This window comes from Lepidochelys kempii, chromosome 8, assembly GCF_965140285.1.
Source record: "Lepidochelys kempii isolate rLepKem1 chromosome 8, rLepKem1.hap1, whole genome shotgun sequence".
Classification (NCBI taxonomy): domain Eukaryota; kingdom Metazoa; phylum Chordata; order Testudines; family Cheloniidae; genus Lepidochelys; species Lepidochelys kempii.
In genome coordinates this window covers 43,371,575-43,659,932 of record NC_136387.1, presented here as the reverse complement: position 1 = coordinate 43,659,932, position 288,358 = coordinate 43,371,575, and the positions used below count along the sequence as shown (strand labels likewise).

The 288,358-nt window shown below is 45.1% G+C and overlaps 1 protein-coding gene across 2 annotated transcripts; it reads left to right on the top strand.

Annotated features, from left to right (window-relative positions):
- The first annotated feature begins 48,296 nt into the window (after window positions 1-48,296).
- Window positions 48,297-209,663, top strand: TEDC1 (tubulin epsilon and delta complex 1). 2 transcript variants are annotated; one of them, XM_073356245.2, is made up of 8 exons: window positions 48,297-48,484; window positions 50,530-50,608; window positions 57,526-57,728; window positions 93,066-93,236; window positions 99,913-100,011; window positions 152,781-152,867; window positions 167,009-167,221; window positions 208,545-209,663. In XM_073356245.2, exons 1-8 carry the CDS (start codon window positions 48,362-48,364, stop codon window positions 208,917-208,919), a joined length of 1,350 nt encoding a protein of 449 aa, XP_073212346.1. In that variant the 5' UTR covers window positions 48,297-48,361; the 3' UTR covers window positions 208,920-209,663. The 2 variants fall into 2 exon arrangements, with proteins under 2 accessions (XP_073212346.1, XP_073212347.1); XM_073356246.2 differs by lacking the exon at window positions 93,066-93,236.
- The last annotated feature ends 78,695 nt before the right edge of the window (window positions 209,664-288,358 follow it).

The following is a 288,358-nucleotide window of genomic DNA, read 5'->3' as shown; positions in this document are numbered from 1 at the left end:
GAAAAGACTGCTGCTTTGGCAGTTGACAGTGGGCTAGGTCTGAAAGTCATTGGATGGAAAAAGCAGAACAGTTTCTGCAAAGGACAGAGAACAGGAAGCAGAAAGGTTTTAGAAACCAAGGAGAAAAGCCAATGACATTCTGTGGTTTTCTGCAAGACAAATGGAGAGAGAGGGAGGGAGTGGCTCTTTCAAATCAGCTCATTTTCTCCCCCTCTACCTGAAGTTGTTTGATTTATGAGACTATAAGGGGGAGCACTTTCCTGATTCCAAAAAAAGACTAGAGTTCTGGCTTAACATAGAATTCAGGATAGCAAGGCTGGCAAAGACCACTTGGGTCGTCCAATCTGGCCACTGCATTTTCCCGGCCTTCTCCTTGCCTACTTCAGAGTAACCTCTCTTCCAAACTGTTCTGCAAGACAAGAGAGAAACTTTCATGCAGGAGGCCTTGAAAACAATGTTCTGTTCCCCATGTGAACCTCTATACTGTGAAGTCAGACGCATGAGTGTATTAGTACCCTCAGTGGAGTGAGGAGCAGCCTGTTACAGTAGGATGAGCCTTATGAAGAGACTGGCTTGTAGGGAAAAGTAGGTTGGGTACTCTGAGCATGTTGCCCAGTGGAGGGCCAGGTGGGCAAGGAGGCAGGTGGAATGTGGGAACCTAAGGATCTGTGGCCACGGGGAAAGGCAGCTGCTGTGTGAAAGGGGAGAAGTGTATGAAACAACCCTGCTCCCTTCATCTTTGTGGCGTCGATGGATGCAGAGTGATACGTGCGGCCTAGGGAAGGAGGCAAAGCTGAAAACTTCAGGGGTTGTGAATGCAGAACCCAGGGGCTGCTGTGTCTTCAGAAGGAAGGTGTTTCTGTGGAAGGCCGATAGCGTCTGGGGTGTCATGAGTGGGGCTTGGGTAGTCAGGCCAATGCCTGTATCCAGTGCCTAGGTCAGGGGTCAGAACTGGGGCTGGAGCCTAAGTGCAGTCACCTGAGTTTGGGACTGGGGTCAGGGTCCTAGTACCGATGCCAAGGGGTGGGGAACAGAGCCGAGGTCAAGGGGCAAAGCCAGGGTTTGTAGCCAGAGTTAGAGTTCAAGTGCTAAAGCTTGGGGCCAAAACACGGTGTCAGAGCCCGAGTACCAAAGCCAAGGCTTGGGTCTGGAGTCGGAGCCCAAGGGCCAAAGCCAAGGCTTGGGTCCGGAGTTAGAGTCCAAGGGTGAAAGCCAATGGTTCAAGCCAGGGTTGGGAATCCAAGAACAAGCTGAGCTGCCGGTCTGTCACCTGGACCAATAAGGATCACAAGGGAAGCTGTCAGTCTGGTCTTGTGAGGTGGTACTTCCTGTGGCATTTACCACATAGACCCTGTTGAGAGCATGCATGCAGCCCCACCATGGGTGGCAGACAGTGGCATGGAGATATCAGCCACCGTGCAGACCCAGGTTCTAGTCTTATCCCCAGAGAATCTCACATCTGATGGCTCAGAGAAGACAATTACATAGTTTCTGCATCCCTAGAAAAGGCAAGTTGGTGGCCATGAGGAACAACCATTGGAAAGCTAGAGGTGAGGAGTCCTGCAAAGCATCATTGGTCCAGGAGCAGAAAGGCACGTGGCAACACCTAAGAGAAGGTGGCTGTGAGCAGTGCTACCAAATGCTTGGCTTCCTTGGGGCAAAGCTGCTGGGTGACACTTTAGTTTTAAAGTTGTTGAGCTGTATTTGTCAGAGGTTTATTTATGTCCCTTTCTATGGATCTTTGACACAGCTCCCCTTTGAAATACCAACCAGTCACTTAATGGTCTGCTCAGCCACAGCAAAAACATGTAAAATCAGCTTGCTCAGCCCTATGTTGCCTAATGTGGCATTAGTCTGATGCACCATCACGACTATGTTGGCCCATTTCTTCTGTATCTTTTTGTTGCAGTCTACATGGCCACAGCTCAGGAACACGTGAGCTCAATCTAGGTTCATAAACACTTCTGTCTGGCTTCATGGCTCAGCCCATCCACCAAGTCAGGCCTCAGAGCATCATCTTAATTGCTCCACATCCAGAGTGCTAGCTGAACTCCATGCCTGGGAGGCTCAAGTCTCCGAAATGAGGAGCAAGCACAGCTTTCACCTTGGGAGCATGCCTATGTATTGGAGTCAAATCACAGGTGCTCTCCAGAAGCTCTGTTTCGCAAGGGGACATGCTCTTGGAGGGCTCCATGGTGCACTAGCTGGAAGGATGGTTGCTTTACTCCATGAAGGGCGAGTGTGTTTCTTGCATGGCCGTGTCTACCAGCTCCTAGGCTGGGCAGTAACATGATGGATCAGTTACTGATTTGAGAATACTGACCGTAGCATCATCCCATTTAAACTAGATCTTTGTGCTGCTGCGAGGATCCTGTTGTGTGAGGCACCTCAGTTCTCCCCAGAGCTGTGCTCAGCCTGAGAACCCAGAGAAGAAGAGGAAAGCTGTCCCTAGCCCTTGCTGGGTCACCTTACTGCACTCACCAAGGGCCTGGTGTAGTGCCATGCATCTGTTCTGGATGTGCTGATTTGGTGGATGTTTGTGATTGATGCTTGTTTATTCTTGTGACGTTGGGTTTCTGGAAATCAAGCGGTGTCCTCCTTTTCCCTGCAGAGAATCATGGAGTGGCACTGATTTCGGTGGGCTGGGAATGCGGGATGCTTATGCCAGTGCTAATTGGGTCATGCTTTGCTGCTTCTGCTTCCCATTCCTCTTGCTGGGGGGATGGCGAGTGAGTCAGACCATGGATATGGTGAGGCTACGCCAGGTACCCCTAACGCCCAGGACAGAGGAGGAAGCTTTAACATGTTGTCTTCATGTGATCTATATGGATGGCAATAGGGGGCTCACTGACACTAGGGCATGGAGCAGGAGGGCAGCAGTAGACCAACTGAGCCGGTGCTCTGTGCTTCCCTGGATGGGGACATCCAAGGAGCCCAGAACAGAGAATCTCCCTGCCCTCCTGGTGATCACAGCTCCTGGCCTGTCAGAAGCTGACACAACAAATCCTGCATCTTGGCAGGGGTGAGAGCAGATGACCCTGGCAGTTCCTTCTAACCCGATGGCTCTATAAGGAGGAAGTGCTTTGCACACACTTGGTCTCTGAGTACGCCATTTGTAGCTAGTATTTGTCCCCTTACAGTGCTTGTTTCTGAAGCAAAATTGTTGCTCATCTTGATAACACCAGCAAGCTCGTGAGGGGACTGGGGTCAGGAAACTTTTTACTCATCTCTTAACACCATCAGCTCGCACAGCTCCTGGCACAGCCCTGGTGCTCAGTGTTATCTGGGGGAACATAAAACAGACACAGAGCAAAGCAGCCCTTGCCGGAAATTGCTCTGAGCTCATTCTGATAAGCAGGACTTCCTTACCAAATTCTGCACAAGCAAGAAAACAGGGGAACCACCTGTTACACTTGTAGAACAAACCCTGTGAAAGCAGCATCTTAACTAGCTGCAAGTTTTCAGTCAAGGATCTTTCTTTATTGTAGAGGAACACAACAACTCTCCCCCCCCCCCCCCCGCAAGCTGTCTGCAGCTCCCTGTTTCCCTCTGCCCCTGCAAAGGACTGGGTTCTCTAGTCTGTCGCTGTACCATGAGGGGTAGGATGGAGATGTTGGTAGATGGGGCATGGTCTGTGTAGGGGAGAACCTCCAGGACTTGGCAGCAATTCTAGTTCATGGTCCTGACCAGCCTCATTTAGACAGAGTGACTCGGTTGCATGGCTCTGGGGGTGTTTCCCAGTGCTGCTCCAGGAATTAAGGCTAAAATGGACACTCTTTTGTTCTGAATCTCTATTTCTGTCACCTCAGTCTGTCACTAAATGAGATTAGGGGCTGCATGTTCTCCAGCTGGGGCTCAGCCGAGAAGTAAACTGTTCTGATGATTGCTTCATAAAACCCAGTTCTCTTACTTCTAGCTGAGCCTGGGAAACAAATGCATTTTTCAGGGGCTAGGAAAGTTTTCAGATCCTTTTTTCACTCTTGTAAGATCTACAGCAGGGGTCGGCAACCTTTCAGAAGTGGTGTGCCAAGTCTTTATTTATTCACTGTAATTTAAGATTTCATGTGCCAGTAATACATTTTAACGTTTTTAGAAGGTCTCTCTCGCTAAGTCTATATTATATAACTAAACTATTGTTGTATGTAAAGTAAATAAGGTTTTAAAAATGTTTAAGAAGTTTCATTTAAAATTAAATTAAAATGCAGATCTTATCAGTTTAGTGTGATCCTTGCCCTTGCTTTTCCTTGCTGAGTTTTCCCATGTCCCCAGACTGGCAGCGGGCTGAGCAGGGCCAGCGGCTGGGACCCCGGCTGGCAAGGGGCTGGCGGACGGAACCCCAGACGGGCAGCAGGCTGAGTGGGGCCGGTGGATGGAACCCCAGACCAGCAGCGGGCTTAGCAGCTCAGCCTGCTGCCTGTCTGGGGTTCCATCTGCCGACCCCTGCCAGCCAGGGTTCCGGCCGCCAGCCCTGCTTAGCCCGCTGCTGGCCTGGGGTTCCGTCCATCCAGGCTGGCAGTGGGCTGAACGGGGCTGGCGGCCAGGACCCCGGCTGGCTGGGGGTTGGCAGACAGAACCCCAGGCCAGCAGCAGAGTGCCACTGAAAATCAGCTCGTGTGCCCCCTTTGGCACACGTGCCATAGGTTGCTGACCCCGATCTACAGAGTGATCTGGGTCACTTGGTGAAATGTGTGTTAATCCAACTAAATGCAAGGCCACACCTCTGGGAAACAATGTAGGTCACAGTTACAGGCCCCCATCCTATATCCTGGAAAACGGTGACTCTGTAAAGGACTTAGGGGTCATGGAGGAAACCACTGAACATGAGATCCCTCTGCGATCCTGTGGCTCAGAGAGCACATGTGATTCTTAAATGCATAATCAGGGATATATGGAGCAGAAGTAGGGAGGTGGTGTTACCTCTGCATATGGTATTGTTGAAGCCGTTACTGGAATACTGTGTCCAGTTCTGGTATCAACATTTTAAATTGGAGGTTGGCAAACTGGAAAGGGTTTGGAAAAGAGCCCTGAGAATGAACTGAAGCCTAGAAAACCTGCTTTCCAAGTGAGACTAAAGGTTGTTCTGTTTAGCTTAGAAAAGAGAAGGCTAGGAGGCGACGTGATCATGATCTATAAGTACCCCCATGGAGAGAAGATTTCTGTTAGTAGAGGGCTCTTTAAGCTAGCAGATGAAAGCATAACAAGTTCCAATTTTTGGAGACTGAATTTAGCCAAACTTAGACTAGAAACAAGGTGCACGTTTGTAACAGTGACTATAGGAACGCCTTACCTAGGGATGTGTTGGATTCTCCACCACTTGAAGTATGACAGGGAAGCTGGGTGTCTTTTAGGGGGAAAAACAGCTCAAATTCACCCAGAAGTTATGGACTCGATGCAGGAATCAGTGCATGCAAATAGATAAAAACTCCATTGAAAGAGAGGGGCAGTTTGCACTACGGGGGGCAGGTCCTCAGTGTAAATTGTCATAGCTCCAGTTGCATCTCTCCCCGACCAGGGTGCACAGTGCCCTGCCTACACTGTGTTAATCCCAGAAAACCAGGCTGTCTAAACAGGCCCATGCCTGCTTTGCTTTCCCTTCAGAGGTTATGAACAGTCTAATGACCCACGGTTATAAATTACCACACAGCTCTTTAAGCAAGAACATTTACTCTTAAGGTGAACGCATGATCGAGAGAACTCCCTGCTAAAAAGCTTACCAGAGGTCACTCCAACTTTGGGCTCTGGGAGGTGTCAGTCCTTCAAAACCCACAGCTGGGCTTTCCCCATGGTGACAAGTTCATAACTGTCTCAGATTCAGTCTTTTCTTCATGCAGTTTGGGCCTTTGATCTTGGCCTCATGTAACTGATCAGCAGACAAAGGATTTCCTTGCTCCAGTCATGCTACGTACCTCAGGCTTTGCTGAGATTGCTTCACTCCAGCAATTCTCAATCAATTTCTAAAGGCCTTTCACATCTGCTCATGGTGTGCATACCTGTGTGCTGGGCCTGCTCAGCTTGTGTGTGGTGAAAGTGGCTTTCCCCACCTCTGCTCACGGAGGACCGTATAGAAGTACCTGTTTTGGATGGTCACTCTGGTTCTTGTTTCTATATCTGACTTCAAGGCAAATTCCTTGAGGGGAAAGAGGTGGGGTGAAATGGGCATAGCTGCATGTTTATCAGTGCACCCACTTTTCTACAAACCATGGCGGCCTGCATACCAAGGGCAGTTCACAACTCCCTGAGATAAACTGCCTGTTTCTTTTCTCATGTATACTGGTGTAATTCCAGAGTGCCCCATTCACTTCAAAGAAGCATCTCTGGATTGCTACTGCGGTAGTCCCAAACTCCACATGCTTCTTCTTCTCTGGGGAAACTGAATGCACAATCAACTGTATGATCAGATATCTTGGAGCTGAAGGAAAGATCTGTATCAGCATAAATAGTGATTGCAAAATCATTGGTCAATTGCAAAATATCCCTTTTATATTCAGGGTAAAAATATTCCTGATGTTATTCAGGGGGCAGTAATGTATGAGAGATCCCCTTACTGTGAGCTTATCTGCTCCCTCCTGCAAACCTGTAAATAATTAGTGCCTGTCTTAAGCACCAAGGATTATGCCCAGGAAACAGTCTGATCATAAATAACGCTGCATATGACCTGTCCAACATTATTGTATTAAAGACAAAATTGTAGCTTTCAAAGTACAGGACAAATATCAGCTAATTAAGAGCATGAAATGGAACCACTGTGGGTTATAAATGTGAGGATGAATCTGAAAAACAGTAACTTGTTTCATGTGTTGCTTCTTGAGGATAGTATAGAAAGAAGCCGTCTTCAAAGATCCTGTAAAACACAATGGGTAAATTCCTGGCTGTGTTGAAGTTAATAGCAAAACTCACATGGTTCCTTGAATTTCTTTTTTTTTTTTTTAAAGGCCAAATGGGACCATTGTGTCATTTAGGTTGACTTGCAATATAACACAGGCCAGAGAATTTCATCCAGTTACTCCTGTATTGAGCCCAATAACTTGTGTCTAACTAAAGCTTATCGTCCATGGACTCATCCTGTCTGGATTTATTCTTTATAGTATTACCAAAGCACCTTGAAGCCCAAGGCATAGATCAGGACCCCACTGTGCTAGGTGCTGTACAGACACAGGGGAAAAAAGATGGCCTTAGCCCCAAAAATCTTATGATCCAAGTACAGGCTAACAGATGGATATAGACAGGCAGATGGTGGAGTACAAGGAACCAAAGTTGAAGATTCAAGAGATGGCGACTCCACCACTCTTCTTGATAGTTTGTTCCAGTGGTTCATTGCCCTTAAACAAAAAATTGTGCCTAATTTTCTAATTGGAATTTGTCTGGAGTTAACTTCCAGCCATTGGTTCTTGTTGTGATGAAAGGCATAACTAGATTAAAGAACTCACTAGTACTGGTACCTTCTCCCCATGAAGGTACTTGTACACTACAATCAAGTCACCTCTTGATCTTCTTTTTAATAAGCTAACCAGACTGGGCTCTTTCAGATTCTCTCTGTAAGGTATCTTTTTTTTCTTTCTAACCCTCAAAGGCATTTCCCGCCCAGCCATTGACTTCAATGTGGCCAGGATTTCTTCTAATGTCATACATAGGGCCCTACCAAATTCGCAGCCATGAAAAACCCGTCACGTACCATGAAATCTGGTCTTTTGTGTGCTTTTACCCTATACTACACAGATTTCATGGGGAGACCAGCGTTTCTCAAATTGGGGGTCCTGACCCAAAAGGGAGTTGCAGGGGGGTCACAAGGTTATTTGGGGGAGGGGTGTCACAGTATCGTACCCTTACTTCTGTGCTGCCTTCAGAGCTTGGCAGCTGGAGAGAGGTGGCTGTTGGCCGGGTGCCCAGCTCTGAAGCAGTGCCCCGCCAGCAGCAGTACAGAAGTAAGGGTGGCAATACCATACCATCCCAGCCTTACTGCTGCCCGGCTGCTTCAGAACTGGGCTCACAGCCAGCACTCCCCAGTTACCTAGCTCTGAAGGCAGGGCCACCGCCAGCAGAGGTGCAGAAGTAAGGGTAGCAGTACAGCACCCCCCCCGCCCTACAATAACCTTGTGACCCCCCCAAAAACTCCCTTTTGGGTCAGGACCCCTACAATTGCAACACCATGAAATTTCAGATTTAAATAGCTGAAATCATGAAATTTACTATTTAAAAAATCTTATGACTGTGCAAGTGACCAAAATGGACCGTGAAGTTGGTAGGGCCCTAGTCATACAGAACAGTCACCAGACCCACGGCCTACTCCCTGTGGCTGCTCCTCTGTTAGCCCAACCTTCTGAAAAAGAATTATTGACACTAAGCCAAACTCTTTTTCATGCCATGAACAACTCCAAACAAAATTCTAACGGCCACAGGGTAAGTCAGAAATGTTCATGACGCCCTCTGGATTTCCAGGGTTGATGGATTTTCCAGAGCCGTCTCATGGAGTGCAGGCTTTCAGAATCTCTACTCCCTGAAGCCAGGAGATGAACATTTGTTTCACAGCCACTTTCACTGCCACCCCATAGCCGGTGGAGGAGAGAGACCATGACAAGGAAGGGTAAGGGGCTGAATGACGGAGAATCGTTAGATGCTCATCTAATAGCTGTGGTGCTTCTCAAAACCTCCTTAGTCTGTGAATGTGCTTGATTTGTGAATTCAGAAAACCCGAATCTGCCACAGAAGCTATTCTCATCAATCTGAGGTATTTCCACTTGTGGCTGAAAAAACAGGAAGTGAGGGAGGGTGTGTAAAAGAAAACAAAACTGAAGTGATTGTCCTACAGTCTCAGGCAAGGTTTGGGTCTGGAGTGAACCTGTGCTGGTTCTGATTTTTATACAAGCCCATGTGCCTTTTGCTAAGAACGACTCTGAACTGTGTTTCTTTCTGTGTCACTGATGCAGCTGCTTACAGAAGTGGGAGGAGGAGGGAAAATCCACAGAATCTCGTCTGGTTTTGAACATTTTAAAACATTTCCTACCAGCTCTAGGGTTTTGTGTGTGTGTGTTTCATAGATTCCAAAGCCCAAAGGGACCAGTCTGATCATTGAGTCTGATGTCCTGTGTAACACAGGCCAGAGAACTTCCCTAATGAATTCCTGTTTGAATGAGAGCATATTTTTTTTAAAAGAATAAAATAAAACCCCATTTTGATTGAAAAATTGTCAGTGATGGAGAATGCACCATGACCCTTGGTAAGTTGTTGTAACTTTTAATTACTCTCACCGATTAAAATGTATGCCATATTTCCGGTCTGAATTTGTCTGGCTTCAACTTCCAACCACTGGATCTTGGTAGACGTTTGCCTGCTAGAGCGAGCCCTCTATCAACTTTCTGTTACCCATGCAGGTATTTGTAGTCTGTGATTGAGTCCTTCCTTTTAACCTCATTTGTTAGGTTCAAAAGAGCTCAATCTATTTAGCTTATTGCTACAAAGCAGGTTTTCTAATCCTTCAGTCAGTCTCATGGCTCTTCTCTGAACCTTCTCCAATTTATCAACATCCTTCCTGAACTGTGGACACCAGAACTGGGCACACTATTCCAGCAGCAGTCACATCAGTGCCAAATACGGAGGTAAAACCACTCCAGAATAGAACCCAGGTCTCCTGCCTCTGTCTAGTGCCCTGTCCCCTGATGGTGTGCTAGCATCTGATGTATCTGTTGTGGAAGAGCAGTAGAGAAATCTGGTTCAAACACTCCCTCTGTTGAGGGGCTAATGAAAGAAGAGTGGAATTATAGCTACGAGACAGAAGGAAAAACCAACTGAAAATACATGTATCCAAAACAGGACTGTCCTTTACTCTCTGAGGGTTCCCGTAGGGTTCCCTGGGTTAACTATTCTTCTGCTCCCAGGCATGGGGTTTTGCAGGATTCAATTTTGATCCTCCCCCAGGTTCACAGTCCCATGTGGCTAGGGAGATAGAAAGGCAGCAGGTGCCGCAGTTGATGCTGATGACATTCAACTTCATATTTCTTTCATTGTGCATTTTTTGCTTTCCCCTCTGTGCAGGGGGCTGGGTGAGGATTAGCTCAGTGGAATGTGTCCTGAGAAGGCAGAGATGGTGCTTCACGGGGGAGGGGGAAAATCCAGAGCAAATAGTGAGGGATAAAATGTCCGTCTGCCTTTTTGTTACTCAAGTGAAGGATCAAGATGCCTTATTGGACCCTTGGCTGATCAAGCGGCACCTGTGTCTGGCTGGGTGGCTGGGACCTCAGGCAGTTCTAGCTTTGCCATAACACTCCTCCACCACCACCTAGCAAGCCAGGTGCTTCTCTCAAGCACCACTGCTGGTCTTGTCCAGGCCCCTGGTGACACTGAGTCAGTTAACCCAGATACAGCACACCTCCCTGTGTGGCAAATGCTGTGAGGCTGTCGCACAGATACTCTGGTGATGGGCTTTATGGAAAGATCTAGGTATTTCCAGGTTCTGCAGCTCCTAGCTGGAGCCTTCTGACACGTTATGCCTCCAGTAAAGCAACAATGCCCCAAGCACAAGCTGCACTGCCTCTGGAAGGAGGAAAGGAATCCTGCCTGGTGGTTGCAGGGTGGCTAATGAAGCATTTCCTCTCAAGGGGATTCATAAAGAAAGGAAACAAATTAACAGCCCCAGTCTGCGAAGAGCAAGGCAAGAAGATTTCACAGGGTTCCTGGAGGTGGAGGCAGAAAAACGAAAAACTGGGGCCTGGCCCCATGATTCCTTGCTGAAGTTGGAGGGAAGGGCCAGCAGACTTATGGAGATACATTGGTAGAACTGAGCTGGAACTAAGTAGATCCTTGTTTAAGGGATTGTTTTTGGCCTGTGCCTGGGAAGGAGCAACCTGGGATGGTCAATGACACAGCATGGAAATGCTGGGAAAGAGCCAATAAGGAGCAGGCTGAATGAGCTTGACAAAGGGGAGTGAGTTGTGTTGCATTTGGGGCTATTCACTAAACCTATTTTCTTTTTCACATCCTTCCTCACTTCCTGTTTTGAGCCAGGAGCAGAAATGCCCCTAGAGCGCCTAGATGGAGCCAGGCAGCAGGGGAAGGCCCAGAAGCTAACTCAAAATGGCAGCCGGCCTCAAAAAAAGTCCCAGCTTGCTGAGCTGGCCAGCTGGAGCCCTCTATAGATTAGCCAGGAGCAAAGGCCTGATCAGCCCTTCTGCTGAGGCTGAAACAGTTGTTGAGCAAGCTAGAGGTCAGCATTGGGGCACGTGTGTGCATGTGAATTCCTCCTCTAACCTCCTGAGTGGGAGCAGGTACAATCAAGGCCTTTGGGCCCAGTGGGGGGGCGATGCTGCATGAATGAAGGAATGGAGTGACCAAGTGTTTGAGAGACCTAGGACAGGAACCGGAAAAGCCTGCAGTCTGAGGGCTCAGTGTACATGTAACTCCAGCATTGGCCCAGTAGAGAATCAGATCACCTCAAGGAGTGGCATCCTACTGCCACCTATGTTCATGGCTTACCAAACAGGAAGCCACAGCCACATCCTGGGGTGCATTTTGCCTGTGTTGGCACAGTGGGACTGGCAGGCGAGAGGCTGGCTCTTGGGGAAGGTGCTAGTTCATCCTTGACTTGCAAAGATGGAAACTTGGAGTGTGCAATAGCTGGGCTGGGGAAGGCAGAGAGGGCAAATTAGGAAACCTCCTGGCTGGGAAGCTAGGTTGGCCCAGCAGAGGGGCCTTTGATAGGGTAATAAATCCGGGATGCTCTCCATGGGGCCGGACGAGTTGCATCCGAGAGTACTGAAGGAATTGGCGGCTGTGATTGCAGAGCCATTGGCCATTATCTTTGAAAACTCGTGGCAAACCGGGGAAGTCCCGGATGACTGGAAAAAGGCTAATGTAGTGCCAATCTTTAAAAAAGGGAAGAAGGAGGATCCTGGGAACTACAGGCCAGTCAGCCTCACCTCAGTCCCTGGAAAAATCATGGAGCAAGTCCTCAAAGAATCAATCCTGAAGCACTTGCATGAGAGGAAAGTGATCAGGAACAGCCAGCATGGATTCACCAAGGGAAGGTCATGCCTGACTAATCTAATCGCCTTTTATGATGAGATTACTGGTTCTGTGGATGAAGGGAAAGCAGTGGATGTATTGTTTCTTGACTTTAGCAAAGCTTTTGACACGGTCTCCCACAGTATTCTTGTCAGCAAGTTAAGGAAGTATGGGCTGGATGAATGCACTATAAGGTGGGTAGAAAGCTGGCTAGATTGTCGGGCTCAACGGGTAGTGATCAATGGCTCCATGTCTAGTTGGCAGCCGGTATCAAGTGGAGTGCCCCAAGGGTCGGTCCTGGGGCCGGTTTTGTTCAATATCTTCATAAATGATCTGGAGGATGGTGTGGATTGCACTCTCAGCAAATTTGCGGATGATACTAAACTGGGAGGAGTGGTAGATACGCTGGAGGGGAGGGATAGGATACAGAAGGACCTAGACAAATTGGAGGATTGGGCCAAAAGAAATCTGATGAGGTTCAATAAGGATAAGTGCAGGGTCCTGCACTTAGGACGAAAGAACCCAATGCACAGCTACAGACTAGGGACCGAATGGCTAGGCAGCAGTTCTGCGGAAAAGGACCTAGGGGTGACAGTGGACGAGAAGCTGGATATGAGTCAGCAGTGTGCCCTTGTTGCCAAGAAGGCCAATGGCATTTTGGGATGTATAAGTAGGGGCATAGCGAGCAGATCGAGGGACGTGATCGTTCCCCTCTATTCAACATTGGTGAGGCCTCATCTGGAGTACTGTGTCCAGTTTTGGCCCCCACACTTCAAGAAGGATGTGGATAAATTGGAGAGAGTCCAGCGAAGGGCAACAAAAATGATTAGGGGTCTGGAACACATGAGTTATGAGGAGAGGCTGAGGGAGCTGGGATTGTTTAGCCTGCAGAAGAGAAGAATGAGGGGGGATTTGATAGCTGCTTTCAACTACCTGAAAGGGGGTTCCAAAGAGGATGGCTCTAGACTGTTCTCAATGGTAGCAGATGACAGAACGAGGAGTAATGGTCTCAAGTTGCAGTGGGGGAGGTTTAGATTGGATATTAGGAAAAACTTTTTCACTAAGAGGGTGGTGAAACACTGGAATGCGTTACCTAGGGAGGTGGTAGAATCTCCTTCCTTAGAGGTCTTTAAGGTCAGGCTTGACAAAGCCCTGGCTGGGATGATTTAACTGGGAATTGGTCCTGCTTTGAGCAGGGGGTTGGACTAGATGACCTTCTGGGGGTCCCTTCCAACCCTGATATTCTATGATTCTATGATTCCCCGAATGAAAGGCTAATGCTGTCTCGCGGGTGTGGGCTCAGTCCTGGGTCAGGATGATGAGACACCAGGGAGCTCCATTGCTGCTGCTGGTGTGTTCACAGGACAATCAGCAAGAGACCATGAGCTACATCCGTCATCCCTGGAAACAGACAGCAAACAGTGCGGCAAGGGGTGCCATGAATGTGGTTGGTTACCACGGCACCGGCATAAACAAAGCACAGCTTGTCACCGGTTGAGTCAGACTTTGAGGAAATGGTTGTTGGTTTAAAATTAAGAGGAGAACCACACCCCAACAACCATATTCTTTAAAATCCAGCCTGCTGTTACCTGGGTGGGTGACTCACCTCTTGCCTCCAGAGAGATGGGTTCAGTTCTTCCCACTGTCCCAAGTGGAAATGAATTAAACACACCTCAACACTGCCCCTCTCTCTGCGATGACTAGTCTTTCAGGGTATGTCCACACAGCAATTAGCCCCCGCACCAGCTGACTCAGGCTCAGGCTGTGGGGCTGTTTCATTGCTGTACAGACTTTTGGGCTTGGGCTGGTGTCTTGGCTCTAGGACCCTGTGAAGTAGGAGGGTCCCAGAGCCGTGGCCTGAGCTTGCAAGTCTACACAGCAACGAAACAGCCCTGCAGCTTGAGTCAGCTGGCACAGGCCATTTGCGGGGGCTAGTTGCCGTGTAGACAGAGCCTGTGTCTGAATGGGCCTGTGCTCAGCAGGGGCTGGAATAGCAGTAGATGCTGCAAGTAGGGTGGCCACTGCACCCCCGAATATTGGCCATCCAGGTACTTCTGGAACAACACGGGCCTGACACCACCCTGGCTGCCATGACCTGTGTGCAAGGTCATGCTGGCGGGGGCAGGGTGCCATGCTCTGATACCAGACAGAGTCTTGGCTGGAGCAGGACAGGGGCAAACGATACCAAAGCCAGAAGTGCAGAATTGCCTGTGTAGCTGCAGGGACAAAGGCCCTGGGTCCCAGACTGGTAGCATGTTAGTACCAGAGAAGAAAGAAAAAAGTGTGTTTTGAACTTCAGCAAAGTGACAGTGATGGGTCTAGGACCCTAGGGGGAGAGCCTAGTACCAGGAATCTATCATGAAGGAATACGGCACTAGGGCCAAAGCTGTGAGAAAGCTCAGGCAGCAGAGAGATGGGGCTCAGACCCGTGGGAGGCAGAGAGAGTGAATGGTCCCAGTGGCAAGGGAGAGAGTCACAGTGAGTTCAACACAGTGTGGGTCCTACACGCAATGAAAGAGTCGGGCGAGGGACTCAGCCCCAGGGAGGAGTAAGGGTTTTCATGGATTCATAGATTCCAAGGCCAGAAGGGACCATTGTGATCATCTAGGCTGACCTCCCGCATAGCACAGGCCAGAGACCCTCACCCTTTGATTCCTGCATCAGTTGCAATAACTTCTGGTTGAGCTAACGCAGATCTCTGGAAGGAGACTTGCAATCTAGATTTAAAGACTCCGAGTTATGGCAAATCCACCACGTCCCCATGTTTCAATGGTTAATTATCCTCCCTGTTAACAATGTGCACTTTATTTCTAGTCTGAGTTTGTCTGGCTTTGGTTTCTGCCCATTGGATCCTCTCATGCCTTTGTCTGCTTCATCAGACAGCCCTCCGCTATCAGAAATCTCTTCCCTTTGTTGGTACCCATGAACTCTGATCAAGTCACCTCTCCATCATCTCTTTTACTAAATTGATACTAAATTGAGCTTCATCAGTCTTCTTGACTGAACCCATTCCAGGTTTTCAACATTCCTTTTCCAGTGTGGACACCAGACTTGGACGCAGTATCTACTAATCTTCCTAGTCTTCCTAGTAATCCACTAGTCTTACTAATGCTACGTCCAGAAGCTTAAGGTATAAGAGCTGAGGTGAAGAGGTAGAGCCTGCTTTGGGGAATCGTAAACCAGACATTTCCCTCCTAGTTAAATCACCCGAAACCTGTCCCTGGGGTTCTGTCTTCCATTGGAAAACCAAATTTTCAATCAGGAAAATGATATATCACCTGCAGTATCATTGGTGAACTCCAGAAGTGCCCCCTCTATGGCAAGGGCCATCACTGTATGATTATCGAAGGTGCTTATCTGGCCTCCATCACTGTAGTGTCTGAACACCTCAAACTCTTTGTATTTTATCCTCATAACCCCGCACTGGGGCGGGGCAGTGCAATTAGCTCTGTCGGCCCTGTGGCCTGAAGCCTATGGGAGAAGATAACTAAGTGAGCTCTCTGATGGCATCTACTGGAGAGCAAGGGAGTCGACGGAGCAAGGCAGGGCCTCGTTTACATAGTAATTGCAGGTAGTTTGGGGACACAGGGGTATAATTTGACTAAGTTTTATACTTGGGAGCATATTATTGAGTTTACCCTGTTGGGAACCCACCTGGGCAAAGTCTGGACAATGACCGAGTATGATGTCACCCTAATGGAAACTGATGTTTGCCGAGGTGCGGTAAGAGACCCTGGCTAGAGCCAGATAACAAAGAGTGAGAGAGAGATTGCATGTTTCTGGTTTGCTACTGTGAATACTTTTCTGTGTGCTAAGGACTCTGAGGTGCTCTTAAAGCTACTGATTCTCACTTATCTACAAAAGCTGAGTTAAGAGCTGGAATTGTTTTACTGTGAGCAGAACTCACCAGAGGCTTCTGTTGGTTAGCTAGAGGCAAGCAGAGGTGAGAACCCAGCAGTCGGCAGTTCAGAGCAGCAGCTGGATTCACCCAGAGACCACAGCTCCCAGCAGGAGAGCAGCTGAGTGAGAGCAGTTTCATGCACTACAGCAGGAGCAGAAGGATTCACAGCACCCATCTGCATCAGCCTGGTGGTTCTGGGGAGGCCTCCTTGTCCTAGTTGCTGAAATCAGTATGGCAGGACAGGTGGGAGAGCCCGAGAGCTGCCTACCAACCAGGGACCCTGGTTTTCCTGGACTCTTGGAACCACAAGCTGTGAGTGAGGAAGCTGGGAACCTACAAACTGAGAGTGAGAGGCAGAGGGCAGAACAAACTGCGTCAGCCATTCAGGGTCCAATTGTTTGGGACTCTGACATGTGCTCCGTGCTCTCTGAGGTACCTGGGGGTGGAAGATGTTAAATTGTAAATATTTGTCCCACTCAAGCTGGCCTTTCCCTTTTCTCTCCCTCCCACCATAAAGTTAGTTGGTTTAAACCTCTGTGCTTATGAGCGGGCACAGATTTGCCTAGCGAAGGTGCCCAGAGTGGTTATAGGTTCCCAGATTATTGAATGGGAGCTAAAGCCAAAAATTAACAAATTGTAGAGAATCCCCTAAAATAAGGATCTGGCCCTTGTTGCTGCCAATGCTGTTGGCAGTAGGGTTACAGCCCCACTGTACAGAGAGTAACTGAGGCACAGAGATGAAATGACTTGCCCAGGGTCACACAGGAACTCTGTGGCAGAGCAAGGAACTCAACTGGATCTCCCAGGCTAGGGCTCTAACCACTGGGCCAGCATTTCCTGTCCCCATCCTGTTCTGTTCAGCAGCCCTCTCACTGCTGTGTAGCCCTGGCACTCCTACAAAAGCACTGCAGTTCCTAGAGAAGTCCTAAGGACTGGAGATCCTGAGGTCAGGCAGGTCTAGGTAGGGCCCAGGGAGGCTGGGCCAGAGAGAGAGATGGGGTAGGTCTGAGCTGGCAGGTGAGATCACTGCTGATTATAATAAGGGCCCTGATGTCCCATCTCTGCAATGTTGTGTTTGGCAGCTTAAGTGGCAAGACTGGGCTGCACTAGGCCTCTCAAAGTCTTAGCTCCAATTTGCACAATATTTGTATTGTATTATTATCTGTCCACATTATCGTGGCGCCTCAGTGCCCTGGCCATAGATGAGGACTTACTGACTTGCAAAATCTGACCTACTCCCAGGGTGCTGGCAAGGGAGGCATCTCTTAATGTCCAGGCAGATGGTACCTTGCCCTCCTGTGTGGCAGCACTAGGGGCCACGCCCCTTTATTTCTCTGCGGAGGGGATGAGCCATCCCTTCTCTCGTTTTCAGCACTTCCCATTAGCCTTGCCTCTCTGCGGGGAATCCTCTGCATATTTTCTCTGATCCTCCACCCCAGAGCTCTTCTCTCCTGCCCAGTCTCGACCCCCCCTATGAGATCATGGAACTCCTCAGGGCTCTCTCTCCCGTGCCTGACCAGCCCCTAGGTCACTCATTCTCTGCAGAGGGGCTTGTCCATGGAAGGGAGTGAATGACTCTTACACCTGCCTCCAGCATTTGGGGTAGAGAGTGTGTCTCATGGTAGCTGGGAGGAAAACCTGTCCCCTGCTTCCCAAATATCTGATGGCCAACAAAAAAGCCAGAGGCTGCAGTGGGCAGGCTGGGGAGCAGCGCAGAAAGCCTCTGGTTCCAGCTAAGCTTGTTTCCTAGTGCTCCACATGTGTGGGTTGGGTGATAGCCAGACTCCTTCAGGATGTGTTAACCTGACTCTGACAGGTGGGTTTATATGGCTGTGTAGTCAGCCTGTAAAGCCGTGAGGACAATGCTGCCACCTTCAGCCTATATCTGTTGCAAAACACACTTCTGTTACTGTAGCACGAAGGTCACAAGGTTAAGCGTTTTTATTTTTTGCATCCGATGAAGTGAGCTGTAGCTCACGAAAGCTCATGCTCAAATAAATTGGTTAGTCTCTAAGGTGCCACAAGTACTCCTTTTCTTTTATTTTTTGTGTACGTCTAGTGTGGGTTTTGTGACAATTGGAAAACTGAGCACTGGAAAACTGGATTTCCACACTGCCCAGGTAGAGCTGCCTGGAGGGGAGCATTGTGACCTCAGAGGTAAATCAGCCTGTCATCACTCCCTCCCTCTAGTTCATTTGGATACTTCAATCTCATTGGCTTAATAAATTCAGCCGATGAAACTGCAGGTCAGGAGCTTTGCCAGGAGTGTGTGTGTTCGGGTTTGGGGGGGTCAGTACTGGAATAGTGGGGGCTGCTGCTGGTCAGGAGCTGTACTGACTGAGTAGGAGAAGAGACTGAGGCCTGATCTACACTAGAAAATTAAGTTGGCTTAGCTATGTCACTCCGGGCTGTGAAAAATTCACCCCCCAAGTGGCGTAGTTAAGCTGACCTAATGTCCAATGGAAGAATATTTTAATCAACCTAGCTACTACCTCTCATGGAGGTGGATTACCGATGTCGATGGGAGAACCCCTCCCGTAGATAGTGCCTTCACTGAAGCTCTACAGTGGCACAGTTGCACCTGTAGTATTTCAAGTGTAGACTTGCCCTGAGAGAAAGCTGCCCCGGAAGACCCCTGTGGTGGGGGGGCCTCTCTTAGGAGGTGGGAGACCCAAATACAATCATGTTTCTACATCAGGCAGAGGGGTGAATTGAACGTCAGTCTGCCATATACTGGAGGAGAGGCCTAACCACGGGGTTAATAGCAGACGGCACCTTCTCTGACCACTAGTCCTGTAAAGATGCCCAGAAATAAGATGTTTCAGGTTGAACAAACTTTTTCATTTGACCCAAAATGGACATTGTTTACACAGTGAAAATTTCAGAATTTTTCACTTCGTTTTGACCTGAACAGTCTGTTTTTCCAGAACTGCCAGCACACCAAAAATCAGTTATTCCCGATCTCTAACACAGCCACACTCCCATGTAATGAATCGCTCCTTCTGTTGTTTCCAGCGAGCTGAGAATGAAGGCGAATGTACGATAAAGAGTTCAGACAAAACCCTTTTGATTGCAATGTAATCCAAGTAAGCGAGCGCATTGCTCTGAGAACAGCTCCCCTGACCGTGCTGTGCCCAGACGTGTGCAGCCTAGCACTGCAGACTGCCAGTTGACACTGGGCCCTGGGGCGGAGCAGACATATCACATGTATTGACTCTTATGCAGCTCCCTTTGCCTCCATCCCAACGTTTTGGGAGGCAAGTGCCTCCTTTTTGCTGCATTTGTGGAGGAGTGTCTGTTGCTCTGGCGCCATGCAGAGCTGTTTGTCCCAGCTGGCCCTCAGCCCCTGGCAGCTTCCCAGAGGGGTCAGCATGGGAAGGAGTGTGGAAGGTGCGACTGTAGGAGAGAACATGCCCAGGGATCACACAGCAGTACTAGTAACCTGTGTTGGGGAGGGTGTGCCCTGTAACCTGTGCCCTGTAACCTGTGTTGGGGAGGGTGTGACTAGTGCCAACTTGGCCCTATGGACTGAAGTCTTCCCTCTATCCCAAGAGCTGGCACAGCACAGGGAGTGGCAGTACAAGCTACCCCTCCCACTCTGTGAGTGTCAGAGCACAGGGTGCAAAGGGCTCAGAACACTGCACAGGGGCACGTGCTCAGCACCAAGTGGGGGAGTGATACCGCAGTGAATCCTCGGTTTCCACAAGCGCTTTTCTTTCCCAAGTACAGTGGGGGAATTATGGGGAGTAGGGGGAAGGATTTCTTTCTGAGCATTCGGGCTGGGATTTGCTGTACAGTGTTAATTTCAGGTGCATTGGTGCAGGTGCTAATATCCCCAGGCAGGCCGTCCTTCTGCTCTGGATCACCAACTTCTGTGGCCACCATACAGTGAGCAGACTTCTCTGGGGAGAATTGGCCATTGGTGGGTAACATGGGTAGGAACAGAGGAAGGGCAGGACTCCCAGGAGAAGCCACTCAAATCACTGGGTGGGATTGCTGTAGCATGGCCAGACCCAAGCACTGAAAAGCATGAGATTGATTGTCTTAAAAATCATGAGTGATTTTTTTTTTAAGTGTGGTGTTGTTCTCTGGCTTCTGGCAAAGTCTTTCGTGTGCACTAGGTCACATGTTCAGTCTTTTCCCCACAGTCGGGCCTGGTTTAAATTGTGTTGTGTTTCTACACAAAAGCCGGACTTTAAGAAAATCACTAAATAGGGTGAGAGCCAGCAACACTGCAGTTGCACAAGGCAGTGGGGGGAGGGAGAGGGATTAGAAACAGGCAGAGAGTTACTACAAATACCTGGAACCGTCCAGGGCAATTATTAAAATATATTTTAAAAAATGAGAAAGGTGTTGAAAGTAACATTAAGGGATAGGAGACCATTGCCAGGAGAGAGCTCCAGTTTCTCTTTCTTTTTTTCTCTTTCGTTTATTTGCTAACACACCAGGCTTATGTCAGTGCCCTGCTCATTCTGTTTTGATGGTGAAAAGAGCCATTTCTCCCCAGCCTTTGTTCTTGTCTATTTAGCCAGTAAGCTCTTGAAGACAAGGACCCTTTCTTATAAGGGCCTATTCTACATTAGAAAAAGTTTGCCAGTGTAGCTATGCCAGCAAACCCTCCTAGTGTCGCTGCAGTTTACACCAGCAAAAAAGTGCTATTGATGGTCCAGCTGATGTTGGTTTGGTGAGCGATAGAAGCTAGATCAGTAAAAGGACTTTTATGCCAGCAGAACTGTGGGTGGGTGCCAGGATAGAAATGTCACGAAAAAAAGAAGTACACCCCTGACCTGACACTGCTATAGTGGCCCATTGTAGACCTGTCTTAGGTGTATGTACAGCATCTAGTATTCTGGGACCCTGATCCTGGCTTGGACCCAGGGTCCTTTGAAAATACTACTTGTAATTCACAGTAATTGATGGAGGGTCTTCAGCTATCAGATGACATAACACAGCCTGTCTTTTAGCGCCTGATCGTGCAACAAACTCCATAGGAGCAGCCTCTTGGCTCACAGGAAGAGCCTGCCTGAATTCAGGGTGGTCCCCTGTGGGCATAGAGTCCCACCCATGTAGACTCTTTTAGAATCGTGGCTGTATTTTGGTATAATTCCTAGATGTAAATGCAAGGTTTTCTTTTAAAAAGACCAGTCATAATTTCGCTCCTCTTTCATGTGCTGGTATGCGTGAATTGATATTAGTTATGTTCATTAGCTGTTTGATAAATGAGTAGGAGTGGATCCCATTCAGAACTAAAGTAGGGCCTGATCCTGGATACTATGCCCCCCACCCCCGGAGACAGTCAGTTTGAACCCAGAATTTTTAAATACATACACACACAAAATCTTCTGCCCCTTGAGCTAAAGGAGTAAATGGCAGCAGAGATGGACAGTTAGTCTCTGTGTGGACAAACCACTGGAGGAGGACACCACACACTGCACAGCTGTTTGCTAGACAGCAGTAGAACACTGACTATCAGGATTCCTCATCTTCTGTGTGTGGCTCTGGATAGATACTAGTCTCCTGGGTGGAGAGGTAGTTAGGGACATAATTTGGCAGATTCTTTCTGAAAGGCTTGGATCTCAGGGTATGAGCACCTTCTCTCTTGGAGTTCCTACAACACTGTTTTTCTTTGCGGTATCAGCTTGCCCTATCTTTTCAAAGCCCAGCTGAAAGAATCTTTTTCTGCTGCTTCAGCCTCTAAATCTCACTCTCCTACTGCTGATGTGTATTATTCATAGCTGCAATTCCCTTATTTAAGAATATAAAATGTCTTGGGACATGAAAAGTGCTATATCAGAGAAACATATTGTGTCACTTTAGGTACACACGTATTTGGAAAGACAAGGATATGAAATTGTCCCATTAAACTCTCCAGAAATAATTGCCCAGGGTGCCCAGCCATGTCCCCCCAGTCTGACATTTTCCCCATCTCCCGTCAGCATCAGGATGAAATTCCCTTTCCTGATTGCAGAATGAAGTCACTAAAGAAACAGACCCCCTGGCTTACAACAATTATTTCAGGTGACTTTCCATAGGGTAGCTGTCTTTTTTGGAGCTACTGCAGTTTTTAATGTTGTCAGTCCTGCAGATGGCAGCTCTCTAACGATCCACAGAGCCGGTCCAACACAGGCAGCAGAAGCGTAAGCTTCACTCATACTGGCCCCTGAAACTGTGGCTCAGCTCTGCCCAGGAGCATCCCTGGCAGGGGAGACAGAAGAGCTCTTTCTCTGTGGTCTATTTGACTCTTGTCTCCTCTATTGACACTGCCAACAATGGGCCAATAATCGCCAGTTGTCATGATGGCACTTCTCCACTTAGCTGGAAAGAGCTTCATTGGTTTGGACTTTGGAAGCAGTGAGCTGAAAGTGAATGGCTTCATGCCCCAATGCCAATACCCCAAGCCACTCTCTTGTTTTAACGGGCTGAGTTATGAGAGTGAAAAGTAAAAATATTACTCCTCCCCCATCCCCAGCCCCAGCAAGCTATTAAAAGCTAGAGGAAAAAGGTGACTGTCAGGGTTGGGAGTACTGGAGTCAGTCCAGATTCCACTGATAGTTGGGATTTCCTACTTGAAAAGCAGGGAACATTAACAACTTACATTTTTGTCCTGACACTCGGGGGCCTGGGAAATGCACTGAATCATTATTAACATGACATAAAGCTTTGGAGAATGCTGAGGTTTGGGGTCAGAGGCATTCGGGGCTGGACTAAATTAGAAACTGAGTTCCCAAGAAGATTACAGACAGTTTTACTATTCTGGAATAAAAAAATATGGACTCAATCCAGGCCAGGCACAAAATATACCCCAAGAGCTGAGGAGTGAGAGAAATTCTAGCGTCCTCTTGGGTGCTGGGGCTCACTAATTCTTATTGCAATCCACAACAAACACAGCCTAGTGGCCATCTGGAAGTGTTCCATGGCTCCACACAGTTCTAAATCTGATTGGCTGGAGGTGGAGCCTTTGTCCCTCATTGAACAAAACTATGGAGGAGTAGTGGGAGATAATGTGAAAAACTGGGTGGGACCAGGTTGGGAGGGGCAGGAAGAGACAGGATAGTGATGGGGTGGGGGATGGAAAGAACACAACAGCAGTTCCTCCACTCCAAGGACTAGGAGAGGACATGTGGAATTGCCCCTCTGAGCAACCAAAGGGGGGATTACATGTTTGTGCATCAAAGCTAGTAGTTTGAACAGACAGTGATCCCGTGTATGCCCTGCTTTGTTGCAGCTTGCATGGCTCCTCAGACCCGTGCAGGTTGCAGTGGCCCAGTTCTTTAGCATGAACCAGCTCAGTGCCTCGGCAGGCAGGAGGATGTGGTGTGAGCAGGAAAGGAATGTAATTTCATTCTTTTCTCAGTCATTTCTTCTGCACTGTTTTTTTGCATTAAATTTCATATCTTTTGCTGCTTTTCTTGCCGTTTGTGCTTAAATAGATGGCTTCTTTCCCCTCTGAGTGTCCATCTAGGAGTTCAGGACAGAAGTAGTCTGGGCCAGAGTTCAGGCAAAGGACATCCCTTCAGGCTGTTCAGTGCAGAACTAGCAAGTTCCCTCTGCCCCCCACCTACTGCAATGGACTCAGAAGGAGCTGATTTGCTCCACAGATGGATGGCAGTGGGAACCAGTGAGGACCACGAAGAATGTGGTAAGGGCTGTACTTGGGGTGTGGGGTTGGGAGCCCTTTTCTGTGTTGACTCCCTGTTCTATTTGCAGATCTCAGGAGGGACCCATGAATCCTAAAACAATTTCTTCAAATGCAGCCAGTGTGCAAGATTCCAGTGAGTTTCAGCTAACTGGGAAGTTTGAAGAGTCTGTGGTGTCCCCTTACTGAGATCATTTGGGACCAACGGCCGACAGCTATTGTCCCCAAAGGACCCATTAAAAATGAATTTTAAACTAAATTACTAACCTGAAACTAATCATAAACCAATTAACAAATTGACACAGAAATTCCCAGGAAATTCATTCTGTGTTCAGAGAGCAGGAGCTGTGAGGTGGGGGCAGACATAGAATCATAGAATATCAGGGTTGGAAGGGACCTCAGGAGGTCATCTAGTCCAACCCCCTGCTCAAAGCAGGACCAATTCCCAGTTAAATCATCCCAGCCAGGGCTTTGTCAAGCCTGACCTTAAAAACCTCTAAGGAAGGAGATTCTACCACCTCCCTAGGTAACGCATTCCAGTGTTTCACCACCCTCCTAGTGAAAAAGTTTTTCCTAATATCCAATCTAAACCTCCCCCACTGCAACTTGAGACCATTACTCCTCGTTCTGGACACAGCACAATCTTCAAATAGAACACAGAGGATGAATCCCTGCTTCAAAACTCAGCCTTAACTTTACAGCTGTGACTGGCACCTCCATAATAGCGTTATCTGGCAGCTTGGACAGACAGCTGCAGAGACTTGGCTTGCCTCCTATCTGCAGTAACAGGAGGGGCTGCAGATTAGGATTGAGGGGCACGAGTAGATTTGACTTGGGAAACTAGAAGCAGGAGCAGAGAATGAGACTCAGGTTGGAAAGATGCAGCTAATTGCATAGGAGCCAAGAACATTTAAGGAAACAGCTGTTTTGGGAGAAAATTAAAAAATTGGTAGGAAAAGGGTCATGGTGAAATTAGTGCTGGAGTCATAGCAGGCAGTGCACCTGAGAGGCATTTGCTGCAAGGAAGGGCTAGTGGTAATAATCCCTTTCAGTATAGTTGTGGTCAGATCACACCTGGAATTTCAGGTCTGCTCCTGCAGTCTGGCAAAGCTCCCATTGACTTCAGAAGTGCAGGTTCTAGCTGTCAGTTCTGGGCATCACCTCACCATACCTTAACTTATACCCTTTACTAACAGGGCAAGTAACGCAAGGAAATTAAGAAAGGGATGAGCAGAAGGAATGTTCCAGCAGGGAGATGACCAAGGATGCAGAATAGTCTGCAAATTAAGTGACAAAAGTTCCTTACTTGGAACCTTTTCAACCTGATTGCGCAAAGCACCAAAATAATATTTCAGTAGTGCAAAAGGTACATTTTTACTGTCTGGTAAGACCGAGTTAGAGTTTAAACAGACATTAAACAAATGTGCAGAAGGGGGATGCCACACCAGCCTATTTGCTATGTCATCCTTTTCCTGTTGTCAGCCCTCCCCTCCCTTTGCTTTTCCTGGTCGGACCCAATCTAAATATCGCATTTCCCGGTTCCTTCTATTAACCTAATGACCAACTCCCCCATCCCTTCCTCATGGCTTGCCTTCACCTTTGTGACCCACCTGCTGCCACACAGGATGAGATTAGCTAATTACAGAGTCCATGGAAAAGCTGACAGTAAGGCGGAAGCAGCTGTGGGGCACAGGAAGGATGGCCTTGGGCACTGGACTAGGCTACAGGAGACCAATTCCCAGCTCAACCAGCCATCATTAGGCAAGTCACTTAATCCGTCTGTGCTTCAGTTTCCCCATTTGAAAACTGTTATATTTGAAAGGGCTATTTCCCACCCCTTGAGCAGTGTGTGGGTTACTGATGGTGACCTGTTCAGCTAGTACAGCAATGAGGGGTGGGGGAGATGGCCTCTGTAAGTGTTGCTGTGGGGTCTGTGACGTTGCACTCCATATGATTTTATGAAAGTATGCTAATGAGTGTGAATGTATTGTAACTGGAATATGCTTCATGCAAAAGGTCTCTTGTAAGGTATCATTACAAATCATAGAATCATAGAATATCAGGGTTGGAAGGGACCTCAGGAGGTCATCTAGTCCAACCCCCTGCTCAAAGCAGGACCAATCCCCAATTAAATCATCCCAGCCAGGGCTTTGTCAAGCCTGACCTTAAAAACTTCTAAGGAAGGAGATTCTACCACCTCCCTAGGTAACGCATTCCAGTGTTTCACCACCCTCCTAGTGAAGAAGTTTTTCCTAATATCCAACCTAAACCTCCCCTTATAATCTTATAATCTACTGAATGTGTTCATTCTATTTCTATGAATGTATCATTCTTGTATCTGAAACTAGACATATGAAATATAACTCTGAGGTCCTATTGTAATTATGCGAAGTGTGGGCCATTAATGGTGGTTTGGAATCTTGATGGCTCCCATTAACCAGGACAACTGACTAGATGGCTCTATTTACTTGTAAGCCTTCCTGTGAGTCAGGCTGGGAAGAATGAAGGTTTGGGGTCTCACAGGACATGTGACCATGTCACCTGGTACTGGAATCCATCTTAATCCTGGTGCTTTTCCATTTAGAAGGAGGGGTGGGGACCCAGAGAGACAAAAGATTCCTGCCTTGTGCCAAAGCTATAAAAGGGGGTGGAACAGAACAAAGGGGGCTGCAGTCATGAGAAATCCCCTAGCTACCATCTGAGCTGGAACAAGGACTGTACTAGGGGAAAGGATTGGGCCCAGACCAGAAAGGAGTCTAGTCTGTGAAAGAAGCTTATTGGAACATCTCTGAGGGTGAGATTTCATCTGTATTCAGTTTCCTACTATATTAGGCTTAAACTTGTGTGTTTTATTTTATTTAGCTTGGTAACTTACTTTGTTCTGTCTGTTATTACTTAGAACCACTTAAATCCTACTTTTTATATTTAATAAAATCACTTTTTGCTTATAAATTAACCCAGAGTAAGTAATTAATTCCTGGGGGAGCAAACAGCTGTGCATATCTCTCTATCAGTGTTATAGAGGGCGGACAATTAATGAGTTTACCCTGGATAAGCTTTATACAGAGTAAAACAAATTTATTCGGGGTTTGGGTCCCATTGGGAGCTGGGTATCTGGGTGCTAGAGACAGGAGCACTTTCTAAGCCATTTTCAGTTATGTCTGCAGTTTTTGGGGGAAGTGGTTCAGACCCTGGGTCTGTGCTGGAGCAGACTGGCATGTCTGGCTCAACAAGGCAGGGTTCTGAAGTAGTCTCAACACATCAGGTGGCAGTCCCAAGGGGGTTTCTGTGACCCAACCCATCACATTGTCCTTTCCAGCTCTACCTATTCTGAGGCAGGGAGAGGGAAGCTTGCACAGTGCTTGCCTGCTGTGTACCATAGCTGCCTCTCACCTCCTGGGTTACTAGACCTTACCAAAGCCAGTGCCACTTAAACAGATTCTAAGCACTCACTACAGTTGGTACCACACTGGGAGGAAAAGGGAGCTGAGAACAGAAGCGGTCCTGAACCCCAGTTGCCTAGCAACTTCAGCACTTCCAATTAAGCACCTAGGGTGTTTCTACAGCATGCACATGGCTTCAACATTCTCAGACACATCCTTCCTCCTCCAGGGGCTAGACCTGAATTATTGATTAGCCCACTGGTGTCTGCAATCGGCATTTATAAAGCAGCTCTGCCTTGAGTTACACACAGCTATAATCTCTCCCTGAGGCTGCCTTGCCCTACAGCAGTGCTGCAGGAATGACTGCCAGAGCTGTGTGCTTCCTTCCTTTGTCTTCTTACAGAGCAAATCCAGCCATTACTAGGAATTGTCAAGGCTGATTCCCCACTCTGGCACTTTGAGTGCAGAAGGTGGGGCCCCGCAAGGATTCTAAAAATTAATACTGGCCACTCCAGGCTTGTATTAAACTCCCAAGTTCACAGCTTTCCTCTGATCTTGGATGGGTAGATGCTGCCAAAACCCAAGTGCAAAACCCCTTTGAGAACCCAGGAAGGCGCACTTGGGAATTACTTCCTGTGGGTTACCTCAAGCCCTTTCACCCACCCTCTGGGGAAGAGCTCAGAAAGAAAAACAAAGGAAATCAGCTGTTACCACCAGCTAATTAAACAACATGTGCACAGACCTCTTAGGACACAAAAATCCAATCCTGTTCTTAAAAAATGTAAATTTTATTAAAAACAAAAAGAAAGAAAATACATCTGGAAACTCAGGCTATTGCTAGATTTTAAACCCCCCCTCCCCAAGGATTAAGCATCAAGAATAACATTCTTGAGGTCCAGCTTCAAGGTTACAAGCAAAACTAAAGCATTTGGGGTTAGCACAGAGGAGTCCACAAACCATATAGAAATAAATGGAGATAAACCTGATCACATCTTCTTCGACATTTTCTGATCTACTTATATATCTGGGGTTTCAAATGAGTAGTTTCTAGGTATGATACCAATGATTTTTCATACCTGGCTCCAAGCTTCTTACAGCATAATTACAGCCCTATCTGCCTCTCTTCGAGAACAACAACGGAGAGACAAATGGGGAGTCTTGTTTCAATTTTAAAAAGTTCTAGCCTTCCCATTGGCTCTTTTGGCCAGGTGCCCATTCAATTCCTTTTACCTATGCATTGCAGTGACTTTTAACCCTTTACAGGTAAAGCAAGTAGAGAACAGCTACTAAGAGGCATTTTATAGCTAACTGGCTGGCTGGGTCCATAAAAGGGATCCACCGCCCCCCCTTCATTTATCACAGGAGTAAACAGTAAGATGGAGAGTCCTTCTCTAGTATCCACAGAGCAGTGGCAATGTCTGAATCACCAAAACCCTTTCTCCGAGGTGGCTCAAGGGCATGACAACAGAACCGTTATGGTGAGGGGTGTTCTCCTGCTGTGCCCTGTTCTCCTGCTGTAATAATATCCCTACTGTTTACATGATATTCCTAACCCAGACAGATTCAGCAAGTGCATCCTGTTTCTGCCAAGGGGAACCCTTTCCATGTGCTGTCCAAACACCTGCAGGGGGCGGATCCTCACATCAGTGATTTTGATACTGATGGTGATGCGGCGCTTGGCTTTTCACAAATCCCCTGGTGGTGTGCTGGCACAGCTCTGGGAGCAATGTGCTCAAGTGTCAGTTCTCAACTGGCCACAATCTCCAGATCTGTGACTGTGGGCAGCACCCAGAGTGAGATCAGAGAGCCACATTCTGTTTAACAATCACAGCAGAGCCCCTGGTAACTGGAAAACTGGAGCAGGAGAACATGATGCATGTTGATTTCATTGTGGCTGTAAGAAGCATTTATCGCTGTAATAGTCCGCTGCGCTTTAGGTGCCAAACAGCTTCTTCAGAACTGGAGCATGTGCCATGGCCTCCTGCAGCAGCCGATGTGGCTTTCCAGAGAGCAGCCTCAAGACCAAATGTACTTAGAGGAAAGCCTGAATGAGAAAACATATCTTGCATCTTATTCCAACCATGACCAGGCTCTCATATTTCTGCTGGGATTGCCCCCTGCTTCTCTGATGGTCTCATCACACAGGTATCAACACTTGGGTCTCAGGTCTCCAGTGGCAGACAGTTCCAAAGCTCCCTATTAGAATTTCTACCCTTGTGAAGCGCTGGCGGTCGGCCAGGAGCTGAGCCCTTGCCCTGTGTTCTGGTCCAACGGCCCCTGCCCCTGCTCCCTCAGTCACTTCTTTCTGTGTTCAGCTAAGGAGCATCCCACCCCCCAATCAGCGCTGCAACCTCTCAGGCTGGCTCCAGCTCCCTGCTGTCCCTGCAAACTTGGGTTTTAATTTAGAGGGTGATTCTGTGTCTCTTGCTTGGCTTGCACTTCAGTTCCCTGGTGTGCCTCCTCTCAGCGCCAGTTTCCTTTTATCTACGGCTCTGAGATGTCAGTGCCTTCGAGGAGAGGAGGGTTTTCGGCCACTGCAGTTCACATGCATCTGTGATTTTGCTGAGCTGCAGATTGTTTAACTGGTCTTTGCCCTCGAAGGTCGATATTCCTTTGGCGCTTGGTGCACTGATTGTCTCAATGCTTTGCTGACAGTTTTCCCTTTCCGCTGTCCAAGTTCTCAGTGTTTACCGGAAGTGTCGAGTTCCCTGTCCTTTTGGCGCCTTCTTGCTTTGTGGAGACCATAGTCTTTTGTGACTGGACCTGTCTAGAAGAAGAGAAATGAGACACAGTGATGTTCAGAGGTTAAGAGTGGTAGGGTAGTACAGTGATCATTCCTGCCCTGGAGACTTTTCCCCAAGCTCTCTGGAGAAAGAGCTCCTTGGGATTTCTGGAGGCCTCCAGCTGAGACCAGTCTGTGTGATGATGCTAGCCTGCAGTGCTTTGAAGGCTCTTTCTCAATGTGGTGTCTGACCCAGTGTGTGTTTCCTGCCCTAGTAAGCAGAGGCTTCAACAAGGAAAGGTGCCGAGGTTCAGGATATTGGCCCAGGACCATCCTTCAAATCTTGAATCTCTGTGTACATATTGTGACAGGGTCGGGCCGGATGGCTACAGGAGAGTAATAGAAGGCAGATATATTAGCCCCAGGTTAAGTAGGTCCCTTTTCCCTGGGTAAGGTAACAGGGAAGGTTCCAGAACAATCAGGAACCTTCTGGAGACAATTAAGACAGGCTGATTAGAACATCTGCAGCCAATCAAGAAGCTGCTAGAATCAATTAAGGCAGGCTAATCAGGGCACCTGGGTTTAAAAAGGAGCTCACTTCAGTTTGTGGTGCATGTGTGAGGAGCTGGGAGCAAGAGGTGCTAGGAGCTGAGAGTGAGAACGCATACTGTTGGAGGACTGAGGAGTACAAGGATTATCAGACACCAGGAGGAAGGTCCTATGGTGAGGATAAAGAAGGTATTGGGAGGAGGCCATGGGGAAGTAGCCCAGGGAGTTGTAGCTGTCGCACAGCTGTTCCAGGAGGCACTCTAGACAGCTGCATTCCACAGGGCCCTGGGCTGGAACCCGGAGTAGAGGGCAGGTCCAGGTTCCCCCCAAACCTCCCAACTCCTGGTCAGACACAAGAGGAGTTGACCTGGACTGTGGGTTCATGAAAACAGCCAAACTGAGGGCTGCCGTGAAGCTCTAAGGCGAGCAAATCCGCCAATAAGTGCAAGACCCATCAAGGTAGAGGAGGAACTTTGTCACAGTAGGTCTATAGCTCTCTTTGTTGTAGTATCTGAGAACCTCACAGTCATTCATTGATTGTATCTTCACAGCACACCTGTGAAAGAGGGGAATGTTAGGCCCATTTTACAGCTGGAGAAGTGAGACAGGGTGACTATAGGACTTGCCCAAGGTTACACAAGAAATCTGTGGCTTAGCCAGGTCTTCTGAGTCCCAATCCAGTGACTTATGCTCCAGACCACCCTTCCCACTCATGTGGCACTTGGATTAAGGACACATTGAGGATAGGGGAGTGGTATGGCCTCCTGATGAGACTTGTGTGACCTGAGAAGAAAAGTATCGGAGGGGTAGCCGTGTTAGTCTGGATCTGTAAAACCGGCAAAGAGTCCTGTGGCACCTTATAGACTAACAGACGTATTGGAGCATAAGCTTTCATGGGTGAATACCCACTTTGTTGGATGCATGTAGTGGAAATTTCCAGAGGCAGGTTGATTCTTGCTTGCATATTTATACCTGCCTCTGGAAATTTCCACTACATGCATCCGACTAAGTGGGTATTCACCCATAAAAGCTTATGCTCCAATATGTCTGTTAGTCTATAAGGTGCCATAGGACTCTTTGCCACTGAGAAGAAAAAATGATGAAATAACTAATTTATATTTTAAAATCAGTTTCCTTGAGTCTGTGACCAGAAATGTTAAAATGGAACCACTATAAACCTCCAGCTATCACAGGGATTTTAGCCATCCTTACAGCCTTATACAATCCACTGAATAATACAGATACTTTTCACATCTTGATTGGACAAACAGGTGATAATGAAGGCACCATTCACCAATCTTCATAAAGATTCTGTGACCCGCCACTTATAGAAGTATTAGTAGATGCAGATTCATTATGTTTTTGGATTTGGCCACGCCCCTCCCATTGAAATGAATGCCCAACTTCAGTCCCTTAACACAGTCTTGAAAATTTCAGCCTCTCTCTATAAACAACCCTCCGAGGTCCAGAACATCATTGTTAAGCTCAGACCTGAAGAAAAGCTCCGTGAAGCTCAAAAGCCTGTCTCTCTCGCCAACAGACGTTGTTCCAATGAAAGATGTTACCTCCCCGACCTTGTCTCTCATTGTATAGTGCCGACTTGAGGAATAACAATTAGTGTTGTGACAAGGCATCATGCATACAACTGATATATTTTTTTTAATTAAAGCTAATGTTGAAATTATATAATACATAGGTTTGAGAAAAGAGTGTCTCTACATCTAGGTATAGTGCTAGATTATCCACAAAGTTTGTTTTTAAAAGTCATATGATTCCAATATGATACAAATAGTACATAATCAGCAATAACCCAGATTTAGGTGAATAAATTTAAGAATACAGTTTAGATATTAGCATCCAAGTATTCGGGTACATCACTCATGAAAAGTTGTACAGAGATTTTTTTGTGGAAAGCAAAATATATCAATGAGTGAAGATTGTCCCTCAGTATTTGAGAATTAGGTAGTTTTGTCCATTTAGAAAATACAATCTATCAGGGAAGTATTTCAGTTACTTTCCCCACTGCGCTTCTCATCGGCACTCCAGCTCATCCCTCCTGGTATTGCTGATGTCCAGTGATGTGTTCTATGTAGATGTCTCTTGACCATCTGATGGCATCCGACACCATGAGTTGCTGCATCAGCCGAGTGTAGGGTTGACCGATTTCTACATGCAAGTCTGTACAAATTCTTCAGCTGTAGAATGCAAACTTCTACAGGACCTTACAAAACGCAGATGACAAAGGGAAGATGAGGATGGGAGTGATATGGACAATCGACTTTGATATACTGGCTTTTCAAACCTTAGAACAGCCTGGACCTGACAACTTCCACTAGCCCTAAGAAAACATTCTTGATCTTAAATAAAAAGAAAAGGAGTACTTGTGGCGCCTCAGAGACTAACCAATTTATTTGAGCATAAGCTTCCGTGAGCTACAGCTCACTTCATCGGATGCATACTGTGGAAAATACAGAAGACGTTTTTATACACACAAACCATGAAAAAATGGGTGATTATCATTACAAAAGGTTTTCTCTCCCCCCACCCCACTCTCCTGTTGGTAATAGCTTATCTAAAGTGATCACTCTCCTTACAATATGTATGATAATCAAGGTGGGCCATTTCCAGCACAACTCCAGGGTTTAACAAGAACGTCTGAGGAAGGGGGGGGTTTAGGAAAAAACAAGGGGAAATAGGTTACCTTGCATAATTACTTAGCCACTCCCAGTCTCTATTCAAGCCTAAGTTAATTGTATCCAATTTGCAAATGAATTCCAATTCAGCAGTCTCTTGCTGGGGTCTGGATTTGAAGCTTTTCTGTTGTAATATTGCAACTTTCATGTCTGTAATTGCATGACCAGAGAGATTGAAGTGTTCTCCGACTGGTTTATGAATGTTATAATTCTTGACATCTGAGGGGAAGGGATAGCTCAGTGGTTTGCAAAAAGAAAAGGAGTACTTGTGGCACCTTAGAGACTAACCAATTTATTAGAGCATAAGCTTTCGGAGGGGTTGTGAGTTCAATCCTTGAGGGGGCCATTTAGGGATCTGGGGCAAAAATTGGGGATTGGTCCTGCTTTGAGCAGGGGGTTGGACTAGATGACCTCCTGAGGTCCCTTCCAACCCTGATATTCTATGATCTATGATTTGTGTCCATTTATTCTTTTACGTAGAGACTGTCCAGTTTGACCAATGTACATGGCAGAGGGGCATTGCTGGCACATGATGGCATACATCACATTGGTGGATGTGCAGGTGAACAAGCCTCTGATAGTGTGGCTGATGTTATTAGGCCCTGTGATGGTGTCCCCTGAATAGATATGTGGGCACAGTTGGCTTTGTTGCAAGGATAGGTTCCTGTGTTAGTGGTTCTGTTGTGTGGTATGTGGTTGCTGGTGAGTATTTGCTTCAGGTTGGGGGGCTGTCTGTAGGCAAGGACTGGCCTGTCTCCCAAGATTTGTGAGAGTGTTGGGTCATCCTTCAGGATAGGTTGTAGATTCTTGATAATGCGTTGGAGGGGTTTTAGTTGGGGGCTGAACGTGACGGCTAGTGGCGTTCTGTTATTTTCTTTGTTAGGCCTGTCCTGTAGTAGGTGACTTCTGGGAACTCTTCTGGCTCTATCAATCTGTTTCTTCACTTCTGCAGGTGGGTATTGTAGTTGTAAGAATACTTGATAGAGATCTTGTAGGTATTTGTTTCTGTCTGAGGGGTTGGAGCAAATGCGGTTGTATCGCAGAGCTTGGCTGTAGACAATGGATCGTGTGGTGTGGTCAGGGTGAAAGCTGGAGGCATGTAGGTAGGAATAGCGGTCAGTAGGTTTCCGGTATAGGGTGGTGTTTATGTGACCATCGTTTATTAGCACTGTAGTGTCCAGGAAGTGGATCTCTTGTGTGGACTGGACCAGGCTGAGGTTGATGGTGGGATGGAAATTGTTGAAATCATGGTGGAATTCCTCAAGGGCTTCTTTTCCATGGGTCCAGATGATAAAGATGTCATCAATATAGCGCAAGTAGAGTAGGGGTGTTAGGGGACAAGAGCTGAGGAAGCGTTGTTCTAAGTCAGCCATAAAAATGTTGGAGAGTGATCACTTTAGATAAGCTATTACCAACAGGAGAGCGGGTTTTTTGTTTTTTTTTTTTTTGGGGGGGGGGGAGGGGAGAAAACCTGGATTTGTGCTGGAAATGGCCCACCTTGATTATCATACACATTGTAAGGAGAGTGATCACTGTACATAAGCTATTACCAGCAGGAGTGTGGGGTGGGGGAGAGAAAACCTTTTGTAGTGATAATCACCCATTTTTTCATGGTTTGTGTGTATAAAAACGTTTTCTGTATTTTCCACAGTATGCATCCGATGAAGTGAGCTATAGTTCACGAAAGCTTATGCTCAAATAAATTGGTTAGTCTCTAAGGTGCCACAAGTACTCCTTTTCTTTCTGCAAATAGAGACTAACACGGCTGTTACTCTGAAATTGATCTTAAATATCAGAGGGATCTTCTGCAACCAGCTGCATGACTAAAGGGCTGAAGGATATGCAAAAGGAAAGAAGACTGGAAACTGGCGTCACTGAAGCGCAGAGTTAAAAGTTCTTTCTGCTGACAGAACTCCACATAGCTCTCCAGCCACAATGCAGGCTAACTCCTGTGTTAACTCCATGGAAGGCCGGTGCGACTCAGTTGTGCACCCAGATGGGAACTGCTCTAATTTCAGAAGGGAGTTCATAGAATCAAAGAATCATAGACAATTAGGGTTGGAAGAAACCTCAAGAGGTCATCTAGTCCAACCCCCTGCTCAAAGCAGGACTAAATCGTCCCAGCCAGGGCTTTGTCAAGCTGAGCCTTATAAACCTCTAAGGATCGAGATTCCACCACCTCCCTAGGTAACCCATTCCAGTTATTGTGTCTGAACCAGTCCACTGCCATGCAGCTCACACAGAGCGCAACATCAACCTCTGGCTCTCACAGTGTTGGAACCTCTGACCCATGCTCACCCTGCCAAGGCTTTGTCAGACCGCCTGTCTGACACCCACACTGTCTGTCTTTGGGTATGTCTACACTACAGAATAAGGTCGAATTTATAGAAGTCGTTTTTTTAGAAATTGGTTTTATATATTCGAGTGTGTGTGTCCCCACAGAAAATGCTCTAAGTGCATTAACTCGGCGGAGTGCTTCCACAGTACCGAGGCCAGAGTCGACTTCCGGAGCATTGCACTGTGGATAGCTATCCCACAGTTCCCGCAGTCTCCGCTGCCCATTGGAATTCTGGGTTGAGATCCCAATGCCTGATGGGGCTAAAACATTGTCACGGGTGGTTCTGGGTACATATCGTCAGGCCCCCGTTCCCTCCCTCCCTCTGTGAAAGCAAGGGCAGACAATCGTTTCGCGCCTTTTTTCCTGAGTTACCTGTGCAGACGCCATACCACGGCAAGCATGGAACCCGCTCAGGTAACCGTCACCCTATGTCTCCTGGGTGCTGGCAGACGCGGTACGGCATTGCTACACAGTAGCAGCAACCCCTTGCCTTGTGGCAGCAGACGGTACAGTACGACTGGTAGCCGTCATCGTCATGTCCGAGGTGCTCCTGGCCATGTCGGCTGGGAGCACCTGGGCAGACATGGGCGCAGGGACTAAATTTGGAGTGACTTGACCAGGTCATTCTCTTTAGTCCTGCAGTCAGTCCTATTGAACCGTCTTATGGTGAGCAGGCAGGCGATACGGATTGCTAGCAGTCGTACTGTACCATCTTCTGCCGGGCAGGCAAGAGATGAGAATGGCTAGCAGTCGTATTGTACCATCTTCTGCTGGGCAGGCAAGAGATGAGGATGGCTAGCAGTCGTACTGTACCATCTTCTGCCGAGCAGCCATGAGATGTGGATGGCATGCAGTTCTTCTGCACCGTCTGCTGCCAGCCAAAGATGTAAAAGATAGATGGAGTGGATCAAAACAAGAAATAGACCAGATTTGTTTTGTACTCATTTGCCTCCTCCCCTGTCTAGGGGACTCATTCCTCTAGGTCACACTGCAATCACTCACAGAGAAGGTGCAGCGAGGTAAATCTAGCCATGTATCAATCAGAGGCCAGGCTAACCTCCTTGTTCCAATAAGAACAATAACTTAGGTGCACCATTTCTTATTGGAACCCTCCGTGAAGTCCTGCCTGAAATACTCCTTGATGTAAAGACACCCCCTTTGTTGATTTTAGCTCCCTGAAGCCAACCCTGTAAGCCGTGTCGTCAGTCGCCCCTCCCTCCGTCAGAGCAACGGCAGACAATCATTCCGCGCCTTTTTTCTGTGCGGACGCCATACCAAGGCAAGCATGGAGGCCGCTTAGCTCACTTTGGCAATTAGGAGCACATTAAACACCACACGCATTATCCAGCAGTATATGCAGCACCAGAACCTGCTATGAAAGCGATACCGGGCGAGGAGGCGACGTCAGCGCGGTCACGTGAGTGATCAGAACATGGACACAGATTTCTCTGAGAGCCTGGGCCCTGCCAATGCATGCATCATGGTGCTAATGGGGCAGGTTCATGCTGTGGAATGCTGATTCTGGGCTCGGGAAACAAGCACAGACTGGTGGGACCGGATAGTGTTGTAGGTCTGGGACGATTCCCAGTGGCTGCGAAACTTTCGCATGCGTAAGGGCACTTTTATGGAACTTTGTGACTTGCTTTCCCCTGCCCTGAGGCGCATGAATACCAAGATGAGAGCAGCCCTCACAGTTGAGAAGTGAGTGGCGATAGCTCTGTGGAAGCTTGCAACGCCAGACAGCTACCGGTCAGTTGGGAATCAATTTGGAGTGGGCAAATCTACTGTTGGGGCTGCTGTGATGCAAGTAGCCCACGCAATCAAAGATCTGCTGATATCAAGGGTAGTGACCCTGGGAAATGTGCAGGTCATAGTGGATGGCTTTGCTGCAATGGGATTCCCTAACTGTGGTGGGGCCATAGACGGAACCCATATCCCTATTTTGGCACCAGAGCACCAAGCCGCCGAGTACATAAACCGCAAGGGGTACTTTTCAATAGTGCTGCAAGCTCTGGTGGATCACAAGAGACGTTTCACCAACATCAATGTGGGATGGCCGGGAAAGGTACATGACGCTCGCATCTTCAGGAACTCTGGTCTGTTTCAAAAGCTGCAGGAAGGGACTTTCTTCCCAGACCAGAAAATAACTGTTGGGGATGTTGAAATGCCTATATGTATCCTTGGGGACCCAGCCTACCCCTTAATGCCATGGCTCATGAAGCCGTACACAGGCAGCCTGGACAGTAGTCAGGAGCTGTTCAACTACAGGCTGAGCAAGTGCAGAATGGTGGTAGAATGTGCATTTGGACGTTTAAAGGAGCGCTGGCGCAGTTTACTGACTCGCTTAGACCTCAGCGAAACCAATATTCCCACTGTTATTACTGCTTGCTGTGTGCTCCACAATATCTGTGAGAGTAAGGGGGAGACGTTTATGGCGGGGTGGGAGGTTGAAGCAAATCACCTGGCTGCTGGTTATGCGCTGCCAGACACCAGGGCGGTTAGAAGAGCACAGGAGGGCGCGGTACGCATCAGAGAAGCTTTGAAAACCAGTTTCATGACTGGCCAGGCTACGGTGTGAAAGTTCTGTTTGTTTCTCCTTGATGAAACCCCCCGCCCCTTGGTTCACTCTACTTCCCTGTAAGCTAACCACCCTCCCCTCCTCCTTTCAATCACCGCTTGCAGAGGCAATAAAGTCATTGTTGCTTCACATTCATGCATTCTTTATTCATTCATCACACAAATAGGGGGATGACTACCAAGGTATCCCAGGAGGGGTGGTGGAGGAGGGAAGGAAAATGCCACACACTTTAAAAGTTTACAACTTTAAAATTTATTGAATGACAGCCTTCTTTTTTTTGGGCAATCCTCTGTGGTGGAGTGGCGGGTTGGCCGGAGGCCCCCGCACCGAGTTCTTGGGCGTCTGGGTGTGGAGGCTATGGAACTTGGGGAGGAGGGTGGTTGGTTACACAGGGGCTGTAGTGGCAGTCTGTGCTCCAGCTGCCTTTGCTGCAGCTCAGCCATACACTGGAGCATACTGGTTTGGTCCTCCAGCAGCCTCAGCATTGAATCCTGCCTCCTCTCATCACGCTGCCGCCACATTTGAGCTTCAGCCCTGTCTTCAGCCCGCCACTTACTCTCTTCAGCCCGCCACCTCTCCTCCCGGTCATTTTGTGCTTTCCTGCACTCTGACATTATTTGCCTCCACACATTCGTCTGTTCTCTGTCAGTGTGGGAGGACAGCATGAGCTCGGAGAACATTTCATCGCAAGTGCGTTTTTTTTTCTTTCTAAGCTTCACTAGCCTCTGGGAAGGAGAAGATCCTGTGATCATTGAAACACATGCAGCTGGTGGAGAAAAAAAAAGGGACAGCAGTATTTAAAAAGACACATTTTTATAAAACAGTGGCTACACTCTTTCAGGGTAAACCTTGCTGTTAACATTACATACATAGCACATGTGCTTTCGTTACAAGGTCGCATTTTGCCTCCCCCCACCGCGTGGCTACCCCCTCAACCTTCCCCCCTCCCTGTGGCTAACAGCGGGGAACATTTCTGTTTAGCCACAGGCAAACAGCCCAGCAGGAATGGGCTCCTCTGAGGGTCCCCTGAAGAAAAGCACTCTATTTCAACCAGGTGACCATGATTTATATCTCACTCTCCTGAGGATAACACAGAGAGATAAAGAACGGATGTTGTTTGAACGCCAGCAAACATACACTGCAATGCTTTGTTGTACAATGATTCCCGAGTACGTGTTACTGGCCTGGAGTGGTAAAGTGTCCTACCATGAAGGACGCAATAAGGCTGCCCTCCCCAGAAACCTTTTGCAAAGGCTTTGGGAGTACATCCAGGAGAACCGCGAATGCCAGGGCAAAGTAATCCTTTCACATGCTTGCTTTTAAACCATGTATAGTATTTTAAAAGGTACACTCACCGGAGGTCCCTTCTCCGCCTGCTGGGTCCAGGAGGCAGCCTTGGGTGGGTTTGGGGGGTACTGGCTCCAGGTCCAGGGTGAGAAACAGTTCCTGGCTGTCGGGAAAACCGGTTTCTCTGCTTGCTTGCTGTGAGCTATCTACAACCTCCTCCTCATCATCATCTTCTTCGTCCCCAAAACCTGCTTCAGTATTGCCTCCATCTCCATTGAAGGAGTCAAACAACACGGCTGGGGTAGTGGTGGCTGAACCCCCTAAAATGGCATGCAGCTCATCATAGAAGCGGCATGTTTGGGGCTCTGACCCGGAGCGGCCGTTCGCCTCTCTGGTTTTCTGGTAGGCTTGCCTCAGCTCCTTCAGTTTCACGCGGCACTGCTTCGGGTCCCTGTTATGGCCTCTGTCCTTCATGCCCTGGGAGATTTTCACAAAGGTTTTGGCATTTCAAAAACTGGAACGGAGTTCTGATAGCACGGATTCCTCTCCCCAAACAGCGATCAGATCCCGTACCTCCCGTTCGGTCCATGCTGGAGCTCTTTTGCGATTCTGGGACTCCATCATGGTCACCTGTGCTGATGAGCTCTGCATGGTCACCTGCAGCTTGCCACGCTGGCCAAACAGGAAATGAGATTCAAAAGTTCGCGGTTCTTTTCCTGTCTACCTGGCCAGTGCATCTGAGTTGAGAGTGCTGTCCAGAGCGGTCACAATGGAGCACTCTGGGATAGCTCCCGGAGGCCAATACCGTCGAATTGTGTCCACAGTACCCCAAATTTGAGCCGGCAAGGCCGATTTAAGCGCTAATCCACTTGTCAGGGGTGGAGTAAGGAAATCGATTTTAAGAGCCCTTTAAGTCAAAATAAAGGGCTTCATCGTGTGGACGGGTGCAGGTTTACATCGATTTAATGCTGCTAAATTCGACCTAAAGTCCTCGTGTAGACCAGGGCTTTGTGCCATGCTGATTCCAGCACAGCATCAGGGCACTGCACTATTTAGGGATCTCTGACTCCATTCAATGCAGAAGTGGTGTTTGGCTGGGCTGGGTCCTGCTGCTCTGGAGCTTGTTTTGCCTGGAACAATCATGACACCCAGTGGACTGACAGCTCCATTGCAGGCAGAAGTATTCCTGCAAGACACTGATCTCCAGAATAACAGAGCCAACAGCCTCAAACAGATTGAACGATATTCAGAACAGAGAAAGGCACCCTTGTTAAAGTGTGTCAAGTGCTCAGCCTTTTGGAAAAGAGTCCTTTGGCTTTCTCAGGCTCAGTGCCTGCCCTTTGGGACTAGCTTCAGCTTATTTTAAAATCTGTCATTAGATAAGCAAACATTTGCACTGGGCACATTACAGGAGGAAGCACAATGATTACACAGCTCTGTGCTAATCTGAGTGGCTTTCAGCTGCACAATAGCCACACACTATACTCATGACACAAGTGATAACTGTCAGGGCCAAGCAAGTTAAGATGAGCTCTCTTTTTCTCTGCAGGGTGATTCAAACCAGCGCAAACTTGTCTGCACAGTCCCCTCTGGTTTGTTTTTAAGTTGCATTCCCACCACGCTTCAGTTTTGGGTGATGTCTGCTAGATAAAGAGATAATCATCATGGGACTGACCTGCAGGACCTACTCCCTACTTTCTCTCTCAACAGGGATCAATTGCCCTCTACATTCAACTCACTGACGTAGATGGGGGAGGAAACTCAAAAGTGGGAGCAAGTTGCAGTGTAATTCTAGGCTTGGAAGTGTGTTCTTCCAAAAGAGTTAGCTCCCTGAAATGTTGCTGCAGTAAAGTATTTAAGTTTTTACTCTTGCTAAGTCCATGCCATCACAGTTTTTGCTTTGTCCAAAGTATTTTCCCCACCCCTTCTCACCGTCCCATTGTGTCTTACTGACCTGGTAAACCCCTTTGACGTAAAATGCCCCCTCTGCCTCGTCTTCCCATTCTATCTCCCCTTCAGGGATTGTGCCGGCCATATGGGCAAGCATTCCCCCCACTCAGTTTTCAGTTGTGCCTCCACTAGGTCAGATTCTGCTAATTTCCGAGTGGCCCATCTAGTTCTTCCTGCTTATTGCAAGAGCTCATGGAACTGGGCATCTGTAGAGCAGCCCTGGGTCTCCTGTGAGCAAAGTGTGCCAGTCCCTTCTCCCCTGGGCTTTTGCAGGAAGGGGGATCGGACTCTGAGTCGGTCCCAGGAACTGCTACTTTTAGAGACGCACCCCCATAACATTTTCTGGAGGAGCTTCCTGTCTCATCTCAGCATCAAGAAGTCATCTTGCCTGCACAGAGCCCAGCACTGTGATGTTAGGGTGAGGTCAGCACAGTGCCGGAGTGAGAGCAGGGCAGCTGGATGCTCCGTGTCTTGGCCATGGCGACACAACATGGAAAGGGAGGGAGCGACAAAATGCAAATATAAAGAAGTGGCAAGAGCTGAGAGAGAGGAGCTCAGACAAATCCCTGCCAGGAGGTAAGGGGCATTCTCCTGTGACGGGTGACTAGAATGCTCAGTGAGGTGTATGTGTGAGTGGGTGGGGGAACAAGCTCATAAATCCCCAGATCACTGTGGCTGGTTCAAAGGGAAACGTTTCCAGAGTTCTACTGTTTTTGACAGAAGGGGAGTTGGACAGTTACACTCATTATCTTGCAGATATCAGCATTGTACCTTTATTTGCAAGGTCCAAGCCCCTATTTTATGTGGCCAAACATAAACTATGTTTTAGCCAGGGTATCCAGCAGGGTTAGAATGTGGGGGCTAACATAGAGCATGCTTTTTAGACCCAATCTTGCAAACGTCTGCAGAGGTGTACAGCTGAAATTTTTTGACCAAAAAGCTTTTTAATTGGAAATTTTTATTTTTCCTTTTTAAAAATTAAAATTTATGTGACGTACTGTTTCCAGTTTTTTTCCAGTAATATTTTTGGCCACATTTTGAAGGGAATTTTTGATCCTAAACATTATCAATAGAGTAACTGACATTTTTTACTCAAAAAGAAGCAGGATTTTGACAAACAAAAAATTTCCATAATGGTCCAAAAATATTTTTGATAAAAGTATTTAATAAAATTTTGAAAAAATGAGATGTGGGTCCCTTTGCAGCCCAGCAAAATGGAAACATTTTTTTAAAAAAATTTCTGACTTTCTTTTTAAATTTTCCAGCAGCTCTATATGTAAGTAACTTACTTGGTCAAGTAGTTTCACTGAAGTCAATGGAACTACCTTGCCTAAGTAAAGCTATTCACATGCCATTTCAGCCAACTCTACTCCCTTGCATAAATATTTGCAGGATCAGGCACAATAAAAGTAATCCTATAATAACACAACTTTTGTTTGTCGCTCAAATGTTATTTATAGTGCATCTTTTCCTTGTCTATGTGGGCCTAGCTAAGTAGCCATGTTCGAATCCTGATAGATTCCTATTAGTATTCTAAACCATGTTTTATGTCTGTGTGGCCATTGGATAAATAAGAAAGAGCACTGGAAAGGAAGAATTGTCCGGGGAGTTAGGATGCTAGCCTGGGACTGCGTTATCAGCTATAAGAAAAGGAGTACTTGTGGCACCGTAGAGACTAACAAATTTATTTGAACATAAGCTTTTGTGAGCTACAGCTCAAATAAATTTGTTAGTCTCTAAGGTGCCACAAGTCCTCCTTTTCTTTTTGCGGATACAGACTAACACGGCTGCTACTCTGAAACCTGTTATCCGCTATGTGAATGTTTAAATGACTGATTCTGGTTACTTACTAGTCCCCTCAGAGCTGATTGAAAATCAGAATTCCTGTCCAACATCCAATTCTGGTATTTCAATATTTGACTATGTCTCAAACTGAGATGAAATGTCAAAATAGCTACGTTTTTCACAGGACAGATGAAAGAAACACGTCATCATCTTTGGTCATGTCTACACTACACACCTTACAGTGGCACAGCTGTACCGATGCAACTGCGCTGCTGTACAGTCTCCTGGGTAGCCCCTCTATGCTGATGGGAGAGAGCTCTCCTGTCAGCAGAATTAAACCACACCCAACGAGAAGCAGAAGCTATGTCAGAGGGAGACATAGTAGTACTGTTGCTACTAGTGCTTCTGTTGGTGAAACATGTCACTCAGGGTTTTTTTTCACACACCTATAAGTTATACCGACATAAGTGCTAGTGTAGGCCCTGGTCTACACTAGGACTTTAGGTCAAATTTAGCAGCGTTAAATCGATTTAAACCTGCACCCGTCCACACAGTGAAGCCCTTTAATTCGACTTAAAGGGCTCTTAAAATCGATTTCCTTACTCCACCCCTGACAAGTGGATTAGCGCTTAAATCGACGTTCCCAGCTCGAATTTGGGGTACTGTGGACACAATTCGATGTTATTGGCCTCCGGGAGCTATCCCAGAGTGCTCCATTGTGACCGCTCTGGACAGCACTCTCAACTCAGATGCACTGGCCAGGTAGACAGGAAAAGAACCGCGAACTTTTGAATCTCATTTCCTGTTTGGCCAGCGTGGCAAGCTGCAGGTGACCATGCAGAGCTCATCAGCAGAGGTGACCATGATGGAGTCCCAGAATCGCAAAAGAGCTCCAGCATGGACCGAACGGGAGGTACGGGATCTGATCGCTGTTTGGGGAGAGGAATCCGTGCTATCAGAACTCCGTTCCAGTTTTCGAAATGCCAAAACCTTTGTGAAAATCTCCCAGGGCATGAAGGACAGAGGCCATAACAGGGACCCGAAGCAGTGCCGCGTGAAACTGAAGGAGCTGAGGCAAGCCTACCAGAAAACCAGAGAGGCGAACAGCCGCTCCGGGTCAGAGCCCCAAACATGCCGCTTCTATGATGAGCTGCATGCCATTTTAGGGGGTTCAGCCACCACTACCCCAGCGGTGTTGTTTGACTCCTTCAATGGAGATGGAGGCAATACTGAAGCAGGTTTTGGGGACGAAGAAGATGAGGAGGAGGAGGAGGAGGTTGTAGATGGCTCACAGCAAGCAAGCGGAGAAACCGGTTTTCCCGACAGCCAGGAACTGTTTCTCACCCTAGACCTGGAGCCAGTACCCCCCGAACCCACCCAAGGCTGCCTCCTGGACCCAGCAGGCGGAGAAGGGACCTCTGGTGAGTGTACCTTTTAAAATGCTATACATGGTTTAAAAGCAAGCATGTGAAAGGATTACTTTGCCCTGGCATTTGCGGTTCTCCTAGATGTAGTCCTAAAGCCTTTGCAAAAGGTTTCTGGGGAGGGCAGCCTTATTTCTTCCTTCATGGTAGGACACTTTTATCACTCCAGGCCAGTAACACATACTCGGGAATCACTGTAGAACAAAGCATTGCAGTGTATGTTTGCTGGCATTCAACCAAAATCCGTTCTTTCTCTCTCTGTGTTATCCTCAGGAGAGTGAGATATAATTCATGGTCACCTGGTTGAAATAGGGTGCTTTTCTTCAGGGACACATTCCTGCTGGGCTGTTTGCCTGTGGCTGAACAGAAATGTTCCCCGCTGTTAGCCACAGGGAGGGGGGAGGGTTGAGGGGGTAGTCACGCGGTGGGAGGAGGCAAAATGCGACCTTGTAACGAAAGCACATGTGCTATGTATGTAATGTTAACAGCAAGGTTTACCCTGAAAGAGTGTAGCGACTGTTTTATAAAATGTGTGTTTTTAAATACCGCTGTCCCTTTTTTTTTCTCCACCAGCTGGATGTGTTTCAATGATCACAGGATCTTCTCCTTCCCAGAGGCTAGTGAAGCTTAGAAAGAAAAAAAAACGCACTCGAGATGAAATGTTCTCCGAGCTAATGCTGTCCTCCCACACTGACAGAGCACAGACGAATGCGTGGAGGCAAATAATGTCAGAGTGCAGGAAAGCACAAAATGACCGGGAGGAGAGGTGGAGAGCTGAAGAGAGTAAGTGGCGGGCTGAAGAGAGTAAGTGGCGGGCAGAAGACAGGGCTGAAGCTCAAATGTGGCGGCAGCGTGATGAGAGAAGGCAGGATTCAATGCTGAGGCTGCTGCAGGACCAAACCAGAATGCTCCAGTGTATGGTTGAGCTGCAGCAAAGGCAGCTGGAGCACAGACTGCCACTGCTGCCCCTCTGTAACCAACCGCCCTCCTCCCCAAGTTCCATAGCCTCCACACCCAGATGCCCAAGAACGCGGTGGGGGGGCCTCCGGCCAACCAGCGACTCCACAACAGAGGATTGCCCAAAAAAAAGAAGGCTGTCATTCAATAAATTTTAAAGTTGTAAACTTTTAAAGTGCTGTGCTTAATGTGCTGTGTGGCATTTTCCTTCCCTCCTCCACCACCCCTCCTGGGATACCTTGGTAGTCATCCCCCTATTTGTGTGATGAATGAATAACGAATGCATGAATGTGAAGCAGCAATGACTTTATTGCCTCTGCAAGCGGTGATTAAAGGGAGGAGGGGAGGGTGGTTAGCTTACAGGGAAGTAGAGTGAACCAAGGGGCGGGGGGTTTCATCAGGGAGAAACAAACAGAACTTTCACACTGTAGCCTGGCCAGTCATGAAACTGGTTTTCAAAGCTTCTCTGATGCGGGCCGCGCCCTTCTGAGCTCTTCTAACCACCCTGGTGTCTGGCTGCGCGGAACCAGCAGCCAGGCAATTTGCCTCAATCTCCCACCCCGCCATAAACGTCTCCCCCTTACTCTCACAGATATTGTGGAGCACACAGCAAGCAGTAATAACAGTGGGAATATTGGTTTCGCTGAGGTCTAAGCGAGTCAGTAAACTGCGCCAGCGCGCCTTTAAACGTCCAAATGCACATTCTACCACCATTCTGCACTTGCTCAGCCTGTAGTTGAACAGCTCCTGACCACTGTCCAGGCTGCCTGTGTACGGCTTCATGAGCCATGGCATTAAGGGGTAGGCTGGGTCCCCAAGGATACATATAGGCATTTCAACATCCCCAACAGTTATTTTCTGGTCTGGGAAGAAAGTCCCTTCCTGCAGCTTTTGAAACAGACCAGAGTTCCTGAAGATGTGAGCGTCATGCACCTTTCCCGGCCATCCCACGTTGATGTTGGTGAAACGTCCCTTGTGATCCACCAGAGCTTGCAGCACTATCGAAAAGTACCCCTTGCGGTTTATGTACTCGCCGGCTTGGTGCTCTGGTGCCAAGATAGGGATATGGGTTCCGTCTATAGCCCCACCACAGTTAGGGAATCCCATTGCAGCAAAGCCATCCACTATGACCTGCACATTTCCCAGGGTCACTACCCTTGATATCAGCAGATCTTTGATTGCATGAGCTACTTGCATCACAGCAGCCCCCACAGTAGATTTGCCCACTCCAAATTGATTCCCAACTGACCGGTAGCTGTCTGGCGTTGCAAGCTTCCACAGGGCTATCGCCACTCGCTTCTCAACTGTGAGGGCTGCTCTCATCCTGGTATTCATGCGCTTCAGGGCAGGGGAAAGCAAGTCACAAAGTTCCATGAAAGTGCCCTTACGCATGCGAAAGTTTCGCAGCCACTGGGAATCGTCCCAGACCTGCAACACTATGCGGTCCCACCAGTCTGTGCTTGTTTCCCGAGCCCAGAATCGGCGTTCCACAGCATGAACCTGCCCCATTAGCACCATGATGCATGCATTGGCAGGGCCCATGCTTTCAGAGAAATCTGTGTCCATGTTCTGATCACTCACGTGACCGCGCTGACGTCGCCTCCTCGCCCGGTATCGCGTTGCCATGTTCTGGTGCTGCATATACTGCTGGATAATGCGTGTGGTGGTTGATGTGCTCCTAATTGCCAAAATGAGCTCAGCGGCCTCCATGCTTGCCTTGGTATGGCGTCCGCACAGAAAGAAGGCGCGGAACGATTGTCTGCCGTTGCTCTGACGGAGGGAGGGGCGACTGACAACACGGCTTACAGGGTTGGCTTCAGGGAGCTAAAATCAACAAAGGGTGTGCCTGTACATCAAGGAGTATTTCAGGCAGGACTGCACGGAGGGTTCCAATAAGAAATGGTGCACCAAAGTTATCGTTCTTATTGGAACAAGGAGGTTAGCCTGGCCTCTGATTGATACATGGCTAGATTAACCTCGCTGCGCCTTCTCTGTGACTGACTGCAGTGTGATCTAGACAGGGGAGGAGGAAAATGAGTCCAAAACAAATCTGGTCTATGTCTTGTTCTGACCCACTCCATCGATCCTTTACATCTTTGGCTGGCAGCAGACAAAAAAGGCGCGAAATGATTGTCTGCCCTTGCTTTCACGGGGGGAGGGATGGTGGGAACGGGGTCCTGACGACATGTACCCAGAACCACCTGCGACAATGTTTTTTGCCGCATCAGGCATTGGGATATCAACCCAGAATTCCAATGGGCAGCGGAGACTGCGGGAACTGTGGGATAGCTACCCACAGTGCAACGCTCCAGAAGTCGACGCTTGCCTCGGTACTGTGGAAGCTCTCCGCCGAGTTAATGCACTTAATGCACTTAGAGCATTTTCTGTGGGGACACACACACTCGAATATATAAAACCGATTTAAAAAAAAACGACTTCTATAAATTCGACCTAATTTCGTAGTGTAGACATACCCTAGGAAAAAGAAATCCCGGACAGACCACATGCCCTATCTAGTATGCAAGAGTCCCCAGCTCTCTTGAGTCCCAGCAACAAGGTGCTGCACAGCTGTGTCCGCTCCTGGAGGGAACCTGCCGGGTCACACAGAAATAAATGTTTAGAGCATGATGGGGCCCAGAGAACTTGCCCACTCTGGTGATTTTACTGCCAATCTTCCGCTATTTTATGCCCCACATAAAGCCCCAGCTGTTGAGGTAACATGAACTCAGACTCTGGGCTTTCCTGCAAACCCTTCTGCACACGTCTAGCCCCCAGGGCAGCAGCAGAGGCCAGCCTGGCACCGAGCTCTGGGCTCGACCCGCTAGAGCCCTGCTGCGGGATTTCCGGGCTGCTGGGCTCTGCCCTACTGCGCAGAGCGCTGCACGCGCAGGGAAGAGTCACTCCCCAGCCGGGAGGCACCGGGCCGCAGCAGCCTGACCCAGCGCTCGGAGCCCAGCACGTGGCCACGTGCTCCCAGGAAGGGCAGTACTGGGGGTGCAAGGCGAGGGTGACGGCTTCTGCGTGGCTTCACTCGTCACTTGCGCACGCGCACCGTGCACATGCGCCCCGGGAGGCGGGGCCGTGTGCACCTGCGCAGTAGCGCGGAGGCGCCGTTTAAGCGGAGGGAGCGGCGCTAGCTGGCGGGTGTCGGAGTCTGCCGCGGGATGTGGCGGGGCCGGGCTGGGGCGCTGCCGGCGGCTATTGGGGCGCTGTGCCGGGCGCTGCCACCGGGGAGCCGGCCCGCCCCGGAGACCTTCCGCCTCGCCAAGTTCGACCGGCCCGAGGCGGTGAGAGGGGGGGAAGCCGGGACCGCCCCCGCCCCCACTGCCCCGTAGCAATGCCCCGCTGCCCCAAGGCAACATCACTGGCCCCTCCGGGCCCCATAGCAGCACCGCTGCCCCCTAACAATGCCCCTTCACTGCACTCCAGCAGCACCCCTGCCCCTCTCGGTGCCCCCTGACCCATAGCAATATCCCTCCGCCTCCTAGGTTTGCCCCCGTTACCCCACATCATCCCCCCTGCTCCATAACATTGTCTGCTTCTCCCTTTGCCCTTATAATGTCATCTCTTCTCCCATACCATCACCCCCTGTGGTGGGACCCTAGGCAACTTCCTTGTGCTCTCAGGCCTTCTTCATACTGGGTATTCCTGCCTTTGGCATAGCTGCCCAGTTGCAAGCCCCTGGTGAGACGGGTGCAGCTGATATAAGCACAGTTTGCCACTCAGCCCTGTGTGCAACCAGGTCACACTGCAACGGTGCAAACTGTGGCTTGTAACAGCTTTGCTTGTAGGAAAGTCTGCACTGGGCAGCTACACCAGTGAGTGGGGTTGGAACAAATCCCCAGTGGCAACAAGGTCTGTGCATCGGTTTTGCCTGCTGTAAAGGAGCAATAGTAACAGTGAGCAGTATAAAACACTCTAAGGTGTGTGGATGGGATGGTGCTGTATGAATATTCAGTGTTACTTGCTAGTTCTAATTCAAATAATTCCTCCATACTGTTTGGATAGCTAATCTGTACAACTCTGTGTATCTGTGCCCTTCAGCTCTCCATGGTGGTCTTCGCTAGCTTGTTACCACCTGGTTGCATTGGCATCCCTTTGCTGTGATCCCTGTAATGTCACCACCTAAGGGTTTGTCCACACATGGAGATATTCTGCAATAACTGCTGAATAACTCGATGTGTGGCTGCCCTTATTCTGTACTAAGAATCTCCACATACAGAGTTATTCAGGAATAGTTCTGGAGCTCTAAATTCACACCCTACCTTAATTTGAATTACCTTCCCCCCTCCCGTGCCTGACGGTTACATTCCCCCTGAAGCCTTGACTCTGTAATGTCACCTCCTCACCTCCCACCATGAAGGTACCCTCATAACCCACCTGAGGCCCTTTAGTCATGATATGTCCGCCATCCCTGTAATGACACCAGCTTCCTCCTCCTCCCGTGGTGGGAAATAAAAAGCCTAAACAGCCAGATATGCATGATCCCTTCTCATTTATGTTAGAGGGAAATAATCTTCTAAGTCCAAGAGCAAAATTTTCTCCATACCACCCTTCCTTTCTTTTCAGTCGGATGATCTCTTTCCATGTCTTCTCTTACTTAGAATTTTGTCCAAGGCAAGGAACTTTTCAGGGCTTCTGGAGAATTTCCTGGAAACTTCTATTTTCAAAATTGAAGCTTGACACTTCTCTCTGGTGTGCAGCACATTCTACTTGTCACTCCGAGTATACTTCCCTCCCTTCATCCTGAACGATCTTAGGCCCCCTCTGTACTAGGGCTTTGGAAACTCCATTGGCAGGAAGGCCTTGACCTACCTCTGCATATAGGCTGTTTTGTATTTGTGTAGGCATTTTACAAATGTTGGCTGCAATTCCTTGGCTTGCCTCAAAGTTTAAGGCTTAAACTGTCATAGTCTGTAACTGTGCTATCCTAGCTTCTAACTACATTCGTTGAGCTAGTTCTTGTAATAATAGCCCACAATGCAATGCCTCGTGTTTACAAATTACCCTAAAGCCCCTGCTTCTGCAACATTATAGAACATTTCTTTCAGGCATCCCAGAACGAACTGGTACAAGTGTAAGTATAAAGTGTGCAGTATGTGGCTGTGCCTTTTTAGAAGCAGTACTGTTGTGTGTGAGAGGTGCCCAATTGATCCAGGCAGTCAACAATCCTGTAACACTTTTTCCTTTGCTGAATGCACAATCTTCACGTTATTGCCATTAATCTGAGGAAGCACAGGGCAATACAAGACAATGGCCAGTGCTGAGTAATTAAAGACAAATACATGGCAACTGTTCTGAATGCTGATGTTTCCTTTTTGTTCTTTCATAGAGCTTGCAGATTTGGAGGCTGCTGTATTCTCTTCTAAAGCAAATCCATGATGGAGGATGGACTGAGCTTGATACCATAGGTAATAAAGTATTTTCCCACCCAGTGCTTGTAAGGTTTGTCTCTGTTTCTGGGAGTGACCTGAGCTGGACTTAGAGCTCCCCTTCCTCAGCAGCCCATTCCCTGCAATGGGGGCTTCAGACTCCATTCAACATCTCAGTTTATCCCATTGACCCTAATTCTTGCATCAAAGGTGTGAAGATGGCTGTTGATTCATACTCAGCTTGTTTTATCCATGTTAATGAGGTGTCAGTCAGGCAAGCTGGATGTTCTCTCATCAGCTGTAGGCTCTTGCTTGTTTGGTGCATTTTACCTAACAGGTCACTGCAGTTGCATTTACACTGTGCATTGGCCTTACAAGTCCCCAGAGTGCTCAGAGATAATTACAGAAAACAGCTTTACTTCCTCTCTAATCTCTTATTTTCTCCTTCCAAACATGACACTTGACTCCACAGTAAAGTGCCATTAAATCCTACCTTAGGGCTGCGGATTATAATGGATGAACTGTGCCTCAGAGCTATACAGCCTGTGTTGTAGAGCCAAGTCTCGGAGTGAAGAAGGAATCCACTATGTGTATGTACTTTAGAGAGGATGTAAAATACAGCTATAATCAGGAACCATGTTGCAGAGAAAGCTTGCGTACAGGTTGGCTCTTTTACCATCTTGTCAAATGAAAGAGCTTAATCACTGTTGGTATTTAAATATACATTACAACAGACACAGTGCTAGTTCCCAGGGCTATGCCTTCCCCAGATATCCCCCAGTGATCCCCTACAGTGTGCCCCTTCACTAAAGCAGGGATGACGTGACTGTGGAATCCTCCCACAGCCTTAGAAGGTTTCTCAGCCCCAAACCAGCCAAAATTGGCTCCTGAAATCTCCATGAGTCAAACTATGCTTGTCAGGCTTCTGAAGAGCCAAAGTAGCCTACAGTTGTGGAAAATGAAGCGGAGATTAAATGACTTGGCCAGGATCTCTCAGGAAATCCATGGCTGAGCCAAGAATTGAACACTGGTTCCCCCTGGTTCAGTTCCCAGTCCACTGCCTTAATCACAGGATCATCATTTTTTTCCCTGCTGCTTCAATTGCTACGCACAGACATTAACACTGAAGTTCCATCATGTGCACCTATGTGCTAAGGCAATTCAGCTGTGTCTCTTGCACCTTGATAGGGATAGACATGCAGAAAGCATAGCTGAACACATAATTTGGCCTCTAATCTGTTAATTTACAGGTTGATTGGACTTTTAAAATATTAAATTGGGAAAATAGAAATGCCATCATATGGAACTCTGATTGCTCCCACATTGGTTGTTGGCAGAGTCTGAACTTGAGATCTTCATGTGCACATGATGAACCTGTAATCAGAAAGTTGACACACACTTTGCTAGTGAGTTGCACAGTTTTTGCTGGACTTTGGGAATTAGGATTCCTGGAGTCTCTTTCTGGTTTGATTTCAAGCAGTCTGGTTTAGTGGTTAAAGCAGTGGTACAGGCAGGATAGCCAAGCATACAGATTTAGCCCATGTATCACATGGCTAAGTGAACGAAAGTTGGGTCTGCCATATTCAAGACCAGTGTTCTATTATGTATCCCCCATTTTTGCAGTATCTCAGTGCCTCCTAATCTTTAATGTAGAATCATAGAATATCAGGGTTGGAAGGGACCTCAGGAGGTCATCCAGTCCAACCCCCTGCTCAAAGCGGGACCAATCCCCGACTAAATGATCCCAGCCAGGGCTTTGTCAAGCCTGACCTTAAAAACTTCTAAGGAAGGATATTCCACCACCTCTGTAGGTAACACATTCCAGTGTTTCACCACCCTGCTAGTGAAAAAGTTTTTCCTAATATCCAACCTAAACTTTCCCCACTGCAACTTGAGACCATTACTCCTCGTTCTATCGATGTACTTTATTCTCACAACATCCCATGTTACAGATGACAATCTGGGAAACAGAAAGACTAAGTGACTCGCCCATTGTCACACAGGAAGTTCGTAGCAGATTTGAACTTGGGTCTCCGAGACCTAGACTAGTACCTTAACAGCTGGGCCATCCTTCCCTTCTTTGTGTAACTTCTCAGTTACCTTTTCTGTAAAATTGAGGGAAAGTAATAATTTCCTGGCCCTAGAACAGGAGTATCACGCCTTGGTCAGTATAAGTTATGAAGTGCACACAAATATTAAAAGCAGTCAGTGGAGGAGGACACTTGATTTCACAGTCTCCTGGCTCCCAGGCCAGTGCACCTTGTAGACTAAAAGTATTTTCTCTGAGATTGCTCTTTGAGTTTTGACCTGGAGTCTGTGCGCATTGCCAGAGGTCTGAGCAATCCTTGCCACTTGTAGGACCAAAACAACCTCTAGTTATTTTCTATTGTTAGGTTTTGGAACTGGTTATTGTTCCAGACACTAGCTCTTGCAGGGTATCCCAAGGATACAAGTATCCTGTGGTTTCTGCCCATGTGTTTTTATTCAGCATGTGTTCCAAAAAAGTGATAGACTTTCCAAATTTTAAAAACTGGTCATTTTGGAGAGAGATTGGCTTGGGAATCCTTTTGCATTGGCCTCGTTAGCACTACAAAAGTAATTTTCCCTCTCTTGATATTCAACCCGTTCTTCTCAACTGTTGAGAATAGGCCACTTCCACCTTAATTGAATTGGCCTAGTTAACAGTGACCCCACCACTTGGGAAGGCAACTCCCATCTTTTCATGTGCTGTAATATTTATACAGCTTACTGTATTTTTCACTCCATGCGTCTGATGAAGTGGGTTATAGCCCATGAAAGCTTATGCGCAAATAAATTTGTTAATTTCTAAGGTGCCACAATGACTCCTCATTGTTTTTGCTGATACAGCCTAACATGGCTACCACTCTGAAACCTTTTGATTAAATGACCCTCAGATTTATACTACAGGCTGTACCCCAATTTGTGAACTAGCATATGGGTTTTCAAGTCACTTTTACTATGTATGTGAATTTTAGGGAGGATTCAAACTTCTGTTTTAAACAATCGTAATTATGGAGTGACCAATGGTCACTTTATACTTCATATAGAAAAAGATTGTCATATTTTTTATGAGTGATAGTACATAACTTCAAATTTGGGAAATCATTTAGAAAGTATTATGTACTACAGACAGTGTGTTTAAAATGAATGAGCTGTTGCACTTGTGCAGAAAACCCAAAACTAGAACCAAACCACACCACACCAGCAAATCTCCCCAGTGTTCAGTGGCTGGAAAATCTTGGAAGTCATCCTGTTTTGGAAGAGAATATTTTCCCTCTTTCTCTATATAATTATTTCTTATCCTAAACTTCTGGGGGGAAAAAAGTTCACACATACCCCCAAAATTCAGAACAATAGTTCCTTCATCAAGTAAGTTAGAGAGTGAGTCAAAGTCAGCCTTGTATTGGAACTCTGGCATTAACTTTAATGAAGTCACGGCTAGTACCTTCATACTGCTCTTTCCATTAGCTTACAATCTGCATGAACTCTTAAAATGCCAGTGGGATCTGCCTTTTGACGTGTCAGTTATCTTTTGGTGTAGCAATTTTGATACTGCCAAAAAGAGCTCTTTAGCTATTGTATCTCTTTCATTCTCACCTGTCAAACCAGAACTGTTTTTCTGCAGCAATAATTTTCCTTAATAACTCTGATTTGTGACATCTCTACAGGTGGTTTTTGCCTGAGCACACGAAGTAATGCATCCATTTTCATTCCTTGCCTTGACTCACATTTCTTTCTTCCTAGCATGCATAAACTCAGAATAATGTGTAGTTCTCTGTTGAATACAAAGCTGTAATTCATTGGAAGGGTTCTGCAGGCGTCGTAAAAAGGAAGGGCACAACATGAGTGCTGTATCACGGCTTGGCCCGTGTTCACTAAACTGTCTTTTTCAAGTGAAATGTGCATGCTGAGAGGGGTTTATTATAAAGATCAACAGAACCATTCTGTGCAAATTCCCTTACCTTAATGAAGTGCCTCAGTAAAGTATTGGCCAAAAAACAGGTATTGTACCGCAGTTATTAGCATTATCTGCTATATAAGGAGCATTCTTCTCTCTATTCTACACTATCACACTCTTCTTTTGGCAGAGTGCATCTATCTATATTAGATTAGATTACTTATATGGCCATCACTGCTATAGCATATGAACATCTCACACTCTTTTAAACAGGGTGGATTTGATTTAAATCACTAGTCAGGAAGAGTCGATTTAATCATCGATTTCTACATAAAAGTGCATTCTTGTTGGTTTATAAACTTAATACATATTCTTCACAACTCAGACAGATGTAGGTTTCATTTTTAGAAGGTACACACTATACATTTTGAAAGTGATTTATTTTGAAAACTTTTTAGATTAGTTTTACAGCTATATCAGAAAACGAATGATTGTTTGGTTATTTCATTTACCAAAGGTAACTGAAGCAGATATTTATGAAGTCATTGGGAGGTGAACTATCTCCAATTCAACAGGTTAATCATTAGTATTTGGAGGATTTTCTTCCCATGCTGTATTAGGAGGAGAACATCACCAGACAGATATTTAAATTGTTTTATTTAACTAAAACAACAATGTTATGGATTCTGGATTTTTTTCTTCAACAGCAAACATCCTATTTTAACAAAACAAGCATATGAATTTTTGAATTTAGTTAAACATGTATGTTGTTTAAAATCAGGTTTGTTTTTGTTAAAATTGTTTTTAACTAAAATAATTAAATGAAATTTAAAAAAAAACAAAAACAAAAATTAAATAGACTATGTGAGGCAAGTCAACATGAGAAATGTAAAATATTGGCTTCTGCAGCTAACTCAGTGGTCTTCACCTTCATTTTCCTGTTTGTTCATAATCTGGAAAAGAAAAACAAGCTTTCCTGCTTTTTCAGGTCCCAAACGATTTCTCAATTGGGAATGGATTAGTCCAAAGGAAGAAAATATTCTTTCTACACCGGCAGAAGAAGCTACTGCAGTTAAAAATGAGATTATCACTTCAACAGTCTCTAAATCCAAGTGCTTAAGTGACTTCTACCAAGTCACTGATGTGACTTTCTTTAAAACATCATCAGCAAACATATATTTCTTGAATGGTTCAGCCTTAGCTCTGAAGTTTATTATGGTTAGCATTATGGAGGGATGATTGCTGGATGTCCATGCGATAGCCAACTTCTCTTCTTCAGGAGTTCAGGTTTGACCCAAGTATTGAAAATATTTGCAAGAAAATGAGCTGGAGATAGTGTTTGTCCCATTCTTTTTTTTTTTTTTAATGCTTGTAATTTAACTCTGTCATTGCATATTTCTCTTTTTAAGATCTCACTCAGTTCCTTCCAAATTTCAACACCATCAGCAATAAAACAGTTATTTCTCTGCATTTTGTTCAAGGCTATAGAAATAGGCTTCAGGGGTAGTCAGCATGTGTTCAACATTTCTCTTAAGCCCAGTGTTGAGAACTTTGGCTGTGACAGAGCCATCTATTTTCTCATGATTTTGTTCACAAACTGTCATCAGGTTAGGCCAGTTCTTGATATAGTGCTCAAAACAGTCCACTGCTGAGAGTTAGCTTGGTTCCTCCCACTTTTTAAAGACTCTCCTTTCCAAATTGAGAAATGAAGTGGGCTTACTGCCTGTGTAGATTTACTAGCTCTTGCCAGTGCAGGCAGCTACTTAGTGACTACTGTTAAGGATGTGCTGCTGTTTAAGTGTAATGAGTGCTATTCGAATGTAACGAGTACGTTCAAGTTTCGGGCTTCTAGTGGCTGTGTTTTAGCTTGGTATGATTGCCCCTAGCATGCAAAACTCCCTTAACATTTCACAGCTCAAGTGATGTGGTTAGACACTTTTCCCCAAGGAATTCTTTTTTAAGATTAACAAATAACTTTTCTAGAGTCACAGGTGTTTCTTTCCATTCATGCTTTTTCTTTGGCAGTCAGGCATTATGTTATTTTGAGCTTCATTAGTCAACAGCATTCAGGGGAAAAAGCTCACAATGCATGTGACCAGACGAGAAGTTTATCATGCTAGTGACAGGGAGTAGGCAAATGAGGAACATGCAGATGTGATAGAGGACATGGAAGTTAAGCATTGACTACGTGGGGCCCTGAGTTTGGGTTTACTGATGCTTTGTGGTGAAACAACATGGAGATATTGAAACACTTCACTTGGGAAGGGAAGAAACTTTATTTGTTGGTTTAACCTTTTCTCTTTCTCCCCTAGTGAAGTGACTCTTGCTTTACAATCCATAGTATTTGCATTGTAATTGAGAGAAACAAGGTGAGTGAGGTAATATCTTTCATTGAACCAGCTTCTATTGGTGAAAGAGGCAAGCAGACCTCTCTTCAGGTCACATTGCAATTGTCAGGTAAAATCCATGATGAAGGAAAATAGAAGAGAATATAGCTGAGCACAAAATGCAGTCTCTGCAGCCTGCTGTGCCTGTTGTATGTATGCTACTGTAACTTTATTTGCTCACTAGTGCTCAGAGATTTGTAGTAGGCTGTGGAACCTTTCATCTCTAGGTTTTGATCCACCTCAGGTCAACAGTGACCTAGAAGAGTTGCCATCTTGTAGCGTGTTTGGTGGCCCATATGAAAGGAGGGTCGGTTTGAGTTCAGTGGCTAGTAGGAAAGGCACCCACCAGCTGCAAGCCAGTTGCAAATTGGCCTTGTTAGTCTCTGAGAGGCAAAGGGCTGAATGGGTCTGGAGACTGAATTTCTATTCCCCTCTATAGAGGTGGTTCCAGTGTGTCAGGGTGGGGCAGCACAGGGGAAGCTTGAATTCTTGCTGCCTGTACTGTATCTGTTCATGCCTAACCAGAGAACATCAGTCTCCTTACCCTCAGTATGATATGAAATGTGGTTAATTTTCTCCAGGAAGCAGCTGTTCCTGGAAAAGGGTGGGTAGTGCAATGTGACACATTTTCCTGCTTTTCTACTTTTCAGGCACGCAAATTCGGTTTGTAAAGTCAGTGTTATGGTACCATGGCTATGGCAGGCCAGAATTCTATCAGCTCCCTTCTGACAGCTCACAGGGTAGCAGGGAGTTACTGCTGGCATTTTCCTGGCTCCTGAACAGAATCAGCCTGCTGGAGCAGCTACTGACTGTGAATAGAGTGAAAATCAGGGATGAAGCCTCTGTCTGCACGGTGAGCAGGTTTTTTTTGTTTGTCCTCCCCACCCCATCAATTGTTAATGTACTATAATAGTAGGATTTAAAATCGCAACTGTGGGTTTCTGGATTTTCCCTTTCTAGACAATACCTGTGGGTTCTCCTACAATTTAGGCAAAGGGGTGGGCTGTATGAGTTCTCTCTCAGTGCGTGGAATATGCCAGGAAGTGGCAAATAGCATTTTAAGAAATATTTGAGTGCCTAATAGCTGCTATCACTATTCATTGAGTAACTAATGAACTTTCAGCCTTCCTGAGGGAGTAGTGAGATTTACTGTTATGCTTCCACCAATAAAAAGATGTCATTGTGCAGAAAGCCTGCTCTGGAGCGAGCTAAGGCTGGGTGGGAATCTGCTGGATCTGGTGAAACTGGGAAATCCGAAACAGTGGCCAAACAAATTGCGCAGACAAATAACGTTTGATAACTTTCCATTTAAAATTCTCTACTTCACATACAAGGTCTAGCATATGATACTGTCTAAACTCTGCCCGAGTGTTATAAAATATGTTGGGGAATGAAGAAATGAAGATAAGGGAAGACTGAAAAAATTGGGTTTGTTTAGTCTGGAAAAGAGAAGACTGAGGGGGGACATAACAGTTTTCAAGTGTGTAAAAAGTTGTTACAAGGAGGAGGGATAAAAATTGTTTTTCTTGTTTTTCTCTCTGAGGATAGAACAAGAAGCAATGGGCTTAAATTGCAGCAAGGGAATCATAGAATCATAGAATATCAGGGTTGGAAGGGACCTCAGGAGGTCATCTAGTCCAACCCCCTGCTCAAAAGCAGGACCAATCCCCAATTAAATCATCCCAGCCAGGGCTTTGTCAAGCCTGACCTTAAAAACTTCTAAGGAAGGAGATTCTACCACCTCCCTCGGTAACGCATTCCAGTGTTTCACCACCCTCCTAGTGAAAAAGTTTTTCCTAATATCCAACCTAAACCTCCCCCACTGCAACTTGAGACCATTACTCCTTGTCCTGTCCTCTTCTACCACTGAGAATAGGCTAGAACCATCCTCTCTGGAACCACCTCTCAGGTAGTTGAAAGCAGCTATCAAATCCCCCCTCATTCTTCTCTTCTGCAGACTAAACAATCCCAGTTCCCTCAGCCTCTCCTCATAAGTCATGTGTTCCAGACCCCTAATCATTTTTGTTGCCCTTCGCTGGACTCTTTCCAATTTATCCACATCCTTCTTGTAGTGTGGGGCCCAAAACTGGACACAGTACTCCAGATGAGGCCTCACCAATGAGGGAGGTTTAGGTTGGACATTAGGAAAAACTTCCTAACTGTCAGGGTGATTAAGCACTAGAATAAATTGCCTAGGGAGGTTGTGGAATCTCCATCATTGGAGATTTTTAAGAGCAGGTTAGACAAACACCTGTCAGGGATGGTCTAGAGATAATACTTAGTCCTGCCATGAGTGCAGGGGGCTGGACTAGATGACCTATCAAGGTCCCTTCTAGTCCTGTGATTCTATAAAAGGTGATTTCTCCCTCCACACTTACATACCTACTCCAAATAAACTCCCTGCTCTTAGCACCAAAGGACACACAAGCTAAATTTTTAAAATGGCCAGTGCTAAGTGTTACAACCGGCCCAGTTGTATTCTGCATGTTCACCAGTGAGATGCGAGTGGACCCAGTCTCTGGGTCCCATGCACTTCCAAGCCAACTAGGTCAGGGTAGAGTCTTGTCACTGTTTTTAGCCATAGAGCACACTCCTGGGCTCAGACTTCTTGCCCAACGTCTTTCCCTGGGACGTGGGGCACTGCTGCCCGATAACCTCCTGAACGTCCCCTCCCAATTGCTTGCACGCTCTCCATCTAGGCTGTGGGCACTTTGGACTTCTAATTTCGTCCCTTTGGGGACTGTGTGGTAGGAAAGGATGGAACACAGGCTTGGTAAGGGAATTTGTTGGCTGCAGAGACTTTACTCTGAGAGTTACAGATTTTTGAAGACAACAAAAGTCCTGCGACACCCCTCCCTTTGTCTGATCTTCTCCTTCCTGGGTGTCCGAGGTTCATCAGCATTTCTAGATGGGCAAAGTTCTTCCTACAAGTCCTGCTCACTTGAGCAACTGTGTGGAGTGAATCCATGTGGGCTTGCTCTTCTGATTTTATTTGTAGTTTTAAGAATTAAAATTCCATGTATTAGGCCTGTAGAGAATGGTCTGACATTAAACAAAATAACATCAAGAGCAATAAAAAAAAGGAACACATGACTTCAAGGAGTACTGTGAACAAGAACTGTCTTGATACATCCGTGTGTATAACTATTCCAGCTCTAAAAATGTAGTGCTAATATTCAACGAGAGAGAGAGAGAAATGTCAAAATTATTCTCTTCAGGAGGATGTTATGGTTTGGGGTGAACTTCATCTGTAATCTCTTTTTGGGTACTTTTTTCAAGTGGCAGACCTATATGTGCATTTCTCTGAGTGGAACTCTGATTCACCGCACTTTTAGACTGGATCACCAGTCTACAGTACTCCATGTTGACCAACCATATCTGTTTTTGACACCTGCTATGGAATCTTCTCCAGAAATGACAGAAAACAGCTTGTTCAAAACAGTGTCTGCTTTATTTATTATAGGAGCAGCACAAACAGAGAAAAGGTTAAAAATAACAAAAGCTTTAAGGCTTAAAGCATATTGCCTTACGTAAACTTAGCCTCCTTTGAGAACTGGTTGCTCTGTGCATTCCACTATGGGTACATGTGTGCTCCATGCACCTGAGACTTGAGAACTTTTGAAAGCAGTGTCTGTTGATCCGTGTCTGCGCCCCTGCTCTGCTTGTGTTCTGCATCTAGGATCCATGGAGTAGCACTGGGTGAACCGACCACCTCTTCAGTTCCTTCTTACTGCTGTATGGCTTGAATTGGAAACTTTAGTGTCCAGAACTTCTCCTTTGTCTTCAAACCTGTAAATATTTCAAAGTTTATTAGTGTTATCTTTAGTGTAATTAGTGTTAATGGTTCTATCAGTACAGTGGTCCCCCTTTCTGTGGGAATAGCATATTGCTATTCCCAGAAGACTGTGGCGGGTACCAGACACCCCGCCGCCGAAATGCATCTGGAGAACTGGCCACCGAAATGCTGCCGAGAAGTGGCAGTGGCAAGAAGCATCGCCGCTGAAATGCTGCCGAGAAGCGGCAACGCTTCTCGGCGGCATTCTGGCGGGTGGTTCTCTGGTGGCTGCACTTGGCTGCAGCATTTTGGCAGCGGGGTGTCCTGTGGGTGAACAAAAATGCCCTGGCGGGCACCACCTTGGAGACCACTCTATTAGTATAGCTAGTGGGTAGTTAGAATCCCCACCCTGGGGATCCCTCTGGCTTCCCAGAATGGGAATTAGATTATGCACAGTATAGCAAGCTTGAAAAGCTGCATCTCCTGTCTCTGTATCTTCCTGATCAGTGATGACCACCTGTACTGCCTGGGAGAAGTGCATATCTCTGGCAGGTGCAGCACCTGTCACTCCTTTCTTAGCTGGAACTGATAGGTGCAAGCATTTTGGCTTAAAAAGCACCTAATGGAGAAGGCTAAGAGGTCTCAATCAGACCCAGGCTGGATGAACCCTGCAGTACATTGGCCAGAGTGATCAAAGAGCACGCTTCCTACCATGAAGTCTAATGCAGGAGACTACACCTGTGGAACCTCTCAGGATTTCTGCAGGAGAGCAGGGCACAGTCTCATAAGCACAAGAGGAGATCCGCTTCGAAGTCCACTCCAAAGAGGACAGATCCCACGCTCACCCCGTCCAGGTCGGGCAGGTCTTCATGCCCAGCTTCCAAAGGCTTAGGATGTTGATGATAGAAAGGTGCATAGGAGCAAGGCTCCGCTGCTACCGGACTCTGCACTGGCAGTGCCATTGCTAGCAGTACTGTCCAGATCAAGAGACCTTGGACTGCTAGTACCAACAAAGAGCATCCGTCAGGAGCCTTAGCCACTGGGGGTACCATCCCAGTTCCTTGTGGATCTGCCAAATCAGAACCTTCCTACTTCAGCTCTGTCTGTATGGGCTGACAAACCCGTGGGTGACCCAAGGAGAATGGAAAGATACACCACTTCAGTGAATGTCTTTGTTCTCCTGGATCTGCACTGGTTGTCAGGACTGAACCTCACCAGGGAGATTTTGACTCCACCAAGAGACACTGGCTCTGGGAGAAGTCTACCCCCTTCCTGTCTACTAGCCATGACTTAACTTTGACAGAACCATTGGCACTGCTGATTGAGCGAGATTTGAGCTTCTTATAATCGGAAAATCAGATATTCTGGAGGAACCATCCTTGCTTCCACCAACAAGATCTGTACAGACAGGAAGTCAAGAGTTTCCTGGAACCAGCATCCCCTACCCAAACCAGGACACTCTCCTTGGGACTGGAGGTGCCCCATCCTTTGGGGACCTCCACAACCCAACTTTGACCTTCCTATTGGTGCCCATGAAATGCCTGTGCATGATACCCAGGGACTGTGTGACCTAATAGGGTGTCACATCACCTCTCTTGTCCAAGAGAGCAACTGGAACTTCCTCCTGACCCTATAGACGAGGAAGATTACAAGCTGGATCCACCAGTTCCACTGGTACTGATAGTTATCTTTCTCATCAAGTATTGGAGATTGGGCTTAATTCACCCTCATTATCTGCCTTCCTGTGGTCTTACAGAGCCTCATAGGACTGAGTTAACCCTTAGGCTTCTCTATAGAAGTCACACACTCATAATCAAATAGAGGTTTCCACAATATTCATAAAAATACAGACTGTGTCTACGTTACAGGCTTCTACTAGCATAGCTGTATTGGTCAGGAGTATTAAGAGCTGTGATCCCTGATTGACGTAGCTGTGCTGATAGAAATCCCTAGTGTGGACCTAATTATAAAAGCAAAACTTCATTTTAATTGGGATAGCTAGATTTGTTTGAGGGTGGTGGGGTAAGGTATTCCTGTAAAAGGGCAGCTTTGTTTATATAAGCTGTGTCCACACTAGGAGTGCTTTGCCGGCATAATATAGTATATGGGTATAGCTATACTGGTAAAGTGCTTCTAATGTTGACATGTCCACAGATAGTTCCCGTGCTCTTCACAGGGGAGTTTTCAGTTGCATCAAAAGCATTGAAATCCTTGATAATTCTGATCCTCTAGTTCCCAGAGTCTTCCCATTTGTGAGGTAGAGCAGCTGGGCAAAGGGGACACAACTTGCTCTTTATTGTGTATAAAGAAGGCCTGAAAAGTTCTTTTTGCTTGTCTTTATCATAGAAATATCCCAGATATCAAGTCTTGTCTTTCCAGTTTCTGCTTGATAACCCCTCGGAGGTCTAGAGAATTGGGGAGGTAAGCTTTCTGAGCCCTGAGATGTAGAGAGTTTGGGTAAATTGTAAGCCCATGGGGGCAGGCACCATCTTTTTGTTCTGTGTGTATACAGTGTCTATCTTAAATGGGATCGTGATCCAGGATTGGGCCTCCTAGGCTGAGGTAATATAAATAAATAATAATAATGATGAAGGCTGAATCTTTCACAGGGTGAATGGATTTAACAAAAACAAGTAATGGATTTTAAACAGTCTACTGGAAAATCCCCTCCCTTCTCAGTTTGGGGTTTCAGTCTCATGTTGTGATTTCATAGTCTCTGGTTCTGCAAGAGTTCTCTAGCAAATGCTTCTAGGTTTAAAAACAAAAACAAAAACCCCAAAGCCCTAGAAAAGCTGTGGCTTTCAGGGCAGAGAACAATGGAATTATTAAATGAAAGTGTGCTAAGGCTGTTTCCCTCTAGGGATTTGGAGGGGAACCTGGGGTTCTGGTACTACATCCCCATGGCAACCACTGGATAGCAAATCAGCGAATCGCACACGCTATGATTCATTTTGGTTCCATGTTCGCTGGTGCTATGGAAAATCCCATGGCTACAAAGATGGTGAATTAAAAAGTGATAACAGAAACCAAAAATCCAGAACATCAAATAATAAACAGAAATGAACTGGCTCTTTTTTTCCTCTGTCACTTACTGGTTTTATTTTGTAGCAGTTAAACAGCTTGTTCCTGTTGTTGGTTGCTAGCCATCCTGATCATTACTGGCCACTGTCTTAAATTTTAATAAAAAGAACGAGGAGTACCTGTGGCACCTTGGAGACTAACATTTCTTTGAGCATAAGCTTTCATGGGCTAAAACCCTCTTCGTCGGATGCATGCAGTGGAAAATACAGTAGGAAGACCTATACACAGAGAACATGAAAAAATGGGTGTGATATATGCCATCGTGTGCCAGCAATGCCCCTCTGCCATGTACATTGGCCAGACTGGACGGTCTCTATGTAAAAGAATAAATGGACACAAATCAGATGTCAAGAACTATAACATTCAAAAACCAGTTGGAGAACACTTCAATCTCCTTCGTCACTCGATTACGACCTAAAAGAACAATCTACAACCAAAAAAACCTTCAAAAACGACTCCAACGAGAAACTGCTGAATTGGAATTAATTTGCAAACTGGACACCATTAAATTAGGCTTGAATAAAGACACGGAGTGGATGGGTCATTATACAAAGTAAAACTATTTCCCCATGCTTATTTTTCCCCCTACTGTTTCTCATACCTTCTTGTCAACTGTTGGAAATGGGCCATTCTGATTATCACTACAAAGGTTTTTTTCTCCTGCTGATAATAGCTCACCTTAACTGATTACTCTCATTATAGTTGGTATGGCAACACCTATTTTTTCCATGGTGTGTGTGTGTGTGTGTGTAATCTTCCTACTGTATTTTCCACTGCATGCATCTGATGAAGTGGGTTTTAGCCCACGAAAGCTTTATGCTCAAATAAATGTGTTAGTCTCTAAGGTGCCACAAGTACTCCTCGTTCTTTTTGCTGATACAGACTAACACAGCTACCACTCAAATTTTAATGTAATTTATAAAAGATTGTGTATATGACAGCATACACAATAAGAAGACCTCACAATATCTTACTGGCTATAACCCTCCCTGAGCCCCTTTCCACTGCTTAGCTTATTGTGTTAGAAATCGTTTAGGTTCTGATTCTGAAAAAACGTAAATATGTTCAAAGTTAAGCATGTGCATAAGTCTTTGCTGGATTGGGGCCTTAGCTTGTAAACTCCTTGTGGAGGTTTTGTTGTTTGTCTGGAAAATGTTATGCACACCAGTGTCTCAGTTTAAATAAATAATTGGTCTGATGTTCTTTGGAGTCTGTGGAAATATTTACCCATTTTTATCCACTGCAAATGAGAGCAAAATTGTGTTGCTAAGAAACAGCAAAGAAGGAAGAGTCATACAGCAATAGCTTGAGACCAAATGAATGGAATTAATATAATTGGCTCTTGATATGTATGGTGTTTGGCATATCATGAGCTATTTAGTGGGCTTCAGATCTCATTTGTGATTCAGACATAGCTTGTTCTGGGTAGAGTAGTCAGAATTTAATTCTAAAATCTAAAAGACTTGTCATTGTAGAGTAATTAGGGATTAACTGCATTTTTCCCTTGACAGGGTGGGCCCTTCATGTCTGCCTCACTAGGTGGGCTTGTCACTAAGTGCAAAATGTTTAAACTTACATTCATTTCTGTTTGAACAAGCATAGTAGCTGTTCTTGACTTTCTGTTATGTCTTTAAGATAAACACAAAGTGGCTGGATTCTTCTCTTGGTTACTGTGGTGTAACTGCATTGATTTTACTGGGACTACACACGTACTTCTAGCTAAGCACATGTTAAAGTGTGTAGCTGGTTTTGGCCGGAGTTCTCAGCAGCTTGCAGACTTAAATGCACAGTGCCGTTCTTGCTGAGGAAGCACTTCCATTTCAAGATCCTATTTTCAGGTGTTTTTAAATGTCTGAAAAAATTCCATTTGGTCTGAGACTACTTTACCATCCCAGAAGTGAATTTTTGGGGAATTCTGTTCAGGTGTTTAATAGACCAGAGAATGAAAATGTTTTCCTCTTACAGAACTTGTCAGGTACTTTGTCTGCACTTTTACTCGTGTGATTTCATTTATTTATTTATTTATTTATTTTTGAGACTTCAAGGTTTTCTTTGAGAAATCATATTTGCTATAGACTTAGGCTTTTGACATATTTCAAACATTTTTAGAAATTGGTACAAACTTTCAGAAATCTTTGTGCTTGTTTGCACGAAGGTAACTTTTACTAGTGCACATATTAATGCATATGCAGAGCATCACATGCTGTGAGTTCTAGCTTTTTAGTGGTTTAAAACATATTGCTAGCCTTAATAGTTCATGAGAGAGATCAGACATAAAATCACAACATTCTGATTACCATTTTTTCCTTTTCTCCCACAGCTGGATTTCCACATGATTTTAGAGGCTAGTGCCTGACCTGGGAATAGCTATACACCATCTAAAGTCATACCATGCAATAACTATATAATGATACTATCTCACTCTAATATAGAGGTTAAAGCAATTTAGTGTGTGATTTACATGAAACTGAGTTTTAAAGGCATATGAGGCTCTCTCCTCCCTGTCCCCCTCCCCCGCATGGTGTCAATACTGGGGCTGAGTTAGTGTTATTTTGATGCCTGAACTGAGCATTTGCAGACCTTAACTTGTTTGGATTTCTTTTAAGTTTAACCTGATCTCTGAATTTTCTGGCTTTGTAATCCTTGTTTCTGGTAATTTTTTTTGCACCGAAATATTCTCAGCTTTAACTCCATCCTAATGTAATTTTTATCTGAGAATTATCTTTTGTATTAAATTATTAAACATTTCCTCCATGAACACCAAAAAAGAAGCATTACCATTTATACTAAACATTTGTTTTCAAAACCTACCAGCTTTTAACAAGGTCTATAAATGCTTTGGTGGGACCATTACCAAATTTTGAGGGATTTGTAAACCTTTCCAAGCATAATTCTGCATAGTGATATGAGAGAAAATGCGTGTCCCTGGAGTAGTATAAAATACATATTGCATATGAGCAATGTAGCTGAGTTGCAGTGAGGAACATAACAATGAATTGCTTGATGTGTGTGGGTGAGATGATGTATTATCCTTCATCTAATATTTTAAACTGCAAAACAGAAACCTAATCATTCAGAGAAAACCATTGACTTAGGCTTGGTCTACACTACAGAGATAGGTTGCCAAAGGCAGCTTATGTCGACCTAACTATGTCAGTGTCTACACTACAGCCTTACTCCCGCCGATGTAAGTTCCCTACTACACCGACATAATTCCAACTCCACAAGAGGCATAGGGCTTATGTTGGTGTAGTTCGGGCAACGTAGTGTCCCTATGGACATTGGGTTCCTCACATTGGCTGTTGGCTGTCAATTTCATGGCTCTGCTGTAGCTGTGAAATTGTCAAGAAAGCTGGCTCCAGGCTCCCCAGTCCAGCTGCTGACAGGTCTCTGCTCCAAGTTGGGCTGCCACCCAGGCTTCTGGCTTGGGCTGCTGCTTGGGCTCCCCGCTCCCCACAGGGAGCCCTGCTGCCTCCTGGGGTCCCTGCTCCCTGCCAGGAGTACAGCAGCCAACTGGACTCCAGGTGTGGATCTATCAGCTGGTACTGGTGAGGCGAGAAGGTGGGGAGCTGTGCGGAGCTGAGAACTGTGCCTATCAGCGCCCCCCCCCCCCACTGCTCCTCTTCAGTCATTGGAAGTGCTCCTGGTAACTGAGTGTAGGAGCATAGTGTGGACATCAGCCATCACAGTAATTACCTAATAGAAGTCAACTTAAGATTGTAGTGTAGACATGCCTTTAGCCATGTCTGGTTCCCTTCATTCATGTTGCTGATACGCTTTACGTCATTACTGTACTGTAGTAAGTGCTTACTAATGGAACACTATTAAATACTTCACCACTACATGAAAACAACGAAAGGTGGGTGGGGTTTATTGTAAAAGTTCTCCAAAGGCAGGTGTGTGCTTCAGACCTTTGGGGCATCCATCTGGCCATGACAGTCACCTTGAAAGATCAAGAATTTTCTGGGAACCTTGTGCTGCCACTTCTGTGCAGCAGCCAACATTCTAATTTATTATTTTTTTTTAAAATTGTATTGTTTACAATCTCTCTAAAGAAAAATATTTGCCTTTTAAAATGTGGTGCCCATTTTTTGGACTTTTTCCTTTTGTTTCTAAATATGTAAAATTCAACATGGCTTTTTTGGTTTCATTATTTGTGAATTTGCACCATAGTTTCTCACGGCAGTCTTTGGAATGGATATCTTAGCATCACTGCTCTTGCAGGATCAGCTGGGGTGTACAACACTGGGAAAGGCTATTTGCTGCCTAGTCAGGGACTGTGTGCAAGAATGTTTTTTTCTGTCCAGTGTAAAGAATGGGGCTTAATTTATGGAAGTGCTGAGTAGCTATAGTTCCCCATAACTTCATTTGAAGTCATGTGTACTTAGCCTTGTGCAAATCAGACTGGGATGGTTTAAGGTTCTTTGGTGTAGTGAGTTAAATAAAAACCAGCAAAACTATTTAGAATTCCAATTACAGTCTCTGCCAGATCATAACAGTTTTCAAGTATACTGCAGGATAAATGGAAATAGGTTGATAGCTCTTTCAGTTTTATGTAATCATTGGTCATAAATCTATCACTTTCACAGGAACCTAATTACTAGTGCTGTGTTTTAGGAAGTGAGAAACACAACTTTCTCCCATTCTGTAAATAAATGATGACTTGTGCAAAGAATAGCTGTACTCTGTGTGATAACGTATTCGCTATGCTTACAATGAGGAATACTGCTGACACCAGTATTAGCTCTAAAATGGAAACTAATTTAAGTGTGTGTAGCTGCTCCTGGTTTTTAGGGGGTGATAGTGGTGTTTATTCTCTTGTTTATTACTAGGGAAATTGGCGTGGACATTGGATCCTGGTTTTGTCAATTAAATCAGCTCCTGGTTCTTTCTGTACATCTGAAAACTGATCCTTCTTTGTGATCTCATAATAAGAAATTACTGATGATACCACAGAATTTATGCCTCCTGCAGATATACCTTTTTTTCCCCAGCAAGACCAAATAAACTCAGGCCTGGTCTACACTACAAAGTTAGGTTGAAGTAAGCTGCATTGTATCGACCCAGCTGTGCATGTGTCTACTCTTAAATTTGTTTCCCACCAATGCAGTAACATCACCGCCCAGAGCAGCACTGAGCCATGGTCGATGCACTTAAGTCAACTAAGTCTGAGTGTAGATACTATGTTACTTATATCGACCCTAACAGTCTTGCAGCTGCTGTCCCACAATGCCTGGCACTGACTGCTCTGGTCAAAATTTTGAATTCCACTGCCTAGGGTCATGGAGACCAGAAGGCTCTCCTCTACCCTTTAAAAATGCCTTTTCCTGATTGTCTGGCTTGGCTTGGTGAGCATACCTAGCATCTCTCCATTGTTGTGTGCAACTGGCCAGCTGACCATGCTGGCTTCAGGCTCCAGACATGCCCCTTCTTGGAGTAGGCAGGAGATATTGGCTCTCCCGGGCCTGTGGGGAGAAGAGGCTGTGCTTGCACAGCCACGGACCAGCCCCAGAAACGTGGACATCTACGAGCAGATTGAATGGGAGGATGCAGGAGAAGAGGTACGACAGGTGTCAGCACCATTGTTATGTGAAAGCGAAGGAAGTGCTGCAGCATATCAAGGCCAAGGAGGCCTATGATCAGTCCCGTGCTGAGTCGTAGACACGCTGCTTTTACAAAGAGTTGCACTCCATACTTGGCACAGACACCGCCACCAGCCCACAGAACACTGTGGATACCTCTGAGGAACCCGAGTCACAGGCCCCTGGTGTGATCAGAGAGGATGGGAGGGTGAAGGAGGAAGAGGATGGGGGACCTGCTAGCAGGGGTTTAAGCTATGCTGTGAGCCAGGACCTGTTTGAGACTCTGTGAGTCCAGTCAGTGCCAGCAGATCAGCATGGAAGAGCCCAAAGCAGGGGAAGGAAGCTTGGGTAAGTGTGGAATTGTATTTCCCATTACAATGATGTATTGATGGTGCCTCCAATTTAACAGACACAGCTATTGAATTTTCATTAATTTACTAGTACTAGAAGAGGTGGCGGTATAGCAAAGATAAGTAACATTGTTATCTGCTTTACATTCCTCTAGGATTAGGCGGGGGGACCATGCGGAGCAGCTTGTTTATACAGGATTGTCCCTTGTATCCTCCAGAGAGATTTCAATGAACCTTTCACGGAGGTTACACTGCAGTACTCTCCCGAAGGTTTCTAGGGATTGCAACCTTATTTCTTCCTCTGTGGTAGGACACTTTCCCACACTAGTCAGTGATAACATTGGCAGACACCATTGTAATACATAGGCATAACAACATACGGGCCCTAGCAGCTTTGGGATGCCAGAAGCAGCTGCGCTATCTGTGCCTTGGTTATTCTCGGGAGTGAGAGATCCACTAAAATCACTACAGCCATTGCCCTATACTCATAGTTTCGTGCAACTGAGCAACTCCTTCCTCATTTCCCTCCCCCCAGCAGGCCGTGCTCACCATGGCTGGAGCTGAGTGGTGCCATTCATAAGCTCTCTGAAGCAGAAGTGTCTAAGGAGGACTCAGGATGACATGTTCAGTGAGATCCTGCAAGCCAGGGCTGTATCAGACAGTGAGCAACGGGCCTGGAGGGTGAATGTTGCAAACCGAGTGGGAAGGAAAGAGCAGACAGGAGAACGGCCCAAGACATGCCGCAGGAAAAGGAGGGGGAGATGCACCAGGACATAATGGGGCTTCTCCAACTGCAAACAGATGCTGCAGACTCTTGTGGACCTACAGGTTCAACAATCCACAGAAAACTCCAATGCAGCACCTCCTCCCGCACTCCCTCCAGCATTCCACATGGCATCAGGGGCCACATCCCTACCTTTATCACTCCATCCTGGAGGACATTAAGGACAACCACAGCTTCACATACACTTGTGACAGCCCCAGTTGCTGTACGTGCAGGTAAAATAGACATGAATGTTCTTTCTCCTTCTAAAGTTCTGTTCCATTAATTTATTCAGTTTTTAATGTATTTGTTTTAAATTGCTCAGATTTTTTTTGCATTGATTTTGTTACTGAATAAAATTCTATTTGAAAAATAATTCATCTCAACTCATCTAGCTATTTGCCTAGTTTTACAACAGGCTACATAAAAAGCCCTAGCGAAGTCAGTACAAACTAAAATTTCATACAAACAATGACTTGTTTATACTGCTCTATATACTATACACTGAAATGTAAAGTACAATATTTATAGTCCAATTGATTTATTTTAGAATATCATAAAAATGAGAAAGTAAGCAAATTTTCAGTAATCGTGTTCTGTGACGGTTTTATATTTTTATGTCTGATTTGTAAGCAAGTAGTCTTTAAGTGAGGTGAAACTTGGGGGTGCACAAGACAAGTTGGACTTCTGAAAGGGGTACAGTAGTCTGGAAAGGTTGAGAACCACTGCTCCAGAGCTTGGGCTGCAGCCAGAGCCTGAACATTTACAATGTAATTAAACAGATCCTTAGCCTGAGCCCAGTGAGTTTGAGTGAGCTGGCACGGCCCAGCTGAGGTTGTCTGATTGCACTGTAGACCTACCTTCAGGTTCTTGCTACAAGGCTAAAAATAGTAGTATAGACATTCCCACTCTGGCTGGAGCCTGGGCTCTGAAACCTACCAAAGTGGATGGGTCTCAGAGCCCAGGCTCCAGCCCAAGTGTGAACATCTGCAGCACTAAATTTAGTCCCATAGTGCATGTCCGAGTCAATTGACCCAAGCTCTGACAGTTGTTGCCGTGAAGTTTTTAGTTATTTTAGTATTGATGTACCCTCAGTTGAGATCAGGCTCTATTGTGCTAGGTGTACGTTTATAGAGAGACACCTCACAGATCTGAGGAAGAGCTCTTGTCTCCGTCACCAACAGAAGTTCGTCTGAAAAGATATTCCCTCACTCACCTTGTCTGTCTGTCTGTCTGTCTGTCTCTCTCTCACTTACACACACCGTTATTACAAATTCAGATTTTTTCATTCAGAATTTCAGACTCTTTATCCAGTGAATACAAGAGCCTTTGGCATTTTGAAAGGAATGTGGTTAATAAATAGCATTACTTTTGTCTGATGTACTGAATACACTCTTACAATTTTTAACAAATGCTTCAAGGCATAGTTTTCTTGATGTGTCTGTTGAAATGATCAGAAGGGCTTATATTTTAGGTATTACACATTCACCATTCATTTGAATTTTCAAGTTTATTTGATAGCCCAGGAATTTCAAATATGCACAGTATTGCTTGAATCTGAAGTTACACATGATGTGTTCTGCATGGGGTTGCACCATCATACTACCTAGGAATTGCAAAGAGGGCTGTGTGAGGAAGCCTGCTTATTAAGCAGTGTTTTTTGCAGAGAGCCCGTTTCACTGACGCCTTGTGTACTGCACTGTCCAGCAGATGATTGTCTATAAAGCCCTAAATAGGCCATGTCATTTAAAGAGAGTGCCTCTCTTCCTTTGTGATACCATGGAAGATGCATTTGTCAGAGGCTGTCAAAGTAGCTCCCTACTTTAACTGTGAGGGTGTTGGTGATAGCACATTCTCAATGAGATGTCATTGATTCAGTGGTTCTGAAAGTTGCTCGCTATCTTTGTTTGTCCAAACCCAGATCTGATGACCTTCAGCACATGCTGCAGGATTTGCACTCTCTCCTCGGCTTTTCTTGCCAGGAGAGGAGCATATGGGGAAGGTGGAGGGTGGGAGGCAGTGCTGATGTGGGGACTTTAAAGGTAGCACTTTTATCTTCGTGAAATCTGAGAGTATAATCCTAAACTGTGCTGAGCTCATGCTCAGCATGTATAACGGTGAGGCAAACATAGTCCTAAACCAGCTTTACTATTCCTCCAGCCCTTTGGTTGCTGGAGACTGAACCAGCTCCCAGTGCAAGTGAGAGCAACCATAGGGCACCACTGGCCTTCTTTCTTGTTAGCTTCTAGGGGCCCTGATTATATAAGGGCTTGGCTACACTTAAAATGTTATAGCAGCACAGCTGTGCCGCAGTAGGGTGTCAGTGTAGACACTGATGCGAAAGGGTTCTCCGATTGGTGTAGGTAATCCATCTCCCCAAGAGGCGGTAGCTAGGTTGAAGATGAATTCTTCCGTTGACCTAGTGCTGTCTACACTGGCACACAGGTGGGCATAACAACCGCACTCAGGGATGTGTGGGTTTTTTACACCCCTGACCAACATAGTTAAACCAACTGAATATTTTAGAATAGACTAGACTAGGCCTAACTCCCTGTTTGAATTTCCAGTAGTATGAAATAAGAGTGTTCACACATGGAGATAATCAGAAAGAGTTAATCTGCTTTAAATTCACACTTTACCTCATTCCAGATTGACTTTCACATGTAAATAAGCCCTAATATACGCTGTATGGTCCATTGATTTTGGTAGGTACAGTATCTTGTTTTTTGGTCTCCTCCTTTATTATCTCTTTCATAGTAGATAGATGAATCATGCTTTTTTTTCCCATTTGAATATATTAAATGACTAAAATGTAAGTGGCATTTTTAGTCTCCTGCCCTTGAATATTATATACAGCCTTGCTGTGCACTGTTAAACACTTGATGCATTTTACTCAAGAAGATATATTTTAGTGGTCTAAGTGATTCCTAGATATCCATTATGTACAATACCTTGTGTTTTCAGTGTTGTAGCTGTAGTGGTCCCAGGATAGGAGGAAGACGAGGTGAGTGAGGTAATATCTTTTATTGGACTAACTTCTGTTGGTGGAGGAGACAAGGTTTCTAGCTACACAGAGCTCAGGAAAGTGCTCTGAAGGAACAGTAATCCACACCGTGTAGAGCAGAGATGGGCAAACTACAGACCCTTCTGCCTGGCCCCTGAGCTCCTGGCCCGGGAGGCTTGCCCCTGGCCTCTCCCCTGCTGTTCTACCTCCCCCGCAGCCTCCGCGTGCCGTACCACGCTCTGCAGCCGCGCGGCCTGGCCTCCCAGAGCCGCGCGGTAAGGGGGGCGGGGGGATTGGACAGAGGGCAGGGGAGTTTGAGGGTGTGGTCAGGGGGTTGGGGGCGTGGATAGGAGTCGGGGGGGGTCAGAGGGTGGGGAACAGGGGGGTTGGATGGGGCAGGGGTCCTGGGGGGGCAGTCAGGAATGAGGGGGAGATTGGATGGGGCGGCAGGGGGGCCGTCACGGATGGGTGGTCAGGGGACCGGGAGCAGGGGGTGGTGGATGGAGCAGGAATCCCCGGGGGGGGAGGGGTCCGTCAGGGGACAGGGAACGGGGGGGGGAGGTTGAATGGGGCAGGAGACCCGGGGGGGGTCGTCAGGGGGCGAGAAGCAGGGGAGGGTCAGATAGGAGGCGGGGCTGGGCCACAGCTGGCTATCTGGGGAGACACAGCCTCCCCTAACCGGCCCGCCATACAATTTTGGAAACCCGATGTGGCCCTCAGGCCAAAAAGTTTGCCTGTCCCTGGTGTAGAGTCAAGCACAGGAGTTTATTATGCACAGCACTGGTGGAGTGTCACTTTGCTTATTCGGCTCAGAGGCACTGCAGAACAATTAATGACAATAGATTATATAGGGCGCTCATTGGGCAAAGAGAAGCGATGGGGACAGGTTTTCCCAAGCCACTGGATAGGTTCTAGCAGCAAGACATGATAAGCACAATAAGCCAGTGGTCTAAAAGATTACATAATGGCTCCGCCCAAGGCTCAAATTAACATATTGCTGACACACAGGTAATTACCCCCAAACTATGTCTATTAAAGTGTATAGGTTAAATCCTAATTTTGGGGTGCAGGGGAATGAGGTAGCAGCTTTCCCGGTTGACCAACAGGTACATTCTTGGAGATTTTAAAGCAAAAAAGCAGTAATTAGTATTTAACAATAACAATTGTTTATAAATTTACCCTTGCATTTCTGTGGGCTAGGATTGGCATACATCTGTGAGGGGAGGGTGTCATAACGCATGTCAATCATATTAGGCCTCTCCCCGAACTCTGTCTGGGATCTGAGGGGTATTGTACCACTATCTCTTCCCTGCGTTACGGAATAACTGTGAGGCCTTTCTCAGCGCTTCATGTGTCTATAGCTTGCGATAAGGATGCCCAATTGCATTCGGAGTTATGCTGACTCTGCTCACTGACTTGTCATCTGAGATGGCATTGCCCGTAATTATTGATTTAACCTCCACTGCCTGATTCCGCGCCTGAGAGTACTTAACATTGGCCTGGTCCACGGTCTCCCCTATCCGAGTGTACCTCAGACGGCCTTCCCCAATGTGTCTTTGGGCCTTGGCTACCAACTCCTCGATCTTCGCCTGCAGGGCCAGAAGACCTTCCTCTAGATACTTACCGCCGTAGAGCCATTCTGGATCCCATGTAAGGTTACCCGTCATTGGCGGAGTATGGTAGAGCTGTGTCCCGTCAACAGCCAGGGTTGCCTTTCAGGGGACTGTCATGCACATGGATGGATGTGTCGAGGGGTAGGGCTTTCCATTTAACTCGATGGAGTGGCTCTGGGCAATCACACACCAGTAGGTACCGTTCATCTGGACCAGCTCTGTGTGCACCAGTTTCTCAGTGACGGCCACCTTGAACCTAGACAGATTTGTTTGAACGTTATAAGGGCACATACATAGAATTTTCTTCTTAGAGTGGGTGCAACATTTACTAGAGTACAACGCTTTCCTGGCGACCTAGCGGACTATTTCCTGGCGGAATATGCAATGCCTTCTATTTTAGTAACATGACCTCTCCTCCATACTGGCAGGGAGGTCACCATTCTAGCTCGTTGTGAGTGAGGGATTCCCAGAGGCACTAGGAGACTGAAGATTATGCTATGACCTGTCCAAGCCAGTCTTTGGACTCTCATTCATTCTCTGTTTCCCCATACCCATGGAGGGGTACTGGGGAGATGGGGTCCCACCACTTCCATAAGGGCTGGGAGAACCCGGCCATCCAGGAGATTGGTTACAATTCTCTGTGTGGTGATGGCCAATGCTTGCCTTGCTCTCCAACAACTTTCCTTCAATTCCTTTATTTTGGTACCATTTATTAACAGGCTGGTGAATTCTTGACCCAGGTATTTTGTTATATCCAATGAGGTGGATATAGAGTTTGACAGATCCTTTAAGCTGTCTAGGATTAGTCAACTGGCCCTATTGGTATCCAGTCCTCCCTTTCACACACTACTTGTGTCCTTCATCATGCACCACAGGATCAGCAGGAGCCACAGCAGGAATCTCCTCATGGTCACCCTTCAGTCCTTCTTCTTGTTCACCTGTGGAGACTATGTTAGTATTGGCAAGCATGGTTTAAACTGTTTTACCTGATTTTGGTGCCTTCAAAATGTTTCCTTCTCCCTCCCTCCCCCCACCTTAAAATGCAGATTTGTTTAGACTGCTGTTGTTGTTTAGCTGGGTTTGATTATTTTTTTACTTGGTTGTATAGATTTATTTTAATTCATTGTTCAATACCTTAATGTAGTTCTGCAACCTGTTTGCAAGGGGCCCAGTAAAATCAATTTGCAGATTCTGACATGGTCCCTTTGGCCGTGGTTGATGGTTCAGGGGTACTTTCTTCCTCCTACCCACATTTACTTGTGCACATCTTTTAAGAAATTGTAAGGCATCTTTTTTCATGGCTGGCCACCACCAGTGCTTCAGGGCAGCTCTCATTTGCCTCCATCCCAGGTGAGCTGGGGAGTGGATGGCATGGAGCAGCGGAGCTCGTATGCACTCAGGGGTTACCAGCTCCTCCCACCGGCCCATACCGAAGGTGATTTGTCCTTCTTACTTTTTTTTTTTGGTGTTTGTTTTGTTCCTTGCTTGAGATTTTATGATGTGATTTTATTTTATGTGGAGAAATTGGAAAGAGTCAGCGGAGGGCAACAAAAATGATTAGGGGACTGGAACACATGAGTTATGAGGAGAGGCTGAGGGAACTGGGATTGTTTAGTCTGCAGAAGAGAAGAATGAGGGGGGATTCGATAGCTGCTTTTAACTACCTGAAAGGGGGTTCCAAAGAGGATGGATCTAGACTGTTCTCAGTGGTAGCAGATGACAGAACAAGGAGTAATGGTCTCAAGTTGCAGTGGGGGAGGTTCAGGTTGGATATTAGGAAAAACTTTTTCACTAGGAGGGTGGTGAAACACTGGAAAGCGTTACCTACGGAGGTGGTTGAATCTCCTTCCTTAGACGTTTTTAAGGTCAGGCTTGACAAAGCCCTGGCTGGGATGATTTAGTTGGGGATTGGTCCTGCGTTGAGCAGGGGGTTGGACTAGATGACCTCCTGAGGTTCCTTCCAGACAGAACCCTGATATTCTATGATTCTATTTTGACTAGTGCCAGTTCTGATGGTAGTTTGACAGCTTTTGTTAGTTTAATTGCATTTATATTATTAATGGGTTTGCCGGTTTTTGTTATAAAACCCCTGCATGACCACCCGTCCATGTAGTTGTGGACCACTCTGAATGAATATCTGCTGTCTGTGTACACTGTGAGCCTTTTGTCCTCCCCCCCCCCCCCCCCCCGTTCTTTGAGCTTCAGTGAGGGCTGTCAGCTCTGCTTTTTGAGCTGGTTTTGAACCACTCAGCTGACCTGATACTATTACTGTTCCATTACTAACTACCACTGCTCATTCTGTATTTGGCACTTTATTTTCTTAATTTCTTGACACATCTACCTACAAAATTATGTCTGGATTCTTTTAATGGCTCTTTCTTAACTTCTTTTAACACTTCCTCTTCCCTATCTGAGACATTTGTGTACCTTTTCATTTATGTTCAGGTATTCAGCTGCATTTATTCCTTTGTTCCTTACTATGGAGAAATTGGGGTTTTGCACGCACAGTGTCAACTCCCATTGATTCCTCAGGGTTTCAGCACCAGTTAGCACAGCAGCATATTGAGTCTTACTGTGAGTGAAGTAAAGGTGGAACGGCTTTCCCATTATCGGGTAAACCCAAGTTGGGGGCGGAGGCTAGAGCTTGCTTTACCTTTATGAATGCCTCCTCTTGTTCTGTGCCCCATATTACTGAGTCATTTCCCCCTCTGGTAAATTTTTGGATTAGTTGCACCATCTCTGAGTACTCCGGTATATACATTCTACAGTAATTAAGGAGTCCCAGCACTTTCCGGACTTTCTTAACTGTCCGTGGTCTTTTTAACTCTCGAATTGCCTGCTTGTGGATGAGACTATTTTGATTCTTGCCTTAAAACTAATTTCTTTTAATATGGTTTTGCTACCTGAGTATTTTCTTTTTAAATCACTTGCTTATCTCCCAAAACTACACCTTTTGTTAACTCAGATTTCACCATTCCAAGCATTGGTCCAGGGATCTGAATTCCCCATTCCTGTACTTTGGGAATTTTTTTTTCTAATGCAGTAGTTTTTAATACACAGTAATGTTAGCAACAGGACAAACAACACAAGATAAAACATAAACACAATTTTTGTTTTGACAGTAGATCCATGGTATTTTGGGTTGTTCTTCATCTGGTACCAGTTTTTCTTTGTTTCCTTGGTGTGTGTGTTTTTTTTTTTTTACTCCTGCCACTGTGCCCTCAGGGCTTCCAGCCTGCTTTTTAATTTTTTATTTGTTGCCTGTCTGCTTGTTTGGGCCCGATCCTGCTTTTCTCGCTGAATCATCCCTTTTCATAGATACAGGCTTTTATTTCTTAGATCTCCAGATGGTGAGCTGTAACTGGGTGTGAGCTCCCACTCTTCTGATTTGGATGCATGTCCCAGGCCTAGGGATTGTGATTCTCCTGCTGGGATCTTTTCCAGTTTCTTGACAGTTATACATTTTAAAGGGAGTGTTATCATTCTGGCATGGGCTTTTATCTTTTAGTGCCTTATTCTCGGCTTTTAAAGTTGTATTTTCTTTTTCTTTTATGTTGAGTATATCCAATAAAACTATTTCTGCTTTATCACCTTTTTGGTCATTTCGCTATTTAACCAATTCTTTCTCTGGTCCAGCTGCAGCATAGTTTGTTTTATTTTAACTGCTGCCTGCCGAGTTTTTATGTGTTTATACTCTACGTATTCCCGAAGGCTGACTTTCATCTCCCCCTTTGATGCCATAGCTGTTAATTGCTCTGGCTGCTGACCTTGTTGGCAATTTACATCTCCTTCCCCTTAACACCATGGTCTCAATCTCCACGGCTGTTAGCCTTGATGGGGATGTGCGACTCCCCCGCAGGGCTTGCAATGTTACGTGCAATGAGGAAATGGGACCAGTTTGCACGCCTACCACTCGCGTACCCAGCCAGTTCTGGGCTTAACTCATGGCCAGTCGCTTGCTGGTGGTTTGTCCAAGTCCTCCGTAACACACCCCTTAGTTTAAACAGTACATAACCCTCTTGAACACGTCTCCCCTCCCAGTTGGTACCCCGGTTAACCCCTCTGCTTGGTTTACATGTGTCTAGGTTCCTTTGCATTTACATTTTTAAAAAGTGGGAACAAGATGTGTCTGAAAGGGGATGAGTGACTTCTATCCCTAGTCTAATGAGGTGGTAAATTAAACATACTCACCTCTTTTGGATCTCAGTCTCAGTTCCTCAATCAGTTCACAAGCTTCTATCCCAGACGAGCCCCCATCTGAAGGATGGTAATATCTTTTATTGGACTAACTTCTGTTGGTGGAAGAGACAAGGTTTCAAGCTACACAGAGCTCAGAAAAGTGCTCAGTCACAGCTGATTACAAGGTAGGACAAATGGTTAAGCATAAGGGGTTAATAGGTATTGCAGGAGACCTGTTAAAATGAAGTGGGAAATTAGCACCTCTGCATTCATAGAACAAAGGAGAGTTAGTAGGTTATAAATTGTTGTAATGAGCCATAAAAACAATGTCTTGGTTGAGCCCATGATTTTTGGTGTCTAGTGGAGTTATGAATTTAAGTTCCCAGGCTCGTCTTTTGAAGGTATTGTGTAGGCTTCCTTTGAAGACGAGGACTAAGAGATCCGATATGGAGTGATCGCTTTGTGAAAAGTGTTCACTCACCGGTGATAGGATGTTTTTTGTCTTTTATTTTTCGATGTGAGAGCATAATTCATTTGAGAGCTGTTGTAAATATAAAGGGAAGGGTAAACCCCTTTAAAATCCCTCCTGGCCAGAGGAAAAATCCTCTCACCTGTAAAGGGTTAAGAAGCTAAAAGTAATCTCCCTGGCACCTGACCAAAATGACCAATGAGGAGACAAGATACTTTCAAAAGCTGGGAGGAGGGAGAAAAACAAAGGGTCTGTGTCTGTCTGTATGCTGCTTTTGCCGGGGATAGAACAGGAATGGAGTCTTAGAACTTTTAGTAAGTAATCTAGCTAGGTATGTGTTAGATTATGATTTCTTTAAATGGCTGAGAAAAGAGTTGTGCTGAGTAGAATGACTATTCCTGTCTGTGTGTCTTTTTTGTAACTTAAGGTTTTGCCTAGAGAGATTCTCTATGTTTTGAATCTAATTACCCTGTAAGGGTAATCCTGATTTTACAGAGGTGATTCCTTTACTTCTATTAAAAGTCTTCTTGTAAGAAAACTGAATGTTTTTTCATTGTTCTCAGATCCAAGGGTTTGGGTCTGTGGTCACCAATGCAAATTGGTGAGGATTTTTACCAAACCTTCCCCAGGAAGTGGGGTGCAAGGGTTGGGAGGATTTTGGGGAGAAAGACATGTCCAAACTACGTTTCCCAGTAAACCCAGTTAAAGTTTGGTGGTGGCAGTGGAAATTCCAAGGGCAAAGGGTAAAATTAATTTGTATCTTGGGGAAGTTTTAACCTAAGCTGGTCAAAGTAAGCTTAGGAGGTTTTCATGCAGGTCCCCACATCTGTACCCTGGAGTTCAGAATGGGGAAGGAACCTTGACAAGAGCAAAATGATTAGTTTCACCCATATAGTTGTCGTTGGGATGTTTGATGCGCTGGATGAGGTGTATCCTGTAATAGGCATGTGTAGGACCCGTGGATCTTGAAAGGTATGTTGTGGGGGGTATTGATTATCATAGCAGTGGACATATGTCTGCAGGTTTTGCAACTGTTATGGCAGGTTGCTTTGAGTATACCGTGGTTTGGAGCGGCTTTGAATATACCATGGTCTGTGGGGAGCTTGCTTCTGATGATGAGCTAGGTGAGGTTGGGGGGTTGCTTGAAAGCCAGAAGAGGGATTGGGAAAGATTTCTTTCAGGATGTGGTCCCCATCGAGCTTGAGTTGTAATTGTTTGATGATATCCTATATGGGTTCCAGTGTGGGATGGTAGGTGACAACTAGGAGTGTGCGGTTACAGTCCCCTGTCCCCCCCCCCCCCCCCATGTTGAAGCAGGTTCTCTTGGAGTATTTGGGTTGGCTGTTCCATGAAGGGATCTACTTCTCTGGTGGAGTGTCCTTGTTTGACAAAGGCAGTTTTAAGTGTGTTAAGGTGTGTATCCCTGACTTTTTCCTTGGAGCGTATTCTGTGGTATTTGAGCAGCTGGCTGTAAATAATGGATGTCTTGTTGTGCTTGGTGTTCTACTGGATCTGTGCAGGTAAGTGTGGTGATCTCGTATACAGCTGTCTGTAGCTGATTGTTGAAACTGATCATGGAGTCCAAGAAGTTGATGCTGTTGTGGGAGTATTCTAAGGGTTTGGCTACACTTGCAAGTTAGAGCGCATTAAAGCAGCCCCGGGCGCCCTAGCTCACTACCCGTCCACACTGGCAAGGCACGTAGAGCGCTCCTGGTACTGTACCTCAGCAAGTGGAATAACATTTGCTGCTCCTTGGCTACAATTCCCGGGCATCAGTGTGAACGAGGTGTTGCATTACTGTGCTCTGATTGGCCTCCGGAAACGTCCCATAATCCCCTTAAGTCAAGTGGCCACTCTTGTCATTGTTTTTGAATCACTGTAGGAATGTGGATATGCCCTTTGAAAGCTCAATTTCTGACATCCGGCATGCTTATCTGCTCTGAGACAAAGCAACCATTACTGTGGAATGCTGTGTGTGTGTGTGTGTGAGGGAGCTGAGGGGAAGAAGAGGGGGTCTGAGGCTGTCTGAACTTATAAGACAGCATGCTGACATGCTCTCAGCCCCCCACAAATCCACTCTCTTCCCCCACATACACACAACACACTCCACCCCCCCCCATTTGAAAAGCATGTTGCAGTCACTTGCATGCTGGCATAGCTGATCATAATGCACTGCTCCCAATGCTGCTGCAAATCTGGCCACGCCAGTGCTCTTGAAGCTGTCAGTGTGGACAGATTGCAGCACTTTCCCTACTGCACTCTCCAAAGGCTAGCTTAACTCAAAGTGGTCTACATCTGCAAGTGTAGCCATGCCCTAAGAGAGAGTTTGGTGGTTACATGGTGATTGGTGGAAACCTGTGGTGGAGTTTGTTGTGTTCAGAAGATCAAAATATCATCATGTATCTCAAAATATCATTGGTTTCCTGGTGCATTTTTCCAGAAATTCATCCTTGAGGCAGCCCATGAAGAGGTTGGTATACTGGGGAATCCGCCTAGTACCCATGGTTGTTCCCATGGTTTGTACAAAGCGTTAGCTGTTAAATGTAGTTGTTATGCAGAGAATGAAATGGATGAATTTGGTGATGTGGTTGGGGTGGCTATCTGAGTGTTGCCTATTGTCGTGTAGATATTTGGGGCAGGCAGTGATGCCATCATGGTAAGGGATGTTTTGTGACAGATATAGCAGTTTCCTGTAATATCCTGGACAAACCTTGTTGAATAAAGTTTAAATGTTAGGAGTTCATTGTATTAAAAATGAAAATATTTATGTATTGGGGGATTGTGTGTAACATCTCTAAGGGGGAGACATGACTAACAAAAACCCTGGGAAGTGTATTGAGCTTCAGATGACTATGTGAAACAGTGTGTCAGACAAGAATGAAATTTAAAAATTAAATGAGTTTCCCACTATAGGGCGAGGTGTACGCAAATATATCCTCTCCGGTTATGTAAGAGCTCAGCCTTTGAAGCTTCGCTCTGAGGAGGGGACCTTTGTCTGCTGATGTCCTGTTACATTAGGGCAAGATCAGAGGCCCACATGAGTGCTCTGTGTAGACAAGCCTTGGTGTTTTTTGTTCTGTTCTATGTAAGAAAATTCCAATATGTAAAATATTGGCTTCTGCAGCTAACTCAGTCGTCTTCACCCTCATTTTCCTGTTTGTTCATAATCTGGAAAAGAAAATCAAGCTTTCCTGCTTTTTCAGGTCCCAAACGATTTCTCAGTTGGGAATGAATTAGTCCAAAGGAAGAAAATATTCTTTCTACACCGGCAGAAGAACATCATCAGCAAACCTATATTTTACACCGGTAGAAGAACATCATCAGCAAACTTATATTTCTTGAATGGTTCAGCCTTAGCTCTGAAGTTTATTATGATTGGCTTCAGGGGTAGTCAGCATGTGTTCAACTTTTCTCTTAAGCCCAACTTTGAGAACTTTGGCTGTGACAGTGCCATCTATTTTTTCATGATTTTGTTCACAAACTGTCATCAGGTTAGGCCAGTTCTTGATGTAGTGCTCAAAACAGTCCACTGCTGAGTTCCATCGCACGTCTTGTGGGAGAGTTAGCTTGGTTCCTCCCACTTTTTACAGAGCAGCTGCTGCAAAGTGGTTGTTACAGAAGTACTTTGCAATTTCAACATCATTAGTCTTTATTTCTGGAACACTGAAGTCTTTGGCTAGGAGGTGCATCAAATGAACGCTGCAACCGTATGTTGTTAGTTTGGGACTCTCTTCTAAATTTCTTCTCATCTTGGATACATTTGCAGCATTGTCTGTGACCAAGCTGCCTACTAGACCTTTGAATTTGTTTTCACAGTTTGTTATAGCTTTTACTGCTACTTCTTATAAGTATTCTGCTGTGTGTGCATTTCCTGATACAGCAATTGTTTCTGTAAGGAAGACATTCCCTTCTTCTGTTGTCACACAAGCACATATAACAGGATTATTGTGGAGATTGCTTCACCCATCAAGACTCAGGTTAACAATTTCACCCTCTAGTCCTTTTGCACAATGCTCAATTTCTCTTTCATACACTTTATCCAGCAATTTGCCTGCAACATCCGCTCTGTTGGGCGGACTGTATCCTGGTCTTAATGACTGAACCATGTTAATGAAGTGTGGGTTCTCAATCGTACGGAAAAGAGAGTTTGTTGCATAAACAAACGGGGAAATTTTTTCATCAATTACCTCTTTTTGTAATCTGCTGGTTCTTATCACAAACTTAACTATGGTTGTTTCTGGATGATGGAGATTTTTTTTCTTTTTGCTACAGGTCATATACTGTGGTTATGTGACATAAATGATGTGACTGAAACACTATCATTAGCAGAGAACTCTGAAACTGTAGAAAATGACCGTGATCTTGAAGGTGGATTGTCTTCAGAATCCTGTATGTTAAGGATGGATTCTCCTGAACAAAATAAGTCGATGCAGTTAGTCAATTATTATTAACTTACTGCTCATTTAGTTTTACCAATTGCATTCACTGACACTCAGTAATACTTCAAAGGTGAAATTGTAAAAGGAAGATCTGCCTATTTCAGCTCTTTATTTTTTATTACAACTGCATCTAAAATGATAGTATCATAGAGTAACAACTATATTTTTTGCTGAAATATGAGAATTCAAGAATAGTCCAGAAGGAAGACAGACAGTTCTTTAAGAAAGAAATATGAAATAAAAAAGTTTACCAACCTGAAGATCCTACATGTTCCTTTCATCATCTTCAAAGCAGCTTCCTACTGCGAAGGAACACTTCTCATGATGTTGTTTCATTCAGAGAAACCAGGCCTTGCATTTCTTTGTTGCACTGTTTCCTCTACCCACAGGTAGAGGAACTTCATTAAAATGTTCCCCAACTGGGTCTCTTTTATGGCCTGCTGCCATTATAGGATTTCCCTTCTAGTGAAAGAATGGTATGGTAGATCTCAAATCAATGAAGACTACACTCAGAAAGGCCTCAAGACTTCTGGAATATGCTGCTCAAACAGTTTCACTTTTGTTTCTACTGCCTGTCTCTCCCTTCTCGCATTTATCTCTAGACTTCTTCTCCTTGTCCAGATCTATTCCACCCCCAACATCTTCTATTCATTGAACTTTTTGAAACTTTGAACTTTTAGAGAGAGGTAAGGGATTGACTGTGTACACAAATTTGCAGAGGGACAATAGGGTTAAGGTCTGTTATTTCTCACCTCTATATATTTATTGATTTATTTAGAAACATTTTTGCTGTTAACAAGCATGTTATCTCTGGAGACATCAATCCAGTTTGAGAATTGCAAAACTAAGCACCTCTGATGGTATCTTCTAGACTGAGCACTGAGTCTCATTGGATAGATAGAAAGATCAACCTAAATAATTTATGCAGAAGCCCCTGGAATCCCATAAGTTTGAGTCCCTAATCCATGAACGGTTAGAACTCATTTACAAAACTTTTCTTAAACATTACATTAATATATTGTCTCATACTATAGAATTAGAATTTATAATCCCTATTCCATGATGAGATGTCTTTGAGCTATTTTAATTAAAACTATGTTTAGATAGGTCTTTTCATCAAAAAGCATTTTATCAAAAAAATCAGATTTTTTTAATTCACCCTGGTGGTATCTGAAGAAGGTAGCTAGTTGTTTGTGTATGTATATGGGAGCAGAAAGTTCACCTTTGGATGAATTCTGCACCTTTACTGTGTAAAGCCAGTAGCAAACAACGAGGCATCTATCCTTGGATTCCTTAACTCACCAACAGATGGCAGCTCACAGTCACAAAAGAGCATCTCAGCCTTGTTTTTACAGCAATGCGGAGAGCAGAGGTCTTTGAATTTCCCATTGCTTATAAAGGATGAGGTTGAAGAATATGCCATTTTACCAACACAGTAGGTTTATTGATGGAAAAGCTGTGGAAACGTGAAGATGTGGTATCTGTGAATTAGAAAGGTAAGGAAAAATACAGGAAAATGTGATGCTGCCATACAATGCAGAGGTTTCTGTGCAGTGCTGCAGACAACAGTGTATTGTAAGGCAGATTACCTCGAGTCCCTTGGGATCTCCCTGAATCTGTTGTATCTTGCAACAATTTCCAGTGTGAAAAATAAAGGTAATGCAGAGTTGGATGTTGGGCAGCATTTGATTAGGGGGCCCACTGGGACAAGGTGCAGATAACGGGCATGACAATTCCAGAGTCCTACACCTCAGGGCCAGGGCACCAATTTCTTAGCACCCCACCTTGAATAATTAGCACTAAGAAACACTTCCCATATTGCGTATTACTTCCTATCTGCAAATATATTTGTCCATGTTGAAATGTACATTGTTCTGTGATGAACAATTTATATAATTGAAGGCCTTGTTGTTTTATTTCCCTTTTAGCCTGCTCTAGTAACACCACTGTTCTTTGATTTTCCATAGAACAAAGGGGACTGCTTTGTCTCTTCCCAATGGTGTGGTGAGGGTTTTTTTGGTGGGGAAGGGAGGTGTAACAGCAAAATTCATTTTTGAGCAGAGGGACAGTGGAGGGAAAAATGTTTCCCGTTTAAAATAATTGTCACACACGTTCCTGTGAAACTTGAATGGCTGAACTTCAAAACGTTGGCATGTAAATCATTCTGATTGAGAAAAATTTCCATGGCAACATGTGAAAACAGTTCAGTTGGATATCTGCTAGGCCAATTAATAATTGGTTACTGTGCATGGGCACAGCAAAGTCATTAACTGTGAGTGTTCATTAGTACTAAGTACCTGCATGAGCAATAATCTAAATATGCATCTATTCAGTGGTCACCTTTCAACTCCTCAGTAGTCACCAGTCATTTTTAATGACTAAAGATGGCTGAAGTTGTTTCATAAGTGACACTGTACTTTGTTGCCAGTTTAAGTGCTTATGCTGCTGTAAACATTTAAGGTGGTTTAAAGCATTAGGGCATCTCCAGCTTTTGAGGTGGCTTATGTTTTTATCATTGTAAAGATTTTTTTTTTTTTTTTTTTTAGCTACAAAGAAAATGGAGGTCCTGATTCAAAGACTCTCTAGACTTGTGCCTGGGGTGACATGCTGTTATCTGCCTGTGGTTACTGACGGGTTTAATGCTGTGTTGTGCAGGCACAAAATATATTTAGATCCAGCCAAGTCACTATAAATCTTCCTTGGCATCCAGAGAGCTCTAAAAGGGGCATGGTTCCTTTCATATGGGAAGTGTCTCTGGTGCAGAAAGTAATCCTGAGAGGGCCTGCGTTATATCTCTGTGAGTGTGAATAGAATAGCCCTTCCAGTAACAGGAGGTGAGCTGCTTACAGCAGGACACAGATGGGGATCTTTTGTTTAATGAACAAGTGCCGGTTGTCATTTTTACAGGGTTGTGTATGTTTGTGAACCCACCAATAAATAGACTGCGAGGGCCTGTAACAACACCTTCCAGTTTTGAGGCAGAAGATGTTCCAGAAGTGTAATATTAAATGAGGGTGAGACTAAGGACCTCATTTGAGATTCTGTTGGACAGTTGCCCTCATCACAGGCATCCCAGTTATTTCTAGATAGTCTAGTATACAAGGATTAGACAAATGCTGTATTGATCAATTAGAGAAGACTTAAAAGCTCTGGTGAGCGGATTGACGTGCTTTGATGCAACTTCGTTGCTGTACACAGGCGGCACCATTCCATAGTTTGGGTGAATGAGTCTTTTTTTCCCCTGAGCATCCATCAGAGTAAGTAAAGAGAAATGTTCATTCTATCAAACACTTCATTTTATTGGGAAAGAGCTTTTCTGATATGTGATTGAAGGGAAGTTTCCCTGTAGCTATTTTAGTGCAGTTCCGCTTGGGGAAGGATAGTTTGAGTGCTCAGTGGCTGCCGTTGCTATGTTTTCTGTGTTGCTGACAGAATGCTCTGCCCATTCAGCATACAGTACTGAATTTGCATGAATGCCTATTGCTAGATAGAATTAGATAAATGCAAAGTGATATTAGAAGCAAAGGCTTTAGCTGGGGTCAGCATTTTAGTGATTTCTGTCTGTGAGAGAGCAGTAAATAACCCTAGATATTAGAGATGGGACTGAAATTGAGATCACAGTCTAATATCCAAGGGCTCTCTTCCTTTTCTTGTTTACTTATGTCAGGCTACATATTCCATAGCAGGCCTAGACGTTTCAAAAAGTAGGTGTGGAATAGAAAGCTTCTGTTGAAAAATGCAATGGCTTTCTTATTTTAATATTAATAAAACAAGTTGCTACAATAACATTTAGCTCCAGGTGGTGTTTCTGTCACTGGACTTGCAAGGCAATTAAATCTAATACTGTTCTTTTCTGAGGTAAACCTCTTGGGAGCATCATGAATGGTGTTCTGAAATCTCTAATACAAGTCCTTTGTAAAGACTTGAACAGTAAATAACAGGGAAGGCAGAATCTAGTATAAGTGTTTTGTAACCCACTGAGTTTGAGGATATAGCTCCTTGGCAGCATATACATTTGATGCTTTAATATGTTATCTACAGCTATGGGTTTTCCCCAAGCTAATTGTTTGCGTTGTCAAGTTTATGAACTGCACTGCTGTTTTTACACAATTTCATAGTTCAGTAGCCTCTGCTAATGTTGCAAAACCATGTGAGTCATAGGCAGCTGTTCTGTTTACTAAATAACTCTTGGTAAACTTATCTAAAGAGGCAACAGCCTTGAACTTCTGGACAAGTGGGATCCAGGGAAGGTGACTGCATTTCCTTATTGGCAAAATGAGGATGTCTGTCTGTTTCCATAGTAAGCACTTATAGTTGAACCAGAGAACAGGGGAAAGACTCACAGTAGGTCTAGTAGGTTGCCCTGCAGTCAGACCACCTTTTTTCATTTTCATTAATAAATATACACCTGTACAGTATTACGGGGGCATCTTAGTAGCTGAAGTTAAGTTAAACGTGCATTGTGGTTAATTCACCTCTCAAGGTTGTGTTGAAATTTATATTTAAGACAGGACTAAAATCTCTTTATTTTACAATTTACAGTTTTAATTTAGGCCTGAAATTGAAAATACATTCACCCTTCATGGACCAGTTGAATTTTTTTATAAGATGTTACTTGTTAACAGTGAAGGCTCTGATTCAGGAAAGCACATGTGCTTAAATTCCATTGGAGTTAGTGGGATATAAGCACCTGCTTAAGTGCTTTCTCAAAATGGGGTCTTCAGCAGAGAAAACCCTTTAAAATGGCCCCCTAAAAAGAAACTTACCTTGGGGTGACATTATTTGCGGGGATGGGGGTTGAGGCTCTCGTCAGGTGCAGAACCACAGTTTCTGAAGGCCCAAATATTCTCACATGCACACATCTTCATTACTCCTTTGAAGAATTTTTTGTAATTAAGCTTAATTATTAATGATTATTGTATCTAATTATACTATTAGTCCAAGCCATGTCAAAAGCTCAGGTCTTAATCTTAAGCATTGTAATTGTGACATCATAGAATCATAGAATATCAGGGTTGGAAGGGACCTCAGGAGGTCATCTAGTCCAACCCCCTTGCTCAAAGCAGGACCAATCCCCAATTTTTGCCCCATATCCCTAAATGGCCTCCTCAAGGATTGAACTTACAACCCTGGGTTTAGCAGGCCAAAGCTCAAACCACTGAGCTATCCCTCCCCCCCATCAGAGATAATCAATCATCGTTCCTCCCTAGTTAATTTGCATGCTACAGTTGTGTTGGTTGAAATGAGTCAGAAAGATCTCATGGACATGTGGCACAGTCCTCATCTGCACGAGGGAGGCAGGGGGCAGCAGAATCTTCCCACACAGTAGCAGAGTAATCACAGGGAGCCCTGCAGCAAGGGGTAGGTGGCAGAATTATCATACCCACATGGAGCACATGTGGCAACATTGTCTCCTGTGGTGGTAGAACTTTTGATGGAAGTGGGTTTGAAGGGAAAATAATGGGGCTAAAGAAACCGCTGCAGCTTCTCCTCTTCCCACCCTGCCCCCAAACACACACACATCAGGGAGGCTATGCAAAGGGGGAGCATGGAGAGACAGCCAATTCAACTGCTTCTGGAAAATGGCTAGTGGCGCTCTAATTTCTCACATTTCTGTCAGTTGTAGTCAAGGTCATCTTGTTTTCTCCTCTTGCACCTGTCCAGGCCGAGGCTGGAGTGGAGAGGAAATCAGAGTGGTGCCTCACCATTTCCCCCTCTTCTTTTCCAGCCTTTTCCAGGTTGTGGACTCTGTTCCTTTAAGAGGGGTTACCTGGGGAGGAAAGGGCTGGGCAAACACATCCATCAGATTGTTTCTGCTTGTAGCTTTGTTTTTTAAATAAACCTTGATGGGTCTGTTAGTGGTTGTCATAAATATAAAGGGAAGGGTAAACACCTTTAAATCCCTCCTGGCCAGAGGAAAAACCCTTTCACCTGTAAAGGGTTAAGAAGCTAGGATAACCTCACTGGCACCTGACCAAAATGACCAATGAGGAGACAAGCTACTTTCAAAAGCTGGAGGGAGGGAGAAACAAAGAGTCTGTCTGTGTGATGCTTTTGCCGGTGACAGAACAGGAATGGAGTCTTAGAATTTAGTAAGTAATCTAGCTAGATATGCGTTAGATTATGATTTCTTTAAATGGCTGAGAAAATAAGCTGTGCAGAATAGAATGGATATTCCTGTCTTTGTGTCTTTTTTGTAACTTAAGGTTTTGCCTAGAGGGATTCTCTATGTTTTGAATCTAATTACCCTGTAAGGGTAATCCTGATTTTACAGAGGTGATTCTTTTTACTGTTTCTTCTATTAAAATTCTTCTTGTAAGAACTGAATGCTTTTTTCATTGTTCTTAAGATCCAAGGATTTGGGTCTATGGTCACCTATGCACATTGGTGAGGATTTTTACCAAACCTTCCCCAGGAAGTGGGGTGCAAGGGTTGGGAGAATTCTGGGCTCTTTCCTAATAAAATAAACCCAGTCAGACGTTTGGTGGTGGCAATGGAAGTCCAAGGGCAAAGGGTAAAATAGTTTGTACCTTGGGGAAGTTTTAACCTAAGCTGGTCAAAGTAAGCTTAGGAGGTTTTCATGCAGGTCCCCACATCTGTACCCTAGAGTTCAGAGTGGGGAAGGAACCTTGACAGTGGTGTTAGGGTATAGATATGCAGGCCTGCCTGTAAAGGCCTATACTTTAAGAATTTGGGTATATGTTTATCATTTAGCTAATTATAGAAGTATAAAAGAAAGGAATCAAAATCACTGTCTGCCTGTGTAAGGGTCTTCTCTGAATGTGACAGTCTGAGGCCCCGTTCTTAAGCTAAGGCCTTTGGCTAAATAGAAGAGGCAGCCATAAGCTGGGAAGCGTATGGTCACATCCTTACATTCCAAGCTAGTCACATTAAAATATGATGCTGTTGGGCTGTTAGGCATTATCAAGACAGGATTGTATTCCTATCCCCTCCAGAGAAAGGGAAGAGCCTAGAAGATTTAAAGAAAACTTAGTTTGATAGCATCCTGTATAGCAAGAGCTCACTTATCAATAGCTGGGATGTGAAATCCTCATTTCTTTGTTCTACCACTGTAGTCCCCATTTCCCTATTGTTTGTCTGTATAATCTCTGTCTGGTTCTGTGATTGTTTCTGTCTGCTGCATAATTCATTTTGCTTGGTGTAAACCAATTAAGGTGGTGGGATATAATTGGTTAAATAATCATGTTACAATATGTTAGGATTGGTTAGTTAAATTTCAGTAAAATAATTGGTTACGGTATAGCTAAGCAGAACTGAAGTTTTACTATATAGTCTGCAGTCAATCAGGAAGTAAGGAGGGGGAATGGGAACAGGAAATGGGGGTGGGGGAATTGGAATCATGTTTTGCTAAGGGGGGGAATGGGAACAGGGACACAGGCCAGGCTCTGTGGTGTCAGAGCTGGGAAGGGGGACACTAAGGAAGGAAACTGGAATCATGCTTGCTGGAAGTTCACCCCAATAAACATTGAATTGTTTGCACCTTTGGACTTCGGGTATTGTTGCTCTCTGTTCATGTGAGAAGGACCAGGGAAGTGAGCAGGTGAAGGAATAAGCCCCCTAACAAGTGGTTCTGATCCTTGCTAATTTACAAAGCAAGGGTGAGGGAAATATTGAGTGCAGCCAACTTCCCTTGCAGAAAGAAACTGTAGGAAGTGAACAGTCAGATTCAAAATTTGACCCACTTCTCCAGGTGAAGGGAGCATTCAGGATCCCAGGGTCACCAGCTAATACTCCTCCTGGTAAAGCTGAGACTTGAACTTTTCTTTCAACGTATGGTAGAGGTGGAACAATGGGGAGCGTACAGGATCCAGAACACAGAGGTTGATGGATTGAAATAATCTTCTGTTAAATGCTGCCTCCTTTTCTTTTGGTAGAAGGCAAAACAGAGCTGGGAGAAGATGCTGAACTTGCCTGCAAGGGCTGAGAAGGGCAAGACACAAGTCCCTTTGTGAGGTCACTGACTCAGCTCCTCTAGCTGACTGGGCTGACATCAGGGTGCAATACTTAATCAGGTGGTTGCCACACTGACCATAAGACAGAAGATAATTGAATTCTTTCTGGTTTTCCTGTTGCTCAAGATACTCAACAACTACACTGCATACACATTTTGGATGGAGAAAGCTTTTTCTTCCAAAGAATTTTTCTTATAGGAATGCGCTGTGCTATTCTGGAGAATTGGGTTGTTTCCTTGCATGCAGTTAAATGTGATTTCTTTGGTTTTCATGTGAAAACTTCTGCCTTGGAGACAGGGAGGAAGGGACAATCAGCCTGTCAAGTAGGAACCATGCAAGTACTTCGTTTTTGCCTGATAGTATTTTTAGCAGAGTGAAGTGAGGCTTTACACAGAACTTGATAGCGTTTCTCTTTTGGTCTTTATGTAATATGATCAATTTCAGGACATGTTCTACCTTTCAGTTGGCAGAAGCCTGTTGGTTTTTGGTGCAAGTTGGAAAATGATAAAAATCTCGTTTCCACTAAAATCACCCCTTGGTCATTCAGGATACAGGCACGAGGCAGTCTATGTTAGGGCAGTAGAGTCACTCTGGATAAAAGGATGAGGCAGTGATTTAAGGGTTAAGGTTTGTGGGCCTCTAATTCTACTTCAGCCAAGCTCACCTTAGCTGGGCCTCTAAGGCTGTAACCTAGTAGAATCACTGTGTGTTCTGTGGGTAGCCTGTCTTTAGTTACCTTCAAAATTCTTTTTACTTTCCTCCAAAATACTATTAGTTTAGGGCATACCCACCATAGGTTCAGAAAGGTCCTGTTAATTTTCAGGGGATTATTTTCTTTTCTGGTGCTGATTATTTATTTTGGCTGGTGTTTGTCCTATTCATCCTGCCTGCTATTTACTGCTTAATGACTTGGAAATGTAGACAGTGATTTAAACCATTTTGTTGCTATCTTCTGCTTTTAGTGTGAAGATAATCTCTCTAACAGCTGGAAGGATAGGACCGAAATAGCACTTGAACCTTGTTTGAAAAGAGAAGTGGATGTCAGATATCTGCAGTGGTTAAATGGCAGGCTGCGGTTCCAGTGGCGGAGTTTGCACGTTGAGAGTCAGGAGCAATGTAAACTCTTGCATAAGGTAAAAGTTCTTCTGATGCACAGTGGAATTATTTATTATTAATGCCCTACCAGTAAATCCCAGGTCTGTAATTAACACTGGTTCAGTAGCTTTGTGCAATGTTTTATCTAGATAAATGTAGACCCCTGTAAATACAAATATATCCCTCTGCAGCCCTCTATGCAAAATCCTGAGAAAACCAATAGATTATGTACCATGACCACAAGGTTATAATCTTTGACTGGCTCTCCCTTGCAGCTTGGCACATTCACCCTTCTCCCCACCAAGATAGGTTCACTGTGTATTTATCAGAACATGTCTGAGCTTGTTCTTCATGTCCTCCTAATTGGGCGCTGCTTGGCAAGAACAGAAGTGCAGGTTACTCATACAGACACACAGAAATGTAATGCAAGATGTCCACCTCTCAGTGTTTTTATTCAAAGTGTTGGACACAACTTCAGCTTCAAAAGTAGCAACAATTAGAAAATTAAATACAATCCTCCCCCTTCTTAAAATACTAGCGAAAGCCTGAATTAAACCAGCAAAGCTAAAGCAATTCCAAATCACAAAGAGGCAGTAGCCGCTGCAAAGTCAAGGTTGCAGGTTATTTTCCATTTTAAGCTTGATTTTTGCATGCTCACTTGAAATTTGCCAACAGCTTTGAGCATCATTGCCTGTAGAAGGGAAGTCTCAGAGCCGCAACTCCCAGTGCGGAGCACTGATGGCCGTGGAAGGAAAAAGAATTACTCAAAATACTTTCACTAATGAAAGACCTTTTTCATATGCTTGGATAACTGAAATAGAGCCACTGGGAACCTCCATAAAGTCTCTGAGCCTATAAATGAGCCCAAGAAATTGCAGCCCAAAGGAAAGTCTTATCAGAAAGTACTTAAGAGTCAGAACAAGAGGATTTGAATGAAGATGCCTTCTCCGCTTTAATGACTATATATGGCACTACAACCATAAGACTTTAATGAGTTTTTGTTTTGTTTTTTAAATGAATATATCACTAGAGGAAGATGCCTTACTGAAAACCTGGAGACTGAAGTCCTTCATGTAGCATTGATTAGGTTCTGCATGTGCAGTAGTGAAGAACTCTTTTACTACACACTACCCATTTTAAATGTGTCTCAATCCTGACCTGGAACAAAAGAGGGCAGTTTGTGATTCATGGCCGATTCAAGTCCTTGGCCTCTACTAAGGTCCACAACAATGGTGCCACTTACAAAGGTATCTTCATGATGTGGGACTGTTATCTCTCCTCCCCCCTCTCCGGAACTGCAGGGTCAAATTGGGATGTGCAAATCAAGCTGGTTTTTTCGTTTTGTTTTATTTTTTGTACTGTACAGCACCACCCCCAACAGAGATTATGCTTGGGTCTCAAGAGAATAATTGTTTTGATGATATGCAAGTCAGAAGAGAATCCAACTAATTCTTTCACCATCATAAAGGGTTCTGCACAGCTGGTGACTGTAAAACAACTGATGCTACAATAGCATATGGGTGATCTGCGACTCGTAGCAGCAAATATCTCCAATGGCCAGTAATGGGACACTAGATAGGGAGGGCTCTGAGTTACTACAGAGAAATCTTTCCCAGTTGTCTATTTCACCCACATGATCAGGGTCTAACTGATCACCATCTTTGGGGCTGGGAAGGAATTTTCCCCTGGGTCAGATTGGTGGAGACAATGGAGGCTTTTCACCTTCCTCTGCAGCATGGAGCACGGGTTGCTTGTAGTTTTAAACTAGTGTAAATGGTGGATTCTCTGTAACTTGAAGTGTTTCAATCATGATTTGAGGACTTCAGTAACTCAGCCAGAGGTTCTGTGCCTATTATAGGAATGGGTGGGTAAGGTTCTGTGCCCTGCAATGTGCACGAGGTCAGACCAGATCATCATGATGGTCCCTTCTGACCTTAAAGTCTATGGGTCTATGATTTCACAAGTAAATGGGCCAGATATAAATCTAAGGTCCCTGAGGATAGAAGTACATATTTTTTTAAGATGTTAAGCCAAATTCTGCTCTCTGATGTTTTTACAGAGCTGCAATTAAAGCTGCATGCATCTAAGGATGGATTTGAGCCCTAGTATTCAGTGCATAACCATTAATGATGATATGTGTGCTCTGATACCTAGTCACTACAGTGTGAATTAAGTGCAGAGTAGCAATAACAGTGCTCTGTGTTCTGGATAATTGAAAGATAAAGTTCTAAATGCCTTGTAACAGTGCTCCATTACACATATGTTAATGCTTAGTAGTTAACACATGGTCACAGAAAACACTATATATGCACAAAGGAGGCAAGTTACAGCTGCTGTGTACACCATTATTATATATTTCCTGGCCCCTCTGGATGCAGAAATATACCATACCATTGCACTAATATAGTTTTTATCATTTAAAATAAGCTGCCATCTATCAAAAGATTGACGTTTTTGAGGTATTTCATTTGGAAATTCAGCTGACCTAATATGATTTGTATATGAGATCTTGCTGTTCTGGTATGAAACCATAAACACCACATGCAAAGGGGTGTAATGTTTTTTTGTTGTACTGACAGATTTTCAGAATGATGGCTCTACAAAATTATAATTATTGCATTTACTCATTGTGTTTAGTAGCTTATCAGGATATGTATCTTGAATATGGAACAGAATTTATTACTGCTGATCATAATTTATAGTTTTAGTAAACTGGTGGCAACTTTCTACAGATTTCAGTATGTTAACTCAAACCGGTTCTGGAAGGCTAGTCTCTGTGTTTGGAGTGTTATTAAACAGACACTGGGTATGCACTTTAAGTTCGTTCTGGTTTTAGAGATACTAGTAGTTCTGGCAGTATTCTGCATGTTGGGTATAGGAAATATTGCTGGAAACCAGAATATGGCTAAAGCAGGAAAGGACTTTTTAAGTGTGTCCATTGTAAATTTATACGGCATTGTTTTTAAAACTGAATTTTTTTGTTTTTGTGCCAGAACAAGTATGTGAAAAGAAATATCAGAATTTTCCTGAATTTCAGGAAAACATGAAAATTCTCCATTTGGTATTGTTAGGTATCTCTGTATCTGGTAAAAGGCTAGGACAGAAATTGCTACTGAACTGGAAGGGGGCAAGTTATGATCACAGAGGTAAATTCTGTTAATTCAATGAGGTGTCTGATCATCGATTTATAAAATTGGGCACCTGCTCATAATATAACCATGTCTATTTATACACCAGTGTGAGAAAGTTAAGATATAAACTTGGTAAATTAGAATGCCTGGCACTCAACCCTATGCTGCTGCAGCTTCCTTGCTGTTTTTATCCATGCTAGATACATTAAAGCTAACATGCATTTGTCTACCTGAGCTGCAGTCACACACTTTGGAGTGCAGTATAGACAGACCTTTAGAGAGGAAATGTGGGATCTCATAATTAGGGTCCTACCAAATTCAGGGTCCATTTTGGTCAATTTCACAACCAAATGTTTTAAAAATTAGTCAGTTTCATGTTTTCAGATGTTTATAATCTAAAATTTCATGGTGGTGTAACTGTGGGGGTCCTGACCCAAAAGGGCAAGGTGGGAAGGTCACAAGGCTACTGTAGGGGGGTTGTGGGATTGCCACCCTTACTTCTGCTCTGCTGCTGGCAGTGGCCCTGCCTTCAGAGCTGGGCAGCTAGACAGGGACGCTGGTGGCTGGGGACCCAGCTGTAAAGCCAGTGCCACTGCCAACAGAAGTGGAGAAGTGAGGGTCACAGGGTATGAGGGGTGGGTTACCATAGGTACCATTTTCCTAGCAGTCTTCTGCCCCACTGGGGGGATGACAGCTGGAGCCCCCAGCCTTCCCGTGTGCTGGGGGAGGTGACAGCTGGAGCCCCCAGCCTTCCCATGTGCTGGGGGAGACCCCAGAGGTGAGTGTGACCTGCCCCAGGAGCAGCGCCTGCAGGGAAGGAGGAAGTCACCTTTCTCCTCATCCTTGGAGGACTAGCAGCTGGAGCCCAGTGCGGGGTTGTAGATTAGATTTCACGGTCCTTGACACGTTTTTCATGGCCGCAAATTTGTTAGGGCTCTACTCATAATAGAAAGACAAAGAGAAATGAGCAAAACTGAAAGGAGCAATGTTAACCCTTCTGCCCTTAATAATGTGTATGATAATCTAGTCTGACCTCCTGTATAATACAGGCTATGAAATTACATCAGACCATTCCTGCTTCAATCCCAATAACTTCTGGATGAGCTAGAGCATCTTTTATAGGGATCCATCCAATCTAGATTTAAAGACTTCAAATGATGTAGAATCTACTGTATCCATAGGTAAATATTCCAATGGTTCATTACCCTCACTGTTTTTTAAAAAAAATGCCTTATTTTTAGTTTGAATTTTTCTGGGTTCAGCTTCCGGCCACTGGATCTTGTTCTGCCTTTGTCTCTTTGATTAAAGAACCCTCTATTGTCAGATATTTTCTCTCCATGTAGGTTCTTCTTGATAATGATTAAGTCCCCTCTTGCCCTTCTCTTGGATAAACAAAATAGACTGAGCTTCTTTGGTCTATCACTGTAAGGCAGATTTTTCTAGACTTTCAGTCGTTCTTAAAACTGATGAAAGGAAATACTTTTTCACATATGCTGCACACTTAGCCTGTGGAAATTCTTACCACAAATTATTGAGATCAAAAGCTTAGCAGGATTCAAGAAAGGTTGGGACATTTATACAGACCAGACCACAAGACTATTTAGTTATAGTAGTAAATATTTAAAAGAAGCGTACGGAAAGGGTTATAAACCTTCATGCTTCAGAGCATGAACCAGCTTCAACCAAAGAAACTTTCCCTTGTGGACAAGTTGTTACATAACTGCGTTTGCAGAATTTCTTGTGTCTTCTGCTGAAATGTGGTGCTAGCTACTGTCCTAGGTGGCTGGGCTGGGTGGACCTGGCCTCATTTGGCCTGGCAGTTCCTGTGGCAGCTCAGGCTTCCCACGTGTTTTCAGCAGAGAGCTTGGAACCTCCTGAAGCGCAGCGCTCCTTGGCGCACGGTTATATGAAGAGCTACTTTCTTGCCACTCCAGCCCATTTTTTTTCACTAGCAGCTTAAAAACAACTGAGTCCCCCAACATTAATTAATTCATTTTTCTTGCAATTGTTTCCTTCTTTCAGCCTGATTTTGGGCTTTAGTAGTATGGAGTTATAGTCTGTTAAAGGAGGCTTATGGTAGTGTATTTTAAATGTAATGCCTGCCATGGTGCCATCTTATGGGATTCAACCTGTTCTGTGGCTGTGTGTGTTGTTGGTCCGTTACGTTCCCAAGAAGGTGTTAGCCTAGAAGGCAGAGTTGAAATACCAGGTCTGCTATGGCAGCAAAATGTCTATTTTGGGAAAATGTGTGCCCTGTTAGTGATGCCTCTTGGAGAGGCTCTTCTAAGTCCTGTTTAATCTGTGTACCCTTCTGCCCAAGAGCCCAGGAAAACTGTCTTTAGGCTTTCACGATGAAGGAAATGCTTTGACCCTTTACAATGGCACCAATGTTATGTCCATTCCAATCAAGTACTCTGGCTTGGTTGAAGGCCCTGATGTCCTTGACGTCACTATGTCCTAAGATCTCTTTGACATGACTTATGACTGACGAGAGCTCAGATCTGAATCCTAGTTCCAGAAAGCCTAAGGATTCAGAGCCATAATACATCAGGATGGCGGAGAGTCTAGAACTGAATAAAGGGAAGGAAGCAGCAGTGACATGATTTAGAGTGAGAGAACTGCATTTGGAGCTGTTTCTTTTTTAAAAACTTCTGCACAGACCTGTGTGTTGTGCCAGATTGCCAACAGAAGTGAGTTTTGAAAAAGAAATACCAGAATTATGTTAAGTTTTAAGGAGACAGGATAATTAATCATCAATTTAAAATATTTGTCAATTCCTAAATGCATGATAATAGTAATATTAGAACAAGGGAAGAAAACTAACATTTTCATGTCATGTGGACAGAAATATTAATGAAATGTGAAAGATTGTATGACAAATGTGCACTAGTATCTTGTCTGACAGCTGCACTTATTACAGTAACAAAGGGATCAGCATTGAATAGGGGGAATTGCTTTTTATTGTTCCCCTGACTAACTTGGGAAGATTCTTCCCCATGTAATTGATGATGATATCATCAAAACAGCTGGGGCAAGTTTCTGGCAGCATCAGTTAAGAGCTAGTTATGATTTTCAGCAAAGATTTAATACACCTAAATGGCGTTTTCTGTATTAAGGGAACAGATTAGAAGCTATACATTGTGTATATCTCTAACAGGTATGCATGTAAATGTGTTAACTTTTTTTATGCTTTATAAATATTTTAGGTGAATTCTGTTGTGGGGTAAAAGTATTAGACCCTGAGACATCTTGGGAAGCGAAACCCTCTGACTTTAGACCAGGCAGCAACAGTGGAAACTTCCACATGCCACCTGGCTAACACTGCTGACCTAGTGAGACCATTTTATGAGTAAGAAGGTTGTTCACTCCGCAGGGTCATTCAGCCTTGGTTTCTATGAGACTGTCACAAACAGGGCCGATTCAGCAAGAGGCAGTTGTGTGTGCACCTGTCTTTTGGGAATTGGGTCATGACTACCAATTCACTTCATGCAAGCAGCCTTCAGATAATACCAATTTTCAGTCATTAATGACCTGGTCTGTTTATATTTATTTGTATCTGTTTATCTAATTTTGTCTGTTTCAGATTCATTCTTACACTAGTGGCTGTCATATGGACCAGACCATCGGTCATTTCTCTGTCACAGAAACCGATCTCATTAGACAACCAGATAGCTACAAACAGGTAATGCTGTGGTACTAGATCATGTTTTGTATTCTGATGCTCAGAAGTCCTTATACACATACTGGTCTACATTCCACAGAAAATGAGGCTGTTTCTAACATATTTTCATCTTTAACTGGCATGCTGGATTGCCTATTTTTAGATGCTGAGCTTCCAGCATCAAACAGCTCTGGGAATTCCTCTTGTTCTAAGTTATAGGCATTCTGAGATAGTGGAAATAGATCATGGAAGTCTTTTCCCACACAACTGATTGGCTGCCTGTACCTGAACAAATGAGGACAAGACAAGACAAAAATTATAATGAAAATCTGCAGATCATTTTATTAATGAATATGGGACTAGGTAACTACAGGTGGTTTTCTGTCTGTGACTTCCATGTTTCAATGACATTTGTGGTCCCAGGGGAGTCCCGGCTATAATAAATGGGGGCTTTGGTTTTGTTACTCATTGCTGTAACTGGTTCAGAATGACAATTATGTTCTAAGGATAATCTGATATGAAGCTTTTAACACCTTGAATGTCCCTTTCATTCTCCTATCACAAACTTGCATTTGTAGGAAGTCCTGGTGAAGGCTGATGCTCTGTACTGTCAAGGGACCTAAAATTTGTCCTGTCTCTGTTTTCAAAGTCTGTATAATTCTTTGTCTCTCTCTTTCCTCCTCAAAACAAAGGTTTCAGTGTAACTTCAAAAAGCCAGCTGTCTAGTACTTTTGAGCAGCTCTGCAATAACAAACTAGTGCACAGTTGCCAGGGCAGAACCATTTCAAATATCAAGTTTTCAAGTGGCTGTTATAAGCAGTGAGCAAAATAATGCTCTATGAAAATTAACAAAAATACCTTTTGTAACACTGTCGGGAGTCGCTCACGACCGTGAGTGCCTACCTCAGGACAGACTGTCCAAAGAAGTGCAGACATCCCAAATTGGTGGCATGTTCTATAATTAGATTTCACTGAGCCAGTAACAAATGTGAACTCCTGGGTCACTGTAACAGTCTTACCATGGAATCATAGACCGTCTGCTTTCACACTCCTGTTTATCTTGCCACCCAGGCAAGCTGGACTATGTGCTAAATGGTCACTTACACTAACAAACACAAATATTCCAGACTACACCCAGTCCCAAGAGACTAGTCACTCACCCAGGTGGATTTACATCCTAGATTTCACACCAAAGACGATGCTTATAGCCAATTCTGTAGTAAACTAACTAATGCTTATTATCTAGGAAAAAGAAATGATAGTTTTTAGAGGTTAAAGCAGGTAAAATATATGTACATGTGAGTAAAGGTCTGTAATTGCAAATGGTGGCAGAGATGTAGTAATCTGCTAGTTTCCCAAAAGTATCTCAGGGCTACCCAGAATAAGTCTCTTGATCTCCATCTTCTTGTTCAGTTATTCTCCCCTGTTAGAATCCAAACAGTCCAGAGATGATAAACTTTTCTTTGTGTCAACAAATTGACAGTTCGGCTACACATATGGGCTCTTTGATAACAGAGAGAGCAGAATGCATTTTGAGTCTTTGATCTCTGATCATCACATATAATGACCACCTGCTTTGAAATGCGCAAGATTTGGTATTTTCGTGTTAAAGTTTTTCATTTACATTACACAAGGCTCCTTTCTCTTAGGAAGGGTTATTTAGTTACAGGGGTATATACAATGTTGATATTTTCTATTGCATTCTAACAGGATACAGATAAATGAAAACAATGCATGCAACATCCTATTAGTTTTTATGAAGTTTAAACATCAAATACATTCTCATACATTTAACAATCACTTTGATCAATACTAATACGCAAGTGAGTTGGCATGGGCATGAGCTGGCACCTGGGTGGCCAGCATCAAGCCTTTGATTTGCAATATTGTTGGGGTTTTTTAAAGATTATTACTTGAGTTCTGTGTCCTTTAAGCATCTGAGTTTCAAATGCTAATGTAGACAGCAAGCAGCACAAATTAGCCTGTGCATTGCCAAATAGTTTTGGTATGAATATTGTGAAATTTGTTTTTCTCTCAAAGTAATGTGACATTTCTATTATTGTCACCTTAAAAAATAATAGCTTTATGGATCACCAAAAAGAGGCAGCATATCAGTTTGTCGTATTGTAATGTACCCTGTTGGTAGATGGTATTATAAATAAATTCCTGTTTTGGGTATAATTCAATGGACAGAAATGTAGAGTGGATCAAAGTGTCAATAATTAGCTACTATAGAAGGAACATTGGGCTTAGTTTTACTGATGTCAATAATTCATTTTCATCAGAGATTTCCTCTGACCTATAATAAAACAAGAGATTTCATCCCGAGAGACAAAATGTGATAGAATACAGATAGCTATGATGTTAAAAAGTGTAAAAGTCGTGTAACGTTCACTTGTTTAAAATGACCATTTCTTGTTTTTTTGTCATAGTTTTATATATGGACTTTAGCAACCGTTATTCTTATGTCTTCTTGAATTTCTGTGCAGGCTTCATAGGAGGATAATTTTCCATTTGTAATAGAATCTTTGCCACTTTCTCACTAGTCAGGGATTAAGTCATATTCCAGTTTAGTTAATTGTGTTCTGTTTACACAAATGTCTCCTGCAATTTAAACTGTATGTGATATTGTTTTATCACTTCCCATGTCAGTGGTTGGATAGAGTTTGTGTGATCTGTTCGATTCTGTGTTCAGTCCTGAGATGGCAGTACTTCAGTGGTCGGTGAAGTTATTCCTGTGTCTTTGGGATTAAAAAGTATTTTATAAACGTCAAATGCTTGGATTTTAGGGGATGACAGTGTGTCCTCACCAGTTACCAGGGGATTTACACACACAATTCCTGTTGGCAGCTGGAAGAGAGTGTAAATACCCTCTGCATCAAGAGACTGCTTTGACTTTCTCTGGCATGTAAATTATTGGGTTAGTTGATTGTGGATATGCCTTGGCAGCCATTGCTGAGAGCAGCAGATGGGGTTAAGAGTATGTCTGTATCCCCCCTCTCACTGTATGGTGCATAGGCAGAGATTTCAGCACTCAACCCTGCTCCTCTCCTTCCTCATGAAGGGCAAGGGCACTGGGGCCTGATTGCTGTTGCCAGCCCATGGTGATAGGTGCCAAGCCTTTCACCAAAGAAATGCCAGAACTTTGCCTAGTGATGAAGACAGCCTACGTCTTCCCTTGCCTGTGTGTCATCTGTTGAACTCAGAAGCTGATTGGATCAGGGAGTTTATCTTGTTGTCTGTAAAGCTCCTGGCATGCTTCTGGCACAATCTAAGGCTCTAAGCAATAAATAGCAATAAAAGTCTTGGGTGTCTTTTTAGGTTTTTGGTTGCTGTTCACTGTCTTGTGACGTCCCAGGTTTGATTCAGGGTTCTGGCCTCTAGCACTGTGGGCCATGATGGTCTTAGAGTGCTGTGGGTCTTCCAAGTACCATGTGCCCAAGTACCACAGCCTATGTAGCATAAGGCAGAGGGGCGAGAAGGGTGCCTCTCATTTTCCACTAGCAGCATTGTCTCTGAAGGAGTGGTTGTGTTAATTTCCTGCCTATAAGGACACTGGCCATGATGTGGGATAAACATGATATTCCTTCATACCTGGAAAGACAATGTAAGCCCATTCTTATAACATGTCTAAAAGTAATATGTCTTAGTTCTACATTATTGTCCCCATCTCTGGTGATTTACTTTGTGCTATTAAAATATATGTTGTCCTTCAGACCTGTTCAATTAACATTCTCATCACAAGTGTGACCACACAGAGATCAATGAACTTTAAGGAAAAGCAGCCCATTTACTGCCACCCATACACACACACACACTCTCTCTCTCTCTCTCTCTGTTTTATGTGTAGAACTCAATCTTGTTTTGTTCTGCTTTGAAAGATTAAAAGCTGCAAGCAGAACTGAGGTCACTGGTAAAATGCTGGTGGCACTAGAGAGATCAGTGTAATTGTTAAAGTAATAAGTAAAGCAGTCACCTTTAAATGCCAGTAAATCAATCTACTGTGTGCAAGATCAAACACAGCAAATAAGTAATGGCAAGGAACTGCCAAATGAACCTTAACAGAAACTCATTAACACTTAGATGTGAATAGCTTATCATTTGGTTTAAGAATTTTTTGAAAATATTTATACTCGTCACATGTTGACCAAAACATTTCTCTATTTTAAATGGATTTTCCCTAAAGCATGTCTGCATGTGAAGTTAGTACAGAATAAGCTAGGGTGTGGATTTAAAGAGCAGTAGTTATTTAACATTGACTCCTTTGGTGGATTCTCATTCTGCGCTGAGGGCTTGTCTACACTGGCATGCTAATTCGGTGTCACTGGAGTCAATAGCAGCATGCTCTCCTGTCAACTTCAGTACTCCACCTCCCCGAAAGGTGGAAGCTAAGTTGGTGGGAGAGCATCTCCCACTGACATAGTGCAGTGTAGACCTAAGTTAGGTTGATGTAAGCTATGTTGCTTGAGGGGCGGGAGGGATTTTTTCACACCCCTCAATGACAAAACTTACATTCATACAATCATAGAATATCAGGGTTGGAAGGGACCTCAGGAGGTCATCTAGTCCAACCCTCTGCTCAAAGCAGGACCAATCCCCAACTAAATCATCCCAGCCAGGGCTTTTGGGCCTTAAAAACCTCCAAGGATGGAGATTCCACCACCTCCCTAGGTAACCTATTTCAGGGCTTCACCACCCTCCAAGTGAAATAGCTTTTTCTAGTATCCAACCTAGACCTCCCCCACTGCAACTTGAGACCATTGCTTCTTGTTCTGTCATCTGCCACCACTGAGAACAGCCTAGCTCCATCCTCTTTGGAACCCCCCTTCAGGTAGTTGAAGGCTGCTATCAAATCCCCCCTCACTCTTCTCTTCTTTTGCAGACTAAATAAGCCCAGTTCCCACAGCCTCTCCTCATGAGTCATGTGCCCCAGCCCCCTAATAATTTTCGTTACCCTCTGCTGGACTCTCTCCAATTTATCCACATCCTTTCTGTAGTGGGGGCCCCAAAACTGGATGCAGTACTCCAGATGTGGCCTCATCTGTGCGAATAGAGGGGAATAATCACTTCCCTTGATCTGCTAGCAGTGCTCCTATTAATGCAGCCCAATGTGCTGTTAGCCTTCTTGGCAACAAGGGCACACTGTTGACTCATATCCAGCTTCTCGTCCACTGTAATCCCCAGGTCCTTTTCTGTAGAACTGCCACTTAGCTAGTCGGTCCCTAGCCTGTAGCAGTGCATGGGATTCTTCTGTCCTAAGTGCAGGAGTCTGCACTTGTCCTTGTTGAACCTCATCAGATTTCTTTTGGCCCAATCCTCTAATTTGTCTAGGTCACTCTGGACCCTATCCCTTCCCTCCAGCATATCTACCTCTCCCCGCAGCTTAGTGTCATCCGCGAACTTGCTGAGGATGCAATCTATCCCATCATCCAGATCATTAATAAAGGTGTTGAACAAAACCGGCCCCCGGACCAAGCCCTGGGGCACTCTGCTTGATACCGACTGCCAGCTAGACATTGAGCCCTTGATCACTGCCCTTTGAGCCCAACGATCTAGCCAGCTTTCTATCCATCTAATAGTCCATTCATCCAATCCATGCTTTTTTTAATTTGCTGGCAAGAACATTGTGGGAGACTGTATCAAAAGTTTTGCTATAGTAAAGATATATCGCGTCCACTGCTTTCCTCCTATCCACAGAGCCAGTTATCTCATCATCGAAAGCAATCAGGTTGATCAGGCATGACTTGCCCTTGGTGAATCCATGTTGACTGTTCCTGATCACCTTCCTCTCCTCCAAGTGTTTTTAAAATGGTTTTTTTGAGGATCTGCTCCATGATTTTTCCCAGGGACTGAGGTGAGGTTGACCATTCTGTAGTTCCCCAAATTCTCCTTCTTCCCTTTTTTAAAGATAAGGCCACAAGCTGACTACTAGGCCAGCAGCCTTTCCTGCTACAAGTAGCTATTTCACTTCAGATCTGGACCTGAACTTATTCTGTATTACTTTCCTATGTAAAGAAGCCCTTAATTTAAGGAACCTCTGATGTAAAGTGTTTAACTTCCAGATCTTGGTGGCAAATAAATGAACCTATCTGATTTCATGTTGGTTGTACACATAAACAAATCTGTGCCCATGAACAATCCATTGTCATGGCATGAATGCACGTTTTTCTTTGTAGGAAGAACTCTAAGAAGTTGAGTTTTTTTTTTTTAAATAGTGCAGTGGAGTACATACAAAAATCGACTCTCATAGAGTGTGATTTTAGGGAGGGCTCAGCTCTCCCAATTCTTGTTAAGTCAATCCTTACAGATCACTCACATGTTATATTAAGCAGCACATGTGCATTGTGCATAGAGTCTATGTCAGTCAGGTGGGATTTCGTAATTTCTCATCAAAACTGGCAAGTTAAAAGGGATTGTATAATAAACAAGTTTTAGGATAGGTCTATTCTGGTTCCTAGATCTCCTGACAACTTCCGTTGAAAAAAGCAGATTGGTTGTTTACAGCAGTTTTTTTTCCCTGTGAATGATTTATCTGTGGATTGATTTCTTGCAATGGGGTAAAGAGCTTCTGTTTCAGTTGGACAAGCTACTGGACCATCTCAGCAGGTCTTTTCACAACCATGAGTGGTCCATTCATCTGGACATAATAAACAACATTTTCCAACAGTGCGGATATCCCCAAGTTGACTTGTTCACCACAGGGAGCAACTGGAAGTGCCTGCAATTCTGCTCCTTCCTGAGCCACAACCCGGGCGCTCTCTCAGATGCGTCCCTCCTTCCATGGAGGGATCATCTCCTCTATGCTTTCCCTTCTATCCTACTCATCCACAGGGTCCTCCTCAAGATCCAGAGTGACAGGGCCTCAGTCATCCTGGTGGTGCCAGCATTGGTAAATCATGTTGCTGGAACTGTCGGTGGAGATGCCGTTAATTCCAGATCTCATCACTCAATATTGTGGACGGCTCCAGCAGCCCAATCTCGAATCTCTTCGCCTCGTGGCTTGGAAGCTGCGTGGCTGAATCTGACTGAATTGCATATTCAGACCGTGTTAGAGAAGTTCTTCTTGGTAGTAGAAAACCTTCAACCAGGGCTACCTACTCAGCCAAGTGGAAGCAATTCTCGATATGGTGTTTGCAGAGCTGTATCCCTCTGACTAAGTCTTAAATTCCATTTATCTTGAACTACCTGCTTAAGCTGAAACAGCAGGGTCTGTCACAATCATCGATAAAGGTTCACTTGGCTGCCATCTTAGCGTTTCACCCAGGAGAGGCTGACCTCTCCATCTTTGCTAACCTGATGGTGTCAGAGTTCCCTCCCCACTCTGAACTCTGGGGTACAGATGTGGGGACCTGCATGAAAGACCCCCTAAGCTTATTTTTACCAGCTTAGGTTAAAAACTTCCCAAAGGCCCAAATCCTTTCCTTGTCCTTGGACGGTATTGCTACCACCACCAAGTGATTTAGACAAAAATTCAGGAAAAGGGTCACTTGGAGTCCCTTGTTCCCCAAAATATTCCCCCAAGCTCTTTCACCCCCTTTCCTGGGGAGGCTTGAGAATAATGTATCGACCAGACCCTTTGTCCCTAGGACACTGAAAATCAAACAGGTACTTAAAGGAAGAACTTTATTTAAAGAAAAAAGTAAAAGAATCACACCTGCAAAATCAGGATGGAAGGTGACTTTACAGGGTAATAAAAAGATTTAAACACAGAGGATTCCCCTCTAGGCTCTGCTTCAAAGTTACAAAAAAACAGGAATAAAACTCCCTCTTAGCATAGGGAAAATTCACACGCTAAAACAAAAGATAACCTAATGCATTTCCTCGCCTTTACTTACAATTTCTATAATTTTAGATATGTTTTCAGGAGATGTTTTAGCTGCTTGGTCTCTCTTTCCGTCCAGAGAGGGAACAACCAAAGAGAGCACAAACAAAACCTCTTCCGCCCCCCTGCCTCCCCCCCCCCCCCCGATTTGAAACTATCTTCTTTCCTTATGGATCCTTTTGGTCAGGTGCCAACCAGGTTATTTGAGCTTCTTAACCCCTTACAGGTAAAGTGATTCTGTACCTCTGGCCAGGAGGGATTTTATGTTACCGCATACATGAAGGTTGTTACCCTTCCCTTTATATTTATGACAGATGGTGCAGCATTTGCTTAAAGGACTAGACAGATTATACCCTCAGATCCGGCTGCCAACCCCGGCCTGGGACCTTAATCTGGTGCTCTCAAGGCTGATGGAGCCTCCATTCGAGGCCTTAGTGACGTGCTCACTGCTCTGTCTATCATATAAAGTGGATTTCCCGGTCATAACTTCAACCAGAAGGGTGTTTGAGCTAAAGGCCCTCACATCTGACCTTCCTTATATCATCTTTTACAAGGACAAGTGCAGCTCCAATCACACCCAGTGTTCCTCCCAAAGGTGGTCTCCAACTTCAACGCCAACCAAGACACATTTCTCCCAGTCTTTTTCCCAAAGCTTCATGCCAACAGCCAGGAGCTTGTCCTTCTCCTTGTCTGCTCCCTGGATGTTCAGCGGGCTTTGGCTTTTTAAATTGAACGAACAAACAAACCTGTTCTGCAAGTCGAACTAGCTGTTTGTTGCGGTGCCAGACAGGATGAAGGGTCTCCTGGTGTCCTCCCAGAGAATATCCTCTTGGATCACATCCTGTATCCGGGTATGCTGCGACCTAGCCAAGGTTCCTGCCCCTGCTCTGACAGTGCATTCCACCAGAGCTCAGGTGTCTTCAGCAGCCTTGCTGGCCCAGGTCCTGAACCAGGAAATCTATAGAGTGGCAACATGGTCCTCAGTGCACACATTCACTTCCCATTATGCTATCACCCAGCATACCAGGGATGAAGCAGCATTCGGCGGAGCTGTGCTTCAATCAGCGATTCCATGAACTCCAACCCTACCTCCTAGGTAAGGCTTGGGAGTCACCTAATTGGAATAGATATGAGCAAGCACTCGAAGAAGAAACTGTTACCTACCTTCTCGTAACTGTTGTTCTTTGAGATGTGTTGCTCATATCTATTCCAAACCCACCTGCCTTGCCCTCTGTCGGAGTAAACAAGAAGGAACTGGAGAGATGGCGGGTTGGCAGGGCCCTATCTGCAGTGCCATGAAGGTGTGACTTCAGGGGGCTCCACTGCCTACCTGACTGGTTCTGCTAGGGAAAAACCTTCTGGTGATTTGTGCACGCACACACCTAATTGGAATGGACATGAGCCACACATCTCGAAGAACAACAGTTACAAGAAGGTAGGTAACCGTTTCTTCACTCCTCCATTGCCACTATTGATTTCACAGTTTTATCACTTCATGTATTAGAGTTATCATACTCGATCCATAGTTCATGTTGTAACTTGCCTTCTACTTTAAGGCTCCTTTGACAACTTCCCCCGTTCCCACCTCAAATTCCTTAAACATTAGCACAAATTCTCCTGTTGGTGGCCTTCTGCCAAAGGAAAATTGTGGGGAAATTTTTAGATTAATTGGGTAAGGTGTTTCAGAGATGTGAAAGTTTAAAAAAACACGATTTTCCCCCGTTTTTGTTAAAATGTTTTTTGGAACATCATATTTTCAGAAGTGGCTTGGCTTGTGACTCCACTTTGTTTCATTCCTTTGCTCTCAATAAGATCAGCTGTCTTGGAATGTTTTTTAGAAATTTTGTTGATTTTTTTTTGTTTGTTTGTTTGCTACAGTTTTTTTTCTGTGAGGATGGAGGCGCTAGTCTGGTTTCTGCTGAAATCAGTGGGAGCTTTACCATTTGACTTTATTAGGCAGTAGATCAGATGCTGTGTAAGCTCTTCATGGACTTGGTAAGGTTAGCACTTTGACTGAGGGACTCGTACAAATCAGCACCCTCTGAATGTGATGTTAGTTTGCAGCCAAAGCAGCTAAGCTTCAGAGCTGATAGACTCCTTTCTGCAGCGTTATTCTCCTACTTTTTACCAAACTCTTTCTAGTCGCAGCTTTTCTGACCTAATGTTTCTAAGAGAGTATAACTGTTTTGCTTAACTTTATTTTCCCTGTTAAATAAGTTCTTTAAAGACTTAATCAGAAAAATCGTATAGTTATTGACCTTTAATGAATTTCAGGGCTCACTAGTAAAGTATATATTGCACCCATGGACACATGGTTTCAAAAGGTCAGCGTGACAGCTCTTTAGAATTTGCATAATTATGTTCACCACAGCTTTCTGAACAAAAATAGCAAATGCTTGCCCTTTTGAAATATTCTGCTTCTGCTCTCTACCTAGCTTCTATTAAATAGTTGCTCCATTAAGGTAGCTCTTCAGTGATTATTCCCCTCTATTCGGCACTGGTGAGGCCACATCTGGAGTACTGCATCCAGTTTTCAGCCCCCACCCCCCCCCACTACAGAAAGGATGTGGACAAATTGGAGAGAGTCCAGCAGAGGGCAACGAAAATGATCAGGTGGTTGGGGCACATGACTTACAAGTAGAGGCTGAGGGAACTGGTCTTGTTTAGTCTGCAGAAGAGAAGAGTGAGGCGGGATTTGATAGCAGCCTTCAACTACCTGAAAGGGGGTTCCAAAGAGGATGGATCTCGGCTGTTCTCAGTGATAGTAGATGACAGAACAAGAAGCAATGGTCTCAAGTTGCATTGGAGGAGGTCTAGGATGGATATTAGGAAACACTATTTCAGTAGGGGGGTGGTGAAGCCCTGGAATGGGTTACCTAGGTAGGTGGTGGAATCTTAGAGGTTTTTAAGGCTCGGTTTGACAAAGTCTTGGCTGGGATGATTTAGTTGGTGCTATTCCTGCTTTGAGCAGGGGGTTGGACTAGATGACCTCCTGAGGTCTCTTCCAACCCTAATCTTTTATGATTTTAAGTACATAGGAAACTGATACTGGCTGAGTAAGACGATTGGGGACTAGCATCTGCAGTGGTGGGAAACTGGGACTGGAAGTGGGTTAGGGCAGTAGGAATGGGGAAACTGAGAGCCAGGAGGAGGTCATGGCGGGGGGCAGGAGGGGAAGAGACAGATCTGACAAAAATTTGGGGTTTGAGAGAAGAACTTGGACTAGCTGGGTAAAGAGGCAGGGGCCAGGAGCCAGGATGAGGTTGGGGGGACTGAAATTGGATGAAGAGCCAGCAGGGGGGAGCTGGGTCTGTCTGGGCAAAGAGACTCTGTGTGTGTGCAGTTAGAGATTGGGAGTATGGCAGGAGATTAGGAGTTAGTGAGTCTGGGGGGGGGAGAGGGAGGGAGGGACAGGGACTGGGATGAGAAGTCTGAGAGGTAGAGACTGGGACTGGGTAATCTAAGATAATGGTGCTGGGATAAGGAGCCAGGAATGGGGAAGCGATAGAACTGGGTCAAGGATAGGTTGGAGTAGACCACGAGGCAAAAGGAGTCAAGTTTAGCAGGAAATGGGCAGAAGACTACAGCCTGGAATGTAACCGAGGATTCCTTAGTCTCACCATTCCTCTGGTGTCAGCAAATACCCATGAAACCTACTAGCAAAATCTCTCATCTGCCTTTAGGGCTGGTCTGCATAGAGGATAACTGTGGGGTATGTAAGAGTTAAGTAAAGACCTGGGGAACTGCTAGCATGGTAATAGGGAGTGAGGCACAGACATGCACTGTTTCTTCACTTGATAAAGTGCCATCCCTCTCCCTTCCCTTCTGCTTGTTAAGGATAGATAAGCGGTGCAGCTGCATGAGAAATATGGTTGTTTAAAGAATACCCTTTGTGTAAAGAAGTGTTATCTCCCCCCACTTCCTTTTCCAGCTGCATAAACGAGCTCGGGGTCATGGCCCCTTCCTCCCTTCCCTGCAAACTGCTGATTAAGGGAACTTGTGGCTGCAGTTACTGCCAAGAAATGTATCTTCAAAGTTTGGAAATGGGGGGTCCCTATGCGCTGCCACCCTCCCCCCACCTCCAGGATTGTCAGGATTGGCCAGCCATCCAGGGGTGGGTGGAAGCTTCCCTGGCATCCAAATACTCCCAGGATAAGAAAAACTCTGTTTTGTTGCAGGCTCTGTGTGAGGGTGTGTCAGGTTTATGGGAGGAGGTTACCAGTCTTAAAAGCAAAATGGAAACCTTGCAGCAAATTGCTGAGGAATAGCTCATGATAAGTCATCAGTGTGCTGGCAGTCAAAATGGCTGAAATTGTGTGGATGATTTTAATCGTCTTAAGTTAGAGAACCTGACTGTGAAGGGTCAAATAGATGCCTTAAAGCAAAATTCTTGTTCCCCATTTATCCACCCCCCTAGCCCCTCCTGCTTATAAAGACCCGAATTTACCCCCGTCTCTCACACTTTTGGTTTTCTGAAGTTTTAATGGATGGTACTTTGCACACTTAGTGAAAAGTTTGTTTGGACAAAGCATGACAGAAGTCCGCTGCATTCCATTGAAATTTTTAAAGTAAAAGGTCCATAGGTGACCATGGAAACAAATATTTTTCTGCCTTTTAAAATAACTCCAAGGTAAAGGAAGCACAGGGTGAGGCAGCTGTGTGTTGCAGGGTGGCTATGTCGTTAGAGGCAAAATGTACCACCTTAAAAAAATTACTTTAAATTGCTTACTTTTGCATTTAAGTGAAGAGTTACAAGTAGCTTTTGTAAAAATTAATACTACAAAATTTGGAGAGAAGTAAATGGTTGGGAGTTATGGAAATGTTAAATGTTAACAGTTCTAAAAATGTTAGAGTAACAGTTTAATGTCATTAAAAAAAAGTTTGTGGTTTAAGAATAAAACAGTTATGTAAATGTAAATATATGTGCAACTTGGTACTGTCACATTGGGTGAAATCCTGGTAGTTAAACAAATTATACATGGGGGTCAGGTGGCTACTACCACCACTATGACAGGTTTCAGAGTAGCAGCCGTGTTAGTCTGTATCCGCAAAAAGAAAAGGAGTATACATTCGATACATGCATCCGATGAAGTGAGCTGTAGCTCACAAAAGCTTATCCTCAGATAAATTTGTTAGTCTCTAAGGTGCCACAAGTCCTCCTTTTCTTTTTACCACTGCTATGTTTTTGTCCCCAGGAGCCTTTACAGCTATTCTGAAGGAAAGTGGGCCCTTTTCCCACAGAAATGGTTGCTAAAGAAATATAAGGTGTTTCCACTGAAACTTGACTGCCTCCAATTGTACAAGATGGGTCAGCCTGCTCATTCTCTAACAATAACAATTTACTACTGCTATCAGTTACTCCATTAGCTCAAGTGGCAGAGGTCTGTGCATTGGATCTAAAGATTCTAATCCTGCTGCTGGCCCATGTGTGTCAACACGATGCCCCATGATGAAATTGCCTGTGCAACCTTAATTCAGTTGCCTTATGCATATGTATTATGCTAGTCTTTAACTACAAGATTACCTGCTATTTTTTCCCCAAAGGACCCCTGTCTCTCTATGAAAGGGAAGCCAATTCTATGAATTTGCTGAGGTGCTGGTTAGATTTTAAAACTGAACTCTGACAAACTAGATTTCCCAGTTTGAAATGTGCTGTAACCAAAACAGGGATAGAATTTAATTAGGATAACCCCTTTTTATTGATTGCAGTGAGCATTAGTTTACTAATTATAATGTGAGGTTCTTTTCAGGTCAGCTTGTATCTTGGACAGTGTTTCTCAAATAAGTTTGATCAGTTCACCAAGAACCACATAAATATACAATATACAGTTCATCAATCAAATGTAACTACTGTACAACATATATTCTAGGCCAGGGGTTCTCAAACTTCTTTACTGGTGACCCCTTTCACAAAGCAAGCCTCTGAGTGCGACCCCGCCTTATAAATTAAAAACACTTTTTTATATGTTTAACACCATTATAAATGGTGGAGGCAAAGTGGAGCTGGGGTGGAGGTTGACAGCCCGCGATCCCCCCCAATGTAATAACCTTGCGACCCCCTGAGGGGTCCCGACCCCCAGTTTGAGAACCCCTGTTTATACTGAATAAACAAATCCAAACTTGTAGGCAGTTGTCATAAACAATAGTGCGGTCAATCAGTTATACCAGAGAACAATATACATCCTCAAGAGTTTTTTGCATTAATTGAAAATAATCTGTTATCAGTTCTTTAGTATCAAATACGTTTGTCAGCCTTCCAGTCATTCTCCAAGGAGTAAGGATGCACTTTGTCTTAAGGCACTTTTGTGAATATGATCCTAGTTATTTCTAGTGTTTGGTTTGAAAGAGACCAGTTTAAAATATAAAAAGCAATTGCCTAAAGTTATATTTTGAGGTATTTGTTAAGCTGTAACAGGGTGGTGGGCAAAGGGTTGCAGATTCCCTCGTTAGTGGAACCAATTAGAATGGGCTGGACATAACCTGGCCCTAACTGGGGAGACACACACAGCTGCTACCTAATGAGCCTGGGGCTGCATAAAAGCCTCAGGGGAAGAAAGCCAGGGAAGAGCAGGAGAAAAGGAAAAAGGCAGGGAATGGAAGCAGGGAGGTAGCTCTCCCCTCCCTCCTGCCTGCAGATGGTGAAGAGCTACTTGTACATGTTGAAATGGTGGTGGGAACAAGCCTGAGAATAAAGTGCACCAGTGGTTACTAAACCCAGGATCTCAGAGTTACTTTGTGAACCTAGCAGAGGCAAAAGCCGAGGGGGCCCTGCCACACTCTGCTACATAGGCCGATGTACTTGGACTTATAAACATGCATATAGTATTAGTAAAAATCCAAAATACCATTCCTTCAGGTCTTGCCAGAAAGAGCATAGACTCACCAAGGAACTTTCAGTTATTTTAAAGAACAAAAAGAGAAATTCATTTTCTGAAATGAAACCTCACTACTTCTTCTCAGGCCAGAGATAGGGGAGAGTCTATCCATAGCACTTCTGGTTTTGCAGCTTCTTTGATGGGTTCAGCAACTCCACTTAGTCCTGTAACCCTGGAGGAGGAAAGAAGCCTCCCAGGGGTCAACAAAGTCTGGGGTCCCACACAGTGACCTCAGGTTTTATGCTATTTTTCAGGGTTAGTTGGAGGATGGCAATCCTTTTATTTCCTATTGGACACTGGTTAACAGCTCTTAGATTTCAGCTTTCTGTTTCTCTGCTGCCTCTGTTGATATAAGTAGATGGTGTCAGCATTTAAAAAATTTCTTTGATGTTTCTACCAATTGGAAGGTTTTTATGTTTCATTCATTTCATGGATTGTAATTCTGTATTTTCTTGTATTGCCTAGGCTGTTAATTGGAGTCCCTCATCTTTAAGCAATTTCTTTTAACAATTCAAAATTGTACCCTGGTTAACGGCTTATATCTTTCAATATCCCCCTTTCCTTGTGCTGTGCTGTTCAAGAAAGCCAAGAAAGCCAAGGAATGTGTGGGCCCCTTACTGAATGAGGGAGGCAACCTAGTGACAGAGGATGTGGAAAAAGCTAATGTACTCAATGCTTTTTTTGCCTCTGTTTTCACTAACAAGGTCAGCTCCCAGACTGCTGCGCTGGGCATCACAAAATGCGGAAGAGATGGCCAGCCCTCTGTGGAGATAGAGGCGGTTAGGGACTATTTAGAAAAGCTGGACGTGCACAAGTCCATGGGGCCGGACGAGTTGCATCCGAGAGTGCTGAAGGAATTGGCGGCTGTGATTGCAGAGCCACTGGCCATTATCTTTGAAAACTCGTGGCGAACCGGGGAAGTCCCGGATGACTGGAAAAAGGCTAATGTAGTGCCAATCTTTAAAAAAGGGAAGAAGGAAGATCCTGGGAACTACAGGCCAGTCAGCCTCACCTCAGTCCCTGGAAAAATCATGGAGCAGGTCCTCAAAGAATCAATCCTGAAGCACTTGCATGAGAGGAAAGTGATCAGGAACAGCCAGCATGGATTCACCAAGGGAAGGTCATGCCTGACTAATCTAATCGCCTTTTATGATGAGATTACTGGTTCTGTGGATGAAGGGAAAGCAGTGGATGTATTGTTTCTTGACTTTAGCAAAGCTTTTGACACGGTCTCCCATAGTATTCTTGTCAGCAAGTTAAGGAAGTATGGGCTGGATGAATGCACTATAAGGTGGGTAGAAAGCTGGCTAAATTGTTGGGCTCAACGGGTAGTGATCAATGGCTCCATGTCTAGTTGGCAGCCGGTATCAAGTGGAGTGCCCCAAGGGTCGGTCCTGGGGCCGGTTTTATTCAATATCTTCATAAATGATCTGGAGGATGGTGTGGATTGCACTCTCAGCAAATTTGCGGATGATACTAAACTGGGAGGAGTGGTAGATACGCTGGAGGGGAGGGATAGGATACAGAAGGACCTAGACCAATTGGAAGATTGGGCCAAAAGGAATCTGATGAGGTTCAATAAGGATAAGTGCAGGGTCCTGCACTTAGGACGGAAGAACCCAATGCACAGCTACAGACTAGGGACCGAATGGCTAGGCAGCAGTTCTGCAGAAAAGGACCTAGGGGTGACAGTGGACGAGAAGCTGGATATGAGTCAGCAGTGTGCCCTTGTTGCCAAGAAGGCCAATGGCATTTTGGGATGTATAAGTAGGGGCATAGCGAGCAGATCGAGGGACGTGATCGTTCCCCTCTATTCGACATTGGTGAGGCCTCATCTGGAGTACTGTGTCCAGTTTTGGGCCCCACACTTCAAGAAGGATGTGGATAAATTGGAGAGAGTCCAGCGAAGGGCAACAAAAATGATTAGGGGACTGGAACACATGAGTTATGAGGAGAGGCTGAGGGAGCTGGGATTGTTTAGCCTGCAGAAGAGAAGAATGAGGGGGGATTTGATAGCTGCTTTCAACTACCTGAAAGGGGGTTCCAAAGAGGATGGCTCTAGACTGTTCTCAATGGTAGCAGATGACAGAACGAGGAGTAATGGTCTCAAGTTGCAGTGGGGGAGGTTTAGATTGGATATTAGGAAAAACTTTTTCACTAGGAGGGTGGTGAAACACTGGAATGCGTTACCTAGGGAGGTGGTAGAATCTCCTTCCTTAGAGGTTTTTAAGGTCAGGCTTGACAAAGCCCTGGCTGGGATGATTTAACTGGGAATTGGTCCTGCTTTGAGCAGGGGGTTGGACTAGATGACCTTCTGGGGTCCCTTCCAACCCTGATATTCTATGATTCTATGATTCATGTCACTTCAGTAGTGCAACAATAATTTAGAAAGTAAAATAAAAATCTTTTATAAGTAATTCCTCTAAATTTAGTAGTCCTAGTCCATACATTCTTTGACTTCACATCCTTAGGGTTTACAATGGAACAAGAGAGATCCACACATAGAGAGATGGTTTATCTGATTCAAAAGGCAGATAAATGTACAGCTTCTAATTCTGGGTGAAAGACATTGAAGGAACAATATGGTATTTGATTAATAAGACAGACAAATGCACACTTTATAAGTTGGGGTGAAAAGGTGTCTTGGATTTATTTGGGGAATCAAAGAAATTGGTCCCTTGACACAGCAAGCTGTTCATAACCGCTTTAAACTCTTGGTTTACTCACAGTATGGAATGGTCCACTTTGCATAGGTCAGCAGCATGTTTCTCTGCTTGGCAACATTTGAGATTCTTTTTAGCTAGACAGGGAGGGAGAGAAAACTTTCATCTTTATATAAATTATGAGAGATTCTTGCCTGGGCACTTAACAGTAGTCTTATTTTTAGACATCTCAATTTCTATTCTTGGAGGAGTAGAACCTCAAACTTTAGCTTATTTGTGGTCTCTTAGACAACTTGTCTCACATTACATTTTTTTTATTGACTTTATTTCTAGGTGGAGATCAGAGCTAGAAGGACCCTATTCTGGGATAAACAAAGGTGTTGTGTAGCTTTTGCGATTTTTGAGGGCTGGGAGGAATTGATAGTTATTATCCATATATTCCAGGATATTTGTCTTCTATACCTCCCACATCATTTAGTGCACAGAGATGGACATGCCCTGGGAATGAATCAGGGTTGTGTAGTAAATCAGACTGTTGTCTGTAGGACTTCTGCCTCATTTGTTGTGGAATTTGGAAGGTGTGGGGGTTAACTGGGTTGAGGGGAGCTAACAGAAGTGTAATAACCATGCGTGTAGTCTTTGTGGTGTTGTCAGTTACACTTTGCTCTAAATGCTTTGCACCTTTCAGGAATAAATAAATGATGCTTTATACTGAAGAAGCTGTTTTGGTATCACTGCAAACATCTACAGTCACTGAGAAAAAAGGCTTACAGGAGCTAATGTCACTGGACCTGCTGGAGGAGTCATGGTTGATCTCTGCAGGGGTGCAAGGACTGAGACCTGGCTCCTGTGGGGGTGTACGCGCTGAGACCCTGAGAAGGGACAGGAATGCAGTTAGCCTGGTAACCAAGACGATCACTAATTGTGTGTTCCTCGTTTTCTGGGTGCCCAATTTGAGGAGGTCATAGAATCATAGAAGATTAGGGTTGGAAGAGACCTCAGGAGGTCATCCAGTCCAACCCCCTGCTCAAAGCAGGACCAACACCAACTAAATCATCCCAGCCAAGGCTTTGTCAAGCTGGGCCTTAAAAACCTCTAAGGATGGAGATTCCACCACCTCCCTGGGTAACACATTCCAGTGCTTCACCACCCCCCTACTGAAATAGTGTTGCCTAATATCCATCCTAGACCTCCTCCAATGCAACTTGAGACCATTGCTTCTTGTTCTGTCATCTGCCACCACTGAGAACAGCCTAGCTCCATCCTCTTTGGAACCCCCCTTCAGGTAGTTGAAGGCTGCTATCAAATCCCGCCTCACTCTTCTCTTCTGCAGACTAAACAAGACCAGTTCCCTCAGCCTCTACTTGTAAGTCATGTGCCCCAACCACCTGATCATTTTCGTTGCCCTCTGCTGGACTCTCTCCAATTTGTCCACATCCTTTCTGTAGTGGGCGGGGGGGGGGGGGGGGGGGGGGCTGAAAACTGGATGCAGTACTCCAGATGTGGCCTCACCAGTGCCAAATAGAGGGGGAATAATCACTTCCCTTGATCTGCTGGCAACGCTCCTACTAATGCAGCCCAATATGCCGTTAGCCTTCTTGGCAACAAGGGCACACTGTTGACTCATATCCAACTTCTCATCCACAGTAATCCCCAGGTCCTTTTCTGCAGAACTGCTGCTTTGGCTGTTGGTCCTCAGCCTGTAGCGGTGCATGGGATTCTTCCGTCCTAAGTGCAGGACTCTGCACTTGTCCTTGTTGAACCTCATCAGATTTCTTTTGGCCCAAACCTCTAATTTGTCTAGGTCACTCTGGACCCTATCCCTTCCCTCCAGCATATCTACCTCTCCCCGCAGCTTAGTGTCATCCGCGAACGTGCTGAGGGTGCAATCTATCCCATCATCCAGATCATTAATAAAGATGTTGAACAAAACCGGCCCCAGGACCAACCCCTTGGGCACTCCGCTTGATAGCAGCTGCCAACTAGACATTGAGCCCTTAATCGCTACCCGTTGAGCCTGACGATCTAGCCAGCTTTCTATCCACTTTGTAGTCCATTCATCCAATCCATACTTTTTTAACTTGCTGGCAAGAATACTGTGGGAGACCTTATCAAAAGCTTTGCTAAAGTCAAGATATATCACGTCCACTGCTTTTCCTGTATTCACAGAGCCAGTTTTCTCATCATAGAAGGTAGTCGGCTTGGTCAGGCATCACTTGCCCGTGGAGAATCCATGTTGGCTGTTACTGATCTTCTTCCTCTCCTCCAAGTGCTTTTAAAATGGTTTTTTTGAGGATCTGCTTCATGATTTTTCCAGGGACTGAGGTGAGGCTGACTGGTCTGTAGTTCCCCAGGTTCTCTTTCTTTCCTTTTTAAAATATGGGCACTATATTTGCCTTTTTCCAATTGTCCAGGACCTCCCCTGATCGCCACAAGTTTTCAAAGATAATGGCCACTGGCTCTGCAATCACATCAGCCAATTTCCTCAGCACCCTCAGATGCATTAGATCTGGACCATGGACTTGTGCATGTCCAGCTTTTCTAAATAGCCCTTAACCTGTTCTTTTACCACTGAGGGCTGCTCGCCTCCTCCCCATACTGTGTTGCCCAGGACAGCAGTGTGGGAGCTGACATTGTCTGTGAAGACCGAGGCAAAAAAGGCATTGAGTACTTCAGTTTTTTCCACATCATCCGTTATTAGGTTGCTCCTCCATTCATTAAGGGTCCCACGGTTTCCCTGACCTTTTTCTTGTTGCTAACATACCTGTATAAACCCTTCTTGTTACCCTTCACATCCCTTGTTAGCTGCAACTCCAATTGGGTTTTGGCCTTCCTGATTACACCCCTGCATGCTTGAGCAATATCTTTATACTCTTCCCTAGTCATGTGACCAAGTTTCCACTTCTTGTAAGCTTCCTTTGTGTTTAAACTCATCAAAGATTTCACTGTTAAGCCAAGCTGGTCGCTTGCCATATTTGCTATTCTTTCTGCACATTGGGATGGTTTGTTCCTGTGCCGTCAATAAGGCTTATTTAAAATACAACCAGCTTTCCTGTGCTCCTTTTCCCCCTCATATTAGCCTCGCAGAGGATCCTGCCTATCAGTTCCCTGAGGGAGTCAAAGTCTGTTTTTCTTAAGTCCAGGGTCCGTATTTTGCTGCTCTCCTTTCTTCCTTTTGTGAGGATCCTGAACTCAATCATGTCATGGTCACTGCTGCCCAGGTTGCCACCCAGTTCGTCTTCCCCTACCAATTCTTCCCTGTTTGTAAGTAGCAGGTTAAGAGGAGAATTGCTGCTGGTTGGTTCTTCCAGTAGTTGCACCAGGAAGTTGTCCCCAACACTCTACCTCGTCTACCTCATCCTCCTGGGCTGGTGGTCTATAACACACGCCCACCACAACATCACCCTTGTTGATCTTGCTTCTATACTTTAACCTAAAGACTCCCAACAGGCTTTTCTCCAGTTTCATACTGGAGCTTTGAGCAGTCATACAGCTCTCTTACATACAGTGCAACTCCTCCACCTTTCCTCCTATACCTGTTCTTCCTGAACAGTTTATACCCATCCATGACGGTGCTCCAGTCATGTAAACTACCCCATCAAGTCTTTGTTATTCCAATCAAATCCAGTCAAATTCCAATCAAATCATAGGTCTGATTTGGAGAATTGCTGAGCGCTCACAGCTGCAACTGAAGTTGATGGGAAGCAATGTTAAGTATTCTTAAAAATCAGTTCCTAGGTGTCCCAAGTTTAGTGGCATTTTTTATCTTAATTTCTCAGTGACTCAAATCCCCATCTGTAAAATAAGGATCATACCTCACCTCACAAGGGTGTTGTGAAGGTGAACTAACTTGTTTGTGAAGCACTCAGATGCTATGTTGAGACCCATAGAAAAGCTTGAGGAAATTAATGATCCTGTCTTCTGATCAGGGGTTGAATAGTGTGCAGTAAATAAGGCCTGAGGGCGCACACTGAACAATGAGGAGAAAACATAATTTTGAATACCTGCTCATTAAGTGAGCCCCATGCAGCCTGTGCAGTTAATGAAGCAGGGATCCTATGTAAAAAGCAGTATGTGATCATATAATTAAATACACTATTATGCTGCAAATGCATGAGCAACCTTAACTGTGGCATTTCCTAACTTTTGAGTGCTTGTTATGGCCACCTTCTTTTACCATATTTGTTTGTGTAATAAAAAATTCACTACCATCACTGCTGGAAAATGTCAGTCGATGCCAGTTTTCTCTCATTTAAATTGCTTTTAACTTGTGCTATCGGTAGGTACTGTAAGCATTTACATTGGATGGAGCCATGCAGTTATGGAGGGTGGGAACAGAGCATGCAGTAGGTCTAAATAAGGTAATATATCACTGTTGCAAATGAGAGTAGATTTTATAACTAGTCACAAACTTAGGCACCAATAGTTGTCTCTCTTGAGGAGATAGTGTTATGAGAAGGGTAAAATACCATGTATATACATGTCACAAATTATTTTAGTAGGTGTGAGAATAACACAGCCACAGTTTCAGGGTTAACTGCAACTCTGAACCCCCACTCCCCCATCTTTCTAGAGAGCACCCACTTAAGATTTCAGGCTCCCAAACCATTGTCCCGCCACACTAGACGTTTAGGCTTGCAGTCCTGCTGCCCCTCACTGCGATTTCCCAGCAGGTCTGACCGAGGACCAGCAGTTGTGGGTAACCTTTCTCTATAACAGCATACACAAGTTTTGCCAACCAGCCTTCACAAAGTAACCTGCATTTATTTGTAGGACAAAAGCATGATAGAGAAAATATATAAAGAACAATAAACAAACCTACACACATACTAAAAGCCTACCAGAGGTCAGCTCCACCCTAGGGCTCTAGTAGGTGTCAGTCTTTCAAACCCCTGAACTGGGTTTGCTTTCTTGGTTATGAGTTCATGTTGGGGTTCAGATCAAGAACCAGAAACACCTTGGGACAGTCCAGCCATTTCTTTATACATTTGGATGTTTGATCTTTGGCCTCTTGTAATGCGTAATCACCGGTCAATGGCTATCTTCTCAGGGCAAAGCTTTAAAAGGCTAGGTTTTTGCATAACCAGTGTTGTGGAACTTGAATTAACCACCCAGGAAACCCACCTAATCCTTATTGTCACAAAAGTCCATGCCTGTCTGGGATGTTTCAGTATAGACGTTTGAACACCTTACACATCCCAGGTCTCTCATCTGTCAGAAACACCAGCAATAAGCTATGAACTATAAAGATTCATTTCAAAATTTTCAGTACAGAGTATCAGAACTTTGACTTCCTGTGTGTTTTTATGTGCCATGCAAATCAATGGCCTTTTCTATGCAGGAGGTTGGACAAGATGACAATAATAATCCTTTATGGCCTTAAAATCTATGAAGGATTCAATTAAAATGTAGGATGGCCAATAAGGAAGATAGGAAAAAATCTAAGAGACATGCAGAGGATCACATGACATCAATGTAATATGTATACCATAAGCAAGGGAAAAAACTCTGCCTGAATGTGATAAATTAAACATTGTGGTTATAAAGAAAAGGTGAAATATAAACACAGTGTATTAAGTTACCCATTGGGCCTTAAAACCTAAACATTGTTTGTGGCCTGGAGGCTGAAATAGGAAAAACTCAAGGAAACTGAATGACGCATACCACTAGGGTTTGATGGTGGCTGCTTTAATAAGAAAAACTGGAAGCTTTAGGTCAGATTGAATTTGAAGGTGTTATATAATGTTCTGAATGTCTCAAATCACCTGGGTCAGAAAGACATTCTTAGTTCATCAAGCAGACACAGCTATCTTATGTTCATTGCTTCTCTAGGTCCTGAAGTCCAGCCTTGCCACAGAGTGCTGCCCTCTAGTGGTTTCAGTGCCCTTTGCTGCTGATGGTGCCCTGCTGCAGCCAACCTGTAGGACAGTGGTCCCCAACCTTTTTACCTCGTGCCCCACTTTACCCCTGTCTGCCCCCCCTGGAGCCAGGGCCGGGAGCTGGGCTGTGGCTTCAGGAGAGGGGGACGCAGATGGGGTAAGGGGGCTGGGGACGCAGCTGGGGGTGGGTGAGGGCCCCAAATATGGAGCCGGCAATGCGGGGCCAGGAGTGGAGCAGATAGAATGCTGGGGCATTGCACTCCATGAGAGCTAGTGACCTGTGAGGGGTCAGGGTTGTAGGACTTGCAGAACTGATGAGCTACATTGGGAAGGCTACTCTTCCCATGATTATTTGGGACATTCAGCTTATCATACTAAAACGTTTTGCTCTTACTGGTTTGTCCACCTGGGTCACCTTTAAAAAGTAACTCTAAAAACAAGAACATTTTCTCTCATTTTATTTCAGATAGGCTTTCTGAGATAAAGCACCAGCTGCCTCATGTGTGGTGAGTTGAAGATTATGGAGCTAGGAGAAAACTGTTCCCTGTTTTTGTTCTGTCAGCTTACATGGCAAAATCTTCCTTACGGATGTTACTGAAGCAATGATAGATACGTATGGCATGGGATAACTGAGTTGACACATTTTATCTCCCAAAGAGAAGGAGAGTGATTCTTCATTGAGGAAACAATTAAAAATAAAAACAAATAACCTTTCGTAGTTCATGGTGTTTCTCCTCCTCACACTTCAGCACAAGAAGGAGAAACACTTCCTCTGCAGTAGATGTCAGAAAGCAATGAATGTGTCTGATATTGACTGCTCCCGCCCCACTCTTAGAGTGTGGTGAGAACAATGGATTTTGTCTCTGGGTATTGGTAGTTAAACAATTCCCTATTCAGAAGGTGGCAGGCAGATTGCTATACTATTTTCTTTCAAATTCCATACGCTATTATTTTCAGCATTTCCAGAGATTTATTACATAATGCATGGATTGCCATGGTAATTACTGAAACCTGTGGGAAACAGTGTCAAACATTCATTAAAGAAGAGGAGGCCCAAGGAGGTATGATTGATGTGTGTAAAATTATGAAGGGTTGCAGTGAGTAACTGGCATCAGAACCAGAGTATGCAAACTCCTAGTGTCTCTAGCAGTGGCCAGTCTCTGATGCTTCTGAGGGAGGTGATACTCCTGTCCAGCTGGGCAGTACTGATCCCATGGTGATTGTGCCTTGAAATATGAGTCAGTTCTTCAAGTAGTGCCCCTATTGGTGCTCCGCATCAGGATATGCGTGTGGCTGTGCATGCTTGATGGGAGATTTTTTGTCAGCAGGGTCTGCGCCTGTGTCCGAGACACTCTCGTGCCCTGATACAAGGGTATATGGGGGGGGTGGTGGACCCGCTGTCACTCCAGTTCCTTCTCAATTGCCTGCAGTTTGAGATGGAACATCGCATTGTCTGTTAGCAGAGACATGTGGCTCTCTACACCTTGATTTCTTATACTTTTTTTTTCATTTTAGATTTTCTTAATGTATTTTTTTGCTATTATTAGCACAAGTTCACGCTTTCAGGGAGTTCTCCTGCCCTCTTTCCTTGTCTTCCCATTTTGGGCTCTCAGGGTTTTTTTCCTGGCCCTTGTCATGGAAGTAGTTCTGATTACCATGGCAAGGATATCCTTGGAGTCCTGCACCAATCCCTTGTGCTCCACCACAAGAGCCTACTGGAACCTGTGGGTTCCGTATGGCGACTCTTGCTACAAGGTGTCATCTCAAAAGAGGTCACATCAGGAACATCAGCTGATGCCCCAAGTTTTGCCACACAGACACCTTACAGATCCTGTTAGAAGAAATTCAGGAAACCGGGTACTCCCTTGTTGAATATCCTTCATTCAACTCCTCAGGGCAAGATCCCTTTGCCCATCAATGAAGCTTTGCTCACTCCAGCACGTATGGTGTAGTAGATTCCAGTCACTGTCCCACCTACATGTAAATTATCCAACAAAAAGTATTATATCCTCACGCATCCCCCCCAGCTCAGAATATTCTTTCTTCCACTTGACTCCTAATTCTCCAGGTGGTGGAAGCTCCTAACGAATGGAACATGCAACATGGGTGCTGTTCAACACCATCTGATAAAGAGCTGAAATGATTGGAACGGGGCCACAAGAGCTATTCCTCTGCCTCCTTGCAGTTCAGAGTGGCCAGTCAAGTCTTGATGGCTAAATATAACTTCACAGAATATTCAGAAAATTTCATCTTTTATTGGATACTTGCCTCAGGAGCACAGAGAACTATTTTAGGCCCTGATTACAGATGGTTAGATAGTTGCCGAGGCACCTCTGCAGGCTTGCTAGATGCTGCTGATACAGCTGTACATTCCATGGCTATGGCAGTAGTCATGTGCCGAGTTTCCTGCCTGCAGTTTTCCAGTCTCCCTGGGGAAGTATAAAATACTGGAGAAGACCTTCCTTTTGAAGGCCCCAAGTTGTTGAGAGACACCACGGATGGGTCTCCCACCATTCTCTTAAGGACTCCAGAGCAACACTATAGTCTCTGAGCATCTATACAGTTATGACAAAAAGAAAATATAACCGGTCGCAGATGGCTCAGTGATCTCACCCAGTCAATCATCAGTCCACGAGAGCAGCTGAACTCTCGGGAAGAAGCCTAGATTTCCTAAGAAGGGGGCCACCTCTTCAGCAACGTTCCAGGCAGCGACATATTCAAAACAACTGTTTTGACCCATTGCTTGAGGTTCATGATCTACCTCTCACTCGGGATCCTGTGTTGCACCTAATCCCTTCCCACCCGTTTGGGGAGTCTTTCTCCCATTTCCAGCCTTGTTGGGAGCACATCACCTTGGACAGATGGATCCTAGAATAATTTCCACAGGTTATTCCATCCAGTTTAATTCCTTACCATCCCCCCTTCCCCGTTCCTCTTCAGGGTCCCTCTCATGAAGACTTCTTAAGACAGGAGGTACAACTCTCTAGGCTATGGGGTGGTCAAACCTGTTCCAGTGAAATTCATTGGGAAAGGGTTCTATTCCTGGTACTTCCTTGTACAGATGAAGTGGGGGTGGGGGAGGTGGAGACCAATCATGAACCTCAGGACTTTAAGCCCCTTTGTCCACTCCCAGTGGTTCAGAATGGTGACCCTAGCAACAATAATTCCCTCTCTCAATGTGGGAGATTGGTTTGGTTTCTTCCACCTTCAGGATGCATAGTTTCATGTTGCCATTCATTCCTCACACAAGTGCTTCCTACATTTCATAGTAGGCAAGGACCACTACCAATATGACACCCTACTCTTTGGCCTCTCCACCCTCCAAGGGTCTTTATCAAAATTCTTTTGGCCTCAGCAATCTATTTTTGCCAGATAGGGAAAGACGATGGATGATGCCTATCTGGACAACTGGCTCCTGAAAGGCTGCTCACTTCTTGAAGCACAGTCAGCTAGGTCCTTGTCTCTGTTTCATTTTCTGGGTCTCTGCCTCAATGTGGAGAAGTTTCCCGAACACCAACGCAATGTATAGACTTCATAGGGGCCAGTCTGGACTGCTCTTCTGCCAAAGCATACTTATCCAGGGTCAGATTCAGCCGAATGTCCAACCTCATTTCTACAATCCAACAGAGTCCACAAATGCTAGGCATCAAATCCATAGAACTATGAAACTGGTGCCTATCACCCCACATACAGATCTCAGCTGTTTATCTATTGAGACTACAGAACGCAATGGTGGATTTCCTCAGCAGACATTTAAGCATCAACCACAAGTGAGAACTGGACAACAAAGTGTCCCGAGAAGCATATCTACCTGGGGCCATTCATAGATTCATAGATTCATAGATATTTAGGTCAGAAGGGACCATTATGATCATCTAGTCTGACCTCCTGCACAATGCAGGCCACAGAATTTCACCCACCACTCCTAAAAAAGACCTCACACCTATATCTGTGCTATTGAAGTCCTCAAATTGTAGTTTGAAGACCTCAAGGAGCAGAGAATCCTCCAGCAGTGACCCGTGCCCCATGCTACAGAGGAAGGCGAAAAACCTCCAGGGCCTTCCAATCTGCCCTGGAGGAAAATTCCTTCCCGACCCCAATATGGCGATCAGCTAAACCCTGAGCATATGGGCAAGATTCATCAGCCAGATACTACAGAAAATTCTTTCCCGGGTAACTTGGATCTTACCCCATCTAAAAACCCATCACAGGCCATTAGGCCTATTTACCATGAATATTTAATTACCAAAACCATGTTATCCCATCATACCATCTCCTCCATAAACTTATCGAGTTTAATCTTAAAGCAAGATAGATCTTTTGCCCCCACTACTTCCCTCGGAAGGCTATTCCAAAACTTCACTCCTCTGATGGTTAGAAACCTTCGTCTAATTTCTAATCTAAATTTCCTAGTGGCCAGTTTATATCCATTTGTTCTTGTGTCCACATTGGTACTGAGTTTAAATAATTCCTCTCCCTCTCTGGTATTTATCCCTCTGATATATTTATAGAGAGCAATCATATCTCCCCTCAACCTTCTTTTAGTTAGGCTAAACAAGCCAAGCTCCCTGAGTCTCCTTTCATAAGACAAGTTTTCCATTCCTCGGATCATCCTAGTAGCCCTTCTCTGTACCTGTTCCAGTTTGAATTCATCCTTCTTAAACATGGGAGACCAGAACTGCACACAGTATTCCAGGGGGCTTATTCCTTCACCCACTTACTTCCATGGTCCTTCTCGCACGAACAGAGAGCAACAATACCCGAAGTCCAAAGGTGCAAACAATTCGATGTTTACTGGGGTGAACTTCCAGCAAGCATGATTCCAGTTTGCTTCCTTAGTGTCCCCCTTCCCAGCTCTGGCAACACAGAGCCTTACCTGTGTCCCTGTTCCCATTCCCTCCTTTAGCAAAACATGATTCCAATTTCCCCACCCCTATTGCCCATTCCCATTTCTCCACTTCCTGATTGACTGCAGACTATACAGTAAAACTTCAGTTCTGCTTAGCTATACCTTAACCTATCATTTTACTGAAATTTAACTAACCAATCCTAACATATTGTAACATGATTTAACCAATTATATCCCACCACCTTAATTAGTTTACACCCAGCAAAATTAATTATACAGTAGACAGAAACAATTACAGAACCAGACAGAGACCATGCAAATAAACAATAGTAAAGTGGGAACTATAATGATAAAAGAATACAGAAGTGAGGATTTCACAATTACATCTATAAAGACATAAGGGTTTCCCAGCTGTGTCTATTGATAAATGAGTTCTTACTGAACAGAAAACTCTCAAACTAAACTTTCTTTTACATCCTCTAGGCTCTTCCCTTTCTCTGGAGGTGATAGATTAGATCACCTTTCTAACAGCCCCAGATTGCCTTTTTTCAGTGTGACTAGTTCGGAATGTGAGGATGTGACCATATGCTTCCCAATTTATGGGTGCCTCTGCTGCTTAGCCAGAGATCTTAGCCTAAGAACAGGGCCTCAGACTGTCACAGTAAGAGAAGGCCCTTACACCAGAAGACAGTGATTTTGATTCTTTTATAATTCTATAACTAGCTAAGTGATAAGAATACACCTAAATTCTTAGAGTATAGGCCTTTACAGACAGGCCTGAATATCTATATCCTAACACTCCACTCCCCCCCCCCCTTTTTTTTCCTTTTGGGATCCTCCTGCCCAGGAATCCCTGGAAAAGCATAGGACGTATGGCGACACATTTCCTGATAGGGCCAGGCATCAAGGTGGAATGCCTCATTGCTCCATGTGTCTCACTGCCCCTTATGTAGTATAGTGCCCTGCACCTTCTCTCATACGGGCATGCAACACCTATTCCCATTAGTGTTCCACTCTTCCCATTAAAGTGGGCCAGAAGAGGTTGGGTCTGGGTTGTCTGGTACACTGTAGGGTGGGGAGGGCTTACTACATTACTTATAGGTTATCTCCATATGCAACATAACACAAGTACTGTTAACAATACAAAATCCACAGCAACACCGAGTCCTGACCACTGCAGTATGGTCCAACATTCGAGCCACCACCAAAACACTGCCTCTCCTCCTTCGTCAGGGTCACAATCTTGTGTCCAGTTGCTGGCAGTTGCAACAAGCTGCCCCTGCAAGTTTTGCGTGCTTTTGTCCATATAAGTCCATTGAATGTTCACAGAGAAATGGGATATTGTTCAAACTTAACCACTTGGTATGGAATCAGGTAACATACCCTGGTTTGATTATTTACAGCAATAAGATTCACAGATCCATTTGTGCACCAAAGTTCAGATAGCAGCATGTAGATGTGTGTAGTTTGGTTTGTGGGTACCATCTTAGTTGCTGTTCCATTTCCAGGTACCCTGGTAGCTATTACACAGGTGCTGGCCTCCTAGTTGAGCATTTTGCACTCCCATACACATCTCACCCCTCCGGCCCAAGGTCAGCCTTTTGAAGCCACCCCCCCCCCCCAGGTCATGAGGTTTTTTGTTAATTAAAACACAACAGTGCTAGCAACAAGACAAACACCACAGACAAACACAAAACATAGATCCATGGTATTCTGGGTTATTCTTTCGCTGGCACCAGCTTGCTTGTAGAGTGGCTCCCTTTCTTGGAGGGCCATAATCTGAGTCTTCTAGTAGCTGGTTTGCTGACCAGATGTATTCATTATTTGCAGCTCCTTTGTGCCCATCAGTTAAGTAATTTGCATTCACACAGAGGCTTTCTAGCTTGCTTTTGGATCCAAAGCTATTAGCAGCTCAGAGACTGTCTTAAAAGTGAAACATTCCACTTCCAGTAGAGTTCTGATTACTTTCCACTTTCATCTCCTACTCCAAATTACACAAAGATCTGAAAAAGAAAGCACAACCTACTTTTGGAGCCATAATAGGATTTTAATTAAGTACCATGTTTTGTTTGCATTTTTTTTACCCCTTCTCTAATATACATTGCACTCATCCTGGGAAAATGCACATTCCTTCCATAGTTTAACCTCCATAGCATTATATTAGCCATATTAATTTTACACAAGGTGTAACTGCCTCCCCCATGCCCACAGAGTTTTTATGCACACCCACCAAAGCAACAGTCCCATCCCCCAGAGCCACCCCAAGGCTTAGTGTTCCCATCATTCCTCCCCTTTTCCTTTTTTACCTGTGCACACAGAAAATACTCTTTTGCCTAACACCCGTTGCACTGTGATTACTCTTTTTTATACAACTGTACCCCGATTACACTCCCATCTTGTACAACTAGACACAACCAGGGGCAGCCAAGTTAAGTTCCAATAGAAACTCCTTACATTCCTTTAGTGATTTTGTTTACATTACCCAATAGTCAAATAATTTTGATCAGATTATCTCTCTGCCTGCTGCCTGCAGCAGTCCCTTATAGACCATTTTTGTGGGGAAAGGGCCCATTTTCCCTCAGAATAGCTGTAAAGGCTTCTGGGGACAGAAGCATAGTAGTTGTAGCCACTATACCTGACCCCATTGGATAATTTAATTACCAAGCTTCCATCCAATGCGACTGCACAGAGTTGTACATACAGTTACATTTATATATATATGGGTTTTGTCATTAAACAAAAAAAGTCTTTCTTGTAACACCATAACTGTTACTCTTTTAACATCTTCACAACAGTTACTTTTTACCATTTCCACAGCTCCCAAATGTTTACTTTCCTCCAAACCCTGTATTATCAATTTTTGCAAAAGCTATTTGTAACTTTTCACTCACTTCTTTAAATCACTTACTCCTACATTTAGTTCTTTAAGGTAGTGCAATTTGTCTGTAACACCTTAGCCATCAAGTACAATTATTGCCACACACCTGCCTTAACCTGTGCTGTCTTTACCTTGAGACTGTTCAAAAAGGCAGTAAAACTTTTGTCTTTATGGGTGCCCATGGATCTTTTACTCCAAAAAAAAATTCCAGTGGAATACAGCAGACCTCCCTCATACTTTGTCCAAAAAACCCCAAAACGTCTCTCATAAGTATCCAAAGTACCCTCCATTAAAACTTTAGAAAAACAAAAGTGTGGAAAGGCAGGGGGAGAGGAGGGGGAAGAGGTGTGAAGAAACCAATTAAGCCTGTCAGGTCAGTTTAAAGTATAGGCTACCAGCAGCAAATTAAGTAAACTGAGAAAAACAAGAAGGAAAAGAAGAAAAGGACATAGTTAGCTCTGAGGCAAGAGTAGGCTCCCTGGGTTGAAACAGTTGGGAACCCTTATCCCCAGGTTCTCATACTGGCTCTGGGAGAAGAGTGGGGGTTGTTACCTGCTCCTGCAAAACTGCCTTTCGTTCGTTCTTTCGTTCCTTCTTTCTGTCCTTCCACTCCCCCAGGACCAAGTCCCAGCTCCAGTCTCTAAAGGTAGTCTGTTAACTCTGCTTTTGACTTTAAACCCTGTTGTGCCAAATCATTTTTCACTACCCCTAACTAATTTACAACCCTTCAGCAGCCCTTGCTGAAGCAGCACCAAACTTGAAAGATTACTGGCAGCTTCCCATAATGCTGCCCTTACTTCAGACCTCTCACAAGCAGACTGAAGTGCCTCCTTTCCCTGGAAGGCATTCAGTCCCCATGGGCAGGGACCTTCTTCCACTACCCATGTGCCAAGGAGGGTGGGCTCCTTAGCCACCCCCCATCCCTCTGGGTCCCCTAACGCTTCCTCTGTTTCCTTTTTAATCTCATCCCAGGTTGACCCCTGCATGTGGTATGGGCCCTGGTTCTTCCTTATCCATTTATCCAAAAAATCCTTTACCCTGGCTTGCCAGAACCTGCAACTAGCATCACGAGAGTTCGCGATACCCCCTCCAAGCAGCTGCGCGGACTGTTGGAGATGGGGGATGAACAGGCTGCAACTCACCTATCTGATGCGATGTATCCAAGTCACTGCACTAAGATGTTAGGGGGCTTATTCCTTCACCCACTTACTTCCCTGGTCCTTCTCACATGAACAGAGAGCAACAATACCCGAAGTCCAAAGGTGCAAACAATTCAATGTTTATTGGGGTGAACTTCCAGCAAGCATGATTCCGGATTGCTTCCTTAGTGTCCCCCTTCCCAGCTCTGACACCACAGAGCCTTACCTGTGTCCCTGTTCCCATTCCCCCCCCCTTAACAAAACATGATTCCAATTTCCCCCCCATTCCCATTCCCCCCCTTACTTCCTGATTGACTGCAGACTATATAGTAAAACTTGAGTTCTGCCTTAACCTATCATTTTACTGAAATTTAACTAACCAATCCAAACATATTGTAACATGATTATTTAACCAATTATATCCCACCACCTTAATTAGTGTACAACAGCAAAATTAATTATACAGCAGACAGAAACAATTACAGAGCCAGACAGAGATTACACAGACAAACAATAACAAAGTGGGAACTATAATGACCAAACAATACAGAAGTGAGGATTTCACAGCTATATCTATAAAGATATAAGGGTTTTCCTAGCTGTGTCTATTGATAAGTGAGTTCTTACTGAACAAAGAAAACTCAAACTAAACTTCCTTTTACATCCTCTAGGCTCTTCCCTTTCCCTGGAGGTGATGGATCAGATCACCTTTCTAACAGCCCCAGATTGCCTTATTTCAATCTGACTAGTTTGGAATGTGAGGATGTGACCATATGCTTCCCAGCTTATGGCTGCCTCTGCTGCTTAGCCAGAGATCTTAGCCTAAGAACAGGGCCTCAGACTGTCACAGTAAGAGAAGGCCCTTACACCAGAAGACAGTGATTTTGATTCTTTTATACTTCTATAACTAGCTAAGTGATAAGAATATACCTAAATTCTTAGAGTATAGGCCTTTACAGACAGGCCTGAATATCTATATCCTAACAGCCATCCACAGGTAGATAGATCTCTTTGCAACTCCCTCCAGTGAAAAGTGCAGATGATTCTGCTTGAGGAAAGGGCGTGTCCACAACTCAGTGGGAGACTCCCATGTCATTATGTGGCCTAAAGTCCTGCTCTACTGCTCAAACTCCTAAACAAATTGAGACAAGAGAAAGTAGTAGCCAACCTTACAGCCAGCATCATTATTGCTGATGCAGATGTGGCTCTGGAGCTGATCTGCATGTCCCAACAGCCTCCTGTCTTTTTTACTCTGACCCCATCTCTCCTCACCCAGGTATTGGGATTGGGTGTCCTATCCCAGTCTTGTAGCACTTTACCTCAAAGCATGGCTTCTTGATGGCTCTCTGGTATAGAACAAGTATGCTGTCCAGAAATTCAAAGTTTATAAGTCAATGGCAGAAAGCCCACAACTAGAAAAACTTATCTACAGAAGTGGAAATGCTTCCAGGCTTGGTGCAATTGCCAAGATATAGTTCTTGTCTAATCCTCTTTGGATCACTGTCTCGATTACCTGCTCAATTGAAAGATCATAGCTTATCACTGAGATCCATTAAAGTTCACCTAGCTGCCATCACAGCTTTTCACCCTCCCATAAAAGGGTTGTCAGTCTTTGCCCATCCACCACTGTAAGATCTATCAAAAGTCCATTCAACCTCTTCCCTCCTATCAAGGAATCAACTCTGCCATGGGACATCACCTTAATTCTCAATGCTCTGAGGAAATCCCCATTCAAACCTATGGGGAGTTGTTTCCTCCTTCATATATCCCTTAAGACCTTTTCCCTCATAGCCATTACTTTATCCTGGGGGTTAGGGGAGCTTGGAGCCTTAAGGGTGGACCCACTGTATGTGGTGGTCTATCAAAATAAGATGACTCTATATCTATATGTCCCTTCCTTCTTAAAGTCTCTTCTGAATTCCACATTAATCAGTCGATTCACCTAACGGTATTTTCCCCCAAGCTTCACTCTTCTAGAGAAGAAGTGAGCTGCCATACACTGGATGTTGCAAGCTCCTGCCTTTTACCTCAACAGGATTAGGCCCCTTTGGGTATCCTCTAAACTCTTCGTTTCTGTTGCAGAACAAATGAAGGGACAACTGATCTCCTCCCAGAAACTGGCCAAATGGGTTGCAGGTTGTGTCCTGTCATGGTACTGAGCCTTGGGAGTTCCTACCCCTCCAAGACTTACTGCTCATTCCACCAGGGCTCACTCTAGGTAGCCCTTCTCAAAAATGTACCAATCCCAGACATCTGCAGGGCAGCCACCTGCTCTTTGCCACACACATTTTACCAGCATTATGCTCTCATGCCTGTCTCCAGCACTGATGTGGCCTTGGGTGAAGCTGTCTTACGAGCCGTACTGAATCCACTTCCTTGGCACCCTTTTCCACGATGCAGGTTCTGCTTGGGAATCTCCTTATATGGAGCACCTATAGGGATGCCACTCAAAGAAGGAAAGGTTATGTACTTTGTACAATTACTGGAGTTCTTTGAGATGTGTGTCTCTATGGGTGCTCCACTACCCCCTCCCACCCCCCCACTTCTCTTCTGCCTAGGAGTCTCTTCCTTGGGACTTCTGTGGTTGAGAAGGAACTGGAGTGGTGGCAGGTCCACCCCTCCCTGTATCCACTTTTTTTCCTTTTTAATGTTTCTTTCCCTTTCATCTACTCCTCAGTCCATCTTTTTTCTTTCTGCTTCTGGGAGGGTTGGGCCCTGGAGGAAGGGATCAGTGACCCTGGGGATGAAGCAAAATTGTCCCGGAGCCACAAGGCAGTTGAAGGTCAGGCTAACGGGGATGTGATGCTTACTGCGTACCTGGGCAATGCTGGGCACTTTTGATGATTTAGGAAGGAAGGAGAGGGTCTAGGGGAGTGGGGAATGGCTCTGACCTGCAGTGGAGAGGGGCGAAGAAGCGAAGGAGGTGAGCAGTATAGGGGAGCTAATAAAATGGATATTAGAATCCTTAGGATAAGGTGTGTGCTTGTCCTTAGTGATCAAGAGTGAAGCATTTAAAACTACCAACAACTTATTTCCACTTTCTGGCTCCCACTCTGTGCTTGCTGCCAGTCCTCTCTTCCCTCTCCTCTGCTGCTACTCCCTCTCTCATTCCATTATCAGACACTAGTGCATTTCTACTTCTGCCACATCACCCATCCACTCCCCCAGATTTCCTGACAACCCACTTCCAAAGTGATGCAAAACAATCGCCTTCCAAAGAAGCACAGATGTACAAAAAAGTAACACAGGAGGGCAGCTGAGGGCAGAAGGGGTGTGCGTGCATATTTATATATCATTAAAGGAAAAATATCTGCAGAAACCCTGAGTGCTGCAAGTCAGTTAGTGGTAGCATTATTGTAATACTTGAGCTCTACAGCCTATAGGCAGAGTATTTGTTTGCTACACTGAGTTTCCAAGCATTTGCATAGTGAACTCTGCACTCAAGTTTCACTTTCCCAGTGCCACATCTTGGGACGGGTGCTTTATTTTTTTATGACTTCTGACAGTTTTAGTGTTCAAATATTTCTTCAGATTTTTTTTTAAGCAAGGTGGCCTCTGGCTGCAATTAGTGTCCCATTGAAAGAACTGGCAGCGATATATAACAACACTAAAGCAAATCATTTTACCTTGATCTGAAAATTTCCCCAGGCTGCAATTTGTCACTAATATTGCCTCCAGCTAAACTTCCCCAGACAAGAAAAGAGTTAATAGAGCCACAATTCTCCAGTCATCATCATATTTTAAAGGTAAGCTTCTGTGATTAATTATTACTTAGCACATTTTATTGACCAAGTGTGTAGAGTTCTTGGTCCTTGAAAAATGATGCAGTGGTTCATCACCAACTCCATAAACTGCTGAACTGTGTAGTGATAGTTTCATATAGAGTAAGAAATGAAGCTATCCGTGAAATGCAAGAGTCAGCTTTTGCATCTCAGCAGAATCTCTGTATCAAGCATCTGGACTGATGTGAACAGCTGATTATCCAAGCATGCTTTACTGGCAAAATGACTGAAAATATTTTCCTGTTTATACAGTCTGCAGGAATTACATCTCCTGTTGGTGTCAAGGATTTGTCATTGTTCCTTGTTGTTAACGTTTTTCTCTCCACCTTACAGTAATATTCTGGGCTGAAAGTTGGCATATGAAATAAAAAAAAATCTTGACCATTTGTGCTTATGATTAAACAATTGCCAAAGACAGACATATGGGCAGAGGTGTATTGAAATCCAATATGCTTCTTTGGCCTTATTCTTTTTATGTAACACCCAGCATGATAGAACCTGAGCGTTGTGTCAAAAATTAATACTAGCATACTATAAAAGTCTCCCTCTGAGACAAATTAGTTAAAATCAGTTAACTGTAGAAGATCTGCTGAGATGGTTACTCAAATACCAATGGCAACAATCATATAAGATCTCCGCACCTGGACCCTGGCAGACCACTGGTCTGAGCAAGTTCCATAGGTAGGGGCTTACAAATGAGAAGCACTTGCTTACTGCCAGTGTTGGGCAATGGAAATCTAAGAACTCTGCTAGTCCAACCCAGTACATCTTAACCAAAATGTTGGGTAAGTGATCTCCTAGTAACATAGTTCTCTGGTGCAGGGGCCTGATGAGTTAGCCCTCTGGCTTACAGGCTCTGTGCGGGTGCAGCTGTTGGCCATGTGCTGTAAATCGCAAGATCGGGATTCAAAGACAAGGCACAACACTTAGATGAGACAAACAAGTAGGTCTTGGGTGAGGAGGAGGTAACTAATGAATGGGGAATCTAATGAAATCATTTCTGCTAAGCTTTGTGATTTCCCCATACACCAAGGAAATATCCCTTTTGTGGCTAGCACCATTCCACAAACCAAGCAAGTGTACAAGTCAAGCTAGGGAACTTGTAAATGGAATAATTTAAAAGGCACCATTAATTTCAAATCCAGTCAAGTCCATAAAATGAGCTAGAAGTAGTTTCAGCCCTTGAGCACCCTGCCAATTTCTATAAATGTTTTTCTTGTCCCTGCTGTGTGAAAACCCACAGAAACAGGGAAAACTGACTATACAAGGAAAATGGTAAAACTGACTGTGGATGAAGTATTGTTAAATGCACAGAGGCAATAAACTGAGGAAAAGCTGAGAAATTATTTGTTTTTATCTGATCTCTGCTACATAGGTGCTGTTTGTAGCCACAGAATGTGAACAAATTTCCAGACTGAGCTGTGATTTAAGTTGATGATATCCTTTTAAACTATATGGCAAAGATTTTCTAAAATGAATAGTGATTTTGGGTGCCCAATTAGATGCATCTTTGAAAGGGCCTGATGTTCAGAAGATGGGTGCTTAGCACTGTCTGAAAATCATGCTGCTAAAGTGTCATAGATTCTTATAAGGCCAGAAGGGACCATTGTGATAATCTATTCTGACATCCTGCAGAACACAGGCCATGCGACATGCCTGAATTAATTCCTGTTTGAACTAGAGCAAGTCCTTTAGAAAAACATCACATTTTAATTTAAAAATTGTCAGTGATGAAGAGTCTACCACAATCCTTGGTAAATTGTTCCAATACTTAATAACCCTCTCTGTTGAAATTTTGCAATTTAGTTTTAGTGTGAATTTGTTTAGCTTCAACTTCCAGCCACTGGATCTTGTTATATCTTTGTCTACTGGATTAAAGAGCTATGTAGTGTAGTTGTAGCCATGTCGGTCCCAGGATATTAGAGAGACAAGGTGGGCGAGGTAATACCTTTTACTGGACCAACTTCTGTGGATGGAAGCTTGTCTCTCTCATCAACAGAAATTAGTCCAATAAAAGATATTCCCTCACTCACCAGATTAAAGAGCGGTCTGATATCAGTTTTCTGTTTCCCCATTTAGGTGCTTATGGACTGTGATCAAGACACCTCTAATACTTCTCTTCGTTAAGCTAAATAAATTGAGGTTCTCGAGCCTATCACTATAAGGCAGGCTTTCTAATCCTTTTAATTATTCTTTTGGCTCTTTTCTGAACCCTCTCCAATTTATCAACATCTTTCTTGAAATGTAGACACCAGAAATTAACACGGTATTCTAGTAGCTGTCATACCAGTGCCAAATACAGAGATAATATCTTTCTGCTAGATATTCTCCTATTCGTACATCCAAGCATCATATTAGCCCTTTTGGCTTCAGCATCGCACTGATAGCTCATTTTCAATTGATTGTCTACCATGACCTCCAAATCATTTTCAGGGTCAACACTTCGCAAGACAGAGTTCCCTGTCCTATAGGTATGGTCTGCATGCTTTGTTCCCAAATGTGTAACTTCACATTTGGTCATATTAAAACACAGATTTTTTGATTGCACCAGTCTGCCAAGCAATGCAGATTGCTCTGTATCAGTGATCTATATTGTTTGCCATTCCCCCAATCTGTGTGTCCTCTGCACACCTTTATCAGTGATGTTTTTGTTTTCTTCCTGGTCATTGATAAAAATGTTATAGTGTAGGCCCAAGAACTGATTCCTGCAGGACTCCCCTAGAAATACACCCATTTGAGGATGATTGCCTGTTTACAATTATATTCTGAGACCTATCAATTAGTCAATTTATAATTCATGTTAATTTGTATCATTCCAGTTTCTTAATCAAGTTGGGTGCTAAGTTAAGGCATCCAAAAATCACTAGTTCCTTTGGAAAATTTTAGCCTGTATTCTTTCTTTTCCAGGTACTTTGTGCTATGTATTCAACTTGATCATGTCTATTAAAATTCAAATCCCAACTCCATACATTTCTGCTCCTTGCCTCGTGTGTTAAATATGTACCACAGTATTTAAATTTTACTATAACTGTTGAGAAGGTAATTGATGGCACTGGAGCAAACTTAAGTCAAAATGACGGAAAATAATCTCTTCATGAATCTGTTAATTCCTGTACTAGTCAGTACATTACAGCTCATTGCTTATCCCTGTGGAGGCTGCACTACAGTTTTTATACCCCAAATCCTTCACTTTGTACTTGCTCACTTTAAATTGCAGTTTCTTTCAGTTTAATTTTAAACAGCTGTTTTCTGACCCTTCCACATATATATAATTGTTTTATAAAGATCATCTTTGTCACTTAAGTTCTTAACTGTGGGTTTGCTTCTCTTAGCATGACCAGCTGTCCCGATTTTATAAGGACAGTCCCAATATTCGGGGCTTTGTTTATATAGGTACCTATTATCCCTCCACCTCTTGTCCTGATTTTTCACACTTGCTTCTGGTCACCCTAGATTTTCTGCTCATGAAGATGTAAGAAAGGAGTAACTCTGAAGTCAACAGCATAAAACTGGTAGATGAATGGAGAAGTGGGCCCTTTGCTTCCAGTTGCTGTCCTCTTGAATTTAGTCTGCACCTAGAATTAGACTGTCCATTAAACAAAGCTTTTGTTAATCTAGAAGTAGAACACTTCCATCTGTATTTAGGGACAAAGAAGACGGAGAGGGCCAGCTGAGGATATTTCAAATGGGGCCTTCTCAGAATTTGAAAACCCTTCTTTAGGGGAAACTAAGACTGGAAAAAAAAGAAAAGAAAAATTAACACTTCCTCTGTAAAGCACAGACTGCCCAGTCTTCAGAGCCTGGATATGTCTCTCTTCATCTAAGGTCTCTCAATGTAAGAATGAGACAAGCAGCAAGTGTTCAAATTAGGCTATAATTCTTCTATTTTCCAAGTCGTTATGATTTTCTTTCCAGTTTTATGATGTCTGGAAGCCTAGTACCTGCACAGAGCTCACATAGGAACTTTCTCCTAAAAGCATAAATTCAGCAATCAATGCATAACATGTGGGTTGTTCCTCCTGCTGCTGTTTCTCAAAAGTAGTATACCACTGTTGGTCTTGGAGTAGAACCATTCCTCCCCATGGATCTGTGTCCACAGAGAGAGAGAGAGAATCCCTTCCACTGACTTCTTGAAAAATATGCTAATGTTTTTCGTTCATTAGAGGTCCAAAATGGCTTAGCCTGCTAATTCCAAATTTGTTTGGTTTTATTGGCCTTGCTGAAGACTGGTGCCTTTTAGCTTTTTATTTTGTGTCTTTATTGTACATATCTGCAATTCAAGTTGAATACAGCTAAATTTCTCATCAAACAAATAAAAGCACAATAGATCTCCTATCTGCTTACCAATTTCTTGATACTTCTTTAACTTGACCTTCAATTTTGAATTCCTTGGCTTTCAGGTCCTTATACTCACATCTTAACTAGAAAAGGGCCAGAGCCGCAAAGTTCAAGAGTTGCTTGAATCTCAGAGTAAGGTGTGAGATCATCTGTAATCTCATTTGATTTTTCTGTCTGCAGTCATAGGTCTGGTCTACACCACAGACCTATATCGGTATAACTAGATCGTTCAAGGGTTTGAAAAATCCACACCCCTGAGCAATATAGTTATATCGACCTAACCCCCCACATAGACAGTGCTGTGTCGGCGGGAGAGCTTGTCAGGAAGGTGGACTAACTACACCGATGGTAGATCTCTCTCCTGTCAGCATAGAGCACCTTCATTAAAGTGTTATAGTGGCTCAGCACTGATGCAGCATTTTAAGGGTAGAATTGCTCATATCTAAATACATGATGAATCGGTAGAACAGTCACTGATGCTATTCTGATGAGCAGAGAAACACCACTTACTTCTGAAAGTCTGTCTTGTGCTCACATTGAAAATACAGAGGTGATTTTTAAAAATATTTAGGTAGACCAGTATCCAGGAGAACCTTTTTGCCAGGGGTATAGTAGATGAATTATGATCTATTTGCACCAGAAATTAAATACCTATTGCATCAGAGATCTCTGGAACCCAGCCTACCAAGAGGAGGCATTATCCTACAAATTATTAACTATCGATTTATAGAATACCTTTTGCATGCATTGGGATGCTTTGCAGTGTAACAATAACTATCTCAAAAAAGATTAATAGGCAGCACAACACAAAAACAAGTGCAAGTAGGCTTCAAATAACCAGACTAAAATAATGTTTAGAGGCTGCATCATCCGTGATACTACTTACATAAGGACTTAGGAAACTGAGTGCCCACTGTTGGAGTGTGTACCCCATTGGCAGCTGATGTACATTCTCCTTCCTTCATAATGAGCAGTGGTTTCACTCTTGGAAAGCTATGGCTCCCTGTGCAATGCTTCTTGACTGTTTGTTTCCATACCAGAGGAGCTATGCTGCTGTGTGATTCCACCCTCTATACCGCCCTCCAGTGTCAGTGTGTGGCACTGAAACCAGCACAAGTTTTACTTCTAACCCAGACAGCACAGATTTGTGCCAGGATGCTCCAAGCATCTGAAGCTTGTTGAGCAACTGATCCAGCCTCTCCTGTGCTCTTCCAGTCCAGAAAACCTGATCCCTGCAAGAATGTCTTCCATGGGAGGGAGGGGGAGGGAAGATGGTTTGGAGCTGGCACTTCTGCCCTCTGTGCCCTCAGCTGCCAGGTACACTGATTTGTACTCCCCCTCATTAGTGGAAGTGTGTGGAGAGGAGCATGTAGCCCTAATTCTGGGTGTGAGGGAACCCACTGATTTAGCTGCATGGATCTCATGGAAGAGTGTTTCCACCACACAGGCAAAAACTGTCCTCTGTGGATGTAGTCAAGGGCAGGGAAGACAAAACAACAGCAGCTTATATTCTGGATGGTGGTGTGGCCTAACCAAATTCTGCAAATACACAGAAACTGCGTCATTCAGAGACTAATCCATTGAGCTTTGTCAGCAGGAAATGAGGGTGCTTTCCTCTCAGAATCCGGGCCCAAGAATGGTCAGATGATTGTAACTGAGGCACCCGGCTGTATAAGTGGAGGAATGCACAGTCCTGTTAATATTTTCAAAAATTTGGAGTCATTTGTAAAGTAGATGGCATATACAGAATGCATGATAATGTGGGTAGCATACAAGTTTTATTACCATGTTTGGGATGAGCTGTATAATGTGGATGTAGCTTTGCCTTTACACACATGATAGATGTGCTATCTGCATAGTGATCTGACTGATATGAGATGTTATCTGCATGTTTTCCTATTGTAGCATAGTGGATGAAAGGGTGGTTTTGACATAACTACCAGTCTTCAAGTCACCTTTCTTCTCTAGCCCATGTGTACACTGAGATACAAATAGGCATATCTTCCAATTGCAGAGATCTCTCATAGTCAAAGTCAAACTACCAGATGAACTCTCTCTCTGGGCTTGCTTCTGAGTGATGTACCTGAAGTTGCCTTCAAATTTAATACAGGTAGGCAACTCGCAGAACCTGACTGAGCTATTCAAAGCCACTTTAAGAGATGTGCTAGCCCAGGCTGAGATTTCCAAAACCCATCTGAGATCCAGTCATGCAGTGTGCTCCATCAAACAATGGGAACTGCAGCGTTTGCAGTTCACACCTGTATAGCAAAGGATGAGGGTGCATGTCATCTGTTCCATGTCATGTAAATCATATGACTCTTGGGCTCCTAGGAGGGTGCTGGGGTACTAGTAAATTTAAGGTCAGTTTAGGCTTCTTAAAAAGCTCGTGGCAATCGGGGGAGGTCCCGGACGATTGGAAAAAGGCAAATATAGTGCCCATCTTTAAAAAAGGGAAGAAGGAGAACCCAGAGAACTACAGACTCACCTCAGTCCCTGGAAAAGACATGGAGCAGGTCCTCACGGAAACCATTTTGAAGCAGTTGGAGGAGAGGAAGATGATCAGGAACAGTCAACATGGATTCTCCAAGGGCAAGTCATGCCTGACCAACCTGATTGCCTTCTATGATGAAATATGTGGATATGGGGAAAGCAGTGGCCATGATATATCTTGACTTTAGCAAAGCTTTTGATACGGTCTTCCACAGTATTCTTGCCAGCACCTCTCCATGGATCACCATCTTGTAGTGGTGGAGAGGCTTGCATGTCTCAATGACCCCAAGAGTGATGCTGCCTGGAGTCATGTACTCCCTTAGGATTACCCATGGCAGAACGGTTAAGGGCGAGGTTCCAGACAAAGTGTGATCCAAGAAGTCCCTAACAGCAGAGCAGATGGAGGATAACTGCACAAAGGAGGTGAAACTGTTGCGTAATGTTACAACGGCTGTGAAGGTAGATGAAGGCTGCAGAAAATAGAGGCTCTCCAATCGTCATGGTGCCCATGCCATTGGTTTCAAGTTCTCTATCTGTCAAGGATAGTGTGGTGACTGTTGTGCATCAGTCTCCCCACTTTAAAACAAGTCCCACACAGGCATCTTCCAGTTTTTGGGAAAAATAACTCTGCACAAGTCAAAAGTCCGGTGGTGATTGGCAAGTGGCGACGGGAACAGGACAGTGAAATCCGGAAGTTCCTAGTTACAGACCAACACACAGGCGGTGGGTGTGTGATACAGTCGTCTTCCTCGAGGATTGAGGTGGGTTGAGCATTTCGGCAGCTGCACCCATGACTGAACAGTCCTTTTTAGAATCCACTCTGCTCACCCCACATGGGGCAGGGGTTAGAAAAGGAACCCTGAAAATAGTTTTGCCTCTGTTTTTCCTGGCTGGATGGCTGCAAAGAACAAGCTCGTAAGGTGCCTCTCCAAGGTACCAGATGGTATCAATGAGCGGTTTGACACTCCGATTGAGGCTCACCAAAAATCAACAGGCAACTGTTGTGAGCGCGTATGCACCAGCACTGGATGCCAGTGAGAATGTAAAGGAAGATTTTTATTCTCAGTTGGAAACCATTTTATCGGAGACCCCTACAGAAGACAAGATCATCCCTCTGGGGGATTTCAGTGCACGTGTGGGACGAGACTCAGACCTGTGGAAGGGAACAATTGGGAAAGAAGGAGTTGGCAAAAGCAATTCAAATGAAATTCTGCTCCTGACCAAGTGTGCTGAACATGAACTTATAACGAACACTCTCTTCTGACAAAAGGAAAGGTTCAAAACATCTTGGAGACGCCCATGGTCAAAGCACTGACATCTCCTCAACTACATTATAGTTCGTGCCCGAGATCATAGTGCCGTACTTCTCACAAGAGCAATGACAAGTGCTGATGACTGTTGGACTGATCATCACCTTCTTTGATCCACAATGAAAATTTAAGATGGCTCCCAAATGGAGGTTGCAAAAGAAGCAGGTCAGGCGCAAGTTGAAGATTCAAGATTTGAAGGATCCTATTAAGCGTGACCACTTCCAAGCAGTCTTAGAAGAAAAGCTCCCCTCAGAGTTTCCAGAAGTAATTGAGGAACACTGGAGCCAGTTGAAAGCAGTAATCATCAGTGCCTGTGAGTAAACCATAGGCTACCAAACCAGAAAACATCAGGATTAGTTTGATGAGAGTGATGCTGAACTTAAGCAGCTCATTAATGAGAAGAGAATGGCATTTTGTGCTTGGCAGAATGACATAAATTGTAAACTAAAGAGAGAAGCCCAAGCCAAGGCGAGGGCGGAAGTCCAACTTAAAACCAGAGAACTCAAGAACAAATGGTGGACTGAGAAAGCACAAGAACTCCAACATCTCGCAGACATCCACAATACATGTGGTTTCTTTAGTGCCACCAAGGCTGTTTATGGGCCAATTTGCCATGGTCTGAATCCTCGTCGCTCCAAGGATGGAACCACACTTCTGAAGGACAATGAAGCCATCAATTCTTGCTGAAAAGAACATTTTGAAGATCTCCTTAACCGTAATTCTATGGTTGCAGATGAAATCCTTGAGCAAATCCCTCTGACCGTTAAGGGATGAGCTCGGAGACCGTCCTAATTTGTATGAGGTACACAATGCCACCAAGCAGATGAAGAACAACAAGGCAGCAGGTCTAGATGGGATCCCTGCTGAAATCTTTAAAGACGGTGGACCAGAGCTAATTCGGCAGCTTTACCTGCTTATCCTTAAATTCTGGATAAAGAAAGAGATACCCAGTAAAATGAGGGGTGCCCTGATTGTCACCCTCTTCAAGAAAGGGGATAAAGCGGATTGTGGAAATTACCGTGTTATCTCCCTCCTAGCCATTGCAGGCAAAGTTCTGGCGCGGATCCTTACAACTCACCTTCTGCCCCTGTCAGAAGAAATTTTACCAGAGTCACAAAGTGGTTTCTGACCATGTTGTGGAACTGTGGATATGATCTTCACAGCACGGCAGCTGTACGAAAAGTGTCGGAAGCAAAACCAACCACTGTATTTATTGATTTAACTAAAGCCTTTGATTCAGTGAATCGTCGTGCCCTCTTGACTGTACTCGCTAAGATTGGATGTCCTGATAAATACATCAGTGTCCTAAAATTGCTTCATGATAACATGAAAGCGACTGTTCTGAGCAGCATTGGCTCACAGAGTGAACTTTTCAAAGTACAAACAGGAGTAAAACAGGGCTGTATCATTGCTCCAACCATGTTTGTGGTTTTTATCGCCGTCATTCTTTACCTAGTTGCTGGGAAGTTTACAGCTGGCTTTGAAACAGAATGGACGGAAAGCTGTTCAGGCTTAGCAGGCTGAAAGCCAAGGGTAAGATCTCCACAACATCTATTGTAGAACTTCAGGATGCTGATGACAACGCAATCTTTGCCCACCCTCAGAAAGATCTTTAAACTATCTTGAATGTGTTTGTCGATGCTTACACGTGTCTTGGTCTCACTCTTAATATCAAGAAGACTGAAGTGCTCTATCAGCCCTCTCCAAATGAGGTATTACATGCCCCATCTATCAAAATTAATGGAGTGGCACTGGAGAAAGTTGATCATTTCCTTTACCTTGAAAGTCATCTTTCATCCAAGGCAGAAATTCAACATCACCTGAGCTGTGCCAGTGTAGCTTTTTCTAGTTTACGGCGCAGGGTTTTTGAAGATCATGAAATTCGAATGGACACCAAGCTTCTTGTTTATCAAGCCGTTATTCTCCCAACACTGTTGTTTGGGTTCAAAACTTGGACAACCTATAGACACCACTTGAAGGTCCTTGAGAGGCACCATCAACGCTGCGTTTGAAAGATTCTGAAGATCAAATGGGAAGACAAGTGCACCAATATTAGTGTCCTGGAAGAGGCAAAGACCACCAGTATTGAGGCAATGATCATCCATCAGCAATTCCTCTGGATTAGTCACATTGTCCGGATGCCAGATCATTGCCTCCCAAAACAGGTCCTGTTCTCTCAGCTAAAAGAAGGGTACCGTAACGTGAGTAGACAATGGAAGCGTTATAAGGACTTACTGAAGGACAACCTAAGAAAGTGTAATATTGACATTGACGCTTGGAAGACACTTGCCCGGGGTTGTTAAAATTGGAGTGTAGTCCTATGTGATGGTCCCCTGCATTTTGAACTTGCTTGCCGACAAGCTGAAGAGGATAAGAGGCAGAAGGAAGGAGAGACTGGCTTCCAGTCATGGTCAACGGTCTCCTGCTGAGCCTGAAAACATATGCCCTCATTGCAATAGAACTTGTGGTTCAAGGATTGGCTTTATTAGCCACCTAATAAAACTCCCATGGAAGATGATCATACTCAGTAATGAGTGATCACCCATTATTATCATTATCATTATTATTATCTTGCCAGCAAGTTAAAAAAGTATGGATTGGATGAATGGACTATAAGGTGGATAGAAAGCTAGCTAGATTGTTGGGCTCAACGGGTAGTGATCAATGGCTCGATAACTAGTTGGCAGCCGGTATCAAGTGGACATCCACAATACATGTGGTTTCTTTAGTGCTACTACAGAAAGGATGTGGACAAATTGGAGAGAGTCCAGAGGAGGGCAACGAAAATCATCAGGGGGTTGGGGCACATGATTTACAAGGAGAGGCTGAGGGAACTAGGCTTGTTTAGTCTGCAGAAGAGAAGAGTGAAGGGGGATTTGATAGCAGCCTTCAGCTACCTGAAGGGGGATTCCAAAGAGGATGGAGCTTGGCTATTCTCAGTGGTGGCAGATGACAGAACAAGAAGCAATGGTCTCAAGTTGCAGTGGGGGAGGTCTAGGTTGGATATTAGGAAACACTATTTCACTAGGAGGGTGGTGAAGCATTGGAATGGGTTACTTAGGTAGGTGGCGGAATCTCCATCCTTAGAGGTTTTTAAGGCCCGACTTGACAAAGCCCTTGCTGGGATGATTTAATTGCGGTTGCACTAGATGACCTCTTGAGGTCTCTTCCAACCTTAATTTTCTATGATTCTATTGCTTGACAAGTCATTTGTACAAGTGATTTTTTTTTTTTTAAAACAAGGGCTTACAGAAGAAATTATCAATAAGCATTTGCTTTCAACATCCATTATGGAGTTATTTTGCAACAGGTCTTGGTAACTGGAATTTGGCGTTACTTTGTCTTTCAGTGTAAGTAGTTTGAGGCAGTTACTTTCTGCAGAAAGCTGGGGAAAATAGCAGATCTCTTATGAGACTCCCATTATCCCAGTTTTGCACAAAGAGAGACAATCTTCATATGTTATCTCTAAGTTTCACTTCAATTTCCATTCAAAGCAAAAATTTGCTTTACATAATGTTTCCCTTTGATCGTGAGAGACAGCAAATGCTCCTCCTCCTGGAGATGTTGAAGCCTTTGTTTTATTAGAAAGGAGAAGCACATCGGTCCTTAGCTCAAATGGAGGACTTTATTCTTCTAGAGTTATTTCTAAATGGATCACTTGCTTTGGGGAGTAGAGGACTAGATTGCTCATTACACATTAAAGCAGAACCTAATATGTGTTGGGGGCAGTAAGAGGAAAGTTGTCTTCTTGAAAGATGCAAAACAGCAGCATATCTAGGCTTTAGTTTCCCCATCTGCAAAATGAGGATAAGAGACTCTTGAAAATCCCAGCCTCAAATGGATGCGGTTAATATTAATTACTTAATGTTGGCAAATGGCTTTGAAGGTACAAAATGCTGTTTGGAGAGAGATGGACATTAGAGCTGTGGGAGGGAGGCCTTGAGAATTTGAATGGTATGACAGGGTAATGGGGTTCCCACTCACCAGTAGCGTGCCACCTCTTGTCTAGATCTGGAAAATCTTGTGGCATCGGATGCCCCCTTCTGCTCTCTGCTTGCTCTCAAACAGCTTCTGATAACTTGGCAGGAACTGTGAAGTTGACAAGAAAGCCGGACAGCTAGAGCTCAGCTACTCCCTGCTCCCCTGGAGATCTGGGTGGCTGGATTCCACTCCTAGCTGGGAGCCAGCCCATTGGCTTTGAACTAAGCTGTGAAATTGAAAAGGCTGCCCAGCTCCCAGTAGGACTGGGTAGGTGGGTGACCAAAAAGCTGGGGCAGTTTGACCCCACTCCCCGGGGGCGAGAAGTGGCTTCCTCCAGCTCTCAGTGGGGAATGGGGGGGGGGAGGGGGGAGTGGGCAGCGTGCCAGGAGCCCGAGATCCTGTGCGGGCAGCCAGGCTCCCAGCAGAACTGAGACACCGGGCTCTTGGCTCCCCACACTGCCCCTCTTAGGTCAGTGGATGCGCTCCTGCTGAGGATGCGCACCACTGACAGAAGGAGGGTAGTGTGGACATGCACCACCGCAGTAATTGCTGTGGTGGCTATAAGTCGACCTACGTTTGTAGTGTAGACATATCCTCAGGTGATGCTAGGTAACCTAACTGGCCTCTCAGGTGTGGGGTGCACATCCCATCACAGCAAGGACTTTGCCTGCTGAGGGCAGGTATGTGTGACTGAAAGCCTCTGCCTGTTAGGACACCAGGAGAGAGCCCATGAGTCTGGATTAGTGGCACCTGGACTCAGAAGTCAACTTTTTGGAAATAGGCTAGCTTTTGTTTGTATATTTTTGCAGTAAAATTTGAACGATATTTTTAGAACATTAGCTTATCATAGAATTAGATAAGATTAGGGTTGGAAGAGACCTCAGGAGTTCATCTAGTCCAATCCCCTGCTCAAAACAGGAACAACCACAACTAAACCATCCCAGCGAGGGCTTTGTCAAGCCGGGTATTAAAAACCTCTAAGGATGGAGATTCCACCTTAGAGATTCCATTTATATTATGCTTCCTTCTAGTCTCTGTGCTGCAATAACCTCATAAACCTGCAATAGCTGTGAAAAGGATAACAGAGTCCTGTCACCCAGAAATAGTCGCAACCATCTCAAGGGATGGAAACTAACATCTTGGACGCTGCCAGTCGCCTGTCACTGAACGTTCCAGTGGGTTTGAATACTATCCCCTAGGTTTAGCTCTGTAATCATCCCATTACTGATTTATGGCATAAGCCGTCTAGTTAACAGTTGTCTCTGACCTGTGGTGAATTAAATGAATGCTTCCCATGTGCTAATTGAGTTGAATAAAACCAGTTAAAACAAGAGCATGAGAAAAGCAGACGCCTTTTGTAGTTTCTTACATCACATGACTAATGGAAGGTTTCTTTAAAAAATACTGCTTGTTCTTTACAATTTCAAGTCCTAACCAGACCTGAAGACTGTAGGATTATGGGAGAACTGGGGAAAATGAAAGCACACGAGCTAAGTGTGTGAGAGCTGAGCAATGGGGAAGGGAAGGGGTTAGTAGCCAGACTTATTAAGATGCTTTGTTTTTACTTAACTCATATTTAGTTCCACGGATCAACATGTTAGAGAAAGAAAGCCTTTGGTGAAGGCTCAATGCTCTTAGCCTTTCAGTTAAGGTGTGAGAGCTAATCACATACATCCTCTCAAATATCCATAGTTCCTTCAGCCAAACTAGGGAAGATCAAAGCTGACGTGTGATATTTCTAAGTTTTTTTTTTAACAAAAAGAAAAACCCAAATGAACAAAGATTCCCCCCCAACCATCAGCCCCTCTTTAGCTGTCATACTGCAGAAAAAAGGGGCAGAAGTCCAATTCTCCTCTCCCCTTCCTCTTTGCAGGTCACCTTTAACATCCCTGCTAATCCTGAAAATGTTATGCTTTTAAGAAGCACAGGGGATCTTTTTCAGAGGAAAAGGCAATATGCTGCGTTTATTGAAGAAACAACAATTTAGAATATGCATTCAGTCACACCACACACACACGCTGTCCCGCCAGTTGATGTTATAGTTACCAGTCCAGATCAATCTAGTGGCCAACTAGGCTGATCATGAGTAGGAGGACCTGGGTTCTGTCGTTCACGACACGATGCTCCGGGGCAGTCTTGGCAGGACGAACCCTGTTTATATAGTGATTTTCCTTCATTGGGACCAGTGAGTTTTGCACCGTCATGCTGTAATCAATTGTTGTTTGACGAGTGCTTGTTTTCTTAAATTGTCCTTTTCATTTTTTATCACAACTATCTTGTCCCCCTCTAAAGATGCCTGTCTCATCTTTAGAGTCGTCAATCTGCCCTCCTCTGACATTTCAATAGGGGCACGTTGCAACCTCCTGGCGCCCTTGCGTCTGTCTCCGGTTCCTCCCTTGTACATCTGGCTCAGCGATGGCCTTCATGCTTATTTCTTTACACATACATTCCTCATTCACACGCAAAACAGAATTAATTTACACAGAACATTTTGAACAGGAACATCAAGTTGCAATGCACAAGAAAACAATCATGGCGTTCTTTTACTTATTTTAAAATGCTAAACCTACAACAAAGTAGTGACCGTAAAAGTCTACTACTGCCTTGAAATCAGCCCAGACTCAGATTCCGGCTGACACATCTTTACCAAATGGCCCATTAGGCCAATCCTTTCTGCTATTCAAAAAGGGTGGCTGGCAGGATATGATGAACTCATACACCAATACATTTAATACATGCTACATTATTATTCTTTATCCTTCATTCTAAATTATACAAACATAAAATCCTGCTATTGCATAACTGGCAGTCACTGACAACAGTAAAGAAGTACACATCAGCCTGTGTTGTTTGCATGAACAGTGTGTAACGTGTTTTGGATCTAGCATTCAGTTATTTGTAGCAAGTATTTTATCATAGTACCTCTCCTCCCCTCATTCTATCAGCTGCAGATTATTTCTGAGGGGTTAAATAGCACAGCAAATAACTCCTGTTTTTGAGTTCTCTCTTAGCCGTTGCAGTACAAAGTAAGTAAAAGACACAAAGCTGTCTGAAAATAGTTATGTCAGCACTAAGTAGATTGAATTAGAGCTCCAGTCTTGATCTTCATCTTTGAAATCATGACAGAAAAATGCTTTTGGAGTTCTTCAAAAACTTGCCTGCGATGCCATAGTGGTATGGACTCATTCATTTTGAATAATGGCCTTTACCTTGATGCCTTTCTTTGTCACAAAGATGGTGAGTGACTTTGGCACTTGCACATAATTTACTTATCTTCTATTTATCTCCTGTTTTCCCATCAATCTTGTTCTAGCTAGGAGAGTTTTAGGAATCTCTTTATTATACTGCTGTATAACTAGCCATTCTTGGGATCTCTGTCTCCAACTTTAAATACTCATCTTAATTTTCCGAAGGGACTGTTAATTTTGTGTGCCCAGCTTGAGCTGCCATAGTAGCCTGATTTCTGGAGGGAAGGTGTACAGTAATTTCCACTCCTCTCTAAGATGACTCAAGTTAGGCTACCCCTTTTGAAAATGGAGGCCATTATATACATATACAATCTGAAACTGGGGGAAGAATCTGGTGATATATATTTTCTCCCCCTCTAGGTATACACAATTATACACAATCATTTGTAAAAACCCTCAGTTCTTGCATTGCCTATAAGTAGGAACTGTGGTAGAGGAGCTCCTTGTGTAACAGGAGCAGTTAGGGAGACAATTTGGCTATACATAACATTTCAGAAAGAATTCCTCTTTGTCAGTTACTATTTGTGGACACTGCAGGAGAAGTGAATGTTTCTAAATGATTTGGATAAGGAACAGCGAGATGGGCTTGGCATCCTGAGATTCTGAGGTCATTCCGTGCATAGAAGCAGTGTGGAAAAAGGCACAGAGATGGGAGAAGTAGAAATAACTGGATGTCGGTGTTGACATGGTTTCTAGAATGGTGGAGTTGGAGGGGATGCAAAAAGAGACCAGGTCCGAGATGTTGGCTGGGATACAGCTGTGCATGACCTCAAAGAGGAGAGGGATTGAAACTTGGTATGTTGGCCAGACTCAAAGAATAGTGGGGGACATGGTTTGATCCAAATGTGACAGTGACCGACCACTTTAGCAGCAGTGTGTGGAGTGTGGCTGAGCCGTGTTGTTAATTTTGGTATCTAAGAAGTACATGAGGTTTCAGGATCTACATGAGTAAAGACCTTTTTATGTATGAGTTGTATTGTCTTGATCTCTTCAAAATGACATGTCAAGCCACGTTCGTGTATATGGGCTTTATGGTTATTGTATGGCTGGGGAGTGGAATACCTTATGGATGTGAGGAAAAGCTTTTCTTCATTTCCATGCCATATTTGCATAGCTGGGATTTACATTGCTTCCCATTAAATAATGTATAGTGCAATCCCCAGTCATAGCAGCATATAGTCAGAAGGAAGAAATTGCTGGAGTATTGGACACATGACTCCGTTCCTCACTGTGTACCCCATTGCCTTCTGAAAGAAGCATTTATGTTTGCAGTTCAGAATAGGGTGAGATGTATACATCCAGACAAGTTTATATGTATTCTAAATCCTTATATCTTTAGCAAACCAATTTTCTGCATGTAAATGTCAATCTATAAGGTGCACTATGATGAATGTGTACTACGTAAGAAGTGGCACCTGGTATGTGATTGGCTAGCCTTCATTATTCAGACCAAACAGATGTTAAAAATTGCACTTTATATGTTGCACAGATGACTAAATGGGACTTGATTTTCTTTTCTTTTTTCCCCCTCCCCAGTTGTTGCAGTCACTCGAGTCTGAAACCTCTCGATTAGAAGCCTTTCTGGAATGGAAACGACTGGAACCAGTTTATTGGCACTGGATGGTAATGAATCAAACTAAATATTAAGGGTGTAGTTTTCTTACATCTAACAAACAACTGACTGCTCCTCAAACATTCTTCCCATATATGTGGAAAAATGAATGTTGTCAACTACCTGTACAACTTCCTTTTGAAGATGAGGCCAGTTAAATTAAAGGACATATTAGATCTCCCTCATCATTCTAGCCTCTGTTGTATGACTTACTCAGATAAGTTAAGAAACTGGAGGGAAGAGAAGCTGAATTGCAGGCATCTACAGTTATCACAAATGGAAATGCCTGATCTTTTCTGTTTTCTTAAACATAGCAGTCACACATTTTGTTATAAATTAAATGGATTGTCAGAAGAGAAACAGACTCAAAGACAACTAAATTTGTAAGCAGTTGAAATTTCAGACAACTTCATTTTTCCAGCCAGATAGTGTGTTGAAATCCCCTTGAACTATGTTGAATGATCATCAGAAAATCAGTGTCTTCCTCTGTGCATCTGATGACTTCTATACATCTCACTTCTGTATTAAACTTTCACGCATTTACAGCTGCTGAAAATAATTCTTAAACAGCAATTTAACAAAATGAGTTACAGAATTTGTAGAGGCAGGACCATTAATTGTCAGTGTACCTTATTCTATACAGAGAGTAAAATAAAGGAGTAGAAAATCATCTAACCTGTATTGAAAAGTACTTCAAAACCCACTAGAACGTGTGTGTTGTCAGCAAAGGTGATTGTTTCCATAATAGCGGGTGCTTTATTTATCTCTATTATTGTGCTGCTCTGAAAAGTATCAGCATTAGGATTGGCACAGATCCAGAATCATACAAGCAAGTGTTCAGATCAGGCAAACTGTAACTGCAGTTGCTATGGAGTTTTGATCTACTCACCAGGGGCCTGCTACTGTGAGGTGCTGAGCTGGTTGTGGAGGCTATGAGAACATCATAGGATGGGCTCGGCACCTCGCTGGATGAGGTCCTGAATAAATACTGGCCAATAGTACATCGTTATTTGAAAATCTAACACGCTATCATTCCTAATTGGAAATGTGTATTTTCTGTCAGTCTGTGGGATCAATTTCTGTTTTCTTTCCTTTCTGTTTTTGTTGTTCTTGAATGCTGTAGAACATACTAAAGAACCCAGATAAGATGTATTTTGACCCATGTTGTAACTCTATCTAGCAAAATTATCATAAGAACTTTTTGCATTAGAAAAAGGTTATCTGGTTCAGAAAACAAGTGCTTCTACATTTCTTAATTCCACGCTACGGTGGTTTTCATTTGACCCCATCCATTCTCCCCTTAAGAAGCAAGCCACAGTGTCTCTTTGCTTGCATCAGCTACTTTTCCTGATGAATTTTCCCCATATATTTATCACCAGTTGCTTGGGATACTTCTATCTGATTTCCTGTTTACTCTTATGTATAGTTTTCTCAACTTTTAGATTACATCCTCTAGTATTTTAAGTCATCATCAGTATAAAAATATATTTCTATCAACTGTATCAATCCCTTTCATATTTTGGAGGCCACCTTTTACCAGTGAGCATAAACTCCGATTCCTTAACCTTTCTTTATCATGTAGATTGTTCCAAGTAGTATAATCTGTGCTGTCAGCCCCTTTCTGTGGAAGTGTGCAGAACTGCACCTATTATCTCTACAGGAGTCTACATACTTTAGAGCTAGGCTAACAGTCTCACTGCCTTGATTTATATTCGGTCCATTTATATTCGGTCTCTTTAGTTCTTTGAGATGATCTCTGCACATTCCCACTCTGGGAATGCGCAGAGATCATCTCCAAGAACTCAAGTTACAGGAGAGTAACCTTCTTTTTCTGATTTCTCCATTTTACTGTGGCTGTGTGTTGAGCTGATGGACTGAGTGGTTCCCTCACAGTAACCTGCAGCTCTTCTGTTCACTGTGAGGAATGGCAATTACATTTAGTTCAGATTCCCTGATCTGCTTCCTTACTCCCAGATTATTTAACATTTTTACAATGAATGGCCTCTTCTCTCCAGTCATCTATGCCAGCCAAGTCTCTTGGATTCTGGCTGTCACATTCCTCTTTCCTTTCTCTGTCTCCAGGCTTTATCTCATCTGCCAACTTGAAGACTTTATTTTCAGAACCCTTAAACTCACAAGCATGGAGGCAGAAGCCGTGTGAGAAAGGCCTCGTGTACACTCCATTCCAGCAAAAATATATTCTATTCTCTTGGTCTCTTGCTCTCGTACAGTTTTCTACCCAGCCCCTCACACCTTTCAACTTACCGTTTTAGGTTTATTTATCTTTCTAGTATAACCAGTCATTAACAGATTTATATATTGAGCTCACCAGCATGTTCTATGCATTTGGAGTCCAGAACATCACAGAGACTGTGGTTCCAGTTAATGACTGGAGTGCAGGAAGTAAGTTTCTTCTTGTCCCCATCAGTATCACCTCTGTCTTACCAGTGTCCAGCTTTAGGCAACTGCTCTTAGTCCAGATGCTGTTTTTTGGCCAGGCGCTGAGAAAACTGGAGGGGACAAATGCAAACAGCATGCCAGACAGAACCATCAGCCAGCATGTAATGCTGTGTCAAAGTTCAGAGGGACATCTACAGAATCTTGGATAAGAGGAAGTCATCCACCTGAACAACCACTGCTGTCTTGGTTTTGTGACCTGGCCTGAAATGTTTTTGAGAGGGATCTCGGATGCTGGCAACTGGTAGATCAAGTTGAAGTCCGTTCTTTTCCAGCTTCTCAGACAGCTTTTTCAAAAACAGTGGGCAGTGTTTTGTGATATTGCTGGGGTTGCATATTAGTGTCTTAAGTGTTGGCTGGAGTGATAGATTCCCTTCTTCACAGGAGATGTTGACTATCCCTGTTATCAGGAATACTAGATGTTTTCAACCCTTTCATTGGCCAGGACTGGCCTGCATTAGAGTGGCGGGTGGTGGCCTGGACTGTATTTTGACCTCAGGGACATCTTGTTGTCTGAGTAGGATGAATTCTTAGAAATAGGGTGGTGTTGGTCCAGTGCTCATCTTGCTGTACTTGGTGTCCCCAGAGTCTGTCCTGATGCAAGGGATCTTTGAGAAATGGTTTGATAGTTCATTGCAGCAAAGTGAGCATGGCTGAGTTCTGTGACCAGATGGAAGCAGTCTGTGAATTACAGGCCTGTGACAGAAAAGAAGTTGGTCTCTGCATTTTGAATGGTAATGACAAAAGTTTGTAAGATTTCCTTGTGCTGAAGTCTGTGACAGATAGCATTCTGTGTTTGCCTTCATCAATATCTGAGCCTGCTTTCTTCCTGATTTTTCTATGAGAACCATGCAAATCCAAAGAGGAATGTCCTTCCTTTACAGAGCATTGTTAGCAGAAGTCCGAGCCTGGTTGTCATGCTTTACTAATTCTTATGCCCCTTGGCTTCTAAATTCAGTAGAGTTCTCTGCGGAAACATCTGGAATTTGGCAGGGTCCAGATTAGGAATTAGGCAGGATATCCTAAATTGTCATAGTGGGCCTAACAGAAATGTGACTTGATGATTTTCACAAATGGAAATTCACATAAATTTGTGTATAGTCTAAGCAAAGGTTGTACATGTATGAGACATTGAACACATTCTTGGGTGTCATAAAATAATAATAGAAGGCCTGGAATGGGAAGAGGAGTTGGAAGAGTAGTTCTAATGCAACAAGTATATTTTCTAATAGTTATAGAACACAATTTTGAGAAGCGCAGTCAGGAAAGTAACTGAAATACTTTCCTTGAGGATTGTATTTTCTAAATGGACAACCTACCTAATTCTCAATTACTGAGGGACAATCTCCACTCATTGATATATTTGCTTTCCACAACCAAATCTCTGCACAACTTTTCATGGCTGATGTATCCGAGTATTTGGATTTTAATATCTAAACTGTATTAAATCTATTCACCTAAAGTTGGGTTATTGCTGATTATGTACTTTATGTATCATATGACTTTTAAAAACAAACTTTGTATTTGTGGATAATCTAAGGACTATACCCAGATGTACAGACACTCTTTTCTCAACCTATGTATTATATACTTTTTTTAACATTAGCTTTAATAAAAAATTTAAATAGAGACACTAACTTGATCCACTTTGCTCTAATAGAGAAGAACTGAAAGTATGAGACTAATAGGAAATCTTAGTATCAGTCACACGTGGTGAGCAATAGGTTTACAGGATGTAGCCCTCCAAAGGAATTGGGTTCAAAAATGTATATTGTGGGGAATAAAACAAGTTAGTGAGCATGGAGCAATGGGAGGGGGAAGTGTTATTGCTCACAAGTGTGGAAGAAGATTGGAGCATTTAAAAAAGCACTATGGTCAAAGGACAACAGACTAAACTTCCCCAGAAATGGAGAATTCATGGAAAAAGTGACCATTTTAAGGTATGTCTACACTGCAGTTAGACACCTGTGGCTGGCCTGTGCCAGCTGACTCTGGCTCATGGGGCTCAGCCTTAAAGGGCTGTTTAATGGATGTGTAGACATTTGGGCTGGGGCTGAAGTCCAAGCTCTGGGACTCTCCCACCTCACAGGGTCAAGCCCAAACGTCTACACTTCAGTTGAACAACCCCTTAGCTCAAGCCCACTGGCATGGGCCAGCCATGGGTTTTTAATTGACATACCCTCTTGCTGGGCTGCTCAAAGACGTGAACCTAGAAATGAAACTGTCCTAGAAATGAAGAAAGGGGGCAGGAACTAAATGAGACTGCAGTGTCAGTTAAGGCTTGTAGGGGCAAGAAAAGGACAGCAAAATGTGTTAATGCTACCAAATGTTGACTATCCCTGTTATCAGGAATACTAGATGTTTTCAACCCTTTCATTGGCCAGGACTGGTTTAAGAATGGCTGTTACAAATCTGTCAGTATAAAAATGCTAGAGAGGAACAAGGCTCATTCAGTAGTGAGGGAGATTAAATTAATTAGGTTTCTAAAATAGCTCTGCTACTGAAATGCTTTCTAAAATTCTAGTATGAAAAATAGGGCGTGGGGAGGACTATATAATATGGATAATTAACCATGAGAAATGAGGAGCTGTTGATAAAAAATGTTAAATTTGGGGATGGGGGACGGTAAAAAAAGTAATTCTGTATAAATCGGCATATCTAGATTACTTAAAATTTGACTGAATAAAGCCTTGGCTTAGAATTTTGCCTTAAATATTTAAATACTGAACTCCCAGTCTTAGGGGAAAATAGTAGGGTATGATTGTGTAATTAAATACTATACCAAACAAATAGGTCTTATTATCACTAAATCAAAGATGGAAATTATGAAAGTTAATTTACCTACTGATTTTATGTACTTGGAAGGAGAAACCTTGAAAACTGTTAATAAATTTAATTATATGGGTAGCATAATTCGTGATACTGGTGACAGCATAGGTGAAGCAAGTGCTGTATTTAAAAAAACTTAACACAGGATGAAAGTCTAATGTGATTAGCAAAAACACCAAACTTAAAATCTTTAGAAGCTATGTCCTAAACATCCTCCAAGAATGAGTCCTGGAAAAATAAGTCAATCCAGCACAAACTTAATAGCTCTCAATGTATGTGTCGGCTTAGAATATTCAAAGTAAAAGGGACTGATAAAATAAGTAATGAAGAAACACTAGAATGGGCATCATTACCGACAACAATACAAGAAGAGGTGTAATCAGGAAGGCCAAAACACAACTGGCGTTGCAGTTAGTAAGGGATGTGAAGGGTAACAAGAAGGTTTTCTACAGGTATGTTAGCAACAAGAAAAAGGTCAGGGAAAGTGTGGGACCTTAATGAATGGCAGAGGCAACTTAGTGACAGATGATGTGGAAAAAACTGAAGTACTCAATGCTTCTTTGGCGTCGGTCTTCCGAGATAAGTTCAGCTCTCACACTTCTGTCCTGTGCAAGTATGGTGAGGAGGTGAGCAGCCCTCAGTGATGAAAGAACAGGTTAAGGACTATTTAGAAAAGCTGGACATGCACAAGTCCATGGGTCCAGATCTAATGCATCCAAGGGTGCCGAGGAAATTGGCTGATGTGATTGCAGAGCCATTGGCCATTATCTTGAAAACTCATGGCGATTGGGAGAGGTCCTGGACTATTGGAAAAAGGCAAATATAGTGCCCATCTTTAAAAAAGGGAAGAAGGAGAACCCAGAGAACTACAGACTCACCTCAGTCCCTGGAAAAGACATGGAGCAGGTCCTCACGGAAACCATTTTGAAGCAGTTGGAGGAGAGGAAGATGATCAGGAACAGTCAACATGGATTCTCCAAGGGCAAGTCATGCCTGACCAACCTGATTGCCTTCTATGATGTATTAGTGGGAGCATTGCCAGCAGATCAAGGGAAGTGATTATTCCCCTCTGTTCGGCACTGGTGAGGCCACATCTGGAGTATTGCATCCAGTTTTGGGCCCCCCACTACAGAAAGGATGTGGGCAAATTGGAGAGAATCCAGCAGAGGGGCAATGAAAATGATCGGGGGGTTGGGGCACATGACTTACGAGGAGAGGTTGAGGGAACTGGGCTTGTTTGGTCTGCAGAAGAGAAGAGTGAGGGGGGATTTGATAGCATCCTTCAGCTACCTGAAGGGGGGTTCCAAAGAGGATGGAGCTAGGCTGTTCTCAGTGGTGGCAGATGACAGAACAAGGAGCAATGGTCTCAAGTTGCAGTGGGGGAGGTCTAGGTTGGATATTAGGAAATACTATTTCACTAGGAGGGTGGTGAAGCACTGGAATGGGTTACCTAGGGAGGTGGTGGAATCTCCATCCTTAGAGGTTTTTAAGGCCTGACTTGACAAAGCCCTAGCTGGGATGATTTAGTTGGGGTTGTTCCTGCTTTGAGCAGGGGGTTGGACTAGATGACCTCCTGAGGTCTTTTCCAACCCTAATCTTCTGTGATTCTAAGTAGTCTAGAAGAAGAGCTGGACATATTTGGCACATCTTTTAAGGATGCCAGATTATAGGCTACCTAAAAAATCATTTCTTTGGTACCCCAGTGCAAGAGATGGATAGGCCTCCCTAGAGCAGTGGTGTGTGCAAACTTTTCCAGTCACGCCCTCCCTTATCCTTAAAAGTCTGTCCATGCCTCGCCTCCATTATTGCACAGCCAAGGCTACCTCAGCAGTGCGCTGTTTCTACCTTGCACACAGGCTACATTGCTAGGGCAGGGCCAGTACCTCCTCCCTCAGGTTTTCAGGGTGGGGGAAGGTATGTGTGATGCTCCCTGGGGGTGGAGCCAGTACTGGGAGCAGAGGCTGCTGGGAACAGCAATCAGTGTGTCACATTGACCCACAGGCTGGGTTACCTGCTGAGGTGAGTAAGGGGGGGGTGAAGACTGTACTTCCTCCCTGGCCCCGTGGGGGCTGGCCTGGGCCCTGCTGTACGGGGCTGGCACCAGCCGCCTAGCACTAACGCTCACCCCTGAACATTCCTCTGCACCCCTCTTGGGGTCGCGCTCCATTTTGCCCACCACTGCCCTAGAGCACACTCTGTAGCACATTAATGGCTGAAGCAGCATCATTATGTCTGAATATAAAAGACCTGGAAAAACGAGGCCAGGTTTCATTGGTGGATCTTAGCAACCTTGTTTGGTTCTAATTGGGTTCAGCAGCTACCAAGGTGTTTCTAATCTCCTTATAGCGGGTCTGAAGGGCTTGCCCACAAGCCTCTCTCTAATCTGTCTATCCCTTCATAGAATACAGTATCAGTCCCCAAAGTATCTTCATGCTCCACACAGCAAAACACAAGGCATATAAGATCCAAGTGGGCTCTGCTGCTGACTTGCTGGAGACCTGTTGCTCTGAAATGATTAAGCCTCTCACACTCTTAATTTCCTCCAGCTTCAGCAGCTGAGTTTTTACATTTCTGTAACAAAATACCTGTGTGGTGAACTCCTCTATGTGCATGCATGCTGACTGCATTCATTTTCAGTGTGCAGCTAGCTAGCAGTTTGGAGAATTTTCAACTACAACTTCTCAGCTCTTTGTTTTCAAATGTTTGTAACATTGTTTTAAAACAACTTTTTAAATGTATAAACAGATATTATTATAAAATATAGATATTAGTAAAAACGAGGAGTCCTTGTGGCACCTTAGAGATTAAAAACATTTTTGGGCATAAGCTTTTGTGGGCTAGAACCCACTTCATCAGATGAACATTAGCAAAGTATTGGACAGCGTTACTAAAGCAGTTATTAATAACTATTTCCATGTCAACTTGGAAAATTCAGATTTCAACCACTTTTGAGTTAAATATCAAAATTAAAGAACAGGACAAATATATATATTTTTACCCTTTCAGCACTTAAAAATGCCTGAGAGGATTTTTGCCATCAAACAGAGACCAAGCATGGAAAACTTCAACTCTACAATTTTTATGTAAATGTCATTTTATAGTCTATCTAGCCTTGTCACATCTAGGGTACAGTACAGGCACCTCATTTCAAATGTTTGCAGCTTTTCTGCAGATGGTTTGTCAGTATTCTTGTTTTACAATTGTCACCTTTCTTGAAGAGTGCTACAGTGGTTGAGTGTTCCCAACATTCAGGTACTTCACCCTTCCTCCAATTGAGGTTGCTTAGTTTGCAAAGGAGCATGACAGTGCCTTTTTTGCCATGTTTTAACAGTTCAGGCGGTATACCATCTGGACCAGGTGCCTTGTTATTTTTCAGAGACATGATTGTGGTTTTGGTTTCTGTTTCCACTATATGTTGTTAGTCTCTAAGGTGCCACAACTACTCCTTTTCTATATGTTCTTTGTTATTGTCTTTGCAGTTGATGGTCTCAGGGGAAAGTTGGGTCCATTTGACTCTTCACATTCAGTAGCTGATGAAAATATTCTTTTGATCTTTATCTACTGTATAGCTGACTTGTTACATGTTAACTTTATTGATAAGTAATCCAACTTCCTGAAAAAGTCCTCTTATGTTCCTTTTTTTAAAGTGTTTGTTTTTCAAGCTGTTAGCTTTTTCTCTGGAGCCACTCAGTTGTAGTCTTTTGGAGAGTGACTTTTAGTTCCTTGCTGAGCTTTCTGCATTTGTTTTTCTACTGAGAGTAGTCTTAAGTTTACAGATGTTCTTGATACACTTCCATTTTTTCTTCTTGGTAGGTTTTGGGGTTTGCAAAGGTTGAGTGGATTTCCTGCTAGCAGATCTTGCTGGTGAGTCAAAACTGGCAGGGACAACCCCATGGTACCTTAAGTGGGAGTGGGGATCAGACTAGGCCACAATTCCAATGTGCTTCTCCAATCTTCTCATGGGGCAACATGGGCACCCTCAATGGGTGACTGATAGGAGGGGCTGCCTAAACTTGGGGTGGCTGGGAGTCTAGGTACTCTCTCAAGCCAAAAAACTGGCAAAATGAGCAAAAATCAAAACAACGTCCGTACTGGTTCAGATGACGCCCAGCCTTAAAAGGTCCATGCCAGCAGTTTGGGAACTTTGGCAGTTGTGAAACGTTTGCTAGGAAAGAACAGATTGCACAGTACCAAAATGAATGCACATTGGAACATGGAATGTGACAATGCAGTATGAACTGACATGGCTACAACTACACTGCAAAGCAGGAATGTTAATTGGTGAACTTAAAACTAGATCTGCATCCTTTCCCATAGACATTCTCAGTATTTGTGAACTCCACTGGACTGGAAGTAGCAAATTCTCCATAAAGCATTGTAAAATCATTTTACAATAAAAAGATAGCGTTCACAGAGAAGGCATTTGTCACATTCTGGCATGCAAAGTGAGGGGCTGTGTCACTGCCTGCCCCACAACGTGGGTGCTGTAGTTCCCAACCTGGGCCATGCACTAACAGCCTAAGAGCATGCAGGTCACTTCCTGAGTGTCTGTGTGTAACCACAGACCTGGTCCAGCAACTGTGACCCCAGCAGCCTGTCAGCAACTCTCCAGTCACACTCTGGCTTCCACCACCCTTGGTTACTGCCTGCAGAGTGACCCCAACACACTACCAATCCCAGATTTCCCCAAAATATGCATTCTGCACTGTCCCACCCTCTCCTGGGCAGTTCAGGTATTAAAAGTCCATTGCCCCTGTAAAAGGCCAATATTCAACAGTTTACTTCTTTAGCTGGAGTTACCAAACAGATCAGTTTAAACACAACAATGGATTAGTTTAGGTTAAAAATAAAACAAGTTTATTTAATTACAAAGAGAGATTTTAAGTGAGTACAGTGTAAGGTATTAAAGTCAGGAATGGTTACAAGAAAAATAAAGATAAGACGATTCCTAGTAGCTAGAACTTAAGAAGCTAGAATTGGTTCAAAGTAAAAATCCTTACCACAGGTTCCCAGCAAAAGGGCTGACCAAATTCTCAGGTCAGGAGCTCTCCACAAAGTCAAAGGGCTGGTTCCTTCGTCTTCTAAGGTGCATGAGAGAGATAGAGCTCTCTGTTTTCTGCTCTTTTTTTTTTATATTTTAGTGAACCTTTGAAGTGGATTCTTCTGAGGGCTACCCCTCAAAACAAAGTTTAGTCAAACTGTAAAGAACGTGACTTGGAGTCTAGTGGTGCAGAAGGCTCCGTGTTTTCTTTTCACCCCCCTGTGTTTGCTGTAATGCAAATTTGCCTGGTCTCCTGCCAACTCCTCTTCCTGCTGCCTTGAGGACCATGTTTACTACATATATGTAAATTGAGGTAAACAGACGTGCCTTGGTTTATGATAGATCTAGGTCCGGATTTACACCTTGCGAGCCCCTAAGCACCCCTGGGTGGATGGGCAGCTGCGGGGGCCCCAGCTCTGCACTTCCCCCCACCGCCCGCAGGAGCTCAGAGCTCCAGGGTCTCTCACTGCCTATGGCAGCTCGGAGCTGTAGAAGGGGCACTCATGGTGGCTCAGAACTCTGGAGGTCCTGCTCCTGCTGCCCGGTGGCAGCCAGGAGCGCTGAGCCACCACATGCAGTGGAGTTACTCCCGACTTTTAACTTTTAGGCACCCCACCGCACAGCCCCAGTACCCCAACACCCACAGACCTCCCCCACAACCTTCCCCTAGAGACCCACTCTCCCGTGCCCTTCTGCCCGCCAGCCTCACTCACCGGCCCTGTTGGGAGATGACTCTGTCCTCCAGGCTGAACCAGCAGCGTGGTCAGGGCCGGTCGGGGATCACCATGGCCCTTTGGAAGGAGCACAATCAGCCAGGTTGGAGCAGGAGCAGGGCCTGCCCAGGTCGGGTTCCCTCAGGACCCACTTGCCCAGCAGCGCCCCCTGCGTTGGACTGCTCTGAGTTCTTCCCCTGCCCCAGGAGGCTGCTTCACCTTCCATGCTGCCAGGAATGCTTCAGCCGGGCTGTGTGGGGCTGTCTCCCCCTCATCTGGCCCCGCTCCCTGCCGGGAGCCAGGAGCAACAAACCTTGAATTTTTAGGCACCTCTAGAACGTCGGCATCCCTAAGCTTGAGTCTACTGTGAGTAACTGGAAATCCGGCCCTGGATAGATCTGTTTAACAACTTTTGCTGAGTCAGGCCTGTGTGTATTTGAACATGTGCTAACTATATCGTACAAGGCGATTTCATAACTTTACATATAATATTGCTACATACATTTCACCATGCTGTTATTGACCAGTGAGTTATTTGTTTTCAAATGAAACCTCACAAGACATATATTGTACAGTGATTATTACGATAGTGTGAAGGGTGTGAGTACAAGGGTGCTTTTGGTCAGAGTTGCCTTTATATTATCAGAAAAAGATTACAGTTCTTTGAAAAGCTGTAGGTTCATGTCTTCACATATAATGAGCATTAAACTACCAGGTAAAGGTGGTCCTGTGACTATAAATCACCTGCAACATATGCAGAAGAAAGTACCATAAACCAGTTTTACACTGAACTTCAAGCAGACATTTCATGAACCCCATTTAGAGGTGGTTTCCTTTCATGTTATAGCAGTCTCTGATGATGACCCAGCATATTTGTTTTAAGAACACTTTCACAGCAGATTTGACAAAACGCAAAAAAGGTACCGATGTGAGATTTCCAAAAATAGCTACAGCACTCGACCCAAGGTTTAAGAATCTGAAGTACTGTCCAAAATCTGAGAGGGACGAAGTGTGGAGCATGCTTTTAGAAGTCTTAAAAGAGCAACACTCTGATGTGGAAACTACAGAACCCAAACCACCAAAAAAAAAAAAAATCTTTTGGTGGAGGCATCTGACTCATGATGAAAATGAACATGCGCCAGTCCACACTGCTTTGGATCGTTATCACGCAGAATCCATCAGCAGCATGGAAGCATGTCCTCTGGAATGGTGGTTGAAGCATGAACAGACATATGAATCTTTAGCGCATCTGGCATGTAAATATCTTGCAACGCCAGCTACAACAATGCCATGCGAATGCTTTCAGGTGACATTGTAAAAAGGATGCAGGCAGCATTATCTCCTGCAAATTGTAAACAACCTTGTTTGTCTGAGTGATTGATTGGCTTACCAAGAAGTAAGACTGACTGGACTCATAGGCAATTAAGTTTTACATTTTTATTTTTGAATTCAGTTTTATTTGTACATAATTTCACATTTGTAAGTTCAACTTTCATGATAGAGATTGCACTACAGTACTTGTATTCCCGCATGCTCGAGCAATATTTTTATACTCCTCCCTAGTAATCTGTCCAAGTTTCCACTTCTTGTAAGCTTCCTTTTTGTGTTTAAGCTCACCAAAGATTTCTCTGTTAAGCCAAGCTGGTCGCCTGCCATATTTGCTATTCTTTCTGCACATCGGTATGGTTTATTCCTGCGCCGTCAATAAGGCTTCTTTAAAATACAGCCAGCTCTCCTGGACTTCTTTCCCCCTCAGCCTCGCAGTTCCCTGAGGGAGTCAAAGTCTGCTTTTCTGCAGTCCAGGGTCCGTATTTTGCTGCTCCGCTTTCTTCCTTTTGTCAGGATCCTGAACTCGACCATCTCATGGTCACTGCTACCCAGGTTGCCACCTACTTTTACTTCCCCTACCAATTCTTCCCTGTTAGCAGCAGGTCAAGAGGAGCTCAACCCCTAGTTTGTTCCTCCAGCACTTGCACCAGGAAGTTGTCCCAAACACTCTCCAAAAACTTCCTGGATTGTCTGTGTACTGCTGTATTGCTCTCCCAGCAGATGTCAGGGTGATTGAAGTCCCCCATTAGAACTAGAGCCTGTGATCTGGAAACTTCTGTTAAGTGTCTGAAGAAAGCCTCATCTACCTGATACTCCTGGTCTGGTGGGCTATAGCACTTCACTCTTGCCCGTTTACTTTATGTAGAAGGTGCTATTCTGCTGCTACTACTACTAATATTGACGAGCTGCAGGACAAATCCTCAGGCCTGGTCTACATTTAAATAGCTACAGCACTCAGGGGTGTGAAAAATCCACCCACCCGCAAGTGCTGTAGCTATGCCAATCTAACTCCCAGTGTAGGTTCAACTAGGTCGACAGAAGAATCCTTCCATTGACCTAATTACCAGTGCTTGGGGAGGTGGAGTTCAGATGGCAGCAGACAAACCCCTTCCATTGCTGCGTCTACACTATGGAGTTATGCTGGCATAGCTATGACATTGTAGCTTTGTTATTACAGTCCCTGTAGTGTAGACATGGCCTTAGATAGCCATTGTGCACTGAGTTCAAGACTGATGCTTGTATGGGTAAGTTTTAAGACAAAACAGATTAACTGTTTTAGGCCAGAGTTTGAAATAATCACTACTCACTTTGAGTGCAGTAATTATATTAATAATCCTTAAATACATACATATATATATAAAATTCTCCCTCTAGTCCTGACATTTGAACATAGAGGTCATAAAGAGAACACCCCTTCCTCAGATCTCTGGAGGCCATGTTCAGAGCTTCTGAAGCACTGATCTGTGACCATCTTACATTCCATGGATTGTGTTTGGTTTCAATAACAGCAGTGCAGTATAGCTTACAGTAGGCAGTTTCCTGCCCGTTGGGTGTTTGCTAATTCAGAAATACCTTAAAACATGTATTTATTAGCAAGCTGAGCAGGTTCTGTTCAGTAATAGTACTGTTTTTTTAAATATGTGGAGTAACTGTGTCTGAGATCAGCACAGTCAATTCACAGTAGGTTCTTAACATTAAATATTGGGGAAACACATGGCAAGCAAATTATTTCCGGTTGGTACTATAAAGTTAATGAACTTTTACCATGTATTTTTTCCTTTAGGAAACTGTATTAGATACCCTATCTGAAGATGCGAATACATTCAAGTCAGAAGATGTTTGTAAAGAGAAAAACACTTTGCCAAATGCTAACTTGTGTTGCCACATTGCTAGCAATATTATTGGAGAAATTGACAAATTGACCAAAGATCTAGTGACTCTACATGATGGGCTGCATGAGCTAGTAACTTGCAAGAAGTCAGCATGGTATGAAAAGGTAAGGATTGTATTTATTTCTTGACTTAAGGAAAATACCTCATTGTTCCATTTTATTGTCATGGACAAGATGACTGCTACTGTGTATGAACCATGAGCTGATTCTCACCACAGAACTCCTGTGACTCTTACTATGATTATTTATTACTTGTTTCAGATAATGCCCACAGAGTGTTAAGTGCTTTTCAAACAAAAAATAAGGTACAGTCCCAACCCCAATGAGGTTATATTCAGAAACCAGACAGATGTGGTGGTCCCTACTCCAATGAGGATACATTCTGAAACCAGACAGATGTGCTTGCATAGTGAGGGGAGGAGTAAGAGGATAGTGACTATGGAGGAGAGGGAGGCAGGAGAGGTTGGGATCATTGGGCCTAATGGAGGGGAAGAATCGGACATCAGATGGGAAATCATAGTGTTTGTGGTGGTGGCAAAGGAGGAGAGGTTAATCAAAGAGAAAAGTGTGGGCGGTCATGGCAGGTGTTAAGGCTGAATCCCCACTCTGTCGCTTCGAGTGCAGAAGGTGGGGGCCCACAAGGATTCTAAAAATTAATACTGGCCACTCCAGGTTTGTATTAAACTCCCAAGGTTACAGCTTTTCTCTGACCTTGGCTTGGTAAACGCTGCCACTACCTAAATGCAAAAAATCACACCTTTGAACCCAGGAAGGAGCACTTGGGAATTCCTCCCTGTGTGGTACCCTCAAGCCCTCCCCGGGGGGAAGAGCTGAGAAAGAAAACAAAGAAAATTAGCTGTTGCCACCAGCTAATCAAACAATATATGCACAAACCTCTTAGGACACCAAAAATCCAATCCTGTTCCTAAAAAAGGTAAATTTTATTAAAAACAAAAAGGAAGAAACTACATTTGGAACTTAGGCTTTTGCTAGATTTTAAAAGAGCAGTTCCAAAAATTAAGCACCCAAAATAGCTTTCTTGGGGGTTCAGTTTAAAGGTTGCAAGCAAACAAAAGCATCTGGGGTTTGCACAGTGGAGTCCACAAGCCTTAAAAAATAAACAGAAATAAACCTAACTGCATCTTCTAAACATTCCCTGCCTTCCAATGATTCCTTCTAGATATGGAAGATAATTTTTCATACCTGGTTCAAACCTTACACAGCATTCCTGCTTATAGCATTGCTGCTCCGTGTCCCTGCAGCCCAGAGAGAACAACAGACAAAGGGGGAAAAACCAGGAGTACTTGTGGCACCTTAGAGACTAACAAATACACTAAAGTCTCTAAGGTGCCACGAGTACTCCTGTTTTTTTTTTTGCGAATACATACTAAGACGGCTGCTACTCTGAGACAAAGGGAAAGTTTCTTTCCCGATTCTAAAAAGTTCTACCTTCCCATTGGCTCTTTTGGTGAGGTGCCCACTTCTTCTTCTTTTTTTTTTTTTATTAACCTGTGGGCTTGTTAACCCTTTACGGGTAAAGCAAGTAGAGAACAGCTACCAAGAGGAATTTTATAGCTAACTGGCTGGCTGGGTGTCCATAAAAGGGAGCTACCCCCACTCCATTTATTACAGCAGGTCTTGTCAGTTTTCATCTCCTAGAGATGGCTGAGGAAGTTGAGAGGGAGGAGGTTTTCAGAAGGGAGTGGAAGGTTGCAATGAGGTAACAGGAATTGAGTGGGAGTCAGCAAGAGAGGAATAGTGTTGCTTGCCAGGAATACAGTAGAACTGAAGGAGAAGAGAACACAGTTGAAGTGGAAGAAGTCTTTGTGGCCAGTGGACTTTCTCCAGGGGCATTCAGTGGCCAGGAGCAGGAGAACATTGGGAGTGAGCCAAGGTTGTGGGGTTAGCGAAATGGACTTCGTGGTGGGACAGGCAAAAGAACCAAGTGTAGTGGAAGGATTGGACATCTGACATTGGAGTGTGGAAGAGAAGTCCTAGAAGTTGATGGATTGGAGCTCATGACAAGGCCAGGTGGAGGTAGGTGAATCAGGGAATGTGTGTGTTAAGGATCTGGTGGTGGTTGTAGAGGGGGAACTCGGATATTCGGAAACGGTGAGGGGAGCAGGTGTAATGAAGACAAGGATGGGTAAGTGGCCCTTCTGACAAGTGGGGTTGATCCAGGGTTGAAGGTCAAATGAGTCAGAGGGGGAGAAAGACAGGATGTTGAGGTGTCAGACAGGAGGCTTAAGTCATGAAGGATGACTGTCATGAGAGGAAGAGACAGCAATCAAAATCCAAGAAGTTGGTTGGAAAAACTGTAGGGTGAAAGACAATAGGGCATGGGGAGAATAGAGGCTAATGGAATGTTGATCAAGAGAGTGAGGTAGAAGTTGCTGATATATGGAAAACAGGTACATGAACCATTTTGGGGTGATGGATGTGAGAGGAGAGGTCACCACAGGAGAGAGCAGCTGTGGAGAGAGTGTCATGTGGGATCAAAAAGCAGGGGAGATGGTTGCAGTTAGCTCTTTCCCTTTGTTTGGCTGCTTTGTACGGGCTGACCACTGTTTCTAAAGCTGTGATTGCATTGGCCAACCAATAGCATTCTTCTGTTGAATGGGAAAATCTACTTTAAAGCAATAAGGGAGCTGAGATTTTGAACTTTAAAAAATAAAATTCCAGTGTATGGTTCCCGGAGCAAAGTAAACTCTGACTTCTATATATATATTACCATAAATGCTCTTAAATACTGCCTTCATATTAAATAATATTAATGCCATAATAACGTTGTGTATTTAAAATCTCCACTTTAAGATTGCATTAATGTAACTTTTGGGGTTTCATTTCCTTACTTTTATAAAAGAAAAAGGTAAGGATTCATTAATTGCACATTGAAATAAATGTCCTGGATTTCAGAGTAACAGCTGTGTTAGTCTGTATTCGCAAAAAGAAAAGGAGTACTTGTGGCACCTTAGAGACTAACCAATTTATTTGAGCATAAGCTTTCTTGAGCTACAGCTCACTTCATCGGATGCATACTGTGGAAACCGCAGAAGACATTATATACACAGAGACCATGAAACAATACCTCCTCCCACCCCACTCTCCTGCTGGTAATAGCTTATCTAAAGTGATCACTCTCCTTACAATGTGTATGATAATCGAGTTGGGCCATTTCCAGCACAAAACCTGGATTTGTGCTGGAAATGGCCCAACTCGATTATCATACACATTGTAAGGAGAGTGATCACTTTAGATAAGCTATTACCAGCAGGAGAGTGGGGTGGGAGTAGGTATTGTTTCATGGTCTCTGTGTATATAATGTCTTCTGCAGTTTCCACAGTATGCATCCGATGAAGTGAGCTGTAGCTCACGAAAGCTTATGCTCAGATAAATTGGTTAGTCTCTAAGGTGCCACAAGTACTTCTTTTCTTTTTGTCCTGGATTTGTGTACTTGGTTGATGTCCTGGTCATACGTTGCAGTATGTCTGAGATTCAGTGAATGTAATGGAAGGTATAACCATTGAAACAAAGGCAATACAGTGAGATGTGATGTTAAAAGGATGGTTTATCAGAAGTGCCACCCGTTCCACATCCTACAAAGAACCATTCTGTAACACTAGATGACAGCGCCTTTTGGGAAGCAGAAAGTCAGATGATTCTCCATCAGTCTTTCTTATAGCAATCCTCCCAGCTGTCAGTAGTCCTCCTTACGCATAATACGGTCTCCCCTCAGTCTGTCTTATTCCTGCGGGCATGCTGAATGCCGAGCCTTCTCTAGCCCCCACTCAAACAATCTTCTACCTCTTCCCCAGGAGAAATGAGATTCTTGTGAAAAAAGACTGCAGAGGGAAGAATTTGATGTGTCAGAAAAGAGAAGATGTACAGTAGCCAGTGGAGTCAGTGGATACTGACTGATCTGTCTTGGATATGGACCGGTCCTGGGTTACTGAGGCCAGAAAGAATCTTGGATCTCTTAAGAAGATTCCCATGGGTCTTTATTACAGCCTTGTGCCCACTTGCTTAGATTGGATCGTATAACAAAAATGTGTGCATCCACAAAGTATGCTATTAGAACCACTGTATCTCAGTCACGTGAAAATCTATTTTCATCCAACCACTAAAGGCACATCTCCAACTTTCATAGCTTATTTCCTTTGTAAACTTCAAGTTCTTGTCACCTCCCACTGAATCTTTAGGTCTTTTTTTTAAAGTTCCCAAGCTTTTTATTAATAAATGCAAAAGTATGTTTCCCCACTCTCTTCCGTCTTGAAAAGGGTGAGAGCATTTTTGCTGAAACTTTCAAAATAAAAAGAAAAACCTGAGGAGAAACTTCCCAAACTTCAGCCCTAAAGTAAAAAAAGCTTAGCAAAGGAATAAGCATCTGAAAAAGGCCTTCTAGAACAAAATTTTTTGGCAGCCTGACTGTAGGCATTTCTCAGTGAATAGTAATGGTGATGTCTGCTTTTCATCAGAAAACCAGCTCTTTGTTGACTGATTATAATTGTGACATAGAAAGTAATTCAGCTACTCATATGGTCGACTTTTTAGTTAGTTTGCACATAGCAGGTCTTTTATTTAAAATGATTTGTCCTAAATCCCTTTTTAAAATTAAAAACTAGCTCTTGGATGAGAAGTTTTTGTCATCCTGCAGCTCTTCTTTGAACTTGTGGTTGGAATGACATTTTAATCAATCCAAACTCTGAAAGAATTTCTCTGTGAATAAGTACCAATTGCCAGACTTCTGCCACGTCGACTGATGTGACAGTTTTACTGATACCTGTGTGTGAGGGAGTAATAGGTTCGGAAACTTGGAGGAGGGGAGAGAGAAAACATACCTGTATATCCAGAAATGTGACCTGAATTCTAGGCTTTATTCCATCTAGAATCAGGCAAAAACTTTGTTCTTTGGAGACATTTTCAGGGTTTGCAAAGGATCAAAAACTTGTATGAAATGACTAAGTTTTAAAAATGACTCTCTGCTCAGAAATAAATTAAACTGTAAAAGCAGAAATGTCCTTCTTCCAAAGGAGAAATTGTTCTTTGTTTGTTCTTTTCTGAGCATTTCATTTATTATTTACTCCCCAGTTTGAGAGGGGATTTGGTTTCAAGCTGAGTTAAAAATTCAGAAATGCACATTGAAACACTGAAGATGTTTGACTGTGGATGATGATTTCTTTAGTTTTATTCAGATAGACACTTACACCCTGCTGAGTTTCTGTGAGGCGTGTGATGCTGCAACTTGGGAGTCTTCCGTGTTCTTCAGCAGTCCAAGTCAAGCCAGAATCCCTTGGGGTTATGGTTGTAATTATGCTGTACTGCTACTAATGAATCTCTTTTGAGGATGAGGTCGCATCGAGTAGATCTGCTCATGTGAAGTTGCGTATACCCCTCCATACAACTCACTGTGGTTGCCTGCTTGCCCAGTCATGGATCTGAATATTGAGGCTTATGAGTATACTAGAGATTATTGCCCCAGGCTCATGCCATAAGTTTTCAACCATGACTGTATGGAGCACTGGAACCCACTACTTTCTTTGTGTACGTTGTGGTGCATATTCCCATTCTGTGCAGGTATCATCTAGGGCTACTGGTAGTTGTGCTTTTGTATTTTTCCTGTTTCTTCAGCTTGCTCATTAGGAACAGTATCTGCTGGGTCGCTCATTTCTTGAGGTCTCATCTCTCAGTGTATATTTTCTTTACTTTTGCCTCTTCTTTGTAATATTTTATGGAATGTCATGGCTCTAAGGTGCAGGTGGCAGCCCTAAGTTCCTCAACTGCTTCCAAAAGTCCAGTGAGTGAAACCTGCTGACACTTTGAGTGGTTGAGTTGGTGGTGTGCCTCCCTCTGCTATGGTTGATGGTTTTGTTTTCTGAGAGGTGTCTCATTATGTAGTAGGGAGGAAGAATAGGGCCTTCTGGAAAAGGGCCACTTGCAATAAACTAGTGTAAGCACTGACTGGATCTCTTGAAGGTCAGCTCCTGTAGTGAGCCCCTGCATATCCCACAAGCCCAAGAGCTGTGCCTCATTTAATCTGTCTCAGAACGTGCTCCTTATTATGGGTGCACATGGACATTGCTTGGAACTGGGCATCCCATGTAATTTACCCCTTCCTCCCCTGAGAACCGGATTGTCGCACATTGTGCTGTGGAGTGTGCTCTAGGTAGGCCTCTCCATCTCTTGCCCTGGGGTCACCAAAGAAATGCTTGATTAGGTAGCCTATAATCAGGCATTCCTGAAAGATGCCCCAAATATGTCTATCTCTTCTTCTGGACTACTACTTGTATTGTTATAAGTAGTGGTTTCCATTCTGGGATCTCTTCATTACTTATTTTATCAGTCCCTTTTACTTTGAATATTCTACGCAACACATGCAGCTGTGACGAAGGCAGAAGTCTTTAGTGCTGTCTGTTTCAGAAGTGAAACAGCAGAGAAGGCCAGCTGCCATGCCAAAGTGACTCCCAGGGCTGGGGAACAAACAAGAGGATACTGCCATCATACAAACCCAAGGAATATCCAAGCCTCCTTGCCATACCTTCCTGTGGACTCCTAATCCTGTTGTTGAATACGTTTACATCAGCTTCCCAGACTCACCTGCTTGTGCAGCCCCCTGGGGCCAAAAAATTTTAAGGCCTGAGTTGGTGACATCACAACACTGCTGCATCATCTTCTCTGCTGAGGTCTGAGGCCCTCCTAATCATATTTGGCTCCAGGGAGCATTGGAAGCAGGTGAGTTTGGGAGAACTCATGTAAGTACATCCAAGGACAGGATTAGGACTGTATACGAAGGTGTAGTGGGATCTTGCTATTTTTGTTCTGAAACCAGTGATCTATGAAGTGACCTGGGATTCCAGAGAGGGCTGGCTGGACAGATCTTTTCAATATGTTTTGGAAAGTGATATTTCCAGGACCCTTGAGTGCAGAGCTGTGCCATGTCCCACTGCTCTGAATGTGCTAGTGGAAACCATTTTAAAATGAGTTATTGAAAATAATTTCAGGACATGGTCAGTTTCCCCATGGTCATGGTGCCCATCGGGTGCAAAGTATTGTTTATTCCCATCAAAGCACCTTTCATTCCCTGGGATGACCCCATCTCTAGCTTATCTAATCTATGTATATCATAGAATCATAGAATATCAGGTTTGGAAGGAACCTCAGGAGGTCATCTAGTCCAACCCCCTGCTCAAAGCAGGACCAATCCCCAACTAAATCATCCCAGCCAGGGCTTTGTCAAGCCTGACCTTAAAAACTTCTAAGGAAGGATATTCCACCACCTCCCTACGTAACACATTCCAGTGTTTCACCACCCTCCTAGTGAAAAAGTTTTTCCTAATATATCCAACCTAAACCACCTCCACTGCAACTTGAGACCATTGCTCCTTGTTCTGTCATTAGCTACCACTGAGAACAGTCTAGATCCATCCTCTTTGGAACCCCCTTTCAGGTTGTTGAAAGCAGCTATCAAATCCCCCCTCATTCTTCTCTTCTGCAGACTAAACAATCCCAGTTCCCTCAGCCTCTCCTCATAAGTCATATGTTCCAGTCCCCTAATCATTTTTGTTGCCCTCCTCTGGACTCTTTCCAATTTTTCCACATCCTACTTGTAGTGTGGGGCCCAAAACTGGACACAGTACTCCAGATGAGGCCTCACCAATGTCGAATAGAGGGGAATGATCACGTCCCTCGATCTGCTGGCAATGCCCCTACTTATACATCCCAAAATGCCATTAGCCTTCTTGGCAACAAGGGCACACTGTTGACTCGTATCTAGCTTCTCGTCCACTATAACCACTTGGTCCTTTTCTGCAGAACTGCTGCCTAGCCATTTGGTCCCTCGTCTGTAGCGGTGCATGGGACTCTTCTGTCCGAAGTGCAGGACTCTGCACTTGTCCTTGCTGAACCTCATCAGATTTCTTTTGGCAAAAATCCTCTAATTTGTCTAGGTCCCTCTGTATCCTATCCCTACCCTCCAGCGTATCTACCTCTCCTCCCAGTTTAGTGTCATCTTCAAACTTGCTGAGGGTGCAATCCACGCCATCCTCCAGATCATTTATTAAGATATTGAACAAAACCGGCCCGAGGACAGACCCTTGGGGCACTCCACTTGATACCGGCTACCAACTAGACATGGAGCCATTGATCACTACCCGTTGAGCCCGACAATCTATCCAGCTTTCTATCCGCCTTATAGTCCATTCATCCAGCCCATACTTCTTTAACTTGCTGGCAAGAATACTGTGGGAGACCATTTCAAAAGCTTTGCTTTAGTCAAGGAACAACACGTCCACTGCTTTCCCCTCATCCACAGAGCCAGTTATCTCGTCCTAGAAGGCAGTTAGATTAGTCAGGCATGACTTTCCCTTGGTGAATCCATGCTGACTGTTCCTGATCACTTTCCTCTCGTCTAAGTGCTTCAGAATTGGTTCCTTGAGGATCTGCTCCATGATTTTTCCAGGGACTGAGGTGAGGCTGACTGGCCTGTAGTTCCCAGGATCCTCCTTCTTCCCTTTTTTAAAGATGGGCCCTACATTAGCCTTTTTCCAGTCGTCCTGGACTTTCCCCGGATCACCATGAGTTTTCAAAGATAATGGCCAATGGCTCTGCAATCACATCCGCCAACTCTTTTAGCACTCTCGGATGCATCGCATCCGGCCCCATGGACTTGTGCTCATCCAGCTTTTCTAAATAGTCCTGAACCACTTCTTTCTTCACAGAGGGCTGGTCACCTCCTCCCCATGCTGTGCTGCCCAGTGCAGTAGTCTGGGAGCTGACCTTGTTTGTGAAGACAGAGGCAAAAAAAGCATTGAGTAAATTAGCTTTTTCCACATCCTCTGTCACTAGGTTGCCTCCCTCATTCAGTAAGCCCACACTTTCCTTGACTTTCTTCTTGTTGCTAACATACCTGAAGAAACCCTTCTTGTTACTCTTAACATCTCTTGCTAGCTGCAACTCCAGGTGTGATTTGGCCTTCCTGATTTCACTCCTGCATGCCCGAGCAATATTTTTATACTTTTCCCTGGTCATTTGTCCAATCTTCCACTTCTTGTAAGCTTCTTTTTTGTGTTTAAGATCAGCAAGGATTTCACTGTTAAGCCAAGCTGGTCGCCTGCCATATTTACTATTCTTTCTACACATAGGAATGGCTTGTCCCTGTAACCACAATAAGGCTTCTTTAAAATACAGTCAGCTCTCCTGGACTCCTTTCCCCCTCATGTTATTCTCCCAGGGGATCCTGCCCATCAGTTCCCTGAGGGAGTCAAAGTCTGCTTTTCTGAAGTCCAAGGTCCGTATTCTGCTGCTCTCTTTCTTCCTTGTGTCAGGATCCTGAACTCAACCGTCTCATGGTCACTGCCTCCCAGGTTCCCATCCACTTTAGCTTCCCCTGCTAATTCTTCCCGGTTTGTGAGCAGCAGGTCAAGAAGAGCTCTGCCCCTTGTTGGTTCCTCCAGCACCAGGAAATTGTCCCCTACCCTTTCCAAAAACTTCCTGGATTGTCTGTGCACTGCTGTATTGTTCTCCCAGCAGATATCAGGGTGATTGAAGTCTCCCATGAGAACCAGGGCCTGAGTGCCACTCTGTCTTCTGCTAGTGTTATTGCTGCATTATTAAAAGGTAAAGCCAACACACAGAACTCTTTACAACCCCCTTCTCTCCATGGGATTGCTGGGGAGAGGCTGGACCTGTACAGGATAAGTGGGGCAAGAGAAACTGTTCCTGTTGAGAGGTTGTCACACAAGCACCATTTCTGGAATCTTTATTTTTCAACTCTTTCAAGGAGAGGTGGCAGCAATGATGGTGGTGTATCTTTCACTCTTGGGTGCACAGGGTTGAATAAGGATAGAACGTTTGATTAGCAATTGTAACACAGGATAGCTGGGTCACCAGGGCAGCAGGAGATGGGATTAAGATGCAGTTTTTTGTTTTGTTGTGTGTGTTGTAATGTAGCTAATAAGATGTGCATCTTTGACATATTTTGGCCTTGTGGTTAAACCACTGGACTAGGACTCTGGAGATCTGGGACTGGGTTCATTTCCCAGCTCTGCCACGGACAGACTTTAGGCAGATCATTTTATTTCTGTGTGCCTCCATTCCGTATCTGTAAAAGTGTGATGATAATCCATTCTTTCACTTGCCCTTTGTCTTGGCTGTTTAGATTGCAAGCTCTTTGGGGTAGGACTGCATCTCGCTCTGAGTATGTAGAGTTCTTAGCACAGCAGGACTCCAGTCCTATTTGGGGCCCCACTTAATCAGGCACTGCTGCAGTACAAAGAATAAGGATGCTATTCCAGTTGGCTCTGGGCTATTCCATTCTTGACTGGGTCTCATCACCCTGCTCCAGGTTGAAGCAGTTGATGTTCGAGAGGTGCTCCATTTGTGACAGCATAGTATTTGATCTGCCTTGTAAAGAAGTCATTTCCAAAGGGTCTTTATTATTTTATTTCCTGTAATAAATCACTGTCTATTTTAGCTCACCTTCCAGCTGAGGCAAGTATCCAGACATGCCCGAAGGACAGCCTGTTATGTGTCTGATGCTGTGGCTTGATGTGGAGTCTCTGAGGTCATCGCAGTACTGACGTCATGGTGGAACAGCTTGGGGTTTCTTTGACATTCAGGCTAGATCCAGACTTTTTGGCTCCCGTTTTCTGGACCCTATTATGCCTTACCGCCAGTACCTCTGACTGAGTAATTGAAAGTTCAAACAAGAAAATGCTCAAATGATTTTAGAAACCCCAACGCAGGCTCACCAATGTTGGCTCTTCTTTGAGTGATTGCTCATGTGCATTCCACAATAGGTGTGCATGCTCGCTATGTGCACCGGGGCTGGAAGTTTTTCCCCTAGCAGTACCCGTAGGGGAGCGCCCCTAGCGACCCCTGGAGTGGCACCACCATGGTGCGGTATAAGGGGCGCTGCACGCTCCCCGCACCCTCAGTTCCTTCTTGCCACCAGTGAAGGTGCTTCGGAACTGCTCTGCTCCAGCTCTGCTGTAGCTTTCTCTGTTTGGACTTCGTTTAGTTTGTAGTTAGTTAGTACCTGTAGTTTAAAAAAAAGAAAAAAAGAAGTAGTATAGTTAAGTAGCTTTAAGTCACGCAACACTTGTAAAAGGCCTATGCCTGTGAGTGATCCACACACTGACGCTGTCTGGGGGAAAGCCACCCCAGTGACGGCTGCAAAATTTGCAGAACTTTTAAGCCTCGGACCAAGAAGGAGTGGGACGTACGGCTCCGAGCCATTTTGATGGAGTTGGCCCTGACCCCAGCACTGCTGCACCACTCCGAGTTGGCACCGAGCTCCGTGGCATCAGTGCGTGGCAACCCAATGGTGCCTTCCACCAGTCAACACAGCTTCCTGTCCACAGAACACTCTGAAAAGGCGAAGAAGAGGTCTTCTCCATCAAGGCACCGGGGCAAGGTTGGGGGCAAGACTAGACCTGTGTTGGGCAGCTCTCGATCCCCATCGACCTCGTGGCCTCCGACTCAAGTAGAGTGGAGTAGCCTCCATGCCTGAGGCCCTGCAGGCAGCTCAAGATGTTATATCTCTACTGGTACGGGTTGCACTGACGCCAGCAGCTCCCCAGTCCAGAGGCAAGCCGGCGCTCAGACCTCCACAGCTGCCGCCCAGACGGTACTGCACACAGTCGAGGGAAGGTTCCCGTTGCCGCTCTACGCAGAGTGACTGTTCCACTCACAGCCTACACTGGTCCCCATTGAACCCCACCAGGTTGTCTGGCTGGGTGCCAAGCAGCAGGGGATCCAGGCACCGCTCCACCTCGAGGGAGTGCAGACCTAGCGATCAGAGCGTGCCCTGCTGGGACTGGAACAGACGGCACCGGAGGTTGCTGACTCCGAGAAGCTATTGTAGCCCCTCGCGGTACCGATGTCGATGCTGCACCCGCTCTTCGTCCCGGGTGAGGTCCCTGCCACAGCACTGCTCCCACAGCCCAAAGCATAGATCATCGGCAACAGGCCGTCACGGATCCACCTGTCAGAGCCGTTTGCGGAATAGCTGTTACAGACAGTACTCCCACTCCTCCATACCTGGTTCATAGTCTCAAGCCCAGCACCGCTCTTGACGTCCTCACTTGTTCCCGTCCCGGGATAGAGGTAGATCATATGCCAGCCTGGCCTCCCTTCGGAGTTGACAGTCAGTGAGCCAGGCAGGGCAGTCTGCTCCGACGGTGCCACAGCAGGTGCAATGACACCGGGCTCCCTGGCCAGCGCCCTGGTGCCAATGGTCCTGTGGACCCCGATGCAGCCCTCGGTGGTGGCTCGCTTGGTGGCCGGAGCCTTGGAAAGACCATCGGCCTCCCTCTCTCAGCCCCCCAGGAAAGGGTCAGCGGAGCGCTTCTCCCCAGTTCTGCGCTCAGAAGGGAACCAAGTGTTGGCACCGGTGGGGACGCAGAGTACCACACCCCCATCCTCATCCTCCCCAGATGAGGCAATCACGGCACCTCCTCCCCCTATTCCTCAGGAGGACACACAAGCCCACCAGGAACTTTTGAAAAGGGTGGCATTAAGCGTCAATCTACAAGCTGAGGTGGTGGAGGAACCCTCAGACTCCCTCTATGATGTCCTCTTGGCTGCAGCGCCTGGCCAAGGTGGCTTTCCCCCTCCACAAAGGGGTGGCAAAGATCTCAAATGCCTGTGGCAGACCTCGGCTTCCTTGCCCTCCATCTCTAAGAGGGCAGAGCAGAAGCATTTCGTGCCCTCCAAGGGGCACGAGTATCTATATACCCACCCCGCCCCCAACTCTCTAGTGGTTGAGGCGGTCAACTATAAGAGCGTCAGGGCCAACCCACTCCTACCCCTAAGAATAAGGACTTGAGGAGACTAGACTTACTCGGTAGAAAGATTTATTCTTCCTTGAGCTTCCAACTGAGGGTGGTGAACCAACAAGCCCTGCTGGGCAGATATGACTTTAACTTGTGTGGTTCAAAGCCGAAGTTTGCACACTCCCTCCAGGAGTGTGATAAAAAGGAGTTTAAGACTCTGGTTGAGGAGGGCACAGCTGCTGCCAGGGCGGCCCTTCAGGCAGCCTCGGATGCCGCATATACAGCTGCAAGATCTATGGCCTCTGTGATGTCTCTGAGAAGAGCGTTATGGCTCCTGTTGTTGGGTTTGTCCGGTGAGGCACAGAACTCCTTGCAGGCCCTGTTCGCAGAACAAACAGACGTGAAGTTACGCTGTCTCAAGGACTCCTGCATGACATTAAAGACTCTTGGTCTCTATGTCCCAGCCCCAGCCAGGACCAAGTTCAAGCCGCAGCAGGCCCCCAGTCAGACCACCCACTACAAATATGAGCCTCCTTATAAAAAATCAAGGGACTATAAAAAACGCCCACAGCGGCAGTCTCGGCCTGTGCCCCAGCCTGGGCCTTCCAAGGGCAAGCAGGTGGGTAAGCGCCAGTTTTGATGGAACGCCCTGGAACGACTTACCAGTTTGTACCAGGCATCCACCCGACCTTCCCTTCTGCAACCGCCTATGTACTTTCCTCTTCGAGTGGTCACTGCTGACCTCGGACCAATGGGTCCTCAACACCATCTCCCGGGGCTATACCCTCTGGTTTCTCTCTACCCCACCCGCCCCCCTTCCGGGATCCCTCTCACGAGAACTTATTCGAGCAAGAGGTGAGACGGCTCCTCCACTTAGGAGCATTGGAGGTGGTGCCGGCAGAGTTCAGATACAAGGGGTCTACTCCCGCTATTTCCTTATCCCGAAGGCCAAAGGGGAGCTCAGGCCCATCCTGGACCTGCGAGGCCTGAACCGGTACATGGTAAAGCTTAAGTTTTGCATGGTCTCTCTGGCATCCATCATCCCCGCCCTGGATCCCGGAGACTGATACGCCAACCTCAATCTACAGGACGCATGGTTCCACATTCGCATATTAGAGGGCCACAGGCATTTCCTCCTCTTCACAGCAGGACAGGGACACTTCCAGTTCACTGTCCTCCCATTTGGCCTCTCGATGGATCCCAGAGTATTCACAAAGTGTATGTCTGTGGTAGCGGCCTATCTTAGGCATCGGGGGTCCAGATTTTTCCTCACTTCAACAACTGGCTGGTCAAAGGCAGCTCCAGATCACAGGTACAGGATCACGTAGCACTCCTCCTGTCCACATGCACTACACTGGGGCTGCTGGTAAACAGCACCAAATCCACATTGGTACCAGTGCAATGCATAGAGTTCATTAGTGTGATTCTGGACGTGACATCAGCCAGAGCCTCCCTCCCACCGGACAGATTTGAAACCTTGAGGGAACTCATCAGGGTGGTCATGAGGTTTCCAATGACGACTGCCAAAGCGTCCTTCCAACTCCTGGGTCATGTGTTGGCGTACACATATGTGGTTCGTCACGCCAGACTCGGGATGTGGCCTCTTAAACTCTGATTTGGCCTCGGCATTCTCCCAGTCCAGAGATAGGATGAACAAGATTCTCACTGTGCCCGAACCTATGCTAGCCTCCCTCCGCTGGTGGTCCACCCCGGGGAACATGCTCCAAGGGGTCCTGTTCAGGGGCCGGCCTCCAACTGTAGAGTTGGTGTCCGATGCGTCAGACTTGGGGTGGGGAGCCCATGTGGGAAACCTCCAGACCCAAGGTCTGTGGTTCATGCAGGAACTAGCCCTGCACATAAATGTCAGGGAGCTCAGGGTGGTCTGTCTAGCCTGCTTGGCCTTTTGCTAGTGACTGGCAGGCAGGGTGGTCAGAGTTCTCACTGACAACCCGGCCTCAATGTTCTACATAACAGGCAAGGTGGGACCTGCTCCTCAGCCCCCTGCCAGGAAGCCCTCAGGCTGTGGGACTTCTGTATAGCCCACGATATCAACTTGGAAGCCCGCCATTTACTGGGCTTTGAAATTCTCAGTCGGATTGCGTGAACCAGGACTTCTCCTCTCAACACGAATGGTCGCTGCACCCGGAGGTGGTGCACAGGATGTTGTGAACGTGGGGCATTCCCCAAGCGGACCTCTTCGTGATCAGGCAGAACTGCAGGTATCCTCATTTCTGCTCCAGGGGAGTTCTGGGCACGGGCACGATCTCCGACGCCTTCCTTCTGTCCTGGTCGGGTCAGCTTTTGTGTGCTTTTCCCCAGGTTCCACTGATCGGCAAGGTCTTGGCAAAGATCAAGACGGACAAGGCTCGTGTCCTTCTGATTGCCCTGGCGTGGCCCAGGCAGCACTGGTACGGGACTCTCACGAGCTTGACAACGAGCTGTTGCCAACCCGCCTGGACCTTCTCTCTCAGGACCAAGGTCGCCTCCTCCACTCCAACCTAGCAGCCCTCCACCTCACGGCGTGGTTGCTCAATGGTTAGGCCAAGAGGAGAGGACTTGCTCGGAGGGAGTCCAGCGCGTCCTCCTAGAGAGCAGGAGGCCCTCCACGCATCAGGCCCACCTGGCAAAATGGTTTTGATTTTCCCGATGGGCTGCTGATTGGGGCGTCTTGCCAGTGGCTGCCCCGATCCAGCTTATACTGGATTACCTCCTTCATCTCAGAGCCCAGGGCCTAGCACCCTCGTCCGTCAATATGGCAGCCATATTGGCCTTCCACCTGCCAGTACAAGTCCACACAATATTTTCTCATGCCATGACCGGTCAAATCGTTAAGGGTTTGGATCTCCTTTTTCCTTACATTAGACCCCTGGTCCCACAGTGGGACCTGAACTTGGTTCTGGCCAGGCTGACAGGGCCTCCATTTGAGCCGCTTGCTACATGCTCCTGGTCCCACCTTTCCTGGAAAGTAGGCTTTCTTGTGGCAATCACCTCTGCTAGGAGGGTCTCAGAGCTACGGGCCCTGACCTCTGAACTCCCGTACACGATATTTCATAAGGATAAGGTCCAGCTCCGCCCACACACTTCTTTCCTCTGTAAGATGGTTTCTGCCTATCATATGGGCCAGGACATTTTTCTTCCAGTGCTCTGTCCCAAGCCCCATGCATCTAGTGAGGAGCGCCGCCTCCGCATGCTAGATGTGAAATGGGCCCTGGCTTTTTACCTGGAACTGACAAAACTGTTCAGGAAGTCTTCGCAGCTGTTCATCGCCACGGCCGAACTCATGAAAGTTTGGTTGATCTCCACTCAGCTGCTCTCCAACTGGATCACTTCCTTTATCTGTACTTGTTACGACCTGGCGGGAGTTCGTCCTCCGCCGATTGTGAGGGCATACTTGACCAGGGCGCAAGCCTCGTCGGCCACCTTTCTGGCTCACATCCCTATTCAGGACATTTGTAGGGCTGCCGCATGGTCCTCAGTCCACACATTCACCTTGCACTATGCGATAGTCTCCCAGAGTAGGGAGGACGCCAGGTTCAGCAGGGAAGTACTCAGTCCCGAGTGTCTGTGAACTCCTACCCACCTCCAACAGATATAACTTGGAATCACCTATTGGGGAATGCACATGAGCAATCACTCGAAGAAGAAAAGACCATTACCTTTTCCATAACTGATGTTCTTCAAGATGTGTTGCTCATGTCCATTCCACATCCTTCCCCACTGTCGGAGTTGACTGGCAAGAAGGAATTGAGGGTGGGGGGAGCGCGCATCGCCCCTTATCCTGCACCATAGTGGCGCCACTCTTAAGGGTCGCTAGAGACGCTCCCCTACTGGTACTGCTAAGGGAAAAACTTCTGGCACCGGTGCACGTGGCGAGCACGCAAACCTATTGTGGAATGGACATGAGCAACACATCTCGAAGAACACCAGTTACGGAAAAGGTAACTGTCTTTTCTCAGGTCTTTTGGCACTCTCATTGCTATATCCTCTTTACTTCCCTACCCCTTCAGATATCCTATGAGTGTCACCTCGGCTTGGCACGTGGATTAACTCTGATCTGGGGTAAAAATACCGATCTCTTTGGACATGCAGCATGCTGATTCAGGTGCCAAAGTTAGTTATAATGTAATCAATAACTAACATAAATATTTTATCCATATTGTTTGCTAAGAAGTTGGATACTGACCATGTCAATAAAACACGTCGTGAATGCAGCTGAAAAATTATGTTTCACTAAATCTTGGGTGAGCTTTATTTAACGGAAAACTGGAAGAAATCCCATTCCAATGAGGGAACTCGTTTTTTAGGCATTGTAAATATTTTAGTGCCTGTTTAGGAAATATGCAGAGTTACTTGTGTTTTCACAGTTAAAATGTAATATCTAGAGATAAAGGTAGAGAAGTTCTGTGGGGTTCCAGGGTGTAAGGTATGAAAAATCCTAGCTCTGCCTTTGTCATTTGAATCTAAAAGACTTTAGGTGTGTATGGGCTGGAGGAGATCACTGCAAATATCAGTTTATAAATATCATTTCAAGCCATATTGTTTGATTACTCTGGGAAGTTTGGAAAGCGATAGACTGTTTCCCATGCTGTGACAGGAGAATTGAAAAAAGTGGTTAGGTGCTTGAAAAGGTGAAATTACCAGCTTTACATTGCAAGTTACCCATTTATTCTGGAGAAATCAGTTTTAATTTAGGGTCAGTCATAACCGGGGCATGTAGTTTAGTGTAGTATTGGTTTTGATAAGTGTATCTTTAACGAGCACACACAGAGCCAGACTTTGCAGCTAGTGACACAATGGGCTATCTCCATTGAAGTCAGTGGGGTTACTTGCGTTTGTCACACGATATTATGACTTGTACAGTAACCTGGGAAAAACTTTGCCCAACTGAGGGCCTCCCAAAATAGGCAAATTAATGTTGCCTTCATTTTATATGATCATGCAACCCATGAATGTCAGAGTTCAACATGGGATGCTCCATCTTCACCTGAGCCGTCTGCACTCAGACTACTGTTTGGGCCTGTAGAGCAAGGGTTTTCTCCCACTGCAGCCTCTTGGTGCAAATTGGTGATGCCAAGAGCCAGAAAGCTGGTAGATCATCCTAGACAGGGATCCCCTTTGCAAGGAGGAGTCATCAGCTGGTGCAGAGCTAGCATAACAAGCTCCTGCGCCATCCCCCTGTGTAAGTGGTTTGTCAGGGACATTTCCAAAGTACTGCTGTGCTACAGCAATCCCCAGTTGGCAAATAGCTTGTTGGGTGCTATTGTACTTTAAAAGTAGTCCCCAGGCTAAAATTTTGTTATAACATGTCAATAATCCCTTAATAGTGGCCTTTTAGAAGAACAGTAATGGCCTTCTGGTGCCCTTTACAGTCAAGGACAGACCATCAGAACATGTTCCTCATCCCAAAATGGCAGGTGTTTGAAAAGTGCTGAGCACCCAGCAGTTTTTATTGTCTTCAGTGGGAGCTGATGGGTTCTCCACAAGTCTGGAAAACAGTCCAGTTCTTTAGGTGCCCAAATAATGATTATAAAGCCTAACTTTAGGACAATTTTTAAAAGTCTTGGCCATGGTCTTTTACTGCCTTGGGGAACCAGAACTACACTGTTTCTCCTGCCTTCAACGTGACCTCCTTATCAGCAGCACCCAGTAGTGTTTTTCAGTCTTATGGGACCCTCCTGCCATAGTAGAATGCCAGAATGAAGACATCAGGGCAGGCTACAAAAGTCTCTTACACAGCATGCTCACCCGCCATTGTTAGGGAAAAAGGTTTTCCCTCCCGTCTAGGGTTAGGAGGGTAGCCTTCCCTGGACTTCTGTATTAGCCAAACAAAACACAGAGCCTTGGCTCTTTGATAAAGTGAGGCACTTTAATGCTAGCAAGTACGACAGCTGAAGGGCTCACCAATTCCTTTACAGAGGAAAATGGTGAAGCCCCGAACAAAGAACAGAGATGGGCTTTTATAGCCTGGTTCAACATACAGTGTGATATCTCTTCCAGTTCAAGCTGGTTAACCCAGTCTGTTTGAAGTTCTGGGGTAGGTATAAACATGGAGGCTTATCTGTATAAGGAATTCTTTCCCCAAAACAGGGAGTACAGGTTACACACAGTTCACATTCCTTCCACCCATAACCTTAGAGAGAAGACAGATAAGCATAGAAAAAAGACAGAGGCCTAGCTTTACTTTAACTTTACTTTAAACAATCATAGGGTTGTTTTCTGGTTCTTTTCTTTATCACCCAGCCCGACCCTCCAGCTTCTCACTCTCCAGATCTCTCTTTCAAATGCTGCAGGGTCTCACACTATTGTGAGATACTAAACCTCCCCACTGTTTTTTTCCCCAGCATAGGGCAATTAGTCCCCACTCCAATGTGCTGATAGTCCCTCCCAACCCTAACAGGAAAAACAATACCCAGCTCATACAAGACCCCTTGCCAGTGAGGCTGGCATAGGAGATGACATAAAATGAGGCTGTTGGCAAATCCATAATTAAGTATCATCAATCCTCCTTCACTCAGAGCCAGACCCAAACAAACCCTGAACACAGACACACCTCAAAACTCACCCTTCCTCTGAGCCCCAAATACAACCCTCTTCCTCCTTCTCCCAGAAAAGTAACAAAATGTTTTCCCTCCCAGTCCTGGCTCCCTGCTACTGATCATGGTGATGGAGAGGTCCCTCACCTCCAATTTGGCCCATTCAAACATTTTTCCATCCAAACTGTTTTTCAGTGGAAAATTGTTTTTTAACTAAACAAAATTTTTGTCAAAAAGTGTCAGCTTTCGAGCTTACGTGGGGCTCTTCTGTACTCAGAGGATCCCTTTCTCATTGACTGCTGCCGCTCAGATGGTGACTCTCTGCTTTAGATAAAATAGGTACTTTGGAACGCTGCAACTTCCCTTTCAGTTTGTTTTGGAATGACACCTGGGAGCTAGCTTTTGAATAGTGAATTTCTTGTTTAAAATGCATACGGTAGAGATGCATACATTCTAAACTAATTGGAAGTCCTGGCAAAATTTGGGATGCAGCTGCTTGTATAATTATATGTTCCATTAGTGGCTGTAGCTCAGCTTTACAACTCTTCTAAAATGTCTTCACAATTTACAGTGCAAATAATGCTTCCTATAAACATTAGCCTTGGAGCATCCCTTTCATTTATTCCCCATTAATTCCCAGGGCCTAAATTTATTGCTACTCTGTACATTAATATTTGCTGGAAAGTAATAATTATATCAACATTCCCTTAGCCGTCATCTTTATCATCAAGCCATGGAAGTTTTCTTCTGCATACACATCCTAAAAAATCTTTTTGTTGTTCGGTGGCTTTGTTTTTATTGGGAAACAAGTGCACACTTCACTCTCCCCTCCTAAATGAAAACCAGTAGCATGTGTGTGTTTTTGTGAGTGTTTCTCGAGAGATTGACTTTAGGTTGAACCTCGAGGCCGCTCCCAGACACTGCATCGCTCTCCTTACACCTGGGACTGGTCAGACCGCTCCTAGTGCCAGTCACCAGTGAGTTGTCTGACCCAAGCCTTGACAGCCCCACCCTGGTCACTGGAGGGTGACTACTTCTTGGGCTCGAAGGCACAGTTCAGCCCCTTCCCCAGAAAGCAATGCGATTGGGCTCCAGAGGGCGTGTCTACGGCATCGATGCTGACCTGGCAGCAAGGCTAGTGGCTGACCCAATGGCCTTATTGGAACACTTTGGGCATTCCTGTCATGCCATTGCCCCACTCTCACCAGCCCTTGGTCGCTGAGTCAGACAGGCTGAAGGCCGCGCCCATTGCACCAATGGCACTGGGCTCAGTGCAGGACACTCTGGTAGCCACTGCAGGTGAGGAGCTGGTACCACCCCAGGCTGCCCTCTCCGGCGGGAGAGGACACTGCCAGCCCTCCCCTGGTTGTCCAGTCATCCTCCCCACAAGGCAGCGGCGGGCCCCTTGAGCGCTAACCCACCAGATGATTTTAGGGAGCATCAGGCACTGCTCCGCAGGGTGGCCTTCACCTTGGACCTTAAGGCGGAGGAGAGAGAGGAGCAGACAGACACATTTTTTAATGTTATCAGCATCCACCCCGGCCCGTGTCGCGCTCCCAGTGCGGTCCTGAACATCGTCAAAACCATCCAAAAGGGCAGAAAAGTAATACTTTGTTCCTGCGAAAGGGTTCGAGTACTTATACACCCACCCTCCACTGGGATCATAGATCTTGTCGGCAGCCAACGAGAGGGATAAATGGGCCCACCAGTTCCACCCCTCAGAATAAAGAGGCCAAGAGGATGTATTTGTTTGGTCAAAAAACTTATTCTATGGCCAGCCTGCAGTTTTGGGTGGCAAACCACCAGGCCCTCTTGGGACGCTATCACTTTAACTTGTGGAGCTCTCTTCTCAAGTTCAAGGACTCTGTGTCCCAGGAAGCAGCCCAGGAGTTCGCAACTCTGGTGGAGGAGGGTACCGTGGCAGCTCGGTGCTCTCTCCAAATGGCCTGGGACGTGGCTGATTCAGCTGCCTGAGTGGTCTCCTCGGCAATGGTCATACAGCGCAGTTCCTGGCTCCAGACTGCCGGCCTGTCCCAGGCGATGCAGGCCTCTATTCAGGACCTCCCATTTGATGGTGTCGGCCTTTTTTCCAACCAAACGGATGCTCATCTGCATGCCTCTGGAGAGTGGGCGACCCTCCGCTCTCTGGGGATGCATACTCCTCAGGCGTCGAGGCAGTCATTCCAGCCTCCCCCACCACCACAACAGTAGCAGCCTCAGCAGGCACCTGCAAGGAAAAGGGACGTAGGGTTTAGTCACCGCCACCCTTTGTCATCCTATTCTCCTGCTCAGCCTGGCCCAGCGAAGCACCAAGGGGGCCAGAAGCGCTCATTTTGAGAGTGTGGTCGGGAGCAATGCACCAGCCAACTGCCCGGATCCTTCCCAGCTTTTCCTCAACCGCCTTTTTCCCTACCTCTCGGCCTGGTTGTGGGTTACATCAGACCGTTGGGTCCTGGATGTAGTGACTCGGGGTTATACCCCGTAATTTTTGGCCACCCCTACCCCCCCCCCCGACTTCCCCGTCCCTCCTCAGGGACCCTTCTCATGAGTAACTCCTTGTTCAGGAAGTCGTAAAGTTCCTGGGCTTTTTGGCTGTGGAGTAGCTTCCTCAGGATATGGAAGGAAGAGGATTCTACTGCCGCTGCTTCCTAATCTGGAAGGCAAAGGGGGGTCTCAGACCCATTCTGGACCTGCATGGCCTCAACAAATCTCTAAAGAAGTTGAAGTTCCACATGGTCTCCCTGGCTTCCATCATCCTATCCCTGGATCTGTGGGACTGGTACACCACTCTCGACTTAAAGGATGCTTACTTTAATGTCTCCATATTCCTGGGACACAGGCATTTCCTGTGTTTCATAGTGGCCGGGCGCCACTTCCAGTTCACAGCACTACCCTCTTGTCTGTCTTCGGCCCCCAGGGTGTTAACGAATTGCGTGGCACAGGTAGCAGCTTACCTGAGACGGTGAGTGGTCTAGATCTTCCCTATCTCAGTGAGTGGCTCATCAAGTGCAGGTCTCCGGGGCAGGTGTGCAGGAGCCTCGATCTGGTGCGATCCACCTGCAGTGACCTGGGCCTGTTACTAACACAGAAAAGTCCATGTTAATGCCAGTCCAATGCGTAGAGTTCATCGGCGCGGTCCTCAACTCCACATGAGCCATGGCCTTCCTTCCAGAAGCATGTTTTCAGGCCATGCTGGGTTTAATCTCCCACATAAAGAGCCACCCACTCACTACGGCCCACACATGCCTGCGACTGATGGGCCACGCAGCCGCGTGCACATACGTGGTCAGCTATGCCTGTCTTCATCTGTGGCTTCTGCAAGCGTGGCTAGCCTCGGTCTACACCCTCAGCAGGCATCCCCTGAACCAAATGGTTATGGTGCCGAACCACATCCTCCTGTCTTTGTATTGGTGGCGGGATCCCAGGTAGGTACTGCGGGGAGTCTCCTTCACTATCCTGTCTCCACTGATCATCCTGGTCTTGGACGCGTTGGATCTGCGTTGGGGAACCGATCTGGGCGAGCTCAGCACCCAGGACCTCTGGCTCCACAACGATCTCGCCCTTCATATCAATGTCAGGAAGCTCAAAATGATTGGCCTGCCAGGCCTTCTTGCCCCACCTAAAAGGCCAGGTGGTGCAGGTCCTCACAGACAATACCGCTACGATGTATTACATCAATAGGAAGGGCGGCAACAGGTCTTCGGCCTTTTGTCGAGAAGTGCTCAGCCTCTGGGACTTTTATGTGCGACATGCCAATCATCTAGTAGCCACCCACAGAACCAAGAATGTTTTGGCAGATCATCTCAGCAAGACCTTCTCATCTCGCCACAAATGGTCGCTCCATCCGGAGGTGGTCAGCCTAATCTTCCACAGGTGCATCCAAACCTGGTGGTGCTACACTTGACAGCCTGGCTACTGCATGGCTGAGTGGGGACGAACAGTGGTGTTCCGTTGCTGTCCAGCAGGTTCTGCTGGGTAGCAGGAAACCCTTCACCAGAGCCACCTATATGGCGAAGTGGAAGCGCTTCACGTGTTGGGCCTCAGTTCATCACATTTGTGCAGAAGGGGCTCCACTGCAAGGCATCCTGGACTATTTGCTCCATCTTAAACTCCAGGGCCTGTTGCAATCCTCAGTCAATGTTCATCTGGTGGCCATTTCAGTATGAGACTCCCCCCTTCCAGCCCTTGGCTTCCTGCTTCTCTCCTAGAAGGTCGCCTTCTCGTTTGCTTTAACTTTGGCCCATGGGGTGTCTGAAATCATGGTGCTCACATCTGAAATGCCTTATACAGTCTTCTATAAGGACAAGGTCCAGCTGTGCCCGCACCCGGCTTTTCTGCCCAAGATTGTCTTCCAGTTCCATACTGGTCAAGACATATACCTCAACCTGGTATTCAGTTTTCTTATGTGACCTCCATTCAAACCAATGGCAACATGTACTCTGTTGCATTTATGTAGGAAGACGGTCTTTTTAGTAGCCATCACGTCAGCCTGGAGGGTTGGGGAGCCTGAATGGCTGATCCCTCCTTTACAGTGTTCAAGGATAAGGTCGCTTTATGTCTACACCTGAAATGCTTACCTGAGGTTCTATTAGAGTTCCACCTTAATCTATTCATCTACCACTTTTTTTGTCAACGCCACATTGTTCTCTACAGGAATTCTGTTTAGGTACCCTAGATATTAAAAGGGCATTAGCCTTCCTATTTAAATAGGAACAAGCAATTTAGGAAGTCACCTAGGCTCTTGATTTCCTTCATGGATAGATCCACGGGGTCCTCAATCTCTACTCAGAGACTACCGAGATGAATTTCTGAATGCGTTATCATTTTCTATAGTGTTGCGGCCATCCATCCCCCACAAAGAGGGTAGCACATTCAACCAGATTGCAGGTAACATCTACGGCATCACTGAAGAATGTACCAGTTTCTGAAATAAGATGCACTGCTACGTGGACTTCAATACATTTGTTTTTCAAACATTATGCCCTGATCTGTGCTGTCAGATGTGATGCTACACTTGGTTCTGGTACTGTCTTCCATTCTGGAGTCTGTTGTGAAGCTCCCTCCTCCATCTGGGGATACTGCTCAGACGTCACCTGAAGTGGATCACCCATAGGAACGACACTCGAAGAAGAAGAGTTACTCACTTTGTGCTGTAAGTGCGGTTCTTTGAGATGTGTGACCCTATGGGCGCGTCCTCCTTGCCCTCTAGTTCAGACTGTTCCTTAGGGGACATTTGGGGGAGAAGGAAGAGAGGGTGGTTCGCCTGTGCACCCCTGTATGGCCTCAGTATCCAACGTGAGGAGTCATAGGACACTTGTGGGCTGGACACTAACAGAATATCTCCGATCAAGGGTTTGAGAGGTACATGTGCCTGAAGTGGAGCACACATAGGGAAATGCATCTTGAAGAACCAGTTACTGCACCAAGTGAGTAATCTGTTCTTCTTTCAGTTCTCCAGGATTCTTCCTGAATATGTCTGTGTTTGGAGAATAAATTGCACGAACACACCAATTAAATAGTTCATGAATTAGTGATATTTTATACGTTTGAGTAAATTTGTAAGTATTAATCATAGAAATATTAAAGCAATCATAACAAAGTGTTTGGTTCCATAGAAATCATAAGCAATGCCTATGTTCCAAAACGTATTTTAAAAAAAAACCTTAAAGGAAGGGTTGCATATATACTTCAGAGACATTAATGAGTAAGAGCAGAAAGTTAAAAGCATGAATTTGGATAAAGTTTTATAAATACTTCCTAAATTAAGTCTAAGCACATTCTGGATTTCAAATAATTCTGATTCAGCTCTTGGAGTGTGTTTTAGTAAGATCACTGGTTAAACACTTATTCCAGAATTTGTGCAGTGCTGAAAATCTGCAAATGAGAGAGAGCATTTGTTGTGGCTTTGAGTTAAGTCTTATTAAGGGACGTGGGGAGGAAAGAAGGCCTAATTTTTATTACCTTGTTTTTATTGCTTAAACAGATAGCATGGAGCTTTAATCAACCATTTTGCACCCTTGTTAAAATTAAAACCAGTTCTCTCTTAACAAGCAAATTGTGGATGATGATATTCTGCTCTTGAGAAAAGAATTACGTCTCTCAGATGCCTTTGCTGACAGCATGGGTTTGTCCTCAGATGATGCTTTTATTTTGTCTTTCAAATAAATGTTGGAAATGGTCGGTAGTCAAATCTCGGGTAAAATGTAGTGAGATTCTCCCCCCCCCCCCGCCCCATCAAAGAGCATTTAGGGAAATGCAGGCCACCCTGTAGGGCTGAAGAGTCCAGTGCAGCAGAACCAGTGCAAACTCTGTTGTGCATGTGTCCCAGGCAGGGCATAAGGCAGGGGTGGGCAAAGTATGGCCCGGGGGCCACATCCGTCCCTCGAGATGTTATAATCCAGCCCTTGAGCTCCTACTGGGGAGCAAGGTCAGCGGCTTGCTCTGCTCCACGCGGCTCTTGGAAGCATTGGCATGTCCCCCGCTCCGGCTCCTACATGTAGGGGCAGTCAAGGGGATCCTCACGCTACCACCGTCCCAAGCGCCGCCCCTGCAGCTCCCATTGGCCGTGGTTCCCGGCCAATGGGAGCTGCAGGGGTGATGCCTGTGGACAGGGCAGCACGCAGAGCTGCCTGGCCACGCCACCACGTAGGAGCTGGAGGGTGAACATGCCGCTGCTTCTGGGAGCTGCTTGAGGTAAGCACCACCCAGAGCCTGCACACCTGACCCCCTCCTGCACCCCAATGTCCTGCCCCAGCCCTGATCCCCCTCCCGCCCTCTGAACCCCTCGGTCCCAGCCCAAAGCACCCTCCTGCACCCCCAGCCCGTCATCCCCAGCTCCACCCCACAGTCCGTACCCCCAGCCGGAGCCCTCAACCCCCCTCCCCACACCAATCCCCTGCCCCAGCCTGGAGCCCCCTCCAACACCCTGAACTCCTCATTTCTGGCCCCACCCCACAGCCCGTACCCCCAGCTGGAGTCCTCACCCCCTCCCGCACCCCAACCCCCCAATTCTGTGAGCATTCATGGCCCGCTATACAATTTCCATACCCAGATGTGGCCCTCGGGCCAAAAAGTTTGCCCACCCCTGGCATAGGGAATGGAACTGGGTTAGACGGAGGGAGAGGAAATCTGGTGCTTTGCAAGCCATCTCTTTCCTTCCTACCTTGAATGGGCCATGGGCTGGAATAGCTTCTGCAGAGAAGCTCTGCACCGTGCACAGCTCCCCAGCTCCAGGCATGGCTAATTCAGCAGGAGCTAGGCCCCTGAATGAGTAAAATCTAGTCAGCATTCTAGAAAGCAAAATACAAACTCTTATGGGTGACCAACAAAGTAATCATCAGTGGTGACTGCAGGAGAGCCAGGGGAGAGAAGGTTTATGACTAGGGTCTCTTGTTTTTATTAGCTTGGTGTCATCTCTTTTGGGAGAAAATAGGTTGAGAGTTTTCGAAAGGGAACTTTCCTGCTTGTTTTATACTTCTCTGCTTTGTGAAATAAAACAATCAACTATAAAATAATATGAGGTAATATAACCCAAAATCAAATGTATAAGCCTATATGATCTTGTGCATATCTTACAGCTCATTAATGTGAAGTTGTGTCTTTACCGTATCACTCTTCTCCCACAAATTGATTGCAGTAGAATAATTTTTGAGGCTTTTCTCCTCACATAGCTGTCTGATCTGTCTGTGGTATTTCCAGGGAGCCCATTTTTATAGCAAATACTGTTTGCACTGAGTTGTTAGGTGGACTCTACTCTCCCCCTTTCCTGGGTTTGTCAGGTTTACTTCTGCCTACATCTTCTTTCATGCTTGTTGCTGTAATTTCTTCAGTTATGGCAGGAAGGCTTTCTGACAGGTGCTCAGCAAATGCTTAGCTCCCAACTCTGTTGTTGGTCTGTAGATTGTGCCAGAGGCAGGGACTTCTCAACTGACTCCCTGTATTTCTGGCTTCGGCAAGCCTTGTCCTGGATTCACTTTGCTCCTTTGTCTCAGGGGAATGGAGCTGTTATGGTGCGTTGTTGAAGCAGTTTCCTATGTAGCCAGGTTCCAACTTGATGAGGGCCTTAAAGATTAAGAGCAAGGCCTTGACTATTCAGAGCTTCTTAGATGAGCAAGAGTGGAATGTCTGCCAAAGTTTTTGTATGCACACTGTTCATGGTGACTCATCTTGTTATTCCCTCACCCCCGCTCAGCACTAGTTTATGCATTTGTATATGTGCCTTGTGCATATAAATGGAGGGATGGAGCAGGGTGGTTTAAACACACATGAAGGAAATTGGTTTAGGTGTGCGTGCTGTCTATAAGGTGTAAGAACTTTCCTTGATTCTCTTCTAAAATAATTTTTGAGTAAATAATTAAAAACAATGTCAATAAAATAGAACATTCCAGAAGCTTTTCTTTAAAGAAAAAGAAATTCCTAGACACCAACTGTAAGGCAGAATCCATGTTGAAAATACTTATCAGTTAATTTAAACCAGTATGATTTGAACATTGTAGTTATTAAACACAAATATTTGAAAATCAGTAAGTTAGAATATTCAAACCTCCATGTCTATGTCTGGAAATCCTCAGTTTCCAATGCTAACACCTTCCCCTCTCACATCCATTTATCTAAGTTTTTATAATGCACCCATCCCCAGTTCTTGAGCACCTCTTATTGTAGTATCTCAGTGCTATCCAACGTGGCAGAATTTGATTTTTATTTCTTTGTAATTTGACTGATAACATTGATGTTTATATTTAAGCATTTTTTTCTTATTTTTCGTTTTAAATTTTCAGTTATGGGACGCTCTGGGGCGAGTCAGACAATTATTTAATGACAGTAGACATTGAGATTCAAAAAGGAAAGCTTTATAACCAGCTTTATAACTAGTTCACAAATTGTCAACATCACATCACATGTCAAAATATACAAAGTAAATATCCTTAAATCAAACACTAATGAGTTCTCAAGCAGCATTTTTCTTACTGGAAATATTTTGACATTGTTTTTTGTGTGTGCGGTGAAATTGACATTTACCAACATGTAGCGATAACCGTCAGATCCTTCCAAGCTTAATTTTGGGCTACAGGTTCCTGCTGTCCCAGAGAAAAACCCTGAATACTGGCCTGTAACTGTGAACCTGTCAACTATATGTCAGGAGAAGGCTCTGACGGTAGGATCCTGTAGCCTATGGCATAGTATCCCAAAGGCAATGGCAGAAAACCCATTGTTCAGAATATTTAAATGTGCTGTAGGAACAGTCCTGAACTGGCCTGGTGGACAGACCATATGACCTGTTAGATCTTTGCTGTTTCTGAATTCTGATTAGAGACTTGAGGCCAGAGTCCACAACCTTTGATTTTGTTGCTCTCTGCATGTGGTCCATGGAAGTTCCTATGCTATCCACGTGTGACTTTGGGCTGGGTGCCTCACTCTATCTAACCTCTTCAACCTCCCTAATATTGATCAGAGAATAACTTTTTCCATGACCACTCTGGATAAAATGACTATGCACTCCCCAAATGTCATCAAACCTCAAAAGGTAGGTCTGAAGGGTAGACAGTGGGTTACATCATTGTTCACACAAAAGACAAACGGTACTATTGTATTGCATGTATTGAACTGGAAGTCATACATTTTTTCATGTCATAGGCAGTGGAGTAAAAGGAGGATCAGTGACAGTGAAGGGATGATTATCATTAGAGGAGGAACATTTACTATTTTTAGGCTTGCTGCAGTTTTTCTGAACAGTAACATTTTGATATTCTGAAATAATTTGCTGCAAAAGTCCTGGGAATGGCTGCAGCTGGTAAGAGAGAATGCAGTTTAAAAATGAAAGGAGTAAGTCCTCTCCCAGAGCTCTCCAGCTACTCTCGCACGTGACACTAACTACAGTTTTACAGATCATAGAATATCAGGGTTGGAAGGGACCTCAGGAGGTCATCTAGTCCAACCCCCTGCTCAAAGCAGGACCAATCCTCAACTAAATCATCCCAGCCAGGGTTTTGTCAAGCCTGATCTTGGCAACGATCCATTTGCAGAATCGAACCGCTCCCAGCCACCCACACACACGTCCTTTCCTGTGATGGGAACTCAAAGACCCGCATTGCTGCTCAGATTTAAACTTCATCCTTAGCTAGTAGCATCAGCATTCAAATACACAACTGTGAGATGCAAAGGGTGCACTGCTACACACTGCAGTACTCGGGTTACCTTGTGAAATGCTGTTGAACACGCGGAGATGTGAACTTGTCATTCTGCAGCTGGAAGGTTTACAGTTATTATTGAAAAAGATTTAAATGTCATATGGTGGTGCCTAATCCCCAGCACTTCTTCGGGATATCTCACATGTTGACCCAGTTCTGTGTAAGTAAAAGCAGGATGAATGTGAGCTTAGCTGGAAAGGAACCATTTTCTGCATGACTGTCAGTGTGCCATACCTCCTGAGCTGGTTAAATAAATGCTGATGAGGCAACTCAGCTCCTCTCAGAAATCTCTCAGCACCCTCCAGGATCAGACACTATGTTCTGGGCACCACATTACCAGTAAGATGCAGACAAATGAGGGAGTTCAGAAAAGCGCAGCAAAAACTAATAAGGGGATAGAAGAGCTGATTTCTGGGGAAAGATTAAAAGAACTAAATGTATAGCTTGTTTAAGCAATTGCTAGGAAGAGAGACTAAAAAGACTGGGACTGTGTATTTTAGGAGAGGTGAAATGAGACCATAATAAATGGTCTAGAGGAGAAAATCAGGTGCTCCTAGTTAGCATCTCTAGTGCAACAAGACCAAAGGAATGTTCAATGAAAAGCAGCAAATTTTAAAAATGATAAAAGTAGAACACAGTCCATGATGTGGCTGTAGACTCATTGCCACATGCTGACCTTGAGGAAAAGAGCTTATCAGGATACTAAAAAAAGGGGTATTTATATGGTGTGACAAAGTTCCTCCTCTGCCTTGGTGGGTCCTGCGCTTATTGGCGGATTTGCTCTCCTCAAAGGTTCATGGCAGCCCTCAGTTTGGCCACTTTTGCTAGTTCACTCAGCTAACCTCATCACTGGCCAGCATGGGGAAAAGGAAGGAACAATCCCCGCAGTCTCTGCTGATCCACCTAGTGGGTTGGGGGACAGGCCAGGGACCTTCTCCTCTGGTGGGACCCACAGTCCAGGTCAGCTCCTCTTATATCCAATAGAGGGAAGAGGGATGGCAGGAACCCGGGCCTGCCATCTACTCCGGGTTCCAGCCCAGGGCCCTGTGGATCACAGCTGTCTACTGTGTTTCTTGTAACAGCTGTGTGACAGCTGTAACTCCCTGGGCTACTTCCCCATGGTATCCTCCAAACACCTTCTTTATCCTCACCACAGGACCTTCCTCCTGATTCCAGTTAGTGTTTGTACTCCTCAGTCCTCCAGCAGCATGCCCTCTCACTCTCCACTCCTTGCGCACCCCTCACTGACTAAAACGAGGTCCTTTTTAAACCAGGTGTCCTGATTAGCCTGCCTGTTAGGGTATAGAAATTCAGGCCTGTCTGTAAAGGCCTACACTCTAAGAATTTAGGTGTATTCTTATTACTTAGCTAGTTAAAGAGGTATAAAAGAAAGAATCAAAACCACTGTCTGCCAGTGTAAGGGCCTTCTCTTACTGTGGCAGTCTGAGGCCCTGTTCTTAGGCTAAGGCCTTTGGCTAAGCAGCAGATGCAGCCATAAGCTGGGAAGCGACCGGTCACATCCTCACATTCCAAACTAATCACATTGAAAAGGTGCTATGGGCTGTTAGGCATTATCAGGACAGGACTGTATTCCTATCACCTCCAGAGAAAGGGAAGAGCCTAGAAGATGTAAAAGGGAACTTAGTGATTATTCTGGAGTCTCCCCTGTTACCTTACCCAGGGGAAAGGGACCTGCTTAATCTAAGGCTAATATATCTGCCTTCTATCTCCCTTGACGTCTTCGAGGAGCAGTGAGCACTGTCCGGGGTTCTCTGCTCGGTGTCCCCGTCAGGTTCCCTTTGTTTGACCCTTTGACCACACTCCTGTTCCTGTTATTTGATTAGTTGTCCCGTGAAATCACTTGGCTTCCAGGTCCTGTGGTCCCCTTAGGCTGGAGGGGGACCCTTTAGCAATGGGTGGGTTTCTGCCTGCCCACTTCGTGGATCCCAATAGGATCACTCTCCTGTACCCATCTGGCCTGACCCTGTCACAATGGATAATGAGAACATCCAGGGTTATGTTAGACAGGATAAAAATGTGTTTTTAGAAGGGCTATATGGCCCTGATCCTGCAAACAAGCATGTGTGTCCCTTTACTAGCATGAGTAGTCCTGTTTGTGGTGGTAAAGTTAAGCACATGCACAAATGTTGACAGGATCAAAGCCTATAAATCCTCATGCTTCAAAGCATAAGCTAGTCACCAATTTATGGGAGTAGGGAGAAACTTCCATTTTGGGAAAGGTATTCCATTTATTGTCTGCTATGGGCCTCCTTGCACATTCTGCTGAAGCATCTTAACCAGCCATTGTCAGAGAGAGATTGCTGGACTAGATGATCTGATTTCGGTATGGCGATCCTTTTGTCCCTGTAATAATCACCTATGAGAATTTGAAGAGTTCAAACACCAAAAGAGGAGAGGAATTATTTTAGAGAGTGGTACAAGTGGTTGTAGAGGAGTCAAGGAATAAAGTTAAAAAGAGAAAGTTTAGGCTGTCAGGAACATTTCTTGACTAAACAATAGTAGCCTTTGGAATAGTATCCCAATGGAAGTGGTCAAATTTAAATATTCGTTTAGCGATTATATTAATGTAAAAGATTTAATTAGCTGTGGATTTTTAAAAATCATTTAAAACTAGACTAGAGGAAAGCAGTAAAATATAGATTCTAAGGCCAGAAGGGACCGTTGTGATCATCTAGTCTGACCTGCTGCATAGCACAGGCCAGAGAACTGCCCAAAATAATTCCTTGAGCATGTCTTTTAGAAAAACATCCACTCTTGATGTAAAAATTGTCAGTGATGGAGAATCCACCATAATCCCTTGATAAGTTGTTCCAAAAGTTAATTACCCTTATTTCCTGTGTGAATTTATCTCGCTTCAGCTTCTAGCCATTGGATTGTGTCAGACCTTTCTCTGCTAATTTGAAGTGCCGCCATGTAGATACTTACAGACTGATCAAGTCATCCCTTAACCTTCTCTTTGTTAAACTAAACAGATTTAGCTCCTTGAGTCTATCACTATAAGGCAGGTTTTCTAATCCTGTAATCATTCTCATGGCTCTTCTCTGAACCGTCTCCAGTTTATCAACATTCTTCTTGAATTTGTGGATACCAGAACTGGACACAGTATTCCACCTATTCTACTATTGAACAGTACAGGACCCAAGACAGATCCCTTGTGGAACCTGGTAGATATGCCTGCCCAGTTTGACTGAAAACTGTTGATAACTATTCTGAGTACCTTTTTTCAGCCAGTTGTACACCCACTTTGTAGTAATTTCATTTAGACTGGATTTCTCTAGTTTGCTTATGTGAATGTCATGTGGGACTGTGACAAAAGCCTTACTTAAAATCAAGGTATATTACGTTCACTATTTCCGCCCATTCATTATGCCAGTAACTCTGTCAAAGAAGGAAATTAGGCTGGTTTGCATGAATTGTTCCTGACAAATCCATCTTGGCTATTCCTTATCACCCTATTTTCATCTAGGTTCTTACAAATTGCTTGTTTAATAATTTGTTCCAGTATCTTTCCAGGTATCGAAGTTAGGCTGACTGGTCTGTAATTCCCAGGTCCTCTTTGTTCCACTTTTTACAGATACAGATTGTTTGCCCTCCTCTGGCCCTATCGGACCTCACCTGTCTGCCATGAGTTCTCAAAGATAATCACTAACAGTTCCAAGGTGGCTTCAGCTAGTTCCTTAAGTACCCTAGGGTGACTTTCATCAAGCCCTACCAACTTGAATAGATCTAACTTATCTAAATATTTTGTAACCTGTTCTTTCCCTATTTTCCTATACTAATCTCTTGTAAAGTATCACTGTGAGCTGTTCAACACATGCTTTGCTCCATTTCAGGGGTGGCTGCGTGTCACTGTTAGTTGATGTATTCTCTGTATGGTTCTTTAAAACACTCTGGACTCCTTTGGGGTGAAGTGGGCTCTAGAAATGTAGAAACTATGACTGTCGCTTTATTTTATTCAGAGAGGATGCGCAGCAGCTGTCATACTGCACTACATAGCACATGGTGGATTTCAGTTACAGCTGGTAGATCTAAATTGAAAAGCAGAGCTTTGGGATACAGAATTCTGGACTAGATGAGCTACTCATCTGATTCTCAAAAAGAAAAGGAGTACTTGTGGCACCTTAGAGACTAACCAATTTATTTGAGCATGAGCTTTCGTGAGCTACAGCTCACTTCATCGGATGCATACCGTGAGTTTCCACGGTATGCATCCGATGAAGTGAGCTGTAGCTCACGAAAGCTCATGCTCAGATAAATTGGTTAGTCTCTAAGGTGCCACAAGTACTCCTTTTCTTTTTGCGAATACAGACTAACACGGCTGTTACTCTGAAACTCATCTGATTCTGATGACTTAAAATGCTGAGGATCCTTATCTCTTCAAACATGTTTGTTTAATATAAAGTGGTCTGCTGAGATTGTTTTCACTCCAGAATAACAGGATTTGCTGACTAATGAGAGACAATGAGAGCTTAAGGAGCAGCAATTAACTAAATATACAGGAGGAGGCTGCTGAAATTGCCTTGATCGCCTAAGGTGTAAAAAGGGAGAGAAACAAACTACTTTAAGGTCAGGTAACTCACCTTCATGTCTGTTAACCAGTAAAATCTCTAAACAGCAACTAGAGCATTCTGCAGTTCCATAGCTATGGACTTTGCCACCTAGGCTACTCATTATCAAAGACTTCAGCCGCCTCCTCAGTGCAAAAAACCCAAACTTCCTTCCTAATCCCTCCCAGTCATAAATGACATGAGTAGATCTGTGCTGGTTGCATTATCTGTTTTCATATTTAATTCTTTGAAAACCTCTTTTTTTGACTTCACTTAATACTGCCCCAGAAAGTAGGGGCCTTGCTGCAGAATTTAGGTGCACTTTACTAGTAAATATGTAGGGCCTTTCCCATGGTAGAATGGATAGAACTCTTGTTACAGCTTTGCTGTCCTGGCTGATTTGCAGATAGAATATGGTGTTGTCTGTATCCTTAAAGCAGGCTCTGCATCATGGCAGAAAATTAAATGTTCCTCTAATCATTTGAAATTCGTGCTCTCTCTACTGGAATGAACAAGATATTCCAAGAAGTCCTGTAAAGGTATCATGTGTCACCCATAACAGTTAATAAAAACTCTTTCCTTTTGGTTAGTAAAGAGCATGAAAAAACAGGTGTTCCATTTAGAAAATGTCCAGGCTAGCAAATGTCCTGCATGATTCTGTCATTCCAAAATAACATGATTTGCACTCTAGTTTCTGGGGACTTCACTTTATATAAGTAATAGGAGCATTTCTCCTCCAGTGTTCCATATTGTTAAGTTCCCTATGTACAGACGTCACATCTTGTTTAATCACATACAGTGTGGGGGGAGGTGACCAAATAACACATGAATTCTTTATTTTTTCAGATCTGTTCCTCAGTCTGCGTGAGAAAATTGGTCCTCAGACATTCTTTTAGCTAAGATATGTTCTGGGATTCATCAGTGTTTGTGATAGTGGTGTGTGTGTTTTGGTTTTTTGGGGTGTTTTTTTGTTTTGTTTTGGTTTTTTTGGTTGTTTTACAAGACCAAGTCCCTCTCCTCTGTACTTGAGCAAACCCCTTAACAAGCACAGGGACCAATTTAGCAAAAGTCTCTGCATTGATAAAGTACTTCGTGTGTTCTAAGACAGTGCTTCTCAAGCTATCTGATGTGGGGGACCAGCAATTTTTTTTTCCAATGTGCGTGCAGACCGGCAGCCAATGGCTTGCGGACCGGCACCAGTCTGCGGACTACCACTTTGAGTAGCACTGTTCTAAGGAACTTTTCCTACTTGATTTCACTGCTCATATCAGAAATGGGGCTATTGCTCACTTTTGCAGGATTGTGGAGAGGATAGATTATCTGCAGAGCACTTTAAAATAATCAGACGAAAGGCTTGATATAAGTGCATTGGGTGCTATCCTCACAGTGTTGAAATCAAATGGGACTTCTGCCATTGACTTCAAGGGGGCTAGAATTTCACCCAGTCTCAGTATGGGAGAGGGATTAAAGGGTGTTTAACTTATCATGGAGAGGGATAAATACAATTTTCAAGGCTCCATTGCTTGGAATATTTAAAAGTAGGGTTGTTGATTAATTGCAGTTAACTCACGCAATTAACTCAGAAAAGTTAATCGCAGTTTTAATTGCACTGCTAAACAATAGAAAACCAATTGAAATTGATTAAATATTTTTGCATGTTTTTCTACATTTTCAAATATATTGATTTCAATTACAACACAGTATAAAGTATACAGTGCTCACTTGATATTATTTTTATTACGAATATTTGCACTGTAAAAATGATGAAATAGCATTTTTCAGTTCACCTCATACAAGTACTGTAGTGCAATCTCTATCGTGAAAGTGCAACTTACAAATGTAGATTTTTATTGTTACATAATTGCACTCAAAAACAAAACAATATAAAACTTTAACGCCTACAAGACCACTCAATCCTACTTCTTGTTTAGCCAATCATTAAGAGAAACAAGTTTGTTTACATTTGCAGAAGATAATGCTGCCCGCTTCTTATTTACAATATCACCTGAAAGTGAGAACAGGCATTCGCATGGCACTTTTGTAGCAGGCACTGCAAGGAATTTACATGCCAGATATGCGTAATATTTGTATGCCCCTTTGTGCTTCGGCCACCAGTCCAGAGGACATGCTTCCACGCTGATGATGCTCATTAAAAAAATGTGTTAATTAAATTTGTGACTCAACTCCTTGGGGGAGAATTGAATATCTCCTGCTCTATGTTTTACCTGCATTCTGACATATATTTCATGTTATGGCTGTCTCTGATGATGACACAGCACATGTTCATTTTAAGAATACTTTCACTGCAGATTTGACAAAATGCAAAGAAGGTACCAGTGTGAGATTTTTCTAAAGATAGCTACAGCACTTGACCCAAGTTTTAAGAATCTGAAGTGCCTTCCAAAATCTGAGAGGGAGGAGGTGTGGAACATGCTTTCAGTAGTCTTAAAAGAGGAACACTCTGATGCGGAAACTACAGAACCTGAACCACCAAAAAAGAAAATCAACCTGCTGGTGGCGTCTACTCATGATGATGAAAATGAATATGCGTTGATCCGCACTGCTTTGGATCGTAATTGAGCAGAACCCATTAGCAGCATGGACACATGTCCTTTGGAATGTTGGTTGAAGCATGAAGGGACATATGATGAAGTGGGCTGTAGCCCATGAAAGCTTATGCTCTAATAAATTTGCTAGTCTCTAAGGTGCCGCAAGTACTCCTGTTCTTTTTGCAGATACAGACTAACACGGCTGCTACTCTGAAATATGAATCTTAGCGCATCTGGCACGTAAATATCTTGTGACACCGGCTGCAACAATGCCATGCAAACGCCAGTTTTCACTTTCAGGTGACATTATAAACAAGAAGCAGGCAGCATTATTTCCTGCGAATGTAAACAGACTTGTTTGTCTGAGCGATTGGCTGACCAAGAAGTGGGACTGACTGGACTTGTAGGCTCTAAAGTTTTACATTGTTTTATTTTTTAATGCAGTTATTTTTTATACATAATTCTACATTTGTTAGTTCAACTTTCAGGATCAAGAAATTGCACTACAGTACTTGTATTAAGTGAACTGAAAAATACTATTTCTTTTGTATTTTATGATGCAAGTATTTGTAGTAAAAATAAATATAAAGTGAGCACTGTACACTTTGTATGATGTCAAGTATCAGGAGGTAGCTGTGTTAGCGTGTATCCACAAAAACAACAAGGAGTCCTGTGGCACTTTAAAGGCTAACAGATTTATTTGGGCATAAGCTTTTGTGGGTAAAAAAAAAACTTCAATCTAAGAAGTGTTTTTTTACCCATGAAAGCTTATGCCCAAATAAATCTGCTAGTCTTTAAGGTGCCACCGGACTCCTTGTTGTTACTGTACACTTTGTATTCTGTGTTTATAATTGAAATCAATATATTTGAAAATGTAGAAAACATCCTAAAATATTTAAATAAATGGCATTATATTATTGTTTAGCAGCACGATTAATCACAGTTAATTTGTTTGAATTATACGATTAATCGTGATTAATGTTTTTAATCGCTTGACAGCCCTACTTAAAAGTAGATTAGATAAAATGCTAGAAAATGTGCTTCAGGGAGTAATCCTATAGTGGCCACAGAACACAGTTCAATGGCCTATTAGCTGTCTCATCTTAAATATTTATACTGCTGTTCCCAAACTATGTTAGATGATAGTTAAGATTGTTCAGTCTAGTCCAAAGGAGATGTACCATTATGCACATCACTTTTTAATGAGAAATTTGGAAATCACTAGCTACGGTTAATTAATAGTGCTGACACCAACAAACCCTGATGGATGGGGAGGTTTAATTTAACTCTTTCTCTGTAGTGATACCTTGATGGAAAACCTGCCAGAAACTCTCACAAGCTCATTGTTCCATCTAAAATACATACAAAATAAGTGGAGGGAATTGCCACAAAGAAACCTAGAGCAAATTGATAAATGAATTATCATGCATAAGAATTTAAGAACGGCCATACTGGGTCAGACCGTGATCTATCTTGCCCTGTATCCTCTCTCTGACAGTGGCCAGTACCAGAACTTCAGGGGAAGTGTACAGAACAGGGCAATTTTGGAGAGCTGTACCCCTGTCTTCCCCTCCAGGCTTCTGTCAGTCAAAGGTTTAGGGTTGCTCTGAGCACGAGGCTACCTCCCTGACCATCTTGGCTAATAGCCATTGATGGACCTATCCTCCATCAACTCACTTAATCCTTTTTTGAACCCAGTTATACTTTTTGCCTTCACAACATCCCAGGGCAATAAGTTCCACAGATTAATTGTGCATTGTGTGAAAAAGTATTTCCTCTTCTTTATATTAAACCAGCTGCATGCACTTTTGAGCGTATCATGTACCTGCCCTTACCCACTGGTACTTTTTTCTTAACTTGAAAATTGACTTGTTTTCAAATATTTTGCGTATGCTTGCAGCTACTTTTGTGGGGACACTGCATTTAGGGAGGGATCTGCTTTTAATTTTTGCTTGCGGCCTCTTCCAAATTTCATTACATCCTTACGGCCTATTGAGCTGAGATATGGGCACCCTTTGGGAAAAATGGGACACAGTCACGTGCAGCAAGACAATTAGCAAATCAGTTAGGAGTCTGTAATGAGAACTAATGAATCTATAAGTAGCTATTCATGTCTACACTGTTTAGTGGCACCAGGTACAGACGTTAGAGGGCTTATTCCTTTACCCGCTTACTTCCCTAGTCCTTCTCACATGAACAGAGAGCACCAATACCCGAAGTCCGAAGGTGCAAACAATTCCATGTTTATTGGGGTGAACTTCCAGCAAGCATGATTCCAGTTTCCTTCCTTAGTGTCCCCCTTCCCAGCTCTGGCACCACAGAGCCTTGCCTGTGTCCCTGTTCCTATTCCCCCCCCCATAGCAAAACATGATTCCAATTCCTCCACCCCTATTCCCCATTCCCATTCCCCCCTTTCTTCCTGATTGACTGCAGACTGCATAGTAAAACTTGAGTTCTGCTTAGGTATACCTTTACCAATCATTTTACTGAAATTTAACTAACCAATCCTAACATATAACATGATTATCTAACCAATTATATCCCACCACCTTAATTAGTTTATACCCAACACAATTATACAGCAGACAGAAACAATCACAGAACCAGACAGATTATACAGACAAACAAAAGGGAAATGAGGACTACAGTGATAGAACAACAAAGAAATGAGGATTTCACATCCCAACTATTGATAAGTGAGTTCTTGCCAGACAGGATGCTATCAAACTAAGTTTCCTTTTACATCTTCTAGGCTCTTCCCTTTCTCTGGAGGTGATAGGCATTATCAGGACAGGACTGTATTCCTAACAGCCCATAGCACCTTTTCAATGTGATTAGTTTGGAATGTAAGGATGTGACCATACATTTCTCAGTTTATGGATGCCTCTGCTGCTTAACCAAAGGCCTTAGCCTAAGAACAGGGCCTCAGACTGTCATAGTAGGGGAAGGCCCTTACACCGGCAGATATTGATTTTGATTCTTTCTTTTATACCTCTATAACTAGGTAAGTGATAAGAATACACCTAAATTCTTGAAGTATAAGCCTTTGCAGACAGACCTGAATATCTATATCCTAACAACTCTGAGTTTGTATACTATACAGCTGTATTTGCAAATTGAAGTAACATTGTTAAACAGAAGGTAATTAAATAATCTACTGAAAGAATGTGGTGATGTCTAGCCCGATGAAAATAAATGTCACTCTTCCGGAAACCCACCCCGTGGTAGGTGTGGTTGGTCTATTAGGCCAACGCGCCTTAAATCAGAATCAAATATAGGTAATCCCATCTCCTGTAGGTGGGCTCTTTGGAATAACAAGCCACAGTGAGCAGGGACTACAGAGTGCGTGTAAGTGTATCCGAGGCTTAGATTGAAACTCGACTGCTAGGCATTTGTTGTGGAGAAAAAAATCCTGACTTTGAGGTGGGAGTGCTATAAAAAGGCTTTTTGATTAAAGGACAAAGATTTGATATTTGCATCAAATGAGTGCCGTGCTTTTCTTTGCCTGAAAAGTCCTCTCTTGTGAAGGCACAGAGTTCAACAGCAGAACCAAATGCGTTATACTGAATGACTCACTGATGTAAGCACAGGAAGAGAATCAAGCCCTTGGGTTGATCTCGCTCCAACTTTGAACAATTCTATTATTTCCCATTTTTTGCAAGTCCTGCATAGTATGTCTAGGCCTTTTAATTTTATTCTTCTAGACATGAGCACTAACGTCTTCTCTTGAACCATGGGGAGCAGTGGGCTATTGCCTGCTCTCTTTTCCCATCACAAAACACATACTCTAGAAATCAAGTCAAATGAAACATGGCAAAGATAAACTATAATCATAAGAGGTGTAAGATCCATTTGCAGTGGGTGCCAGGAGTCACCTGGTGACACTGTTGCATAGTCTTGTATGTTCTTTTTCTAATGTGTGAGCAGTTTCTGAAGACATGCTGTGATGTTAGTTTTGTGATGCATAGTCTATTTAGGGGTGCTGTTGCAAACAGCAGGGACATTTGATCTCTGCCTGCATCTCCCTAAAAGTCTTATTTACCCCTTGGTACCAGAAGTCCTGAAGCTGCAGTTGAAGGGCCCCTTACTGCAAGCACATGCTTGAGTAACTTGAGTAGTGTACTTAGTCTTATTGACTTCAGTGGATCTGCTCATGTGAGTTAAGTTACTCATTTTTTTTGTATGCATTTGAGGACTGGGCCATAGTCATTAGTGTATCTTGTATTAGTTTTGCTACTGGCAAATCTGGACTATCATATCATATTGTATCACCAGCCAGTTACAGCACAATTAGTATCACACACAGCCCTGTCTCATACAGTATTCTCAGTTGGCCTATATTAAAGCCGTATAGAGAATCCTTCTTTGGCTCAGCTCTCTCACCACAGACATGGTTCCTCACTGTCCTGCCCTTTGTGCAATCACACCTGTGCAAAAGAGGCATTACCCACTACCCTGTTACAATGGTAGTGTTTTACACATCCTTTCTACAGGCGTGAATGGAGAAACAGGCCATGCACATTTTTTCACACATCTCATCCAGGCTCAAACTGCCCATGCTTTTTGTAATTGCCATAAGGAGTGGAGAAGAAATCGCCATATGTCAGTCATCAGAGGAGCAAGGGCTTTGAAGATTTGTCAGTCTCTTATTCTTAAAAGCACAGAGGTTTACATGCTGAGCTCAGTCACTGCTTCTACTTGCTACATTTGATCGTGAAATAGAGAATTTCCAGTACAGCACACTCCAGCCTTGACATTTTGCATTGGTGTCTGGAGTGAGGAATTCTGCACATAAGCCTGACCATGTTTTTCTCTCTACAGGTCAAATCAAGAGAAAGAACACTACCAGATGAAAGGGAGTTTTGTGCTGCTGTCAGGACAATAACAGAAGCGGTCAAGCTAAAACTATCAGATCTTAAATACCATTGTGCCCATAAAAAAAATGGAATGCATGGTCCATACAGGCTGGTATTTAAAGACAAGCGTTCTGCTAGCAAAACAGGTTTCCTCAGTTCGGTATCGAAGGAGCCCATTACAAATGTTGTTAATGCCACAGAGGTGATCAGCAAACTGCAAATGGAAGAGGCCACTCTGAAGAGGGAGCTGAAGCGGCTGCAGGAAGAGTGCAGACATAAGCTGGATGAGATTGCAGAAGGGCTGGTTGGAGTGATTTGTATCCCACCTATGAAGAGATAAGTTCTCTTCAAGAAAGGACAAGGGAATAGAGCTGTTTGATCAGAAGACATATTACAAACCATGGTCTGAGAGTGGGTAAAATGAAGAGCTGAATGTGGTTCTAATTCTCAGCCTTGAAAACAAAATTTGTCACTTCTTTATAATATGCACTGGGGCCAGAACACTGCACCCTTAATGGTTCTGTCTGCTGTCCCTTATTACTTACCTTACCAATTAAATTCTGCAGCAGGTTTTAGAGGGCGTGGGGTGTTTTTAAATCTCTCCATGTAGATTTCTGATGCTTCTGCCAGGCACAGGCTCACTTTCAGAACTCTCTGTTTCTAGACACACGGTATTTGCAGGTCTGCAGACTGAAATACTAATTGCATTCAGCATTTACCAGCAAGTGAGCGTATTTATGAGTCATAAAACCCCAGATACTGAGCAGAGATGAGTGCGGCCTTCGATGCTGAAAGGTATGCAAAGCACCAAGAATGTGCAGAAAAGGCTGCTATTTAGTTCAGCTAGTTATATATTGTGTGGCAAGGCACAGAATACATACAATTATCACAAAACAGATACAAAATGCTTAGTAGCAAATAAAAGTGACATCTTCTATATACACAGGCATGATGCACTTCAAATGATCAGATTCTCTATAGAAACACCCATTTTTATTAAACTATGTATTCAGTTATGAAGCACAGTAATATAATTTATATATTCACTAGAGAATGGTTTCAGAGTAACAGCCGTGTTAGTCTGTATTCGCAAAAAGAAAAGGAGGACTTGTGGCACCTTAGAGACTAACCAGTTTATTTGAGCATAAGCTTTCGTGAGCTACAGCTCACTTCATCGGAAGCATCCGATGAAGTGAGCTGTAGCTCACGAAAGCTTATGCTCATGTAAGGTTTTATGTTTTATGTTTGTTTTATGCTCATGAAAGCTTATGCTCAAATAAATTGGTTAGTCTCTAAGGTGCCACAAGTACTCCTTCACTAGAGAATGTTTCTGTAAAATAGAAATAAGGCCTTAAATTCCAGGTTTTAAGAAACCCATCGTCTACATCTGGAGACATCCCCCCCAGAAAGTAAAGCCTTTCATTTGACAGTAGCTTTTCATCCCTTTCTGTTTGCTTTCAGTAAGAAACTGCTTTTATTCCTGTGATTTTCCTTCAGAAATAAAAACACAATTTGCTTTTCATTTGTGAATTGCAATGAGCAGCAGGATTACCTTAGTTTAGATTTCTGTCCATTACTCCCAGCTCTTCTGTTTGGGTGATTAACAGTTGCCTGTGACTCAAAAACCAAAAGTAAAAGTGCATTTAAGGACATTATCATGTTCAAGTATTAGCATCATCATTGTTGTGAGATGAAGTAAGGTTGGGGGAGAAGGGCAAGGACTGACTCTTCATTCCGCTGCCAGATCTGAATTCTCTGCTGAGTTGCACTATCATTGGCATTTCTCGTGCATTGTGCATGGGTGTCAATGACGATGCCAGGTGTAAGACAGCGGAGAGCAAGAGCTGGGTGCCCAGCCTTGGCCCAACTGAAAGCCATGTCACCAACCTACCAGAGAACACAGGAGTGCACTTCATTTGCATAATGTGGGCCAGAGTGTAGCTACCCATGTCTTCAGTACGGAGGTCGTACCATATTTCCCATAGACCAAAGCAGAGTGGGGTGCAGTGGTGTGTGAAGCCTTTGTGAGCCACGCTGAAGGCTGGGCTCCCATGTACTGGGGTACCTGAGTGCACTAGTAGAGTAATCCAGCTATTGTGGCAGGGATCACATGGGCTCTGGCCAGGGCTCACCATAGTGCGGCCTTGAAACTAGCCGATGCTGTGAGAAAGTTTAGTTCTGTGCGTAAGCCCCAAAGAAGTAGAGAGAATGATTGTATTAATACTTATGTCCCCAAACTTAATATTAATCCCCAAACTCTTCTCCCCGGGATACTCCCCACAGAACCACGTCCAAATGCCCTACACAGAGCTGGTTCTGCACTCTGCAGCTCTAGCTCATCTCTAGCCTGTTGCTCACCAGTCTTGTCATATTGTTGTATGCCAAGCTTGTATCCACTTAAGCTAGCAATCATTACTCTGGTTTTAATACCAGGACATGAACTCATTTCCTAACTGCAAATATTTGTCAGTACACAGTAGTTACAATGCAGTGTGTTTTTAACATTCACCGGACAATCCCATTTCAGTCTAGACTGGAACTGGCAGAGCATGGATGCCCTACTTGACCCTGATTATTTCCTCTCTGGAGAAATGTAAAAATTGTGTTGCTATAAAAACAGCCACAAAGAGTCCTCGGCAGCTGTATTTACTGCATGACACAAGCAAATCATATTCACAGACAAGCTGTGTTATTGAAGGGACGCTGTCAGAACAAACCTTAAATCCACTATTACTGGTGCTGGGGCTGTCACCTAGCAATGTTAAAACTGGAATCATCTGAAAAACCAATTGTCTTTATGCCACTACTGCCATTTGGTTACTTTTTGCACCTGAGACCATCCGGGCAATGAAACTAGCCAGTTTAACTTTCTTGGCCTGATTTGCGATGGCCTTGCATCTCGTGTACTCGTTCGCACAATGTATAAAGTGGGTTTAAAATGCTGCCACCGCCATGAGTGGAGAGGTCTTCTTTGAGTGCTTGCTCATGTCTGTTCCATAGTAGGTGTGTGTGCTCACCACATGCACTGGTGCTGGAAGTTTTTCCCTCAGTGGTATCCATAGGGGACCAGCTCTGGCACCAACTAGAGTGGTGCACGTATGCACCAGTATAAGGAGCGCTGCCAGATCCTCCGTCCCTCAACTCCTTCTTACCGCCAGTGTCGGTGCAGGAATGTCTCCTTGCCTTGGCTTGTCTCCTTGCCTCCTTACCTTCTCAACTGTGCCTAGTTGTGAATCATTTGTGGATAGTTATTAGAAAGTTTGTAGAGTTTATTAGTGCCTAAGTTAGAAATAGTCAGTCCCATACAGGATTTAGCCTAGGGACAGGGCATGCCCCAACCCCTGGGCTTCAAACCTTGTGACCGCTGCAAAAAATCTGCTAGTCAGCAATTCCCATCAAAGCTGCCTGAAGTGCTTAGGGGAAACCCATGTGAGTGAGAAGTGTCGCATTTGTAAGAGCGTCAGATCACAAACCAAAAAGGAGTGGGACATTCAACTTAGAGCATTCTTTATGGAGTCAGCCCTTGCACGAGCCTCAGAGCTGGCTAGATCAGCCTTCACTCCAAGCACTGCAGCCTCAGTGCAGAGCGCACTGAAGGCACTGACCTTCGTCTGGCACCGATCCGATCCCTATCCCCAGTACCGGCTAAAAAGCAAAGAAAGGCCAGGAGAGGGCGTTCACCTACATCCTGTAAAGGGAAGGAGAGAGTCAGAGGAGAGTGCGGGGCAGTTCTTCCCCTGTGGATGGTGGCCAGGCCTCAGCATCCATTGAGTTGTAGAGTCCTCTTCAAGACCCGCCTGCCGCCCTGGGAAGTCGCAGAAGCACTCGGCACCTGGCAGTGCCGTCCATGCTGGAGGCCTTTCAGGCCACTAAGGACATATTGTCCCTTCCGGTGCTGCTCACGTCGGCCCGCGAGGTGCCCCTGTCATAACCATAAGGGTAGCCTAAAATTCCTCCTTACCTGTAAGGGGTTAAGAAGCTGAAATAACCTGGTTGGCACCTGACCAAAGGAACCAATGGGGACAAAAGATACTTTCAAATCTTGGGGGGTTAGGGGAGAGGCTTTATTTTGGGTTATTTGTTTCTGTGTTTGTTTGCTCTTGGGACTAAGAGGGACCGGACATCAACCCATGTCTTCCAAACTGTTCTGAACCAGTCTCTCATATTCCAGAAATTGTACGTACAACCAGGCAAGGCGAATTAGTTTATCTTTTACTCAACTTGTGAATTTTCCCTTTGCTGGAGGGAGGTTTATCCCTGTTTTGTTGTAACTTTGAAACTAAGGCTAGAGGGGTTTTTTCTGTGTTTTGTGCATCTTTTGTTACCCTGTAAAGTTATCTTCCAACCTGATTTTACAGAGGGGATATTTACCTTTTCTCTCTTTTTTTTAAATACAATTCTTCTTTTAAGAACTGATTGATTTTTTTTTTCAGTGTCCAAGGATCCAGGGATTTAGGTCTGTGTTCACTTTGTAACCAATTGGTTAGGATATTATTCTCAAGCCTCCCCAGGAAAGGGGGTGTAAGGGTTTGGGGGGATATTTGGGGGAACAGGAACTCCAGGTGGTCCTTTCCCTGGTTCTTTGTCTAAATCACTTGGTGGTGGCAGCATACTGTTCAAGGACAAGGTGGAGTTTGTGCCTTGGGAAAGTTTTTAACCTAAGCTGGTAAAAATAACCTTAGAGGGTCTTGCATGCGGGTCCCTACGTCTGTACTCCAGAGTTCAAAGTGGGGAAGGAACCCTGACAGCCCCATTTGAGGGTTATACCCGCCCTGGAACCCTTCCAGTGGTCACCATCCATGCAGCACCGGTCTCTGCTGCAGGGGGTGCCCGCCCAGCGCTTGCCTGAACAGCACCACCAGCCCCCGGATACAGGTCAGCTTACCTGTCTAAGTGCTCGTCATCATTCCCCAGACTCTAGGCAGCGTTCCCCATGATCCCGGCGTTGATCACCGGCTGTCTGGTGCAGACTTGTGGAGACACATCGCCAGTCCCCAGAGTCACGGTGCCTGGAGCATCCGAGTTAGTCTCCAAACTCACAGCACCACTCCAGAGAGTCGAGAACACCAGTCCCTGGAGTCCCGTCACAGGTCTCTGGATCGCCACTACGGATCCCCGTGGTCATGTTGACAGTGTCCGAGATCATAGAATCATAGAATATCAGGGTTGGAAGGGACCTCAGGAGGTCATCTAGTCCAGCCCCCTGCTCAAAGCAGGACCGATCCCCAATTAAATCATCCCAGCCAGGGTTTTGTCAAGCCTGACCTTAAAAACTTTTAAGGAAGGAGATTCCACCACCTCCCTAGTTAACGCATTCCAGTGTTTCACCACCTTCCTAGTGAAAAAGTTTTTCCTAATGTCCAACCTAAATCTCCCCCACTGCAACTTGAAACCATTACTCCTTGTTCTGTCATCTGCTACCACTGAGAACAGTCTAGAGCCATCCTCTTTGGAATCCTCTTTCAGGTAGTTGAAAGCAGCTATCAAATCCCCCCTCATTCTTCTCTTCTGTAGACTAAACATCCCCAGTTCCCTCAGCCTCTCCTCATAACTCATGTGTTCCAGTCCCCTAATCATTTTTGTTGCCCTCCGCTGGACTCTTTCCAATTTTTCCACATCCTTCTTGTAGTGTGGGGCCCAAAACTGGACACAGTACTCCAGATGAGGCCTCACCAGTGTCGAATAGAGGGGAACGATCACGTCTCTCGATCTGCTGGCAATGCCCCTACTTTATACACCCCAAAATGCCATTGGCCTTCTTGGCAACAAGGGCACACTGACTCATATCCAGCTTCTCGTCCACTGTAACCCCTAGGTCCTTTTCTGCAGAACTGCTGCCGCGCCATTCGGTCCCTAGTCTGTAGCGGTGCATGGGATTCTTCCGTCCTAAGTGCAGGACTCTGCATTTGTCCTTCTTGAACTTCATCAGATTTCTTTTGGCCCAATCCTCTAATTTGTCTAGGTCCCTCTGTATCCTATCCTTACCCTCCAGCGTATCTACCTCTCCTCCCAGTTTAGTATCATCTGCAAATTTGCTGAGGGTGCAATCCACACCATCCTCCAAATCATTTATGAAAATATTGAATAAAACCGGCTCCAGACCGACCCTTGGGGCACTCCACTTGATACGGGCTGCCAGCTAGACATGGAGCCATTGATCACTACCTGTTGAGCCCGACAATCTAGCCAGCTTTCTACCCACCTTATAGTCCATTCATCCAGCCCATACTTCCTTAACTTGCTGGCAAGAATACTGTGGGAGACCGTGTCAAAAGCTTTGCTAAAGTCAAGGAACAACACGTCCACTGCTTTCCCCTTCATCCACAGAACCAGTTATCTCGTCATAGAAGGCAATTAGATTAGTCAGGCATGACTTGCCCTTGGTGAATCCATGCTGACTGTTCCTGATCACTTTCCTCTCATCTAAGTGCTTCAGAATTGATTCCTTGAGGACCTGCTCCATGATTTTTTCAGGGACTGAGGTGAGGCTGACTGGCCTGTAGTTCCCTGGATCCTCCTCCTTCCCTTTTTTAAAGATGGGCACTACATTAGCCTTTTTCCAGGCGTCCGGGACTTCGCCCAATCGCCATGAGTTTTCAAAGATAATGGCCAATGGCTCTGCAATTACATCCGCCAACTCCTTTAGCACTCTCGGATGCAACACATCCAGCCCCATGTACTTGTGCACGTCCAGCTTTTCTAAATAGTCCCAAAACACTTCTTTCTCCACAGAGGGCTGGTCATCTCCTCCCCATGCTGTGCTGCCCAGTACAGTAGTCTGGGAGCTGACCTTGTTTGTGAAGACAGAGGCAAAAAAAGCATTGAGTACATTAGATTTTTCCACATCCTCTGTCACTAGGTTGCCTCCCTCATTCAGAAAGGGGGCCCACACATTCCTTGACTTTCTTCTTGTTGCTAATATACCTGAAGAAACCCTTCTTGTTACTCTTAACGTCTCTTGCTAGGTGCAGCTCCAGGTGTGATTTGGCCTTCCTGATTTCACTCCTGCATGCCTGAGCAATATTTTTATACTCCTCCCTGGTCATTTGTCCAATCTTCCACTTCTTGTAAGCTTCTTTTTTGTATTTAAGATCAGCAAGGATTTCACTGTTAAGCCAATCTGGTCGCCTGCCATATTTACTGTTCTTTCTACACATCGGGTTGGTTTGTCCCTGTAACCTCAATAAGGATTCTTTAAAATACAGCCAGCTCTCCTGGACTCCTTTCCCCCTCATGTTATTCTCCCAGGGGATCTTGCCCATCAGTTCCCTGAGGGAGTCAAAGTCTGCTTTTCTGAAGTCCAGGGTCCGTATTCTGCTGCTTTCCTTTCTTCCTTGTGTCAGGAAGATGTCGATCTTCTCGCTCCCATTCTCACTCCCGACTCATGGAGTGGCGCTGCTCTCAAAGTGTGAGGTGTTGATCGCCAGGGTACCATCACCGATCAGCCAAGCGACGACAACAGTCACCAGAGTCACGGCACCAAGAGCCATCATCCCTGTGTAGGTCCCTAGCAGAGGTCTGTGGAGAGGGCTGACGGGAAAGGGGTAGACAGGCAGCATCAGTACTGTCCTGGTCCCCCAGACAAGTCTCCCCCTCTTCAGGCTCTGAAAGTGAGGAGGAAGATCTGCCTGCAGGCCAAGGCCACCCACCAGGGGCATTGGCATTTCCCTCTGGGCCACCTGAGGCCTCATGGCCCCAGGGCCAGTGGCCGGTACTCTGGCAGCTATGGAACCCCTGGGAGTTTTCCCCAACCGATGCAGTGGCACCAGTTAGTATCAGGGGCATGTGAAAGACGGTCAGCGACAGTCTCCAACCCGCCCAGACTTGGAAGCAGAGTCAGAGCAAGGTCCCCAGGGACAGCCAGCTTCAGCTGAAGTTCCCTTGGCAGAGGCAGCGGAGTTGGCAGACACCCTATACCCGCCTCATCATCTTCGTCATCGCCCAATTAGGTGATAGCAGGGCCTTCCCATGCCGTTCTCCGGGATGATGCAAGGGCTCACCGGGAGCTTCTGAAGAGAGTGGTATAGAACCTGGGGCTGGAAGCCAAGCAGTTGGCTGAACCCTCTGACTCCCTGTTTGATGTGCTAAGTGCAGCAGCCCCTTCCAGGATGGCATTGCCCATCCACAAGGGCGTGGTGAAACTGATCAAGTCCCTGCAGCAAACCCCCTTTCTCTCCACCTGTTTGGAAATGGGGGGCAGGAAAGTACTACATCCCTGCTAAGGGGTTTGAATACCTGTATATCCACCATACTCCAAGCTCACTGGTTGTATCAACAACCAATGAGCACAATAGATGAGACTAACGGGGCTCAACGCCTAAGAATAAGGAGGGAAAAGAGGCTCAATCTCTTTGGCAGAAAAATTTATTCTACGGCCAGCCTCCAGCCGAGAGTGGCCAACCATCAGGCCCTTCTTGGCCGTTATGATTTTAGTATTTGGCAGTCCATGGCCAAGTTTGTGGACTCGCTGCCAGAGGAGCTCAAGAAGGAGTTCCTGGTGATCCTTGATGAGGGTAGGGCTGTGGTCAGAGCTGAGGCCTTCAAATGGCCTCGGATGTGGCAGACTCTGCGGCCTGGACCATGGCTTTGGCCATTTCCATGAAGCCTGCATCCTGGCTACAGTCATCAGACCTTTCAGTGGAGGTTCAGTAGTCCATCCAGGACCTCCCATTAGATAGCATGTCACTGTTCTCGGAACAAACAGACAGCAAATTACATGGCCTGAAAGACTCTAGGGCTACCTTGCGCTCTCTGGGCCTTTACACACCGGCACCTGTGAGAAAGTGGTTCAAGCTGCAACAGTCCCACAGGTTCAGGAGTCCATTCCAATTGGAGCTCTTCCGCAAGAAGGAAAAGGGTTACAAGCACCAGGAAGGCCGTCAGCCAGCCCACTCAGCTCACTAGAGCTTTACCCACAGCAAATCGGGTAACAAGCAGGCATTTTGAGGGTGCGCTCAAGGGTGACCTTCCAGCATGTATCCTGGATGCAACACCTCTGTTATTTTCCAACCATTTGTCCCCCTTCATCACTGCCTGGGCCTCTATAAAATCAGACCGATGGATCCTCTGCACAGTAGCAGGGGGATATACGCTCCAGTTTATTTCTCTCTCTCCCCCCACCCTCGTTCCCTGTCCCTCTTCAGGGATCCTTTTCACGAGCGTCTGCTCGCTCAGGGGATACAAGGTCTCCTGCAGGTGGGTGCCATGGACGAAGTCCCCTTACACCTGTGCGGAAAAGGGTTTTACTCCCACTATTTTTTGATCCCAACCTGGGGGGGGGGATTCTTGACCTGTGAAACCTCAACAGGTAGAGGAGCCAACTGGGGGGGAGCTTTTCTATACCTGCTGCTCACAAACCGGGAAGAGTTAGTGGGGGAAGCAAAAGTGGATGGGAATCTGGGAGGCAGTGACCATGAGTTGGTTGAGTTCAGGATCCTGACACACGGAAGAAAGGTAAGCAGCAGAATACGGACCCTGGACTTCAGGAAAGCAGACTTCGACTCCCTCAGGGAACTGATGGGTAGGATCTCCTGGGGGAATAACATGAAGGGGAAAGGAGTCCAGGAGAGCTGGCTGTATTTCAAGGAATCCCTGTTGAGGTTACAGGCACAAACCATCCCGATGTGTCGAAAGAATAGTAAATATGGCAGGCGACCAGATTGGCTTAACGGTGAAATCTTTGCGGATCTTAAACATAAAAAAGAAGCTTACAAGAAGTGGAAGATTGGACAAATGACCAGGGAAAAGTATAAAAATATTGCTCGGGCATGTAGGAATGAAATCAGGATGGCCAAATCGCACCTGGAACTGCAGCTAGCAAGAGATGTTAAGAGTAACAAGAAGGGTTTCTTCAGGTATGTTGGCAACAAGAAGAAAGCCAAGGAAAGTGTGGGCCCCTTACTGAATGAGGGAGGCAACTTAGTGACAGAGGATGTGGAAAAGGCTAACGTACTCAGTGCTTTTTTTGCCTCTGTCTTCACAAACAAGGTCAGCTCCCAGACTGCTGCGCTGGGCATCACAGCATGGGGAATAGGTGGCCAGCCCTCTGTGGAGAAAGGTGGTTAGGGACTATTTAGAAAAGCTGGATGTGCACAAGTCCAAGGGCTCAACGGGTAGTGATCAATGGCTCCATGTTTAGTTGGCAGTGGAGTGCCCCAAGGGTCGGTCTTGGGGACGGTTTTGTTCAATATCTTCATAAATGATCTGGAAAATGGTGTGGATTGCACTCTCAGCAAATTTGCGGATGATACTAAACTAGGAGGAGTGGTAGATACGCTAGAGGGCAGGGATAGGATACAGAGGGACCTAGACAAATTGGAGGATTGGGCCAAAAGAAATCTCATGAGGTTCAACAAGGATGAGTGCAGGGTCCTGCACTTAGGACCGAAGAACCCAATGCACCGCTACAGACTAGGGACCGAATGGCTAGGCAGCAGTTCTGCGGAAAAGGACCTAGAGGTGACAGTGGACGAGAAGCTGGATATGAGTCAACAGTGTGCCCTTGTTGCCAAGAAGGCCAATGGCATTTTGCGATGTACAAGTAGGGGCATAGCCAGCAGATCGAGGGACATGATCGTTCCCCTCTATTCGACATTGGTGAGGCCTCATCTGGAGTACTGTGTCCACGCTACAAGAAGGATGTGGATAAATTGGAGAGAGTCCAGCGAAGGGCAACAAAAATGATTAGGGGTCTAGAACACATGACTTATGAGGAGAGGCTGAGGGAACTGGGATTGTTTAGTCTGCAGAAGAGAAGAATGAGGGGGGATTTGATAGCTGCTTTCAACTACCTGAGTGGTGGTTCCAAATGGTTCTAGGCTATTCTCAGTGGTAGAAGAGGACAGGACACGGAGTAATGGTCTCAAGTTGCAGTGGGGGAGGCTTAGGTTGGATATTAGGAAAAACTTTTTCACTAGGAGGGTGGTGAAACGCTGGAATGCGTTACCTAGGGAGGTGGTAGAATCTCCTTCCTTAGAAGTTTTTAAGGTCAGGCTTAACAAAGCCCTGGCTGGGATGATTTAATTGGGGATTGGCCTGCTTTGAGGAGGGGGTTGGACTAGATGACCTCCTGAGGTCCCTTCCAACCCTGATTTTCTATGATTCTATGACTCTCTGGATTCAGCCATTCTCAATCTGAAAGAGACTTACTTTCACGCATTGATATTTCATGGACACAGAAGGTTCCTATGATTCATGGTTGGGACTGCCCACTACCAATTTGCAGTACTCCCCTTTGGCCTAGCAGCGGCACCTAGGGTGTTTACAAAGTGCATGTTGTTAGTGGCAGCCTACCTCAGACATTGGAGTATCCAGATCTACCCATACCTCAACGACTGGCTCATCAAGGGCCACTCCAGAGTCCACATTCAGCACAGTGTCGAGACGTTGCAAGCCACCTGTCAAGCTCTGGCCTGTTACCTGGAGTTCTTTCAACCCAAAGCTCTTGGTAACTTTTACTCTATGCAAGGTGGTGTCAGGAAATCAGGTGAGACACAGCTGTCACAAACAGGACAGCACAACTTGTTACCAGTTGGCGCAGGCTGTGCCTCCACCAATAGGGAAGGCTCATTTGACAAGGGCTCAGGCGTCTTCGGCTGCTTTCCTGGTGGAGGACATCTGCAGGGCCATGGCATGGTCTTCAGTGCACACGTTCACGATGCATTATGCCATCACCCAGCAGGCCAGAGATGACGCTGGCTTCGGCAGAGCTGTGTTGCAATTGACATGTCCATGAACTCCTACACACCTCCGATGGCACTGCTTGGGAGTCACCTACAATGGAATGAACATGAGCAAGCACTTGAAGAAGAAATAACGATTACTAGCCTTTCATAACTGTTGTTCCTTGAGATGTGTTGCTCATGTCCATTCCATGACCCACCCTCCTATTCTGTCAGAGATCTGGAAAGAAGGAACTGAGGGAGGAGGGAGCCAGCAGCGCCCCTTATTCTGGCACAAATGCATGCCACTCCAGAGGGCGCCAGAGCTGGTCTCCTACAGATACCACTGCGGGAAAAACTTCTGGCAGTGGTGAGCACACACCCCTACAATGGAATGGACATGAGCAACACATCTCAAAGAACAACAGTTATGAAACTTGAGTAGCCGTTTTTTCTGACTGGTAGCATTTTATGCCCCTCTGCACAGGTGTGAATAACACAAAGGGCCACGCAGAATCAGGCCCTGTGTTTCTAGTGAAAATGCCTGGATCTGAAGCATACTCTTGAAGGGGGCCTTTGCCACTGCACTGTGAAATCTGGCAGTGTTCCACAGGAGAGCATCCAGGTACCCTGTGGCCTTGGGGAAGGTGCACTGAGATAGCAGCCACATGGTTCTGAATTTTGGTCTCACCTTCACTGACTTGTTCATATTTCTGTACACTTCATAGTCCTTATTACTGGCTAAGGCCTCATACCCTCTGTTAACTGCTTTGCAAAATGAGAGGGCTGAAGTTATACAAGGAAACCTTAGGCAGAGATGGCAATAGAACTCAGGCCTCTTATGGCAGACTCAAGGCTTATTCAGTCTACCACACTGCTTTTCAGATTGAAGTTTCCAAATATATGTGCTTGGGTTATTCTAGGTAAAATTTTCAGCTAAAATTTTTGCCCAACCTCTGACTCTATCAGTTGACCATAGTCTCCTTTTAGCCTGCAATAGAACCTTGGATCTGTTATCCCCGGTATTAAACTTCTGTCTAGCAAATAGCTGTGTGACCTACTGGCAAAGTGTGCATCAGATCTGCCTTTGGTGGCTGCACAAAATAGAAGATTACAGTTACTCCTCTGGCTCAAGTGGTCTATGCTGGGGATCTGAAGGTCCAGGATTCAAGCCCTGCTGGCAGCTCATGTTACTCCTGAGGGCATTCTGCGCCAAAAAAATTAAAAATTCTGTGCACAATATTTTAAAATTCTGAAAGTTTTATTTGTCAATAAATAAATGCAGAGGATCCAGCATAGCAGTGGGGAGCACAGGCGACTGGTTGCATGAAGGTGGGAGATCACCCTGCAGCAACCCCACCCCTGGAAAACGGACTCAGTGGTGAGACTGCACCCGACCCTAACACAGCACAAGGCCTGGGCCTGGCCCAGAAACACCCCGGGGGCCCTGCCCCTCTGCACCAGGTGCACCAGGTGTGGGGCAGGCAGGCTCAACCAGGCAGGATCCAAGTGTGAAAGGGCTCACTGTGGGGGGATCCAGGTGTGTGGTGAGAGGGTTCTGTTTGGGACAATCTGGGTGCAGTCAGCTCAGTGGAGGGTCTAGTTGTGGTGAGATCTGGATGCACAGAAGCTCATGGGGGGGGGGGGGGTTCCAGGTGCAGGGGTAATAGGATTCTGCAGGGACCTACAGGTGAAAGTGGTTGGGGCTCAGTGGAGGGGTGTGAGTGTGGGGGGGTCTCAGCAGGGGAGTTTGGTTGCTGGGGGGAGTGGGGCCTGGTGGGGTGGGGGTCTGGGTGCAACTAGTTGGGGGTCAGTGGTATGGGGGCTCAGGGTGGTGCAGGGGTGGGGGGTCTGAAGGCAGGGGGCTCCAGATGCAGGAGTTGAGGTTCAGTGGGGTGGGGTTTGGGTATGGAGTGCTGGTGGGGGGGGGTTGGGTGTATGGGGTGAGACTTGGCGGGGGTGTCAGGGTATGGGAGGTCTGGATGCCTGGGGGTTGGGTAGATGGAGGAACAGGTCCCCTTACAGCCCCTCTCCCTACAGCCAATGAGTGATGAAGGCAGGAAGCAGGGTAGGATGCTGAGCTTCCTGCAGCTGGGAGAGGTTTCTGAGGGTGGGTCTGACACAGCCCCAGCCACTCCTTGCAGGGGAGGAGGAAATCCAATCCTCTCTTGCCTCCAGCCCAGCTGGGACTAGCAGCTGATCCCTGCTCAGGGTAGAAGCCACTGGCTGGGGTGTCCCCAGCCCTATGGTGATTTACCTCTCCACCAGCTGCTCCGGGTGCCTGAAATTATGTACATGCACTGCTAGGGAGTGATGTGAGACTGCTTGTCAAGGTTCCTTCCCCACTCTGAACTCTAGGGTACAGATGTGGGGACCTGCATGAAAACCTCCTAAGCTTACTTTTACCAGCTTAGGTTAAAACTTCCCCAAGGTACAAACTATTTTACCTTTTGCCCTTGGACTTTCGCTGCCACCACCAAATGTCCAACCGGGTTTATTATTGGGAAGGAGTCATTTGGAAACATCTTTCCCCCAAAATCCTCACCAAAACCTTGCACCCCCCTTCCTGGGGAAGGTTTGATAAAAATCCTCACCAAGTTGCATAGGTGACCACAGACCCAAACCCTTGGATCTTAAGAACAATGAAAAAAAGTATTCAGTTTCTTACAAGAAGAATTTTAGTAGAAGAAAAAGTAAAAAGAATCACCTCTGTAAAATCAGGATGGTAAATACCTTACAGGGTAATTAGATTCAAAACATAGAGAATCCCTCTAGGCAAAACCTTAAGTTACAAAAAGGCACAAAGACAGGAATATCTATTCCATTCAACACAGCTTATTTTCTCAGCCATTTAAAGAAATCATAATCTAACGCATGTCTAGCTAGATTACTTACTAAGTTCTAAGACTCCATTCCTGTTCTGTCCCCAGCAAAAGCATCACACAGACAGACACAGACCCTTTGTTTCTCCCCCCCTCCAGCTTTGAAAGTATCTTGTCTCCTCATTGGCCATTGTGAACAGTTGCCAGCGAGGTTATCCTAGCTTCTTAACCCTTTACAGGTGAAAGGGTTTTTCCTTTGGCCAGGAGGGATTTTAAAGGTGTTTACCCTTCCCTTTATATTTATGACACTGCTCTTGCAGCTTCCCTTTGCTTCCCTATCAGAAAGTCATTTTTCTGCGGGGGAGCAAAGAAACCTGCGGGGGATGTGAATTCTGTGCATGTTTAGTGGCACCAGAATTCCCCTAGGAGTATCATGGGATGGAAACTCATGGGTATAAGTGAGATAATTTGTTCTTCCTGATTTTTTTATTTAATTTGCACAGTAAGAAAGTCTCCTTTAAAGTTAAAGTATAGCCTGTCAATTATGGTGCAACATACAACAAAACCCAGGTGTTCAACATTTTAGTGACTGGTCATACGCTTCGATTATTTGTAACACACTGGCAGGTTTGAAAGTGGAGAGGTGTGCGTTCTGGTTCTCATGAGTTGGTCAAAGCTGTTGCCTTTTCATTTACAACACTGCTGAGAGATTACAAATAAACGTACTAGTCACTGAATTGAATCAAATAATCATGGAACCATATCTAGTCAGACTAGATTTCTAAATGTTTTTAAACAGTATCTGGGGTCTTAAGCACCTGATATGGTCCTTTTAGATTTGTTTCACTGGCAGTTTAGAAATACAAGACCAGCCCACCAGAACAGGAACAAGCACAGATGCCTTTGTAAAGTTATAGCCTGGAAAATCCTAGCTATTTGAGCCTCTTTAGAGTCATCCTTCCCTTGCTGAGGGTGACTTTGTTCTGTTCTTTTCTCAACCACCAGTAATGTATAATGTATGTATAGCATAGAGTGGAAAGAAAATGAAGTAAGAGTGGATACAGCTGTAGGTAGGAGGAAGGGCAGTGTAGATACAAGTCTAATAGGTTATACTGGTAGTAAAATAACCGTGCCTAATAGGGTACAGAATGTGAGTGAGGCCAAACAGCAAAAATTAAGATGTTTGTACACTAATGCAAGGAGCCTAGGTAACAAAATGGAGGAACTAGAGTTACTGGTGCAGGAAGTGAAACCAGATATTATAGGTATAACAGAGACCTGGTGGAATAGTAGTCATGACTGGGCTACAGGTATTGAAGGGTATGTGCTGTTTAGGAAAGACCGAAATAAAGGTAAAGGTGGTGGAGTAGCACTGTATATCAATGATGAGATAGAATGTAAAGAAATAAGAAGCGATGAAATGGATATGACTGAGTCTGTCTGGGCAATAATTAAATTGGGGAAGAAAACTATTAGAGCCTCCCCTAGGATAGTGCTTGGGGTGTGCTATAGACCGCCGGGATCTAATTTGGATATGGATAGAGCCCTTTTTAATGTTTTTAATAAAGTAAATACTAATGGAAACTGTGTGATCATGGGAGACTTTAACTTCCCAGATATAGACTGGAGGATGAGTGCTAGTAATAATAATAGGGCTCAGATTTTCCTAGATGCGATAGCTGATGGATTCCTTCAACAAGTAGTTGCTGAACCGACTAGAGGGGATGCCATTTTAGATCTGGTCTTGGCGAGTAATGAGGATCTCATAGAGGAAATGGTTGTAGGGGATAATCTTGGCTCAAGTGATCATGAGCTAATTCAGTTCAAACTGAATGGAAGGATTAACAAAAATAAATCTGCAACTAGGGTTTTTGATTTCAAAAGGGCTGACTTTCAAAAATTAAGGAAATTAGTTAGGGAAGTGGATTGGACTGAAGAATTTATGGGTTTAAAGGTAGAGGAGGCCTGGGATTATTTTAAATTAAAGCTGCAGAAGCTATCGGAAGCCTGCATCCCAAGAAAGGGGAAAAAATTCATAGGCAGGAGTTGTAGACCAAGCTGGATGAGCAAGCATCTTAGAGAGGTAATTAAGAAAAAGCAGAAAGCATATAGGGAGTGGAAGAAGGGAGGGATCAGTAAGGAAAGCTACCTTATTGAGGTCAGAATATGTAGGGATAAAGTGAGACAGGCTAAAAGTCAAGTAGAGTTGGACCTTGCAAAGGGAATTAAAACCAATAGTAAAAGGTTCTATAGTCATATAAATAGGAAAAAAACAAAGAAAGAAGAAGTGGGACCGCTAAAAACTGAGGATGGAGTGGAGGTCAAGGATAATCTAGGCATGGCCCAATATCTAAACAAATACTTTGCCTCAGTCTTTAATAAGACTAAAGAGGATCTTAGGGATAATGGTAGCATGATAAATGGGAATGAGGATATGGAGGTAGACATCACCATATCTGAGGTAGAAGCGAAACTCAAACAGCTTAATGGGGCTAAATCGGGGGGCCCAGATAATCTTCATCCAAGAATATTAAAAGAATTGGCACAAGAAATTGCAAGCCCATTAGCAAGAATTTTTAATGAATCTGTAAATTCAGGGGTTGTACCATATGATTGGAGAATTGCTAACATAGTTCCTATTTTTAAGAAAGGGAAAAAAAGTGATCCAAGTAATTATAGGCCTGTTAGTTTGACATCTGTAGTATGCAAGGTCTTGGAAAAAATTTTGAAGGAGAAGGTAGTTAAGGACATTGAAGTCAATGGTAAATGGGACAAAATACAACATGGTTTTACAAAAGGTAGATCGTGCCAAACCAACCTGATTTCCTTCTTTGAGAGAGTAACAGATTTTTTAGATAAAGGAAACGCAGTGGATCTAATTTATTTAGATTTTAGTAAGGCGTTTGATACTGTGCCACATGGGGAATTATTAGTTAAATTGGATAAGATGGGCATCAATAGGAAAATTGAAAGGTGGATAGGGAATTGGTTAAAGGGGAGACTACAACGGGTCCTACTGAAAGGTGAACTGTCAAGTTGGAGGGAGGTTACCAGTGGAGTTCCTCAAGGATCAGTTTTGGGACCAATCTTATTTAATCTTTTTATTACTGACCTGGGCACAAAAAGTGGGAGTGTGCTAATAAAGTTTGCAGATGATACAAAGCTGGGAGGTATTGCTAATTTAGAGAAGGACAGGGATACCCTACAGGAGGATCTGGATGACCTTGTAAACTGGAGTAATAGGAATAGGATGAAATTTAATAGTGAGAAGTGTAAGGTCATGCATTTAGGGATTAATAACAAGAATTTTAGTTATAAGCTAGGGACGCATCAACTAGAAGTAACGGAGGAGGAAAAGGACCTTGGAGTATTGGTTGATCATAGGTTGACTATGAGCTGCCAATGTGATATGGCTGTGAAAAAAGCTAATGTCGTCTTGGGATGCATCAGGAGAGGTATTTCCAGTAGGGATAAGGAGGTTTTAGTACCGTTATATAAGGCACTGGTGAGACCTCACCTGGAATACTGTGTGCAGTTCTGGTCTCCCATGTTTAAGAAGGATGAATTCAAACTGGAACAGGTACAGAGAAGGGCTACTAGGATGATCCGAGGAATGGAAAACTTGTCTTATGAAAGGAGACTCAGGGAGCTTGGCTTGTTTAGCCTAACTAAAAGAAGGTTGAGGGGAGATATGATTGCTCTCTATAAATATATCAGAGGGATAAATACCAGAGAGGGAGAGGAATTATTTAAACTCAATACCAATGTGGACACAAGAACAAATGGATATAAACTGGCCACTAGGAAATTTAGATTAGAAATTAGACGAAGGTTTCTAACCATCAGAGGAGTGAAGTTTTGGAATAGCCTTCCGAGGGAAGTAGTGGGGGCAAAAGATCTATCTTGCTTTAAGATTAAACTCGATAAGTTTATGGAGGAGATGGTATGATGGGATAACATGGTTTTGGTAATTAAATATTCATGGTAAATAGGCCCAATGGCCTGTGATGGGTTTTTAGATGGGGTAAGATCCAAGTTACCCGGGAAAGAATTTTCTGTAGTATCTGGCTGATGAATCTTGCCCATATGCTCAGGGTTTAGCTGATCGCCATATTTGGGGTCGGGAAGGAATTTTCCTCCAGGGCAGATTGGAAGGCCCTGGAGGTTTTTCGCCTTCCTCTGTAGCATGGGGCACGGGTCACTTGCTGGAGGATTCTCTGCTCCTTGAGGTCTTCAAACTACAATTTGAGGACTTCAATAGCACAGATATAGGTGTGAGGTCTTTTTTAGGAGTGGTGGGTGAAATTCTGTGGCCTGCATTGTGCAGGAGGTCAGACTAGATGATCATAATGGTCCCTTCTGACCTAAATATCTATGAATCTATGAATCTATAATCCACTTGTTCCAAAACTGCAAAGCCTACTCAATCTCAGATATTTGTACTAAAGAAAGCAATGTGGAAGGACCCATAGCAGAGGAGATCAGCCAGTTAGGAAGAAAAGTGAGTTTAATTATCTATTTTAGATACTTTCATAGAGCATCTTCCATAGAGTATTAAGGCAAGAAAGGGACCATTATGTCATCTAGTCTGATCTGTATATCAGAGGCCATTACATTTCACCCAGATATCTGTGTATTGAGCCCAATGATTTTAGGTAAACTAAAGCATTTCAGGCCTCAGGAGACTTATCTGCTGTGTTCCCCAGGCACAGAATGGGAGAAACTGAGGTGCCACTTCTGTTATACCTGAGCACCTCACAATCATGAATGTGTTTATCCTCACACGCAGGCCTCTGACAGGCTGCTGCTGTTATCCCTATTGTACAGATGTGGAACTGAGGCACAGAGACGCCAAGTGACTTGCTCGGGGTCACGCCAGAAGTTTGTAAAGGTTGCCCACTGAAAAGTGCTGCCACAACAGAAAGAAGATTCAAGCAACTCCATTCATATGCTGATGTTACTGTGCTTTGCAAAGGTTAAGTTAAGCCTCACAGTATTCCTGTGAAGGAGGGAAGTGTTCTAATCCCCATTTTGCAGTCAAGCAGCAGGGATATACAGAGGTTAAAGTGATTTGTCCAAGGCCACAGAAGTTTGTGTCAAAACTAAGACTTTTGGTGGCTTTGGAAGAAGAGGGATATGAACTATCATAGAGAATAGACTGGATGGGGATAGAGACTAAACAGAATCTCTGGAGAAGACTGGTAGCATTGCAGCTCCAAGATCTGAGATAAGTGGCAGGTATTATGAACAGTTGTTTAGAAGGAGCCAAGCAAAAATCCCTTGAAGAGAAGAATAATGTTGAGATGTTGTTGGTGTGTTTTAGCATGGAGTAAAACAGAACTGTTCAGGTTTGAGGCTGAGATCTCATGGCTGTTCTCAGAAAGAGGATTAGGTAGGGGGCGATCAGCTAATTTGGAAGTTGGTGCCTCTATCTAAAATGATGAACACCACAGATCCTATGGAAGGACTTGGAAGATGAGACGCACCTGACCGGTCACTCATATCAAGATTCAGGACTTGAGATGGATCTCAGATGTTGGGCTGATAACACCTGCAGCTAGTCCTGTTAACAGGAACTCCTCTGCAGCCAGCCCCACTGTTAGGAACTTGGAAATATGCAGTGTTTCTTTATGCTCCTTCAATTGCGCTTTTCCACCTGCAGTGTATGTTCTTTGTTTAAGAGCTCAAAAACACCACTTCTGGATGAAGAGCTCTTTCCAAGCATATCCCAGGAGGAGGCTATTAATGGAATCTGTGCCGTCCAAGTGTAAATATTCCATGTGTATCTATTGAATACAATACCATGGAGGTATTTGTACATGGCTGCTGTTTAACCCGCTTCTCTGCTGTAATTGGTGCCTGCTGACCAAATTATTTGCTTTCCAAACATCTTGCTAGGAAAATGAAATTGGCCCTGAATATTTAAGCAACTGCTAACTCTGGGCTGAATTTCACATTCAGAAATATTCCTCCAAAAATAACAGAGCATCAACCTACTTGAAGCCAAAACGAGGGAAGCTTACTTTGAAAAAAGCGAGTGAGTCATCTGCAGTCTCTGCTTCCCACAATATTGTGCCTGCTGGTAAAGAAGGGCAATTGGGAGTAGTTACTTCCAGCCAAGTATATCTCTGTTTCCCGCTGGGTTTCCTGCATCTGGCCCTCGACGTACTGCACTCCTGCAGCTAGGGGAGCTGGTGGTTAGTCAGGTGCATTCACCTCTGCAGGCTTTATTCTGAGTGCTCCTGGTGAGGAGTTCATTTACCAAGGGTGTCTCACAAATAGTAACCGACCCCCCCCCCCATCCTCGCGCTTCCCCCCTTCATGACTCAGCCACCTGCCATGAGACCCTAGGGAGTGGGGAGGGTCACACACAGTCCAAGGCGTCCCAGGGTGAAACAGTTCCCAGCTCCCCTACACACAGCACTGCAGGAGGCTGCCCAGACATTGCAGAGAGCTCCACCAACAGCATTGCTGTTGCCCTCCTGCTCTCTCCAGGCCGGGACACCTCTCTTCCCTGCTCAGTTTCTCTGTCTCTTCCCCGTCTCTCAGCCCTCTGGCTGTGCCAAAGCCCTTCTGCTGGCAGTGTTGAATCCCCTCCACTCATTCCCCATTCCACCAGGCTGGCAGCCCATTAGGTCAGTGTGAGCAAGCTCGCCACTTTGGAATCCAGGCCACTTATTTAGGAGCCTAAATACAGACTGGGGCACCTAACGTTAGGCCTCCCCACTTTTAAAAATGTTGCTCGATGTCTTTGAACAAGACGAAGATCTCAGCCCATCTCGTGCCAAGTCTGATGTTTTAAAAGAGCCCAGGCCTGAGCTATCCGACAAGAAAAGTATCTGAGCAACAGTTATTCAAAAGGTGAAAAACACCAAGCTCAGCAAGCTCAGAGATGGCTCAACTGATTTTAGTTCATGGGTTTTTAAGGACAGAAGGGACTATTATGGCCATCGAATCTGACCTGCACAGCTTCGGTTAGAGCATGTTTTTAAGAAAGAGGCTTCCAGTGTTGATTCACTGAGCAGAGTACGGCCATCATTCACCGGAGGGGCACGTCTGGCTGTAATGTTTCAAGGAACATTCAAGGCATCAGTGGGAAGAACCCTGTGGATTCTGGTAAAAACTGGTAAGGCCTGATTTCCATACAGTACTCATCTGGGGGTGCTGTGGGCAAAGGAGCATTGTGACTGCAGAGGTAACAGTCCCTCATCACTCGCTCCCCCCGCAGTTCACTTGCATACTTCAGTCCCATTGAAATGAGTCAGCAGATGAAACTGCAGGTCAGGGCTGAGCTGCTTTGTGTGCGTGCAGTGGGGTCAGGGGTTCAGGGTGGGAGTGACAGGGGCTGCTTCAGTTCAGGAGCTGTATTGGCTGAGTAGGAGTGAGGCTGTCTTCACACTTTGCCTGGCTCAGGCGAGGTCACTGACCTTTGCTCAGTTAGAACTGTTTATCTAGGCAGCTCCCATTAGGTGCAGCAGGCAAAGGGATTGCTTCACCTGCAGCACCAAGTGGGCTCTGGCAAGGGGTGAGATGATGAAGGCAGATGGCAGGGTTTAAGGTTAGGGTTCATAGAATAGAATATCAGGGTTGGAAGGGACCTCAGGAGGTCATCTAGTCCAACCCCCTGCTCAAAGCAGGACCAATCCCCAATTTTTGCCCCATATCCCTAAATGGCCCCCTCAAGGATTGAACTCACAACCCTGGGTTTATCAGGCCAAAGATCAAACCACTGAGCTATCCCTGGTGATTGGCTGAGTTACCTCTGATGTCACAGTGCTGCTGCTCAGGCTTCTCGGTTGCAGCACAACATGGGCACTGTCAAAGGGAAGTGTGAAGAAGGTGAGTGGCTTAGGCAACTAGACAAGCAAATGTAGGTGTAGTGGCAGTATCCTGTACAATTGATACGGGTTCAGGCGGGGATAGACATTACTTTCCTGCTCTCCCATCACCTGCAGCTCAGCCTGCATAAGCAACAAAGTGTGTGACTTTCTAGCTTAAAAAACTCCAAATGACGGAGAATCCACCCCAGTCCATGGTAAATTGTTCCATTAATTCCTCTCACTATTAAAATTTGCACCTTATTTCTAGCCTGAATTATCTAGCTTCAACTTCCAACCATTGGTTTCTCTTCTGCTTTTTTCTGCCAAGCAAAAGAGTCCTTGGGTATTAAAAATCTTCCTATGTAGGACTTGTGGATTGTGATCATGTTACCTCTTAACTTTCTCTCTGATAATCTAAATAGAGCTTCTGCAAGCAGGTTTTCCAGAGTTTGAATCATTCTTGTCACTATTCTCTGAACCCTTTCCAGTTTGTCAATATCCCTTATGGAGGGTGCACCCTAGAACTGGACACGATATTGCAGCAGTGGTCTCACCTGTGTCAAATATAGAGGAAATACCACCTCCCTTCTCCTACTTGACAGTGGACCATGGGAGATACCCATCTACACTGAGTGGACCGTCATGGAAACATGCTGTGTGGAGTGTAGGTAATGGCTTCCTGCAATGACTGAGCAAAATTGGGCATGAATATGTGGCTTGCCCACGTGACTTCAAACTCCATCTTGTTGCTGTAATTTTTTACAGTGAGAACAATGGGATGCCCTTTACATCGCAAAAGCTATAAAAGGTCCTGGAAACACCTCCATTTGGTCTTCAGTCCTGCTTCTTACCTCTGGAGGAACCTAGCTACAAACTGAAGCTCTGAACAAAGGACTGAATGACCCATCCCAGCTGTGGATGTACTCCAGAGATTTGACTCAAGCCAGCAGTTTATTCCATCACTGCTACAAGCCTGAACCATGAACTTTGCCATTACTGTACATAATTGATTCCTTTAACCAATTTTAACTCACCTTTCTTTCTTTTTATGAATAAACTTTTAGATTTTTAGATACTAAAGGATTGATACCAGCGTGATTTTTGGGTAAGATCTAAGTTATATATTGACCTGGGAGTATGGCTAGTCCTTTGGGATCAGAAGACCCTGTTATTTGATGAGAGTAAAGAACCACTCATCTCTGAATCCAGTGTTTTTGGTGGTGATATAAGAACTGGAATGCCTGAGGAAACTGCCTTTACGTTTTGTTGTTAGCCAGTGTGGTGAAACAGGAGTTTACTTTTGTGGCTGGTTTGGTATATCTTATAAAAGAATAACCACCAGTTTTAGGTAGTGTTTGCCCTATTTCTCAGTAGTTTATCCTGAATTTGACATTCTCAGTTGTGACCCACTAAGGCACGGGTACAGAAGGATGTAGACAAACTGGAAGTCAATGGGGTGTATGAAGGATAATGACTTGAGAACTGTAGCGAACAGAATTACTCTGGATTTACACTTGTGTGAGAGAACAGAAAGGACATAGTCTCTTACCTGGAGGGAGTGCCGGAAGTAGGAGTGTCTGAGCAGTTGTCTTTACAGTGGAGAGCGCGCCAGCAGCCAGCCAGCTAGTCACTCTCCTCTCCTCTAGCATGCTGCTGTCTCAGGCAGAGGAGCAGGCAGCCCCAGCAAGCTCCCGTCTCACCCGTGGGCTCTGTGTCACCTGGGTCTGGTACAGAGCATCACATCGCTTGCATCTTGTGCTTTGATTTTAGCACCGAGCATTGCTAATAAATATTTGAGTTACAGGCTGGTGTGTAGCTTGGCCAGTTGCACATCAGAGGCCAGTGAACAACTAACTCTGGGGCAGCCAGCCATTTCAGAGGTGGATTTCAGCTTCCGCCAACTCTCACCTTCTCCCAGCTTTTATTAGCACACTGGCAAGTAGAGCCTGAGTTCTTCTTTGCTCTGCTAGAGGCCTCTGATACATACAAGCCCCACAGCTGCTCTGGAGAAACAAGGACCAAGGAAAGCAGGGAAGGACTGAATTGGAGAGTCAGACCATGGGAGCGGGGCCACGTACCCTACTGATCAGTGTTCAGTCTGGAGTGCAGTGAGTGAGGGGTGCAGCATTTGCAGAGCTAGTCAGTCTGGCAGCAACATCCATGCTGTTGACTTTGCCCTATGGAGCTGTGAAAAGCCTGCAATCCCTCCAAGTTATGAGGATCATTGTAATGCGAGCTAAAAGTTCCCTGCTTTGGCTATTCCAGCTGCTGTCCCATTGCGGAACTGCAGGTGTTTGTCTCAACTTCCCCCCAGCCAGCCCTTTGGGTGGGATTGGCTCCTCTGGCGCTAGGTAAGGACTGAATCCACCATGCTTTCCTCTTCCCTCCCTCATGGGAACGCCCTCCTCCCTTGGGATGCATGTTTATTCGGATTTATCCAGTATGTTAATATCTGTCTGTCCAGGCACCAGGAGCTGATCCAAAACCTTTGGGAGTCTTTCCATGGACCCAGCTGGCTTTGAATCAGGCCATAAGCACCTGTGATGTAGTAAAAAACAGTTAATTATTATCATCATTATTATTATTTATTTGTACTAGAAGTTCATACGCTGTTTTGCTTATGTAGGCTGAGCTGTATGCCTACCCAGGCCCCTTGCCCAACTCCAGCCAGTCCTCCTACCCGTCAGTCACTAAGGTTCTGCCCATTGATACATAGATGGTTCCCTGAACTTTTTTCAATTCTCTGATGCGGATTTCAAAAGCCATTGCATTACATTCAGCCCCACAGCCTCTCTCTGTCTGTAAGGCTTCAAGGCCTTGCCTTGCTCAGCCAATTAAAGTCGCACCTCCTAGGAACCATACCCCAGATCAGGACCCTGTTGGGCTGTGTGCCCTACAAACAGGACAGTCGCTGCCCCAGAGAGCTCACAGTCTAAGGAATGGCCCAACATATGGGGCAAGTTGGGCTAGATCTGTGCTACATTTCTATAAAATAATTATTCATTGTGTTGTGTTTATAAACTGTCAATGTAAATCCCAAACCAGGCCCCAGCCTAGACCTAGTGCCAGGGCAGCTTTTAGCTTTGCAAAACAAAACCCACTCTAGTTACAGGGCACAAGACTCAGCCAGCCAAGACGTTCTGTCAAGGCCTTGGCAGGGTCTGCCTGGGGTGACTTACTGCTGGTGTGATCGGAGATGGAGAGTGAAGCCATGGGGAGGTACTGGCTGCCAATCTGCAGGGACCTGGGAAAGTGAGTGCGGCTCCCAAAAGCTCACCCTGCACTGCGCCGCACCATCTCATCTCCCTCTGGTTAGTTCAAAGGAAGAAACAGCCCTCTGTGGCTTGTTGCTATGGCTCATTGGTTCCTGCCCTACACCATCCTCACTCCCAGTGCTCGCCCTAGCCTACGTCCTAATCCCTTTGCCTCTTGTGACTGATCCTCTTCCCCATTGTCATTCTGCTTCCTTGGGGAGAGGCAGGGGGGGTTATAGTGCTGGGGGGGCTATAGTGGGGGAGGAAGTCACAAAAATCTCTAGGAAGCTGCAGCTACACTCTCTGGGAAAGTGCGTGTTGAATTCTACAGCCAGAGCTAACTCCTATGATGTATTTCTCTGATACTACATCTAACTCACACCTACTGTGAGCCTACTCCTAGCTGCCCGGTATTTTTTCTTCCCTCTGACTCTTGGGAAAAACAGAGAATAAACACATACCCTCAACCATTTCCTCCTCCCAGGCCCTTGGAAAGGACTTATAAGGTGTCAATTTGATTTCATGCCAGCGGGCACTGTGATACATCAAGAGTAGCTCCCTTTGATGGACAGCCAGCCAGCCAGCTGTAAAATCCCTCTTGGTCTGTTCTCTGCTTGCTTTACCTGTAAAGGGTTAACTCTCCCACAGGTTAAAAAAAAAAAAAAAAAAAAGAGTGGGCACCTGATCAAAGGAGCCAATGGGAAGGTAGAACTTTTTAAAATTGGGAAAGAAACTTTCCCTTTGTCTGTTGTTCTCTGGACTGCACGGACACGGAGCAGTACATGCATACCTCAAACCTACTTATCTAGAGCCTTAGATATGTAAGTAAAATTAGGGAATGTCTAAAAAAAACACGATTAGGGTTATTTCTTTTATTTCTTATTGGCTTGTGGATGACTTCTGTGCTAACCCCAGATGCTTTAGTTTGCGTGTAACCTTTAAGCTGAACCCCCAAGAAAGCTATTTTGGGTACTTGATTTTTGGAATTGCTCTTTTGAAATCTAGCAAAAGTCTAAATTCCAGATGATTTCTTTTTGTTTTTAATAAAATTTACGTTTTTAAGAACAGGATTGGATTTTTGGTATCCTAAGATGTCTGTGCTTATGCTGTTTGATTAGCTGGTGGCAACAGCTAATTTCCTTTGTTTTCTTCCTTAACTCTTCCCTGGAGGCAGGGCGGGTGTGTGTGTGTGAGCGAGAAAGGGCTTGAGGGTACCCCATAGGGAGGAATTCCCAAGTACTCCTTCCTGGGTCCAAGGGTTTTTTTTGTTTGTTTTTGTTTTTTTGCATTTGGGTGGTGGCAGCATTTACCAAGCCAAGGTCAGAGAAAAGCTATACTCTTGGGAGTTTAATACAAGCCTGGAGTGGCCAGTATTAATTTTTAGAATCCTTGGGGGCCCCCACGTTCTGCACTCAGTGACAGAGTGGGGATTCAGCCTTGACATGGTGGCAGAGCGGTGGGATCATTTTGAACCAGAAGCACAGACCTCAGAATCTGAAAATGACCTATTTTTCCTTTTGGCTGCTTGAAAGCCAGGGAGTTTTCTTTTCTTTTCTTTCTTTTTCCTTTGCTGCCTGAGGGGGAACAGGCAACCAGAGGGTTCAGCCTGCCAAGCCAGGGAATCTAACAAGCAGTTTATTTTTTTTTTCTTTTCTAGCTTCGTGGCAACAAAATAGTTAGGCTAAGAGTGCAGCACCCTGTGCATGAGGTTGAGGTCAGGCACCGAAACCTTAGAAAAACCAGTCTTCCCAAAGATGATGCTCTTGGAAGCAGAGGACAAAAGGGAGGTGAAGCGCTTGGAGTTGGAAGCGGAGGAGAGGAGACGAGACAGGCGAAGCACTTGGAGGCGGAAATGCAGGCGAAGCGCTTGGAAGTGGAGTTAGAGATGAAGTGATTAGAGCTGGAAAAGGCTAAGCTGGATCAACCAGGTAACCCTAACAGTCCTTCTCCAGGTACCACTCCCCATTCCAAGAAATTTCCCACCTATAAGGTAGGTGATGATACAGAGCTCTTCTTAGAAAATTTCGAAAGGGCCTGCCTTGGGAGCAACACCCCTATAGACCAGTATATGGTGGAGCTGAGGCAGCAACTCAGTGGATGTTTAGCAGAGGTGGCAGCTGAAATGCCTAAAGAACACATGAACAAGTACGAACTTTTTAAACAAAAGGCCAGAATTAGAATGGGGCTAACACCCGAGGATGCCCATTGGTGGTTCAGAGCCTTAAGGTGGCATTTTCCCGACACGCCTACCACGTTGTAAAAAATTCAGATGCCCGAATATCAGGAGCAAGTGTTAAATCTCGGGGAGATCTGTCTCTCCTCATGCAAATGGAGCAGTTCGTAGAGGGTGTTCCTGAGGAAATAGAAAGATACATCCTAGATGGGAAGCCCAAAACTGTAATTGAGGCTGGGGAGATCGGAACCAAATGGGTGGAGGTGGCAGAGAAGAAGAAAGCTGGTAGCAGTTGGAGCGGATACCAGAAGGGGCAACCCGAGACAACACCCTACCACTGGGGGTAGCCCAAGGCCCCACCTACACCCCAAGGAAAACCTCAAACACCTTAAACAAGGGTGATGTCGTGGTGGGAGTCTACTATAGACCACCAGACCAGGGGGATGAGGTGGATGAGGCTTTCTTCTGGCAACTAATGGAAGTTACTAGATCGCAGGCCCTGGTTCTCATGGGAGACTTCAATCACCCTGATATCTACTAGGAGAGCAATACAGCAGTGCACAGACAATCCAGGAAGTTTTTGGAAAGTATAGGAGACACTTTCCTGGTGCAAGTGCTGGAGGAACCAACCAGGGGCAGAGCTCTTCTTGACCTGCTGCTCACAAACCGGGAAGAATTAGTAGGGGAAGCAAAAGTAGATGGGAACCTGGGAGGCAGTGACCACGAACAGCAGAATACAGACCCTGGACTTCAGAAAAGCAGACTTTGACTCCCTCAGGGAACTGATGGGCAGGATCCCCTGGGAGAATAACATGAGGGGGAAAGGAGTCCAGGACAGCTGACTGTATTTTAAAGAATCCTTATTGAGGTTACAGGGACAAACCATCCCGATGTGGAGAAAGAATAGTAAATATGGCAGATGACCAGCTTGGCTTAATAGTGAAATCCTTCCTGATCTTAAACACAAAAAAGAAGAGGAGTACTTGTGTCACCTTAGAGACTAACACATTTGTTTGAGCATAAGCTTTCATGAGCTACAGCTCACTTCATCAGAGCTGTAGCTCACAAAAGCTTATGCTCAAATAAATTTGTTGGTCTCTAAGATGCCACAAGTACTCCTTTTCTTTTTGCGGATACAGACTAGCACAGTTGCTACTCTGAAACAAAAAATAGCTTACAAGAAGTGGAAGATTGGACAAATGACCAGGGCGGAGTATAAAAATATTGCTCAGGCATGCAGGAGTGAAATCAGGAAGGCCAAATCACAACTAGAGTTGCAGCTAGCAAGAGATGTTAAGAGTAACAAGAAGGGTTTCTTCAGGTATGTTAGCAACAAGAAGAAAGTCAAGGAAAGTGTGGGCCCCTTACTGAATGAGGGAGGCAACCTAGTGACAGAGGATGTGGAAAAAGCTAATGTACTCAATGCTTTTTTTGCCTCTGTCTTCACGAACAAGGTCAGCTCCTAGACTACTGCACTGGGCAGCACAGCATGGGGAGGAGGTGACCAGCCCTCTGTGAAGAGAGAAGTGGTTTGGGACTATTTAGAAAAGCTGGATGAGCACAAGTCCATGGGGCTGGATGCACTGCATCCAAAAGTGCTAAAAGAGCTGGCGGATGTGATTGCAGAGCCATTGGCCATTATCTTTGAAAACTCATGGCTATCGGGGGAGGTCCTGGATGACTGGAAAAAGGCTAATGTACTGCCCATCTTTTTAAAAGGGAAGAAGGAGGATCCTGGAAACTACAGGTCAGTCAGCCTCACCTCAGTCCCTGGAAAAATCATGGAGCAGGTCTTCAAGGAATCAATTCTGAAGCACTTAGACGAGAGGAAAGTGATCAGAAACTGTCAGCATGGATTCACCAAGGGCAAGTCATGCCTGACTAATCTAGTTGCCTTCTATGACGAGATAACTGGCTCTGTGGATGAGGGGAAAGCAGTGGACATGTTATTCCTTGACTTTAGCAAAGCTTTTGATACAGTATCCCACGGTATTCTTGCCAGCAAGTTAAAGAAGTATGGGCTGGATGAATGGACTATAAGGTGGATAGAAAGCTGGCTATATCGTTGGGCTCAATGGGTAGTGATAAATGGCTTCATGTCTAGTTGGCAGTCGGTATCAAGTGGAGTGCCCCAAGGGTCAGTCCTGGGGCCGGTTTTGTCCAATATCTTCATTAATGATCTGGAGGATGGCGTGGACTGGACCCTCGGCAAGTTTGCAGATGACACTAACCTGGTAGGAGTGGTAGATATGCTGGAGGGTAAGGCTAGGATACAGAGTGACCTAGACAAATTAGAGGATTGAGCCAAAAGAAATCTGATGAGGTTCAACAAAGACACGTGCAGAGTCCTGCACTTAGGACAGAAGAATCCCATGCTCCGCTACAGACTACGGACCGAGTGGCTAGGCAGCAGTTTGGCAGAAAAGGACCTAGGGGTTACAGTGGACAAGAAGCTGGATATTGCTCGGGCATGTAGGAATGTTATCAGGAGGGCCAAATCGCACCTGGAGCTGCAGCTAGCCAGAGATGTCAAGAGTAACAAGAAGGGTTTCTTCAGGTATGTTGGCAACAAGAAGAAAGCCAAGGAATGTGTGGGCCCCTTACTGAATGAGGGAGGCAACCTAGTGACAGAGGATGTGGAAAAAGCTAATGTACTCAATGCTTTTTTTGCCTCTGTTTTCACTAACAAGGTCAGCTCCCAGACTGCTGTGCTGGGCATCACAAAATGGGGAAGAGATGGCCAGCCCTCTGTGGAGATAGAGGTGGTTAGGGACTATTTAGAAAAGCTGGACGTGCACAAGTCCATGGGGCCGGACGAGTTGCATCCGAGAGTGCTGAAGGAATTGGCGGCTGTGATTGCAGAGCCATTGGCCATTATCTTTGAAAACTCGTGGCGAACCGGGGAAGTCCCGGATGACTGGAAAAAGGCTAATGTAGTGCCAATCTTTAAAAAAGGGAAGAAGGAGGATCCTGGGAACTACAGGCCAGTCAGCCTCACTTCAGTCCCTGGAAAAATCATGGAGCAGGTCCTCAAAGAATCAATCCTGAAGCACTTGCATGAGAGGAAAGTGATCAGGAACAGCCAGCATGGATTCACCAAGGGAAGGTCATGCCTGACTAATCTAATCGCCTTTTATGATGAGATTACTGGTTCTGTGGATGAAGGGAAAGCAGTGGATGTATTGTTTCTTGACTTTAGCAAAGCTTTTGACACGGTCTCCCACAGTATTCTTGTCAGCAAGTTAAGGAAGTATGGGCTGGATGAATGCACTACAAGGTGGGTAGAAAGCTGGCTAGATTGTCGGGCTCAACGGGTAGTGATCAATGGCTCCATATCTAGTTGGCAGCCGGTATCAAGTGGAGTGCCCCAAGGGTTGGTCCTGGGGCCAGTTTTGTTCAATATCTTCATAAATGATCTGGAGGATGGTGTGGATTGCACTCTCAGCAAATTTGCGGATGATACTAAACTGGGAGGAGTGGTAGATACGCTGGAGGGGAGGGATAGGATACAGAAGGACCTAGACAAATTGGAGGATTGGGTCAAAAGAAATCTGATGAGGTTCAATAAAGATAAGTGCAGGGTCCTGCACTTAGGACGAAAGAACCCAATGCACAGCTACAGACTAGGGACCGAATGGCTAGGCAGCAGTTCTGCGGAAAAGGACCTAGGGGTGACAGTGGACGAGAAGCTGGATATGAGTCAGCAGTGTGCCCTTGTTGCCAAGAAGGCCAATGGCATTTTGGGATGTATAAGTAGGGGCATAGCGAGCAGATCGAGGGACGTGATCGTTCCCCTCTATTCGACATTGGTGAGGCCTCATCTGGAGTACTGTGTCCAGTTTTGGGCCCCACACTTCAAGAAGGATGTGGATAAATTGGAGAGAGTCCAGCGAAGGGCAACAAAAATGATTAGGGGACTGGAACACAAGAGTTATGAGGAGAGGCTGAGGGAGCTGGGATTGTTTAGCCTGCAGAAGAGAAGAATGAGGGGGGATTTGATAGCTGCTTTCAACTACCTGAAAGGGGGTTCCAAAGAGGATGGCTCTAGACTGTTCTCAATGGTAGCAGATGACAGAACGAGGAGTAATGGTCTCAAGTTGCAGTGGGGGAGGTTTAGATTGGATATTAGGAAAAACTTTTTCACTAAGAGGGTGGTGAAACACTGGAATGCGTTACCTAGGGAGGTGGTAGAATCTCCTTCCTTAGAGGTTTTTAAGGTCAGGCTTGACAAAGCCCTGGCTGGGATGATTTAACTGGGAATTGGTCCTGCTTTGAGCAGGGGGTTGGACTAGATGACCTTCTGGGGTCCCTTCCAACCCTGATATTCTATGATTCTATGATTCTATATGTATTAACAGTGTGCCCTTGTTGCCAAGAAGGCTAATGGCATTTTGGGCTGTTATAAGTAGGGGCATAGCCAGCAGATGGAGGGACATGATGATTCCCCTCCATTCGACATTGGTGAGGCCTCATCTGGAATACTGTGTCCAGTTTTGGGCCCCACACTACAAGAAGGATGTGGAAAAATTGGAAAGAGTCCAGCGGAGGGCAACAAAAATGATTAGGGGTCTGGAACACATGAGTTTTGAGGAGAGGCTGAGGGAACTGGGATTGTTTAGTCTGCAGAAGAGAAGAATGAGGGGGGGGGGATTTGATAGCTGCTTTCAACTACCATCCAAAGAGGATGGATCTAGACTGTTCTCAGTGGTAGAAGAGGACAGGACAAGGAGTAATGGTCTCAAGTTGCAGTGGGGAAGGTTTAGGTTGGATATTAGGAAAAACTTTTTCACTAGGAGGGTGGTGAAGCACTGGAATGCATTACCTAAGGAGGTGGTGGAATCTCCTTCTTTAGAGGTTTTTAAGGTCAGGCTTGACAAAGCCCTGGCTGGGATGATTTAATATGGGATTGGTTCTGCTTTGAGCAGAGGGTTGAACTTGATGACCTCCTGAGGTCCCTTCCAACCCTGATATTCTATGATTCTCTACTGTGTTGTATTTTATTTTATTTTCTTATTGCTAAAACACTGGTATAGTTGCTGACCCAGAATGACAGAAGTTTGCAGATTATTTCACAGGATGCAGAGAGACATAGAATCATAGGACTGAAAGAGAACTTGAGAGGTCATCTGGTCCAGTCCCCTGCACTCATGGCAGGACAAAGTATTATTTAGACCATTCCTGACAGGTGTTTGTCTAACCTGCTCTTAAAAATCTCCAACGATGGAGATTCCACAACCTCCCTGGGCAATTTATTCCAGTGCTTAATCATCCTGACAGTTAGGAAGATGTCTCCTCTTTATTTATTCTGTAAGGTTACAGAAAGACTCACAATTGGTTTTAGAAATACAGCATGAGAGGGCATCAAATATTGTTACCTGTCAGCTCTGTGTTCGTGGGAAGCCTGTCTGACTCATGAAAGACCTTCCTGCCCCCACACCCCGTCCCAGCCTCTGCTTGAACCAAAGCCAATCAGAAGAAAGACTTACAAAAAGCAATGGAAAGGCAGTGGGAGACCCACCCTTCGGACAAGAGTGACAGGATTAAGGAAACTCCCCTAGCTTCATTTGCATTGAAGATAGGAGAGGGAGGAATCTGCATTAGCATACAGAATGGAGAACGGAGATTACAAGGCAAGAACTGCACTGAACTCTGGGACCAGGAAAGCACTGCATGATGGGGGATCTCTGCTCCAGATGTTAATGAACCCATGCCTGCACACTCAGCTCAGTAGTTATCAGACCAATTCTAGTAATAAATCCTTTATTGGTATCCTAAATACTGAAGCTGCCTAATTGCATTGTGAGCTCCCTCGAGGGAACACCTCCCATAGCCAGGAATGATCAGTTTCTATTGTCTAGCCTGAACAAAACAACTTTGGTATACTCCCTTGAGCCATCAGTTTACCCATAAAGAAATCCGGTGTTCTCCCTTGGACCATTGTTCTTTCCCTACAAAAACCCCTACCCATGCTCAAGTAAGTGCTCTGATGCCTGGATCCAAAATCTGCATCAGTTTCATTGGGACTTCATCTCCTGACTGATCATGTTGGGGGCTCTGCCCGTCTCCAGCACTCCAGACCCTCAGCTACCACCATCACCTGGGACCCCCGATTGATTCAAGCTCCACGGAGTGGTGAGAACCCAGCTCTCTCTCTCTCTCTCTCTCTCTAGGTTCTGATGCTGATTTGTGTGATCAGTTATAGTTTTCTAAACCTGACTTTTATAATCAAATTTAAGTTAGATTTAATACCATAACTGGTTGGGGTTTTTTTGGCTCCCCTTGTATGGTTATTACCTGGCAATAAATAAATTTCATGGTTAAGCTGTTTGCCTCTCTCTCCCCCTCCTCGTGGGTGTTTTTGGGCTTCCCCATTCGCTCAGCAGCAACGCTTCTCACACATAAGCCAAAGATCCCTGCAGCGCCCAAAAATCCTGTGGGGTTTGCTCATCAAGTGGGTTACTACCAGAACAATTGTAATGTGAAAGTGGGGATAAGGACGTGCTGAATCTGGGACATATGAGGGTGGCAGATTGAAAGTGCTGCTTGACCCAGCCTGATGAGTCCAGTGGCGTATAAGGGAGGCAGCTTGAAAGTGCTGCTCGACCCAGTCTGCTCATGTGTGCTCTATTCCGGTGTGGTGCCCATGGCATATGAGGGTGACAGCTTGGAAGTGCTGCTCAACTCAGCCTACCAGGTCCAGGGATATATAAAGGGTCAGCTTGGGAGTGCTGATTAACCTGGTCCTCTCAGATGGGCTCAGTTAATGTGTGTGTGTGTGTTTGTCTGATTCTGGGGCTGGAAGAACCTAGTGCTGGGGAGCCTAGGTCCTGCAGGATAGCTCCATGGGGCGGGGACTTGCAGAAAGGAGAAGTAGAGCGCCGTATGAGAACACAAGTGACACAAGCAGAACATTGATAGAATTACAGCACCCTGCCCCAGAAGAGTAACCCTAATAAATAAGCATACCCCAAAGTAACAGACAAATTTGGTAACAATGTCATGATCTCTTCTGTCATTTTCACAAGATGACTCTTTAAAAGAAAGGAAGCGTCCATAATTCACCTCATGGTAGTTTGCTCTATCGACTTTATGGCTCTGGGGTTTAATATTAATTCATTCTGGTTCTTTAAAGTAAATGAGTTTTCTAATTAGATTTTTAAATGCATTCTTCTTGCTTATACTGATTAATTAAAAAAACCCTAATGTGTATTTTGTAATGTTAACCTCCCATATGGAGATGCCTCTATTCTACTTGACTAATGCCACTTTGTATGGCAATAATGTTAGGTCTTTAAAACATCTTTTTAGAATAACACGCCGTAAATTAATATGACTGCTGTGCCCATCGCTACCTGACTGACCTCCAGTCTGTCTATTCTACAAAAGGGTAGAACCCCTCTTCAACTGGCATCAGCTCAGATGTGCCAAATACACCTCCTGCTGCTAACCAATGAGCACTTACCCACAGGTAGAAAAACCAGCCCAGAAAGGGAACTGGGTTCAATCTGGCCCTGCTGAGCAGTGACTGAAAACCACCCAAATGGCAGCTATTTGGTGACCTGTGAGAATTGAACTGAGCTTCCTCAAACCAGCCATGGTGACGGATGTAGGCCAGTGTTACAAATGGTTCAAGGTCACACAAAAGCTTATGGCAGTACCAAGAACAGAACACAAAGAACTTGACAGCAGTCGTGCTGCTGGGGGGCAGAAAGCCCTGCCCACCCTGCTCAGCAGCAGTGTCTCATTATTTCCTTGTGCTGTCCGATCTGTCTCCAGCCGTTATCTCTTGTCATATACTTAGATTATAAACTCCTTTGGCAGGGACTGTCTCTGCCCTGCACAATGGCATCCTGGCCTGTGCTGGGAGCTGCTAAATGCTATGGTGCTAGCCAGACTTTATTTACTAGACCATGTCCCCCTTTGCCACGTTGTTTCTATCTCTGTGCTTTAGCTGCACTGAGCCAAATTCTACTTCAATCCAGACTCACTCTGTTGGTTAACTGGAATTACTATGGCTTCTCGGTTGTGTCAGTACTTAGAGATCCCAAACCCACACACTCGCTGTTTGGTCTTAGTGGAATGCAATTAGACTGCGGAACTTATTGCCACGTGATATCACTGAGATAAAGAACTTTGCAAGATTCGAAAAACAATGGGACACTTACGTGGGTAAGATGTTACAACAGTTAATGCTAACAAACACTTTGGAAGGGATATTAAACCACCTTTGATTCAGTATTAATCTCTCTCTCAAAACACACATTTATTTCAGGCTCTCACCGACTTCTGTTTGCTTTCTTTCCATTTCATTGCCATTTTCTTGGGGCTAAAACAACAACAAAAAGCATCATAACAATGAAACTCAATTGCAGGTTATTTACTCAGCATCATTATGTCTGCCAGGCACCAATATTAATTTAGTGTCTCAGTGAAGGAAATACTCTTCTGACTAGCCACTGAAGCAGCATTTGCCCGAGAAAGCATGCTTTTAATAGGCTGTTTATAGCATGCTGCTACTCATATGACTGACTCATAAAGAACGTGCCTTTTGTGGCAGCATTTGAGGTGGGCAAATTTGCACCTTCAGCGTCCAAATTTGGAATGCAACAGCTTTCATTTTACCAAGACAAGAAGAGAGGTTCCTGAAACAGCAGGGCAAGTTTATGAACAAATAGTGCCAAGAATGCTTGAAGTGCTGCTGCCTGGCCTCTGGTGGTTCTGGGAAAGAAGGGGTCAGTTAAAGTGCAGGGAGAGAGGAAGGGCAGCAGAAATGCAGAGCATGTTAGTGCTGCCAGCTGGGCTCAGGGAAATGCGAATGGCTTCTGTGCTCTATTGGTGAGAAAAGAAGCCCCAGATTAAAGCAGGCCTGTGAGGAGGGGGAAATGAATGATGCTAAAGTAGCCCAGCTATGGAACACAGTGAGGTGAAAAATGAGGGCCAAATGATCTCCTAGAGCCAATCATTGTTCAGTGGTGTGGGGCCGATTGCCTCAGTGAATGACATTTGCAACATCATGAGTAATGTTATCTTGAGCCATTTTAACCCTGGCCCCTCCCTCCCTTTATTATCTTCAGAGATTCACAGATTTTAAGGCCAGAAGGGGGCAATTATGACTATCTAGTCTCTGGCATAGCACAGGCCAGAGTACACCACTCAGGGCTTCCTTCCTCAAGCCCATTACTGGTTGATCTTGAGCAGAAGGAGCAACCTGATATTGATGGGAAGACTCCAAGTGATGGAGAATCCAGCTCTTCCAAAGTGAATTCGCTCTCCCTCTTTTCCCCATCCATCTCCCACCTTCTCTGTCATTTGTCCCCAGGATGGAGGGTTCCTTACCCTGCCGACACAAGCCGTGAATCATTAAAGCTCTGAACATCAAGTTGGAGTCATCTGCGAAAATGATGTCACAGACCCCAAGCTGTGTCAGCTCCGGGAGCAGAGCTCAACTCACCTGGAAATGAGTCACCCAGCTCCACAGCTCGAATGCCACACTAATATTCTAATGGACACAGGCTGATAGGTGAACTAGGGTAGTCCATCTGTCTACATGCATATTATCTATCTATCTTCACAGCTCTGAGGGCGGTGCTCTGTTCTGCCCCAGAAAGGCAGTAACCCCTGCCCTCTTCTAATCCTTCTGGCTTGCTCAGGTGTATGGAAAAGGCCCTGAATGGAGCAAATAAAGGAGCTGGAGCAGCTCTTTCAGATTGCATGCAGCCTTTCAGTTCCTATGACCAGGATAGATCTCTGCAGGGCCCTGGGCGAGTTTCACACCTACCTGAAAGAGCTCTTTGTGTTGCAGCCATGGCACCAAAGAGGGCTGGATATGACTTCTTTCTGAATGTGCAGATGCTACTTGGTGCACCACGCCTCCTCCCAGGGGTTGAATGTGCTGCCTCGGTGACTGCTGGCCTGAGGAAGGCTGGGGGACCCCTCTAGATGGCAAGTCAACACAAGTGAAACGCCTTGCACACCCCAGCTCCCTGTTGGTGCGTGGAAGGTGCTGTGAGCTATTTCATGTGCTCTGCGTTGGCCCTTGAGTCTGTCACTGACAATACTTTTAACCATGTGTCTCACTGCTGGGCTGCAAGTTGTACTGTGCAAGAAGGGTGATTTATTAATGTAGATTGATTGCTGCAATTCCTAATGTAGTCCAGGAGTTGAATGGGCAACTGACGGTAAGATCAGCTCACAAATCTATGAAACTTTCAAGGAAAAATTGAAGAAACCACTTGTGATTTGGCTAATGTATATTTGGGAGAATGATTTTTTCTGCAATAGATTTCTTTTGCATTCCTAGTCTGCAGCACTTTATCCATTCTCTGCAGCATGACCGGGATAGAAAGTGAGTGATTTATGCTCCGACAACTCAATAGGCATTTTCTTTCAAACTGTGCGGTGTATTTAATTTTGTTTCGAGAGGATATTGTATGTTAAAAAAACACTCCTACATTTAACAAGAAAAGTAGACATGAACCACTACACTAACACGCTGTCACTGTTTAACAAAGAAATGACTATAGATAATTAATCAGAGGTGTTGTGTGCCTGAGATAATGATCTTGTAGGCACTTTCACTTCTGTTTTTCCTGATTGCATAACATTCTAACTGTGCAGCTTCTAAGTTGCATCAGTATTGGTTTTGCATGTGATGGGTCAGTCACTCTGGGAGAAATTACACTTGGCCCTGCGTAGTAACTGGGCCTTATGCGAGGGATCATGACTATGGAATTCCCTTCTATTCCCCTTCTATCTCAGCAGACACCTTTTACAGCCACTAGGTCAGTGCGTGGCTTCTTACCCTTTGCACCTCCCCCATAGGGGTCCTGGGCCATTTGGTTTGCCTAAGGGTGGATTCTCCTGGTCCTTCCCCACGTCACCCCCAATGACTTCCTCCATATTAGCCTAACAGGATTTGGCGCTGAGATGCACCCCACCCCACGACCTGTGACACACAGGGAGATGGAGCTGCAACAGTGCCCCCTTGCACAGCCCCGCCTCAGAATGTCACTAGTGCAGAGGGCATGGCATAGGGTCTCCACACCCTGGTGAGTTTCCTCCTGAGTTTGTGTTCACGCTGCACGGGAGGGGGGCGATGGGGTGCACTGCAAAGGAGCACTGCTCAGTAGACCCAACGTTCCAGTTACCCGAGGCTAAGCACTAGGGCCCTACTGGGGCACGCAGGCAATGGGAGTTTGAGAAAGTCAAACATGGGTAAGGACACCAGGATTTCACCCCACAGTGCAGGGCTGTGAGCTGTGGCTGGGTCTTGGGGCTGGATTGTCAAAAGCACTGAGCTGGCTTAGGAGCGGAAATGCCATTGAGAGTCAATGGGACTTAGGTGCCTTTTAAATCCCATCCTATATAGGCTGCCAAAATGATTAAAGGTGCCTCAGGGCGTGGTTAAAGCGGGTAGAAAGAGCTGCACAGGGCAAGCCTTTTGCAGTGCATGACGACAGTGAAAGCCCAAGGTCCGTGAAACCTATTCTTGAGCAGCAGCTTCTGGCCCTCTGGCTACAAACAACCTATTGATACAGCTAGAGAGCACAGTCGTCACGGGAGGGAGGCACCCACCTCCCATTGGGGCATTTAAACCTCCCCAAATAGCACAGACCTGGCCGCTGTACGTGGTAGGGGCAGAGGCTGGCTTTCCTTTTCTCAAGCTGACCTTGGTCAGCTGAATGAAAAACATTGTGTGTTTAATTTATCACACCGCCTCACTGCCTTGCTCCAGCCCCTGGCTCCGCCTTAGCAGGTCTCCAAGCGGTGAGGAAAAGTCCTTCCAGAGACACCTGCCCCAAGGAATACCTTGGAGGACAGACTCCATTTGAACCCAATAGAGTACAGTCTGGGCTGTAGTCTTTGGTAGATGTTCTGCTGAAGCTAGGTGCCCCGGCACCCCCCCCCCGATGAAGCAACGGGGGCTTTCATTGCGAAAAGAAAAGAACTGAGATGCTGCCGCTGCAGTTTTCCAATTGCTCAAAAATTGGTCCTCTTGAAAGGCAATGAGATAGCAGAGCAAGAAACACGGAGTTTGCCCAATAAACTTTGGAGTCCTCCTAACTCACCAGCATTGGGAAAGACTTAACCTCACCAACAACTGAAAGTGGGCACCCACTCTCGTGCTGGCCACACTCAGAGGCTGAAGAGTTCACCCACAGCAGATGCTCAGGCGCTGTCCCAGAGCAGATGTTCTATAGACTGTTGACTTCTCTAGGACAAGGGTTTTGTAGTATTATTCCACCTCCATTTCTCCTCTCTCTCTCTCTCTCTCTCTCTCTCCACTGATGTGGTAGTCGCACTAACCAGCTCCCCATATTTCAGATATGCCCAGGAGATCGCAGTTCTTCTTTATCCCTTCTAGTGTGCTTGAGGCAGTGTTGACTAGTGGATAGAGGATTGTAACTCAGAGACCTGAGTTCTATTCCTGCCTCTGCCAGTGGCCTACTGGTGATTGGGCAAGTCATGTCACCACTCTGTGCCTCAGTTTCCCCATATGTAAAATGGGGGTAATGCTACTGACCTTCTTTGTGAAGTGCTTTGAGATCTACTGACGAAAAGCAGTAACTAAGCTCTAAGTATCCATTATTTTTTGTTACCCGTATACCTCTCATTAGTGTGCAGACTGCTAAACTAACACTCCCATTTTTTATCTTCTGATTTACAACACTTGCAGCCTCCATCTTATTTTGTTTGCTGTAAATGCGTGTCAGATTATTTGAGCAAAAGCTTTCCCTTAGCCCGCTGCAGGGACAAACAAGGTCATTTCCCACCTCGGACTGGCTCAACTGTTCTGGGCAGTATCTGTGGCGGAGTCAAGGCTCCACCCATTTCTTGGCCTCTCAGTCTGTGGTAAGAGAGGCAGCACCAGAGAAAGGAGTGCTGGGTGAGTGTTAGGAAAGGCAGCCCAGGAGAAGGAGCTATGGGGTTTAGAACTGAGGTCTTACAGCTAGGGGCTTGTCTGCTTAAAGAACTTACTGACACTCCAGAGGAAAAAGACATGGGGCACCAGTACTCAGGGAAGTGGAACTAGGTGTGGCTTGGTGAAGCCATAGGTATAACAGCCACTTGTGTGTTCTAAAACTGCTCCACCCCCATCCTCCTTTTTCTCCCCCTCCTGTGGTGGGCAGGACACAATGGCCCACCTATGGGGTGAAGTGTAGGATGGCCCTGATGAAAGATAAAGAAGAGCCTGGAGATGGAGCCATGATGCTAGAGAAGACTGTGGATTATGCATAGTGTAAGGCGCCATCTTGCCCTGAGACTGTGAACTCTTTGGGGCAGGGACAGGCTCTTGCTATGTAATGTGCAGTACCTGGGGGTGGGGTGGCTACCATGATTGGGGTCTTGTGCGGAACTGGAGGAAGATTTCCAGCATATGCGTGTAGTTTTAGTGAGCTTGCCAAGTGGCAATGACTTGTCTTGGGTATGGCTGGGATTTTTTTGTGCGTGAAAAATTCGTCACATTTTTGGAGGTCAGAAACCTGAAGCATTTCACCCAGCTCATTACGGCTACAATTGAATCGCTTCTCTTCTCATTCCACACCACACATCCCTAGTCCCACGCTCCATCCAAGCCTCTGAAAGAGCTCCATCCATTTGGAAGGGCTGCTGGTCTGAGTCCTGATGCCAGATCCTCAGCAGGAGCTAGGCCAATTTATATCAGCTGAGGAGGTGCCCCTGGAGCCAGTAATGTCTCTCCAAAGGGACAAATCTTTTTAAGGATGTATATGGGATTTATCACATGGGAAACTCTGCTGGGAGCCTCTTGCTAAAAGACTGGCAATGTATAATTAACCTGTCTTGTCTTCACTGGCTAATCTGGTATAAAACCCAACAGCTGGAGTTTTTGGGTACTGGAGCCAAACTCTCAGTACTCTATAAAATGAGACTTTTGGAATGATTAATTCCTGTCATGTTCTGCAAATTCTCCTCCAGATCAGATGAGTTTCATGCCAGTCACCAGCAGCTGTCTCACTGCACACCCGCCCCTGGACATTGCTTTCAGCATCACAGCAGGAATGTGCTAGGAAATCATTCCTGAATTAGTTCTGAATAGCTGAAGTGCTTGTTACTGCCAGAATGTGCTGTCTTTACACCTAGTTGATGTTTAATGTGTGTCCAATGGCTGGATTATCGCCACTAGCTGAACAAGAGTCACTCTGAGCAGTCACTTAGCATTCACCTGATATTTGCATTGACTCCATTCCTGAAAAGGGCAGGATGTGCATTTCTGACAGAAAAGGCAATCTTTTGTGATTTAAGAAACTCTTTTTATTTGCTGCCTTTGAGTTGTAACCTTTCAATTGTACACTTCAGAGTGGCACAAGCTAAAACTAAGTGTGAGCTCTATTAGAATGCATCTTAGTCTCCCCAGGGAATTGTGGAACCGCACTGTGTGTGCTGGGATGTGTAAAAGTTGACCAGCTAAAGCTTTGGAGAACAATCAGCAGGGCCCATTTCTACACCTGCTCCTGAGATGGATGGGCTAGATGTAACCTAAGGTCATTGACAACTCTACTAGCTCTGGGTTGATGAAAGCAGGGTAAGGGACAGGAGGGGTCAACATAAAAAAGTCCTGATCTGCTCATTCATTACAGAAAATTGGCACGTTGGCTGGTTCAATGGGCTGGTAGCAACTTGCTGTGCTCCTAGGGCTGATATTGGCTCATCCTTCTTCCCACCAGCCAGCAGGAGCAATGGCACAACCACAAGAATGCCTGGGATTGCTCAACCGCAGCCAGAGCCTGTCCCATGCAGTACTTCTGAAACCAGGCTGGTGGCCAAGAGGTGAGACCTTCAAGAGCTGGGATGGAAGCCTACCATGCTCTTTCAGGAGTGGGGCAGCTGGAATTGTTACCAACCCACGGGATGCAGCTCAACCCTGTGTGCCTCCCTATAACATATGGGGCTCAGAATCACCCCTGAACAATGGCGGAGGCATCCACCTGCCCAATAAACTCATTTGGACCGTAGGACACAGCCGCACAATACAGCCTGAACTCAACCCCGGGTCACAGTGAAGCAACCATCACACCTTACTGGAGTTGATTGTTTTGCTACTGAAAGGTTACAGGAAGATTACCATTTGGGACACCCAGTTACACCAGAGGTTCCCCAAACAGCTAAAGAGCAGCCTCTTCTTGCAGCAGACATGGGGTATTCCGCATATTCCTGGTGTAGCTCCATCAGCATTTATTAAGTTCTCTGGGTAAAGTTCTCTGGCCCGTGTTATGCAGGGAGGTCAGGCTACAGCACAGTGGTTTCTTCACTGTGTCCCCAGTGTCATGGCTTTGCAGCATGTCTCCCTCATTTTGCTCCCCTCTGCAGAGCAGAAAGATCCTGTGACCAGTGAACCAAACCCTTACCCAGTCCCATAACCTCAGGGAACCCCCACTCCCACTCCCCGCATCTCTCCATCCAATCACTTGCTTCCTTAGCCTGTGAAAACACTCCCATTGGCTCGCAGGTGTGATCACTTGGGCCCCTGTTCTCCCACTACAGGGCACAGGTCACTCCCATTGACATCACTGGGCCTCTGGCAGGGGAGACTCAGGCGTCAGAGCCACACCCACCAGTCCTTACAGCTGGAGATAAGTGCAGCGGGAGCCAACTGCAAACACGCCAGCCCTGCGTCCCGCAGTCCAGGGAGCAGGGAGAGAGTGAATTCAGGAAGGCTGTCCCAGGATCAGAGCAATGCAGAGGTGACTGTCACAGGCCCCTTTGCATGAAGCAGGTCCAGCACCCCCGTGCTAGAATAGGTGCTCCCAGTTTAGCGGGCAGGGCAGCACCTATGGCTATAAAGACCCAGGCTGTGAGTAAAGCAGGGTGCTGCTCAGGGAGCAGGGGCAGCAGGGAGTTTCCTAGGAGAAGTTGCCAGAGTCCCATGGGAGGGGAGGAAGAGGGAACCTGCTGCGGGGGAGCTGGGAGGGAAAGCACCTCCAGGAAGAAAGCCATGGGAGGTGGTGCTGAGCTAAAAGCATAGCAGAATTCTGCCATAGGCCCTAAAGCAGGAGACCAAAGGGCAAAGTCCTCTGGGAGCTCTAGCCCTGGGTGGGCTAAGGAACTGGTTGGTTGGTTTTGTCCATGGTTTGAAAATATTTCTGTGCCTGGAAAGAGACTCTGGGTGTGGCTGTGGCTCCTGCATTGTACCAGAGACCACGGGGAATTTTTAAAAATTAAACTATATTAATGGAACCAATTGGCACTAACTTGAAACGTACTTGCACCTTCAGACTAGGAGAAAGTTACTATGGACAGTGGTCTGTTTTTCCCTAAGTACCTTTGGATTGACCTTCCAATCAACTGTACAGAGATAGGTTTCAGAGGAACAGCCGTGTTAGTCTGTATTCGCAAAAAGAAAAGGAGTACTTGTGGCACCTTAGAGACTAACCAATTTATTTGAGCATGAGCTTTCGTGAGCTACAGCTCACTTCATCAGATGTTTACCGTGGAAACTGCAGCAGACTTTATATACACACAGAAATCATGAAACAATACCTCCTCCCACCCCACTGTCCTGCTGGTAATAGCTTATCTAAAGTGATCAACAGGTGGGCCATTTCCAGCACAAATCCACAAAACCTGGATTTGTGCTGGAAATGGCCCACCTGTTGATCACTTTAGATAAGCTATTACCAGCAGGACAGTGGGGTGGGAGGAGGTATTGTTTCATGATTTCTGTGTGTATATAAAGTCTGCTGCAGTTTCCACGGTAAACATCTGATGAAGTGAGCTGTAGCTCACGAAAGCTCATGCTCAAATAAATTGGTTAGTCTCTAAGGTGCCACAAGTACTCCTTTTCTTTTTTCTTTGTACAGAGATACTTGCTTAATGCATGAGAATTTAAGTGTGGAAATTTGCCAACTTTCTGGAGGGAATGCTCTCTACAGGAGACGAGGAGTAAATACCAGACAAACTTGAGCTGAAGCCCATAGAGTCAATAGAATCATGGAATATCAGGGTTGGAAGGGACCTCAGGAGGTCATCTAGTCCAACCCCCTGCTCAAAGCAGCACCAATCCCCAACTAAATCATCCCAGCCAGGGCTTTGTCAAGCCTGACCTTAAAAACTTCAAAAGGAAGAAGATTCCACCACCAATAGTAACAGACTCTTTCCCTCAACATTTGATTCTCCAAACATCATGAATTCTTGTTCCACTTCTGAACACTCTGGGTCAGATTTCAAACTTTTATTTGCTTTGAGAATTGCTCGCTAAAGTCCATGGGATTCATTGCAATAGTAAGGGCTCCTTGATGTGAGTAGGTGTTGGAAGCCTTAGCCTGGGGTCTGGAACATTAGGGTTCAATACATGGATTCTGTTCCATGCTGCACCACAACCTTCCGGTGTGACCTTGAGCAAGTTACTTAGCCTCACTGTGCCTCATCTGTAAAATGTTACTAATAACACTTCCCTGCTTCGCAGGGGTGGTGTGCAGATGCTGTGGTAATGGAGGATAATGTAAGTACCAGACATAATGAAGGCAGAAGAATCAAGGACTGCAGCCCTTTGCTAGTACATTTTGTGTTACCCAGGGAGTGGGTCTGGATCTGAAAACTATTCATTTATACAATGCTGAAACAAAATATTGGTGGGTCACAATTTTATGGTGTGGAACCTGAGGTGGGTTGGAACATCTCAGCCTTACCATGTCTGATCTGACTCACCAAATACAGGCTAAACCAAACAGGATTTGCCTTACAAACATGCTGCTGTAACCTGAGAGAGCTGCATGACATCAATGACAGCTCACACGGGCCAGTGAAATGTTTCAAGGTACCTTTGAGCAGCTCAGGTGGAATACCGTCTGATCCAGCAGCATGTATGTTCCATGACTTTTGGATGGCCTTTCGTACTACCTAGAGTAATGGAGGATCAGTGTCTGTCACCAATGCAGCCGTGTGGTTTGTCAGGTCACATAGCTCTGGACAGTCGTCAGCAGGGGTGTGGTACAGCATGCTTTCAGAATGTGATTTCCATCTGTCCAGGAGCAGGTAAAGTATTCTTGTTTTGTGATGGGGATGTTAGAAGGTTGTGGCTGCCACCCAGGTGTGCGCTTTGTAGACATGACACAGATTGTTGGCTTTAGGCTATCCTCTGCTTTGTCAGCCAGGGAGTTGATGCAGATCATACAGTCATGTTTTGCCATGGCCTGGAAAATGGCTTTCCAGTTTACATTTTTGGATATCTCCCTGCTTGTGTGCTTCTGCCTTTCTCATTAATATATCAAAGGCTGCTTCAGAAAACTACAGTTTCTTTCATGATCATCTGATGCCCGATTGTTCCAGTTGCGGCATGTGATATAGCATTATGTATACTACTTCCGGCAATTGCCATGTCATCCGAGAGGGTATCAAAGTTATGCATGTGATCCTCGATAGCCTGGGTGTATCTTACGGCTTCAGCAGGAACCTCAGAGAGATGCTGGACATTGTATTGTTGATGGATGTCTGGCTTGTGAGGAGTTGGAAGTTGCAGTGACAGCTGAGTGAGAACTAAAGTGTTGTAGCTGTGTTGGTCCCAGGATATGAGAGATATAGGGTGGGGGAGTCATCTTTTATTGGACCGACTTCTGTTGGTGAGAGAGACAAGCTTTTGAGCTACATAGAGCTCTTCTTTACTGGTGCTTCTGTGCTGCTGCAGACTCGGTGAGATTTCACTACGGAGTGATTTCTGGTAAGGATGTGGTCAGTTTCCTTCATGGCATGTCTATTGTTTGAAACCCAGGTCCAGTGATGGTGCCTAAACCAGGAGCCCATAACAGGCAAGCCCTCAGTGGCATACAATGTCAAAAGCCAGGTGGTGGGGTCATTTGGGGAACCTGAACCAAAGGGACCAATTACGGTTTTATACCCTCCCTGCCACACAATGTAATATTAGGAATGTATTTCATGTAGATTTTTGCTGTCTCCGTGCAATTTAGCCAGCACCACATGACCAGCTAGCTGTCTTCTCACAAGTCCCCCGTGCAGTTTGATGAGTGGGACTGTAGCAAGAGGATCAGGTTTCAGGAGGGACTTAGTTCAATGTGACACCATGGGGGGAATGCAAGCTGAGCCCTGGTTGTTGGCACATAAAAATGTACAGCATCAGCATATAACACTGGTTGCTCGGCATGCTTAATAGAGATGTCTTTCCTACAGCTCTGCCTGCCCGCCACCTCATTTATTGCTAATGAAACATTCAGGAACCTCTGATCTCAGCAATATTGTGCAGCTCTTCTTTCGTTGTATCCTAGGTCTTGATTCTCATTAATTGGCCATCTCTATTGCGAAATACCTTTATACTATATTGTGTTCCTTAAAAATTGCAATAAAATGAGTTTATAAAGAGAGAGATTTTTATATGTGATGTTAGAATGACTGGGTCTCTAAAAACATGCACAGAATAAAGTTCCAGCGTAGGGTATTGGCAAGGTATGTAGCCTCTATTCAGTTCTGTCTTATGGAGAGACAGTAACGATTTGAGGCTCTTTATGTTGATCTAGCTCTGAGTACATCCATGTCTCAGTTGCTCTCTCGCTATTATATCATGTCAGATCCTCTAGAACCTTTGTAATTTTTCCTTCCCTTCTTTCTTCCCATCTTTCTGCTAGTTTTCCATGACCTTGAAGGTAAATGCAGTATTCTCCTATCCACACCAGATATGTGCAGTTTATAAAGAGGATTTTTCTGGGAGCAATAGGCTACATGATACAGCACAAAGGATGTAACATCTGCCCAAGTGTGCTCTCTGCACTATTACCCAACAGTGAAGTGGCACCATCCCAACAAGAGATGGACCCAACTGCAAATCCAAATCAAAACATTCCTGATGTGTTTTGGGTTGGAGGAAGATTTGAAGTCTGGGCTTGAATGTGGATCCAAATATCATAATAAAGGTTTCTCTGTGTAATGGGCCAAACTGGAACCATATCGCACAACAACCCTGCACCTTGGGGGGAGTTTGGAATCTGGATTTTGACACAGTCTCCTACAGTATCTTGCCAGCAAGTTAAAGAAGTATGGGCTGGATGAATGGACTATAAGGTGGATAGGAAGTTGGCTAGATTGTCGGGCTTAACCGGTAGTGATCAATGGCTCCATGTCTCTAATTGGCAGCTGATATCAAGTGGAGTGCCCCAAGGGTCGGTCCTGGGGCCGGTTTTGTTCAATATCTTCATTAATGATCTGGAGGATGGTGTGGATTGCACCCTCAGCAAGTTTGCAGATGACACTAAACTGGGAGGAGAGGTAGATACGCTGGAGGGTAGGGATAGGATACAGAGGGCCCTAGACAAATTAGAGGATTGGGCCAAAAGAAATCTGATGAGGTTCAACAAGGACAAATGCAGAGTCCTGCACTTAGGACAGAAGAATCCCATGCACCACTACAGACTAGGGACCAAATGGCTCGGCAGCAGTTCTGCAGAAAAGGACCTAGGGGTTACAGTGGACAAGACGCTGGATATGAGTCAACAGTGTGCCCTTGTTGCCAAGAAGGCCAATGGCATTTTGAGCTGTATATGCAGAGGCATTGCCAGCAGATCGAGGGACATGATAATTCCCCTCTATTTGACATTGGTGAGGCCTCATCTGGAGTACTGTGTCCAGTTTTGGGCCCCACATTACAAGAAGGATGTGGAAAAATTGGAAAAAGTCCAGCGGAGGGCAACAAAAATGATTAGGGGACTAGAACACATGACTTATGAGGAGAGGCTGAGGGAACTGGGATTGTTTAGTCTGCGGAAGAGAAGAATGAGCGGGGCTCTGATAGCTGCTTTCAACTATCTGAAAGGGGGTTCCAAAGAGGATGGATCTAGACTGTTCTCAGTGGTAGTGGATGACAGAACAAGGAGTAATGGTCTCAAGTTGCAGTGGGGGAGGTTTAGGTTGGATATTAGGAAAAAAATTTTCACTAGGAGGGTGGTGAAACCCTGGAATGCGTTACCTAGGGAGGTGGTGGAATCTCCTTCCTTAGAAGTTTTTAAGGTCAGGCTTGACAAAGCCCTGGCTGGGATGATTTAGTTGGGGATTGGTCCTGCTTTGAGCCGGGGGTTGGACTAGATGACCTCCTGAGGTCCCTTCCAACCCTGATATTCTATGATTCTTCACCACCCTCCTAGTGAAAAAGTTTTTCCTAATATCCAACCTAGACCTCCCCCACTGCAACTTGAGACCATTGCTCCTTATTCTGTCATCTGCCATCACTGAGAACAGCCGAGCTCCATCCTCTTTGGACTCCCCTTCAGGTAGTTGAAGGCTGCTATCAAATCCCCCCTCACTCTTCTCTTCTACAGACTAATAACCCCAGTTCCCTCAGCCTCTCCTCATAAATCAGGTGCCCCAGCCCCCTAATCATTTTCGTTGCCCTCTGCTGGACTCTCTCTAATTTGTCCACATCCCTTCTCTAGTGCGGGGACCAAAACTGGATGCAATACTCCAGACGTGGCCTCATCAGTGCCAAATAGAGGGGAATAATCACTTCCCTCGATCTGCTGGCAATGCTCCTACTAATACAGCCTAATATGCTGTTGGCCTTCTTGGCAACAAGGGCACACTGCTGATTCGTATCCAGCTTCTCATCCACTGTAATCCCCAGGTCCTTTTCTGCAGAACTGCTCTTAGCCAGTCGGTCCCCAGCCTGTAGCGATGCATGGGATTCTTCCTAAGTGCAGGACTCTGCACTTGTCCTTGCTGAACTTCATCAGACTTCTTTTGGCCCAATCCTCCAATTTGACTGGGTCACTCTGGACCCTATCCCTACCCTCCAGCATATCTACCTCTCCCCCCAGCTTTATGTCATCTGTGAACTTGCTGAGGATGCAGTTAATCCCATCATCATCCTGTTAGCTAGGAAAGCTATCTTCTGTAAATGGATGCTACCATTAAAAAAAACCCCACAGGGCAGATTCTCAGCCCTTGATATGTTGCTTTTACACCACACTGCATGGCAAAGGGGGCAATAAGCTGCTCTAAGAGTATCTGGGGAGTACCTTCATGTGGGGGACTCCCAGGCTGGCATAGGCCTGGCTTAGCCAGTTATACACCATTTCCTTCTAGCCAGAGCTGGTATGCAGTGGGAGATGTAGCCCAGTGCACAGGGTGGAATGGGAACATGAGGTACCTGAACTACAACTCCCATGAAGCACTGCAGCTGCTCAGTGGGATGCAACTCAATGTTGAACCGAAAATACCTGTACCTGTATTACAGGTACCTGAGGTACCTGTAACTGGAGATTCTTTGTAGTGTGTGGTCCCTATCAGTATTCCACAAGTGGGGTACACAAATGGGGTGCATCATGCATCTGAGTCTGGAGATTTTTAGTTAGCAGTGTCTGTTTGTTTGCACATGCGCAGTAGAACTCATGCTCTGAACTGAAGGCATAAAGGGCAGTGCGTCCCAACGCCTCTCCTGTTCCTTTTCTAACCATGAATCTAAACATGATCTGCAGCAGAGGGGAAGGAGAGTGGGGACTGAAATACAGACAGGGACCGCACATCTTGGAGAACCTCCAGTTACAGGTAAGTAACCTCCATTTCTTCTTCAAGTGATGCGCCCCGTGTGTATTCCGCACATGTAAGATCAGTAAGTCAAACAGGAGATGTTATGGCTGTCTGTAAGACTGCTTTCTCCACAGCTATATCTGTAGTAGAGGACTAGCCCAAAGCGTGGTGTCATGTGAAAATGCATAAGGAGCTCCAGGTAGCTGATCTACAAATGTCTAGTAAAGGTATGTCTCACAAAGATGCTGTAGAGGTTGTATGTGCCCTGGTGGAAAGGGCTCTCTCAGGGCAATATGAACTAGTTGATAGCAAAGGCTGATGCTATCATAAAGCAGGCTCCATTAATTAACAGTTAATTTTGCTAGGGCCACCTTTTTCCATTTCTTTCCCCATTTTTCAGACACAGGGTAGCTACCTGAAGACTGCCGTTGACTGCCATTATTTATAACAGAGGATGGCACATTTCTTTTTTGTAGGTTTGTTACAGCTGTTTCCAAAGTTTTACTGTGTTCCTGTGCTTGCTGTCTCTGGACTGCTTGCTGCCCTGTTAGGAGAGCAGGAGCATTCCAGGGATCTGTAAGTTTTCCTGCTTTTTTTAACTCTTTCTTTGTTTCTGTTACTTGCTCTACCAATTTTGTGGCATGTTGTTTTAAGCATTTAACAGCCATGGTTGTAGTTTACAATATTCTACATTTAAAGGCTACATACCTTATGAAACCCTGTGGGGATTTTCAGAGAGGGGTTAAGGGGATTCCCTAACACATAGTTTTCTGCCATGTTAGATCATGATTTCTACAGAGGGCAGCTCACTTATTTAGCAGATCAGCAGTCAGGGTCACCAGTGCGGTCAGATGTTTGGCTGTGTGTGTGTGTTCTCTCTGCGTGCTGTACTGTCTCTGCTGAGATAGCCCGTACAGCAGGCTCTGATCTAACTGCCTAATACATCCAGACTCAGTTTTCGGTGAAGGATCTTGGTCAGGTTTATTGCTGACAAAGCATGGTTGTAATGTCCTGGCTTCATGGTTACAGGTACGCTAACATATGTTTGCTCGTGACAATGGACCGGCTCAGTGAATGGCGGGACTTTCCATTCTCTCCTTGGCCACACAAAGACATTGCCTCTGAGATGCATCTTTATACACAGATACAAACGAATTACGTATTACCCCTTGATGTAGTTAGGTGCCACTCTCTGACGTAGCTAATGGGAGGAGGTATTGTTTCATATTCTCTGTGTATATATAAAGTCTGCTGCAGTTTCCACGATATGCAACTGACGAAGTGAGCTGTAGCTCACGAAAGCTTATGCTCTAATAAATTGGTTAGTCTCTAAGGTGTCACAAGTACTCCTTTTCTTTTTACTCATTACTTTGTACTTGCTGGTTCAATCAAAACATTTCTATCCATCATTCTGTCATCCTGACCTTATCTTTATGATGAGTCAGCATGTTCCTGTTATCTTTGGGGATGTGCTGGTATCGAGGTGTTCTGGTACCACCTTTCTGGAATATGTTTGTGTATATATTCTTATGCCTAGCACTACTTAGAAGTGTGTGTTTCTGCAATATCAGCCCTGTTCTTGCCAGATTCTGTGAGCAGGGCCTGCCTCTTGCTTACAACTTAGCTTTGCTTTATATTAGCAAATTTTGACCACTACTTTAGTTCAGGCATTAGGCCTCATACCAGGCACCTGATACAATGGCTTATGTTTCAGGCCCTCTTCTACTGCAGGTGCTCTACATCTGATGTCAATCCAAATACCAGGCCGTGATTTGCAGTGGCCCTGGGTTGGGATGCTTGATTGTGTCACTGTGTTGCATCAGCAGATCCAGAAATGGGGGGATATTGATGAGAAGATAGGTTGAAATCCTCAGGTGGTCTGAGAATAGAACTGTCTTGGCCTGTTGGGTGCAATGAGGATGACCTGAGCTCTGCTGTGATGGATCTTTTGCCATATTTGTGATACCAGTGGGATGGGAGGAAAAGCATAACTGAGGTGGTCTGTCCAAGGTAACAGTTGGGCATTGCCCTTCGAGTCTCAGCCCAGAGCTGCTCTGGAGCAATACAGGAGAAGTTTCCTGTTCTCTTGTGAGGCAATGAGATCCCAGGATGGTGTTCCCCATTGATTGAAGTTGTCATTGAGAATGGACTTGAGAATCTCCCATTCGTGGTCTATTGAAAAATGCCTGCTGAGACTATCTGCTAAAGCATTCTGTGTGCCTAGTAAGTATACTGCTGAGAGTGTGATATCTGAGACACCAATTGCGGAGGTTGATGTCTCTACACACATGGGAAAAGACCTTGCTCCCCCCCTGCTTATTTATATGGAGACAGTCATCATATTGTCTGACATTACTTGGATAGGAAGGGATCAGATGAGTGGAAGGAATGCATTGCCGGCCTGATGGACCACCCTTAATTCTAGTAAGTTGATGTGCATCCTTGCTTCTCAAGGGGTCTAAGTACCTTGTATGGCACAACTGTTCATATGAGCTCCCCAGCCCAATAGGGAGGCATCTGTGACTGTAGTTGCCTTGGGCATAGGGGTGAGGAAAAGAATTCCCACCCTGGCTTTCTTCAGCTTTGTCCACCAGGTGAGTGAGACCAAAACTTTGGCTGGAATTGTTACTTTGGCATTGATGTTGTCTTTTTCTGGTGAATAGATGGACTGAAGCCAGGTCTGTAGGCAGCTAACATGGAGCCAGGCAAATGGTGTAACATGGGTGCATGAGGCCATATGGCCAAGGAGGGAAAGGCAAGCCCTGACTGCAGTCCAGGGTTTGAGGGTGACATGTTTTATTAGATCGCTCATGACATGGAATCTCTCAGAAGATAGGCTCTTGCTATAGTCGAGTCCAAGGTTTTTCCTGTGGAGTCTATGGACCTTGTGGGGGTCAAAATAGACTTTTTGTGATAAACGCATATTCCCAAGGAAGACAGAAGACAGCGTAGGAATGCTGTTATCAACTGGACTTGAGATATGGAAAGGCGATGACACCATTTTGTTCATCCAAGCTGCCACTACTGAAAGGACCTTTGTAAAGATCCTGGGTTCCATAGCCAGTCTGAATGGAAGAAATCTGATTTGGAAGTGGTCCTGCCCAATAAGGAGTCTGAGGAACATTTGTGGGATGGGTGAATATCTATATGAAAATAAGTGTCTTTTATATCAAGGCCCATGAGCCAAATGCCATCTTCCAGAGAGGGGATTATTGTTGACAATGTGACCACGTGGAATTTTAATTTTCAGATGAATACGTTCAGGTGGCACATGTCAAGAATTGATCTCCATCCACCAGATTTCTTGGGGACCAAGAAATATAGGGAGTAGAACCCCTACCCCTGTTGCTGAAGGGGCACCAGTTCTATGGCCCCTTTCTGGAGAACAGAATTTACCTTTTGACTCAGAATCTCTTCATGAGAGCGGTCCCTGAAAAGGGCCTGGGAAGGGGGTTTGTGAGATAATCTCGATTGTGTAGACTTAGAGGATGATATCTAGTGCCAATTGTCTGTAGTTATTGCTGCCCAGTTGAGAGCAAGGCAGGTAAAGCAGCCACCAAAAGTTCAGGGAGTAATGAGGCATGGCATCAATGTTGGTACCATTAAAAGAACCCCTTGTGAGGGGGATGGGGTTGGGTGGTGGTTGTAGAGCTGGAAGAAGCTGTATATTTAGGTCTTTGAGTCCTTTGCTGCTTATGTGGGAGTTTATATGAGCATTGATGATAAAACGCTTGAGGAAGTGGTCTGGGCCTATAGGGTTGCTTATGATGTTTCCTCTTTGGGGCCGGGATGTAAATATCCAGGGAGCATAAGGTTGTTTTAAAGTGTCAAAAGATGTATTGGTCTTTGCATTAAAAAGGTTCGATTCATCAAAGGGAAGGTCCTCAATGGTATTCTGGACTTCCCTGGAGAATCTCGAAGATTGCAACCATGCCTCATGCCTACAGTTGTGACAGTGGTTCTAGAAGCAGTTTCAGCTGTGTCAGCTGCCACTTAAAATGGTGTTTTGGCCACCAGCCTGCCTTTGTGAATGAGGTCTTGGAACTGGGCCTGTCTTCCTGAGGAGGTTTGTCTTTAAAATCTGTAAATTTGGCTTAATTAAGGAAATCATATTTTGCTAACAGTGCCTGGTAGTTAGCAACTCTGAATTGTAGACTAGTCAATAAGAGTGCTTCCTTACCCAAAAGGTCAAGGTGGTTAGAATCCTTGTCAGTTTGGGTAGTATTGGAGTACTGCAGTCAGGACCTTTCTGTAGCCACTTTCACCACTAAGGAGTTGGCTACTGGATAGGTGAATAAAAACTCTGCTTCTTCATCTGGTATAAAATACCATTTCTCAGCTGTCTTCATGGTAGAGGCACAAGAGGCAGGAGTGTGCCACACCAATGTGTCAGGTTCCAGGATGACTTGGTTAACTGGAAGAGCCACCCTGGAAGGGCTAGAGGGCTAAAGAATGTCCAATAGGACCTTCATCAAGAGGTATCTGCAACTTGGTGGCCACCCTCTGCAACAATTCCTGGTATTGTCTGTGGTCATCGGGTGGATGAAGCAACCACCTCATCTGGTGAAGAGGATGATATACCAGTTGGAATTGGTGGAACCGGCAATCTTTTCCTCCTCTGTAACTTCTAATGAAGCTGTTTGGTAGTGTCTGGGAGATGAGGATCAGTGTGATACCCATACGGATCCTTGTCTTCTGCTGTATGGCTCCCACGGACCCCAGTAAGGTATTGACCAGAGGGGGAGGATGAGGCTGTGTGGCCTAGTGGACAGAACAGGGGACTAGGTCTCCGAGACCTGGGTTCTATATTGGGGGAGGGGATAGCATAGTGGTTTGAGCATTGGCCTGCTAAACCCAGGGTTGTGAGTTCAATCCTTGAGGGGACCATTTAGGGATCTGGGGCAAAAATTGGGGATTGGTCCTGCTTTGAGCAGGGGGTTAGACTAGATGACTTCCTAAGGTCCCTTTCAACCCTGATATTCTATGAAAGGCATTGGGTACCAGCAATCCTCTGGATAGTCGTATTTGGAAGGATGTGGCAGGTTCATGACTTCTGACTGGGATTGTTTTCCTTGTCAGGGGAGTGTCAACTGGAGCATCAGATTCACTTGAGAAGATGTTAGGTTCCTATTCTACCAGGAGCACTGGCAGTACCAGTGGGAGGACATTAGTTGGAGATGTAGTCAGGGGTGATATTCTTCCCCTCAAGCTGCTTTCTGGGGGAGTGGGGAGTAGGGATGTCTCTAAGAAGAGATTGTGGGTAGGGCAAAACATCCTCCAGCAAGGTAAAGTTTTTGATCCTCACTGATGTATGTGGGGCCCATGAATGGGGAAGTAGTGGATCAGAATCATCTAGTGTTCAGAGGATCCCAAAACAAGAATATCAAAGCTGTTGGATTGGATCCCAGTATTGATGCCACAGATGGAATCATTGGGTACCACTCGTTAGATTTGTGGGGTGGAGCTGAAGCCAGTACAATTGGATCCTTCTTTCATGCCTTTCCTTCTTGGACAAAAGGTTTATGCAGACCTAATTGTTCACGACCCATGCAAAGGGGCTCACGTGACTTTGACCGAGATTGGGAGGGATCCTTTCTCTTAGAGGCAAATCTGGATGAAGATCTGTCCTTATATTCATGTCCCCTTCTCTTCTCTGAGTTCAGGAAGGGAAGGAGTGCAGCAGCTGATGTTGGTGGCAGTATAAGTCTCCCCAAGGCAATAAAGGCAGTGCTGGTGGGAGAAGGAATGGGGACAGGAGATACAGATCTTGAATCCCAGAACTGTTGGCATGGTCCCTCTTTGGTGGGAGAAACTGTCCAGGGCAGGGAGTAACTAAACTAACTATGCCAACACAAAGGACTAAAACACATAAGTATTAAAATGTTTACAAATTGTATTCATGGGCTCACAGAAGAGGAAAATAGAAGATATGATGAGATTACTGGTTCTGTGGATGAAGGGAAAGCAGTGGATGTATTGTTTCTTGACTTTAGCAAAGCTTTTGACACGGTCTCCCACAGTATTCTTGTCAGCAAGTTAAAGAAGTACGGGCTGGATGAATGCACTATAAGGTGGATAGAAAGTTGGCTAGATTGTCAGGCTCAACGGGTAGTGATCAATGGCTCCATGTCTAGTTGGCAGACAGTGTCAAGTGGAGTGCCCCAGGGGTCGGTCCTGGGGCCGGTTTTGTTCAATATCTTCATAAATGATCTGGAGGATGGTGTGGATTGCACTCTCAGCAAATTTGCGGATGATACTAAACTGGGAGGAGTGGTAGATACGCTGGAGGGCAGGGATAGGATACAGAGGGACCTAGACAAAGTGGAGGATTGGGCCAAAAGAAATCTGATGAGGTTCAATAAGGATAAGTGCATGGTCCTGTACTTAGGACGGAAGAACCCAATGCACAGCTACAGACTAGGGACCGAATGGCTAGGCAACAGTTCTGCGGAAAAGGACCTAGGGGTGACAGTGGACGAGAAGCTGGATATGAGTCAGCAGTGTGCCCTTGTTGCCAAGAAGGCCAATGGCATTTTGGGATGTATAAGTAGGGGCATAGCGAGCAGATCGAGGGACGTGATCGTCCCCCTCTATTTGACATTGGTGAGGCCTCATCTGGAGTACTGTGTCCAGTTTTGGGCCCCACACTACAAGAAGGATGTGGATAAATTGGAAAGAGTCCAGCGAAGGGCAACAAAAATGATTAGGGGTCTGGAACACATGACTTATGAGGAGAGGCTGAGGGAACTGGGATTGTTTAGTCTGCAGAAGAGAAGAATGAGGTGGGATTTGATAGTTGCTTTCAACTACCTGAGAGGTAGTTCCAGAGAGGATGGTTCTAGACTATTCTCAGTGGTATAAGAGGACAGGACAAGGAGTAATGGTCTCAAGTTGCAGTGGGGGAGGTTTAGGTTGGATATTAGGAAAAACTTTTTCACTAGGAGGGTGGTGAAACACTGGAATGCATTGCCTAGGGAGGTGGTGGAATCTCCTTCCTTAGAAGTTTTTAAGGTCAGGCTTGACAAAGCCCTGGCTGGGATGATTTAATTGGGGATTGGTCCTGCTTTTGAGCAGGGGATTGGACTAGATGACCTCCTGAGGTCCCTTCCAACCCTGATATTCTATGATTCTAAGTGCAGATGGGATTCCAATTCAGGCCATGTGGTGGTAAGAAAAAAGTGGTGAGGCGTTGGTCCATATTGCCCTTTATGCCCTCAGTTCAGACCATGAGGTGATCTACTGCATGTGTGGACCACAGACACTGCCTACAAAAGATTTCTGGACTTAGGTGCATGGTGTGTGCAAACCCTCGTGTGCAACACACATAGGGATCATCACTCGAAGAAGAATGAAACAAACTTTGGATTTGGACAGTCTGACCCCAAATGAAATATTCCAGTTAGATTTTTCTGACAGAAAAAAAAAATTGATTTTGCAGAAGCCTTGTTTTCCACCTATGAACTGTTTTGACGGACAATCCTGACCAGCTCTACTCGTATTTCCCTGGTGGAGTATACCGCATTCCGGTGATCCTGGCTGTGTCATGGCCCCTAGGGGCTGTCCCAGGGTGGCTGGCCCCTTGCGGGAGTTTGGCTTAGCCCTCGCTAATCAGCTGCCACCCAGCTGGTGAGGTAAGTGAGTTGTTTGTTGGCCTTTTAGGGGGAGAGCTGGAGGGAGGCTCCTGCAGCAGCTGGATGAAAGACCTGGCTGGGGATAATTAATGTGTAGGCTGCCGCTGTAGCCCTCTGAGACCTTAAGAGGGGGGAGGCGGCAGAACCTGGTTTACCTGTCATGATTGATGTGCACTTGTGTTTGTGTTTGAACAAAAAATGCATCCCTTGGAGAAGGGAATGAAATACTGTACACTGGTGCCAGTTTTGTTGAAAGCGCTGGCTGGTGAGCTGGCCTGGCAGTTTACATTAGAGTGGGGAAATGGAGGCAGGACCTGAGAGACCCCATTACAGGGCCCTTACCAGATGGTTAAGTTAGAGCAGCTCTGAGATTGCTCTGAGTTTTGACAGTGACCTAACTGAGCCCTGGGTTCAGGGGAGAGATTAGTGTCTTTCTGAAATATTTGCCTTCCTCTACCGTCTGTGCCAAGTGTAGCTTGGCTGAAACCCTTGTGACTGTTCCTTTTAATTTCCATTTAACTAAGTCCCTCATTTTTGTGTACTTCTCCTTTTTTAAGTTAAATGCTACTGTGGTGTGTTTCTTTGGTATTTTTCCTCCTACAAAGATCTTAAATTTAATTACATTACACTCAATATTACCGAACGATTCAGCTATATTCATCTCTTGGATCTGATCCTGTGCTCCACTTAGGACTATATCAAGAATTGCCTCTTCCCTGGTGGGTTCTAGGATTAGCTGCTCCAAGAAGCAGACATTAATGGTGTCTAAAAATGTTATCTTTGCATCCCATCCTGAGGTAACATGTTCCAAGTTGATATGAGGATAGTTGAAATCCCCCACTGTTATTGAGTTTTCTTTTTTTGTAGCCTCTCTAATCAACCTGAGCATTTCACAGTCACCATCACCATCCTGGTTAGGTGGTCGGTAGTATATTCCTACTGCTATACTCATATTAGTCAAGCATGGAATTTTTATCCATAGAGATTCTATGAGACAGTTTGATACATTTAACATTTTTACTTTATTTGATTCATGCTTTTTTTCACATTTAGTGCCACTCCCCCACCAGCATGCCCTACTCTGTCATTCTGATATATTTTGTACCCCGGTATTACCTCGTCCCATTGATTATCCTCATTCCACCAAGTTTCTGTGATGCCTATTATATCAATATCCTCATGTAATGCCAGACACTCTAGACCCATCTTAGTATTTAGATTTCCAGCATTTGTATATAAGCACTTGTACATTTTGTCAATATGCAGTTGCTTGCCTTAATGTGATATTTAAATGGATCTTTTTTATGTTTGACTGTTCCTCACTAGCTCCTACCTGTACTTTACCAACTTCTTTCCTCTCCTGTTTACTAGCATATAGAGTTCCTTCTTTAATAAATTCATTCCTAAGAGATGTCTCCTCCCAAAATGTGTGCTCTTCCGCACCTATTGACTTTCTCCCAACCCTGTTACCTCAATTTCCCTAGAAACCAACCCAGGGTTACACTTATATTGGTTTTATTAAATGCCTCTATTGGATCAAACAGAAAAGGGATGGAGCTTATTCATGCACACACACATTCATCGCATTCATACCCTCGTGCACCCACACACTCATGCAGGTGGAGAGTTACCGGAGACAGCAGAGGAAGCCGAGAAGCCGAAGCATAGTAGATCTGGTTTGTCTGCCTGCAGTTATGGATCCGGGCTGGCGAGCAGGTCAAGAAGCAGGGGGCTTGTGTGCATGTCTTCTTCCTTTAACTGGAACTGGGTTGCTCCTGTCACTGGGTTTTTCCTTCTGTGTCCGTCACCTTTTGTAGTGATAATCAAAGTGGGCCATTTCCAGCAGTTGACAAGAACATCAACTGCTGGAAATGGCCCACCTTGATTATCACTACAAAAGGTTCTCCCCCCACCCCCACTCTCCTGCTGGTAATAGCTCATCTTACCTGATCACTCTCGTGACTTTGTGACTTTGTCCTTACCCATAACTATTTTACATTTGGGGACAATGTATACCTTCAGATCAGCGGCACTGCTATGGGTACCCGCATGGCCCCACAGTATGCCAACATTTTTATGGCTGATTTAGAACAACGCTTCCTCAGCTCTCGTCCCCTAAAGCCCCTACTCTACTTGCGCTATATTGATGACATCTTCATCATCTGGACCCATGGAAAAGAAGCCCTTGAGGAATTCCACCATGATTTCAACAATTTCCATCCCACCATCAACCTCAGCCTGGTCCAGTCCACACAAGAGATCCACTTCCTGGACACCACAGTGCTAATAAACAATGGTCACATAGACACCACCCTATACCGGAAACCTACTGACCGCTATTCCTACCTACATGCCTCCAGCTTTCACCCTGACCACACCACATGATCCATCGTCTACAGCCAAGCTCTGCGATACAACCGCATTTGCTCCAATCCCTCAGACAGAGACAAACACCTACAAGATCTCTGTCAAGCTTTCTTACAACTACAATACCCACCTGCGGAAGTGAAGAAACAGATTGATAGAGCCAGAAGAGTTCCCAGAAGTCACCTACTACAGGACAGGCCTAACAAAGAAAATAACAGAACGTCACTAGCCGTCACCTTCAGCCCCCAACTAAAACCCCTCCAACGCATTATTAAGGATCTACAACCTATCCTGAAGGATGACCCAACTCTCTCACAAATCTTGGGAGACAGGCCAGTCCTTGCCTACAGACAGCCCCGCAACCTGAAGCAAATACTCACCAACAACCACATACCACACAACAGAACCACTAACCCAGGAACCTATCCTTGCAACAAAGCCCGTTGCCAACTGTGTCCACATATCTATTCAGGGGACACCATCAAAGGGCCTAATAACATCAGCCACACTATCAGAGGCTCGTTCACTTGCACATCCACCAATGTGATATATGCCATCATGTGCCAGCAATGCCCCTCTGCCATTTACATTGGTCAAACTGGACAGTCTCTACATAAAAGAATAAATGGACACAAATCAGATGTCAAGAATTATAACATTCATAAACCAGTCGGAGAACACTTCAATCTCTCTGGTCACGCAATCACAGACATGAAGGTCGCTATCTTACAACAAAAAAACTTCAAATCCAGACTCCAGCGAGAAACTGCTGAATTGGAATTCATTTGCAAATTGGATACTATTAATTTAGGCTTAAATAGAGACTGGGAGTGGCTAAGTCATTATGCAAGGTAGCCTATTTCCCCTTGTTTTTTCCTACCCCCCCCCAGACGTTCTGGTTAAACTTGGATTTAAATTTGGAGAGTGGTCAGTTTGGATGAGCTATTGCCAGCAGGAGAGTGAGTTTGTGTGTGTGTGTGTGTTTCCGGGGGGGTGGGGGGGTGAGAGCCTGGATTTGTGCTGGAAATGGCCCACCTTGATTACCATGCACATTGCAGGGAGAGTGGTCACTTTGGATAAGCTATTACCAGCAGGAGAGTGAGTTTGTGTGTGTATGGGGGTGAGGGAGTGAGAGAACCTGGATTTGTGCAGGAAATGGCCCACCTTGATTATCATACACATTGTGTAGAGAGTGGTCACTTTGGGTGGGCTATTACCAGCAGGAGAGTGAGTTTGTGTGTGTGTGTGGGGGGGGGGAGGGTGAGAGAACCTGGATTTGTGCTGGAAATGGCCCAACTTGATGATCACTTTAGTTAAGCTATTACCAGCAGGACAGTGGGGTGGGAGGAGGTATTGTTTCATGGTCTCTGTGTGTATATAATGTCTTCTGCAGTTTCCACGGTATGCATCCGATGAAGTGAGCTGTAGCTCACGAAAGCTCATGCTCAAATAAATTGGTTAGTCTCTAAGGTGCCACAAGTACTCCTTTTCTTTTTACTCTCGTCACAGTGTGTATGGTAACACCCATTGTTTCATGTTCTCTATGTATATAAATCTCCCCACTGTATTTTCCACTGAATGCATCCGATGAAGTGAGCTGTAGCTCACGAAAGCTTATGCTCAAATAAATGGGTTAGTCTCTAAGGTGCCACAAGTACTCCTTTTCTTTTTGCGAATACAGACTAACACAGCTGCTACTCTGAAACCTGTCATTAATTTACATAGGAGCCTTTGGTGAGGGACCTTGTCAAAGGCTTTCTGGAAATTTAAGTATACTGTGTCCACTGGATCCCCCTTGTCCACATGTTTGTTGACCCCTTCAAAGAACTCTAATAGATTAGTAAGACATGATCTTCCTTTACAGAAACCATGTTAACTTTTGCCCAACAATTTATGTACTTCTACGTATCTGACAATTTTATTCTTTACTATTGTTTCAACTAATTTGCCTGGTACTGAGGTTAGACTTACCAGTCTGTAATTGCCGGGCTCATCTCTAGAGCCCTTTTTAAATATTGGCGTTACATTAGCTATTTTCCAGTCACTGGGTACAGCAGCTGATTTAAAGGACAGGTTACAAACCATAGTTAATAGTTCCGCAATTTCACATTTGAGTTCTTTCAGAACTCTTGGGTGAATGCCATCTGGTCCCGGTGACTTGTTACTGTTAAGTTTATCAACTAATTCCAAAATCTCCTCTAATGACACTTCAGTCTGTGACAATTCCTCATATTTGTCACCTACAAATGATGGCTCAGGTTTGGGAATCTCCCTAACATCCTCAGCCATGAAGACTGAAGCAAAGAACGCTCTGCAATTACTTTATCGTCTTTAAGTTTGTTAGTCTCTAAGGTGCCACAAGTACTCCTCTCCTTTAACACGAGGCACTCTAGTTCACCCATCTTATTATTTAGACTTCTAGCATTTGTGTACAAGCACTTTAAAAACTTGTCACTGTTTATATGTCTGCCCTTTTCTGATGTGTCAGATTCTTTTTTATGTGAATGTTTCTCATCTGATCTGGCCCATACTTTATCCTCTTCCATCTCCTCCTCCTGACTAAAACCTAGAGAATCTCTATCAATAAACTCTCCTCTAAGAGAAGTCTCTGTCCAATCCACATGTGCCTCTGCAGCAGTCGGCTTTCCCCCATCTCTTAGTTTAAAAAATGCTCTGCAACCTTTTAAATGTTAAGTGCCAGCCGTCTGGATCCACGCTAGTTTAGGTGGAGCCCATCCTTCCTGTATAGGCTTCCTGATCCCAAAAGTTTCCCCAGTTCCTAATAAATTTAAACCCCTCCTCCCTACACCATCGTCTCATCCACGCATTGAGACTCTGAAGCTCTGCCTGCCTATCTGGCTCTGTGCGTGGAACTGGAAGCATTTCTGAGAATGCCACCACAGAGGTCTTGGATTTCAGTCTCTTTCCTAGCAGCCTAAATTTGGCCTCCAGGACATCACTCCTACCCTTCCCTATGTCATTGGTACCTACATGTACCACCACCACGGGCTCCTCCCTAGCACTACACATAAGTCTATCTAGATGCCTTGAGAGATCCGCAACCTTCGCACCAGGCAGGCAAGTCACCATATGGTTCTCCCAGTCATCACAAACCCAGCTATCTATGTTTCTAATGACCGAATCACCCATTACTAATACCTGTCTTTTCCTAATGACTGGAGTTCCCTCCCCTGGAGAAGTAACCTCAGTGTGAGAGGATACCACAACATCATCTGGAAGGAGGGTCACAACTATGGGAAGGTTTCCCTCTGCTCCCATTGGCTGATCTCTTTTCCTGAGCCTTTCATCCTCCTTAACAGCACAGAGGCTGTCTGACCGGAGTTGGGACAAACCTACAGTGTCCTGGGAAGCCTCATCAACATACATCTCTGCCTCCCTTAGCTCCTCCAGTTCCGTCACCCTGGCCTCCAAAGCCCGTACTCAGTCTCTGAAGGCCAGGAGCTCCTTGCACCGAATACACACATACGCCACCTGCCCACAGGGCAGGTAATCATACATGCTACACTGAGTGCAATAAACAGGATAGCCCCCACTCTAGTGCTGGGCTTCTGAGCTGCATTCTCTCTTACAGCTACCTAAGTTAATGATACGTTTTTTGTTTAAATCAAGAAGTTTTAATTATAGTTTAAAGGTTTTAAAGAATGGCAAGTATACCTCACCCCCTTCCCACTCCCCTTCCAAACTTGCTCTCAAAACTCCCTGTTAGCAGCCCCTGTATCCTCCCCAGAACTGTGCATAAGTCTGTCTTGATGTCTCATGAGATCCACAACCTTCACACCCAGCAGGCAATTCATCATGCGGTTCTCCCAGTCACCACAAACCCAGCTATCTATATTTCTAATAATTAAATCCCCCATTACTACTACCTGGCTCTTTCTAGTACCTGGGGTTCCCTCCCCAGGACTCTCCAGGTAGAGTCTCCCTTTTCTTAGGGGCTGACCCAGCTGGATAGGAGAGGTCCTACCAGCTGACAATTCTACCCTATGGTCACCTTCCTGACTCCTCCATCCCTGGCATGCCATCCCAACTCACATTTCCATTCTCTATCACAGATATCTCTGGTTTTCCCTTTGGAAAATCTGGTCCCATAGAAACAAAGGTGCCAAGATGAGCCTTATTTGTCTCGCATGTTCTGTTTATATTTTTATTTTTCATGAAAAAAGCTCAAACCACATCCCATAGTGCAACGTCCCCTAAAAACATACTGATATATCAACTTTAAAGCAATATCCATATATTCTGCAAGCACTGAGCTAAACAATATACAGGAATATATTTACCAATGAAATGAAATTTACCTATGTGCCCCATGTTGCTTTAATGTCTCTGGATGTCCTCTAAGTTCATAGGTAATACATTCAAACAGGATACCTGCATCCATGTATTTGATCCCATCTGACAATGGAGGCACTGATTCCTGTGTCCAGTATCTCATTATGCATGTTCTTTCTACTGATAATGCTAGTCCCATATATTTTCTTTGGTGTCTAGTCATTGCAACTTCTACATTATTTAAAATGCAAACATATGGATGAAATGAACCAATGCCTTTCAGCTAACCTTTTATTGACCTGATAACTTCTGGTCTTCCTGCATTTCTCAGCCACATGTACAAAATCTGCTGTATATCTAGTACAATGCTCCCAATATTCATTTGTTTTGAAGAGATATATAATCTGAGCTGCAAATTAAATAATGTTTAAAATTTATTGATACAAATTAACCTGCTCATAGATCAACCTCCAGTCTTACTCTGAATGATCTGGGTTTAATTCTCCATTGCACCTTCCTCCTGACCTTTTGAAATCGCTCTCATAACTCCCAATCACAAAAGGAAATAAATTAGAAACTCTCTGAGATCTTGCTGAAGTATTAATCATTTTACTTTCCAAAATATTCAGTTGAGGCTCTTCTAGTTAATTTCCCAGAAGTGTGGTCAAGTAAGGTCTTATCAAGGAATAGTGTGGCTTTTTTGAAGGGGTTTCTAACAGTGTTATACATTATACTGTGGAAGTATAACATTGTATAAGTATAACGTTGTATAAGGGGACATGCTGGATACATTGTATATGAGAGGGCATGCCAAAACATGTTACAAAGTATCTGAGGGAGCACACGTAGGGACAGTTAGCTTTTGAATGGAGAAGCAATTAAGATAGAGCCAGCACGTCTAAGAAGCAGGCATCAGAATGGAAGGTGTGAAGGGCAATTAGTTAAGTTAACTGGAAGCTGTTAAAGGAGATTGTTAAGGGTGGCAGGTAACTGAAGATACGTGACTGGTCTCAGGGATCTCGAAGGGTGGTGACTAAAATCTTTTTCTTCTTTTGTCTGTAACTTCTCTGTAACTTGTTCTCCAAAAAACTGTATAAATTAAAAGACACAAGCCCCACTCGGGGGGCTCACTTCTAAATGTATTAGCAGAGCAGCTTTGCTAATAAAACAGAATGGTCTGATAAATTGTGAATCTGAGTCAAACTTTGAAATACTCTTCTTTCCATAACTCGCACTGCTGTGAGTTGTGGCAACAGCTGATGGAAACATCTATGTGAGACTTATCAGTCATTTTATCAGAGTTTTATACTGCCATCCATCACCACAGTATCTGAGTGATATCCACATTAAATCAGGGCCATTAGCAAAGTCCCTAGTGAACTTCAGTGGTGGCACTTGGCACTTTGTCATAGACTTCAGTACTTCTGTAGGTTCATCCAGAGTAACATAAATTGTTGGCCCAGGGAACAAGAAGTAGACCTGTAACATCAAACCTAAAATCTCATGCCTGCCTTGTGTTCCTCACATTGACAGTTGATTTCACTGAGATGGTCAAATTTCCAGGGGCATTCCTGTGTTCTGAAATGATCTACTTCAGGAGAACCCTCCACCTGTCTCATCTTGGTGGTTTGGCAGCTGCAGATTGTCTGTTCCCCTGATTCGACACAAGTGCAGAGGGAAGGTGTTTTATGTGCTTGTGGGTGTTTTATGGTCCATATCCAAGATAGGTGGAAGTCCCTATTTCATCCTACACAAAAACAGGCAAACCAAATGAGAATGAAGCTACTATTGCACTTTAGAAGAACAAGTTTCTCTTCCAGGTAGCTTGTTATTTGTTACAAAAAGAGAACGACTCCAGATCTCAATCATGTTTGTGCTTCAGTAGTAACCATATTTATATTGTGCTTTTCATTTTCTCTGTAACAAACAAGAAGGTCAAATAATCATAGAACCAGAGGGTTAGAAGCGACCGCAAGGGTCAGCTAGCCTAACCCCCTGCAAAGATGGAGGATTTGTTGTGTCTAAACCATCCAAGACAGATGGCTATCCAGCCTCCTTTTGAAAACCTCCAGTGAAGGAGCTTCCAGACTTCCCTAGGCAGTCTGTTCCATTGTCCTGCTGCTCTTACAGTTAGGAAGTTTTTCCTGAGATTTCATCTAAAACTGCTGTTCCGTAGTTTCTTATGTCCTCTGTGCCAAGAGAGAATAATTTTTCTCCATCTTTTTTATGGATGCCAAACTGTGGGACACGCCTGGAGGAACGTTTGGGACAGGGTGTGGCAGAGCCCGGGCCAGCCCCCAATGTGGGAGTTAGGGAGGGAGTGCCACCTAGTCCTGTTCTGCCCCCAACTCCACTCCAGCTCCGCCCCCAGCCCCACCTCCAGCTCTGGCCCCGGCCTTGGTCCCCAGCTGCAGCCCTGCTCCCAGCCCTGGCTCCAGTTCCATTTCGGCCCCAGCCTCAGCTCCTGGCCCCAACCATGGCCCCGCTCCTGGCCATGACTCCCAACTGTGACTCCACTCCTGGCCACAGCTCCACTCCTGGCCCCAGCTCCCAACTGTGGCTCTGGCCCCGCTACCCATAGGTGCCGACTCCGTTGAGGACCACTGATTTATTTTTGTAAGCCGCCATTGTGATCCAGGGCACCAGCTGATCGGAAATTGTATATTGGGGCCATGGAGTGAGCTGAAGAATTAGCGTCTGTCACTGTTCCACACTGAGCTGTAGCTAGTGCAGGCTCAGAGTAGAGCTAAGCAAAATTTGTAATTTCCAGCCTGTTGACCATTCTGGTATTTCTCTTCATCCCAAATTGGGCCAAAAAGTTGGAGTTTTGAATTTTTTTTTGGTCAATGGACATTTCAGAAAATATCAATTCTGAAATATTCAATCAGTTCAACATGAGGCTGCCTTTTTCCATTGTGATGCATTGCCTCCTGGGAGTTGTGGTTTTGGAGCCGGATGCCCCCATGTTCCCCTATGAGCCAGGCTCCCTGGCTGGACTACGTCTCTCATGAAGCAGCCAGAGTCATGTGACACCCATGATGCCCCATGCAGCTTGGTCAGTGGAAAATAAATATTGTATTATGGCAGAGGTGGATTAAGATTTATTGGGGCCCTGGGCACAAAGAACATTTGGGACCCCCACACCCTGGAGGCCCTGGGGCACCCAGAACTTTTTAACATGGGTGTAGTAGCCTTGGGCAAGTGTGGTGCAGCAGTGGCAGGGGTTGTGCTTCGCAAAGTGGGAGATGATAATGTGATCAGCTCCCCCGCTGCGAAGTTCAGCCCCTGCTAGGGGCACCAGCCTCTTCCCAGTGAGGGGCTGAGGTGAGGCCTTAGCTCCCCCACACCACAGGGCCCTACCCCTGTTCCTCCTTGTCTCCCCCAGGCCCTGCCCCCTGGCCAGGCTGGAAGCTGTGGCTCACCCTAGGTGGCGGGGACATGAGCCGGGGGCTGCTCTTGGGCATCTCGTCCCCCCACCCGGGGCAGGTGGAGGTCCAGGGCTCCTCACAGCAGACTGGGCTCCCTGAGTGACTCTTGCCACAGCCCAGCTCCGGCTTCCGGCCTGGCTAAGGGGCAGGACCTCCTGGGGAAGAGGAGGAGCAGGGGGTGGGGCCACAGTCCTGGTGCCGGTGTCCTCCCCCACTTCTACCCAGTTTCCTGTGCTCCGATGGGGCCCCCAAATTGGACAGAGCCCCTGGAATTGGGCTCCGTGGGCCCGTGAATTAATCCGCAACTGCATTATATGTATGGCCTACCAAATTCACGTCCATTATGGTCAATTTCATGGCCACAGGATTTGAAAATTGGTAAATTTCACATTTGCAGATGTTTAAATCTGAAATATCATGGTATTGTAACAGTGGGGGTCCTGACCCAAAAGGGGATTGTGTGGGTTTTTTTGCAAACCTGTTAGGGGGTTGTCAAGGATAATTCCCCACTCTGGCACTTTGAGTGCAGAAGGTGGGGGCCCGCAAGGATTCTAAAAATTAATACTGGCCACTCCAGGCTTGTATTAAAACTCCCAAAGTCACAGCTTCTCTCTGACCTTGGATTGGTAGATGGTGCCATCACCCAAGTGCAGAACCCCTTTGAGAGCCCAGGAAGGCGCACTTGGGAATTCCTTTCTGTGGGGTACCCTCAAGCCCTCTCACCGTCCTCTCCAGGGAAGAACTGCGAAAGAGAAAACAAAACAAAACAAAGGAAATCAGCTGTTGCCACCAGCTAATTAAACAACACGTGCACAGACCTCTTAAGACACAAAAATCCAATTCTGTTCTTAAAAAAGGTGCGTCCGCCCCCAGAGCAGCTGTGAAGGGGCAGGACAAGTCCTGTCCTTTCCCAGCCTAGCCAGAGCTAGGAGCCCCCTTTGCTGGGGCACTTGTAGGAACAAGGGGACATCGGATTTCACGGGGAAAGGCTTATTTCATGGTCCGGCTGCATTTTTCACGACCGTGAAATTGGTTGGGCCCTAATTATGGGAGATGTAGTCTTCCAGGGAGCCTAGGTGATTGGAGAGACTGAAGCCTAAACTACAATTCCCATAGGACAATGTGCTCATGAGGAAAGGCAGTTTAACATTTGTTGAACTGACTTGAATAAAAACATTTCAGGTCAGTGCCACAAAATGAAATGTTCCAATTCAGGTTGAATTGACATGAAACAACATACTTCATTTTGATGCCTGGAGGAAAATTTTGATTTTATGGAAACTGCATTTTCTGTCTAAAAGGGATTCTGGTGGAAAATTCCCACCCAGCTGTAGCCCAGAATTTGATCTGGAGGACAAGCATCCCTGTGTTTGGATGCTTCTCTGTATCTTATTCGAACTACCTGAAGTTTTGAGCAAAGATAGCAAGAGCTGCTATTTCAAGCATCCCTTGGGCAGCCCTCCTTGCTCCTCTCTTTGTCCCTTTGCATGTGCACTAGTACTACTCACAATCTGCACATTAATGTGTAGGGGCATAAGCATAGATTCTGTACCACCAGATGTGGCAGGAACACTGCTTGTTTCCATCCCATGTCTGAGACTGCACCTGAAATGTGGCAGGTGCAATGTGCCATTGAATAGAGTACTGGCAAATGCACATGGAACAATGCAGGAACCCTTGCTTCACAGAGTGGTAGCCATGTTAGTCTGTATCAGCAAAAACAATGAGGAGTCCTTGTGGCACCTTAGAGACTAGCACCTGTTACTGTATTTTCCACTCAATGCATCTGATGAAGTGGGTTCTAGTCCACGAAAACTTTTATCCAAATAAATGTGTTGGTTTCTAAGGTGCCACAAGGACTCCTCGTTGTTTTTGCTTCACTGAGTTTGCAGACTAGTGCAGGATGCAGCATTCTACTGAACTCTGAAGAATATTCCGGCATAATGGAATTCTCTGTCTTTAAAAAAATCCTAGGCAATTCCGTACAGAATTAAAAGAAAAGTGAATCGCTCACACATCAGGAACTGCCATGATTAAGGTAGCACGGGACAGTCTGGTCTTTCTCAGCAGGATATAAGGAGCTGGGTGCAGTAGAGAACCTGTTGTCTTGAGTCAATGGCCATTCACCATGGTCACTTAGCAGAGTTTGCTTACACGAGTACATTAGTCCCAGTAATAACTTCTCATAAAGACATGGTTCTGATTTCATGAGGAGAAATGTAATGGTCTCAGTCTGGGCAGTCATACTTAGAAAAAAATCCACCTGTAGCCAGAGCTACATATCTTTAATACCCCTTAGCTTTAAGAATGAACAAGTAAAATATTAAACTGAAATGACAAGTCTAATGAAAAGGACCATTCCCCAGAACAAGGCTGTGTGCATTTCTCCCCATTGTATAGAGCATCTCTGAATCTCACTAAATGGGAAATGAAATGGAATAATGAAATGAATTAGGATCTTAATAGCACATTTGATTAGCAGAACTCCCACCTTCAGGCGCTTTCTGGTTTGTGTTAATGGGCCCTGCAGGGGACAGCAGGCTAAACGATCCTCTTAGGGGAGAAGAGCTGATGAAGGCGGTTTGTGACTGTCAAACACAATAGAAGCGTCAGCACAAAGAGCTGGTCTGTGTGCTCATGTTACCAGCTTAAGGGAAGGATTTTGGTAACTCCTGAGACAAGCTAACCAGTTGGCATAGCTACATCGGCACAGCCTAATATTGTCAATGCAGCTGATGCCAACAGAAGGGTTTTTTCTGTCAGTGTAGGAATATCACCTCCCCAAATGACATGCGAGTCTTGTGTCAGCATAGCTGCATCTACAGTGGGGTTTTTGTCAGCAGTGCTGTGTCAGTCAGAGGTGTGGTTTTTTACATCCCTATCTGATGCAGCTATGCTAATATGACATTTAAGTGTAGAACAGGCCTCAGAACGTATTGAGGCAATGGTTATTGATTGAGGCACCGATTACAGTTCTATAGATAAGAGTGAATTGAGTTTTGCATTTAAAACAGGAATTCAAACTGTTTTTGTTACGGATTAAAAAATACAAAAACAATGAGGAGTCCTTGTGGCACCTTAGAGACTAAAAAATTTATTTGGGCATAAGCTTTCATAGGCTAAAACCCACATCATCAGATGCATGGAGTGAAAAATACAGTAAGCAGAATATATATTATAGCACTTGAAAAGATGGAAGTTGCCTTCCCAAGTGGGGTGGGGGTCAGTGCTAATGAGCCAATTCAGTTAAGGTGTAAGTGGCCTATTCTCAACAGTTGACAAGAAGGGGTGAATACTAAGAGAGGGAAAATACTTTTGTAGTGCTAACAAGGCCAGTGCAATCAAGGTAGCCAATTTCCAACAGTTAACAAGAAGGTGTGAGTATTAGCAGAGGGAAAATTACTTTTGTAGTGATCTATCCACTCCCAGTCTTTATTCAGCCTAATTTGATGGTGTCCACTTTGTAAATTAATTCCAGTTCTGCAGTTTCTCGTTGGAGTCTGTTTTTGAAGTTTTTTTGTTGATGAATTGCCACTTTTAAGTCTGTTATTGAGTGTCCAGGGAGATTGAAGTGTTCTCCTACTGGTTTTTGAATGTTACAATTCTTGATGTCTGATTTGCGTCCATTTATTCTTTTGTGTAGAGACTGTCCAGTTTGGCCAATGTACATGGCAGAGAGGCATTGTTGGCATATGATGGCATATATCACATTGGTAGATGTGCAGGTGAACGAGCCCCTGATGGTGTGGCTGATGTGGTTGGTCCTATGATGGTGTCCCTTGAATAGATATATGGACAGAGTTAGCAACGGGGTTTGTTGCAGGGATTGGTTCCTGGGTTAGTGTTTTTGTTGTGTGGTGTGTAGTTGCTGATGAGTATTTGCTTCAGGTTGCGGGGCTTTCTGTAAGCGAGGACTGGCTTGTCTCCCAAGTTCTGTGAGAGAGAGGGATCATCCTTCAGGATAGGTTGTAGATCCTTGATGATGCGCTGGAGAGGTTTTAGTTGGGGGCTGTAGGTGACGGCTAGTGGCGTTCTGTTACTTTCTTTGTTGGGCCTGTCCGGTAGTAGGTGACTTCTGGGTACCCTTCTGGCTCTGTCAATCTGTTTCTTCACTTCACCAGGTGGGTACTGTAGTTTTAAGAATGCTTGATAGAGATCCTGTAGGTGTTTGTCTTTGTCTGAGGGATTGGAGGAAATGCAGCTGTATCTTAGAACTTTTGCTCCGATCTGAATGGCTTGGCAAACTGGGCTTATTTCAATAAAATGTATTTACTGCAACCAAATGCTACATCATAGTTTTAGCAACAAGAATGTAGGTTACACTTACTGGATGTACGACTGTATCTTGGAAAACAGTGACACACTGAAAAGGCATGGTGGGTAACCAACTGAACACGAGCTCCCAGTGCAGTGCTGCAACTGAGAACGTGACTGCAATTGTAGGATGTATGTACAGGCGAATACTTAGTTGGAAAGTGATATTACCCATGTACAGAGCATTGATGAGACCCATGCTTGAATTCCGTGTCCAGTTCTGGTGTCAACACTTTAAAAAAGATGTTGCCGATTGGAAAAGGTTCTGAAAATGGCTACAAGAATGAACTGAGGCCTAGAAAACCTGCCTCTCAGCGCAGTGAGAAACTAATGAAGCTTGAGCTATTTATCTAAGTCAAGATTGGTTAAGAGATGGCTTGATCACAGTCTAGACATGAGAAGAAGTTTTCTGATAGTAGAGGACTCTTTAATGTTGCATACTAAGGTAGAACAAGAGCCAGTGGCTGGAAATTGAAGCTAGACAAATTCAATCTGGAAATAAGGTGCACAATTTTGACCATCAGGGGTAATTAACCATTGGAACAACTTACCTAAGGATGTGGTGGATTCTCCATCATTTGAAATCTTTAAATCAAAAGTCGGTGTCTCTTTCTAAGACACCTGCTCTAGCTCAACCAGAAGTTATGGATTTATTGTAGGAGTTACTAGGTGAAACTCTGTGGCCTATGTTACGGAGGAAGTCAGACCACATAACCACGCTGGTCTCTTCAGGCTTTAAAAGCTTTGAAATGCTGAATCTTTCCTGAGGTCAGTTTGGCTTAACTGACATAGGGGACAATGGGAAGCAGCAGCCATTTTGAAAGAGGGCATCTTAACTCTACAACCAGTACCATTAGTTCCAGTGAGAATAATGGGGCAATGGTGGCCATTTTGAAAAAGAGCAATGCTTCCTGAGTTTCTCAGAAGGAGATTTTTATTCTTAAGCCTCCGCTGACAGATAAGCTTTCAGTTATGAAAAATAACAATAAAAATGACCCTTCATCCTAAACACTAGGATTCAAAAACTACCCACTGTGTCAGATCCATTGAACAGGGAGGTCAAGGGAAATATGGGGTAGGTGTATACAGTGGGCTATGGGGGAGGTGAAAATGTACATGTGGGTGCAGTAGAACAGGGATCGGCAACCTTTGGCATGCAGCCTGTCAGGGAAATCCACTGGTGGGCCAGGGTGGTTTGTTTACCTGCAGCATTCACAGGTTCGGCCGATTGCAGGTCCCACTGGCCGCGGTTTGCCGTTACAGGCCAATGGGGGCTGCAGGAAGTGGCGTGGGCCAAAGGGTGTGCTGAAGGACGCAGGAAAGGGGGGAAGATGTGTGTTCAGGGGAAAGTGGAGGAGAGGAGGTAGCAGGAAACTGGGGAACAAGCTCTGGCTGTTTTGCCCTGCTCTAGCAATATAAAGTGACTGTAAACCCAGTGTCTCTGGCTAGTACATTTGGGCTGCTTTGTTCTGTGCTGGAAGTAGTGCAAAGTACCTAGAGTGAACTAGTGATTCTGGCCCTAAAGGTTAAGAGTCCACCTCTGTGCTTGGTCCACAGGGGTTATGGGTCTGTTACAGCCCCCCTGTGAGAAGCCGCTCCTTTAATGTAAGCTGTCGGAGCTCATGCTTTTGGCTCTGTAGGTCACCAGCCCAATCCCCAGTGTGTCAGCCTTAAGATGGTGGCCAGCACGAGAGCACGTAGAAGGTCTGCTACCGGAGTAGTTTAGCAGAGAATTTCTGATGAAAGCCCTGAGCTACTGCAAACCCAAACCCTTGCCTGCACTCCTTCAACTAAAAAGGCTTCAGTGTTCAGAGCCATCCTCCCCACCCTAAAAATGTTTAGTCATTTCAGCCATCTGCTTTGTTTTCATTCTCCCCATCAGGTAGAATGGAGTTAGAATGGAGTTAGGGGCATTTACTTCAGATCTGCTCCTCAGAATCTGTCAGCCTGCAGGTCTGCAAAAGAGCAATGGAGTTCAGTGCTGTGGGGTAACTGGCAGAAATGCTGTAGTGGTGGGTGTTCAGCAGGGTTTGCAGATTCAGAAAATCTGACAGGGCCTGCAACATGAACACTCCTGTTATGGTCCCCTATGGCTCCTGCTATGGCAATCAATATTAGGATAGTGGTCACAAGCAAAATGGAGCGAATATGACAGGTCAAAGATACCAGACATCTGCTACATGGCCACACTGCAGCAGTTAGCCTCCTGAAATAGCAGAAAAGCTTCTTAGCTGCACTGTAACCATTTAAAAAACCATTAATGTCTACATGACTGGAAATGTGGCACACACAGCTTGAAATACCCGACAAGGACGTCAAAATGCACATTTACACTGCCAGCTGCCTTCCTACAGGTGTGGAGGCGGCTTGCCTGACTTGGAGATGTTTAAATCACCTCCAACCAAGAGTGAGCAGGGCAAAAGTCAGTATGAGGAAGCAGGGCTATTCCAATGACCCAGACACATGTGACTGAGGTGAACCACAAACCGTGGACCATCTGTTGGTCTGCTGGCTCCTGGAGGAACTGTGCACCATAGAAACTCTTGCTGGGGCTACACACCGGTCCGTATCATGTGCCCAACACTGGAAAAACCTGAGTGGGGTGGAGGGACTTGAGAAGAAAAATAGGCTGAAATGTTTGCTAATGGGAATAGGAAACATTGTTTTGACAGCAGTCTGCAAATCTGTTCAACTTCCCAAGCCTAAAGAATTGCCAAGGCCCTTATGAGTATGTGAAAGTAATTGTACCAGAGTCTAGAGAAAGTCTAGCAAAAACAGCAGAGAATAGTGGGACACTTTTATACTGATTTCTAAAGAAAAACCAAATCTTTATTTTTGGCATTTGCTTTCCAGTCATGGAGATACATACATAAATATGCAGCTGACCAGGCCAGCTGAGATATACTGTACAGTAGACAGAAAGAGGCAGTAACTGATGATGATGGTAATCATCTTGGAATCAACTGGGTGTTTCATGGGTTATGAATCCAGTCTTACCTGGCAGACAAGTTGTCACTGCTGGTACTCAGGGACACGTTTGATATGCTGATGCTGGGATTACACATTTTCACCTTCATGCCATCATTTGCATTTCATTGCAGATTAGTATGCTAGGCAGCTATGTCTTCTCAGTGCGTTATGTCATTGTTGCGCTGCAGTACATTCTTTTGGGGTGAAATTCAACCCTTTGCAGAGGGCCAGGACAAGTTGTCTTAAGTTCTGTTTTATGGGTGAAGTGGCCCATGGCTCTTTGCATGTGGCCCTATACGGCCCTTTGCACAGAGTTGAATTTTGCCCTGAGAAAAGTTTTTATTGGGCCTGAGCAAAATTCAGCCCTTCCATCTTGCTGGAAATGCTGACATTTCAGCACTTTTTTTTGGTTCCAATTTAGGATAAAAGAGTGAAACATTGAAATTTTTCATGGAGTAGAAATTAAAAAAAATGGATTCAGAAATATCATAAAAATGGCCATACTGAGTCAGACCAATCGTCCATCTAGCCCTGTGTCCTGTCTTCTGAGAGTGGCCAATGCCAGATACTTTAAAAGGAGTGAACAGAACAGAACAGGAGTGAGCCATCCTCTGTTGTCCAGTCGCAGCTTCTGACAGTCAGAGGCTTAGGGAGAGCCAAAGCATAGGGTTGTGTGCCTGACCATCTTGGCTAATAGCCACTGATGGACCTCCATGAACTTCTTTAGTTCTTTTTTGAACCCAGTTATACTTCTGGTCTTCACAACATCCCCTGGCAACAAGTTGCACAGGTTGACTGGGCATAATGTGAAGAAGTACTTCCGTATGTTTCTTTTACATCTTCTGCTTATGAATTTCATTGGGTAACCCCTGGTTTGTGTTATGTAAATCAAAACATTGCATTTTGACATTTTTAATTGAAACAAAACATTTAGACATATCCAAAATCCAAATGTTTCATTGTGGTTTGTTGAACTGACCTGAAATGCTTTGTTTTGAGTCAGTTCAATATTCAACTGTATTTTCCCATTATGACACATTGTCTCGTGGGAGTTGTAGTTTGCAAGTCTGATGCCCCCATTCTTCTCTATGTGGCAGGCTCTCTGACTGGACTACATCTCCCCTGATGCATCCAGCGTCATCTTCAGTGGCCAGAGATGGGACACTAGATGGGGAGGACTCTGAGTAACTATAGAGAATTCTTTCCCAGATATCTGGCTGGTGGGTATTGCCCACATGCTCAGGGTCTAACTGATCACTATATTTGGGGTCGGGAAGGAATCTTCCCCCAAGCCAGATTGGCAGAGACCCTGGGTGTTTTTCACCTTCCACTGCAGCATGGGGCATGGGTCACTTGCTGGTTTGAACTAGAGTAAATGGTGGATTCTCTGTAACTTTACATCAAGATTTGAGGACTTTAGTAACTCAGCCAGAGGTTGTTGGCCTGCCACAGGAGAGGGTGGATGAGGTTCTGTGGCCTGCGCTGTGCAGATGATCAGATGATTGTGGTGGTCCCATCTGGCCTTAAAGTCTAGGGGTCTCCCATGGTGCACCAAGCACCTTGGTCAGAGGGAATCTACATTACATTATGGAAGATGTAGTTCACTGGGGCCCCGTCCATAGGAGAGAATGGGGACCTGAATTAGTTGTTCTATCACACATTAGTCACCCCATAGTCCAGCTGCACATACTTCACTTGTAATCTTTCTGCATCAGTCAGTTCTCCCTGTGTATTTGTTTATTGTCTGTGTGTATATTTGTAGACATAGGTGTGAATCTGCAGTTCACACTGATTCAATAGGTTCCGTGCTTATTTAGGTGCATAACTTTAGGCACCCAGGTTTGAAAATGTTTGCTGAATACACAGAGCGCCATCCCATATACAACCTACAGAAATGCTAATAGATCGAGGGAGGCAGAGACTTGTGTGTCTGAATGGGTGCCTCTATGACACTGCAGCACAATGGGTTCAAACTTGTTGACACTCCCCTAGATAAATATTAATGGGCCTGTTCTCACAACCTGTTTCCTGAACGTTAGTTAATTGCCTGGTTCTTTGTGTTTTAGTCTCTTCTGTCTGAATATAGAAACACCTTGGGCATTGGGTTCTGTTATGGCAATAATTTAATAATTCCTGGTACTTAACCTTTGTCATGCACAGGGCCTCATTTTGGCATCATTTTTATTTCTTTGCTCCACTCCCTGAAGTGTCAGAAGAAACAATAGGAGTTTTATGCCTTTTTTGCTGAAATCTTCCGATCTGCAGATTGACTACATTATGCTACCTCCTCATAGCCCGGATCCTGAGGCCGGCTTAATGGGGATTAACTCTGATAAATCGCAGCCTGGCAGAGGTGGAACTATAGGTGTGGACAGCACCTTGTCAGTGTGCAACAGTGCTAGGGACTGGGGTCAGAACTGCTGGCAGTGCAAAGCCTCTGTAGAGACATAGGACCTGCCTACCTGTAGATCCATCCCCCAGGATCTGTGCTGATCCCTAGGAGTTGTGGGATGTGCAGGAGAACCCCGCACCTCCACCAGTATGATTGGGGTAGGACTCTGCAAGGGGTTCCTATGGAGATCTCCTCTCACAAAGACCGCTCTGGCAGCTTTTACCCTGAGAGAGCAATCTAACCCTGTAGCAAGAAAGCCAAGAGATTCCCATTTCTCATGCCTTCAGATCATATAGTACCAGGGTAGGAGGACTAGAACTGGATTTCTTTGCCCACATTGAAAGCAGAAAACCTGCCCTGGCTTTCTGTGGAAGTCTTCTCTTCTCTGGGGCGATTCCCAGAATCAATTCCAGGGGCAACAAAGAAATCCAGTTCAGATTCTTGCCCTCCCAGGGAAAGCACAGAAACCTAGTCCTGAGGTGGCCACTACACTCTGCTTTTGGTTTGGCTACTAGGGGCTGTCTGCAAAGTGTATTGTAGGCCAGCATACAAACCTGATTCAGTTTCTTCTCCACCCAGGTGTATTGAAGAACCTAGCTCTTGCCACATGTCTTAGGCTAGCACTGTAACGACTGTGGACCACCCATCCTGTATGCTAAGATAGCATCGAAAGGTCCCAGTCACTACTTGGTGATTTCTCTGCAAATGGGGCTAAACTAGGTTTGGAAAACTTACCGTTTCTTAGTAGCTTTGTCCCTGTCCAAAGAGGTTGGACTGACCCATATTATAACCTGGTGGTATGTTCCATAGGAAGGCAACCCTACCTCAACAGTGCACCTGGCTGTCTACAGTACCAGTGCAGATGGCAATGCCTTTCCTGGGGCGACTACAGCCTCTGTTTGTGTGAGCGGGCACTCGGTCTAAGTGCCTTTTCCATCTTCAACTACTGCGAGCCTTTGCAACAGCAATTTTCAGTCCAGTTCGTGAATGAGTTGACTGGTTTGGGAGTGAAGGAAGGATAGGTCCCTGTTATGATAAAACCTCCAAACCGGAAAGATCTCACCTGACAACTATGGCAAGGGACTCTGTGTTTCCCCGCACCACTAGGACAACCTGTGATGCATTATGGGAGATGTAGGCCAGATGGGGATCCAGGCCCACAGGGGAGAAATGGGGACATAAGAGATAAGTACAACACCCGGTTTGGTCTGAACCATTTCATCAGAAAAGCAAAGTGTTCTGTGGGAAGCAGATGCTTTCTGTGAGAAATTTCATTTAGTCAAAAACCTGCTTTTCTGTTGAAAAACAGTTTTGATGGAAAAATTTCAACCAGCCCTACTTATGAGATTAGAACCAGTTTAAATGCATCTACATTAGGCTTTTCACTAGTGTAAAATCCATTTAGTTCCTCCAATGCAACTCATATAATCCAGACCTGCCCTGAAATATTAACAGGTGGGGAGTGCTTCTGGGCTGAAATCCGGGCCCTGTTGAAGCCAACACGACTGTGCCATTGCTGTGCGAATAATGAACATCTGTGACTGTGCCTGTCTAGATCTGAAGACAGCTGTGTGCATGATGAATGACCATTCCCCAAGCTTTTGTGCAACCATTTGTGTGACAGAATGGGGGTGGGTGCTGCCAAATCAAATGCCACTGATAACGTGTAGGAGTTCTTGGGAATAATTTCCTCACTGGTCCACGCATCTGGATCAGGAGACAATCCCAACCCTCATTCTCCAGTGTAAGAAAGAGAATTGCAGGTTTGCATTTCCTATCCCTGTGTTAGTTGATAATTGCTCTCTCCAAATTTAGGCCATCTCCTAAAATTACAGGTAAACTGAAACTCTCATTCACATGTAGAATGTAAAGTCCCAGCATAGCCCAACACTGCTTAGGGTAATGGATTCCCATCATTTTAGCATATGTCTACACTGCAATCAGAGCTCTGACTGAAGCATGTGGAGACATACCTGATAACAACAGCAATGCAGCTGCGGCAGCGCAAACTCTGATACGGGCTAGCCACTGGAGTACATACCCAGGCTCCTGGCTAGGGATGTACGGCTCGTGCTGCTATTGTTTTTCCAGCTAGCTTGGTCAAATTGATGTCTACACATGCTGCAGTCACATATCTGGGTCATACCCTTAGACCTCTGTGCTACCCCTA

What these genes read in the sequence shown, in the direction of transcription:
- TEDC1 (XM_073356245.2), top strand. Translation starts at nt 48,362, where the DNA reads ATGTGGCGGGGCCGGGCTGGGGCGCTGCCGGCGGCTATTGGGGCGCTG. An exon ending in AATGTAAACTCTTGCATAAG is followed by an intron (nt 93,237 to 99,912) that starts GTAAAAGTTCTT and finishes TGTCTGTTTCAG; the next exon opens with ATTCATTCTTACACTAGTGG. An exon ending in AACCAGATAGCTACAAACAG is followed by an intron (nt 100,012 to 152,780) that starts GTAATGCTGTGG and finishes CCCCCTCCCCAG; the next exon opens with TTGTTGCAGTCACTCGAGTC.